The 281,043-nt window shown below is 39.3% G+C and overlaps 1 protein-coding gene across 1 annotated transcript; it reads left to right on the forward strand.

Moving 5' to 3' along the window:
• Positions 1 to 72,708: 72,708 nt before the first annotated feature.
• On the forward strand, positions 72,709 to 243,467 carry LOC149309815 (rap guanine nucleotide exchange factor 5-like). The gene is made up of 26 exons (XM_089533094.1): positions 72,709 to 72,929; positions 111,276 to 111,326; positions 111,659 to 111,765; positions 114,752 to 114,873; positions 120,047 to 120,215; positions 121,833 to 121,899; positions 132,518 to 132,566; positions 143,904 to 143,980; positions 149,365 to 149,490; positions 183,841 to 183,959; positions 184,350 to 184,438; positions 212,507 to 212,585; positions 213,492 to 213,636; positions 215,676 to 215,773; positions 218,855 to 218,885; positions 219,593 to 219,671; positions 221,539 to 221,688; positions 223,319 to 223,416; positions 225,918 to 226,040; positions 226,924 to 227,102; positions 230,890 to 230,980; positions 235,608 to 235,658; positions 235,961 to 236,048; positions 239,682 to 239,746; positions 241,239 to 241,293; positions 242,009 to 243,467. The coding sequence occupies exons 1-26, from the start codon at positions 72,744 to 72,746 to the stop codon at positions 242,125 to 242,127; spliced, it is 2,613 nt and encodes an 870-aa protein (XP_089389220.1). The 5' UTR covers positions 72,709 to 72,743; the 3' UTR covers positions 242,128 to 243,467.
• The last annotated feature ends 37,576 nt before the right edge of the window (positions 243,468 to 281,043 follow it).

Consider the following 281,043-nt stretch of genomic DNA (forward strand, 5'->3'; position numbering starts at 1 on the left):
TTTCAAATATTCTTATTTTCAGAGGACACATGCAATCCGAAAATGGGTTCATGGGACAGCCACCTCCTGTTGTATGTGGCCTTGACTTGTGATGTTATGGGACTGTGAGGAAGAATGCCGTCAAGATCTGCCTATTTACATTAAAATTTGACACAGACCAATATCCATGAAGTGAAGAACATAATCTCCAATTTTCCACAAATTAAAATTAGGATGCTGTCTGTGCGGGCCAAATAAAATAGCCTTCCCTCATCCTCTTGGCAGGGAGACTGGATGACATGTAACTCAAACCCTGGTTCTGGTGTGAACAGACTGGATAACGTTTGGCTAGTTAAGCACCAGAACCAGGGATATATCCTCCTAATAACTTATTGAAATACCTCCCTGTTTGCTCTGGATCTTCGTGGAAGATCCAAAGCCCTCTGTTCAGACGCTCCTCATAAAAATCCATCACTTTAATAATTTTCTTGGGTGTAGCACTGATGCACCAGTTTACCACACTGACCTCTATAGAACATGATTGTGTTATAATACCTAGAAGTCCCCACCCCACAAAATTGATCAAGCCCAGCAATTATTTTTCAAAAAGTCAGAGTTTGATGATTGCTTCCAAATTTGCAAATATATTTGGGATGTCGACTTAAGTCAAAATATCACATTTAGTCAAAACCACTTGACAAATGTGCATTATGCAGTTAAAAATAAATACAGCACTCTGAAGTGTCCCATCATGGCACTACCTTTCCATGGTGGTGTGCTTGTGTGCTCCGGAGATGCAAGAGGCTAAGTTGATGTTAGCAGTGCTGCCAATAGGTTCTTCCATTTCAGACAGGCTTTTGCTGTGGAGCCAGACTAAGGGGCAAAACAGACCATCAGTAAGCGCTGGATTGAGCATCTGAGTGCGGCGTTTAGATGCCACATGCTCTGATGCTGCCCTCATGCTACCAGGAAGCCGCATGGCTGACCACACATGCGGCAGCTTCATGGAGTTTTGGCGGCATGGGCGTTTACATGTGCTGTGCCACCAAAATGCTGAAAAACTGTGGTGGTGGTGGCACCCCCAAAAAGGAGTGTCATTTTGCTGCTTCTTTTTAGGCTAGAAAAACACCATATCGAGGCTGCGGGGTGCGGTTGCCACAGCTCTGATTTGGTGCTCAAAGGGGCGGTGGAGTCTAGGAGGAAATTGGCTACATACAAATGCAAGACTTGTTGCTAATCACAGGTGAATGGAATACAAAGTAGAAAACAGAGCAGAATCAAACACTGAAGGAAAATTTGGTACAAGATCAAGAAATAAAGGAGAAAGACTGACCAAATTTGGTAAGGCCAGCAGTTTGTTCACTGCAAACACATTCTTCAAGCAACCAAAAAGCTGACTGTACACATGGTCATCGCCTGATGGTCAATATAGAAACCAAGTGGAAGACTATCTAGATAGATTCCAACTGGAGAAATTACATCTGGAATGATAGGCTTATGGCAATGATGGAGCTTGTTGAGGCTATTAAAAAGACTAAGGTGGGGAAAGGGTCACGTTCCCCATGAAATAGCTGCAGTATATTATAGGACATTTGAAGAGAAATTGCTCCAATCACTTAAGATGGTGTCTGATGGAATACTGGGAAAAGAATGGATGCCAGATTCTTGAAGAAATGCCTATATTACAGTGATTCATAAAGAGGATACAGACAAGACATTAACAAAGAATTACAGGCCTATTTCATTACTAAACAATGGTTAGAAGATATTTACTACTATTTTGGAATACAAACAGAGGAAACACATCTGTCCTAAATATAATTGAATCCTTGGTATGTCACAGTAAGAAAAAGACTGCTTTGGTTTTTTTGAATGAAGAGAAAATGTTTGACAATATTTCTTGGAATTATTTATATCAAGTATTCAAGGTAATAGGCTTTGGTGAAAATATTATTTAGGCTATAAAGACAATATACTCAGTCCAGATGTCATCTGGACTATTTGCACCAGATCTAGGATGAGGGTCATGCATCATCTGGGCTCCCCACCAAGAGGCTGGGGGTGAGAGGACATTTCATTTGGCTTATGAAGACAGGGCCTGGCACTTCCGAATGGATTTTGCTTAGAGACTTCTGCAAACTGAAGGTCCCCATTTTAAAGAAATGGGTGTGCCACAACATTTAATTGTCTTGATGCATAACCTGTACACAAGATAAGAGAATACTGTTAGGATGGGATACATAGAAACAGAATGGTTTCCAGTTGGCAAGGGAGTCAGACAAGGTTGCATTTTATCACCCTATTTGTTTAACTGGAATGCTGAACATATCATATTAAAACAGGATTAGATGCAGAGGAAGGAAGCATGAAAAGTGGAGGAAGGAACACCAACCATTTAAGATATGTAGATGATACCGTACTACTAGCAGAAAATGCGGCCACCCAACTGAGTGGGCAGGCTGTGTTGCCGCCGGGGCCGGCGACGCTAGGCTCCTGGCGCACCCCAGCATGCTTTGCTGGGGCACACTGCCTTCTGATTGGTGGCCAGGGAGGGAAAGGGAGGGACTTCCTCCTCCAGAGGGTCGCTCTAGGAGGCGGACAGCCCCTCTCTATGGTTGCCCTGGTCCTCCAGGGCAACTGATTGGTTGGCTGCTCTGGGGGTGGGGCGACTCCCTTCCTTGCCCCCTCCCCACCTGTTCTGGCCTATTTAAGGCCACGCTGCTCGGCCCTCAGCGCCATTTGCTGCTCAGCTCTCCCACTCGCCCTCCCTAGGGTGTGTGGTTTTTGTTGCAACTTTGGGGTGGCAGCAGAGGGTCTGGATCTGGTGGGCATGGTCTATAGGGTTGCGTAGCACTGTATCGGGAGTCGCTATGGGACACGGGAGCGATGAGGGCATGCATTGTGGCCATTGCAGGGGCCATAATGTAACACCGCTTCCCGGTGACTAGGGGCTTTACTATTAATGCAATCTGTAGGTTGCACAGATACGAGAGGGCGTTCCATTAGCCCCTAGCTCATCCCGATGTTTTGCTGATATATGACTTGCCCTTATCTTACAACAGCGGGTTGTACAATGATCCAGACCTCATGCTTTTGAGCCAACCCTACCTTTGGTTGCTGGTTTTGCGTTAATAAAGTTGTGGCCTTTTCTCCACAATTGGCTCTTGTTTTATTGTGGTGCTGCCCTCCCAGGCAAATAGCAAAGACTTGATTACTGATTACTTGGTTACTGAATGATTACTGAAAAAAGTCAAGGAAGAAAGTGTAACAGCATGTTTATAGTCAAACATAAAGAAAACAAAAATAATGAGCAGAAATGTTTTAAATAACTGTAAAGAAGACAAAGAAGACATTAAAATAGTTCAAGATTTTCCATACCTTGCTCAGTCATTAATCAGAATAAAGACTGCAGTCAAGAAATCAGAGGAAGATTAGGATTTGGAAAGGCAGCTATGAAGGAACTAGACATGAGTCTGAAAAGTGTGTGTGTGTGTGTCTGTTTGTGTGTGTAAAATTGAATACTAAAGTTAAGATTGTTTGTGCCATTGTATTCCAATTTTTATGTATGGCTGTAAAAACTAAACAGTCGAGAAAGCAGATAAGAAGAAAATAAACTCATTTGAAATCTGGTGCTGGAGATGGATTCTACAGATACTATGGACTGCTAAAAAGACAAATGAATGGGACCTGTTGCAAATCAAGCCTGAACTCTCCCTAAAAGCTAAGATGATTATATGGTGACTGTCATACTTTGGCCATACCATGAGAAAACATGATTCACTTGAAAAGACAATAATGCTTGGTAAGGTAGAAGGAAAAGACGAAGACTGCAATACAGATGGGTAGACTTAATCAAGGAAACCACAGCCCTGAGTCTGTGGAACCTGAGCAAAGCTGTTGAGGACAGGGTGACTTGGAAGTCTCTCATTCATAGGGTTTCTATAAGTCAAAGTGGACTTTACAGCAGTTAACAACAACTTTTAAGTGTTCATGAAGTGCCTAAAGCAGCTGATGGTCCAAGTTTTTGTTCTGGTCTTATTAGATAAGACATCAAGTTTAATGATACTGTGATCGTGGAGATTTGTACAGAACACACAAACAAGCACGTTGAAATACAATTTATTTATCCTTTATTTAATGTATTTCTGAATTACCTCTCCACCCTATGGATGCTCAAAATGATATGCAATAAAATCATGGACACAGTGAAATACAATTTCAGGCAAAAACTAAATGAAAGCTGATAAAAATATTGCAATAAGGAATAGAATATAATTTTTGTCTTGAAGGCAATAACAAAGAAAGAAAGAAAGAAAGAAAGAAAGAAAGAAAAATCTCTAGCAACAAAAATACTCATTTTCATGAAAAAGACATAGGGAAGAAATCAAATTTATCGAAAGGAAAACAATGGTTAAAGAAATGCTGTAGCCAGGTGGGAGGTTAATTAATATGCCTCTGGCTTATTTTTCTGTAGGTAGCTCCACACAATCTCACCTCATATTATTTTCAGTCCCTTTCCTTCTAGCTGTTGCCCTTTGCATTCTACCTGTACACAGGGAATTGTTCAGGAAATGAAAGGTCATGCATAAAGCTAGTCTTGCAAAAGGGATTTTTAATGACACTTTAAGGTCATTCATTATTCCTCTGTTCCCTACATGCCACCTTTCCTTAATTGGGCAAATCACTACAGAATAGAAAATAAGTAGATGTACATGTGCATACACATACATCCGGCTTTTGGAATGCCATGATTTTGAAGAGTAATTTTTCAAGAAAGCTGTAATAACAGTTTGTGGAGTCTCCTCTGAACATATGGTAAAGACATGATAGCTCACAATGATATTGGTATCTTGGTATCTGGATATATTGTGCTCAAGTGTGTTTCTTCATTATTGATTTCTTCCCTAAGATGTAAACCTTTGCATCTGTCCTGGTGTCTCTGCATGGCTTGATGAACTGAATAATTGCATGTGTGTATGTGCATGCACATGCTTTCAAATCACCTGTGGACCTATGGAAGCCCATTAATTTAATAGGGTTTTCATAGGCAAGGAATACTCAGATGTGGTTTTGCCCGTTCATTCTCTGAAATATAGCCTACAGCACCTGGCATTCATTGGCGATCCCCCATCCAGGTACTAACCAGTGTTTATCTTGCTTAGCTTCTAGGATCAGATGGTATCTGGAAGCTTTAGGATATTTAGGCCTGCCATAATTGCTATCCTGGATTCTTCATGGCTTCACTAGTTATGATTCTCCAGACTATATTATCCTGTACCAGTAATCTTCCTTCCTTCCTTCCTTCCTTCCTTCCTTCCTTCCTTCCTTCTTTTTTTCTTTTTTGACAGGAAGAATTAATTGCTCTAAGTCTTTCACTACTTTTCAATAGGACTTTTTGTGGTTTTTACAGCACAGTCTTATGTACATTTATTCATATGTAAGTCACATAGAGTTCCATGGGGCCATTACTTCCAAGTAAGTGTGTATAGTATTAAACTTGTTTTCATTCTCAGCGTAGAGAAAAGGACCTTCAAGAAGAGAAATTGACAATAAATGTTTAGTGATGGATGGCATGACCTCTGAGCTATGTGCTCTGTAGTATGAAATTTATTTTGGCTGGTGACAAACATCTTTCCCATTCATTTCTGTCATTTTTGGTTCAGATGATCCTTTGTTCGGAAAAGCAAAATGAAAAGCAAAATGACAATAATAGACATTAGCATCAAGGTGGCATTTCATATACTTGGTGCAAAAGAAAAAAATTATCCTGCCCTGATGGTGGCAGTAGCTAATCAGCAACACAGTCCACATTTCACTGCACATCTCTTCCAACATTTGAGACATTTGTTAGAAGGAGCACAGTGGCACAAAAGGCATTGCTTACATGTTATCATTTGCAGATCACAACAAATTGAATCTGTCTGATCCTATTAACCAGCCTGTTGCCTGAGCTGATTAACTGTCATGTAATGAATCTCATTTATGGCCCATGTCCATTCATCATAACTCATTTCTGACATTATAACATTTGCTTTTTGTTTATTGCAGTTTCATACAATACAAAAGAATGAATCATTTCTAAAATCATTCATATAGCTTATTTATTCTAAACTGTTGACTGCACATGAGATTAATATTTTCTTCTATATTCAAAGCAAAGAGGCAGAAGATGTTTTTAAACAGGGCTTTGTTAGGAATCAGACAGGTGAAAAGCATCTCTGGAGTATGTACAATTTGTACTCTGGAGTATGTACAACTCTCACCATAGAATTCATATCCATGGCAGTTTCCAGAGGTCTGATGTAGGTTTTGGTAATATATTGTATCATAGTATATTATTATTTTATTATATTAAACAATGAAATGTTGCTGTTTGAACATTTTCAGTGGTGTTCACTGTGATAAACCTCTAAATTCTGCTTACTTTATTAATAGCATTTTTTTTCATGGTGACAGAGCAATATCAAAGAAGGAAAATTCACATACAGGATATTGTTCTTTAGAATGGATATTTATTTTAAACCGCTGCCAGGAATTGTGCCATGGTTACTGTACTGCGTATAAAGAAATGAAAGAAAGCTGTGATTGCAAAATTATGAAAAATCCCAAAAATGAATAGTGCTTTAATTGCCTTTCCCGCTTAACATGAGACTTCTCTATTTCAGTGCTTAAAGCAATGGGATATATGCAACCTAAGAACATAAGACGTCAGTAGAGGATAACATGATGTAATGTCAAAAACTGAAAGCATGATACATGCAATGTTTCCTTTTTTCAAGAGAGAAGCTAAATGTTACACATTCTAACTACAATCCCTAGAAACAATGGAAGTTTTTGTTCCCTTTTCTCTTTTATTAATTCATTGTGAGTCCCTGCTCTCAATCTGAAATTAAGAGTTCAAACATTCAAAATTGTGGGAAGGGGAGGCGAATAAGGGATAGGGAAAGTTTATCACTTAATTTTCCTAGAAGTCACAATGGAACCTACTTTTATGATGTTGAGGAGAGGTGGTCTTAACAGGTTGGGCCATTTGTAATGCTGTATCTCTAATTATGTACATATGTATGGGGCAAAAAGAGTTACCAATCCACTGGGATTTTCTGTTCTTCTCCTTGGTTTTTAAAAGACACGATTGAAAAATGGTCTACTTTAGGTAGGATTAGCAACAGAATTCTGGATAATAATAATAATATGGAGAGATCATTCAAAGTTCAGATTCCTTACTGCACTTATACTGGAGCCAGCAGTTACTACTACTTCAAGTAAATTACAGATGAGTCAGTGTACATGGTGAGATAGGAGTAAATTGTGCCTCTAATATGGAGCAATAAACACCTGTACTGGATAACAGTCTCCCTTAGCACAGGATGTGTTGGATTATAGCTGCCATCAGAAAACGTGTCAACTGGTGATGTTATATTCATATCCCACCTTTTGAACACTTTTCAAAAGTAGCCTTATATAGAGATAATTTCAGTAATCCAAGCAAAGCATGTGTCACTGTATCCAAATCCAATTCACTGTAGTGTGTCGTGGCACCAGAGCTCTCTGACAGAGAAGGCCAAACATCTCACAAAACTTCAAATCCCAGAATTCAATAGCTTTGAGCCATGGCAATTAAAATAGAATCAAACTATTATTTCTGTAAAATGCATCCACACTTATCTTGGATTAAGTCTCATTGAAGCCCACGGGATTAACTTCGAAGCAGAAAACAGCTCTTTCTGCTACACCTCTAAAAGCTTTCTCTGAAGATGCCAGCCACAGATGCTGGCGAAACGTCAGGAAGAAACTTTTCTGGAACATGGCCACATAGCCCGAAAAACCCACAAAAAACTATGGATGCCGGCCATGAAAGCCTTCGACTTTACCTCTAAAAACTGTTTATAAGTGTGAGATTGATTGACTCAGAATGGCTAGCATGCCCACCTGCTGCTACAGATGTGTAACTTTTTGTATTAATAAAACATAAGGACATCGTGGAAGAAAGTGCCTATAGAACAACAACAGATGGTTGTACAAGATAAATATGATTGATTGTAATTTCACCCATGCTCCCATTTATGTCTTCTCCCCCGAATTCCAATGAGACATAAATGCTCAGTTGTCTGTTGTTCTTCTGTGAGTCATCCCCTGCTATCTGTAGTTTGTAGGAAACACTTAACTCTCACTTTCACTAATGAGATGTGAGCCCTTTTCCCCCCTGGTGGAGCAATCTCTGCGTTTGTATGTTCTCCTCTATTTAACTTGACTCACTTTCTATTTCAAAATAAGTTTATAGTACAGGAAGAGAGATTAAAAATATTTTAGAAATACCACTGTATTCAGTGTAGTGTAACTGCAGTGAGTTTTGAATCAGAGTAATTTGGCTCAATTCAAGGGAGAGGAAGGGAGTCAGGAAGGAAAAATAATGTCATTAGGATTATGTGTTTGTAGTCCCCCCACCCCATCTTCTTATATTTTCAGGAATCCTCATAGCAAGATATTGTGTGGGCAGCAGTGAGTGGGAATTGGTGGTATGTATCCCCCCAGCTGCCTTGCCCTGCCATTGATGTTCCACACTGCATTTAATGAAGCAATATATTTATTAGCAATTCCCTTTCCAGTAGAAATTATCCTTCCACAGCGTCTACTCACGAGCAAGTAAAGGTATCTGGCAACTTCAAATAACAATCAGTGGCAGATTCAGCCTGTTTTATTGCATCCTGTTGATTCCCATCTGAGAATTCCCATCTGAGTGCTTCCACCCTGGAAGGCCTCTCTGTAAATTGCCCTGTGTCAGTTTTTGTTTGGAGGATGGAGTGTAATTACTGGTCTTCTAGTTTTACTTTTCTTTTAAAATTAAGGAAAATGCTAAAAAATAGCCTGAAAAACCCACAAAAAACTATAGCATTTTGAACTTGCCAAATAGCATTTCAAAAAACTAGCTTGTTTTCTGGCCAAAAAGTCACCTTTCCCACAACTGGCCTGCCATTTGACCTGGAGTGTTGGATCCCCTTTGTAGCAGCATAGAAGGGCGAAGTGGCCTCTCTTCCTGTTCTGTTGACAGAAACTTCTGCCAGATAAAAAAAGCTTACTGTCAGCAGAGAGATACCAACTGGATGCAACCAAAATTCTTTAGAATCTACAGAGCAGCCCTATGTACATGTTATACTGGCTCATTGTACATAGTTTTGCTGCACCAATTGTTGATTGTGCTTGTAGACTACTTTGGGTACACCAACAGAATACTCCACTACTGTCGCTATTTTGCTGATGAAGACACACTGATGGAGTGGGTAGCTAGCAAGAGCTGCATCTACACTGCAAAATTAATGCCGTTTGACACCACTTTAGCTACCATGCCTCAATGCTATGGAATTCTGAGATTTATAGTTTTGTGAGATATTTAGCCTGCTCTATCAGTGAGCTCTGATGCCACAACAAACTACAAATCTCATGAGTCCATAGGATGGAGCCATGACAGTTAAAGCTGCCGTGTGGCATCAACCAGGTGGAATTGTTATAAGGATAGAAAGAAATTGTTCAATAACTTTAATCCATATTTTTTTTTAGGTGCCAAGGCTATTGATTACACAATCACATCTGTAAGCCATATTAGGCAATGAGGCAGCAGAATAGGAAGAAGCACAAACTCCAAAGAGATTTGGCCAGTTCCTTCCTCTGAAATATAAGCGCGGTACAGACTGCGCAAATGCGTCATGCTGGCGCCGATGTTAGGGTTAGGGACTACGTGGCAACTGCATGGTCCCTAACCCTAGCACGGCGTGGCGCCATAACAATGACGGTGTCCCGTGTACACGGGCACTGCCATTGTTATGTAAGAGCTGTGCGGCGTCTGCATGTCACTCCATGTCAGTTACAAAATGAGTGTGCCAGTGGCACACTCATTACGTCAGCCCTGCGGTGCAAAAAGAACCTGGTTTTTCCAGGTCCTTTTTCCTGCGGATGGAAGCCATACGGTTTGGTGGCTGTGACTTCCCTCTGCAGGAAATTAGGCTGCTGGCAGGCCACCCTTTTTGGGCAGTCTGTCCCACACCATAGTCTGCAGCACCTGGTATTCATTGGCAGTCCCCCATCCAAGTACCAACTATGGTTGATCCTGGTTAGTTTCTATAATCATAAAAGACCTGGTACCAGAAGTAGATTACCCACCAATTCCAAATTTATCCTTTTCTTTTTTTTTTTTTTTTGTCCTTTTTGGCAGTGTACTGGGCCCCCTGGGGCAGAACATAGACCCCCCTCAACCTTCTGAAGTTGCCATACCTGTTCCAGAAGGTACTGCAAAAGATTCAATGTTAGATACAACACTAGGGGACATAGTACTGAAATGTGATGGAAATGAATCCAGGAGAAAATTGAGTAGTAATTTATTCACAATAAATAGTTCTTCAAGTACTTGCTAATTAGCTTACTTGCTGTTCACTGCTATGATCTTTGGAATAGCGGTATATAAATAAAAACAAAAAACAAAAAAGTAGCAAAACAAATGAACCCATTGCCAATAAAATCATTAACATTAGAAAAGGTCAACTTTCTGTCCACCCCACTAATATTTCTCTAAACCACATTTGAGGTGGCATTCCAAAAGAACAGATACTGTATTCTGTAAATCACATATGTCCCTTTTGTGAAGGTTTCCCCATATTGCTTAATTAAATTTTCTGCATGATAATGTGTGGAATTCTCATTAGAGAGCGAAAATTTACACCAAGAGAAATTGTATTTCTTCATTGAGTTACAAATTCTTCAGCCAAATATCACAGAAAGAAAAGGTTTAATCTGAGAGATCATTGTCCATATATGAATGGCTGTGCCTCAATAAAGTGCATTAGGAATTGTAGCATGTCACAGTGCTGTGCACTTTGACATTATGTGCCACTAACTGCCATATGCTTTCCTCTCTAATGGCTCATTTTCATGTGCTCTAATGGTGACGGTAGGTACTTATAATGGAACCAGAGGGAGCAACTATGGTACCTAGGGCTGTAGCTTGAACACCTGTTCCATAAACAGCGCCATTTGGAACTATGAAGAGAAACCAGCAACTAGCACTGTGCCAGCAAACAAAACTAGGTCCAATGTAAACATTTGCTTATCAAACAGTGGGAAAAATCTATGACTGATAGTTCTGATATTTGCGTGGACAAAAACAATCTCCACTGAGAAAATTGTTGGGCAATACAATATATGCAAGCCATGCCTGAAAGAAATGTTGATTTGATACTAATCTGTGTGTCTGTTCCATCAGATGTGAAATGAGATTCCGCCTAAGCATTAGGAAGAACTTCTTGATGGTGAGAGCTGTTTGACAGTGGAATATGCTGCTTTGGAGTGTGGATGGCCTTTGTGGTTTTTTAGGACTGGAGCATGGCTTTGGCATGGCTTCCAGCCTCTTAGGACGCATGCATCCTTTAAACAGCATACCTCCAAAGTGACCCGAAGCAACTTTATTTTGGCCTGTCTGTTCAGGCCCGTAGTTACTGTATATATTCAAGTATAAGTATAGAAATTTTAGTCAAAAAACTGATCCAAAAAAACCTGAGTTGACTTATTAATGAATCAATGTAAGCACTGTACTTCAACTCTTATTTTAAGAAAGGAATACTTTCCTGGTGAAAGGCAAGAGTGTCATCTCTCATGGAAGCACCAATCCCCTTTATTCTCTCATCCATCCAGCCTTTAGGGTGAACATAAACAGTTATGCCTTCTGGAATTTTGTAAGCTCTTCAGCATTGTTTTCCTTTGCTTCATCCTTTATATCCTTTGTTATATGCCCTAGGTTTCACTCTTAGCTTATTCATGGGTCAAATCAAAATCCATAATTTTGTCCCCCAAATCTGCCCTGGACTTATACATGAGGTCAACTTAGAGTATATATGATAAGTTGACCATGCAAGATATTTGCCTGTTTTCTTAATCTACTTAATATGAATACTGAAAAATATGGAAGTTCATTATATAGCCACACAGGCTTGATGCACATATAGGTCTTATGAAAGTAACAAACTCTACCACTAATTTTGAATGTTGGTGGTATCACTAAGCAGGATGCACAGATATCTGGGAGGAAAAAATAATCAGACACTATGTCACTGGATGTTTAGGTCATAATAACCACACTGTGAAAAAATATAACTTCCTGAACCAGGATCAGTTTTTCACAGAAGCTGAACATGCGATTATGCCAGCATCAAATCATGTGAAGCAAAATACACAGTGGGAATTGTGGTGTGTGCTTTTGAGTCATTTCTCAAAAGGCAAACCTATCATGGGGTTTCTTGGCATGGTTTGTTCATAAGGGGGTTGCCTTTGCCTCCCTCTGGGACTGAGAGAGTGTGACTTACCAGAGATTGTCACTCAGTGGGTTTCCATGGTTGAGCAGGGATCTGAACCCTTGTCCAACACTCAAACCACTAGACCACACTGATTCTCTGAAATGGAAACAGAGGCTTTTGTTTGTATTGGTGGTAAAATGTACGGAAAGCAGAACTAAGGAAGTATTTGTGAACAGAAGATTTGCTTTTGTAGCTTGAAGCGTCTTCCCAATTCTGGTTTTATCAGCTGAAATAAAGGAGACTGGAAATTGCCTTCACTGTGCCACCTCCTCACAACAGCATCTTTTAAGTGGTATCTCCTACATTACTGAGTTCAACAAAGGTCGCATGGAGGAGGTGCAGGGGGAAGGGGGAACAGGAAATGCTGCAGTGATGTTGTGCATTTCAGTATCCATGGTGCTGCATGTGGGAGGCATTCCTTTCTTTTACCATTTTGCTTTCATTCACAAATTAAATGTTTCAGCTGCTCCCACTGCCGGAGTTGTCAAGTGTTGTTATACGAAACACTTATCAACTCAGCCTCTTTTGCCTTGACTAGAAGACAAAGGAAGTGTCATTGTTGTCTTTTGCCTATGTAAAAACTCTTTGGGCTTCCTTTTTCCAGGAATGAAACCCATGAAATGCAATGGCACTTACTTTGGAGTAGGCACACCTAGGATGGGACTTTTATAGAGTTATGTAAGATATTTTGAAAGCTATCAGCAACATGATCAAGTATGGTTCTACTCTGGTGAAGACTGAGATCAAAATATGAATATGATTGCTCTGATATTTTTAAACCTTGGAATCACTGGCATTTTTTTGGGTGGAGGGTGAGGGAATAATAAATACTGTCCTCAGTTGGAGATCTGGAGAACAGAGTCTTCCAAGGATTCATTTCCCCACCTCTGCACTTGAAAAAAGATGCTTATAAAATGGATCTAACTCATTGGGCAAGAATAGTCTGGCAGATTCCTTCCTCTTACGGAGATCAGTTATATAATGGGTGTCCTTAGTGATATCCATAAGTAGATCATTCTGGCAAAGGGGTGTATGTATGAACTGACTTTAGGGTGAGACCTATGTAGAGATACAAGCTGTGATTTGCTTATAATTGATACACTCTCTGTTGCTCTTTGAAGAAGTATTAGTTAAGCTGGTACACTCCAGATATTTTGGGTTCCAAGTCTTAGCACGACTAGCTGGCATAATCAATGGTAAGGCATGATGAATGCAGAGAAGTAGGTTGCCTATCCCTGCTTTGAAGCTTAGGCTGTACTTTAAGATGGATTTAAGATCCCTTAAGCACAGAAATTTATTGCATTAAAAAAAGTCAACTTACCCCCTCTGTTTTACGGTCACTTACAGGATGCAGCTGGGAATTATCGCATGGAAAATGTTGCCTATGCTGCCGCCTGACAACCCGCTTAAATCCCGGCTCCCAGCTGTGCTCAGCTGGCCGATTTGCAAAGTCGGGAGCTTCCCATTTTTCAACCCGGTGGGTTAAGAGTGACTGAGAGCCAGGATTTAGGTGGGATGCAGTTGGTCAGTGGCCTTGGTGGCATTTTCCGTGCAATAATTCCCATTTGCATCCCATAAGCTTGAGGGCAGGGAACCGTCTAATTAAAAAGATTGTATGTACCTCATTGTGTAAATTTACAGCGCTTTATAAATAAAGGTTAATAATAATAATAATAATAATAATAATAATAATAATAATGTGACTGTAAAATGGAAGGCGTAAGTTGCTTTTTTAATGCGATAAATTTCTGTGTTTAAGGGATCTTAAACTCTTCTTACAAACCATTGCATTTCTCTTTATGTAGATTGCTTTCTATCAACTCATCAGCAATGTTCCCTCAACTTTTTCTGTCTGTCTTGGAGAGATGAAATGAAAATGAAGAAAGAAGCCATAAGAAAACCAACCTCCTTGATAGTTCTTACTGTATTATTTGCAAGCTGAGTGTTAATGGCTTGTAAAACACTAAAGTCTGATTCTCAAGAAAGAGATTGTTGCAAACAGGCAACTAGAGAATCAACCCTATCTTACTTTCCCCTTGAAATAAAGACTTTAAAGGCAACCCTATTAATTCTGAAACAAATAGTTATGCTTCTAAGCTCCAGGGCTATTACTGCATGTACTGATTCCATGCAAAGAGAAACTAGATTGTCAAAAAAGAAATTCACAGCACTGTTTGCTTTGTGAAGAGTAATAGTTTAAAAATACAATTGTTCATATATATGTAACAAACTTCTACTCCCACAGGCCCAATTTTTCCTTACAAACTTCACAGTATGATATTCATGCTTGATTCACAGTGCACAGTGTGGTTCTCCATTACTAAGTCTTTCCTCATTTGTTCTGTGCGCTGATTATTCAGAGTGTGAGTCTCAGAAGCAAAATGTGTATTGCACAAGAACTGTATCACTGTTGGTGAACTGCAGCCACCTTCTGGGAGAAAGCATGACAGCAATTTACCAAAGGACTTGAATCAGCTATCATGAAGCCAACATTTACTTAATTAATTTTATGAGCTCTTTCTCCCAGAGTGGGACTTGAGGAGACTCCCAGAGAACATAAAGTCTCCAACAGGCATAGGCTGAACCCTTAAGCCTACTGTGTCTATGTGCCTTCAAGTCATCTGTTGCCGAATGATGACCCCATTAATTTCATAAGGTTTTCCTAGGCAAGGAATACTCAGAGGTAGTTTGGCCAGTTCTTTCCTCTGAAATATAGTGAACAGTACCTAGTATTCATTGGCAGTCTCCCATCCAAGTACTTACCAGAGCTGACCCTATTTGGCTTCCAAGATCATACTGGATCTGGTGCCTGTAGGCATTAGGCCTGCTTGTTGCTCTGTGCCTTCAAGTCATTTCCAACTTATGGTGACAACTAAGGTGAACCCATGTGCATGTATGTGCCTACAAACATAATTGTTATTTTTATATTCCATTGTACTATATTGTTGTTTTTATTGTTGTGATTTGTATTTGTATATATATTGTATTGGGTTGTAATCCCACCTCAATCCACAAATAAAAATATTATTTATATACATACATACATACATACATACATATATATATATAAAATTACAAGCTGCCTGTTGACTTTGGTGACCCTATGAATTGCATAGGATTTTCAAGGACTAATCAGATGAAATTTTGCCAATTCCTTCTCTGAATTATAGCCTACAGCACCTGCAATCATGGGGTTTTCTTGCCAACCTAAGCATGCTACATTAAGGAAAGAATCAGTCGGAACTTAAATAAATGGAAAACTTTGCTGACAGGAAGAGAGACTACAGGTACACCTGAATGGCTTTCTGAGAGGTTAAAGGAGCCTTAATTACAAAACAAACAAACAAACCAGAGTTATGTAATATCTTTACTACTGCCACTAAAATCTCCTAAAAGTGGTGAACCTTCAACATGTTTGATGTGATAAAAGACCTGACTTGATTCCCAGGCCAGAGTGATGCTGTGTGCCTTACCACACAACGCGCGGCATCATGGCACTCCTCTGGCACTGAATTTACATGACACAGCACTAAAGGAGTGCAGAAAAGCCACACGGTGGTGGGTCTGGCGCCCTTTCCAGGGCACAAAGGAGACACTTTTGTGGCTCTTTTTTGTGCTGCAGAAAGGTGAGATTGTGATCATGGCATGTAGTTGCTGCAACCCCATTCCAGCACTAAAAGGGGTGGCTGCAGGCTACACCTTAGGGATGGTCTGTCGAGCCCCAAGTATATTGTGCATTTTGGTTGGCCAAATTTTTCTTCAGACAAAAGACTTGCTTGAATACAACAGTTAGCTAGAGAAAGAACTTCAAAGCTCACCACTTTTGGTGTTCCTAATAAAAATGTTATCTACCCATCCAAGGGTATTAAAAGAACTGGCAAATGTAATATCGGAGCCATTGGCAATAATCTTTGAAAACTCCTGGAGAACAGGAGAGATCCCAGCTGACTGGAGGAGGGCAAACGTTGTCCCCATCTTCAAAAAGGGGAAAAAAGAGGATCCCAACAATTATCGTCCAGTTAGTCTGACATCAATACCAGGAAAGATTCTGGAGCAGATCATTAAACAGAGAGTCTGTGAACATCTAGAAGGCAATGCCATAATCACAAAAAGTCAACATGGGTTTCAGAGAAACAAGTCATGCCAGACAAACCTAATCTCTTTCTTTGATAAAATTACCAGCTTGGTAGATGAAGGGAATGCTGTGGATATAGTATATCTTGATTTCAGTAAGGCCTTTGACAAGGTTTCCCATGACATTTTTGCAAACAAGCTTGTAAAATGTGGGCTAGACAAAGGAACTGTTAAATGGATCTGTAATTGGTTGACCGGCCGAACCCAAAGGGTGCTCAACAATGGCTCCTTTTCATCCTGGAGAGAAGTGACCAGTGGGGTCCCACAGGGCTCTGTCCTGGGCCCAGTGCTATTCAACATCTTTATCAATGACCTGGATGACAGAATTGGGAGCATACTTATCAAATTTGCAGATGACACCAAATTAGGAGGAATAGCTAATACCCCAGAGGACAGGATCAAGATTCAAAATGACCTGAATAGACTAGAAAGCTGGGCCAAAGCTAACAAAATGAAATTCAACACAGAGAAATGTAAGGTATTGCACTTAGGGCGGAAAAATAAAATGCACAGATATAGGATGGGTGACACCTGGCTGAATGAAACTACGTGTGAAAGGGATCTAGGAGTCCAAGTAGACCACAAGTTGAACATGAGTCAACAGGTTGATGCGGCAGCTAAAAAGGCCAATGCTATTTTAGGCTGCATCAATAGAAGTATAGTGTCTAGATCAAGAGAAGTAATAGTGCCACTGTATTCTGCTCTGGTCAGGCCCCACCTAGAATATTGTGTCCAGTTCTGGGCACCACAATTCAGAAAGGACATTGAGAAACTGGAGCGTGTCCAAAGGAGGGCGACAAAAATGGTGAAGGGTCTGGAAACCATGCCCTATGAGGAACGACTTAGGGAGCTGGGGATGTTTAGCCTGGAGAAAAGAAGGTTAAGAGGTGATATGATAGCCCTGTTTAAATATTTGAAAGGATGTCATATTGAAGAGGGAGCAAGCTTGTTCTCTGCTGCTCCAGAGAACAGGACCCGGAACAATGGATGCAAGCTACAGGAAAAGAGATTCCACCTGAACATTAGGAGGAACTTCCTGACAGTAAGGGCTGTTCGACAGTGGAATGCACTCCCTCGGAGGGTGATAGAGTCTCCTTCCTTGGAGGTCTTTAAACAGAGGCTGGATGGCCATCTGTCAGGGATGCTTTGAATTGGATTTCCTGCATGGCAGGGGGTTGGACTGGATGGCCCTAGTGGTCTCTTCCAACTCTATGATTCTATGATTCTATGATTCTAATTCAAACTTTTGTTTTTATCCTTAAACCTGGTTGAAGGAAATCTTAATAGGGGCTGAAGTTTATATGAACAAGGAATCTAATCAAGAAGCTGGAGATAGCAGCCCTCTTCCTTTCAGTGAAGGAAATGAGAAGGAGAAGGAGAAAGACAGCTTCTGTTTAGAGAAAACAGGAATCATCTGACCTACATTTGGGCAGTAAAAATAAAATGCGCAGATACAGGAATGTTGACACCTGGCATGAGGGCAGTACATATGAATCATATCTAGGAAACTTAGGAGCTCAACAGACCACCCCTAAGGGGCAGCCTGCAGCTGCCCCTTTTAGCTCCAGATCAGGGCTGCCATGGCCCCAATCTTGCCTTTCTGCAGCGCAAAAAGGAGTTGCAAAAAGCAGCTCATGTTTGTAACTCAGAAAGGAACCGATAGCTGCTTGCACGCAGCTTTTCTGCACTCCTTTGGTGCTGCGTCATGTAGATGCAGTGCCAGAGGAGCGCCGTCACACCACATGCCATGTGGTGTGGCGTGTAGCATCATGGTGCCCTGGGGACAGACTTGGGCATGCATCATGTGGATATCACACCCTACTCCACACCCAGGCCAGCTGGTCTGTACAGCCCCTTAATGGACCACACACTCAACATGATTCAGCTCAGCAATGTGATGTGACAGCTAAGAAAGCCACTGCAATTCTAGGATGCATCAATAGGCGTATGGTGTCTAATTCAAGGAAAGTAATAGTACTACTCTATTCCTCACCTGGAATATTATGTCCAGTTCTGGGCACCACAATTCAGGAAGGATGTTGGCAAGCTGGAGCATGTCCAGAGGAGGGTGACCAAAATGGCAAAAGGTCTGGAAACATGCCCTATGAGGAGTGACTTAGGGTATGTTTAGCCAGAAGTCAAATGTGAATTCCTTTTTTCTGTTCTTTGTTGTTCTTTCTCACTCCCCTTCTATTCTTTGTTTCTCTCCTTTTTTTGTTTGCATATTATTTCTTTCTATTATTGTATTTTAGTCTATTGGAAATTATAAAAATATTTAAAAAAACACTCTTAGATCACACAACTACAGCTGTTCTGATTTTCAAACTGCATGCTAGTGTACCACAAAAAGCTGAAAGATATATGTACACATGAAAGACCCATGAGAACCCCATGGTTTAGGGCTAACCAGAAAGCCCAAAGTCCCCCTTTATACATATCAAATATGATGCAAAGGTTCAGTCTGAATTTTCATCCAGCATGTGAAGGCTATGTGTCTTGATGTCTTGCTGCCCTGTAAATATCAAAAGAATACTCAGCACTGAAAGTTAGTCCTTGTGTTGCCAAAACAGCACTATTCACAGGCAAGAGAGAGAAGATGCCAGCAGTCTTGGGGAAAACCTAATATTTGCAGAAGTAAAAAATATGTACATTATGTGTTGGGGGGAAAAAACCAAGAGTAGGAGACTTTCCCTACTGGTGGATCCCCTTCTTTACAAGGATTCCCTGCTCTTCCCCCAGAAATTCTGGCAGGCCACCACTAGTTGGGTTAAATTTCCTCACCCATCTTGCCCACAAATGGACTATCTGTCATTGCCTGAGGCCTGTTATGAGAGCCCACACCATTAAATCCCCCCTAAAAGCTTGTTATCCATTTGTTTAATGGGTATGTGGGGGCAGAAAGCAAGGCACACAGGAAATGTGCAAGAAGTACACTGTGTGCAGCTGTTCTCTGTAGTGGAGGACTTTCTTTGATGTTGTATCCTACTTGAGAGGCCCAATTGGTACTAACACTGGCTTCATCCTAACACCAAGCTAAAACGTGGCTTTCTATTAAAGGCTTGGCAGGAATGTCTAATGAGTTTGCTTAGATCTATACAGCATACCCTACAACATGTTACTGTTGAAAACCAGGATATATGTGACTAAGCAACAGAGTGTGGCCAAGATGGCAAAAGTTATTAATGAAGAAGAACAGATAAGCTAGGATAGGCTGCAACAGGTTGCTTTTGTCTGAGTCCACTGGGAAGGGCAAGATTCAACCCCTCTTCTCCACTCCCCCCTGCTGAGTTGATTGAGTACAAACTCCTTTTATACCTCGAACTCAGTTTGTTGCAGTGGCACTCAGATAGGTAAGGTATGATGAGGGAAAAGCTGAGTTTATGTGAATGTGTCTGCATCTGAGTGTGTGTAAGAAAAAAAGAGTCATCAAGGGAGAGGCTGAATCTGGCTAGCTAGGCCCTCTGACACCTTTGGCCATGCACACTACTGGTATTCATTTCACAGTTCAGCGCTTATAGCTACCCATGGATCTCATGGGCAAGAAAAAAATCTTACTCAATTCTGCTCTAGTTTGTCCACCTGCTTGGGAAATTTCAAGCCTTCCTGTCAAAAATGTATATCATTACTCTAGCTGTTGAAAAAAAGGAAGGTGTTTTTGGATTGACTTTTCAAAGCCCAAAAGTGACAGAATTAACACAGTCTTTTAAAACCTCCTCAGAATGTAATGGGTAGATTACAGTAATAATGCTGTCTTCCGTATGGATAAAGTTTTAGTGAGACACCATCTTTTAAAACAACATATCCAAATATTCAGATTTAAAAAGGAGTTTATAGGGTGCAGGAAAAGTGGAAGAAGAAACTGTATGTCTAAGGCACCAAATGACACCCAGTGACTTGCAAAGATCAATGACATCAATTTAACCTAGTCCTTTTACCTGTCCGATTAGTTTCAGAGCATTTGCAGAGTTCTGAGAGTGTGTGTTTGGTGCCCTCAAGTCGTTTCTGATTTATGGTGACCCTAAGGCAATAAGGGTCATGGGTTTTCTTGGCAAGATTTGTTCAGAAGACATTTGCCATTGCCTTCACATGAGGCTGAGAGCATGTGACATGCCCAAGGTCACTCAGTGGGTTTCACAACCAATCTGGGATTCAAACCCTGGTCTTTAGAGTCATACTTCAGTGCTCAAACCATTACACCGTGCTGGCTCTCTTCTGAGAGAGGATAGTTATCTCTTGCAGATGTTAGAAAGAGTCCCACAATTGCAAATGCTGTAGGGGAGGTTTTGCTTTCATCACAATGTAAGGTTCATCACAATTTTTAAACCTCCCCAACAGATCTTTGTTAGCATGGGGCTGCAGGCAGGAGAAGGATTCAAAAAACATTCCTCCACTCATGTAGGATTCATACAGTTTCCCCCCGCACAGATCTGGAGCCAAGTGACAGATTGCCTGAAGAAATACACCAGTCTCTAGGGTACCATCTTTGTGTTACTTTTGCAGTCCAACACAAATGATTACACGGACAAGAGAAGAATTCAGCAACACATCATGAATTAAATATTCATTATGATATGCCAACAGTGATGCAAATATTATCTCTGTGACGCTTTTGTACTTGATTCATGCTTTGAGTTCAACGTTTAGTTTTTTTCCTGGCTACAGTAACAGTGCTTCTCCTGAAATGCTTTGTGTGTACAAAGGCAGTGCCTTATCTATTCCCCAATCAAACTCTGTCAATACAGACAGCATTTTTTGTGTGTTAAATTTTGTCCTTATTGTGTGACAGAGATCATATGCTGATGATGACGTAATTAGTTGATTTAGATAAATTAACAAATTTAATAAAAAAGGAACCCAAAGGAATTTTTAAAAATAATTTGGGCACGTTACAGACCACCCCTTTGAGGCGGCCTGTACCCGCCCCTTTCCCCGGGGTATCGGGGCCTCAGAGGCCAGAACGGCAGCCGCTGAGGCCCCGATCTGCCGCTTTCCAGGCTGCGGGGAAGCGGCAAAAGGCCGCTTCCCCGCAGCCTGGAAAGGGGTGTCCTTGGGGCTTGAAGCCCCAAGGACACCCCGTGGTGGCGGGGAGGAGGAGAAAGGGGCTGCTTGGCCCCTTTCTCCTTTGCGCCGCTGGGCGCAGCCGTGTGAAGGCTGCACGCAGCAGCGCAAACCAGGAAGGAGCTCCAAAACGGAGCTCCTTCCTGCTCCGCACAAAGGGCGCACTAAGCGCCCTGGTGTGGAGCGACGACGTCACATCCGCGCCACCCCGTATAGAGGCAGTGTGGTCGTGACGTTGTCATGGCGTCCCCCATGTAGATGGGGTGCCGCCATTTTGTACAGACTCAGTCCATACTAGGGTTAGGGGGGTGCGGAAGCACCGCACCTTCCTAACCCTAATACGGACTGACTCCGTACTAAAAGGCCCGTCTGTAACGGGCCTTGGAGACTTTTAAAGAAATATTTAAAGCAAAAAAGGAGGGTTATCGATACTATGGAGTTTGACTGCAATTAAATGGGGTCAACTGAAGCTAAATCTAGTTTATGTACATGAAGAGAGGTTAAATACAGCTAATGATCAACTTTGACTAGCAAGAAAGTGGAATGAGGAATTGAGGTGTAGATAGGTAATGGTTTTACGTCACAATCAGGGAAAAGTGAGAAGTCTTTTAATAACAGAAAGGGTAGAAGATGAGGAGGAATAATGTTATTTTATTTTTTGTATGTATGTATATACGTGACTTTATTATATTCTTCCTTTTTTCGGTTTTTCCTTGAAACGCCAAATAAAAATTAATGATTTCGAGATAATATGCTGTTGTTTATGTGCTCCTTTATCTGTTACATTAGTAAAGTACAAATGCTAAGTCTATATGTGTAATGGAGCTACTTTTAGTGCTGAGCCCTAGTTTTAAGGCCTCAGTGTGGCAATGTCTGTACCAGACTAGCAATGCAACATCCCTCAGATGTTTTGGACTATACCTCCCATCGTCACAGTCAACATTTTCTGAGACTATCTGGGAGGGCATCTAGAGGTCAAAATAGGACTGGTGACATCTATGCAGAATGAAAGATGATATGCAAGAAATTAGCACCTTGAAGAATGTAATCATCACTTCAGTGAAGTCAAAACCTGGATTTTTTTTTTTTTTTTAGGATTACAGTACTGAGAATCCTTCAGCCACTATTGTATTGCTAAGATCTGAAAGTGACAAGTGGATATATTAATGGTTTATTACAAATACAGTGAATTGTATTTATTAATTGTTTGGTTGGAAGCAAATCTTTCTCTTTTCCCCTCCCAGTTTAGATAAAGCAGAAGGGGAGACAGCTGACACTGTAGGAAATCTGCGAAGGATGCATTATGGTAAGTCCCTGGGCGAGAATGAAGCCATCAGTTGTCCTGTGTGCTGCCTTTTTAGTGGACGCATAATCAAATCTTCACTAGGGGATTGCCCTGGGAAATATAGTCCAGATTATTTGTTGTTTAGAGGAGCTCATGCTGATCAGTGGTTAGAAAACTGACTTTGGTTTTGTCTTGGCTTCTCAAAAGGCAAGAGTTATTCCAGCAAAATTTGATTCCCATAATTCCTCTCTGAGGGTATGAGTGTAGGCCTTGTTCATTGATCTCTTGCAACTATGTGGTGGCAGGGTGGAGTGAGTGGGGGGGTGAGGAGAGGAATTCATTTTGGGGGCACGGATTTCAGGGAGGCAATGCTAAATGCTTCTTTTCTGCACTATTGTCCTTACTTCACTGCACTCTCTTACAAAGATGGTTTTTTTTTGTTTGTTCTGAAAGGGGTCAGATCACATATAGGGACAATAAAGAGTTTCAGTACAATAGAGTATTTGTTCAAGGAAAGAGTGGATATATGGATTGGCATGTAGATGTTAAATCAGTTGAGAAAAGTATGTTGGACCAAGAAGGCAACTTCAGCTGATCCGTATCAATCATCTCCTTTTTGTTTCTGATCTATGTGTATTTTTAGATAAGGCTTTAATTTTATTATTTACAGATTGGAGGAGGGGGTGTCATTTGCAAACTTTTGTCTTTTCTTTCCTGACAAATCTATGTATGACAGGGGGAAATATTAGAGTTTGGGAAAGTTGTATGGTTGTGGGAATTCTGGAAGTCAATAGACCACAAAGGTGATTTTATCACATTCTGAGAAAGATGGAAAACTTCACAGTGCTTAATAATGTGGAATGCTCTTTCTAGAAGGATCTTCTGGTTCTGGACAGCTCCCTCTACTTCAGTTGTCGCTCTCTATAGCATTCTCAAAATTTCTTAATGCCATTAAACCATTCAATATGGTATAATAGGGAAAGTCCATGAGCTTTATTTACCTGTTTAGTCATGACGTTTAGGTGATGTCAAATAGAGCCCTTTCACCTACCCCATGGTTGGCACCTCATTGCCAGGGGCTGGAAAAACTGATTGTTCTCAAAAAGAAAAGTTCCACCATCTTGGATTCTAAACTATGTGGGCATTTTAGCAGAGGTCTGTGAGAGATTGTGTAACATGTTTACCTACATGTTCTGTTATTGGTTTAATTTAAGAAAATTTCTGTCTATCCACTGTAAACAGAGTGTCCAGGCAACTGATAATAGTTACAAGCACTGCATATTTGGAGATCTGTGATTTTACCAATGCAGATCACAATGTTCCATTTAAAATTGCTATGGCCAATTTGTTACCTGGAAGCAATCCTTCTGGCTCAAGGATCCATACTTTGCATGAAGTATTTCCAGCCTTTTAGATCTCACCAAGGTTGGCCCCACTATAAAACTTAGTGAGGCAGTTTCCCCAGGTGATAGAGCAAATGTGCTGCTCCATCCCCACATTGCCATCATCTTCATTGTCCCAAAAAGTTCCATTCCACTTTGGAGAGTTGCCACTATAGGTAGCTCTCCAGAGCTGGCTATTTTATGAATAACTTGCTTCAATGGGAGCCAAGACATGATAGGACTGGTAGTTAGAAAATTGCCTCTGACATTTGTTGTGGTGGTCACCTGCCCTTGAGTCGACTCCCACTCTTGGCAACCCTATAAATGAGACATCTCCAAGATCCCCTATCCATGCTTGATCTGTTCAAGACCCATTTATTCTCCTTTCTAGCTGTCCACAGTATCTTCAGCACTTTTTCCCAGCAGTTCATTTCAAATGAGTTGATTTTCTTCCTCTCAGCTTTCTTTACTGTCCAGCTCTGACATCTGTGTATGGTGATGGGGAACACAGTGGCCTGGACAATTCTAACTTTAGTGCTCAGTTGTATATCTTGACTCTCTAGGATCTTGTCTAGTTCCTTCATAATTGCTCTTCCCATTCTTAGGAGTTTATCACATGGGGGAAATCCCATGCAGAAACAGAATTTAAAAGCCAGAAAAAAAACGCAAAAGCGGGTTGATTTTCACACACGTCATTGTTAAATTTGTGTCAACCCAAACAGAAAGTAAACAAAAGCCACTCCTTTTTACTTTCGGGATTTTCCAAAAGTAAAAAGGAGCGGCTTTTGTGTACTTTCTGTCCACTTTCTGCTTAGGTTAACACAAGTTTAACAATGACGTTGTCTGACAATCAACCCACTTTTGTTTTTCCCCTCTAATTTAAACCCCTGTTTCTGCACGGAATTTCCCATGTGTGATTCTTATTTCTTGACTGAAGTCCCCATTCAGATCAATGTTTGATCCAAGGTATGGGAACTCTGTTTTGGTTTCTCCATTGTCTAGGTTGAATTTATGTATTTCTTCAGTGCCATACATAGGGCAAGTGATTTTAATGGTCACTTCTCCTGTAGTTCCCTAGCCCTACAGAACCCTCAGAGCCAGTACAGTTGTCCCTTCTTATACACAGATTTTTTATACACGGATTCAAGCATCCACGGTTTGAAAATGTTAAAAAAAAGTATAAATTTCAAATAACAAACCTTGATTTTCCATTTTTTTTATAAGGGACACCATTTTGCTATGTCATTATATTTAATGGGACTTGAGCATCCAAGGATTTTGTTATCCACGGGGATTTTGGAACCAAACCCCATCGGATAACAAGGGTCCACTGTAATTCATAAAAATAACTGGCTCTAACCAGAGCTGGTCTCTGTGTTGGTGGGATAGCATAGCCATAGCCTATTTCTTTGGAGCATCGAGACAGTTAGCTGTCTGGCTACATTGTTGCTTATGCCAGCAATGTCTGTGGTGAGGAGAGGAATGTATGGAAACACAGGAGGAAGTAGCATGGTATTGTGGGTTTTTCAGAAGAGCACCCTCACCATATTTAATAGTCCAAACAGCAGCAATCACGCACAAGAGGAAGGCATCAGCAGGTTGTTGAGGCTTAGGGGAGCTCCCCAACTTTGAAAACTTTTTTTTTAGAGCAGGAAAGAAAACCCCTTATTACAAGTCATCAGAAGTCAGAAAGGGCTGATCATGCTTGGTTGGAATGGGATGTGGACTGGCTGGCCGGAAACTGAAGGGAGGAGGAAAATGAGAAAGAGCACAGTATGTTGGAAGACAATCTGGCTGGTTGGCTAAACTGCTAAGCTGCAGCTGCCGCTACCTATTGAAACATTTCAATACACTAATTGCCTAACTACTTTGACAAGTAAGTCAGTCAGTAAGCAAAGGAATGTTAGGCTAGCTCCATCCTTGACCGAAAACGGCATTGTTCCCTATGGCTTTTACAAAATTACTTTTTTAAAATTGGCAAATACAATTATTTTTTATCTTTTTTAAAAATAATGCTGTATCCCTTTTTATTGTACATTACTTTGGAAAAATGACCAACAAAATACTTTTGATAAACAAACAAATACTGTGTTGAAAGTCCCGCCTATTTCTTGGTTTAATCTGTATCCCCCTGGTACTCAAAAATGGGGTTCAGGGTGGCTCACAAGCTTATAAAAAGCTCACAGAAATAAAATCACTAGAAAGGGATAATATTAAAACTTGGAGAGCCAGCATGAGCAGCGGACTGTGACTCTGGAGATCAGGGTTTGATTTCCCACTCAGCCATTGAAACCACTGTGACCTTGGGCAGGGTCACACACTCGCAACCCCAGAAAACCCCATGATAGGGTTGCCATAATTTGTAAATGACCTGAAAGCACACAACAATAATATTAAAACACAACAATCAGATAAGCACATTAAAACAATAGCTGAATTAGAATCAATTTAAGTACAAATTCAGCATACAGTATACACCCCATTAAAAATCTATTGGCTTTAAAATGGGCTGTGACACTGTGTCTGGCCTCAGACCAGCTTTGTAAACTTAACCTCATTTTCCCAAATTGACTTCAAAGCAGTTCCCTGGCACAAAAAAAGGGAACAGAAATTCTGAGTATATCCTGCCTTTTGCATCCCACATTGCCAAAGGCAATGAATAATTCATTCATTTTCTCCCTTGCTGGAAACTGTTCTCTGTCCCGTCTGCCCATTCAGTTTCACTTGGCAGTTCCTGTTTTGGACAGTTAGGTTTGTACACAGTTGGGTAATAAGTGACTCAACCCATTCATTTGAAATTACATGTAATGCTCCTACTGCTGTCAGCTCTGAGGATGGAATAGGGGATGGCAGATGGTGGTAAGGAAATTAAAGCAGTTATAGGGACACAGGAAGCTGCTATATATGGGCTGCATCCCAGGCAGAGCACTTCTAGGGCTACAAATCACTGAGAGGCATTGTACAACTCTGCAGTGGATTCAGGGCTCAAAGGGCCAAACCACCAAGATGTTCTGATTAACAGAGATAATAACCACATATGCTAACCTACACACGACACAGAACTTCCCTCTTCCCTCTAAACTTACCAGCACATCTCACAGTAGTGGGTGGAGGGGGAATGGATTTTCCCAACAAATGATATAGTTGTCCCACCATATCCATGGATTCAATTATCCATGGGTTGAAAATACAGTGGGTCCTTGGTATCCACTGGGGTTTGATTCCAGACCCCCCTGTGAATATCAAAATCTGTGGATGCTCAAGTCCCATTAAATACAATGGACAGTAAAATGGTGCCCCTTATATAAAATGGCAAAATGAAGACTTGGTTTTTTTTTTTAATTTATCTATTCTTTGAATATTTTCAAGCAGTGGGTGCTTGAATCCATGGATAAAAAATCCGTTGATACGGAGGGCTGACTGCATTCCAAAAATATATAAATTCCAAAAAGCAATGCTTGAGTTTGCTATTTTATATGACGGACACCATTTTACTATGCCCTCATATAGTATCAGACTTGTGCATCCATGGATTTTGGAACCAAACCCCAGTGGATACCAAGGACCCATTGTTTCTTTGTTGTAGTGCACAATATTTTTGGGCAGACCCATGCTCAGTATTTTTGAGTAAGACCCAAATGACTGGTATCGAGTCATTAGATTTACAAAAGGCCTGCTGCTGACAGGTGAAAACTGTTGGAAGTGGTTTTCTGTCTCTGAGATTAAAAAAAAAATTCTTTGAAGTTGGGAAATGAAACACTTGGAAAAGTTTGAACTGTTGATTGTATTTTGGGCATAGGCACACTTCCTACTTCATTACCTTTGTTGAGCATGGGTCTTACACCCCACTGAATACCTGTTTCCCTCTATGTCCTATCTTATGTCCCCTTGGGTTGTCTTGTTTGATAAAGCATTGAAATTGTATCTCTTTTTTGTTGATGTGTATGAAAACAAGAGTTTCTGTGCACATTTTTTTTTAATTTTTCTGCTCTCAGTGCAGTTTGCTGTTTACAAAGTAGTGATAAAAGAGGAGCTTCAGTCAGTATGGATATTGGCTGGGGGATTTTGACAGCTGTAGTCCAAAAAGCAAATTTCAACCTCTGGTTTTTAAAAACACTTCCTCTTTAATAGTAGACAAAAACTCTTTTCCAGACTCTGACAAAAAGGAGCTTACGTTTGCATTTAATTTCTTCACCGTGAAATTTACTACATGATTATATTTTCTGGGCAACAGTCTTTCCTGCAGTTTTCCTGTCTATTATGGCCTAAGGGTGTCTGTTATGTTAGAAAGCAACCTAACCTATCCTATAATCTGTTATGAACAGTTTGAAGTAATTTTTACCACTATTATAAATAGAAGACTGTGATCTATGTGGTGTTTTAATATTCCTCACATTTGCATGCCACTGCTTCTGCACTGAACATCAGATATCATTCTACACATGCACAATGGATGCTTAAAATAACCCTGTGATGTAGACTAGGGTCTGATATGATCATATCACAACACTTCCCCTGCCTTCACTTTATCTATATTTCAACTTTTCTCACAAGAATTTGGACTCCAGGCAATTTACAAATTAACCTGAATATAACATAGACAAAAACAGACAACAGTTTATAAAGAAAATGTAATTAAAATATCAATAACATTAAAAACAGTTTAAAACATACAGTACATTGAATACATAATATACATTATGTGTATTATGTGAATACACATAAAATAGGGCCTTGGAATATGAGAAGCATGAGCCAAGGGAAGCTCAACATAGTAAAAATGGAAATGGAACGCATGAACATAGCAGTACTGGGGGTGATTGAATTAAAATAGACAGGAATGGGTTACTTTGAATCAGACAACCACACAGTCTTCTACTCAGGGCATTAAAAGACATGAAGAAACGGGGTGGCTTTCATACTAAGAAAAAATAAAGAGAAAGCAGTCATACAATACAATGCAAAATCAGACCAAATCATCTCAATAAGGCTACATGGGAAACCAATGAATATCACCATAATTCAAATATATGCTCCAACCACAGATGCAGAACAAGAAGAAATTGATAGATTCTACAAAGGAGTACAGGAAGAAATTGACAGCACACCAACACAGGATGTCAAGCTGATTATTGCAGATTTGAATGCCAAAGTTGGAAGCAAAGAGGATTCGAAAACAGTAGACAGATTTGGATTAGGAATAAGAAATGAAGCAGGTGAGTGTCTGATAGATTTTTGTGAAGCTAACAACCTAATTATTGCTAACACATTTTTGATCCTAACAGAAAAAAGGTTATACAAATGGACATCACCAGATGGCCAACACAAAAACCAAATAGATTATATAAGTGGAAGCAAAAGATGGCAAAACTCCATTCCGGTGGCCAAGACAAGACTGGACACCGATTGTGGTACACATCACGAATTACTCATATCAAAAATAAGAGTAAAACTGAAGAAGAAAACAAAACCAGTCATCATTCCAAAATATGATCTAAACAATATCTCCAACAAATACACTGAAAATGTAAGGAACAGATTTGCACTACTAAGCATAACTGAAAGAACCAGAAGAGCTTTGGTCTGAAGCCAAGGACATAATAAAAGAAGAATGCAGGCAGACACTTTCAATGGGCAAAAAGAAGGAGAAGAAACCATGGATGACAGATGAAACATTACAAGCAATAAAGGAAAGAAGAGAAGCAAAACAAAAAGGAGATAGGAACAAGCTAAGAACCATGAATGCAACAGTACAACAGTTAGTGCATAAAGATAAAGAAAACTATTACAATGAACAGTGCACAGAAATAAAAGACAACAACAAAAAGGGGAGATAGATCAGGGGAAATCAAAAGAAAGTTCAAACCAAGGACTGGGACACTTTATGACAATAAAAATAACACAATTCAAGACAAGAAAGGAATAAAAAGACGATGGGTGTGATACACAAAAGAGCTATATAAAAGATATGACAGAATAAAGGACACATGGAATGTAGAGCCATATGAAGATGAACCCCAAATTCTAAAAAACAAGGTAGAAGCTGAAATAAGAGAAATGGCGAAAAACAAGTCACCAGGAACAGATGATATTCCAATTGAGCTGCTACAATCCACATTGACAGAATCAACTATAGTGCTAACTAACATATGCCAACAGATATGGAAAACAAAACAATGACCAACAGACTGGAAACGATCAATATACATCCCTATCCACAAAAAAGGAGACACAAAAGATTGCAGCAGCTATAGAACAATAGCATTAATATTCCATGCAAACAAAATTATGCTTAACATTCTACAACACAGACACTAATCATACATGGAGAGAGAAATCCCAGAGGTCCAAGTGGGGTTCAGGAAAGGAATAGGCACTAGGGACCGCACTGCAAAGATACGATGCATAATGGAGTGAACCAAGAAGTTCCAAAAGAATATCAGCATGTGCTTTATAGACTATAGCAAAGCCTTTTACTGCATAGATCATGAAAGGCTATGGAACACCCTTAAAGACATGGGAGTGCCAACACATCTTATAATCTTGATGTGGAATCTGTACTCAGGACAAGAGACTACTGTCAGAACAGAACATGGAGAAACAAGATGGTTCCCAAATAGCAAAGGAGTCAGACAAGGCTGCATCTTATCAACCTACTTGTTGAACTTATATGCAGACCATATTGTAAGAAAAGCCGTCTTGGACATAGAAGAAGGAGAAGTGAAAATAGCAGGAAGGAATAGCAACAACCTGAGATACGCAGATGACACCATAATACTAGTGCAAAACCTCAAAAACCTGGAACGACTACTAAGAAAGATCAAGGAAAAAAGTGAAAAGGCAGGCCTATTGTTGAACATAAAGAAAACTAAAATAATGACCACAGAGGACCTATACAAATTTGAATTAGGCAACGAATAAATAGAAATAGTAAAAGAATTCTCATACCTGGGATCAAACATTGATAGAAATGGGGAATGCAGCCAGGAGATCAGAAGAAGATTAAGAATGGAAAGAACAGTTATGAAAGAACCAGAGAAAATCCTAAAATGCAAGGATATACAACTGAGCACAAAAGTTAGAATCGTATAAGCCATTGTATTCCCTAATGCCATGTATGGATGTGAGAGCTGGATAGTTAAGAAAGAAGATAGGAGGAAAATCAACTCATTTGAAATATGGTGCTGGAGAAGAGTGCTAAGGATTCCAAGGACAGCCAAAAAGCCCAACAAATAGGTCCTGGAGCAGATCAAGCCAGAAATCTCCCTAGAAGCCAAGATGACAAAATTCAGGTTGTTGTACTTTGGACACATCATGAGAAGGCATGAATCACTGGGAAAAAAACAGTAATTCTAGGAAAGGCAGAGGGAAGTAGAAAGAAAGGAAGGCTGCGTGCAAGATGGATGGACTCTATTCAAGAGATCACGATTATGAGTTTGCAGGAGTTGAGCAGAGCAGTGGAGAACAGAGGGTCTCATCAGCAGCAGCCTTTCCTTTAAAAACAATCATTTCCCAAAAGCCTGTTAGAATAAATAAGTGTTTGCCTACTGATGGAGAGAAAACAAGGAGTGGGCTATTTTAACTTCCCTAGGAAGGCAGTTAGAGAATCCAGGAGCAGCCACCAAACTGGCCCCTTCTTGCATCTTCATTGGATGTGTCTGATGTGTATCTCAGGCTCAGCAAGCTGAGTTCACTGCCCTTTGTCAGCTCATTTTTAAGTGACTGTGAGCTGATTCTAATAAATTATTATGCTGAGCAGTGCTGTCTTTGGTGTCATATACGCAAATGTGTAAATTAGAGAGGGGGGGAGAGGGAAAGAGATGGATAAACATGGATACCTTTTATGGGGGGGGGGGGTTCCTTGGGGTTATGGGCGTGGAGATTGTTGTGATGAATACCTGCATCTTATCTTTCCTTCCTTAAGGGGAAAGTGAATTGAGAGTGTGTTGTGATGCTATCCCTTTTATACTGTATGGCACTGTCTGTAGAAATACACACTGCTGTTGCTAGTGAACTGTGTAGCATGGTCTGTCTCCTAGTGAGAGCTGCAGTAGTTTCTTCAATAAACACAGACACTGTGCTGAGTGAACAAATAAGTCCTAGGTCTACAAAGCTGCAGGCTATACATCTTTTGTTCTGTGTTCTATCACAGGCCCAAGTGCTGCATTTCTACACTGGCTTTTATGTACATCCATTTCTCCATAAAACTGTAAGCCAGGCAGAATGCTGGAAGATGTCATTGTGATATTCTCTCCAGATCAGTGAGCTGATTCAGAGAAAATAGCTTTTCTGATTAATGTTAATTTTGTCCAAGAATATTCTACATAAAAAGTGCATGTGTGAAAGAGAAAGCAGGGAAGCGTATTACCAGATAAATGATAATGCTGTACATATTTAAAATCCAAGTACAGAGAACTACAAAGGAAACAACTGAAATAAAAGAAATTGAACACAGCATTTTTTTTATTTTCATACAGAATTTATAAAAAAGAAATGCCATTAAAAACACCTTTATTAAACAAAAGGGCGTAAGTTACTGTTTCACCTGGAGATTATAAATGTTGATAATATTGGCATTAAAACTATGAACATACATGCTAATGGAGAATAAAATGTAAGGGAAACCAGCATTGAAATAAATGTCAACAAAACCAGAAACAGCAACAACAATTTATAACCCATCTTTTCCCCAAATTGGGATTCAAAGTGGCTTACAATTATTTAAAAAATGGTTAAAAATCTCCAAGATTCAAAAGTTAAAACACAATTAATCAGAAAAATTAAAAGCATGTTAAACATGTATCATTAAAACACACACATTTGCATCAGCTTCTGCCAACAAGTGGTTAACTGGACTTCTGGAAGGACACGTCCCCTTCCAACCTGATGAATACCCTACAAACTCTGTAGAGACAGGTCACATGAATCAAATATATCTTAAATGACTTTCTATTCCATTTGTAGCTGACATAAATGGACAGAAGTGATATGCTGTTTCTATATCTATGTCCTATGTTGATGTTTGTTTGTCCTTTATAACAAGGCTTTCTAACTGGGCTTATTACAAATGTGTGTGTGATCTAATGCATTTGTTCTTATTTCTTGTTAATTTTTTTCTTTAATAAAACTAACAAAAAGGGGGGAAGCATAAATATCTAGCTGATTTCAAAGAACTATTAACATCCTCACATATTACAGATTTTTACTAATTGTGCACACTAGATGGTGCTAGTTTACTTGCTGCTATTTCTTGGGAGGACTAAGAAGCAAAATAAAAGCCAGGATAGGCTGCTGAAACTTAGAGGTTGTTCCCACTAGGTGAAACCCCGCGTTCTGAATCGAATCCAAGGAGTGGCGTTCCTATTAGGATCCGATTTAAACCTAGAACAGTTCTAGAGCAACCCGCAATCGTCCCCACTACAAATCGAATTGTAGAGCGGTATAACATTTTGAATCGAGTTTTTGTCATTTAACGCGCGTTAAAAAAGATGTAGGGTCTGACCTTCGTTTTTCCCTTGATTCGAGTTAGGAATCGGAGCATTTAGATAGGAACGACAGCCTTTGAAATCGGGTTAGCTGGATGGGAGGAGCGGAGTGCGATGGGGCTGGCCTTGGGGGAGTTGCCCTTTCTGTCCCCATCCGTCGTGGCTGTCGCCATTTTTGCTTCCCTCACCCCTTTGTCTGCTGGGGTCTTTCAATAAGAGATAAGGATTATTTTTTTATTTTATTTTAATGGTTTACAGGCGCTTAATCTCTTCAGCGCTTTAAGCGCCTGAAGTCCCGGCTGCTCAAGCGTCTGCATCTGCCAAAGGAGTACAAGGCTTCCCCCGGTGGATTGCAACCTCCCCTCTGTGTGGGGAGAGCCCATTTCTAACGGAGGAGAGGCAGGAAGGCAAGCCTCCTCTCGAAGAGGCATTCCCTGCCCGCTTGGGCTCTGATCTCGCCCTGGCAGGGAAGGGAAGGCTCCTCGCGAGGAGGCATCTGATCTCGCCCAGGCAGGGAAGGGCTCTGATCAATGGGGGGGGGGGGAATAGAGCCTTTCTCCCTCTCTTTTTCAAACGGAATCTGCCTTCTCCTCCAACCCTGGAAAGAGAATCTTTGGGAAGAGTGCTCCCTCCCTGCTTTTCCAGCAGCCTCCTTCATTGATCTCTGTGCTCTCTGAAGGGATTCTCCCTGGCTGTCTTTTGGGAGACATGAAGAGGGGATGCTGTCCTGCAAAACCCATCCCATAGTTCCTCTGGAAACAGCTTGGGTTCCCCAAATTCGCTTTGCCAGAAGCCTCTGCCATTGATCTCTGTGCTTTCTGAAGGGATTCTCCCTGGCTGTCTTGGGAGACATGAAGAGGGGATACTATCCTGCAAAACCCATCCCATAGTTCCTCTGGAAACAGCTTGGGTTCCCCAAATTCGCTTTGCCAGAAGCCTCTGCCATTGATCTCTGTGCTCTCTGAAGGGATTCTCCCTGGCTGTCTTGGGAGACATGAAGAGGGGATACTATCCTGCAAAACCCATCCCATAGTTCCTCTGGAAACAGCTTGGGTTCTCCAAATTCGCTTTGCCAGAAGCCTCTGCCATTGATCTCTGTGCTCTCTGAAGGGATTCTCCCTGGCTGTCTTGGGAGACATGAAGAGGGGATGCTATCCTGCAAAACCCATCCCATAGTTCCTCTGGAAACAGCCTGGTTCCCCAAATTCGCTTTGCCAGAAGCCTCTGCCATTGATCTCTGTGCTCACTGAAGGGATTCTCCCTGGCTGTCTTGGGAGACATGAAGAGGGGATGCTATCCTGCAAAACCCATCCCATAGTTCCTCTGGAAACAGCCTGGGTTCCCCAAATTCGCTTTGCCAGAAGCCTCTGCCATTGATCTCTGTGCTCTCTGAAGGGATTCTCCCTGGCTGTCTTGGGACGTCTCTTGCTCTTGCTTTATTTGGCTTTCACTCTCTCCTCTCTCTTAGGTCTGCAGCCTCTTGACCCTGGGATCGTTCTCTTTTCCCCTTTTCTGTCTTGTGTCTCTATCCCACTTAAACTGACTGCCTTCTACTCCTTGATCCCATTTTCCAACCCTGGGCTTTGAGTCTCTACCCACTGAAACACACTGCCATCTCCTCCTTAATCCGATTTGGCAAACTCACACACACACACACACACACACACACACTACAGTCAGACAGACAGACAGACAGACACACACACGATTATATATGAATACTCACACACACACATGCATATATATATAAATGCATACACACACAAACATAGGTATATATAACACATATATATTTGTGTGTGTGTTTGCACATGTATATATATATGCATATGAGTGTGTGTGTGTGTGTGTGTGTGTGTGTGTGTGTGTGTGTGTGTATATATATATATATATATAAGGTAATTATAAAGTAACAAGTTTTTGAATTTATGAAAAAACCCTCATCTGTAGTTCCAAACCCACTGTAGAAATAATACAGTTTGAGACCCCTTAACCTGCCCTGGCTCAGTACTAAGGAATTATGGGAACTGTTGTGTTTGTGAGACATTTATCCTCCTCTGCCAGAGAGTGCTGGTGCCATAATAAACTACCATTCCCAGGATTCCCTAGCACTGAGTTATGGCAGTTAATATGGGGAGATGCAGAAGAGGACGTTTGAGCGATGAAGCGCCTTCATTGGTCCATTTGAAAAAAAAAACTGCCAAAAATACATCGATTCACAAACTGTCAATGAAATGGAAACGATGCCAAAAGTTAAAGCGCTTCCAAATATTCCGGATTAACGTTACGTCATTCTGACGTACTATTGATTGACAGCTCCAAATAAGGTATGGAGGAGAAGAATCGCTTTATTTAAACACCGAATTCATGACAAGTAGGAACGCTACCAGGTAAAAACTTCGATTTAAATAACCAGATGGGAACGAAGATTGATGCGATTCGGAACGCGAGATAAGACCAGGGTTATTTTGAATCGGTTTTATTAAAAACGTTGTATTTTAAATCGTTTCAAATCTTAAGTGGGAACAACCCCTTAAACTAGCTGCTACCCTTTTATGTCATATTCTTCATGCTATTCAGATGCTTAAGATCCAGGCTGGTATTAGAATTCTTTGGGATGTATATACCAAGTATTCATGTTGGTTAGAATCTTCTAACCTGTATACTCTTGTGTGGCACCTGGTTCCACAGGTGTGTATACTTTTGGGGGCATTGAGAAAGACACTATTGTTGTGCCATGGTCCCAGGACTCAGATTCTGACAGTGAGACAGAGGGGCAAGATGAGGGAGAGAGGCCAGAGAGTGGGATAGAGATCCTTGCCACTGAAATAGGGGCCGTGCCATTAAGCCAGGGGGCCCTGCCAATGAGACAGCCTCAATTTTGTATTTTTAACTTAACCACGACTGCTTTAGTTTTGTCATCTTGGCTTCTAGGGAGATTTCTGGCTTGATCTGCTCTAGGACCCATTTGCTTGTCCTTTTGGCTGTCCACAGTATCCTCAGCACTCTTCTCCAGCACCGCATCTCAAATTAGTTGATCTTCTTTATATCTTCTTTCTTGACTGTCCAGCAGTCACATCCATACACGGTAATAGGGAATACAATGGCTTGTATGATCCTAACTTTTGTGCTCAGTTGAATACCTTTGCATTTTAGGATCTTTTCTAGTTCTTTCATAGACTCTATCCCCATTCTTAATCTTCTTCTGATTTCCTGGCTGCAGTCCCTATTTCTATCAATGTTTGATCTTAGGTATGAGACCTTTTACTATTTCTATTTCCAGTGTATATGGGAATAGGAAGGAGAGATGTATGTATGAGTGGTTGCACTGAAACTGGATGGGAAACACATCAGTACAGATACCCCATTGAAAGCAGTGCAGTGCACCAGAAACATTCTTCTTCTTCTCAATCTCAACCAATTTTTTTTGTCTTGACAGTGACAGTGATGACTTCAAAGAGCCACATACACCCTGCCCACCTCTGCTTTGTATACAGAAGGCCCCATTTTCAGTCTCAAGCACCTTCTGATAGGGCAGAAAACACTCTTCTCTGAAACCCTGGAGAGTCGTGCCAGTCAATATTACCAACATTGGGTTAGATTGACTGTTTGATTCAGTATAAGACACCTCCCTAATTTCCTAGGCTTTCTTTCCAAAGAGAGTGTCAGCCCTCATATCCACTTCTTAGATAGGAGCCCTTCTAGCCATCAAACAGAAGTGTGAGGTTAATTGTAATTAAGCAGTAGCCATGGAAAAGCAATCTGTGCATTCTAACATTCTCTATTACTGCTGGGCTTACTACAAATGTGTGTGTGATCTAAAAGAGGGGAGATCATATGAAGATAAACAAGACAGGGAAAATCAGAGGGGAGAACAAATGTAAAGAATATCAGGTTGTATCCAGTCTGATTAAAAAGATAGAAAGCCCCAGATTTTGTTCTTGCTCTTTTCATTTTTATTTTGGCAATGCATACACATTTTCTTTATTCCAGAATATTTTCTGTCAGCTCCCAGTACTATCAGAGGCTTTTTATATCAACTCCCCAGGTCAGCTTATTTTAACCAGATATTAAATTTTGGAAAAAAAGAATAAAATATGGGACTTTTCAATCAGTCTGGATGCATTCTTAATTAGGACCATTAGTAAGACATAAAGAACAACATGGAAGATGAAACGTGGAAGCAGTTTTGAAATAGTTATTCCTTCAGCTTTTCTGTCAAATTGTATGTTGGATAATTCAGCCATCAAAACAGATCCTTAATAGTGCTGGGACTTATGTGAAGCATAACTAAAGTAAAACTGAACTTAAAACTGAAGTAGGTTGTCTATAACAAGTGGGAATTGTGTATCCCTGCTACATTTCTCACCATTAACTATGCTGCCTAGAGCTGATGAGAGCTGCAGCAATCCAGTAGCATCTAGAGGGTCACAGACCTCCCATTGATATTCCATATTCAAGCTAGCCATAACAATTCAAGTAGGAAAAGCTAGAATGCGAATGATCTGTTATAAAACAGTTTAGCAACAGCCTAAATACCCTAAAGGCACCAGATCTTGTCTAATCTTGGTAACTAAGGTCCAAAACACACTACAAAAATAACCCAGTTTGAGACTGCTTTAACTGCCCTGGCTCAGATAGGGAATTCTGGGAACTGTAGCTTTGGGAGACATTGAGCCTTCTCTGTCAGAGCGCTCTGAGGCCACAACAATCTACAATTCCCAGGACTCCCTCGCACTGAGCCAGGGCAGTTAAAGCAATCTCAAACTGGATTATTTCTGCAGTGTGTTTTGAACCTAAGAAGGGTATGCTCTGGTTGGATGGGAGACTGCCTGGTGCTGTAGGCTGTACTTCAGAGAAAGGAACTGGCAAATCCACCTCTGAGTATTTCTTACCCAAGAAAACCCTGTGAAATTTACGGGGTCCCCATAAATTGCCAGGCAGCTTAAAGGCACATACACACATACACAACAGTTTAGCAGATATTTTGGTAGTTGTGCTTAGGATGGGTTTATTGTTTGAAATTTCCCTTTCCTCTCATACTAGGAGCTGGCAAGGGCCTCCAGTTTTAATCAAAAACAAGCAAACCTAGCACAGAGAGCATGGTTTATGCTGTGCTATTTTGATTTCCATTCTGCAGAGACAATATCTTAATAACACAGGCTATATGGAACATCAGAACATATGCTTTGCCTGTAGGAAGTTTTAAGTTTGGTCATAGCATCTGGTAGTCTGGGAATCTTGGCAAGCTACTGCCAGTCAGGACAAAGCTCAGAAAAATTTCTTTTTTTTTTCTTTTTTGGATTACAACTGGTCAGCATTGACTATGCAGATTGCAGGATTCTAGGAGTTCTAGTTCAACCTCTGAGTTAGAACAACCATCAGGCATTGAGGTGACTGCCTCAGACAGCGGATTTGGGATACATGGAAATACTGTATATACTTGTGTATAGGTCAACCTCATGTATAAGTCAAGGGTAAGTTTTGGTGCCAAATATCTGGATTTTAATATGACCCGTAGATACGTCAAGGGTAAAACTGAAGGGCATATAAATTCGAACCCAAAAGGACTCTTGTTCCTACTATCAAGTGGTTTTTTTTCCTTACCCCATTTACATTGCTTTCCCCCCCCCGCCAATTGTAGTCCCCACTGGCAGCCCCTCTACAGAATCCCCCGTCAATCATTGTGACATAAGAGGCAGTCCGGACTCTGGGGGGAGGGCGCTGGCAGACACCTTTTGACAGGCCGGGGGGGGGGGGATAGAAGAGGATGAGGAAGAGGGGGACCAGAACGGAGGTCTGTGGGTGTTGGAGAAGGGGAGTGAATATAAGCTGAGAGGAAGGCAAGGCAAACCTTTTTTTTTAATTGAGTGTGAAATCAGAAAAATTTAGCAATTTCGTTGTGAAATCATCCTATCGATTTATATATCATTTTTTTTAAAGGAGAAAAGGCAGCACCCCTCTGCCATTCATCCCTCCCACTCCAAATGATGTGATTCTGATCCATTGTTCCCACTTGTTACAGTATTGATTTTTTTTTAAAAAAAAAGACTGCTAAAGAACTGCTTTTTGAATAACGCGTTTTTTTTCCCATTTGCCATCACAATTGCAATTGATCACATCAGTTTCAGAACTGGTTTCAAATGGGGACGAGGGTCATATAATTCACTCTGTGATGTGATTTATTTCGTAGTGGGAATTACCCTGGTGTATCCTTTCACTGCCAGGGGATTTCCCATCACATGGCACAGTGACACTTTGACTTGGATGTGTACGTTTTTGTGTGTGTGCGCATGTGAGCCTGCTTTGTGCTCTGCCTCATGCAGAAGAATGTGCTTGGCCAGCCCTGCTTGTGCACATGCATCCTAAAGAAGTTGTTCTGAGCTTGTTGTTGTTGTGTGCTTTCAAGTAGTTTCCAACTTATGACAACACTCAGACAACCCTATCATAGGGTTTTCTGAGGCTGAGAGAGTATGACTTGCCCAAGATAGAGGTGCATGACCCTAATCCTTCAACATACACAGCATGCAGTTTTTTAGTCACATATTTAACAGTGGATTTAAGGACACACACCAGACTTTGCTAAGGCAGTAATGTAGAGTTACATGTTTGTGATTGTTTCATCTGCACTGTCCCTATGTATTCACTGCTTTAGGGAATATGTAAAGACTGTGAAAGTTCCCCCAGTGCCCACTTACTAGGCAGAAGCTGCTGTGGTTGACAGGGGAGTGGGCCTGTTCCCCTGTCAGTCAGAAAGCAACTGAGTGGCATTTCCACCCATTCCTTTGTGCAAGTGATCTCTGGTGTGAGGGGGAATGATGACAATGACCCTGTTTCTTCTTGTAGCAAAGGGATTGCTCATAGGAGGGTATGGGAATGTTTGTCAGCTGCTTCCTGATCAGTAGGGGAAGAGACCCTTGTTGATCACAGTGGCTACTGCCTGGTAAATGGGGATTGGTGTAGTTGGGCTGCAAGACACTACACAGCTACATAATTTGTGATAGTTACATAACTACATAGCTGACAGAAAATTTTGGCCACCAATAGTTTCTCCAAGATGTATTTTCAAATGAGACTCCATTGTAGGGTTAGAGCCTGGGAAAGTTACTTCTTTATACTATAATTCCCAGAATTCTTCTTGGCCATGCTAACTAAGTATTGTATTCCAAATAACAACCTTTCCACGCTCTGCATAGAAAGGTACTATATGTAACCAAATATTAAGTGATAGGGCTAAAACTGCAGCAAATTTTGAATGGATAGCAAAGCTATGATTATACTCAGTCTGTAATCTAACCCAGTGGTTTTGGTCCTGTTTCATTGTTAAATTAACTTTGTGCTAAAGGCTCTTGTTGTGGTCTGTGATAATAACTGAAGTTAGGCCTTTTCTTTAAGAGATTCTCCCCCCATCCCCACAATTCTATTCTTCAAGTAATTACTTTTGTCTGCCTCAGTGCTTGTGCCAATAATCCTGTCTTGCAAATTAAGCGGAAGGTAAGTAACACAGGACAAAGACCCACAGATTTCTTTCTCTGCATCAACACAATTTCCTGTTCTCTATTATCTACTTTATTTTTTCCCCACCCTTAATACAAAGCTCCAAAATTCTTGGAAAATATCAAGGTACAAGGTTACAAGAAATCCCAGGAACCACTCTTGCCCGTAACAGCTGAAGTCTTCAACCAGTTCAATCATGTTTGTTTGCTTCAGGTCATGGATTTCACACTTCTGTTTGAAATGAATATCTGCAGGGATTTATGCCAGGCAGTATCAGCAATTCCTTCAGCTGCTGAGATTTCCGGTGCTTGGGCTGCTCTTAAGGTACTACCCATGTAGCAGCCCCCTTGAAGATTATTATATTTTTACTCTGTAATAAAACTACTTCACCTCTCCTCTATATTTTAGGTCCTCTCCTGAAATGTGATCTTCCTTCAGGGAACTGCTCCAAAATTGAAATGGAAGTATTAATTCCCAACTTGGGTCCAATTCAAAGGACCATTTCTTCTTAACAGTGTTCAGCCTTCATTTTAAAGATTTTTCCAGCAAAGAGCTGCAGCCTTGGCACATGTCAGACTTTCTCGCAAGACTGATCACCTAGCTGAACACATCCACTCCTACTGAGTTGGCTGTGTTGAAAAAACAAAGCCTCAAGCTTTAATCCACTAATCAGTGCAATTAATCAACAATGGCTATGATCCAAAGAAGTGTTAAGATGATGCAGGGGAGAACCACACACATAGCCAAAGTTGTTTTAGTGGTTTCCACTGGGAAAAGACAAGCTGCTATTCAGTTTTTATAAGTATCATGTCTCTCCAGCAGTAGAAATTCTACAATAGAAACAGCAAGCAAAGTTCTGACTCTTCAAACCCAGTGGTGGCTGGTGAAGCCTCTCTGGTTTTAATCTAAACTTTGAAGTAGCTATCCAAAGCACTATTCCTCAAATACGATAGCTACTCTAAAGTTTGGACTAAATTCCAGAGTAGATCTATTGCCCCACTGACATCAAAGACAGACACCACAGCACACACAAGACTTCTCTGGATCATCTCTTGATTCTTAAGACATTTCTACGCATGGCTTTTAAACCATGATTACACCAGGAAAGAAGTGGCATTAGCCATGCTCATTGCATGATACCACCTCCGACCCATAGCTACGTTGTCTTAAACCCGTACCTTTTCATTGATGGGAGCAACCTGTCAATAAGCTGGTAAGTGTGCAAATATCCAGGTGTGAAATGCCATTCCCAAGACAGTTGTATAATTACAAATCACATGGTGTTAGTGTCCCCTCCTCCCCCTATCCTCCTTTCACCTTTAGTACTCCAGTTTATCTTCAGTTGATTCCCCCTCCCTATTTATTTTCTTTCTTACTTTTGACTTCAATTGCTGTAGCAAAGCTCAAGAATTGTTTGAAAAAAGTGTGTGTGGAGGGGAACCCCTAAAGGCATGCTACAAAGGGCATAAGGCAGGCTTAATGGAAAGTCATTAAACCTGTGATGGGGGTAGGAGCTCCAGTCATGCGAATGAAAAAAGATCTGGTGATGGCTGCTTTGAAAGTTGTATGTTTCAATTTTATTTTAGTGGTCTGACTGCTGCGAGAATGGCTGTTGTGCAGAAGAGTCCTAAGGTCTTATCTGCATTGGAGAAATAATGTGGTTTGACACTGCTTTAACTGCCATGGCTCTATGCTATGACATTCTGGGATGTGTAGTTTGTTGTCACACCAGAGTGCTCTGAGAGAGAAGTCTAAACATGTCACAAAACTATAAATCTCAGAATTCTATATCATTGAGCCATGGCAGTTAAAGCCATGTCAAACTTCATTATTTCTGCAGTGAAGATTAGACCTGTAATTTCATTCAATATTCCATGTAGAGGGAAGAAATCCTATAAACTGAGGAGGTCTTCCAGGGATAGCTGATTTCAGAAGCCAGGAAGGGCAACGATCCAGTATGCATGTGGTGGCCCTCACTTCTCCAAGGATCCTATCCACATCCTCAGGCTGCACAAATTGAAACTTGTCCGATAATATGGGACAAGAAGGCGCTATGATTACATCGACTGGGCCTGTCTCAACTACAGCATCTAAGTCAGAGAGAATCCGAGCAATTTTGTCTGCAAAGTGTCTTGCAAATTCCTCACCGCGAGCTGTCGAGTGCCTTTGTTTCCTTCTTGGGGGCCAACATGTAAGAGGCCCCTGAAAACTTGAAACAGCTCTGCTGGATGACACTGTGCAGATGCAATGGTGGCAGAAAAGTATAGTTTCTTTGCTGCCATCACTGCCACAGCATAGGCTTTCCAGTGGGTTCTAGTCCGTGTTTGATCAGATTCACTCTGAGTCTTCTGCCATTGTCTCTCTGGTTTTTGTCCCACTCATTTCATCACCATGAGCTCCTTGGTAAACCAGGGGACATGTCTGGCTCCACTTCGTGTGAGGGGAAGCTTAGGGGAAATCGTGTCCACCGCCCTGGCCATTTACCTATTCCAGAGATCAGCCAGAGCTTCAACAAGATCACCTGCCAAGGCAGCAGGAAATTCCCCAAAGCCATCAAGAATCCATCCGGATCCAAAAGCCTCCTGGGGTGGACCATCTTAATTGGCCCTGCACCCCTGCAGAGGATCTGAGTCCCACTGAGTCTAAAACTTAACAGGTAGTGATCAGTCCTTGACAACGGAACAACCAAGCTTTCCTGCACTCCCAGATTATGGTCACCCTGGGGTGTCCTGGGGAGTGTGTGGACAGTGCTACCAATATTGGCCTGTTGTGGGTGCTGGTTTTATGGACAGCTTATCCTCTCCATGGATCTGGAAACCTTAATGGTAAGCCAATACATCATCTGTGTCTGCTCTGGGAAGGATCTGTCTTCTAGAGCTGCAAGCTCTTTCTGATCAGATTGCTCCAAGTCAAGTTCCTCAGATACCACAAGGTCAGTGAAGACAACACTATTTGTTATGGAGGAGTGTGTGCGCGTGTGCATGCAAGTCAGTGTGGGCAGAAAACTAAAATTTGAATATTTTATTTTCGGCTTATTGGCCATGCTAACTGGGGGATTCTACGAGTTGTGGTCAAAAAATAACTTTTCTGAGCTCTGGAAAGACCATTTTGTAACTTGGGGTCTCCAGCTAAGTTGGTTTTGGACTGTAATTCCCATTATCCTTTACCATTGTTTATGATGGCTGGAGCTGATTGATTTGTAGAGGCCAAAAACATCTGGAAGGCCTTTATTCATTGCTTCTGTAGCTTCACCCATTTTCTCCCTTCTTTCCTACCAGAGCACATACTTCCTTACTTCATCATAACTTATAAAATAACAATTCAACAGAAAACTCAGGCTGTCTAAGGCATCCTTGATTGTGCATTCCTTGTTTTTAGGAGTTAGTATTAAAAATTACTGATTACATGTCATTGTTTTCATTCAGTGCTACAAGCTGAAAGCTCTCTTTGGTCTTGCAGTTGCACAGTCTTTCCTAAGAGACTACTGTAGCAGCATAATGCAACAGTTTCCACAGTGATATGCATGTGATTTTGCCATGATTAACTATAGCTGACTTTAATCACTGCAATTGTTGATTAGCACCAAGAGCACTAACCCTACATTACTAAGTCATAATGTAGAACAAGCAACCAACTTTGTTCTGTGGCAGTTGTGCCTTTTCTGGGGGCTTGGCCGAGATAGAAATTCAGCTTTTAAAAGGAGTTGTAAATAGTATCTATGGATAAAGCAAAAAAGCAAAACATAGCAACCTCATCAAAGCTTAGAACAGTCCTGCACAATAAAGTAAGTAAGTCCTGCAGTCTTTTAGTGTATCTTTCCAGCTGTTTCATTTGTTTACATAACCACAGGCAAGCACTAAAGTATGGAGATTAACCAAGTCCATGGCAGGTCATCAAAATCAAGTTCCTGATGGGTCATCTGATAAGTCACAATAGCTGATATGCCAGTGCAGGGAACTGCATGATTATCCATATGTTCTTCTAATGCAGTGGTCCCCAAACGTTGCTCTTTAAGAGATTTTGGACTTCAGCTCCCAGAATCCCAACATGGCTGAGGCTTCTGGGAGCTGAAGTCCAAAATCTCTTAAAGGGCACAGTTTGGGGACCACTGTTCTAATGCAACATCCCCAGAATCCTAGTCAATGAATGCTGGGAGTGGCATTTCAACAACTTCTAAAGGGCCAGACAGTTGCCATCTCTGTGACAAGCTAATGTTCATCTTGATAGGTCACAAGTTGTGCAACCCAAACTAAGACTGCATCTACACTGCAGAATTAATGCAGTTTGACACTTTAACTTCCATGACTCAGTGCTATGGAATTCTGGGATTTGTAGTTTTGTGAAATGTTTAGCCTCCTCTGTCAGAGAACTCTGGTGCTACAAATCTGAGAATTCCATAGGAACCATGACAGTTAAAGCAGTGTCAAACTGCATTAACTGATTTGTGGCAGCAGCCTAAGATGTCTTCTAAATAGCCTTGAACTTTAGTTGTGATTTCTGAATATAAAGATACTACTGAATAACAAAGGTACAGACTGCCAAAAAACAATGGCCTGCCAGCACCTGTTTTTCCACCAGAGGGAAGCCTCAGCTGCCAAACCGTGCAGCTTCCCTCTGGCAGAAAAAGAACCCGCGAAAACTGAGTTCTTTTTACACCGCAAGGGAGGTGTAACAAGTGCACAACTAGCACACTTGTTACGTAAGCGCTGTGTGGTGCCATGTAGATGCCACACGGCACTTACATAACAATGGCGGTGCCCATGTATACAGAGTGCCGCCATTATTACGCTCTCGTCATGTGCTAGGGTTGTAGGACGTGTGGGCACTCCGCACGAGCACAAAGGCATCACTGAGGGCCTGTTTGTACCGGGCCAAAGCTTGTTCATGAAAGTCAGAGGTGTAAGCCTCACTGAGTTTATCAGGTCTTATTCTCAGGTGAGTTGTTTATAGAACTGCAAACAAAGTTCAACCTACGTACAATCAGCAAATTGACACCCAATTTGCTAGTTATTATTTGCTGACTATGTTGTCCACAAAATGGGGATATATGCAAGATGAGGATTCTGGAACTTATTGTCCAAAAGTAACATTTCCAAACTCTAGTTGTCCATCTGGTTGTCCAATGACTGTTGAACCTCTATGTTATGGATAAGAAAAGTGTAACCCATGGGCTCCATGTAGCCTTCAAGACCACAAAACTGCTTAAAATGCATAAAAACAGACAACAAATGCAACAGTTTGATTATTTTCTTCCCATAAATACCCCAAGCCTCTAAAATAGAGGGAGGAACAGCTGAAAACAAACCAGAATAGGAACTGGAAATGATATAATAGCTCTTCCTGGACTTGCATGACTGCAAGGCTCAGTGGTATGTTGCATCAAGGGAATTGTGGGTCAAATATTGGGTCTTGCTCCCCATGCAGTTGTCCCCCCCCCCCGATATTAATTGCAGAGCATTGTAAGATTCTTCCTGACAGTTCACTATCCTTTAGAATCACTAGAACACATTATTTACACATGCTGCCAAATGATGGGTTCAGCACAGATAATGGGTTCAGCACAGATAATTAATCCTGAAACGAGGAAAGCAGATAAACTGTAATCTTCCCTCTATAATGGCATTTCCATGGAAGAGTCATATGTCAAAGGAGGAAGTCTAATACTCTGAAATGCACAGCTACAAGGTCACATGTGTGCCTGTCATCCACCTGTGTGCTTGACCTATTTGGCTCCCTTTGTTTAAATACACTTAGAACATTCAGTGAAGAGTTCACAATTTTTCAGACTATTGCAGGTGTTGAGAAGGAAGATGGAGAATGAAACACACATAGGCAGAAAGTTCTTTCTCCTCCCTTCCCTTCCCTTTCCCTTTTGAGGCCATAAGCCAAGTTCTCTGATCCTTATCTGTGGCCTGCAGATCTCTTTGAATGATGTCATGCAGGATGTTTAATCAATCTTATATCATTGTCACCACATCCTAGACGTCTGTATAGTCAAACTCTGCTTGCTGCCATGATCTAATATATTACACCAGCCAGCACATCTGTTTAAAAACTTACTGGATCCAGGCACACTAGGAACAGAAAAGCTTTGCCATGATTTTAGGTTAAGCAGTGGCATCTGGAATGTGAAAAATCAGTGGAACAATGTACACTAGCCCTTGATATGCCATATCCAATACCGCTTTAAAGGACAGACTATAGTGCACATGCTTTAGAGGAAACACTATAGGTCACATTCTTTAGGTCACATGCTATAGGAGGTCCAGTCACTGGCATCTCCAACTGAAAAGATCAGGTAGCAGGTAGCAGAAAATACAGTCGGCCCTTCTTATACACAGATTTTTTTATACACGGATTCAAGCATCCATGGTTTGAAAATGTAAAAAAAAAGTATAAATTTCAAATATCAAACCTTGATTTTACATTTTTTTATAAGGGACACCATTTTGCTATGTCATTATATTTAATGGGACTTGAGCATACACAGATTTTGTATAACAAGGGTCCACTGTACTTTTCTTTGAGATTTTGAAAATCTGAGACTAGATGGTCCAAACCAATATATATATAGCACCTTCCTCAGTTCTACAACTTGTATAAAGTTACCTTCTGTATTCTGCAAGACTAGTTCCATATTATGATTGTGCAATATTCACTTTGCCTGCAGAACCCATTGGAGAACAGGTGGATGGGATGGGTCAGTAAGCAAACAGAAACAAGTATTAGGTTGAAATAGGCCATGCTATTTATTTGTTACAGTTTACCTAGTTTTTTGACATGGCCTAATGGTAAAGGTAGTCCCTTGACATGAATGTCTAGTTGTAACTGACTGTAAAAGCTGAAGATCCAGCATTGTCTGAAGACTGCTCTGGTGGTTATGTGGTCATGACTGCACCAAATGCTGTTACCTTTCCACCAAAGTGGTATCTATTTATCTACTAGCATTTGCATGCTTTCGAACTGATAGGTTGGCAGACGCTGGGACTAGTGACGGGGGGCTCACCTTATCATGTGGCACTTGGGCCTCAAACTGCCAACCTGCCAATCTTGCAATCAACAGTCAGTGTCTTAACCATTTGAGCCACCGCATGGCCTACTAGACCATTTATCCCCTGCACATTGAAGCCATAATCATGTAGCATGTGGGTTCTGAGGTGGGTCCTTCCTTTCACCTGGGGAAGAGAGCAATCATTGCCAGCTCCCTAAGATAAGCTAAAAGATTGACTCTCACTCCAGGATCCCTTACTGGCCCCCACAGGAGAGTGGATAGCAATAGCAATAGCATTTACATTTCTATACCACCTAATAGTGAACTCAGCACTCTCTAAGCGGTTTATAATATACAAGCCAATTGCCCCCAACAAGATGGGTACTCATTTTACTTACCTGCAAAAGGTTGGAGGCTTGGGGCCCTGGGACTGAACTCACAACATTGTGGTTGCAGTACTTGCATTTAACTACTGTGCCACCAGGGCTCTATGTGCCACCAGGGCTCTAGATGACACCCCAGTTTTTGCAGACTGGATTGTATTTTAAATTGTGGATTAGGGATTGTGTTGTTATTTTACTATGTTTTATTTTGATTGTAACCTGCCCCTATCCTCCGGGGAGAGGTGGGCTATAAATAAATAAATATTATTATTATTACTATTAAAGTACCTCCAGCACCACAAGTGGTGGTCCTCAAAGCAAGGTCAATTCCTTCCTAAATCTATTTCAGCTGCAGCCAGTCCAACAGGCCAACTTTAACATGCTTGAGAGCTATGCCCCATAGCTAGCTTATAAGAGGTGGGTGTTATATGGCCTGAACAGCTTTGCATACTTTATTGAAATGCCTGGGTCATGAATTATAGACACATTTGGGTTGGGAGGAAGCTACCAGGGACTCTATTCAACTTCTTCCTGGACCTGTAATGGGGTCCCAAATAGTTTATCACAGAAGACCAGAATAAATCACTATAAGATAAGGGAAAAGACATCAGGCATGGTTGTGCAGTTGAGGCAATACTTCTTATGTTATTTATGAGCTTTCTGTTTTAGCTGAATCACCAAAGTATACATGTATATGTGTGTGTATGAGTGTGTGCTGTCTTCTCAACCTGCCCAAATATCATTGGATTAGCTAATTTGTCCAAGAGAGGTTTGATCCTTGCTCAAACGAGATGCTGTTGAAGTTAGAAAAAAAGAAGAGCCTGACCCAGCCTTTATTTGTAATCTTTATTAGAATGAAGGCAATGTGACATTATGCCCCCAGTGGGAGTGAGCTCATGATCCTAGTTATTATCTGTGTTTAGAAGAATGATAATCAGGAATAATCAGGTTGGAAAATTTACTTTTCTAGCCTACTACTCCCAGTCTTCCATGCAGCACAATCCGGTGTCCACATTGGCTGGGGGACACTGGGAGCTCTAGTAAAAAAGTGGTGTTTGGTAGTTCTGCTCAGAACTCCTTAGTGCCAGATAGAAGTACTGCTCATAGTTTAAGACCACTCTTCGCAAGTCTGAAAGTTAATTTTCATGGTATAATTTTTCACAGGTGGAAAGGCAGATAAGGAATTTCAGCTTCCCCTAACATGAGTGGAATTTGTAGCCAGAATGAATTCCATATTTTATTTCACAGCAATGAAATAAACTTCCATGCTGGGTACTAATGACTAGAAGTGCCTCTTATCTCAAGAAGTAATAAGTGAAATGTCAAGTAATTCCAACCATCAAGTCATCATTTTTACCTTCCTAGCCTACCATTGTGTGAGGGTTGAAAATGAATAATTAAAGCAAACATGCATAAATGTGTGAGACAAAAATCTTTGTAGGTTTGTTCCTCCTATACTAGTTGTTTATATGGAACATAAAATACTTAACTCTCCATGTAATGCAGGAGGGATCCTGCACCTAGTGTGAGGGGCGGGACAACTGAGGGGCAGGACTTCCAGGGCAGTGGGAAGCGCTGTGTGGGCCAGGGAAGAGACCTCATGGGCTGAGGAAATGGCCGCCTGCCACCCACTCAGGCTGGAGTCTCCCTGAGGCCTGGAGAACCCCCTGTGGCCTGGATCAGCACATGCAAAGTCCCAAGGGGCACCCACGTGGGCCCAAGGAGCGCCTGCTGGGGTGGGGGGCTGACTGGGTGCCACCCCCCTTCTGGGGCATCACCTGGACTCTGTAGTGATGCCACTGCACCTAAGTCACCTGATTGTTCCTGCCACGTAAAGGTAGTTCCTTCTTTGTACTGGCATCTAGAAAAGGCAGTGTTGCCTTATTCTTATTTATTTGGATTTGATGTTTGTATGTGAATGTTCACATATGCAGCATTGCACATATTCTCAGGCTGGCATTTCCTCTGACCCTTCTGTACCAGCTTAACTTTATAGAAGTGCAAGAGGACAATCATAATGAAGGGAGAACGGAATATGCAAATATGCACTTACATTATGGGAAGTAAAAATAAACACCCTGCTGTTGAAGTTATGTGACCAGACATAAACCAATATAGCAAACACATCTGCACGGTAGAAACACTTCCTTCCACTGATGTGGTTACATAATGGGGGACCCATGTGGCTTCCCAAACTGATTTCAGTTTGAACTGAAAAGTGTGTGTGGCTGTAAAGGAGTCAAACTGGGATAGTAATACTGTGTAGTGGAGCTGGGATACAATCCTTGTGTAGATTCAGCCTAATTACCTTAGGCTGAAATGTTAAAAAATGGAACCCAGACTCTTTAACTGTACAAATTTGGAAGTGACAGTCCCGATTAATTAGCTGCTTTATTTTAAAGTGTCCCAGTTTCCTGCTTGTCCTCCCATTTTCCATTTTTGTCATAGGCAGGAAAGTTTTTGCAAGCCACGTTTGAAGTGCAAAAATTGGTTTGGTCTCAAATCAGCAGGGGGGAGAGAAAAAGGGCAGAATCTAGTCTTTCCCAGTGGGTTCTTCTAGTGGCATCACAAGTGCAGTGGATGGGCCCTCCTCTGCAGCCCTCCTGACCCCACTATTGTGGTGGTGTTCTACTGAGGAGACCAATGTTGTGGAAGTGAAGGAGAGGGCCGAGCACAGACCTCCTGACCTTGCTGCCATGGTGCCACTCTCTTCACGATGAGAATGATGCTGCGGCAGCAGCAGCAACAACACCAGCAGTGGAGAAGGGGCAAACTGTCCCAGAACCCCCCCCCCCACACACACACCTGAAGCCCTGCCCCCTGCTCAGAAGCCCTTCCAGGTGACACTGGGGGCAGGAACGCCACTGTGTTCTTCCACATTAATAATTTTTGACATCTTAACCTTTCCTGATGTTGTTTGTTCACATGTGTTCTGGTTTTATCTGTGAAATGTTGGAGGGTATGGGAACCATATATGCTTAAGCAACAAGGAAGAAGGCTTAGTAAAAACAAAGCAAAACAGCAAATAAGCAAGCCTATTTGATGTATTTTTTTTTTACCAAGACTTTACCAAGCAAGCTTATTTGGTGACTGAACAATAACCATTCTTGTAAGCCTCCATAGACAGTTTTACACAATGATGGTGGATCCAATTTGTTTTGCTGCATCTGTCATAAAACAAGGCTTACTTTTATCCCAAAAAATAAGCCAGACATTGAGTTAAAAGTCCAATCAATACATGTCCATAGGCAAGACAGGTAATAAAGAGCTGGGGAAAGCCATTAGCAGAGGGCAAAGGGTTTGTTTATTCCTTTCATACTGGGGTTTAGGAGGTGCCTTTGCTATTGCACACCTGTCAGGTCTTTACAATTTGAGCTGGGCATGCAAAATGTATGCGTATTCAGCAAAATAGCTTTTTGTGTGTGAGAGGAGTAGAAGAGCACGGGAGGTCCTGCACCATCTTTTCATTTATCACAGAGACCTGAAAGACCGATTGTTCCTTACCTTACAGCTTTAGTTTTACACTGAAATTAATCACTCGGGAATGCCAGGGGCTCTGCTGGGCTGAATGTATGCTGCCTGCCCTCAGTGGAAACACAAGTACCTTGCTGATTACTCTGGTTTTAACAATGGCTGGATCTAGTGAGAATGACACAGCTGTCGGAAGCTGACGGTGGGTTGTCTCTCAGTAAGTGACTTTGACCTTGAGGGCTATTCGCATCCTGTTCTAGATTACTGCCTTAACTGGGTCATAGTCAAACAGCCAACGTAGAACAGGAAAGGCAACTTGACAGCCTTCTGTGAATTGTTCCCAGTAAAATTTTAATCTGTTCAGAATGACAGGCCACACTGTTGCTGCTGTTATCAACCACATTGTTCTCTTAATACATAGAATGTGATAAAGTGGATCATTCTGCTGGGAAGTATATGTTTTGCACAGAACCTGGAAAGTTACTTTAAAAAAGTAATTAATTGTTGCACTTTCAAGGTCTCCCAAAGTAGACACCACTATAGCATGATTTTAGAAAATAAACTCTCTGCTTTCTCATGATTAAAAACCATTAAATTATTTTCTCTTTCATTACTTAAAAAGGCATCATCATACCTTGAGCCACTGACCTGTGGTTCAAAACGCATCTATATAATGAGGGCACACAAAGCCTGTAACTGCAAAAGTAACTGTTACAGACAGCCAAAATAAAGCTGCTTCGAGTCACAGTGGAGGTATGGTGTTTCAATGATGCATACATCCTAAGAATCCAGAAGTCGCACCAAAGCCACGCTCCAGACTTTATATACAAGAATATGGATTATATATGTTATACTTAATAACCCCCCCCCAGTGTCAGCATCTATCTATTTAATTTCTATTCTGTTTTCCCCCAAATGGAACTCAAGGCAGCTCACATGTTTATATGTGACAGTTACTGACTAGGTTTTTTTTTTTATCTGCAAACATCACAGAGACAGTTCAATGGTATATGTCTGAAAAGTGGTTAGAATATGTATCTTTATTAATTCACAATATTCACATAGATTTGTCACTGAATGTCAGGCTTAATGCTGGACATACATTGCAGACAGCAAAAGTGTGTTCGTGTGCCTGCTGACACACACAACATTTCTAGAATCTTTTTTGAATACCTCTTCATTCACCAAGTGCTTGAGGGGATGTTAAAATAAAAAGGCACCAATTAAAGCTTCTGTTTTCACTGGAAATTGAGAAGAGACGTTTGAGACATAATTTGCAGATAAGGAGGTATAGCTTAGGTAATTCTATTTTTCATTTTTTTGTGCATGTCTGTGCACATCTGTGCTTGTTTGTCTGTGCTTCAGATTATGTCAACTCGTTGTTGTTGTGTGTCTCCAAGTGGTTTCCTACTTAAGGCAACCCTAAGGTGAACCTATCACAGAGTTTTCTAGGGGTGAGAGTGTGTGACTTGCCCAAGGTCACCCAGCAGAGATCCCATTAAATTTCTATTAGGTTTTCTTAGGCAAGGAATCCTCAGAGATGGTTTTGCCAGTTCCGTCGTCTGAAATATAGCTCGTAACACTTGGTATTCATTGGCAGTCTCCCATCCAAATACTAACCAGTGCTGATCCTGCTTCACTTCCATGAGCATACCAGATGGGATCTAGAAGCCTTTAGGGTATTTGTTGTTGTGTGCCTTCAAGTTATTTCTGACTTCTGACCCAAAATCGATGTTAGTGGAATGGTCACTTTAATAAGAGTATTTTTTCTTATGGATGCTATTTTTGTTTCCATGAATAGTAGATCAGGAGGAGAATATCATGTTTAAAAATAGAGAGGTAGGATCTTTCAGATATCAATCTTGCAGCATGGTGGCAGTGAATGTATGGCCTACATACATTCATGAGAAATGCTGCATTCTACTAATACTCTTTTAAATATGATATTATGACAGTGAAGACAGCATCTCTCCCAAGCAACACAGGTGGTAAGCTATACTGCCAGCTTCATTATAGGAACACCTGCAGCAAGTCTATATCACTTACTTAACACATTGTCAACAATTCCCACCATTAAAACTCATTTTGAAGGGTTATATGGATGCATCTATAATTTGCTTCAGGCTTTGCTGACAATTGCAATGTGTCTGGAAATGATCTGTGTTTTTTTCCCCTTTCCTCCTTTAAATCATTGGCTGTTTCAAGTGGGAGAAATGAGGAGTAAGATGAAGATAATTTACAGCTGGGAGGGAGATTGGGTATTGTAGAATAAATCCTGACAAAATGTGAAGTTATAATCTGGTTAATCACGTTTGGATTTTTTAAAAAGTTGCCCTTGAAAAAATGCCATTGATAATTGGTAACATAATGAGTACTTCAAGGAAAATAAGCAAGGTAGCTGTCAGAAACTGAACTGTTCAACTTCCACAAAGAATGGTTATCCAGAACTCAAGAAAACCAAATACAGCTGAGAAAGTAGGCTCAAGTCTACGAAATCTCAGGATGCCAACTTGTGTCTTTCAGTTAGTCTCAAAGGTACTGCAAGATCCCTTTGCATACGGATCTTCCAGACTAACATGGCTATGTCTTTGACTTCTGCTATCAAGAAAACTTGTGTCCCTTTTGTTGTATACTGTACACATATTAAAATGTTGAATACACTCATCCTTCCATATTTGCAGCTTTCATATTTACAGATTTGATTATTCATGGATTTGATTAATATGTTCTCTCTAGGAATATCTAGATTCTCCAGTGCAACTCTGTGGTCAGCTTTAACTAAAACTTACACTGAAAGACCTAGAGATTCCTAGAGAGAAGACTCTACTAGGCATTTGTAGCTCCTTCAGCACAGTTCTATGGTCAGTGTCTGTCCAATGTTGACCACAGAGTTGCACTGGAGGACCTAGAGATTCCTAGAGAGGTGTCCTCTCCGGTAAAAACATGGTGTTTTTGTTATTTGTGGTTTTTCCATAGTCACAGGGGCATTGTGCCCCTAACCCTAGCAAATATGGAGGGACAAATGTAATTTCATCTCCTAGAGCCCTGATGGCACCATGGTGGCGCAGTGGTTAAATGCCGTTACTGCAGCCACAATGTTGTGAATTCGATCCCAGGGCTCCAAGGATGACTCAGCCTTTCATCCTTAGATAGGCCAATTAAATGAGTACCCAGCTTTATGGGGGCAATTGGCTTACAGAATGTAAACTGCATAGAGAGTGTTGAGTTCACTACTAAATGGTATAGAAATGTAAATGCTACTGCTAAATGCTAGAGGCAGATACAGTAAATATAGAATTGCAACATGAACACAGTTCAACATTGTCTTCAGAAGTTATCATTAAGCTTTATTTATATAGCGCTGTAAATTTACACAGCACTGTACATACAATCTTTTAATTAGACGGTTCCCTGCCCTCAGGCTTACAATCTAAGAAGACATAACACAAAAGGGGAAGGGAGTGGAGGATGGAGCCAGATGCCTTCTGGGAAGGGCTCAGTTCCTTTGGGGAGGCCTGGTGGGATTGGAACATCATATTTAAGAAAAAATGAATAAAGATAGCGTAAATAGAAAAACTGTTATTTTGCCTTCAAGTCATTTCTGACTTATGGATGCCAATTTTGATGATTGTAAGGTTGGAAGGTTGGCAGTTTGAGGCCCAAGTGCCACTTGATGGGGTGAGCTCCCATCACTAGGCCCAGCTTTTGCCAACCTAGCCATTCAAAAGCATGCAAATGCAAGTAGATAAATAGGCACCATTTTGGTGGAAAGGTAACAGAGTTCTGTGCAGTCATGCTGGCCACATGACCACTGGAGTCGTCTTCGGACAATGCTGGCTCTTTGGCTTAGTAGTGGAGATGACTGTTATGACTAGACATTCATATAAAGGGGAAACATTTACTTTTTAAGGTGATCCTATCATGGGGTTTTCTTGGCAAGATTTATTCAGAGGAGTTTTGCTTTTACCTTTATCTGAGGCTGAGAAAGTGTGACTGCAATGAAGCTTAAGGTGGGAAAAAACAGGATTTTATTCTAGCCAATTCTAAAGCAGCTGTGTCTGCCTACAACAAGGAAACGTAAGCAGCTCCCTCCAGAATCGGTCACTGATCATGCATAAAATACAATAGCAGAACAGATAAGCTTGTCTTGCCAGCTCCCCCACACATTAAAAACCCACACACAATTTACACACATATATCTATAGATCTGGCCACAAAAAGAAATCATAAGAAAGGTGGAGGCTGCTGAAAGAAAAAAAAATGTCCCTGGGTGCATTTTGGAAGAAGCTTTTCAAGTGGTTCTAGAAGGTTGAAAATGTTTTTATTACACATGCAAGACTTCCCTGGCCTGATTGTTTCATTTCACATGTTCATAATGTTATTTTTGGATACAAAGTTTGCTGAAACTTAGTGAGCTGCTCTTCTTTTTTCTGGTATAGGAACCTATGCCTATTCTTTCCATGCTATTTTTGCCTCTGATACAAAAGCTTCTGTTAAAAAAGTAATGCCCAAGAACACATCTACTTTGTTAACTGAGGTATAATTACAAACAAGACTAAAAGCTTAACACACCACATTGAAAACACCCCTCTGCTGCATGATTTAAGAACCAAATGCCTGCCTGAATTAAAAGGTCTTTGCCAGCTGGCAGAAAGAGACAAGAACTAGTTTTATTATTTATGTTGTTTAGTGCTAATGCTAAAATTTATGCAGGGAAAACAACCTCTTAAGAAATATATAGAGTGAAACCTATGCATTAGAAGAAAGAACATAATAGGTGCAACACTATTATGCTGGAGCAACACTGTTGTGCGACACACCATAGATCTGGGGCAACAAGAGAAAGTTAACTGCACTAATGAAAGGGCTTGGCTGAAAAAGTAGGTGGAATGGACCTTAATATCTTTGGCCTCTTTAGGCCTAAATGTAGGGTTGCCATAAGGCAGGCCCTCCAAACTGGGACAAATGTAGGACAAATGTAGGGCCACATTTTCAAATGTAGGACATGTTTTTTTAAAAATGGAGGACACATGAAAAAATTGATAATTTTTTTAAAAATGTTAATATAAATGCATGTTTCTTAGGCATGCTCAAAATGGAGGACATTTTGGCATTATTCCTAGACAGAAGGCTGAAATGTACTTCTCTTTCTGGCCAAACACCCCCCCCCCCGCCAATTCTACAAGAACATTCCCCACTCCCAAGCAGGCATAGCATTTAAAGACCACAGGCAGTCCCTTGTGCCATTGCAAACTACATTCCCCACTCCCAAGCAGGCATAGCATTTAAAGACCACAGGCAGTCCCTTGTGCCATTGCAAACTACATTCCCCACTCCCAAGCAGGCATAGCATTTAAAGACCACAGGCAGTCCCTTGTGCCATTGCAAACTACATTCCCCACTCCCAAGCAGGCATAGCATTTAAAGACCACAGGCAGTCCCTTGTGCCATTGCAAACTACATTCCCCACTCCCAAGCAGGCATAGCATTTAAAGACCACAGGCAGTCCCTTGTGCCATTGCAAACTACATTTCCCACTCCCAAGCAGGCATAGCCTTTGCAAGATCACAGGCAGTCCCTCGTGCCATTGCAAACTACATTTCCCACTCCCAAGCCTCCTTAGGAATTCCCCCCTTCCTCCTTTTCCTTGCCCCCTCCAACCCCCCCAAACCCCTCGCCCCCTCTTTTTCCCAGGTATGTCTCAACTTAGGAGGGATTTATGGGACAGATCCAAAGCCTTTTTTCTTTTCTAATGGGGGCAAAGCCTTGAGAAGCCCTGGACCCCTGAGAAGAAGAGGAGGGGAGCTTAGAGAGAGGAAGAAAGAGAAAAAGAAGATGAGGAGGGGGAAGAAAGGAAGAAAAAGGAGAGGAGGAAGAGGAGGGGAAGAGGAGGAGAAGAAAAAAACTGGAGTAACAAGAAAAAGAGAAGGAGGGGAAAGAGAAAGGTGGAAGCAGCTTGCCTGAGTGTAAATTCCTCCCTCCTTGGATGTTGCCCAAATAAGGAAGCAGAGGGCTGGCCAATAGAGGCAGGGCAGTGCAGCAGACCCCGCCCCTGCTGGTTTCAGTCCTCCTGCTGCTGCTCCAGGCATGCTTCACAGGCAGCACTCTATAGAAGGCAGGCAGCAGCCCTGGGAGCTCAGAGTTGGGCAGCCACCCGGGGGCGGGACGGGACCGGGCACACCCCCCAGGGGGTGGGAAAGTCCCGCCCACCACCGTGAAATGGCAACCCTACCTAAATGAGGAAACTATCTCCCACTTTAATTAATTTTTTCAATGTTTTCAAAAAACTCCCCTTCTCTTTAACTCAGATACATCCATGTGTCTTTGAATGTTGTCTCTATTGTTTCTACCATCAACTTAAAAGTTATTAAATAATCCAGCCTTTATTCACATGTCTTAATTCTGTAAGTAAATGTTTTGGAAGTTCCTGGCCCAGATATTTCTGCAGTTATGATCTGAGGTGGGTATTTACAGCCATATGCATTTTTCAAATACAATAAATTTTTAATGTAATTGGATACCATTTAATGTACATTCGGCCCTTCTTATACATGGATTTTTTATACATGGATTCAAGCATCCACAGTTTGAAAATGTTAAAAAAAAAAGTATGAATTTTAAATATCAAACCTTGATTTTCCATTTTTTATAAGGGACACCATTTTGCTATGTCATTATATTTAATGGGACTTGAGCATCCACAAATTTTGTTATCCGTGGGGGATCTTAGAACCATACCCCAGTGTATAACAAGGGTCCACTGTATATGCTGTCTTTTTCTTTTTACACACACACACAGCTCCCTGAACAAGCCTGTAAGACCAAAATACATTGAGCTTTTTAGCAATAGACCATCTTTACAGCTTCTGAGATCTTGAGACATGTCTTGTTATTTTTCTTGGGATTTTCATTGAATGTGCCTTAGTTTTGCTCTTTTTGCAAATAAAAAAGGGAAAGGTTGCATACATCAGTTATATATCAAGTCTGCATACAAGTTAAAAACATTTTCTTCCTTATCCTTTGTCTAGCTGGAGGTTTTTTTTTTAAAGGCACACTGGTGCTAGGAGGATGGTAAAGAGGGCTGAAAAAACACATGCATTTGCTATGTAACAAGCCTGAGCTGGAAAAGAATGGGATTCTCCTCTAGCCAACCCTATTGTAGCCTACAACAGGCAAGATAAACAGTACCTGCTTCCCAAACCTCTTAGGGAGCATGCATGATAGAGAGAAAAGGGGAGACCAGATAAACTTGCCTTGCCAGCTATACCCATATAAATCTGTAAATTTGATCAGCAAAATGGAAATGATATGAAAAGTAGAGACTGGTGAATCAAAATGTCATCCCTGGATGCATTTTGGAAGGAACCTGTAAGTGGAAGGTTCAACATGTTTTTATTTTCTTATGCAAGGATTATCTGACCTGGTTGTTTCATTTTGTGTCATGTGCCTTCAAGTCGTTTCTGACTTATGATGACCCTAAGGTGAACCTATAATGGAGTTTTCTTGGCAAGATTTGTTCAGAGGAGGTTTGCTGATGCCTTCTCCTGAGGCTGAGAGCATGTGGCTTGCCCAAGGTCACCCAGTGGGTTTCATGGTCAAGCTGGGAATTGAATCTTGGTCTCTAGAGTTGCAGTTTTTATATGTGCATATCTTTGGATAAAAGGTTTTTTGAAACTGCTCTTCCTTTCCATGGTACAGAAACTTTCCCCAATTTTTTCTCATATATATATATATATGAATGAGATTTTATTTATATACCGCCATTCCTTCGATCACAGCGGTTTACAGAATAAAAATACAAAATTACACAATCAGAGTCCCCCCATATTAAAACAATACAATACAAAATGATAAAATCCATCATTCAATCCTAATAATTAAAACCAGTAAAAACACAGTGGAAGCAGTTCCAACCATTACAATACACACACAAGGAGAAGGATGGCATTAGGACACGTGGGGGAAAGCTTGGCAAAAGAGGTAAGTCTTGAGGTTTTTCTTAAAAGACTCCAGGGAGGGGGCTGAGCGGAGCTCGTCAGGGAGAGAGTTCCAAGTCTGCGGGGCCGAAGCAGAGAAAGCCCTATGCGCAGACACCGCATAGCTCACATTGGGAACTCTCAAAAGTTGTCTCCCACCTGCCCTGAGAGTGCGGGGTGGATTATATGGGGAGAGGCGGTCCTCCAAGTACTCTGGGCCCGCCATATATATATATATATATATCCCCTCTAGTATCAATTTTCTATTATAGAGGCAAAACCAGGGAGCATATCTGTTTTGTTAATGGGGTATACCTGCAATATGAAAACTGAAGAGCCTTTACTATAAGATTCTAAACAGTACCAAGATCCAGCACTCAGATGGGGAACTGCCAGGGAAACTTGGCTACTACAGACTATATTTTGGTGGTGGGAGCCAGAGATCATTGGTAAAGCACACCCTTTTCCTACAGAAAGTGAGTCTTGACATTTCCAGTGAAAAGAAACAAGAGGCGACAGTAAGGACCCTCTGCCTAGGATCATGGAGAGACTGGGCCAGGAAAAGCAGGCAGTGCTGGGTTACGTGGATGGATGTTCAGATTCTGTATAAGGCAGCTTCATACTCTCAGAAAGCTCAAGGATTTTTTTCAGTCACACTTTCTCATAAATATTTTAGCAAAAGTACTTCTGTAAGTGCTAAGTATTAAAGCAGCAGCTTTGAGATGGTAATTCTAGAGACTAAGGTGGGTTACAAATGGCCCTCAAGAGGCCGTTTTCCCGCCACCGCCATTCGCTGCGTAGGGAAGCCCCAGCGGCCAGACCGCGAGGCTTCCCCACGCAGCAAAAAAGGAGCGCTGAAATGGCGCTCCTTTTCGAAATGCGGAAGTGGCGCTGCGAGGGGCGGAGCGTGCCCTCGCGGCGTCACTTCCGCTGCGACACATCTGGACACACAGCGTCCAAGATGTCAAAATGACGGCGCCCATGTGGATGGGCACCGCCATTTACGACACGCTCCGCGCGTACTGGGAGGAAGGGCCATGAGGAAGGTAAGAACCTTCCTAACCCTAATACGTCCCTTCCTAACCCTAGTACGTGCGGAGCGCATACTTTATGGCGGTTTGTAACCTGCCTAAGGCCCCATACAGACTGCCAAAATAAAGCTGCTTCAGGTCACTTTGGAAGTATGCTATTTAAATGATGCATGTGTCCTAAGAGTCCAAAAGCTGCTCCAAAGCTGTGCTCAAATCCTTAGGACTGGATCATGGCTTTGGTGCGGCTTCCAGACTCTTAGGATGCATGCATCATTTAAATAGCATACCTCCAAAGTGACCCAAAGCATCTTTATTTTGGCCTGTCTGTATGAGGCCTAAAGGCCCGGTACAGACGGGCCAAAAGTGGTGTGGGGCTGCTGATACTAGGGTTCGGGAGCACACTGCAACTGCATGCTCCAGAGCCCTAGTACGTACGGGCACTGCCATGACTGCATGGTCCGACCCACATGGCTACCACTGTGCATGTGAAATGGACCTCAGTTGCTGATCTTGAAATGGAAGCAGCATGATATAGGTGCCAGGTTGCTTGTTAGGTAGGCTCCTGTACTATTTTCTGCCTTGAAAGGTCAAAACCAACATTTTCAAATGGGTTTAAAAATGCACTAGCCAGCAGTGAAGCTGGTACAGAATTGGGGGGTGGGGGGAACGACATGATCTAGCTGCCTGCAGTGAACACCAAGTGAAGTTTTTGGAGTGTCTCTTTAAAAATCCAGTACCTATCTTTTCCCTCCTGGATTGTTCCTCATATTTAGATGAATGAATGATTCAGGTGCATTTTAATTATTTGCAAAAACAGAGATACAAAGATGAAGCAAAATAAAAATAAAAATTGAGGAAGACGACAGAAGACTATTTAAACAGCACCAGATTAGGATAGACTGTGATAAAACAAATATTTTGATGGAGCTGCTACAGCTTTTGTATTATTAAACACAGCTACCATTTAGAAAAGCTTCTCTTGCACATGCTTGAGCTATCTGAAATTCCCAGGGAATCCAGCTGAGTCTACTTCAATGGTTTCCTGAAGGCAGACTGTCAAATTGAAATCCTTCTAACAGAACAAGGTGTTAATATGTGGCTGAGGCAGGCAAGAATATGCCTTGAGTTTTATTTTGTTTCTTGCTTCAGGGACTGTTTGAAGGTTAGTATCAAATATATGTGAATATTCTTTTTTGAGCTGCATTGCCAATAACTCTTTTAAGGCTATTTTAAATTGAGCTATAGGGATACAAACTTGACTCAACACAAAATTGCAAGCAATTCTACGCTAATGTAACATTAAAAAAAGGATTTATGCCTGCAACAAAGAAAACTAGACTACCTATATTACTTTTGTTTTGTTTGTTTGTTATGGACATGTATGTTGTTAAATTCTAACACTTCCACCTATAACAGAAAAGTCTCTAGCCACTATGGGTTATTTATTTATTTATGACATTTCTACGTATCCTACAATTCAACATGTTCAGCACTGGAAATAAAAGCTTTTTAAAAATGAGTTTCCCTCCAGGTACTTCAAAAAGATACTGCAACATAAGTCCATTTTCTATGCTTTCAGATCTCATAGTTTCTAAAACTCCGTATTTTTCATTACTTCTAGAGTAGGATGCAGGCGGGAATGACTTCAATGCAGAGCAGAACTGCACATATTTGCAACCACCCCCCTTTTCAATGGGATGCACAAGCTGGAGGAGCAGAGAGCCATGAGATGAATCTTAGTCCTGACTGCTGCTAGCTGTGCTGCACCGCCATCAGCTCCTGTGGCACAGATGGGCCAGCTTTTAAAAATCTGAACTATGAGATAAATAAAACAAAAAAAAATTCTGGCTGCCCAATAAGTAAACAAATCTTCCAACTCAGCCTTCGCCAGTCTGATTCCCCCTGGATATGTCGTACTGCAAGTACTGCAAATCTCAACATCTAGGGTTACCAGGTTTCTCTTAGTAAAAGGGATGGTCTTATTTAAGGTCTGGATAGCTTGTCCCATATATTGTAAAGGATGCCTCTTATTTAAGGGCTGGAAAGCCTTGAGTGGGCATTAAATTGAATATCAATTGGAGTATATTGTTACAGGCTTAGTGCTAATTTGATGTATATTTTGCAAAATTTAAGCCCCTGTAGCATGCATAGTAAAAAAAAAAAGTGTTATCTGTTTAAAGTATAAAGCATGATGTGTGTGGCACTAAGCAGCATCATTTTAAGCCAGCAGGTTTACAGGCTGGTATGGAGCTAACATCCAGCTGTCAAATTATACGCCAAATGCTGTGGGAAGGGATCTGTTGCAAATGCAACTGATGCCCATTCTTCTGACTCCAGCTGAGCAGTGGGCTGAACCTGGTGGAAATAAAACGTCTCCTTTCATGATAGCTGCTGGTATGCCATCATGGTATTTTCAGAGGTGTAAGGGTGTCTGGGGGATTTGAGATTTCACAAGAGCCTTGAGCTCTTGTAAGGAGCCCTCCCCTTCCATGACTTGAGGCGGGCCTTCTTCTGGCAATATAAAACAACAGTCCCGTAGTACCTGAAAGACTAATTAATTAATGAAGAAGGTCAAAGAGGAAAGTTCCAAGGTAGGCTTAATGCAGAATATAAGAAAACAAAAATAAAGGCCAGGGAAAATCTACAAGAATTCATCCTAGATAATGAGAAAATTGAAATAGTCAGAGTTCCCATACTGTGGATCAAAAATTGATGGGAATGGTGACTCAGTCAAAAATTAGAAGGCAGCTAGGATTGGGAAGGGCAACTAGAAAAGATCCTAAAGTGTAAAGATATGACTCTGAACCCTAAAGTGAGGGCCATCCAAGCCATTGTGCTCCCCATAATCATGTATGGATGAGAGAATGGGACATTGAAGCCACCAGAAGGAAAATAAACTCATTTGAGACTTGGTGCTGGAAAAACGTGTTGAGGATACTGTGGATGGCCAAGACAAACAAATGGGTTCTAGCCTGAACTGTTCCTGGAAGCCAGGATTACTAAATTGAGACTGTTGTACTTTGGCCACACCATGAAAAGGTATGAATCACTGGAAAAGGCAGTGATGTTAGGAAATGTAGAGAGAAGTAGAAAGAATGGAAGACTGCATGAAAGATGGCTAGACTCAATCGAAGAGGCCATAGGCCTGAGCCTGCAAGACCTGACCAAAGCAGAGGAGGATGGGGGGCTTGGAAATATCTCATCCACAGGATTGCCATGAATCAAAGTCAGCTTGAGGGCAGTTAACAACAATACCACTGGTGTAACTCTATCAATGTACCAAGACAACATGGGCAATGGATGGGGAAGATTGGTGTTATGGTATAGTACCTGTGGCATCAGGCTGGGGAAAGCAGTTCTGTTTTCAGATGAGATTTGTCCTGTGATGTTGCGGAGTTTGTGCACTGGATTTGGGCCATAGCATTCAGTGAGGATGAAAACTACACAGCCCTGTAGATGCTATTTGATTGCATCTCCCAGCATTCCTCATCATTGTCTATGCTGGCTAGGGCTAATGAGAGTTGTAGTCCAACCTCTAAAGGTCACATGATTCCCATACCTGGCATTAATAAGAATTTAGCCTGATCCACATTGCATCTTTTTCTCTGTTAAAATCATCTTTCCCTCCCAGTGCTGCTATTTGCTCCCAGAGAAGTGTGCACACTTCTTCATACATATGCATAAAAAAGCCACAGTGCACAATGGAAGCAGCAGACTTAACAATGGAAGCAGCAGACTTTATGTTGCATATCTGGACATGGGATCATGCATGTCATGAATCTCTGATTTATTTGTAAGGGTTCTGTATATGTTACGTGTAGTATATTTCAGTTAAAATAAATTGTGTTTAGAAAAGAAATGGTGAACATGTCATCAACACAGAGCATTTCTGCAGTTTAACCTTGATCTGCAGGGACGAGCAGTATATTAGCACTGACATTTTTATGACACAGAGGCAGAGACTCACAATAAAATTGTTAACAGATTTAATTTCCCTGAAGGGTCATAACGAATGAAACCCCTTCCTATAATATGTTAAAATGACAATATTATTGGTGGTATGAGCCAATATTTGTAGCTGAGATATAGCAAATCGTGGGCCAGAGCAGTTTACTTGTTTAGACCAATGTTTTAGATATATTAAAATACAACCACATCCCTGCAGTACAGTTAGTAGAGCTCAATTGTGACCAGTAACCCATTCCATACCTTTTGACTAAATCCTTTAGTTAAAAATTGGAGACAACCAACTCAAATGCAGTATTTAATAGATTATTCTATGTTCAGGTTATATCAAATTGTTGTTGTTGTGTGCCTTCAAGTTGTTTCCAAATTATGCTGATCCTATAGGTGAACCTATCACAGGATTTCCTTACAGACTTCTTCAGAGAGGGGTTGCTATTGCTATCCTACGAGGCTGAGAGAATGTGACTTGCCCAAGGTCACCCAGTGGGTTTCATGGCTCAGCAGGGATCAAACCCTGGTCTCCAGAGTCATAGTCCAACACTCAAACCACTACATTGGGTCTCTTCAGTCTAGGATTGTGTCCCCTATTTCTGATGTGAATGGTGCTATAGATTATGGAGATTATCACATTGAGTTTAAAACACCCTATCCGTGACAGGATACAGGCGCCTTTAATTTTAACAATGGGTGTTACCACACTTGGCCGTGGTCAGGTGAATGCAGCCCATATACAGCCCAGATGACAGCCAGGCTTATCCTATGACTTTTCAAAAACAGGATTATCCTGGTCTTACAAAGCCACAGAATAAGCCTGACTGGCATCAGGACTGTATATGGGTTGTATTTGCCTGGCTGCAGCTCAGTGTGATAACACCCTTTTTAAACATTAAAAGCACCTGTAGTCCATTGGGGATAAGGCACTTTAAACTCAATGTGATAATCTCCAAAGTTGTGTGTGCGCGCACTTGCACATGAGCCTTCAAGCTGCCTGTAAACTTATGGCAACCCCGTGAATTTCCAAGGGTTTTCTTGTACAAGGAATACTCAGAGGTGGTTTTGCCAGTTCCTTCCTTTGAAATACAGTTTACAGCATATGGTATTCATTGACAACCTCCCCTCCAAATACTGACCAGGGCTGACTTGCTTAGCTTCCAAGATAGAATCTAGTGCCTTTAGGGCAATGGTTCCCAACCTGCACTTTGAGGAGCCCTTAGGTCTCCCGCACACTTCCCAGGTGCTCTGCGGCTGCCCCAGGAAAATGAAAGAAATAAAATTGTAATGAAATTAAAGAGTAAAAAAAACCAAAAAGTAACACTACTCCTAAACATCATTAACTTGTAAGACAAAGGGTAGTCTCTTAGGGGCTCCGCCATAGAAATTAATTCTAAAAAGAACAAGTCAAAATGGATGGGAACCCCCTGCTTTAGGATATTTTGGCCCTGTAGATAGTTACTGCTTGCAAACTACATCTTTTATCCTCTATTTTTTTAATCTCTGGTATGTGGATGGGGGAAATACATATGAATCTTCTCATTCATGAAGGGCAGGCACAAATGTTCCTTACTGCAATCTGAGGTTTAATGTATCATGCTTTTTAAAGACAGAATATGCTTGGATTTGACTTCAATATTTGAAAATACAGAGTAAAAAATTTAAGAGGCGCGCAAATCAGGAGAACTCTAAAACAGAGAGAATGAACAGAGGCCAATATTATTCATTTAATAGAAGTAGAACAAGGATGAGAAATGCTGTTGTGCTGCAGCTTCCATAATCTTTCTCATTGGGTTTTGATGGCTAGGGTTGATAGGAATTGCAGTCCAACAGCTGAAAAGCCACACATTTCACATCTTTGCTTATCCTCGTTTGTGAAAGTCCTCTCATGAAGATTTAGTTTATTTTTTAAAATATAAAATAAATAATACACAATCCAACTCTGTATTCAATATAGAGTTAATTAAAATAATAAACACAACATGACAAATTAAAGAGAACATCTCAGTGAGCCAGCATGGCAAACTGATTTGAGTGTTGGGCTAATAGATTAGCTTTCAGCAACCTGGTCAGCCATGGGGTGACCTCCCTCAGCCTCAGAGAAAGGAAATGGCACTTCCTGTGAATAAATCATGCCAAGAAAAGGATAGCCATAAATCAGAGTTGACTTGAAGGCAAACAACAACACCAGCATCCCGAGACAAGAGCTTATTAGAAGCTTTCTTAACTTTGGATTGTGACTTTAATAAAACATTTTGACAAGATTCTATAATTTAAAAGCCACCCTCAAACGTGTCCAGTGGTCAAGCTAAATTAAACATGGGAGCTCCATTTTGGTGTTCTCAACATATTTTTCTTTCTCCAAAAGAAAATCCAAGAATGACTAATATAGATCAGGAACACACTTTGTGTAGACATGTATATGCCTTCACATGTGCACATCTTTCATTTAGTTGAAGTGATAAAAGAAAAACAGTCATTTGCTGTAACATATATAGTGAATGTGTGTGTGTGTATGCATGCATGCATGTGCCTTCAAGATGCCTGTCAACTTATGGTGACCTCATGAATTTGATAGTGTTTTCTTAGGCAGGGAATATTCAGAAGTGTTTTGCCAATTTGTTCCTCTGAAATATAGCTTACATCACCTGGTATTAGTTGGCAGTCTCACGTAATAACCAGGGTTGATCCTGCTTAGTTTCCAAGGCCTGACAGGATCTAATGCTTTTAGGTTACTTAGGCCCATTGTAGATATACATTGGTTTTTATCACTATTTCAGCAGCTCAAAATGGAATGAGAATGCTTTTCATTCTAGCATTCACTAGGCATTTACATCTGGAATCAGAACCATGAAATCAGAAAGGACTGGAGTTAAAGCCTTGAGTTATGACTAAATACCAAGAAGAATAAAAATATTTTCACACCAAGGTTGGGGCTGATTTTGCCTTTGGGAGGGAATTCCAGGACTGTGATGCTACTGTGTTTTCCTGAAAATAAGACACTGTCTTATATTTAATTTTTTTCAAGAAGACACACTATGGCTTATTTTCAGGGGATATCTTATTTTTATTAAGTTTGATACAACAATCTACATTAACTCAAATATAGTTAAGTCTTCTTATGGAACATCGTCATAACTCTCCAAACTCGGAATTCCATCTTGAATTTCTTGCGACTCCATTTCCTTTAGAACCATTGGCCCCAATCTTTCTGCTCCCTTCCTGCCCCCTTCTGTTCCATGCTGGGCCTATCACTATGTCTTATTTTCAGGGTATGGCTTATATTGCGCAAATGCTTAGAAATTCTGTTACAGCTTATTTTATGGGTATGTCTTATTTTCGGGGAAACATGGTACTACAGAAAAGGATGATTATATTTAAATACAATAAAAAGCAGCTGTCATAACATCAACCAAAACATTAAAAATAACTTAAATTAAAAAATCAAAACATTAAGCATTGTTGTTTGAAAATGGAAAAAAATGGATACCAAATTGAATTAAAAAATCCATGTTGTTTATTTCCTCTGTTTTGCACTAGTGAGGGGAGTTTTTCTGACAAGAATAGGCATTATCTCACATTCCCACCAACTAAACCTCCTTTCTGGATGGGAACATACATGGGCCCTTCAAAAATGGTTTCAGGCCAGATTCATATGGGAAGAGGTGGTCATGACAAAATCCATCCTGCCTGGGGTACAATGGCCACACCAGACTTACCTTCCTATCTCCTGCTTGACTAAAAATTGAGTATTTCCAGGGAATATAAGTGCCTGTCTGCACAGTGGCACACTGGCTCCTGTATTTTTGGAATTCTGATTTGGCAATAGCAGCAGACATGCCAATATTAAGGACTGTTCAACTGTGCCATTAGAAAAGAAAAACACAATTTCCTGATGAAGAAATAGAAACAGTAAATGTTTTTCTCCTACCCTGGAACAATCATTAAACAGAACGGAGACTGCAATCAAGAAATCAGAAAGAAAGGGTGGTTGGGTCATTCACACATTGTTTTTTAAAGCATGCAAATCATCTCATTCACCTATTCCGAGTTTGTTATTCACACTATGGAACTGCATCTATGCACATCTCTGTGAGTTCTGTTGCTCACACATCAGCACTTCTAATAAAGATGGAGTCAATGATACAAATGTATTCACAGTACATTCAAGGCACACACAGTTTTCTCCTGGGTCTACTCACATCAGTTATTCACACAGCTGGGAATCTGAAACTTTTAGAAAAACTCAGAAAAAAATTGACACTGATTATCCCAGGTTAATTTTTCTTTTGGCAATCTCTTATACAATGCTAATTGCTGTGCTGGTGTTTTTTTGTTTTTGTTTTTTGTGTGATATTGGTTTTAATTTGGTTTTATTTTTTTCTGCTTGTTTAATTGTGTTTTAACTTTTGTATTTTCTGGACATTTAACAATGTTTTTTAATTACTACAAACCACTTTGAGTCCTAATCTGGGAAAAGGTGGGACAGAAAAAGATAATAATAATAATAATAATAATAATAATAATAATAATAATAATAATTTATTGCTGAACAAATTTATGACAGCATAAATTTAGTCTTGAAGGCTTCTGGGAGCTGCAGATACTGAGGATCTCATGGGGATCTTCTCTGCTTATTTGGCTTACCAACTAGTAAGTCATAGCCAAGCTGGTGGATATGGATTAAAATTGCACAATACACCTGACGTGCAACACTGTCCTACATGAATGTATGAGTGCAGATAGAAGAGCTGTTCACTTCTCTTCTTTAAGAAAACAGCAACACTAAGTTTGCCAGAGCTTGGAAAAGTTACTTTTTTGATGGTTTCAATCCCCACTCAGCTACAAAAATCCATTGAGTGATGTTGGCCACGTCACAGGCTCTGAGGAAGGCAAAAGAAAAAACAACAACCCTCTGAACAAATTTTGGCATGAAAGTTTCACTTTGGGTCACTATAAGTTGGAAATGACTTGAAGGCACACACAACAATACAGAACCCCTGTGAGAGCCAGCATGGTATAGTGGTTTGAACGTTAGACTATGATTCCAGGGTCTGAGTGCCCGCTCTGCCATAGAAACCCATAGAGTGGCCTTGGGCAAGTCACATAGTCAGAAGAAAGCAAAGGAAAACCTTACTGAATAAATCTTGCCTGGTAAACCCCACAATAGGGTTGCCATAAGTCAGAAACAATTTGAAGGCATACAACCACAACATTGTGCTATATTGGCTTGAAGCTTGTTGATGCTATTGTTATTTCCTGATGCTAGATATTTTATTGTTTTTAGCTGTTTGTAATTGAATTTTAATGTAAACACTTCGTGCTTTATTTTAGTCTGTAACCCCGCTTCAATCCATTGGGAGAGGTGGGGAAACATAAATAAAATTTATTATTATTATTATTATTATTATTATTATTATTAAGGTTCTGAGAACTTCCAAAAATGAGCTTTTGCAAGCTGCAAAATTGGAATGTTTAGAATACAAAGTGGACAATTCTTATTTCTATAGTGGTTTGAATGTTGGACTAGGACTCTGGAGACCAGATTTCAAATTCCCAGCTCTGCCACGAAACTAACTGGATGACCTTGGGGAAATCGCACTCTCTCAGCCTCAGAGGATGGCAATGACAAACCCCCTCTGAAGAAACCTGCCAAGGAAAACAAGCAATAGGTTCGCCTTAGGGTCACTATATGTGTGAAATGACCTGAATTGCAGGGACAGAGTTGGGAGCCATCCTGGCATAGTGGTTTGAGCACTGGACTATGACTCTGGAGGCCAGGGTTCACATTCCCAGCTCAGCCATGAAACTCATTGGCTGAACTTGAACAAGTTCCATTCTCTCAGCTTCAGGGAAGGCAATAGCAAACCTCCTCTGAACAAATCTTGCCAAGAAAAAACCATGATAGGTTCACCTTAGGGTCGCCATAAGTTAGAAACCACTTGAAGGCACACAATTCTTATTTCTAGCCAGAAATGTATTTTTAAAAACATTTCCAGATGACACAGGTGACCAGAGCTTCTCACTTGGGCAGGATGTGTTGCCTTTGAGTTTCTTTCTTCTTTAAAACAGAAGCAGTGAAACAGAGAAAAGTGAAGAGCAAAGTAAACACCTGGAAGGACAACAATGAAGGAAAGAAAGAGGAGATAAAAAAGGCAATGCAGTCTTCAAATGACATCTATAGTTCAGTGCAGGCTGCCCTCCTTTTCCCCTCTTATTACCTGGTTGCTGCCTGTCTGCATCTGCACTGCAGAAACAATCTGGCCTGACACCAATTTTAACTGCCATGGCTAGTGCTACAAAATTCTGGACATGACAGTTTTTTGTGGGTTTTTTGGGCTATGTGGCCATGTTCAATCTAGAAGAGTTTATTCCTGCATCTGTGGCTGAAGCATTCTTTGAAGATGCCAGCCACAGATGCTGGCGAAATGTCAGGAACAAACTCTTCTAGAACATGGCCACATATGAATGCCGGCCATGAAAGCCTTTGACTTCACTCTGGACATGACAGTTTGTTGTAGCACCAGAGCGGAGCCGTTATGTTGTATAAGTGCTATTGTGATGGCTGATGCTATATCCGCACTGCAGAATCAATCTGATGTGACAACTGCTTCTAACCACCATGGCTCCATGTCATGGGAATTCTGGGAACTGTAGTTTGTGGTGGCACCAGAGAGGAGCCCATAATTCTCTAGGACGGAGCCACAGCACTTTAAAAGTGGTACGAAACCAGATTGTTTTTGCAGTATGGATGCAACACACATATAGACCTTTCCCCTGGTCACAACAGCACTTTCTTTACTTATTTATTTGATTTCTATGCCGCCTTTCTCTCTGAAAGGGACCCAAGGCGGCTCACAAATAGAAAGTCTAACAAACTGTAGGACAACAAAACAATAAAATAACATCAGCTAAAAACCATATACAATTACAGACATTAAAACCATGGTACCCATCTCATATAAAAGTCAGAAAAGAGCCCAGAATTTCATAGCATGGAGCCACGGTAGTTTAACAATGGTATGAAACTGGATTGTTTCTGCAGTGGGGATGCAACACACACACACTCTTCCCTTGGTCACAACAGCACTTTATTTACTTATTTGATTTCTATGCCACTTTTCTCCCATAAAGGGACCCAAGTTGGCTCACAAACAAAACACAAGACAGGAAAACCCCACATCAGAAGCCATCCCACCACAAACTTCAATCCCCAGAATGCCATAGCATTGAGCCAGGGAAATCAAACCCTTCAAAGCCTGCCTGAACAAAACCTTTTTTTTGTTGCTTGCTTTGAACAGAGGAGGAGGAGGAGGAGGGACCAGGAGAGGAGAGGAGGGAAAAGGTGGAGGCAGCAAAAGAGAGAGGAGAAAAGAGAGCCTCTCTCTCTCTCTCTGCTGGCCCTTCCTTTCCCTTGGCACCTGTGGGAGGAGGAGGAGGAGGAGGAGAGATGCCTGCTTCTTGCCTCCCTCTCTTGGGCCTGGCTTTTGGGCCAGCCCTCCTCACCTTCCCGCCCAATTTTTAGCTCCCGAGGCAGGTCCCTCTTCTTCCTTCAGCCCCAGGTCTCCTGGCCAAAGGAAGGAGGAGGAGGAGGAGGAGGAGAAGGGGAAGCTCTGCCAGCCTGACAGCAGCCCCAGCCTTTGCTTGGAGGCTGCGCTTTGCATAACAAGGGAAAGGTGTGGGAAGGGAAGGCGGGAGCCAAGGGGCTGGAGGAGAGCGCACAGAAGCTGAGCCCAGGAGGAGAGGGGGGCTCCATCCCTCAGGCATGCAGCCTCCATGGCTGGGGGCTCCACCAAGATGCAGCCGGACTCCTCTCTCCTGGGCCAGAGCTTCGGCCAGAGCCCCCAGGAGCAGCAGCAGCAGCACCAGCAAATGCAGCTGCGGCAGAAGCTGAGGGAGCTGCCTGCCTTGCTCCGGAGCGGACTCACGTTGCGGAGGAAAAACTCCAACGCTGGCAGCCGGGTGAGTGAAGGAAGGGGCCTCCCTTGGGGCTCAGGGGCTTCTTCCCTAGTCCTGGTCCCTCCAAGGCTCCAGGCCTGGCTAGACCCCCCCCCCCCCCACTGGCTCAGTGCTCAACCCTAACCCTCTGCTCCACTTCCATTTCCCTCAGGTGGAAGCAATGAGGAGACCACAAAAAGGACTTGGAGGGGGACCCAGCTTTTCATCCCCAATACGAAGTGCAGCCTGGGCCAAGTGAGAGCAGGCAGAGGCCAGGTTCTTGGGACCAATGTTTAAAATGGAAATCTAGCCCCAAGTGCTGGAAGACGGTGGTCCCCCAACTGTGGACTTTGGACTTCAACTCCCAGAAGCCTCTCAGCCATGTTGGCCAATAGCCAGGGTTTCTGGGAGCTGAAGTCCCAAAGCCCTGAAAGAGCCCAGTTTGGGGGCCACTGGGGTAGGGCATTTGAGGGGGAAATGGAGGACCTGAACACCCAGAAAAGGTACAAAACACTCCCAGGAGTTTATCACACAGGGCCTAATTTTGGCATTAAAGAGAGATTAAAGCGCATTACAAGCATCCTGCGAATAAAGCCAAGTAATTGCGCAAATGATTGTCACACACAGTTGTACAAATAAGGCAATATCAGAAATGCATTGTCGCTGAACTCCCGAAAGCAAAAAGATGTATGTTAATGCTTCTTTGTGACTACTTTAATGGTGGGTTTTATGTAATGTCGAGTGAAATTGTTTTGTGCAATTTCATGATTTCCCCGGATATTCACAGGATAAACTCTTGAACTCTTTCGTGTGATAAACTCACTAGAAACGCAAACCCTTGCTTCCTAGCCATGCTCAAAATGGGATTCCTCCTGGACAGAAAGATGGAATGGAGGGTGGGTCTGGGAAAAGGAGGACACCTGGCCACCTTGGGGTTGTTTGGTCCCCAAGGTAACCCTCCCCCCATTTGGGAGACAGTTCTGTGTGTGGAGGGAGGAGGGGGATGCCTGGCCCATGTCTTAAAAATTAACCATGACAACCACAACAGTCTGTTTTGAGCACAGTTGCTTGCTAGGATGGAGGAGTAATGGGAACCAGGGTCTGCTCAATGGGATAGCCTGGCCTTGGTGAGATATTGCACTGGTTCGTGAAGTATCAGTGGGGTATTTCACTCTCTCATAAAAAGTCAGTGGGATATTGCACTGGCTCATGTGGGAAATTGATACTGGCTTCAGGATGTTGGCTTGTGAAAAGTGAGATATTTCATTGGCTTGTGAAAAGTCAATGGAGGTATTGCACTGGCTCATCAACAGTAAGCAGGATATTTCACTGTCTCATGAAAAGTCAATGGTATATTGTACTGGCTCCTCAAAAGTCAGTGGAGTATTTTACTGGCTTATGAAGAATCAGTGGGATATTGCACTGGCTTGTGAAAAGTCAGTGAGGTATTCCACTGGCTCTTCAAAAGTCTGTGGGTATTGCATTGGCTCATGGAAGGTCAGTGGGATATTTCAGTGGCTCTGAAAAGTCCGTGGGATAATGAAAAGGCTCATGATAGGTCAATGGGATATTGCAAGATATGTGCTGTTCCTGAGATTGTTTTGGGGAGGGAGGGAGGAGACGTCAGATATTCACCTACATAAAGTGAGATTAGGGGCTGTCAGGGTTAGGCCTTGCAGTATGGATGTCCAGGGTGAGTAGCAATAAAAAGAAGGAGGCTACTGATTTTCCTTGGGGAATGAATGATTTGCTTGACTGTGATTGGGTTTGTTGCCCAGTCCTTGTTTGCTGAGAAGTAAACCACAGAGATCAGGGAGGCTTTTAATCCCAGGTAAATGTGGATAAGATTTTTTAAAAAGTGTGTGGTTTTAGAGCCTGCCAAAAGAGTGGCCCTGGGGCACTTTTCTAACTGTGACAAAACTGTTGTGACACATTGGAGACTTAGCAGTTTATTGCTGTGCGAGCTTTTGCTAGGCAAAGTATTTTAATGCTATTATCAATGAGGTACATGCATCTGATGTAGGATATATGCCTCCATCCCACAAAATGTTAGTTAGTAAGGCTGGAGAAATTTTGTCACACATGTGACACATGGGACCAACCCTTCCATGACATCTTCAAATCCTCCAGGCCACCAATTAAAAACCTCTTGGAAAATTGTCCAAACCACTGCAAAAATACACTGCAATGTGCCGATTTGATTTGTCCCCTACAACTCAGCAGAATAGATAAAATGACCCCAAACCAGCCAAAAGTAAAATCAGAACTCATGTGGCCTCTTGATTTTTGCATGTGTGTGTAAGCAAACTTTGCCCAGCCCTAATCTACATGAAAATTCAGACACTTTCAGTTGAATTTTCATTCTTTTGCATTCTGTGGACATAGCTGCTTACTTGGATAGTCCACTGCATTCAGTCAGATTTCCTTCCAGGCAAACATGCATTAGATGTGCAGTCTTGACCTAGGTAGCATAGGCTATTCAGATCAGTCATTCAAAGAAACTGTGAGGAAGCCAATTTAGAAGTAGTCCTGGTCATCTCTGTGTGCATTTTGTGGGCAACATAATGCTGCAATTCAGTGGTGTTGGAAATTTCTGCTGAGTGTATTAATATTGTCAGCATCAATGGAAGACGGACTACCACCAAATCAAGTGGATCCTGGAACAAGACAAACAACCAGTAGTAGGCAGCCTCAACTGTCCTTTAGAGCACTAGTTTTTAGGTTATTTGATGGAGGGGGAAATGGGCAGTTCTCCTATGTGCCAAGAATTGGGACCATATTTGTGACCATTGACTACACCTGTTTTTTGCCTCGAAGGTCTCCATGGACCAGCAGCCAATAGCTCACAGACTGACACCACTTTGAGTAGCAATGCTCTGGAGTCTGTAGCATAGCATAGTTTGTACTATCCAAAATAGTTGGGACTGTTCGTTACTAATCTTTTATCCTAGGTTATTCTTTTGGATTTGTGTGCTTTGTCTCTTCCTCTGATAAGTTTTTAGAAGTACAAAGGTTTGGGCTGCAATCTGATTGATGACAGAAGTTGCAATTGTGTCAGTTTTAAATTGCATTCCTATACATGAGAGTAAGTCCCATTTACCTCAGTAGAACTTAATTTTTAGTAGCCATGTACAGCATTGTGCTATTTGTTAACGTTTCATAAGATAACATAATTTTGAGGAAAAAGTCACACTTTTTCCTTGATGATGTACTCTTAGGGAAGGAAGCGTTCTCCTTGTGTGTGAGAGAAAGGATAATCCTTCTTAAAGTAGTGCTTGTCATCAGTAGTTTTTTATCAACACTTTGTTTAAAATAATAAAAAAAATACATTGTGAAACTCCTTAGCTGCTCAAGTAATTGGTACATCATTTTGACTCTTTCAAATGTTTGTACATTAAACATTGTAGCATTATTAATTATCCCTAGATGCACCCATTGTTTTCAAGCAAAACTTGTACCAAGAGATTTGGTTTAGTGGTCTGATGAACTAAAATGATTTGTTATTTGTGTCTGGGGGACTGTGCTACTTTAATGGTAGAAATAAGAATGATTAATTTCAGAAATATTACAGAGTGTTTCTTAATATCATCCACATGTTACATATGTTGAAAAGTTCATCGTTGAAAAGCTCTATCATAACTAAACTTTGCCTTGGGCTTACGACATTTGAGAACACATGAATAATAAATAATGTATACTGGAAATTAGATGCCTTATGGTAGCCTTCCCAAACCTGTTGCCCTCAAATATTTTGGCCTACAGCTCCCATAATTCTTAAACATTGGTCATGCTACCCGGGGCTTATAGGAGCTGTAGTTCAAAACAACCAGAGGAAACCTAATGAGGACAAACTGCACATAGTATTTAAACACTAGTGTAAATATGTCTCATCATTTTAATTCTCTTAAACATTCTGTGTGTTCATAAAGCTTTATACAAATAGTAATTAATTATGAAAATTATACTTGTATGGCATCAGGAAGCTTTGGAATGAGACTGCTCACAAATAAAACATTTGCCAGGTCCTAGATAAAGACAGTACAGTAGTTCATTTGTCTGAGTTGTGAAAATGTAATTGCTTTTATCATATCCTGTTTTGCAACATAAGCTACACACACACACAAACATGTATAGGATACACTCAAACACAAGGATTAAAAAAGTGACACAACTGGAAATGTAGCCCAAAATTCATGCCTTGCAGTCATGAATTTCAGGATGTAGTTATTATTAGTCTTCAGTTATGTGTATATTAAATTGTGATGGAAATAGATTGTAAAATGGAAAGCTTGATATGTAGAGGTTCTAGGGTTTGGTTTGTATATGCAACATCACATATATACCTGTACTAATGGCATACACAGGTGATTTCTTTATTTACTGGGCAGTGAACATCTTTGAAAGACTTGACTGATCAGAGTTATATTATTGGAGAGGTAATCAGACACAGTGAGAATTAGTAGTGATGCTAAAATACCTTAATTTTGAGGAAAACACTTTTCTTTAAAAATCTGCATTCCAAGATGCAGGATCTTCTAGTAAGTATATATTTAAGGGTTACTTCCAGGAATGGCACACCCTCATAGTGATCTCCTTATCATAATTATATGTTGCTGTATGAAATTGTTATCTTATGTGTGGAAATGCTGTAAGTCAAATAGGCTATAGATCAGAGGAAGAAACAATACAGCCATCCAAATGTTGGACTCCTGCCTGTTGGCTTTGGTGAATGTGATTGCTGGGACTTTCATTCTGACAGCATCTGGAATGTCATGTGATTCCCACCCCAATGTAGATCTTTGAAAAGGTACTTTAATAATTTGAAAAGACCAAAACCAAAGGCAAATAAAAGAAAAAAAATGTAGAAGATGAAAGGAATTTTTTAGATTGCTGTAGAGTAGGATGGACAACTGTTGAGCAGGGTGGGGTTGCGTGGACTGCTGAAAAATAAAGCAAAATTCCCAAAGTGCTCAGAAGTCCACTTATGGCTCTCAAAAATGTGTATTTTATTATTTTAAACAGTACAGAGAGGCCTTGCAACCTATTTAAATTGTGCATCTGGAAGCGTCCTGGAGCAGTAATTTGTTCTCCTTTTTTGGTCAGAAAAATCTGCCTTGAGGATTCTGGAGAAGCACTTTATCATCCCCTCACTGTAGTGAATGGTTAGGGTGGTCAAACTTCAAAGTGGATATTCTATAATACAGGGTTTCTCAACTTTTTTTGACTTGCGGAGCTCTTTTTAGAATCAATTTTTATGGTGGAGCCCCTAAGTGGCCTACCCTATGTCGTACAAATTAATGGTGTTCAGGAGTGGTGTTACCTTTTGCTTCTTATTCTTTAATGTCATTCAATTTTTATTTCTTTCATTTTCCTGAAGCAACTGCATAGCACCTGAGAAGTACATGCGGAGCCCTAAGGGCCCCCCAGAGCACTGCTATAATACCTCTGTACAAGATGGATTTCAGTAGGTAAAGCTTGTCATTTTGGATTGTCTCATTATAGGGTTTTCATGGTAAAATACATTCAAAAATGGTTTTCTATATTGCCTCCTGCAAAAGTATATTAAGAAAACAGAAATAATGACCTCAGATTACTTAACTGACTTTAAGGTGGATGGTGAATATATAAAAGTACTTAAAGATTTTCTATACCTTAGCTCAGTCATTAATCAAAATGAAGATGTTAGTCAAGAAATCATGAGACTAGAACTTGGAAGGGCTGCTATGAAAGAAATAGATAAGATCCTAAAGTGTAAAAATATGGCATTGAATACCAAAGTCACAATCATCCATGTAATAATATTTCTGATTTTTATGTGCAGTTGTGAAAGCTGCACAGTTGAAGAGAGTTGTCAGGAAGATAATTAACTCATTTGGAATGTGGGGCTTCAGGAGAGTTCTGTGGCTACAATGGACTATCAAAAAGACATGAGTCTAATCAAGCCTGAACTCTCTGTAGAGGCCAAAATGACCAAATTGAGACTGCAGTCAGCCTTCCACATTTGTGGCTTTGACACTCATTTTGATTATTCGCGGGGTCAAAGCTACCTGCTAGCAGACTTCTCCCCAGGAGGGAGAAGCCAGGAGGGGTACATGTGCCACCCCTGCCACTTTCCCAGCAGGAATAACTATCTTCCCAAGGCTGCGACCTAATCAGGGAAGGTGCAGAGAGGAAAGGTAGCCACCCCACTGGGAAAGAGGCAGGAAGTCAGTTAAAGGGACGGGAGGGAGGAGGGAAAGAGGGGTGTGCCCATACATCTGCTCCTCTCGCCCCTCCCACCCATTCCTTTAATTGGCTTCTGGACGGGTTAGTTGCAATTTTTTCACATTTGCAGGGGCCTTGTGTCTCTAACCCCCTTGAATGTGTAGTGCTGACTGTATTGTACTTTGGGCATATCATGAGATGATCTGACAATAACACTTGGTAAGGTTGAAGGTAGGAGAGGGGGAAGAGTGCATGACAGGTGGGTAGACTGTGAATCAAAGATGCCATGATCTTGAGTTTGCAAGACCTGAGCAAGGCTGTTGTGGATTGGTACTCTTGAAGGTTTCTTATTAACTCCTATTCACCAGATGCCAAAGCTGACCATGAAGCAATTAAAAACAACAAACCATCACACATGGTTTGTGTGCTGAAATTCGTTTCTTGATAATTCCTTGATAATTCTTATAGCTGTTAACCATGACAAGGGAGGAAATGCTACTGAGTACTGGGGCCAAAAATGATGTCTGAGGGATGGGATACCAAAAGGGCTTAGCCAGCTTGTTCTGCAGTGATGCAGCTTTGACATGACTGTGTAATATAATGATTTGGAAATGTAATAAGATGCAATTTAATGGATTATAATGACCTATGGATTGAGCTCAACAAATAGTGTCACTATACTTGAATGTTATTAGCACTTTGTTAATGGCACCCCCTGGTTGGCATCATTGTCATCTTTAGTAACTGTGAGACAGAATTCTTGATACTATATAGCACATATACTGATAGCATTCCTAAGAGAAATGCTATATACCTTCCCATGTGGTATGGGAGCAAGAGATCATTATCTCTGTGGACAGTGCAGAAACAGCTCTTCATCTGTGCTGGTAAATTGTTTTGACACTTGTGTTCCACACTGAAAGCTTTTCTTTGTGTGTATGAGACTACTGTATAACCACTGTCACCTCTGTATTTCATGTAGAAATAGTAGCAAAGTGGAGAAACGTATTCTGTTGCTTGGTCTGCTTTGAGATATTCTGTTTAGTATTTGGCTAATGTGTGCCTGAAGATTGCTTGTTTGGCTTGTATCTATAATGAACCTACCTGGAGGAGAGTGAATTTAGATAAATCCCCATAATTCCATTAATATTTGAAACTGGAGACATAGTTCACAGATAGTTCACAGATAAGTAGCCTTTGTTTTAAAGCTGTAACTTATAATGGTGGCATTTACTTTTTAGAGCCTGAACATTTATTGCCATGGAGATTCAATTTGGATAATTTGTTGTAGGTGTCATTATGTGACTAAAAAAAGACTGAGTATACAGTACCGAGCTTTTCCTATTGTAATGCTCCACTGTTATACACCCCAAGTAAAACAACTCAAGATAAGCATCTTGTTCCATTTTTCCTTTGCTCACCTAACTGGCCTATGGAGTAGTGGTTGAAGAATGTGAATACAGGATAAAATACTATCATTTCTTTTTAGAGATCAATAGCTAAGTTTCCCCCTCCTGCTAAAAAAATTGGTAATATCTTTCCCCCTCCTTCATGTGGATTTAACAATCAATAATAAGCACATTTTTGTGGTGGTTGTTATTGTTGCTTTGTCAGGATGTCACATTCTTAATGGTATCATGCTAGTGCTTAAACCTTTAAGGAAAAGAGGCATTGGAATATCTGTTGACTGAGAAATAAACTCTAATAGGGAAAATAACAAAATCCAAAATCCATAAAAGAATAATAATTTTAATGGTCAACTAAAATGCAAAAAATACATCATGCGAGCTTTCAAAGCTTCACTGGCTTCTTCATTAGGCAAACAGGAGAAGAAAAGTGATGATGTTAGAGTCACAGGACTACATTTTATCTCAAATGTTATGTATGTTTTCAGTTTAGATGGTCTACAGTGATAGGATTACAGGCATAGAGCACTTCTTTTCTTGTACAGAAGCTGTCTGAATCACAAGGGAAGCTACTTTTCTGTTGCTATTGGAGTTGAAATTTTATTATCTGTCTTTTATTGCCCTTCGTCCCCGGACAAGAATGGGAATGTCCTCTGCCAGCATTGATAACCCTGTACATTAGTGGAATTTTAATGCCCCATACCCCTATGTAATGTTTGTTTAATGTTTGCATACCCTACAAAACTAATATCACATTTGAAGATGAAGAATTTCTCGTTTTTAAACTACAAATTGAACCACATACAATACTGCAGGCAAATAAATTAAACTTTATAAGGTTTTGCCTCAGTGCATAAAATGCTAATCTAAATTGAGGAATTAGATTCTAATTTATTCAGAAAAAATTGTAAACTACTGTAAATTGTACAGTTCTCTCCATTTGATTAAATAAACAGTGAGACTACTATCTATACACCATAAACAAGTACTGTCACTTCTCAAGGCACACTGGGAGCTGGCTGAGTGATGACTCGTGACTCACCACTCAAGGACATAAACCTCTCTCTGTCGCACCCTTGAAATTCCATTTTGCATCCCCTTGCGGGATGGACACCCCAGGTTGGGAACCCCTGGTCTAGACCATCTTAACTGACAACAGAAGTGACATCTGAGACAAACTGTAAGCCTCTAACATCATTGCTTTTCTTCTATTGTATGGGAGTGGATGTGGTGTAGTGGTTTGGGTGTTGGTCTAGAACTCTTGAAGATTGAGGTTTGAATACCTGGCTATGGAATTGCTCAGCCATGGATGCCAACTGGGTGGCCTTGCCCTAATCACACTTGGACAGCTGCAGAGGAAGGTAGTGGCAAATCTTCTCTGAGAAAACCCTGTGATGAGTTTGCCTTAGAGTCACCATAAGTCAGAAATTACTTGAAGGCACACAGCAACAACAAAAATGATTTTTAACGTCTTTGCCTCATGAAGCTTTAAAAAACTTTTGTTGTTAACTGCCCTAAAGTTGACTTCAACTTCTGGCAACCCTGTGAATGAGCAATCTCCCAGACTCCCTGTGCTCAACAGACCTGCTAAATTTCTGCAGACCTAGGGCAGTGTCTTCTGATTGAGGCTATCCAACTGGTGTGTGGTCTTCCTCTCTTCTCTTGCCCTCTGTCTTTCCAAGCATTGTTGCCTTTTCTAGTGAGTCATTTCTTCTCATGGTGTGGCTAAAGTATGACAACCTTAATTTAGTCATCTTGGCTTTTGCTTTTGTACCCATTTATTTGCCTTTTTGGTCCTCCACGGTGTTTGCAGAACTCTTTTTCAGCACCACATCTCAAATGAGTTGATCTATCAGCTTTCTTCACTGACTAGCTCTCACGTCCATACATAGTGATGGGAAATACAATGGTATGAACAATCCTTACTTCAGTATTCAATTGTACATCTTTGCACTTTAGAATATTGTCTAATTCTTTCATAGTTGCCCTTCCTAGTCCTAGTCTTCTTCTGATTTCTTGACTGGAGTTTCTGTTCTGTTCTGCAACAGGGTAGGGCCTCCAGTGCATCTGAGGATAGTGAGTTAGCAGATGTGGGAAACATACAACCTTCTAAATGATGCTGGATTGCAAATCCCAGTAGCTCTAGCCAGCATAGCTAATGGTGAGGAATGTCAAGGGGTACAGCTGAACAGTTTCCACTTTGTTCAGTCCTGGTTGAGTGGGTCTAGGATAGGTTATATGGTGTATACAAGACTGTTCTGCAAGAGAGAAGAATGACCAGATGACTTGTCATCCAATATTTGTTGCCTTCATTCTGCTTCATGTTGCTTCATTCTGCTTCATGATAGGCTCACCCTTATTATTAGGGGTAAACTTCAGTGGGCTTTAATTCAGCTTAACAAAAACAAACAAAAAATTAAAAAAAAACTGTAAGCAGTTTCAGTGGAATATATTTTAAGCATACATTGAATGTGGATCATTACTGTTGCTCTGGTTTTAAAAAGCGGGATAGGGCATGAACAACTCCTTACTTTAAGTGCCAAATTTTAGTGCCTTTGCATGCAATGCTTCGTTTAGACTTGCTGAGCCTTCACCCTACAGTGTCTTGAAGCTAATGCCCTACTATTTCTGTTGAAAAGGGTAATGTGTGTTTTGAGCTACTGCAGTTGAGACATGATCTTTTGCTGGATTGGGCAGTTGGTTCAGTCATAGATTTTCAAAAATTAAGGGGAGTTGTATCCACAGACATAGATAACCACAAGCCTTTCCTTTATTATCAAACAGCAGTGGAGCGATACAGTTTTGCAGACTATGGATCCATGCCCAAACATACTTAAAAATATAGAAGGCAAGGAATGCCAGCTTTTTCTTTTAAAAAGCAATATATTATGTCACCAGTTTTTCCTTTTTTTGTGGAAACTTCTGACCACTTGCCAATCTAATAGACATACATATACTGTAGTATCTATTCCAGCTATGCTTTAGCTACTTTTCTGCAACCAAACACTAAAAATAAATAATCATATGTGGTTTTATGTGTGTTCTTCTACAGCCCTACCTATTATACTCATCCTCATTATGAATGATTCCCAATTGGCAAAGGGGTCAGACAAGGCTGTGTCCTTTCATCCTATCCATTCAACTTGTATGCAGAACATATTATAGGATAAGCAGGCTTGGGCACAGAAGAAGGAGGAGTGAAAATAGGAGGAAGGAATATCAATAATCTAAGATATGCAGATGACACCATAGTACTAGCAGACTAGCAGACCTCACAGACCTGAACATCTACTAAGGAATATCAATGAAGAAAGTGCAAATACAGGCTTAATGTTGAAGATAAAGAAAGATACACAATGGAGCACAACAGTAAGAATCATACAAGCCATCGTATTTCCTATTACCATGCATGGATGCGAGAGCTGGACAGTTAAGAAAGATGATAGGAAGAAAATCAATGAGATATGGTGCTGGAGAAGAGTTCTGAGGATCCCATGGACAGCCAAAAGGACAAACAAATGGGTCCTGGAGGATAGGGGGTCTTGGAGATGTCTGATCCATAGTGTCACCATGAGTTGGGATCAACTCGAGGGCAGTTAACGAATACATTTATGTAGCATTTTCTTGTATTACAGCTCTTTACATGTATTTTCTATTTTTAATCCTTACAACAGCCATTTAAAGATTACTGTCCATTTTGTAAATGCAGGATGAGAAACATATGATCCTCCAAATATCGGTGGACTACCACTACCAGCATTCTGCACCATTGGGTTTGCTGGCTTGGACTACTTGACTTGGGCTGAATTTTCTGTTCAACAAGATCTGGATCGTTATATGATTCCCTCCCTGTTATAGATGGTGAAGAAGGCAATGGAAGGTCAGACAGAGTATTTTGACTAAGGCAATCTTCTGAATTCATAGCAGACAGAAGATTCATATTAGGGGCATTCTGATTCTTAACTCTTTGCCACTCAACTCTAGTCACATAGCAAGGACTATAATCAATGGATCCTTTCTTCCTTTTCACTCTTAGTTCCTTCTCTTATTGTGGTGTTATGTTGTGGTTTTCCTATTAATTTGTGGCCAAAATCCAAAAGGTTTTGGGTATCCAGTGCTTGCAGAAATGTGACTCTTCCTCCCCTGCCCTCTCCCCCTTGCCCTCTCCCCCCAGTCCTGGTACAGCTTTCCATAGAACCAAAAATCTTTGTTGGAGGACTTGCTAGCCTCATTAATTTTCAGGATTAGATATTGCTTCAAGCTCCAGCATAATAGGAATGTAATGTTACATTTTTGACATGTCTCTGAAATAAAGGCCACATTCGACATACAGTAGTATTAAACCTATGACTTACTTTTTTGATAATGCAAGCCTCAGACATATACCCTTCCGCATCTCCTTTGACATGGCTGGGAGGAGGAGGTTGTATGCTACCATCTTTTTTCATGGACAGTGTTCTGTGGTTATTGTTGTGCTTGATTAATGTATGCTACTTTTGAAATCCACAGATCCAAAGAGTCAGTATCATTCACAACTAAATGATAAAAAAGACTCCATGTCTGTATTGGTTTAACTGTGATTAAGGGCTGTATTTTAATCTAAACTGTTGTTAATTTTATTTATGGTTTGTTCATAACCCATAGTTTGAAGGTGACTTATTTCTATTAAGCTGAACCACAATTTGTCTGTGTTTGGACAACTCTCGAAATGGTGTCTGATTCACAACTCTGGAGGAGAAAGCATATGAGCCTGAAGGTTGCTGTGGTTCAGCCTCATAATGCTACATAGTCATTGTGTATGACAGTGAGGTCAATGAAGAGAGTACAGTAATAGATAATAATTGCATCCTAAGGAGAACCTTATAGGATGGGGCAAAACATTCTCTCATAGAGAATGTGGAAGTACCTCCTTGCAACTGAATTGTTTTCACTTGTATTCTGTATTAAAGGGGGAACCAACCTTTATTAGTGTTGAATTTCTTGTAATGTATAAGAAACAGTGTTTTACCATATTCAGAATCTTTAGAATGTGGAGAACATGATAGAACAATGTTATCCATTAGCTATAAAATAAGAACTCCAAAGATGGTCCAGGCATTTTGAATAAATTTTTACCAAAGAATTCTGGCAGAACTCCAGGCTGACTAATTACATCTGGCTAGGTAGTATTTCCCAGGACATTTCAGATAGAAATTATGGCCATTTACAGTCATAAGATGCTGTTAAAACAGCTGCTTCACTTCATCCTGTAGGTGGTTGCATTTCAGTATTGCACAAAATCATTTTTAAATATGGGAATGCCACATGACATGAACATGCAGTCCTCATTGTTCTTTTTAAAATAAATGTAACAGAAAAAAGAATATGAGTTATGTTGTTTAATGTCTCACATTCAGTTTACCAAAAAATAAGAATTAAGGGATAGGTTTGTTAAGTATGAATGGATGTAGTTGCTGTTTTCATTAGGTTTCTCTTTGACTGATATATCATCACAGATCAATTAAATGTATGAATCTTAACATTGCTGTAATATAGAGCCATCCATGCTATTTGGAAGAGGGAAACATCCACATCAGGCAGCATATGCTAGGGAGGTGAGAAAATGTAGTACAGCAAAACTGGATGTTGTGTGCACCCTTGCATGCTGTCCAGTGGAGTAAAGTGCACGCTATTGCCATCAGTACTGAAGCAACATTAATTTGCTGGTTCTGTCAGCTTCTGTATGTGTAACTGAAAGGCTGTTTTATAATCTATAATTATAATTTATAATTCTGTGATGTTGATTCTACAGCTGAAATGTACACAGAAACCTTTAATCCCAAATCATTTACAAGTTCTGAACAGAGACTGAATAGCTGTCTATTATTTGGCCCCAGCTGAACATTGTTGTGGATCAACTAACTTCATTTGCCAGCTCATGGGTTGAAATATTGTGGTCTTTCAGAAGTTGTTGGTCAATTACACCCAGCATTCTTTCCCATCGGCTATGCTGACTAAGGGTGATGGAAGTTGCAATTCAACAATATCTGAAGGGACTCTAGTTATGGTAACTAGATACATACCACTGCAATATTCAGAGATTACCCTTTAAACACCCTGTTATGCACATATATGTTACACAGTTTGGTACCTAATTTGGAGGGGTGTAATTTGATGTCGTCAATGAGCTTATATAATCCAACCTTTATTTTTCACTTGGTTCCTCCTATGAGGTTATTTGCACTTCTCCTTCTTCTTGTTCCATTGCTGACATTTCACTGCAAAAATTTTAATCATCCTTCACTGTTGAAGCTAATCTTTGAAAAGATTGTGGTGATGGACAGTCTCTCCTCTATAGTTTCATTTATCAGGTAGACTCCTTCTGGCATCTGAGCATGTGACTCAAATGGAAAGGAGATGAGGTGGAGCACCTGTTAGGTATTCTAAAGTTGGCTTCTAAGTGTCAGGGCACAGTAACAGGTGGTATAGGTAGAGCCTAGAAGATGGCAACAGCCCTACTATAATTTTGTCATCTTTTGTGTGGTTCCCAAGATCTCAGACCTATCTTATCTACCTACTGCTAGGGAGCTGATCCCATGGTTGCTGAAAAAGAGTTTCTCTAAGTTGAAGTTGACTTAATGGCAAATAATAACAACAAATAGCACCAGTGCAGTGAAACATCCCATTCACTACCAGTGGTGGTACACAACCCCCTTGACAAGCACCAAAAATGGCAGCAACAAAGGGGAAAGGAATTAATAGATGCAGCTTTTTTGAATGGGAAATATACAATAACATAGTTAATAGTGAACAGGACCTAGTTTTCATATAGCATTAGTGCAGTGATTTTTTTTTTTTGGGGGGGGGGAGAGGGAGTTAGTCACTTGTTAAAAAGAAGTTGTTAAAAAGATTGTAAGCCCGAGGGCAGGGAACCGTCTAACTAAAAAGATTGCATGTACAGCGCTGTGTAAATTTACAGCGCTTCATAAATAAAGGTTAATAACTTACATTATGAAGAAGAGCAGGAAAGCTGAGAGAATTTCATGTCGTTTCTTTGTACCTGAACTATTTATTTTCTTTTTTGCCTCTCTCGGTGTGTGTGTGTGTGTGTGTGTGTGTGTTTGTGATGTCAGCACTGAGGTTTTCTTGCAACTGTATTAGTACTTGTTCAAGTCAATTTGCAATGTTTTATTTCAGAAAAAATGTTGTTGTGTGTCTTCAAGTCATTTGTGGTGATGTCATGGGGTTTTATTGGCAAGATTTCTTCAGAGGGGTTTTTGCCTTTGCTTCTCTCTAAGGCTAAGAGAATGTGACTTGCCCAAGGCCACTCAGTGGGTTTCCATGGCTGAGTGTGGATTTGAACCCTTGTCTCCAGAGTCATAGTCCAGTGGTCAAACCACACCATGCTGGCTCTTTTAATGAAATTCAGTCGTCCCTTCTGATTCATGGGGGATCTGTTCTGGACCCCCCTTTGAATCGGAAAAAACAGAAATATTGGAACCCCATTTTTAAAAAATGGCTGTGCACTCCTGTGTGGGCCTTCATACATACGCCATGGGCGTGAGCACCGTTTTATCCCTCCTGGTTTCCCGTCCACGGAAACTCAAAACCACAAACGGGAAGTCAGCGAATCCGGAGGAACAACAGTAGTAACAAGAAGCAGCTATGTCATCTGCACTACATCTTTTTGGTGCCTAGAAAAATTGTAAAAAATCCTGTTTGTTAACCAAATGTATACAGATAAAGCACAATGCATGACAGTGTAAATATGCAGGTTAATTGCTTAGTTTGAGTCTTATTGAGGAAGTTATTGCTGTTAAGATGACCTTTGTAAATAAGAATGGAACAATCAGTCTATTGTAACCTGTATTCTTAGACGTTCTTATGACTGACTGAATTGAATTTTGTTTGAAGATAAATCTTTTATTATATGATGAAGTCATTGTTTTGATGATATACTCCTTACTGCTATTAATGTTTTCATACTGTCATTATAGGTGTGCGAGTGTTACCTTTCAGTTTTTAGGTCACACATGTGTGGACAGCATACATAAACCTCAGTATATAATGCAACACAATAGCTATGTCTTTTCTTATCCTTCTTGCTTATGTAGGTGGTCATTGGTATCTGCTTTTTTTTTTTAAATGATACATTTTGAATCATTTATCCCTGAGACAAGAGTCCCAGGTGTCATAAGAGAGGTTGAAAACCTTCCTTTGAGGTTTCTTCCTAACTTCAGAGAGAAGTTCTGACATCAGTTTTGAGGGGCACAATATTTCCATGGGACCAGGAGAGGATTTGGAGATTTGATCTCCACTTAGTGGAGTGCTTAATGATCTGATCTTTGAAATGTCATCCCAGCCCTCAGGAAAGATCCATTCCTTTCAGCTTGCTGCTGTCAGTGCAACCCCTTACTTTTTTTAAGCTGCAGGATTTGGGATGCCTGTTGGTATTGATTCCACACAATCCAAAGCTCTCCCAGTTCAAGACTATCTCTCTGATGAGCCTGAGAATTTAATCTAATTTCAAAGCTAGGGCAAGGCTTGCACTGGGAGGGAAATTACCTTTTAAAAAACCAGGAAAAAGAGTAGTGAATGCTGGACCTCCCTCTTTCCTTTCTTTCCAGTGGCCAAACCCTGTCCTACCAGTGTTTGATTGGATAGGTAGGATTGCTCTGTTACTCATAAAACAGGGATCTTCTCTAGATCAGATGGGGGCAAATTTTGGCTCTTGAGATGCTATTGAACCTCAACTCCCAGCATCCATCTCCATTGCATATTCTGCCCAGTACTGATGAGAATTACAGTCCAATAATATATCCTGATCTCTGGACTATTACTTTAAATATATTAATTCATTGTCGCTCAAAATCACTTCACATCTTTCTGGTGCCTAGAATAGTATGAACTGTAGATTAGTTCTTACAGAATCTTCTATAAAAGGTTTCTTGAGATGCCATATGGTGGTGAGCATTAATTTTCCATTGTACCTGTAGATACTGTTCAGTTCCTTCTCACCATATGTTCTATTGAAACCACGTTTGTCACACACTTATTTCATTTTCAGAGCTACACCTTACTTTTAAAAAAATGTGAAACAGACCTTAGTCCACTTCTAAGTTGGAGAACAAGATTTGTGATCGAGTGTTTGTATATTTATAGAAAATGTATATGTGTAACTTAGACTCAGCATCTATAAAAACCTTTCTACTTTGAAACCTAAATTCTTGTTGAGTCAGTTTTTTTGTTGGCTTCTCCCAGGATACTAAAGCTAGACAGGAATAGAATTTTTATTCTAATAAGCTTTCCCTTGCCAAAACACATACATTTCAAAGAACAGCTGACATAGCTGCTACTTGTTAGTATTTCATGAACCAAAGGTGAAGAGGCTGGCCTAATTTAAAAACAAAACAAAACAAAACAAAACAAAACAAACAAATAATAATAAGTAAACTTTTATTTATACCCCGCTTTTTGTTACCACAATCAAAGTGGCGTACAACCTTTAAAAATACAACAATATATACAGTTTCCGCCCCCCCTTAAAACGGATTAAACAATTCTATCCATTAAAATTACAGACAATAAAATCTAAAAACAATAGTACAAAAATAGAATAATGGTGGGCAGAGTCCTCACTTATATATGTCTGTGGGGGAATCTTTATGTGTCCGGGTTCTATTCCGAGAAGCCCTGCCGGAAGAGATCCATCTTGACAGCTTTCTTGAAGCTCTCTAAGTTGGTAATTTGACAGATCTCATCTGGGAGGCCATTCCATAAAGTGGGAGCGATCGTGGAAAAAGTCTTCTGGGAGGTTGCTGTCAATCTAGTCTTTGTTCCTCCTGGAGGATCTGAGTGCACGGGCAGATTATACGGAAGGAGGCGATCCCTTAAATAACTAACCCAAATCTGTTAGTGTGAGTGAAATAGTCTGAAGTGTCAACCACATTTATTAAGGAATATTAGGGACTGGGCCAAATCAATAGGCATTGCTTGTTTATTGTGTTTCAGCCTATTTCCACCCCTTCTTGCAAAACTGGATTACTCGGAGCTCAGTTGTCTAATTCTTTACTCTTTATATACTTGAATCTGACTTAAGTGTATTGGACTGTGCAGATATCTTTGTGAATAGCCTTCCCTTGCATTTCAGTGGGGGGATGGAATTAACGGTGTTTAATTAATTTCAATTCATTCAGATTTTGATATTTCCAAAACATAATTTCTAAATATTTATAATATTTCCTCCTCAACACTGATACAATCTGCATATGAGTTTTGAAAAGAGCACAAATTAGTATTTATTATTTATTTATTATTAATTTGATCTGTTTAAAATATATTATAGTTTTACATTATCCCTATATACTTTTCAGAAAACCTGTGAGTATGCAGTTGAGTATAACAGCAACAAAAGTATCTGACCTCAGTGTAGCTGCTGTTAGGTGTGATCTAGATTACAATTCTGCGTGTCATTAGTTGGAAGTGAAGCAAATCCCACTGAATCTGATCCTATCTGTCTGATAGCATTAGGATGCAAGTCTTTTTGAAAAAGTTGCTATTCATGGATCAGGTTGTTTTATAGTATTCAGTATGACACAGTGCAGAAATATTTCTGTTTGTGACTGCTTTAACTGCCTTGGCTCAGTGCTAGGCAATCCTAGGAATTGTAGTTTATTTTGACACCAGAGCTCTCTGACAGCAAAAATTAATGTCTCACAAAACAACAGTTCCCAGAATTCCCTAGCACTGAGCCAGGGCAGTTAAGGCAGTCTTGAACTGGATTATTTCTGCACTGTGTTTTGGCCCTAAGTCAGAACTACTTTTAGCTGGAATGATGACTTTGTATTTAAGAATATTATTGATTCTGAACTAGCACATATGTGTGTCTGGATATAGCGTTAATTACAATGAACTTTTCCTGTTGGTGATCTGGTAATCCACAGAGTTAACTGCCTGTGGATGATGCATCTGTTCACACACCACTGCCATTGAAAATATGGGGTATGACTGTCCACATGTTATACCATCTGTTGGGCTCCTGGAATTGAAGACTACAGTGGGAAGAGTCCACTGTAGAATGTACTGAAGGCTGCAGTCTTATTTACAAGTATGACTCAGTACACTTAGCCGGACTGGCATCTGTGTAAATATTCTTACTGCATGTATTGCTTATTAGTACAAACTAATAATTGTCATCTTTTCAGATTTTTATATTTATTCATTAAATCTGTCATCTGAAAGTCAGAACAGCTATCTGAAATGCAGTGAAGGAAAACAAGATATGCATTAATTTTTCAAGTTTTTAAAATTTGTTCTCAGAAGCTTTTATATTGTACTGCCAAAAGTTGTGCTTTGATCTCCTCAACTCCCCTCTAAAGCATGAAAGGCACAAAATAGCACATCATTCAGATATTCTGAAGAGGTAGTTGATGGAATAAAGGTTGCAAAGATTTTACTTTATTTCCCTAGCAACACCTGTTTATGTTCTCAGGTATACGCACAGGAGCTTGGCTAACAGGTAGCAAGGGCAACAAGCCTTTTTTGTGGGCATTTTGCATAGGCTTTTTGCAGGGGCCCAGAGTTCTGTTTCAGTGCCTGCTCAAGACTGCTAAATGTGAATGGTGCAGAAGCTGCTGCAGTCACCTGCAACAGCAGTGTTATATTTGTGGTTTTGCCAGAGGTTGTGGGTAGTTAGAGTTTCAGCAAGTACAGGTTGGTTGCCCTGTTGGAAGAAAAGTCCAGCAACTTGAGGCCTGTGTATCTACTATTCAGCATATTAGGGAACATGAGGTTTTCTTGGTCAGGGCAGAGCAGACACTTCCTGGATAAGGAACACACAGAGGATGTCTCTGAGGAGGAGGTCCATTCCAAACACAGGAGGTAGACATTTGGAGGAATGTGACCCATAGAAGGACTAGGGATCATTCTGTGATTTTGGAGCTACAGAATCATTCTGAAGATCTCTCTTTGGTCAGTGCTGACAAGGAGAATCAGCAAGAACAACAGTATCAGTCCTCAGAGAATGTGCAGGTGGCCTTGAAACATTCAGCACATGGAATGGCTCCTGTCAATCCTCAGAGGAGATGTGATGCTGGTGGGGGACTCCTTACCGAGGGGAACAGAAGCTGTGGTTTGTGGGCCTGATAAGATGTCTTGAGAGATGTGCTGTCTTCCTGGGGTAACAATCCATGAAGTAACAGAGAGACTGACAAGACTTGTCAAGCCCACTGACATCCTTTCCTTTTGATCCACATGGGAACCAATGGCACTACAAAACATAACCTTCAGGATATCACAAGAGATGATGAGGCTCTGAGTAGGAAGATGAAGGACCTTGATAAACAGGTTGTCATTTTTTCTTTCCACCTAGTTGCAGGACATGACCCAAGAAGGAAGAGAAGAATAGTAGAGGTGAACAACTGGAGATGGTACTGCTGGAAATTATTTGGCTCCTTGGAGCATGGTCTGCAGTTCATGAAGATGGACTTCTGACAAGTGATGAGTTGCACCTCACAGCAGTTGACAAGAGCATTTTTGCTAAGAATCTGGAACCTGATTTGGAGAGCTTTAAACTGAGTTACTGTATGTGTGGAGAAGGAGATGATATTCTTTAGGGCAGGAATTCATCAAATTTTGGAGATAATAGCCCAAGTGTTCGATAGAGAACTGGGTGATTAGTACAAAAACCCATCAGTGCGAAAACAGTGCTCAGACTGGGAAAAATAGAGCAGAGGATGGAATAGGGGAAATGCACACAGAATAGGAAAAGAAGTGGTAGAGGAATACTGGATTTGTTGTTGCTATGTACCTTTAAATCATTTCTGACTTATGGTGACCCTACTACAAACCTATCACGGGAGTTTTGAGGGCTGAGAGTGTGTAACTCATCCAAAGTCTCCTGGTAGGTTTCCAGACTGAGTGGGGAATCGAATCTTGATCTCCAGAGTCGTAGTCCAATGCTCGAACAGTGCATTGTTAAATGATGGAATCTGCTTTCTTTGGATCTGATGATCTCGGCCAACTTGAATGGTTTGAAAAGAGGATTGGACAAATAATGTGGAGGATAAGGCTATTAGTGACTACCACTCATGATGGTTATAACCTATTATGCATTCTCAGAAAGAGGGCAGAAGAGGGCATGGGTATGCCTCAAACTTACATGTGTCATTGTAAACATAAATTAATATATATACAGTATAGATAAATGTGCATGTAATGTATGCATCTTTAAAAATAATGATAATACAATTCATCATAGTGGTGAACACTGTCCAGGTGATGTCTGTTCCTGCTTTCTCTGCTAATTACAAAGTGTTGAAAGGCGACTTCAGGATTCCTTATATGCCATCAAGTTGGCTTTCAGTATGGCAACCCTATGAATGATAGGCCCCCAGGAGACCCTGTTATTAACAGCCCTGCTCAGTCTTCTTATCTTAAGGCCCCGCCTTATTTGATTGAATCAGCTGGCTGTTAATGCATTTCCCCCTCTTCCTATTGGTTTTAACATATTGTTCAATTACCATCTTTTCTAATGAGTGTCATGTTGTCTCACAATGTATGATAGCCTGTTTAGTCATTTGGACTTCTAGTGAGAGTTATGGATTTATTTGTTTTTGGAACCATTTATTTGTCTATTTGGCAGTCCATAATTAACCCAGAACTCTCACCTAGTAAAACCTTTTTAAATGATTTGATCCCGCCCCCTACTTTTCTTCAATGTCCAGACTACACACCTATACATAGAATTTGGTTGTTTTGTAGCACTGATAATGCTGACTTTGATATTCATGATGGAACTTTATGCTTTAGGATCATAACTGGTTCCCTCATAGTTCGCCTTCCAGTTCTTAGTTTTTTTTATTTCTTCATTTTGATTAATGTTTGAAACAAAATGTGGGGAAATCTATAACAATTTTGATGTGTTTCTCGTGGACTTTAAAATTAAGGATTAGTGTTTATCTGCACTATAGCTAAGGCTTATTCTGCATTTATTCATTTAATGCTGCCTTTGCTCTTCATGTGCCTGAGCCTCTTATGAAGGAAATAAAGAGATTCCAGGGCTTTCTGTTTGTCTGGTCAAATAACATAACCACACCACGTCAAATGACATGCATATTGTAAGAATATCTTCTCTATCTTCTACCAACATCCGCTTGTCAAACTTCAATGCTCCACTAATGCCTGCCCCACACCCTGACTGGATGCATAATCACGTGTTATGATAAGATTGAAACTATCCACACCTTACTTATATTCTCTCTCATATCTTAGTCAACACCTCCATTATCACATGCCTTCCTTCCATCACATTACCAACCTATTCCAATCCTCTTATTCCTTAATGAGTTCACAGATACTACCAGCTTGCATTGATCTTGTATGGCAGAGCATAGAATAAAAGGTCTGCAGATGAAGTTATGATACGTCTTTCCTCCCAACTCTACTAGATGTTTAGCAGCTTGCCTCCTATGGCCATTCATTGGCTGGGGGAAAAGGGTTGTGTTGGAGAAGAGTCTGACTCTGTTCCTGTAGCCAGATTCATGATAGACCCCTCAGCCATGTCCCATACAGGGTTCAAATGGGCAAGTAGCTTGTTGGTCCATTACATATATATTTGCTCATGCCAAGTGTGTGTGTGTGTGTGTGTGTGTGTGTGTGTACCTGTGTAAGATTCTGGATTCCTTTCGTTATTAAATGATGCCTATATTACCCCAATACTTAAAATCTGGTAAAGATCATACTTAGTCTGCTAGCTACTCCTTAATTGGGCAAAGCAGACAAGGCAAAAGGAGTGACCAGAGTCCGCTCCCACCCCAATCACTGTAGAACCATCGAGGGAACACGGCAACTATATGTTGCAGTCCTGAGAGTGGCCTTTGCAGTCCCAAATAGGCTGTGAAAAGGAGCAGTAAGAAACTGGTTCTTTTGCTGCCAGGTTTGGACTGCATTAGGAGCCCCAGAGCAGCCTCCGCTCAAGCTGGGACCATGCATCATGTGGACGCCCTGCCCCACCCTGGATTGGCCCAACAGTGGCCCTTTTGGGCCATCTGAGGTCAATGTTGGTATAGAATTTGGTATGATTTGCAGTAGATCAGCAGAAATTTCTAGTTTCCATTTGCTTAATTATTTAACATTAACTCCCCATTTGTCACAAATTAGATTGCTAAAATCAGTTATGGATTTCTGTGTTTAATGACTTTGTGCTCCATTTTGGTACTGAAAAGAAAGAGGCACCCTGTTCCTTAACAGTAAAGTGTGTCTACTCTTGCTTTCCCTCTCCCAACAATCTTGAGTTTCTGTCTTTTCTTGTTTGTCTATTTCCATAAACATAAACATATATTTCTGCGATACAATTGTATGGCAAGTCTACGCTTATAACTATTATTAGGAATCTGATTGGCTTTTTCAGTAGAAATATTTACTTGTTATCTATAAGAGTCTTTATTTTAATGACACACTTTTATAACTGAACTCAACTATTAGTGATCTCTTTGTCATGTAATATTGATGGAATTTTTTTAAAAAGTTGGCAGAATATGGATGGGATGTATAGGAGTGGGATGTGCCATATACAGGTTGAATATTTTTTATCTAAATGCTTGAGACCAGAAGTGTTTTTGACTTTGGATTTTTTGGTGGGAATTTTGGAATATTTGTGTATACATAATAAGATATCTTGGAGATAGGGCCCAAGTCAAAACAAGAAATTAGTTTATGTTTTGTATGCACCTTGTACACAGAGCCTGAAGATAATGTTCTGTTTTGTTGATGATGATGTTAACTGTCTTCAAGTTGAGTTTGAGCCATGGTGACCTCATGAAGTCCCCTGATCCTCAACTTCTCTGCTCAGCTCCTGCAGACTCATGGCCGTGGTTTCTTTGATTGAGTCAATCCATCAGGAATATGGTCTTTCTCTTTTTCTATTGCCCTCAACTTTACTAAGAATTATATTCTTTTCTAGTGAGTCCTTTCTTCTCATAATATGGCCCAAGTATGACAACCTCAGTTTAATCAACTTTATGACCAGGGTAAGTTTGGGCCTGATCTTCTCAAGGCCCATTTAATGGTCCTCTTAGCAGTCCATGGTATTTTCAGAACTATTCTCCAGCATCACATCTCAAATGAGTTGATTTCCCCTCCTTTATCAGCTTTCTTCACTGTCCAGCTTTCACAGCCACACATTGAAATGGGAAATAGGATGGCATTGACTGTCCTAACTTTAGTATACAATGATATATCTTTACAGTTTAGGATCTTATCTAATTCTTTCATAGCTACCTTTCAAAGTCCTAGCTGTCTTCTGATTTCTTGACTGCAGTCTCTATTCTGATTGTGATTGAGCCCAAGTATGGATAATCATGAACTATTTCAATTTCCTTGTCTGCTTTAAAATTATATAGATAGTCTGTGGTTGTAATTTTTGTTTTATTGATGTTCAGCTGTAAATCTGCCTTTGTGCTTTCTGCCTCAACCTTCTTCAATAATCTTTCCATATCTCTGATATCTTCTGTTAGTATTATGGTTTTATTTGCATATCTTAGATTGTTGATGTTCCTTCCTCTACCTCCCTCCTCTGAGTCCAATCCTGCTTTTCATATGATGATCTCTAAATCATTTTGTGCATGAAACAAGTTTGTGTACATCAAACCATCAGAAAGCAAAAATGACATTATCTCAATCACCCATGTGAACAATTTTGGATTATGGAGTATTTTGGATTTTGGAATTCTGGATAAGGATAAGGAATACTCAGCCTATACATAACTTGGAACCAACATATTCCCCCATTAATAAGTGTAATGAAACAATGTACTATATAAAATAAGAATGTAATCATATACATGTTTACCCAGAAGTAAGGCAAATTGATTTCAGTAGCAGTTCCTCCCATATAAGTGGGTATAAAAATTGTAGAAAGGCAAAGCTATCCAAGCTATCCAAGTAACTATGATGGTGCCAGGGAGATGTATAGCAGAGGTTGAGCTGCTGTAGCATCCATAGCCATATCAACTCAAAATGGTTAGGTTGAGATTTCAGAGAATGTTTGTTCTTCCCTTTCTTTGCTTCTTTCTGTGTTCGTTCCCCCCTCCCCTTTTCATTTTGATAGCAGTGAAAGGGTCTGTTGATTCTGCAGATCCACAGCCTCTCTTGCCATGCTGCTGCTAATTAACAATAATGAAAACAATAGCTTCAGAACAGCCCTTCATGATTCTATTGCCCACAGGACACCATGGGCAGCATTAGCGATGTTAGTTATCTTCCCCCTAAGTGCAGAGGTTTTTGCTTTGGGTTATTCCTTTTTTTTCTGCAAGTACAGAGAGCACAGGATTGTTCCTTGCAGCATTCCCCCCAACCTACCATACAACTCTAGTATTTTAAAAACACACACAATGGAATTATTTCATATAATTCTAGTATGTTTTTTTAAAGAAAAACCAGAGCACTCCACATCCCCCCCCCCCCCCGAACTTTAGAAGCCTTTATTGCCAAGGCTTTAAAATTAGATTGGAAAATGTGAACATATTGCTGGTCCTTTCATCTCCATTCTGATTCTTCCTGTTAAAAGCTTGGGTGTACTTTATGAGGGATGTTACAATGGATTATTCTCTCTCCAGTTACGTTCCCATCTTGTATTACAAAGAGTTATGAATATAATTCCCTGTGCGTTTTGCTGCAACTAATTTTTCTTTATGTCAAAAGAACTGGATGAACTCACCCATAGCAGGATGTAGAGAACATGATGTTAAAAATAGAGGTATTTCTGTATGAAAGTTTGGAGGTCAGTTCTTGGCAAAATGCAATCTGACATTCCTTTTAGTTTCTCCCTCCCTCCTTCACTTGTGATGTAAGCATTTCCTTCCAAAGTTTCCCTTGTTTTAGGAATGACTTCAATGTAATCTTGTAGGAAATAAGATTATGTAACTAATTCCTTTTTTCAGCGATGTGTTGTTGCTAACACAAAGAATAAGGAACTTGCTATTGTACTTTGGTATGTGCTTTGTTTTTCAGTAATGTTTCAGAAAATGGTTGTATCTGTTTCACTGACAGTATTTTATGATTTGACTAATAAGTCTATATTTGTATTAACAGTTTAAAAAAATACTGCTGTAGCATAAAGAAGATATTGTTTCTCCATTATTCAAGCATCATTCTATGTTGAAATTTTTTAGGTAATACAGTGGGTTCTCCTTATCCGTGGACTTGCCATGCTGGGATTTGAGCATCTGTGGATGGCAAGCCTGTTCTGCATTTGCTTTGTCTTATCCCACCCTCAGCTACATGTAAACAAGGTCTGATGCTTTGCTTGGGTGGCGAAGAGTGGTTATCAGCTTTCATAGCAATTATATGCAAATTCCAGTTTCAGAGGCAGTATGACTCTTTAGTTACAGGTGCCAGGTAGCAATGGGAGAAGGTTGTTGGATTCGACTGCAAGTTACCTACCCTTTTCAGGAGTGGGGGACCAATATTAATGGTTTTCCTTTGGTGACTTATGGATCAAAATGGTTTTATGATGTTACTGGTATTGGGAGATATTTCTCCAAGGCCAGCACTCCTGGAGGCGTATGCTTATTAGGGTTTTAAATGTGGATATTTCTTCACAAGTTTTTTTTAGCCCATCATCCCATGCTAAATATTGGTTCTTCTCTAACAATTTCCCAAAGAATTTCTATTCTACATCTCTTTACTGGTATTTCAAAAAAGAAAAATAGTCTTGAATCAGTTATGGGCATGTGATTTGAGTAACACAATGACTGTATGGCAATGCCAGGCATCTCTATTAATCATATTCCAAATTACAGGGTGATGAATAACATGTGAGTTAAAGATAACAAATATTACATGTGAGTAAAAGCCTCAAATATGAATTTATTTTGTTCACAAGTATGGAAAAAGATAATTAAAAACATTTTCCTACACTCTTAATTTACACTGATTTTTCCCGTATTTCTAACTTGATAAGAAACACTGTGAAGTTTTTAATTTTTAATTAACTTTCTATAACTTTTGTGGTCATGAGGAGAAGCGCTTTTAGTGCTCTTTAAAAAGCATAGTAAATGTTCTTTTTGAAAGAACACAGTCAAACTGTAAATAATGAAAAAGAAGTTTATTTTGGTGGAGGAGAAGCAAAAAGGAGAACACTACAATGCAACAATTGCATTGCACATAAAACTGTCAAGAAAATTAATAAAGTCAGTCTGTCTTAGCTAGTCACATGTAACCTGCTTAAACAGAGTCTTGGGTTTCAAAGCATATGCAGAGTTCATTGCAAAGAGGACATCTTGGATTTCCAATTATATTTTATTAGAAGAAAGAAAACTCTTTGTTTCATGAGATACTGGATTCAGTATAATGTTGCTCTTTTTTTGGAGATCGACAGTGATCCCCCTACCCAAGTATTCTGATATACTCAGTTTCTGATGCCAGTGACCTTGCCAATAATTCAAACAAATACTTAGTGACTGAATCCATTGTAAGCCTATATCTCAGCTGAAACCAGAAGAGAACTCTTAGAGAGCTTGTTTTAGATGCATATTCAGTGGAAAGAACAGAATGTTTGATTATTCAGGTTGCTCAGAACTGTGCCAACTTACAGATGCTTTAGGGGACTGTTGAACTATATCAGAAAGTAAAATGTCATATGTGGTAGTTTCGCCAATCCTTAAAGCCCAGCTCTGGTATTAATTAGAAACAATGGTATTCTCTTTTCTGCATTATTGAGGCTTAGGGTCCATGGCATTTTTCTTGTCTTGGCTAGACTCTCTTAATACTTCTTAGTGTTACAGTTACTTAAACTGAATGAAAGTATTGTGGGGCAATCTGGGAACTGAACCCCAACTTCAGGTGTTGATGATAGCACTTTAGTATTTTACATTTGTGTACCACTTCATAGTGGATTAACCACTCTTTAAGTGGTTTACAATGTGTAAGCCAATTGCCCCCAACAAGCTGGGTACTCATATTACCAGCCTACGAAAGGATTGAACTCACAATGTTGTGGCTGCAGTACCGGCATTCAACCACTGCACCACCATACCCCCTCCCTGAAGATGTAGCATTCAGATGAATATTATGTTAAGGAAAAAGCAACATGGGATATACAGTGAATGAAATAAAACATGTATGTGAGAGTCAGGGTGACTCAGCAGAAGCAAATAGAAGCCACACAGGTGTAGAAGGTAATGTAATTAACAAATCCTGAATGCCAAGGACAGAAATGTAAAGTGGATAATTGAACACACCTGAGAATTGTTAAGTGGTCAAGGCTGAGATGATGAAATCATTAATTCTGGGTAGAAACAAGAGAACCAATGAGAGTGGATGTACACGCCCACTGGGTGGAAACTGACAAGAGTGGGTGGTATTATCCAAGGACTATAATAATGGCTATGAATCCCAATGTATTTTGTGGGTAGTAGTAGTGGGTAGTAGTGGATAGTAGTGAGGAGTTGTGTTGGATAGTTTTGGAGCTGTATATAGTAGAATAAAGTAGATCTTTTATATAAGACTACTGAGTTGTCTGGTGTCTTGAGTGAAGATACAAGAGCCAGCTGGATCCTGAAGAAGTGGGAAGACTTCTGTGGAAGCAAGAGTGAGAAGGCTTGGAGAGTTTGTCAGGGTCTTCAGCCTATTCTCTGTAACTCTGCTGCTTTAGAGCAAAGCTTTAACCACTGACCAAAATTGGTCAGCGCCGGTGCGTAACAAGGTGGTGAGTTCGAGCCAGAGGTGAAGAGCTACAACTCCCATCATCCCTGACATATTATATAAATATATTTTCCAATATTCAGATTTAATGAAATTCGGTGACCGGAAGTACAGTTGGCCTTCTATATCCATGGATTCTGCACCCATGATTCAACCATCCATAGCTTGAAAATGTTCAAAAATTTTGATACTGCCATTTTATACAAGGGACACCATTTTACTATGTCTTTGTATTTAATGGGACATGACCATCCACAGATTTTGGTATCCATGGGGGATCCTGGAACCAAACCAGTGGATACCAAATGCCCACTATAGTGGAATCCAGTTTATTTGAAGGGATTTTTGCCCCCTTGCGTTCATACATTATATTTTGCTTGCTCTGTGGTTATTCCTCATGGCATTAACACAGCGTTGGTTGTTATGTGGTGATGATGGAGAATTGGTTGTGTTGACTGCTTCTTCCATCATGTCCGTAGGTAATTTTGTACACACACACATGCACTTACAGTCAACCATTCTTTTAGGGCAGGGTGAACATCTGTGATGGGAAATTATCACATGCCTCTTTTCACCCACTCTGGGCAGAGGCTGGGCATGGGCTTAAACAGGTGAAAATGGATCTTATTGCACACCCCCATGCCGAACTCGGTTGCATTGTGTACCCGATCTGGACTCTTGGTCTACTTTTCGAAGAATGGGAAAGCATTGTGCGATAAAATTAGTTTATACCTGTTTAAGCCGTGTGATAATCTTCAAGGCCAGGAACCACTTTTCAGGTTGTCCAAGTTCTTGACAGCCAGTTTTAAATTTTTTCCCCTGCCTTTTAACATTTTTCCTTTGTAGGAAGCACCACTGGGCCAATTCTCACAACAGCAAAAACTGTCTGTTATAACTTTTAAAACTCACTTTGTATTCCTGAGTGTTAATTAATTGAAGTGTACCAATTTCCTATTGCTTGTGCTTAATGTCCTTGTTTTTAATTCAGTAAGTGTTACTAAATTGTTTCCTTGTATTTAAAATAAAACAACCTCCAAACCCATTTGAATTATAAAGAAATGTTTTAATATCCAAAAATAAAAGTATCATAATTATTTAAAATGTTATTATTTAGTTAGTTACATCTCACTTTTCTCCTGAATGGACTTCAAGGTGGCTTACAATGTAAATTAAAACAGCACTTAAAACAATATGAAGTACAAAGTTTGAAAAAGCATTAATAGTACATTAAATTAAAACACTATTTTAAAAACATATTTAAAACAGTTAAACATTTAAATTACAAAATGCACATTGTAACAGTTCACCTAGTTACACATCACTCAACCCTTGACAGCCAAAGCTTTAGGCTTGTTTAAACAAGAGGCTTTTTGCCTGCTGGCAGAAAGACAATAGAAAAGGGGCAGTCTGAGCATCCCTTGGGAGAGAGTTCCAAAGCCCAGGGGCACTCACCAGGAAGACTTCCTCCTGTGTCCCCATCAATCAAGCCTGGGATGGTGTTGGGACAGAAAAAAAGCACCCCTCTGAAGATTGTAAGACTCAGGCAGACTCATATGGGGATATGAATTTTCAGATAGTCTGGTCCTAAGCTGTGTAGAGCTTTATACTAGCACTTTGAATTGTGCCCAGAAATGGTCTGCTAGCCAGTACAGCAAAGGGATTGTAACCAGCCCCACTCAACAGTCTAGCTGTAGCATTTTGAACGTGGTTAAGTTTCCAAACAGTCTTCAAAGGCAGCACCACATAGAATGCATTACAGTAATCCAACCAGATTGTAATCGAGGTGTGACCAGGTCTAACTTCTCAAGGTGGCTCACAATTTTTAAATTTAGTTGTACACTAGTACGGTTAGTTAACAGGCTCATCAATTTTGATTTTTAACTGTAGAAACACACTCCTGGCCACTGCCGAAACCTGGGCATCCAAGTTCAGTGATAAATCCAAGCTACTGACCTCAGATTTCAGAGGGCGTGAAACCCTGTGCAGCACAGGTTGAATCCCTATTTCCTGATGAGCCTTATGACTGACTAGGACTACTTCTGTCTTGTCTGGGCTAAGTTTCAATTTGTTTACCCTCATCCAGTCCATTACTGACAACAAATTGTCAGACTACATTTCATTTATTATTTAATAGGACTTTGATGTATTAACTGGAAATATGATACTGACTGGGATGTTGACTATACCCTTGACTACAGTGCATTTTCCCTTGACTATACCCTTGACTATAGTGTATTTAAGAAATGATGAATTTCAGGAGTAGACCACAGTGTTACTAAAAAAGAAAAGATTCTGGTAAGTACTAGGAGACTAAACTAAACATTTGGAAAGCAGGGGAAATAACTTTTGTAGGCAGAAAGCAGAAAAGGTTTGGTTTATATAGCTTAATAAACAGAGTGCTGAAACAAGACATGTACTTTAGAGTTACCTCTTTCCTTAATTACTGAAAACAAATGTTGATGTGTCTTTGCTTCCATTTCCACCTCTGGTACCAATTTTCTGTTAAACCAGTAATGCTCAAGAACATATCTATTTCTTTAACTAAAGTATATCTGTATGTCAAAGAGGTGGGGTTCTTAAAACAAAAATCAGTAAACAGATAATACCAAATCTGTTATACTTTATTTGAGTTTAGCCTAAAAAGAAGTGAAATGTGATTGCTTGAATATAAGATGCACTGAGTTAATATTGCCACATGTGCAAGTTGTAGGAAACAGATTTGTTTTAAAATAGGAATATAGGAAATGGCTATTTCCCTAAACTTCTGTGTTATCAGTTCTTCTCATTATGAATTGTCATTATTATCTAGCAAACCCTGAGAAAAAACAGGACAGGATCATTTTATCCAAGTGGCTGCTATTTTCTTTTATGTTCTTTGGATGTACTTTGAAAGAATTCTGCATCCTCTTTTTCTTGCATCCATATGAAAAGGAATACAGTTCATTTTTAAAAAATGTGCTGAGATTGTTAGTTTCAGAGAAAAATTAATGGGACATAAATAAAATCTGAGTTTTAACTCAACACGTGTAAATTTTACACATTAAAAAGTTTGGGAGGATAAGAAGGATGGGGGAATCTCACACCCTCTTCAGCGATTCTTGCACCTCTGAGGGTCCCACCCCACCATTTGATGACCACTAGGCTAGGTTATTTATGTCCAGAAAAGGTCATACCGGCACCATTCAAAATTGGCACCAAGCAAGCCAAGCCACAAAGTCCACATGGGCTTCCAGTGACCAGGATGTAGACTGACTGGCAGCAGTTTTCCAGGATTTCATAGTGGAGTCTGATTCTACTAGTCTTTTCCAGCTCTATGATAGATATTTACAGTTCTGTGATGAATGAAGAGGGACCATTTATATTCAGATCACATGCTCTAACACTGAGTTGCTTCTCTTGGTTCTGAAGTGAAAATACTTGCTGTTGGCTGTAATCTCAGCTACTCTTGTAACTGTGTTCAAATGATAATGGAGATTATCCACCAGAGCCAATTCAGCAACAATCACGTCATTAGAAGGGAATGTGACAATAACGTTATAGCAGTCGATATTTTTGAGCATGAGAGCAATAGCGCAATAATGGCAACATAAAAGCCAAATAATCACAGAATTGCATTCTGCACATCTCAACTAATAAAGTGTTCTTACACTGTTGTTGGTCATTTTGCTCATGTACCATTTTGGCGCAATGGCACATGTCTTACATCAAATGTTTCCCTCCCACACAATAAAATAGAACAAAGTAAAATTTACATATTACTTTCATCCACTGCAAACAAATTTGTACCCCATACCTGACAAATAAGACCTAAATCCACTGCAATACCAATAGTAGTCTTGAGAATGAACTGCCACCAGCAAAATGCATTGTGGGTAAATGTTCCCGACTGCTTCCACAATCGTGAGAATGAAACATGATTGACTTTTGCACCTGCCTAATTGCACTTCATTCTCATGATTCAGAAGCCATGTACAGGACTTCCCCTTGAATAACTTGTTGCTGGAGGGTGCCGAGGTCTTCATGGCACAAGCCCTGGATAAACGCAATGTCGTGTGAAAACCTCGAACTTTATCGCACCCATTTTTTGGCATGTTATGGGTACGAAAAGAGGACACTCGTGTGTGTGTGTACGCGCGACCACCCCAAAACGGATTTTACCGCACGGCAAAGCATCCTCCAAAAGGCCCCGTTTCGTTCCATTGCGGCAATCCATTCCGATTCAGTGCTGACGGGCGCCATTTTGCTCAGTCGGAAGACTTCTGACCAGAACATTTCACGTGCCTCAGCACTGAATGGGGACGGATTGCCGCAACGGAACAGAACGGGGCCTTTTGGGGGACGCTTTGCTGTGCGGTAAAATCTGTTTTGGGGTGGTCACACGCGCACACACACGAGCGTCCTCTTTTCATACCCGTAACGTGCCAAAAAAACGGGTGTGATAAAATCCCTCATTGCAATTGTGCAATTATAGCAGCAACATATCTTTTACTTCCTGCTTTTCCCCTCGTGTGATAATCTCCAACATTCACTTTAATTGTATAAAAAGTTTACAACTGATTCATTTGGAGAAGCTGTGGCCTGTTACAGACTGCCAAAATAAAGCTGCTTCGGGTCTCTTTGGAGGTATGCGATTTAAATGATGCATGGGTCCTAAGAATCCGGAAGCTGCACCAAAGCTGCACTCCAGTGCTTAGGAATGGAGTGTGGCTTTGGCGCGATCTCCGGACTCTTAGGACCCATGCATCATTTAAACAGCATACCTCCAAAGAGACCTGAAGCAGCTTTATTTTGGCAGTCTGTAACAAGCCTGTATAAGTTATTTCTGAACCATAGTTTATATCCTTGTTCTATCTTATCACTAGTTTTCTATCTTTCTTAGCAGCACTTTTTAAAAAACAGTTCATGTGACTTGAATTAAGCAGTGTTTTGAAACTTGACTTTGATCTGAAGTACCAAAGCTGCTTGATTAAATTAGGCAAACAACTCTTAAATGTTCATAAGTAGGATGGGTGGAACTGCAAATAATTGGGCTGCAGAAACAGATGTTCTTCTTGTACCTGGCATAGTTGAAAGGTATGTTCCTGTGCAGCATGTTGAAACTTGGGTGTTGATGTTTTTGTTTCTGGGCATTTTAAATTCTGACTGCACTTAAAATACTCCTCGGCACAGAGAATATAAGAATGATGCACTGTGATCCATGAAAGTGGATCAAAGTGTAACTGCTAATGGGTGGTTTTATAAATCCAGTATCTTGTACAGTGCGTGGCTTAGTTTCAGTTTGCCTAGTTTATATGAGATTGCTGTTGGATGAGAAAACACAGTGCAAAAAAGAAACAAAAGGAATGGGAGGGTCTTAAATAAAAAATTAGATTTTTCTCTAATTTTAAGGCTATTGAGGCACTTGTGAGATCACAATTAGTGAATAAAGATAGTAAATAAATAAACAAATTGGGTTACAGCAAAACACAATAAAAGAAAGAAATGAAGCAGTTTGCTTCATAGATATACTTTAATAGTGTGAAGTTGTTCTTTGTCTGATGTGACTGTTTAAACCTAATTCCATTTTCAAGTGGCAGTCATACTGGTAGAATTTAATAGGATGGTGGACTCCTGAAAATGCCATTGAGTTTTAATTGCTGTTTTGTACAGTGACTTGTTGGGTTACTACAGTACTTAAAATGGGAAACTGTGTAGTCTCGAAGCTTGAATACTGTTTCTGAAAAGCAGCTCTCAGAATCCTGCAGACAGCATTGCCAGTGCCCATGCTGGTTGGTGGATTCTGGGAGTTGTTATCCCCAAAGTAACATTCCCAAGCTCTGAACATTCATAACTGTTTTAGGGATAACGTTGCATTGGTGTTGGTAAAATTGCTGCTACTGCAGGTAAAATCATCTGGTGTAATTGTGATTTATGTGACAGAAGAAAAAAGGGAAGCAGAAAGCAAGGCAAATGAAACAGGAGAGTAGAGCTGGGCTAAAGGGAATAGAATAAAATAATAATAAGGAAAGAAAAGACTAGAGCTCAGTTTTCTGTTTTGCCTATCTCTAAAGAAGTGATTCTGATGTTTGCAAAGTCAGCTAGTTGGCAGTTCAAGGCCCAAGCACCGTAAAATGGAGTGGGCTCCCATCACTAGCCCCAGCTTCTGCCAACCTAGCAGTTTGAAAGCATGTAAAAGTGCAAGTAGATAAATAGGTACCACTTCAAAAGTAACAGTGTTCTGTGCAGTCATGTTGGCCACAGGACCACGCTGGCTCTTCAGCTTAGTAAAGAAGATGAGCACCACTTTCTACTTGAGAATCTTGTCAGGGAAAATCTTTACCTTTAAAAAGCAACAATAAGTTCATTATGGGGATATTAAAAAGGGTTCTAGAGATTTCCAAGTAGATCTTTTTATGTCTGAGGCAATTGGACTGGCCCACTATTTTGTTGTGCTGTGGTAGTTTGGTTGGCTGCTGTGACAAGGTAGGGAACATGTTCCTATATTGTTAAGGGAACCAGGCAGATGCATTGCATTGATTCTACTTGGAGCATGGCATGGCCAAGGAACAGGGCCCAATACGCTGCATATCTTTGCAGAAAAAGGACCTGCTGCAACATAGCATGGCAAGGCCAAAAGCATTGAGAGCAAACAAGACATTAATAGTGTAATTACCAACAAGATCTGCCTTTTAAAAATCATTTTGTTGGGTTTATCCTGAAAAGCTGCCTCTTCCTAGTTGTGGTCCTGACAAATATCCTGTTCGTGCAGCAATTAATCTTAGACTGACAGTTCCCTTTGATGCCAATGAGCAGTTTATTGTGAAGTTTAGAAGTGGATTTGCAAATAATAATTTGATCTAGTCATGGTTAGTATAATATGGAGATGTTTATTATTATACTAATCATATAGCAGCATCCATAAATGAAAGGTGGTGGCAATAATGGAAAAACTGGCCTTCAAGTGTAGAGGTGTGTGTGTGTGTTGGGGGGAAAATGGTACTCCCACCCTTCTTAAGGGCAGAGAAGCTGAGCAGGAGTTGTAGCAACAGAGTTCCTCTCTGTGTTATTTCTGCCTGAACATTGTATGCTTGCAAAAAACAATTGGGAAAGGCTCTGAAAGCTGAAAGACTAGGATTAACATTTAGGCTTAGATATGAGATATAAAACCATATACATTAAATATTAAATGCATTCATTTCTATTCCCCTCTCACAATAAACCCTGGGTAATCAAAACTTACTATACTCAGTCAACCCATTGCTGATGGCAACCAAGACAACCAAGACCAAAACCAATTCATCCAAAATTGGCTCCCATAGAAATCCATTAGTTGTAACAAATGAAATATGGACTGAGATTTTAAAAATTATGACTCAGATGGCTTTCTCATATTGCAGCTACATTCTTAGGGTAGTTTAGATACAATGCATCTTCTTTTCTTACAAAAATGGAAAAGGGGAGTGGAAAAAAAAGATTACCATATATACTTGACTATATGTTGACCTCATGTATAAGTTGAGAGCAGGTTTGGGGACCAAAGTAATGGATGTTGATATGACCCATGGATAAATTGTGTGAAATTTAGGATCATGTAACAAAGGATCTAAAGCAGGGGTAGGCAACCTTTTTGAGCCGGGGGCCGGGTTGCTGTCCCTCAGACAACTGGGGGGCCGAAGCCAAAAAATTAAAAATTAAAAAATTAAAAAAAATTAAATAAATAAATAAACCAGGACAAATGTAGGACAAAATTTTCAAATGGTGGCCACTTTTTTTTAAAAAAGTGGAGGACACGCGAAAAAAATTGCTGATTTTTAAAAAAATGTTAATATAAATGCATGTTTCTGAGGCTTCTATAGACAATTGCCCCTGCGCACGAGAGGCCAAAGGCCCCGGTGGCAATCGGCGGCAGGACCGGGCTGGGGCCGGTCCCAAGGCCTTGCCGGGCCGCATCCGGCCCGCGGGCCGCAGGTTGCCTACCCCTTATCTAAAGGATGAAGCAAAGGAAAACAATGCCAAAGAACTTACAAAATTCCATCAGGCATAACTGTTTATGTTCACACTAAAGGCTGGATGGATATGAGAGCAGAGGTGGATCAGTGCTTCCAGGATAGATTATACTCTTGCCTTTAACCAGAGGATGGTTCTTTTTCTATCAGAGTCAAAGTACAGCACTTGCATTGGCCTGTGAATAAGTTGACTCAGGTTTTTTGGGTCAATTTTTTGGTTAAAATTTCTAGACTTATACATGAGTATATACAGTACCCCCTTTTGCTTTGGTATTTTCTGATGGCAATTATCTTCAGAAAATGTGGCATCTTCCATAAAAAGCTTGTATCACAAAGGTTCTGCCAAATGCAAGTGTCATCTTTCATTATAATTCTAACCCCTCAACTAGCAGTACAGTATGAACCAGCTTAAAAAATTCAAAAATCAGACATATTTCCTATTTCATTTATATGAATATGCACTTTCAGGATTATTCTGCTCACACTCTCCTATTTAACAACACATCCTAAAGGTGCTCTCATTGTATTCTGAATACTGTATGTCAATTTATTATTGCAAATATAATTATTGTATAAATTACAATATCCTACAGTAAAATGGCTTCTCTAACAGTTTAGTATTTCTTAATAGCTGAAAGCCTTTGGCCTCTAGGGAAAGAGAAGTGGACTCTGCAGAGAAATTCTCTATATAAGTGTGAACAGTAAGCACAATTCGGACAAAGCTGATCATTTAAAAACAGTATTTTTTTGTGGTGAGAAAATTAAGTATATGTGTAACTTAAATGAGTTAGGCTAGCATGGAGAAGCCAACTGTTGACCAGGCTTTAATATAGGGAGCATTCAATTACAGTGTTTTTCTAGCTTAACTGACTGATGGTCAGTTTTCCTTCTGGAGGAATGTGGCCTTATGGGGTTTGTGTGTGTGTGTGTGTGTGTGTGTGTGTGCTCGCCTTCAGGTTGCCTGCTGACACGTTAATCCTGTGAATTTCATAGGGAGCACAAAAAAGTGTTTGAGCCCACATGTGTGGTATAGGCTTCACACTATTCTTTTTGCTCAGGCAGAAGTGAGTATTAGAATCCTGTTTGCCTTCTGTTGGGTAATTAGAACAGGCGCTGGTGGCTAACAAGAGAGGCAGAGGTAGAACATGCTCAGAAGAACCAGCTCTAGAAAGCTGGTATTTGCTTATGGATCCTTGCAAGTATGTTATTGGATTCTACTAATTATTTCAAAATTTAGCAGACTTTGCAAGTTGTGAATATATATTTCTCCCAGAAGGGAGGTCTGAATATTTACAGTCTTAGCTGATGCTACATGACATGACACACTTTTCTAACAATGTGGAGAAAAGATTTCTGTTCTATTAGAGATTATTTTATTATTACTTTTAAAATTCAGAATCTGTAAGAGTAGAAAAAGAGAACTTGGACTGCAAAAGAATAGAGCTAGAATGAATGTAATCCTTCTGTTGCCCAATCTGTCTATAAATTATCCTCCATTAATACATATCACTAGTCCTAATACCAAGTGGCCAAAGTGTGTGAGATATAATGCCAAAACACAATGCAGAAATAATCCAGTTTGAGACTGCTTTAACTGCCCTGGCACAGTGCTAGGGAATTCTGGGAACTGTAGTTTGTTGTGGCACCAGAGCTCTCTAACAGACAAGACTAATGTCTTACAAAACTACAGTTCCCAGAATTCTCTAACACTGAGCCACGGCAGTTAAAATGGTCCCAAACTGGATTATTTCTGCAGTGTGTGTTGGCCCATAGTTAACAAAATTTACAAGTGAGGAGTAGGAAAGTTAGAAATCATATGTTCAAGTGGTTTTTTTAAAGTGGGTGGAGAACACTCCAAGATTGTATTATTTTTTGTACTAATCTCTTGAAATGTTTCCGAACAAAGCTGTATATATATTAACAGTAGGAGAAGAAATCCATTATTTCTTACAAAAAATACTGATAGTATGAATCTGAATGAAATTTACAACTCAGATTATTTGTACTAATGCATCAGTTGTTGAACAACTTTATTATGCTTTGTAGTCAGGTTAAATAATACTAACAGTAATGATGATATATTTCTTTTGCAGATTGTATCTAGAAGGATTTCGAATCCGTATCTGGAAAATCCTCCCAGCAAGGTATTATTATTATTATTTTTTAAAAAACTCTTTCATTTAATCCTATCCCATAACTTTGCGTCATGTCTTCATTCTTTTGAGCTACTTCATTAATGGACCCTGAAGCAGAGAACATTTGTTCATGTTTGAACTTATGGCAGCCATATGGGTGAACGTTTGCAAATGTAAATAGATTTGAATATAAGAAACTCTGTATTCAGATACAGAAGAGCTGATTGAAAATCATGCTGGTACTTGTAAGCTGTGCTTTATAATTTTTATGTTGTACTGATATTATAGCCTTGTATGCTTGCATAATTTATTGTTTGCCCAATTTGTCTTTTTTTCTTTAGATTTATGGAGATGGTGCATCATGTGCTGCGAGAGCTCTCAGAAATGTTTTTGTTTTACAAGCTTCTGATCTAGTGAAAGACAGGATGTCTCTGATGGGGCTTTGCAGGTAACCATGTTTGCTTTCTTTTAATAAAAATATGGTTTTCACTTTGCAGTTTCTCCTTCCTTTCTGTTGATTAGTAGGCTGACTACCATGTACTGTATATCTAAGCTAGTACATTTATTTCTGGAACTAAAAGCAGCAAACAGTCCCTCCTTAAACAAGAATATTTATGGATTACTCCTTGTATGCCACTATACTTTTTCTTGTGCCAGCGGCTGATATGACTATTTCCATGTGGACATTATGTTGCTTGTTAATTTCATTCATACTTGGTCTTCATAGAATCATAGAGTTCTGTCACTTTTTTCTGTGCTATAGTATTTATAAAAGCATTTTATGTAGACCTATGGTCTGGTAAAATAAATTCTAATGAATCTAGTTTGCATGTATTCTTAAGAGACTGATGTATTCTACTTGAGTTGATCTCCAATTGAGTTGATCGCTCCTTCAAAAAAATAAATCAAGAAACAAAATCCAAATATATTTTCTGCATCAACAAGTGGCCTGTGATAGAATTTCAGATATTGTATTTATTGCTTGATACAGGTTATTGTGTGATACAAGAATTCCAAAATCTGAAATAATCCAAAATCCTAAATTGTCCACGTGGGTAGTTGACATGCTAATGTTTTTCTGGTGGTCCATAAACTTTGTTTCATGCACAAAACTATTAAAATATTATGTATAAAGTTACCTCAGGTTATGATTATAAAGTATATATATGAAACATAAATGAATTCTGTGTTTAGACTTGAGTCTCATCTCCAAGATATCTCATTATATAATGCAAATATTCTAAAATCTGAAAAAATCCAAAACTGAAAATACTGCTGGTCCCAAGCAGTGTGGATAAGGGAGACTCAACCAGTATATTAACAGTCATCAAAGTGGAAAAGGTAGCCACAAGAACCTGCCCTCAGGGAATCGATATAACAGTACTTGTGGTTAGAACACTACTTATCTTTTTGTATAAATGCTGCTGTTAAAATTTAGGTTAGTTTATAGCATTTTGTGTGGCTCCATTGCACAGTTGTTCAAAGAGGGATGTATTTACAAAGTACAATATCTGAGAGCAAAACTATAGATAGCTAACCAACTATACCAGGGGTAGGCAACCTTTTTGAGCCGGGGGCCGGGTTGCTGTCCCTCAGACAACTGGGGGGCCGAAGCCAAAAAATAAAAAATTAAAAAATTAAAAAAAATTAAATAAATAAATAAACCAGGACAAATGTAGGACAAAATTTTCAAATGGTGGCCACTTTTTTTAAAAAAGTGGAGGACACGCGAAAAAAATTGCTGATTTTTTAAAAAATGTTAATATAAATGCATGTTTCTGAGGCTTCTATAGACAATTGCCCCTGCGCGTGAGAGGCCAAAGGCCCCGGTGGCAATCGGTGGCAGGACCGGGCTGGGGCCGGTCCCAAGGCCTTGCCAGGCCGCAGGTTGCCTACCCCTGAACTATACAATCAAATTGGTCTGCTTTTTGAAAATAGGAAATAATTGCTTTCAGGCTTTTAAACATGCCTTTCTCCTTTCTGTGAATTAACTGCATTTATAATAGTATGGAGATTTATTATTTTGTCAAACTGGATTTTTTTTAATTGTGATTTGTTTCCATGGAGGGGTATAATAAGACCTAACAAAAAGAAAGGATTGGCATGTTCTGATTTACTACTTGCAGATTTCCTATGCATTTAAATCACAGATTATAATATGCTTACTTAAATAGTAAAATTAATTGTTTATTGTATATGTCATATCTTCAAGACACAGATATTTTGCATCAGTCCTATATTAAAATATCCCATGGTTGTTCTGAAACAACCAAACATGCTAAGCTTTTGAATTATAACATTTTAGTAGTTGGATTGTCTGTGGAAAGGTCCTGTATCTTTGCATGCTTCTGAGTTCCAGTTTCTATTATTGTCCACACATCTGCTTAGTCTAGTAAAAGAGATAGATATGAAAGTCAGATCTCAAAGCTGGGGGACAGTAAACAATTTTGAGCTGTGTGTGTGTCAGAGAGAGATGAAAGAATTCTCAAGTGACTTCTGAAGAAGTCAAATTACCTGTATAGACCAGCCTAGAAAGGCCAGCCAAAGTCTAGTTGGGAGAAATGACTTGATGCACTTTTGAGAATGAGGAAAATACAGCATACAATATTTCAGAGGATTTCAGACATGCAGGCTGTTGAACTGCATGCAGGCTGTTGAACTGAAAGGTTAGTCTTCTACTTGGAACAACAGCACCAAGTTTAATGGGATGTGCTGAAAAGGTCAATATATTGCTCCTTTCTTCACAAGTAGCATTGTGACCCAAGTGGCTTCTATATTACATGGAATGCCTTCCAGTGATGGCTGGGATGCAAGCTGCAGCCTCTCTAGAGATGGTCTTCCCATGGTTGCCCATATTCTGATAGCCTCCCATTTGGATTACAAGTTACTGTAAAGCTTGCCTCTGAAGCCAGTTCAGAAGAATTCACAGAGCAAAAAGCTGTTGTTTGAAAAAGATCACTCAGACCATATTTCACCAGTTTTGAAAGTAGTCAGGTTATTAGATGGTTCTCTAAACACTTGATGCTAGCTTGCTTTTGCACCGGCTGCCATTTAGAGTGCTGGTATTTGGCAGTTACACCAGTGAACACCTTAAGGTCTAAGTATCTAATGGAGTGAACATTTCAGGTTGCACGGGGCATATATGTCTTCACCTCTGATGAATATATCTTAAATGCTGCTGGGATTCTCATTACATGTTGAACCACTAAGTCTGAGTGCTTTGTTTTTCTTCACTTCCAGAAAAAATACAACAGTGTTTCCTTTCATTTTGAATGTTCTTTTTAAAATGTGTTTGGTTCATGTGGTATACATTGTTGCACTCCTTTGTATGGTTGTTCAGAAGTGGACTAATAAAGTGCACTGTGATTTACTTCAGTGCAGATATGTTCATGATTACAGCCTTGGTGATCTTGACTTCTGTTTCGTTTTGTCAGGAGAAGCTGCATTGGATCTGAACTTGTAGATTGGCTGTTAAATCGATGTCCTTTCATTAAGACCAGAACTGCAGCAGTGGGTGTTTGGCAGCTCCTACTGAATATGGGAATTGTGTTATCAGGTCAGTTTTATGAACGTAAGTCTAGCTTATTTTAGAAGTATTAATTTTCCCCTGCTGTTCCCCCCTTCCCCCCCTGGTGTTTAGAAATATAATTTATCCAAAGAAAGAGAGGAAAATATTTCTTATAGTGAAGGTAAGCTCTCTCTTTGCTGCTTTCATCCCTATTTATCTTTCACATGCTTAATAGTTTGAATAATTATGATAAGATATGTACTGGAGAGCTGGGAGGGAGGGCCACTTCCTCTCCCCCAGTTCTGTACCTGCTCAGGATCTGGGAAGGGCCAGAGAAACAATGGATAGAGGCTAGGGGTGGGCAAGAGTCCACCTCTGCCCTCCAAGCCGCGCAGGATCCGGGCAGGATCCAGACCATCAGGGCCCAAAGAACAATGAAGAAAGTTTGAAAGATAGCTGAGAATCTAAAGGAGGGAGGACACAAGGGGAGCAGGGAAACTGAGGAAAGCATGAGGGAATGAGTAGGGAAGCAAACAATCAAATAACAATGGGAGGGACAGCAGAGAGGCAAACATCTACTAGGTAGCAGCAGTAGTGGTGGGTGACACTGTTGAGAGAACAGCTGTGAAACATATCTGGTGCAGGTTGGCACTGTGCACAAGGAGGCTGAGGTGACCCTCATTGTGTGATCCTATAACCAAGAAAACCGTATGATGAAACATCCCAAGCAAAACACAGGCAGGATCAGAACACAGAGAGATAGGAAGAAATAAAGGGAAATCACATTTGCAAGATTAGCCAAGGGCATAGAGACATTCAAAAGATGATGAGACTAAGAGTAGAAATAAGTACATGGAGTGTGGGAAGTATAAGCCAAGCGAAGCTAGACATAGTAAAAATTGAAATGGAGTACATGAACATAGCAGTACTGGGGATTAGTGAGCTAAAATGGACAGAAATGGGCAACTTTGATTCAGACACAGTGTTCTGCTCAGGGAATTAAAAGATAGGAAAGAATGGAATGGCCTTCATACTAAGGAAAGATGTGGCAAAAGCAGCCAAAGGATACAATGCAAATCAGATTGAATAATCTCAATAAGGCTCCATGGAAAACGTATGAATATTACCATAATACAAGTATATACACCAATCACAGAGGCAGAACAGGAAGAAATTGAGAGATTCTATGAAGGAATCCAGGAAGAAATTTACAACACACTAACACAGGATGTCAAGTTGATCATAGGTGATGAATGTCAAAGTAGGAAGCATAGAAGAATCAAAAACAGTAGGCAGACATGGACTAGGCAAAAGAAACAAAGCAGGTGAGTGTCTGTGATGCCAATAACCTATTCATTGCAAACACCCTTTTCATTCAATCAGAAAGATGGCTATACACATGGACATCACAAGATGACCAACATAAAAACAAAATAAATAATATTATGAGAAGTAAAAGATGGAGAAGCTCCATTCTGGTGGCCCCATCCACAAAAAGGAGAAACAAAAAAAGCAGCAGTGATAGAACCATAGCACTAATCTCTGATGCAAGGAAAATTATGCTCAAAATTTTGCAACATAGACTCCAGCCATACATGGAAAGAGAAATCCCAGAGGTCCAAATGAGGTTCAGGAAAGAAAGAAGTACTAGGGACCACATGGCAAATATATGATGGTGAATGGAATGCCCCAAAGAATTCCAAAAGAAAATCAGCATGTGCTTTATAGACTACAGTGGACCCTTGTTATACGCTGGGGTTTGGTTCCAAGATCCCCGTGGATAACAAAATCCGTGGATGCGCAAGTCCCATTAAATATAATGACATAGCAAAATGGTGTCCCTTATAAAAAATGGAAAATCAAGGTTTGATATTTGAAATTTATACTTTTTTGAACATTTTCAAACCGTGGATGCTTGAATCAGTGTATAAAAAATCCGTGTGTAAGAAGGGCCTTAACAAAGCCTTTGACTGCATAGACCATGGAAGGCTATGGAATGCCCTTAAAGACATGGGAATGCCAACACATCTGATAGTCCTGGTGAGTAGTCTGTACTTAGAACAGGAGGATACTGTCAGAACAGAACACAAAGAAGCAGAATGGTTCTCAATTGGCTAAGGGGTCAGGCAAGGCTGCATCCTTTCACCCTCTCTGTTCAACTTGTATGCAGAAAATCTCATACAAAGAGCAGGCTTGGAAACAGAAGAAGGAGGAATGAATATAGAAAGAAGGAATATCAATAAACTGAGATATGAAGATGACACCATACCACTAGCAGAAAACATCACAGACCTACAACACCTACTAAGGAATATCAAGGAAGGAGGTGCAAAGGCAGGCTTAGCATTGAATATAAAGAAAACAAAAATAATGACCATGGACAGTCTATACAAATTCAGTCTAGACAATGAGGAAATAGAAATTCTAAAACAATTCTCATATCTGGGATCAAACATTGACCAGAACGGGGATTGGAGCCAAGAAATCAGAAGAAGACTAAGACTGGGGATAGAGGCTATGAAAGAACTAGAAAAGATCCTAAAATGGAAAGATATACAACTGTTAGAATCATACAAGCCATTGTATTCCCTGTTACCATATATGGATGTGAGATCTGGACAGTTAAGAAGGCAGATAGGAAGAAAATCAATTCATTCAAGGTGTGGTGCTGGAGAAGAGTGCTGAGGATACTGTGGACAGCCAAAAAGACCGGTTCTAGAACAGATCAAGCTCGAAATCTCCCTAAAAGTTGGGATGACTAAACTGTGGTTGTTGTACTTTGGCCACATCATGAGAAGGCACAACTCATTGGAAAAAAACATTAATGATAGAAAAGGTGGAGGGAAGTAAAAAGAGAGGAAGGAGGCCAAGGGCATAAATTTACAGGAACTAAGAGCAGTGGAGGATAGGGAGTCTTGGGGATGTCACAGCCACAGGGTTGCCATGAGTTGAGATCAACTCAGGAGCAATAAACAACAACAAATGTACCAGAGACTATTGCCAATGGAAATGTGTTCTGTGCCTTCCCCCACTCATTTGACAGTGTTATCCATTAGCTTGCTATCTACCCAGAAGCTGTCTAGTCCACCATATGACTGAGGTATTTTTAATTCATTGAAAGGAATTTCTAATTGAAGAATTACATATGCTTCCTCTGTTTACAACTGCCTCCATGTCTATTGCTGACCTTTATTGCTTTTGCATATAAAATTCTGCATTTTAAGCTCTGCAAGGCGGGCACATGTCCTCTTTATTCTAAAGTGCTCCACACTTTGGTGATATCTTATTTATAAATATTTTGGTTCCTGATAAAAGTCATTGCAGAATGACTTTGATAAAGGATCTACTTTTGCTTTACACCATCTCTTGCTATCTCCCATCTCCATAATTATTTATATATCCACATCTGAACCTTTGTCAAGTCTTGCCTTACAATTGCCTTAACAAGCTGCAGGCCCTTTTCCTTTATTGCAGGATCTCCTGGTGATCTTTCTTCTGGGTTACTGTAGTCGTTTTCATATTAGTGTTCCCTTTGAACATACATCTTGTCTTCAGGCATCTCAGAGAGTGCTGCAATATAATCTTCTGCTTTCACTGCAGTGACTGTGTCTGTTACATTCTTTAATGCTTCATATCATTTTTGCATTAGATTCACTTGTCTTGGGCTTTCATTTATGAGGTCTTGTATCTCCACCACTGACATGTGCACACTCTTTGCAGCATGGAATTTGCCTGAAAATGAAATTTATAAAGGTTGCTCCTGTAGATAGCCATTTGGGTGAAATGGTTATTTATGTGGTTCTAACCGTGCTGCACTAGTACTTACATTGGCATTTCTAAAGTTGCATGTTGTCTTGTCTGCACTGAACATATCTCTAAAGGCAGGTCTCTCATACTTTTTGCCCTTGTGATCTTCTTTACATCTACATGCAGATATTGGTCCCACTCACTGTAGAATATGAATAATTTTTGTTTGTTTGTTTAGTGTGAGTATTTTCATTCACATGCTCATGTATATTCACATTTAATATTTTATAAGGGAATAGATCTCCTTCTTCTCCTTTTCCTGCTCCCTCAGGCAGAGTTTCCAAGCACCCTCCTTGTCTTTCTTTTCACCTCTAGGAGAAAAACATGTTTGGGAGGAGGAAGAGTAATCAGGGCCTCCAAATCTCACGCCACTTTGACCAACTGCCCCACAGTTTGAGAAACACTGTCTAAAGGCATCTGCAGCATGCTTTTTGATGTCCATGGAATAAGCCCTGCTTGAAAATTCAAAATTTAGAATTTAGTTTGACTCTTAGTTCAGGAAACAGTTTTCCAGTGTGAACTTGCCTTTATTCTACTAAAGGACAGATTGCTATCTGTTCACCAAGGGTCTTCAGGAACAAAATAAACCAAATGCAAGGAGTCAAATGTTCAATCGCAAATGGGATTGTTTCAGTTGTGGGGGGTAGTGTGCTCTCATTTGTTATTCAAAGTGAAGAAATGGAGGCAAGACCAGAATTTTACAGAAAATGAAAGTTGTATTAAGGAAGCATAACTCAATAATGACTGGAAACAATAAAAGGATTAACTGTGACTCATCAGCAAATGTGTTCCAGAGAAGAGGGAAAGAGAGAAAATGAGAGGTCTGAGGGAGGTCTTGGTGGTGATTGCACAGTATGAATTATAGCTTTGATTGAGAGGACAATGTAGTATGACTTAGAAAGAAGAAGCCAAGAAAGAGCTTTAAAACATGTATGTTTGTGGAAGATTCTTATCTTCTCTCACCCAATAATGAAGAGAGGTTCTTGAACCTCTTTGAAGAGGTAAAGGGGAGCTTAATGAGAGAGAAGAACGATATACCAGTGACCCTTGCAGAATAAAAGGGAACAGAGGAGATTTCAAAGGAAGGAGATCTCATGTAGGGGAATAGAACATAGGTAGTGCTTAAGATGAAAGGGTAGTTATGGATTTGTGTGTGGCATTACTGATTTTGAAGGTTGGTGGAAGTTGGCCCACGCACAAAAGAAACCATTGTTCAACAGATGAAACAGTCCTGAATTTAAGTACATCTTACTTCTGATGGCTGATTGCTGCATAATACAATGAGGTTGAACAGATTAGAATAGCAGGAAGATTTACTATAATGATCTATCAGGAATCAGGAGTGTACAAAGAACTATGTAATGGACAACTCTATACAGTTTCAGCTCATTTTTTTCTTTCCCCTTTTAAACAGTGGACAGACAGGTTTACTTTCAGGACAAGTATGTTTTCTACCAATTCTCACCTGATGAGTGTCCATACCTTTTGTGTGAATATGAGGGAGAAGATGGATGGAAAAATGGTGTGAAACTTTTACTGCAGCTAGTGCCTGCTATTCCACCCCGGATTAATACATGTAATTTGTAAGTATGTTGCCTGTAATTATTATTATTTAATGTTCTCCAGATAACTAGATTATACACACACCATACATTACACAACTCCTTCTTATGTAGTTTATCAATGAGGCTGTTGCCTATCAAATTTACTCCCATAATATATCAGGTGTTTTGTAGAAGAAATAGTACTTTTTTGTTGTTGCTTCTTACCCAAATCAGACTGAAAAGATACAGATATATGTATTGTAGGGAGCAGAACTGCACTTCAGTTTTATTGTGGACTACATATATGTTATGTGGTGATTTTATGACAGCCTACAGTATATATTCGAAGGAAAATGATATCTTAGAATGTTTATAAAGGACAAAGCAAGGGATGAAGAACATAATATGTACACAGTGCGCACACAGGTATAGGTGGGGATGAGAAGAAGTCTCATGGAGGGTCTAGCAACAGGAACAACTGACCTATTGATGGAAAAGATTGTCTTGGGCACTAGAGGTTTTGAAGCTCAGACATCAAGAGGAATATGGCTGCCAAGATTTTCTGTTCATTCTACAACATACATAGAGAGTAAAAAACAAAACTTCAGAAGTCTTCTCAGATCTAGACCTGGAAGAGATGTGGAAGAAAGATGTATATTTAACAAACTAGTTTGAATGAATTGGCCAAAACCACTATGTAAATAGGTGGTCAAGGAGAAGCTGAGGTTGGGCTGGACATTATTTGATCTATTCGGCATTGGATGGGTCTGGTTCAGTGGTTCAGCTATCATCACAAGTCATTGCTTTTGTCTTTGAATCTAAACAGTTTGATTCTTTTGAGTCCAATTCCTGACGAGAGGCAGCAATTCTGTCTTCGTATATATGACTGTAAATAATGTTAGGTAATAACACAGGTTCAGAGATGGTACTCTTTGGCTTTTAGGTTTATATCTTATGTTCTTCATCTGGACATGACTGAATAAAATAAAATTACTTATTTGTAGTGATATTAGCCATATTATATCATGCTAAGATCTGTGTATCCAGACCTAAATATCTCAAATTTAAGAGGTTCTATAGCCCTGCCAAAAGATGAATTACTCTAATGTATTATGTGTTGCTGTGGCTGCTGCTGCTGCTGCTGCTATTACTACTACTACTATTATAATAGGTACTACCATTCTTAGGATTAGGGGTTTAGGACCCTCATGAAAGTGGAAAAACCACAATTTTTTCTAGCTGAGAGAACACCTCTCTAGGAATCTCTGGGTCCTCTAGTGCAACTCTGTGGTCAACATGAAGCAGAGATTGACCATAGAATCAAGCCAGAGGACCTACAAATGCCCATAGAAGTGTTTTCTCTAGGAATCTCTAGGTCCTCCCATGTGACTCTGGTAAACTATCAGCAGATTTGTGCTGGAAGACCTAGAGATTCTTAGAAAAGACATTAATAAAATCCATTAATAATCAAATTCAAAAAAGTCAGCATTGCAGATTTGGATGGCTGACTGTACTACTGTTGTTTAGGGGCTCCTCAGGCTCTAAGAATTAGCTTGCTTACCCTGTGCATAAATCCCTCACTAAATCAGAGCAATTCCTCAACTTAATGCACTTTTTAGGCATCTTGTTTACCCTTTAATCTTCGTCCCCTTGCAGGAATAACAGAAAAATAGAAGATGCTGCTGAAACCAATGCTGAAATTCTTGCTCGCCTCACAGCTGCGGTATGTCTTTCATAAGAATTTTCTTGGTCCATTTCAAAGAGTTATTTATTAGGGATCGATTGTAGTTTCAAGTTTTAGTTCCAGTATGTGCAGCCATTGAATGAAAGTAAGTTAGCACTATTATATTTGTGTCCTGACATTAAACAATTTTTTTTTTAAAGAAAAAATTAAACCTATAGCTAACCATAACAAAATGTAAAATAGCAGCATATTGAAAGAGCGGTGGTTATTAAAACTACATGAACTCAGATTCAGAAAGATTGAAAATACGTAGCACAACCGTCTAAAAATCCTGGACAAATATAAAGTCTACCTCCGAGGTTTGGACCAAGGGAGATGGACTGGAGGGAGGGCTTGGCTTCTTAATGGATGGTTAATCTTCTACCAGGGAGGCCTGTTGGAGCTAGCCTGCCTCTCTAGTAGGATAATACATAGATGAGCTACTAGGTGGGCTACAAATTGGCATCTTACACATTTTCAGAGGTGAAGCTCTAGAATTAAGGTTGAACAGTGAAGTGACCCAGTTTGCTGACAGTTATTTAGGTTAAGTAGAGCTATCATGCTGTAGTGAATTAAGTGCTGGATTAGGACTCTGGGAGACCAGGGTTCAAATCCTTGTTCGATCATGGATGCCTTGGGCAAGTCACACTTTCCCAACCTCAGAGGAAGGCAATGGCAAAAATCTGAATTTTTTTCCCAAGAAAGCCCCACAATCGGGTTTCTGTAAATTTAAAAAATGAAGGTACACAATAAAAACATTTAGATTAGAATGAATACAAATGTTGAGGAGCTTCCACAAGAATCTCCTGGAAAAATAAGCATTATAGTAGATGCAAGTAAGCATGAAGTTGTGTACGTTCAAGCAAAAATAGCTTTACATATACCTTGATGTACTCTAAACCAGTGGTGACTGATCAGGAGAGAGGCTAAACTAAATTTAAGACTATTAATTGTCACAAAATGTACAGATTTATTTTTTGAACAGGCTTGTACTGATGACTAAATGATTTAATATACTTTTCAAACAAGGTATTTGTTAAATATATATGTTGAACTGTTTATTTTTATTATTGGACGATTCACCAATGCCAGTAACCTGTTATAACCTGTTATAAGCCGCCTCAACTCTCTGCTCAAAAAATGGGTCTCCAGGACAAATCCAGACAGAAAAGATACCAGCCTTAAAGTTTACAGTTGTAGCAAGCTAGTTGGTAAGCAGTACGTGTGTATATGTGCCTTCAAGTTGCCTGTTGACTTATGGCGACCCCATGAATTTCATAGGTTTTCTTAGACAAGGAATACTCAGAGGTAGTATTGCCAATTCCTTCCTATATAAAGCCTACAGCACCTGGTATTTGTTGGTGGTTTCCCATCCATGTACTAACCAAGGCTGACTATACTTAGATGGGATCTGGTGCGTTTAGGATATTTAGGGCCTTTGATACTTGAAGAGAACTAGGATATAATTAGGGAAGGCATCTGGCTAGCACCCAAGCAAAGATGAAGTGATGTGATAATAATTATTGTTGGGTCAGGTGTTAATGAACCTTCACATTATGTATGGGGAGAAGTGATAAAGCCAGTTTGAGACTGAAGTTGTCTTTTTTCTTGATTGCTTCACTGCAAAGGATACAAATGAATTACAAGGTGCCAAAGATACAAGGTCCCAGCTGATTTAATTATTGAAAATATGTATTATTCCAGCATATTCTAGTCATGTAAGCTGCCTTGATTGCTGCAGCAGAAAGGTGGGGTATAAGAATAAAGTTTATTATTATTTATTATCTTGACAGTGGGTGTGGCCATGCCACTGTTTATTGAGAGATAAAATTGGCTGGAAGATGACCAATTATTTAATAGCACTTCATGGATATGGACTTTTGGGGCAGAAGTCGTAACTCCATACAAGATGTCCACAAAATGGGGGGGGGGGGGGGAACCTGCCTTTATCAATGTTGAAATGCATACAAAAAGATATCGGTACATAAAGTCTGTATGAAAATTATTAGTCACACAACAAACACCAAGTTTACCGAAGAACTATTATTGTTCATTCATCTCTGATGTAACATTATTGTCATATGACATTGCTTTTTATTGGCCTTTGCTCAATTTGTTTCCCATGAAGTGTACATATCTATAATACAGTTTTTGTAAGACTTTCTTTCTCACAATAATAATATAATATTCTTTTTCTTGGTGATTCAGACTAGAAATTCCTAGTAAAGGAAATGTATACTTGTTCCATACAATGGAAGGGCGAGGGACTTTTGAGGGATAATAGCTATTACTGAATGGTGCCAATTTGTTGGATTGCAGGAAACAACTGGAAAGAGACTACTTTTTGTCAGAAGTATTACATTTTAATTACATAAAACTCTACTTAGTACTATGAATTTCAAAAGGGACTTCACTTCTAATGGTGGTTTGCATGTGTCATTTTAAAACATAATTATTTTTTGAAGCATATAATACAGTACATCCAATACATAAAACAATGCATACAAAACCCAAACAATTCTTTATATATAGAGCTACTGCTGAAAATTGTCCCAAAACTTCTTATTCTTAGTTCAGAATATAGCAACAAGATGGCTAAAGGGAAGAGACATTAGAAATCTTTTACTTTGTCAGATGCAGCTGGTGCTGGTCTGTTTCTGGGGCTATTTTTGTAGCTTGGGACCAGATCACCTTAAGGTTTGCCAATGTCAGAATCATGGGATTTCAGGCAGCATATAATATAAACAATTTGAAACACTTCTAGATTAAAAACATTAATATTTTATACAAGATAAAACATATTAAGCATAGCAACAATTAAAACCACTTTAAAAATTATAGAAATTTAAAACCATTTACATGTATACTTTGAAAAAAATTAGTTCCCAAAGGTTTAAATTAAAAAATCATATTTTGGTTTGAATCCAGTCAGACCTTGAAGGGGAAGGCATGCCATAATTGGGGAGTATAATAACCAGATAACAAAGTCTGGCCCTTTCTTTGAAGTCTCTTCCCTTCTAGAGCCAGATACAGACATTAGTTTCTCTGGACTTTTGGTCTGTTTTGCTAGTCATCTTTAATGGATTTTTGTGACTGCTAATTTTTTTTTTTTTTAAAGAAGATGGTGATATATTTTAAAGATGTTTGTTCTTGTTTTTGCATTTTACATCTTATCGGATATTTTTTTTTACTCATCTTGGAACACAGGATGAAAATATTCATACTAAAATAAAATAAAATATATTCACACGCACACACACAGAGAGAAGATTTTAATAAGCTGCAGACACACATTAGACTAAATCCTATTGGTTAGTCCGAAGTAGAGTAGACCCACTGAATCAACTATTGACTGGTGAGTCAATGCATTTAATGGTGAGTCCTATTAGTGATGTTCCATTGATTCAGTAGGTCTACTCCAGTTGGGACAAACTATAGAATTGAGACTATTGACAACAGCAGTCTCTAGTACTGAGATGGGAGGCAAAGTGACTGATGGACCTCACTGTATAGCAAGCCACCCATATTCTGTCCCAAGGCTGAGGGGAGGCAGAAGGGAACAAGATACACAGGGTCTCTGGAAGTCAGGACAGTGAAAAAACAAATAAGGAATGCATTACAACATAAATTTGGATATCTCAAGAGCCTAGTAAGTGACTATAATATATATTGCTAAATGTATACACTGGCCCACCATCGTGCTTCTTGCCCTAGACTGAGTATCAGCTCTTAGCTTCACTACCTGCTCACAACTCCTTTCTATTTTTGCTATCCTGATTTCCTGGACCTTGAATTTTGCTGGCATGGGAGGGTTTCTACCACATACCAGAGTCTCACAGTTGAGGGCTCTTGAATGTAAAATTGTGCCCTAATTTAGTAAAATAAATAAATGTATTAGCAAAAATTAGTCCATCACATAGTATAAAGGTGTATAGGAAATGTGAAGTTGAAGGCTTTCATGGCCAGCATCCATAGTTTTTTGTGGGTTTTTTGGGCTATGTGGCCATGTTCTAGCAGAGTTTCTGCTGGCCCGAAAAACCCACCAAAAAAAAAAAAAAAAAAAAAAAAAGTATAGGAAATAGTTAAAATGAGACACATGCTTAAAAAAAAGCAACATAGCAAAAATAACAGTTTCAGCATAAACCCTAATACTGAAGCAGTTATATTAATATTGTACATTGCACATTGCTTTGCGTCCCAATATTTGCATAGTTGGCTCTGTTCTTTCCCAGATACATTCAAGGACATTTCTCCATTTTTAGTACACAGATACCATGTAATTTTGTCCATGATTGCTAGCAGCCATGGCACACTGTCTATATATGGCATCACTCTTGATTAAATAATTTTTTGCACAAAGGAACTGACAAGTAAGCATTTAATGCTCAACTTAGTTAACTTCTGCTTGCAGGAGCTTTCTTTAGCTATTTAATATGAATACATGGGATTACAGGCACTACAGAGCTTTCTCTTTTTTCATTTCCTTCCAGCCCCACGTCCCTCCAGCTCTATTTCAGAAGGTTCCCATACTTCTTGGTCAGATTTGTGGAGAGGTCTGCAATCCATTCTCCTCATAGCTGCCATTTTGTTAGTAGGAGTGATACAGCTCTCATAAAGTTTTATAACAGCTAAATGAATTGCAGTAGTTGTTTATTCTGTCTCATGCTGCCATGGCCCCTGAGGCAATGCATAGCAAAGAAAACTCAGTAAAATGAATTAAAAACAAATTAAAATAAGTATTTTAAAAAGCACATCTACTTCTCTCTTTCTCTCTTTGTACATATAATTAAAACATTAGGATGAAGGGCTGTATAAAACAGTACAATCTTGGTTGCCCAGCAGGAAGGATGGATCCAGCCTAAACTTTAATTGCAAGTTTCACAACAGAGGTGCTGCTACTAAAAAGGTCTTGTTTTGTGCATTCACCAACCTAGTCTTTTAGCTTATGTGGGAAGAGGTGGTTCCTCAGATATCCTGTCCTCAAGCTGTCCAGGGCCTTTAATTATACGTGAAAGCAAATACAAAGCCACTGCACTTGGAGTAATACTGGTGACATGTGGTCTTTAGCATATACATTGAACAGCAGTTTGCTACTGCATTTGCACTGTTTGAATCTTCCAAATAGATTTCAAAGGGATATTTAATCTCATATTTAAAGAATTCTCATACCTGGGATCAAACATTGATAAAAATGGGGACTTCGGCCAGGAAATCAGAAGATTAAGAATGGGGAAGGCAGCCACGAAAGAACTAGAAAAGATTCTAAAATGCAAAGATATACAACTGAGCACAAAAGTTAGAATCATACAAGCCATCGTATTCCCTATTACCATGTATGGATGTGAGAGCAGGACAGTTAAGAAAGATTATTGGAAGAAAATCAATTCATTTGAGATGTGGTGCTGGAGAAGAGTGTTAAAGACTAGATTCTATGGACAGCCAAAAGGACAAACAAATGGGTCCTAGAGCAGATCAAGCCAGAAATCTTCCTAGAAGTCAAGATGACCAAACTGAGGCTGTTATACTTCAGACACATCGTGGGAAGGGAGTACTCACTGGACAATAATGCTGGGAAATGTGGAGGGAAGTGGGAAAAGAGGAAGAGCACATGCCAGATGGATGGACTCTTATTAAGGAGGTCACAGGTATGGATTTGCAGGAATTAAGCAGAGCAGTGGAAGACAGGGGGTCTTGGAGATGTCTCATCCATAAGATTGCCATGGGTTGAGATTGACTCAAGGGCAGTTAACAACACCACCAAATTTAATCTCTTAACATTTAACTTCCAGTGGGTTGTCAATGCAGGGAAAACCTTAAAAATATTAATTGAACAGAAATTGATTAAGAAGTAAGTGATTCAGCAGTGATGCCTGATGAAACTGACAGTCTCAGGTTGATATCACCAGGACATTTGAACTATGACATTAATCTCTGCTGTAACCATGACATCTGACCTTTTCTTCTGTGAGTATCCACCTGGGTTTTAATGGTAGTTTTTAATTATTAAGGGGATTATTAAGAAGATATCAAAGACATGATTAGAGGACTATGAAATAGAAGTGATTTATAGAAGTGCTGAACCCTTGAGAGATCTGACATTAATCTCTGTGTGTAAATTCCATTTTCAATATTGAAAGTTAAAATCTTGGGCTATGAAGTGTCTTTATGGGGAAAAAGTATTGTTTTATGTAGGCATAGTGCAAAGGCACCAGGGTGAAAGATCAAAAAATAGTTTCCTGTCATCTTAGCAATGACAGATTTTGATCAAAACAAATCTCTAACATATACATAATCTCCACACTTCATAAAAGCAAAAACAGTGTGCACTAGTTTTAGTACACAGGAAATGGAAGGAGAATATTGTTGTAGCATCTACAATAATTTGGGAGTGGGCAAAATGCAGCCCCCATGGCCCCCAAATTGTTTATGTTTTCTTTCGTAGGAAAAGTCCCCAGAATCCCTCCTCCAACCTGTTTTAGGCTAATATGTGGTCCTTTTTTTCCCCTAGTTGGAAAAAAAGCCTTTTCTAAGCCTTGAATAGGCCAGGTTCTCCTCAAATGTATTACAGAATTGCTCTCCCAGCCTCTGGGTAGAGACTTCTCAGTAAAAATAAAACTATATGTATATGTGAATGTAATTATTTATTTGTAGCACGAGGGTGTATGGAGGAGTGGCGAACATCCCACATTCAGCAGTATGTGTCCTAGGGACCTGGTATAGTTGTTGAACCCAGAAGAGGGAGATATGGTGGGTAGAGACAAAATATCAAGGAAGAGGGGAGCACAGAGGGTGCTTGTTGTTCCCAAACTGTCTCCCAGCACAAAGAGCATATATAGCCTTAGTGAGAGCCCCCCCTGCCGTCAGACTGAAAATGCTTCTGCCTAATGCTAGGTCAGTGAGTGGTAAAACAGCTGCAATTCAGGGCCTGATCCTGGAAAAAAACATGCTGATCTGGCACGCATTACAGAGACCTGGTTAGTTGAAAGGGGGGGGGGGGAGTTAATCTCTCTCTCTCAGCTTTGCCCACCAGGATTCTCTGTGCAGCAGCAGACGAGACCTGGTGGGCGGGGAGGTGGAGTTGCAGTGGTCTCCATTCCCCTGACCTGATGCCCCCTCACACAGTTTACTGGTTTTGAGTGTTTATTTAAAGGTGGGACAGAATAGGGTTTCTGTTGGTGTACTGTCCACCCTGCTACCCAACATTCTCCTTTCCTGAGCTAGCTGGGGTGGACTCAGGGTTGATGTTGGAGTCTCCTTGGCTAGTAGTGTGGGAGGACTTCAACATCCATGCTGAGACTGCCCTTTCAGGAGTGACTCAGGACTTCATGGCCTCCATGATAACCATGGGTCTGTTCCAAGTGGTATCTGATCCTACTCATGCTGCTAGGGCACATTGTGGACCTTGTTTTCCATGCTGGGTGAGAGGATGATGATGATCTTGGTGTGAGGAACTTACCATAGCTCCCTTTTCAGAGACAGATCATTATATGACCAGGTTTAGATTCACTGTGACTTAGAATCTCTGCAGGGCTGGGGGACCAATTAGGATGGTCTGCCCCAGGAGGCTGATGGATCTGGATGGAGTTTCATGTTGCCTCGACAGGTGATTCTGTTGAAGCTCTAGCTGACCTTTGGAATGGGGCAATGGCCAAGGTGGAGGACACAATTGCTCCTGAGTGTCCCTCTTACGGAGTGGAGCCAAACCAGCCCCTGGTTCTCCAGGGAGTTGGAGGTGATGAAGTGAGGGAGACAGAGACTAGAGCGAAGTTGGCAGAAGACTCAGAGTGAATTTGACTGAACACAGGCTAAAACTTATTTGAAGGCAAATTCTCCTCTGGCCTGTTTAATCACCCAAGAAGGACAAGGGTCTAAGACCCATGTAGTGGCCTTCATTGTCCAAGGATCCTGTCCACATCATTGGGCTGTACAAGTTGAAAAGTATCTATTAACACTGGACAGAAAGGTTACATCCACTGGCATTTTTTCGACTACAGCAACCACATTCGAGCAGATCTGAGTAACTTTATCTACAAAGTGCTGTGCAAATTCTTCACAGCAGGCTGTGGAGTAGTCTACATTTTTTACTTGAGGGTGAGTGCACAAGAGAGCCCTGACCGCTCAGAACAGCTCTACTGGATGGTTCCCTGTAGATGCAATGCTGGCAGCAAAAAGTAATTTCTTACTGGCAGCAAAAAATAATTACTTTGCTGCCTGCACTTCCGCAGAGTAGGCCTTCAAATTACTCTTTCCCACTCCAATCCAAGGAGGCTGTCCTGGTCCTAAACCAGTATCTGTCATCTCTAATGGACTGGATGAAGGTGCACAAATTGCAACTTGAATTGACTGTCTGGATTGACAAGACAGAGCTGCTCCTGGGCAGTCGGAAGGCAGATAAGGGAATGGGGATACTGCCTGTGGTTAGATGCAGTTACACTGCCCCTGAAGACACAGGTTCACAGTTTGGGTGTATTCCTGGACTCAGCTTTGAACCTGGAGGCCCAGGTCTCTGCAGTGACCAGGAGTGCTTTTGAACACTTAAAGCCTGTGTGCCAACTAAGCCTGTTACTTGAGATGATGGATCTGGCCTTGGTAGTATCTGCCTTGGTTACATCCCTTTTGGACTACTGTAATATGCTGTACTTGGGACTGCATTTAAAGAGTGTTTAGAAACTGCAGCTGGTACAAAGAGTTGCAGCTAGGCTGTTAACTGGGCCAGATTACAGAGATCAGACAATGCACCTGTTGAAACAGCTCCACTGGCTGCCAGTTTGCTTCTGGGCACAATTCAAAGTGCTGGTTATGACCTATAAAGACCTATATGGCTGATATCCAGGCTATTTGCAGACCGGATCTCCCTGTATAAACCAGTCCAAGGTCTGAGATCCTCAGTAGAGGCCCTTCTCTCAGTCCCACCACTATCATATGCATGTTTAGTGGGTATGCGATAGAGGGTCTTCTTAGTGGCTGCCCCTAGACTCTGAAAGGAGGCCCAAGGAGGCCAGAATGGTCCCCTCGTCCTTTCGCTGGCAAGTTAAAAACTGTTTATGCAGACAGGCTTTTAAAACAGAAATTTTTTAAAGAATGGACTGAGGTATTGTATTTTTAAAGTGTTTTAAACACTTCTATCTTTTTAAACTGTATTTTATTATTTTAATGAGCAATCTATTTTAATATTGTAATTCAATTCTATTTTAATGTATCACTTTTGTATGTTTTTAATTGTACTGTTCTTTTAATATTGTGAGTGGGAGACTAATGAATAATAGTAATAATAACAATGTTTTCATAAAAGTACTTACACAGTAATTAGCTATTGAGATATACTTAATACATTGTATTTTCCAAATCAGAATGGGCAACTACCAGAGGTCTGGAGGCCACACACACCCTGAGTTTGTGTTGCCACAATCCCCATGCTCCCAACTGCCCCCTTTTTAATGTTTATTTTTGTAAAATGCAAGAATGCACCCATTTCTTTCTTGAGGGCATGGGAGTAATTTTTCCATCTGCTATTGTATGGGATATCCTTTTAAAAGCAGGCAATACATTATAATTTAACATGACCTGAAAGCTCTTACTATGCTGGTACTCCAAGATGATGTGTGTTGTGAGACCGATAGGCTCTGTGGTGATTTACCTCTGCTGATGTCCAGATCAATATATAGACATAGGCTTCCTTTCATCTATAAACTCCTGAAATACCTGAAGTACAGATAAGGTATTGTGACAGATGGCCTATCTATTATCATTCATTTCCTCCCCTGGAAAATATGGCTATTGATCCTGTATTAGCTCCTGTATTCTGAGCTGAAGGGAAATGGAAAACTTATTTGTACATATTTCCTGATGGATTAATAATCTGCTTAATTTAAAAGAAAGTGTCTATGGGGGTGAGAAAACGGACTGTGCAGGAAAAAATATTCAGCTGCTAGTACTTTCTTCTGTGTTCATGTAATTATTGAAGCTGGTACAGTATATCTTGTATCAATTATGGTATTCTATCATATACTTTACCACCATCATGTACAGATTTGCATCATAGCACAACTGTACATGATGTTACAGATTGTTGCAGGTCAAACATCTGATTGTGCTATGGAATATTAAGCAAAAATTCTTCATCCATGTTATGTTAAGTAAACATCCAGTTCTCATCCTTTAAACCTCTTGAAGGTTGAGTAAGAAATAATGACATTTGATGAAACACATATGTAATTCTGGAACCAAATTTGACACACAGTAGAACAACTGTAACTGGATTCCACCAAAATAGCTGCAGTGATAACTTTGCGAAGATAGTATAACTTAATGGCACAATTCTATGCATGTTACTCAAATGTATGCTCTACTGCATTCAATAGGCTTACATCCAGGTATATAAGTGAGATTGTAGTTTAATTCCATTTGGGAGCTAGATCATCTGCCATGGAATATGGAGACCCAGACTGCTTGTAGTGTTTGTTGTTATTTTGGATATTTTATTATTCTTTGTAGTATTTTATAGATGAAAAATCAATAAAGAGTACCTACACACATTTTTTTTAAATTGTATTTTATCAGTAGCAATATTCTGTTTTATCAGCACCATCTGTAACACTTTTTCTTCTTGCTGTGTTAGGTACAGAGAGAATTGGCTACTGTTCTTGCTTTGAAGGCAAGAAAATCAGGTGAGTATTATAAATGTTTGCTTTTGTTTTATTATTCTGCTGCATGCAACACACACACACACACACACACAGTGCAAAGCCAGTTGAAAGGAACAAGAAATATTTACTTGCATTCTGTTCTTTCCAATTTCTCCTTTTGTATTGTCCGAGTTCATTTACTTTTCAGGTCATGTACCGAGTTCATTTACTTATATGGAATGCCTACCCCAGATAAGCTTGCCTGTTGTGTCTGTTATGGTATTTCCAGTGCCAAATGAACACTTTTTATTTTGAGTGTTGTTAGGTTATAGCATTCTACTCTCTGTGGCTGGTATTATCTTGGTTTTATTGTGTACTAGTTCTCCTTCTTGTTTATGATTTGTATTTTATAATTGAAGTCTTCTGTATACTGCTCAGAGAATATTAGTTATGAGTAGGGTTAAAAACCCAGTTGTTGTTGCTGTCCACCTTCAGGTTGTTTCTGATTTATGGCAAACCTATAGTGAAGCTATCACAGGTTTTTCTTGGCAAGATTTATTCAGAGGGGGCTTGCTTTTGCCTTCTGCTAAAACTGAGAAAATATGACTCTGCAAAAAGGTCACCCAGTGGGTTTGCCAGTCTCTAGAGCCTTAGGGCCAGTACAGATTGATGCTTTGCGCCGGCCTGGGGCCAAAGGTAGGGCTTGGGGGAGTGGAGTGTCTGCAAGCTCCCAGGCCCTACTGTATTGTCCGGGTGCCATTTTGGTGCGTGCCTGTTCAGATGGTGCGCACCGCGATGACATGCCTCATGTGCCGTGTCCAATTGGTATGGCACACAAGGGACGTCACCATGCCGCTCCAGTCACCACGCCGCTCCAGGGCGCTAATGGTGCCTAGGCAGCAGAGGAGAAAAGAGCCACATTTTGCAGCTCCTTTTTCCAGGCGCATTGTTGCCACGCCATTTGGTTGGCATGGCCACGATCTGGAGGAGAAAGGGGCCTGTGTCTGCCCCTTTACCCCAGTCTGTACAGGCCCATAGTCCAAAGTCTCCAGAGTCACTACACAATGCTGGCTGTCACTCAAAAAATACAGTACACACACACATTTGTGCATACATATTTGGAGACAGTTTTCCTGCTTGTTAAATCATGTAATCAAATGTTATTAGACTGCAGCATTGCTCTCTAATGTTGCTCTATGGCTCTATGAACTTAAAAATGCCCACTGTGAAATCATCAGGCTATGAAGGAAAAGGAAATTGGATATTGAAAAGGTGCATTCTAAAATGCAGATACTAAGGGCCATTTTAATGAAATGACGTGTCTTTATTGTCATGTAGGTTCCATGTGTTTGTCTGAAAAACAGCAACATTAGATAAGCACAAAAGGTCTGACTTTGAGCTTTTTCTAGGAATGTTTTCCCCCAGCCTGGAATGGCCTATGGGTTTATGACTGAGTGGGGAGTTTTTTAAAATGAAATTTATGTCTGGTATAGAAATCTAAAGCACAACCCACCCAGCTGCATGTAAGATATTTTAATGCAAGGGCTATTCCGTCATATTTTCACATTTATGGACTTTACCAAAAATGCATCAAGTTTACATCAGTTGTGGACTGATGATGCATGATGATTATGGCATGGGATATTTCACATGTATGTATATGCATAACTGATTGTGATAATGTATTCTTCTGCATTTAAATATGGAAATTATTAGTGGTACTAGTTTCTAAACTAGCTTCAGGTAATAAATGTAAAATCCACAGTACTCAGAACATATTCTAGATAATAATCCAGTATACAAAGTAGTATAATGTCAGTTATCTAATATAGGCATGCCTGGTTTCTGGTGTTTTGCAGGCTCATCTCTCTTGAGGTCAATTAACCAGAGTAGAGAAAATGAACACTAATTAACTCAGCTCGTAACACAGTGTCAAGGAGACCACATTCAATTTTTTTTAATTTTAATTGCAGAGTTATATATATATATATATATATATATATTAAAAAAAAGAACATGGGAAGTCTCCTTTCTTAATGTTCTGTTGTAGCTGTAATCTGCTTCTTATTCTTAAATATCTCAACATGATAGGAAGATGCAGGAGCCTTTTGCAAATATGTGGGGTTGATAAAATCCTATTTCCTATTTGATCTCTGACAAATGGTTCCTTTGGGACTGGCTTTCTCTCTGGAAACCAAATGAGCATAATGAGTAGCCTTCCCTGCAAATTCAATATTAGCTTTACACCTCAGGTCAAAAGAAAGTTAATGACCATTTGCACACTGGAGATGGAAAATTGCATTGCATTTCATATTATTGTCAATTTAAAAGTATAGTATTACACTGAAGTAATTTATATTTAAATTGATTTAAATTACACACCATGGTCACTGAGGACACTGGAGAAGAAGAGTGGGGAAAAACCCCCAACAACCCCTAGCTTTAGTGATACAGGTATCTATTCACTTGGTCTAAGCAGTTGTAATATTTACCACACAAAACAAATGACAGAATTAGAGATGAGAGAGAGAGAGAGGAAGGAAGGAAGGAAGGAAGGAAGGAAGGAAGGAAGGAAGGATAGATGGATGGTTATGCCTGCTTTTGGGGGGAGGGGGAGAAAGAAAGGCTGCATATGCAGATCTTCTCTTTAGGCAAGCTGTAAAGGCCCTTATCACAATAGCAACACATGGAACTCCATTCATACAGATGGTTCCTGTAAGTATCACATCTTTCAGTCCAGACTGGTATGTCTTACTGGATCAGTGGTGTACCATTCTTCATTTATATTTTAGTTGTACGTTGAAAAGTACACATTTCTTATCATTCGTATCATTTAGCCATTATCCTTTACAGGATTTTTACATCTACTGTATATACTCATGTATAAGCCTAGAAATTTTAGTCAAATAATTGGCCACAAAAACCTGAGTCGACTTATTCATGGGTCAATAAATGTAAGTATTGTACTTTAAGTCATATCTATCTATCTATCTATCTATCTATCTATCTATCTATCTATCTGAACCATTCTCTGGTTAAAAGGAAAGAGTGTAATCTGTCCTGGAAGAACTGACACCCCTTCTATTCTCTCATCCATCCAATCTTTAATGTGAGCACATAGTTATGCCTGAGGGAATTTTGTAGGTTCCTTGGCATTGTTTTTCTTTGCTTCATCCTTTAGATCTTTGTTACATGTCCCTAAGTTTTACCCTTGTCTTATCAACGAATCATATCAAAATCCATAATTTTGGCCTCAAAATCTGCCGTTGATTTATACATGAGATCGACTTATAGTTGAGTACATATGGTATGTGTTTTTGCAAATGCACAGTAAATGACTGCTTCACTTTTTAGCATTACCCATCTCTTGGCTTGGTAAAGATTTTCATTCAGCTGATTTAAAAAGCTAAACAGCCTCCCTCTTTCCTAGAGGTCTGTCTGATAGTTAGCAGAGGAAGGCTGTTTTCTGTGCCTACATTTAAAAATAGAGAAAGGTGGGACAACAACAACAGGAGCATTACTCCTTTCCTTTTTAACTACCCACTATTTTAAAGAAATCTTAATACATCCCAGATTGCTATTTCAGATCTGCTCCCCAAATAGTCATTCTTAAGCTCTTGCTATGTCATTTTTGTGCTTCTGTTTTTGTACCATTTTAGAATCCTTACTATAAAATGGATGATATATTATCAGAAACCTAATTTTTGTTTGGTGTTTGTTATCAAATTTACTGTCTGTTTCATTTTAGCAAATATCCCAAACACCTGCCACAGCTGGTTGGAAATGAGATGCTTTTCAATGTAATTTTGCTGAGGCTCCTGCAGTCTGGGCTGTGAAGAGTTTTTGTGCTGTGGCAAGGAAAGAGTTAATTATCCCCACTTCAGATCATTATTGTCTATTAGTCTTAAATGCTTTAAGATCCTCTTCCTGCAGTGTAGGGAAATATTACTGGTGTTTGTGTGAGTCAATAGAACTGGGGGAACTTTTTGCCAGTTAGCATTGCCAGCAAGGGAATTGGTTTGTGTTTTGTGTTTCCGCTTAAACATTCAGCACAAAATGGTCAGTGATAGTGTTAATTGTTAACACACTATAAAGCTAAGGGAGGAAGTTCACACCTTCCTTGACTTTATTGTTCCAGCTTGCTTGGCAGCAGAATATGTTCCCATAATTCATTAGTTTGTGTTGAGAAGTTTATCACTCCAGCCAGAGGTGGTACCATTTTAGAAATTTAATTTCTGTGCAATGCAGTAGAAGATGCAGATATCATTATTCTTTACTATATGGCTCTTTATTAATTGGACTCAGATAAATAATTCAGATTAATTTTGTTTAAAAAAATCAGGTGAATTTGAAGCTTTATATAACATAAAATAAACATATAGTACCAAGCTGCTGTTGAACACTCTGGAGAATGCACTCTGGCAGCTATGTTGAATAATCTTTCAGAGACAGAATGGTGGAGTAGAAATAAACATATACAGTAATCATAATACATAAAAGCAGACATTGCCATGTAACTTTGAAATATATTTTTGACATCTTGTAACTTAACCATTTGGGGCTGAATGCTTGCGTTCACCCTGGCCTGGCATTTTCCTATATGGATAATAATAATAATAATTCCCACTTTTCCCTGCGGATCGAGGTGGGATTACATCAGATAAAATCGAACAATACAGTTACAAAATGTCAATAAAAGCACACAAAAATACATGCACAGTCATTAAAATAGCCAAACCGTCATCTGTTTCTGTACTATTGAATCAAGCGTGGAAGATTCTTTAAGATAGTTATAGAAGATCAGATGGGTAGGGCCGTTGGAAAAGATCCATCAAGTGCCTTCTTGAAGGCATCTAAGGTGGTGATAAGACAGATCTCTTCTGGTATGTTGCTCCAAAGTGTGGGGGCCGTGGCTGTGAACGCTTTATGGGAAGTTGTGATTAGTCTGGTCTTTATATATTCCAATATTTTCTTCCCCGATGTTCTGAGAGTGCGGGGCGGATTGTGTAGGGAGAGGTGTTCCCTTAAGTAACTCGGGCCCAAGCCAAGAAGGGCTTTAAAGGTAATAACCAACACTTTGTATTGGGCCTGGAAGCTGATCGGTAGCCAGTGTAATGATTTTAATATTGGAGTAATATGGTCAGATCTAGAAGTACCTGTGACCAATCTGGCTGCAGTGTTTTGGATCAATTGAAGCTTCCGAACTTGGTACAAAGGTAGCCCCATGTAGAGCGCATTGCAGAAATCTAAATGAGAGGTTACCAGTGCGTGTACCACTCTTTCAAGGTCCCTCTGGGCCAGGTAGGGGCACAGTTGGTACCAAGTGCTCCTGGCCACTGCCTCCTCCTGATATGACAATTGTAGTGACGAGTCGAGGAGCACTCCCAAACTGCGAGCGTCGTCCTTTAGGGGAAGTGTAACCCCGTCCAGGACTGGCTGACAAATCTCCATCCCTGGACCAGGGGTCCCTATCGCAAGCACCTCTGTTTTCTCTGGATTCAACCTGAGTTTGTTTTCCCTCATTCAGACCATTACCGACTTAAGACAGGCATTTAGAGGAGAGATGCCATCCTTAGTCACTGCAACAGTCGGAGACATAGAGAAGTGGATCACACAGGTCATTAGTCCCAGTCCAGAATTGCCCAGTCCAGATCCTGATCCAGCAGTCCTGGACTCACCCAGACCCAACATTGTCCAGAATGATTGACTGATTGCAGCTAAGTGTCCTGGAAACTCTGCCATGACAGCTCACAAACTGCATAGGCCCCCAAACCCCTTACTTGCTGCCTCTGCCCAGAAAGCCCCCAACACAGCCATTGACTTTGGAAGGGGGTGCCAGGTCAAGTGGGTGTAGCCAGGTGCCTCGTTTCCTTCCTTATGGCCTACAGCAGAAGAGTGGACATGCCAGTTTTATCAGGTAAGGTGTGTGGCAATGGCGACAGATCCACAGTGTGGCAGCAGGCAAGCGTGTGAACACCGGCCTATTGCTGTGCCAGCCTGGGGACTGAACTAGGGGGGAATCACAGGCAGAATACCATGGAGTTGGCCCATTGTATCCTTCCTGTCCATATGTGCTCATCATTACTATGCTCCAACCTTTATTCTTTGCTGTATTAGTCTTCTTGGAAGGAGAGAGCTAGCTGATAATGATCCAGTCTGCTGCAAAGACCCTAACTTCTTTTAACTGTAGCTTGTTAAGGTTTAATAAGATTTTCACTAGTGGCTGGAACCAAATATGCAGGTCTGAAAGCAAATTGAGCCTGAGAAGACAAAATGACTACATTGAGGCTGTCAATACCATGAGACTAAATATTATTGTTCTTGTTAATTGTCTGAGTTGACTTTAACCCATGGCAACCCAATGAATGAGAGCTTTCACATCCATTCATAGAGATGGCTTGTACCATCCATTTTGTAATCAGTGATATATCTTACAATTCAAAAACTTGTAAAGTTCCTTCATAGCTGCCTTTCCAAGTCCTAATCTTCTGACTCATTAGAATGACTCATTAGTGAATTATTATAATGCTTGGTATATATTATAATTGCTACAGTGGAAGGCAATAGAAAGAGAGGAAGACTATGAAGTTTATCGCATGGGGGGAAAACGTTTTTGAAATGCTTTTGAAACTGTTCCCAGAAATGGCGCCCTCTGGAACATATTGGGAACCTGATGGGAACGCCCAGTGGCGACGGTGGCATTCCGCCGTGCGGTAAACTAGCATTCTGGGACCCATCGGGTTCCTATCACGCTCCGTGCGCCCGTGCGCACTCGTGCTTGTTAGAACGCATCGGGGGACTTTTTCCCCCCATGTGATAAACTTCTGTATTACAAGTGAATAGACTCAAACCAGGCAGCTGCAATCTGAGACTACAAGACCTTAGGAAGGCCTTAATGGAGGTCTCTTGTTCATAAGGTCACCATAAACTGAAGCCAAATTGATGACAATTAACAAAAGCAAGGCTTTGTATTGAGGAGGTGGGAAGAGTACTTAACATTCCAGCACTTCCCAATACTCAGGGATGTAGCTAGGATTTTAGGAAGGGGGGGTCCAAACTAAGTGCCACCATTATAATGGGGCTTGAATGTGGCGGCGCAGCAGCACACACCATTCACTTTTCTAATGGAAGGGGGGGGTCCGGACCCCAAGAACCCCCCCCCCTTGGCTACGTCCCTGCAATACTGTTGTTAGCACTGGAGGATATCACACGACTGAAATTGGAAGTATAATCCAGTGTCATCCTGAACGCAATCATGTGTATTCACATGATTGCGTCAAAGGTTGCAACACGCTATCGCTGGTAGTCCGAATGCAATCACACGTCAATCCACAGTTGAGTAAATTCAGTGAACTAGTGAAGTCACAAACCCTATTCCTAGACAACTTCGCACTCAGTGCACTGTTGTTTGGTGTGATATGCATGTCTCCTTTGATCCTGGTTCCCCCCCATCTGGTAGGGGGGGGTTTCCCATGAAGCCACGCTGCAATTCCGCTTCAATTTTGCTTCTGCTTGTCCTTCAGCATTGCTGAGGTGGGGGGGGGGGGGGCTGCTGCCTGCTAATTAAGAGACATGGACTGGGAGCTATTGGATAACCATTATATTCACGTTTTAATGTGACAAGAGTGAATATATGCTCGTTTTTATGTGACTAGAGCATGTTTTTTCAACCATTCTTCCTGCCCCCCAACCTCTTTTGAAAAGTGTGATCAGTAATCACGTAATTGTGTGAATTTTTGAACTGACCTCGCTATCTTCTCTTTTGAAATTGAGAGCCTCCCATCCCGTTTGATAAACTCCACTGTTGAGAGGAGATAAGTGAAAGCCAGATGAGTAACATGTAGTCCGGTAACAAGATATGGCATCACTGTATTAAAGCCAGGCTAAAGTGGCTACTTGGAGTGCTGCTGCATTTGATGGAAATACTACATATTTGAAGGAATTACACAACACACACACACACACACACACACACACACACACACACACCAAGAAGCAAGAGAATTATGTTTCTTTGATGGGGGGATGTCAATCTTGATTTTGCTAGGTATATTAAAGTCTGATGATTTTTCTGATGAATATAGTCATTTTATTGCATTGTCTTATTTTGTTTTAATTTATTAATGCTTTGCAGAATGCCATTTTCTGTCTCCTCAGTGCTTTCTTCAAATGTGAAGTGTTTTGGCAATGTTGTTTGTGAGTTGTTTTGAGCACAGCATGGTGTGGGAAGTGATATATAAATTAATTGCCCAATATATTTAAAAATCGTTATTGGGTGAAATTGGACATAAAATGATCTGAATAAATAGTACACAGAGATTTTAGTGTTAATATTATCTTATTTTGGGTTTTTGAACCTTTTGTATCATAGCCAAATATAGCAATATGTGTGCTCCATTCCTTCAGGAACAGATTGTTGCTTTAGGTGAGAGCTGTACTCTGCCTCTTTCATTTTATTGGCTGGATAGTCACAATATCCTTTATTTCTATTCTAATTCTTCAGTCCCACGTGTGTGGAGGAATCAAAATCTGAGGAACAGAAATTTATGAAAAGTTAATGAATTTTACTGATGCTTAATTGGGATTTAATTATTTTTAGTAATGTGTTTAGTAATGATGATGATTAAGCTTTATTTATAAAGCACTTTAAATTTACAAAGATTTGATTATAAACCCATGCCCTTGTGTTCTTCTTTCATAGTCTCATAAAAGATATCAGGAAACTATGTGTTGGTCCTATGTGGTAGATTTTCATTTAGAAACAGAATTCTCTGTGGACAAGTGGTAAACTACTAGAAAGGACAAATTAATGATAGAATTTTTTTCAAAAAATTAAATTGAGTTTAATTATTATACAGTGCACAAAATTACTAACATAAAAGGCATAACTAAAAACATAACTGACACTAAAAATACAACAATACTAACAATACAAAAAATAATAAATTGTAAGATTCAAGGAGGGAAGAGAATCTCAAAGAACAAGTTGGTGAATTCTTGTACATAAAGATTATGTTTATGCATATTTATATAGCTATGTATTCATTTCAAAATTTCTCATCCAATCTCTAGTATTTATAATATACTAAAGACAAAATAACATCAAATAATAGCAATGATAAATAACATCCACGAGAAAAAACAAACAAAACACAAAAACAAATACAAAATCATTTAGTATAAAATACGTTTATGTCCAGAACTCCCTCTAATTCCGTTCTTTTTATAACCCTAAGCCTCTATCTCTTTAATCTTCTTTTTAATGATGGAAATTCTTAACCAGACTTCTTATTAGTTGTAATCACTTATACGTTTTAACTGTTCATCTGAAATGAATATTCCATTAATGTTAGAGTAGGTAATTTTTCTGTCTAAAGTATCATAAGCCTCCCCCCCTTTTTTTTGCATGAACAGTAATCCTCTTTGTATATAAAAATATACAGTCTCTCTGTATATCTATAATGCTTGGTATATATTATAATTGCTAAGGTGGAGGGTATTTACTTTATTATTGGTTTTATAGTGAATCTTGAATGAAAAATCCTTCCTGTTGTCTACAAGGAATTAAATCAGGGCATAGCCTCCTGATCTTTAAGTGACTGTTAAAAAATCAACATCCTGAACTCCTTAGCTCATTTGTAGATCAGCACATTTGGAATTGTTCTTCACCAAGATAATGGCCATTTAAGATCTTTGCATTATTTTATTCATGGTGACCTGTTCTATGAATAAAACAGGAGAAATACTGTAGAAAGGGTTTGTGGTAGCAATAAACTGGATTGCAGCCTTTGCAGTCTGGTTGCATTATATGTGCCACATGGGACAGATTTGTGACTCTCATGAGAATAGCTTTTATGTTTAAATAACAAAAATGTTGTCCTTTGTTCTCATATGGAGAATGTATAGAGGAAGACTGTTGATGTTGGCATAGTAAACGTTTTTACTGCTGATTCTACCTACCACCCAGAGATTATAAATCTTAATGAATTTGAGGAAATTACCGCCATTGTCTCATCCCACCAGGGACCATTCTGTGGTTTCAGTTGCATTGCCTATAGTAGCTCTTATACATTCCCTTAACTGAGGATGGTTTGTTTGCAGCCGTGGTAGTGTGGGATGGCTTCTCCCTGCTTCAACATTAACTTCTTCAGCAGCAAAAGTCTTTACAGTTCTTAAAATATCAGCACCTGCAAAACAGAATATGGAACTATAAACTCAGGAGTGACAATGATCCAACTGGACCAGGGAGTCCTGTCCGAAATAGCTAATGTTGAGGAATAATAGGGATTGCAGTGCAACAACATCTAGAGGGTTGTATGATTCCCATCCCGAACTAGAATCTGAAAAAAAAAACAACACTACAGTCTGAAAGCAGAACTAATGAAACTTCCAGTTGGATTAAGGTGATTAGTAGACCAACTCCCCAGTTCTGCTCTTTTTTCTTTATATCTATCCTGATTCTACCCATCTCTGTTTTGGTCTGACCATAGTCCTCCATTCTTGCCTAGACCCTTCCAAGCTACAGTTGCATCATCCTGATGGATCCCAGTCAAAAGAACATAGCTTTTGCCTTGGTTTGAATGTTTTTACTATTGTATTTTTCTAGAACATTGCAATCTCAGTTTTACAGTATACCACACAAGGTGCTCCCAGAAGCATTTATTGGAACTTGTGCAATTCCTTGCGCAAGTGGTGGAGTCCACAGCTGCATAAGAATAGAATGATAAGGGAAGAAGCAAATGGTCTTATGAAAGTTTGCTCACACAGATATTTGCATGTATATGTGGAAATATGCAGACATGATAAAAACTGAGACAAAACTGTTAGAATTGAGGAGCAGTGTGATAACTTGTTATATATTTCAAAAAAATATTTGTCTGATTTCATGCACATTTTATATAAAAAATTGAGAATTTGACAATGTTAGTTCTGTACTTGAAAACCTAGCTAGACACTGATGTACTGTAGTTGTGTCAGAATTCAAAGACATAGCCGTGTTAGTCTGAAAAATCTGTATGCAAAAGGATCTTGTAGCACCTTTGGGATTAACTGAAAGAAAGAAATTGATAGCATGAGCTTTCGTAGACTTGACCCTACATGCATCTGCGGAAGGGCCACACTTTGCTAGTGGCTGTGCCAGGTTTCTTAATAAAGTAGATACATAAACCCTGTCCTTTCTTGAACATGGGGGAGCTATGTCAAATCCCATTTAAAATTGGTAGTACTTAGGCACATCATTTGTACATCATTGCAGGTGCAGGCATTTCTAACTAGATGCACAATTTTAACCAGTGAATTTTATTCTGATATACAACTAGTTAGCTTTCAATTTTGTGTTTGAATCCCATCTCATATGTGTTCCTTATTTATTCTAACTAGCAATGAGTCATAATGATGAAAACTGCAGTGAAGAAGCAGCTGGGCAGGAAGATCAGAAGAATGGCCATGATGCACAGGTAGAAAAAAATTATTAATAAAATGTTAAAATTCTTCACCCTTCTTTTGTAATAAAACATTTGCCCAGACTTGGTTGTGAAGATAGCTTGGCTATGATGGCTAATGAATTGGTAACTCCATGCTTGGATTACAGGTATACCTCAATTAATGAAGAAGATGTGTTCTTGGATATAACTTCTTCAACAGAAACTTTTGTACCAGAGGCAGAAACAGTATGGAAAAATAGGGTTTGGTTCTTACAACACAAAAATGAAGCGTATGCTTCAAAGAGACTTTTTCTTTAAAACTAACAATATGAGCAATGAGCCAAGCAACTCCGACAGACCTTGCATAAGTAAACAAAAATTCTTTGAATCTTCTAGAGACCACTTGAAAGCTTCTTCCAAAATGTATCCATGTGTGACTGAGAGGGAGAGAGAGATCGTGGTGGTCAGTCGGCTTTGAGAGACAGACCTGAGGTGGAGGATAGGGAAGACAGAAAAGAAGGTGAAGAAGGGCTTACAGAGGAGAGCAGAGGTGAATCGGGGTCAGGAGAACCCTGGGGAAGCAAGAAGGAGAGAGGCAGAGCTAAAGGGATAAGAGTGAAGGGACAGGTGGACGTGATGAGAAAACACAGAAGAATCTCGCACGGAAAGGTGGCAGTGGCAAGGGAAAGAGCAGCGGAGTGGAAGCCAGGCCAAAAATGGTGGCCCACCACTTTATAATGAGGGTGAGGAAGACCTGGGTGGGGAACTCATTCTCAGGTAAAACTGAGGGACTCACGCTGGGAAGGGAAGCTAGGAAGACCATGTCACCAGGAACCTCTCCCCTATAGCAGATACTCAGGGACCATTTCCAAAGACAGAGAATTTGGAGGGCATCTGATAGGACAAAAGGGCCCAGCACTGGTATCATGGCCAGGGACCTCAGTTATTGGAGAAAGTGGATTGGGAAGCAGCGGGGAAGTGCTTTCCAGCTTCTATAAGTATATTAGAAGAAACCCGACGAAAGGGTAGAGAGAACTCTATTTAAGTTCTGTTGATAAAAGAAAAGACAGACAATCTGAAGAAGTTTTGAGTTAATCTACAATTGAATAATAACGTTGGTGCTGCAGCCACAAATCAGTTTCATGTGCTTTTGTATACAAAGAGATGGAAGCTAGAGGGACACCACTCCATCCTGGGGAGGGAGGAGCGGCTTCACCTGGGATGATTTTATTTTCTTTCACCACCCTCCACTTTTTTTATGATTTCCATTTTGGAGGCCAAATCTATAGATCTATGCCTTCTTTTAACATATTGGTGGTAGCTGATGAGGCAAGTTTATTTGCTCCCCTCCTTATCTCTCCGTTTTGTTATTCATACCTGTTCAGTAAGGGATTTTGGAAGCAGCTGCTATTGTAGGCAGACACACAAAGCTATATAGTAGGATCAGCTAAAGCTGAATCCCACTCTTTCCTAGCTGAAGCTTGATTGCATTGTTTCTACACTGCTGCAAGTTGACACTAAAAGTCTCGTTTTTCCAGCCCCCTGTTACCATCTTCCCAATGTCGATGCTATTAAAAACAGATGAGGAGGAAAAAGGGAGGAAAAGGTAGCCATAAAAAGACTTTGTGAAAAGTAGATGCTTTGCCAGAGGCTTTGTTAAGTGACATATGCCTATACTGAAGGTAACTATACTTGAACTACCCTTGAAACTGTAACTTGTACTCAAGACAGGAAGCTACTGTTAGGAGAGAATACAAAGAAATGGAATGGTTTCCAATAGGCACAAGGATCAGGCAAGGCTGTATTTTATCACTCATCTATTTAACTTGTGTGTTGAACATATCATGCATAAAACAGGATTAGCTACATAATAAGGAGGTGTGAAAAAGAGGAAGGAGTATCAACTGTCTAAAGTATGTGGATGACACCATATTACTAACTGAAGGTAACAAATTTAGAAAGTTAAGGCAGAAGGAGCAAAGGCAGCTGAAAATTAAGAAAACAAAAATTATGACACAGACAATATACATAATTTTAAAGTAGATAATGACATTGAAATATTTCAAGATTTTCTATACCCTGGTTTAATCATTAATGTGAGTAGAGACTGCTGTCAAAAAATCAGAAAAAGGCTAGGACTTGGAAAGGCAGCTAAGAAGGAATTAGACAACATCCTGAAGTGTAAAAATATATCACTGAATTCTAAAGTCAGGATGGTCCCATGCGATAGTATTCCCCATTATTATGTATGGCTGTGAAAGCTGGGAAGTGAAGGCAGCTGATAGGAAGAAAATCAACTCATTTGAAATGTGGTGATAGAGAAGAGTTATATGGACACTGTGGAGTGCTAAAAAGAAAAACAAATGGGTACAGAGCAAATAAATCCTGACTATCCATAGAAGCCAAAGTGAGTAAGCTGAGACTGTCATACTTTGGATACATCATGAGAAGACAGGACTCACTTAGTAATGTACACAGCAATAAGAAAAAAGGAAGATAATATCCCAGATGGCTAGATTCAATCAAGGAAATTATGGCACTGAGTCTGCAAGACCTGAGCAGAGCTGTTGAGGACAGAATGACTTGGAGGTCTCTGTTTCATAGTCATAAGTCAAAGTCAACTTGATGGCAGTTAACAACTATGAGAAAAACAGCTTGAAATTAGCATATGTACCCATCCCTAGGACAAAGATGCTATTTCATTCACAAGCAAACTGAACATATTATATCTGAAAGTCTTTACTGGAGAACAGTTGAAATAACCAGTCATTATTATTTGCACTTAACATATTTAAATTTTGCCCTTATGCTGGTCCTGCTTCCTATCACAATTAGTTTATATAAATGTTCATTTCAAGGTTTTGTTGTTCAAGATTTAAAGACAAAAGAATTCATTAAGTATTCATCTGCTCTAATAAGCAGCATGCTAATAAGATTATATGGGTGGATTAGAGAAAACAACAGTAATTTAATTTCAATGAATTCAGTCATTCAACTTGTCTGGAAGCTACTTTGACAATTTCACAAGCATTGTAGTGCTTTTAAGCTTATGTTCCATTTTGGCTTCATGGAAATAATGTGAGGTGTTAAAACGAAACAAAAAGATGGCCCAGGATAATACTATGTATTAGTTTCCAGCTTTGCTCATTTGGCAGTGCTAATAGGGGTTTTTCTTCCCACTTGAAGACAAAACTTTTGATGAATGCTAATGGCCATTTACCACATGGTAACTTACTAAGTGTGCTCAGTAAGCCAATCAGCAGGATTTCCAAGTGTGGAACAGTCTTCTGCTTCCCTGGATTTCTGATCAGGTGCCAAAATGTGGAATGACTGTTTTCCACTTAACAGTAGAAATGACTGTCTTGCCAGATAGTTGTATGTATATTTGTTAAGTTAATTGTACACTTGTTACAGTTGTTAACTGATTATCTATGGACTAATTAATGGAATACAAAACTGAAATGTAGGGAAACAGAGATTGTTGTATTCACTCTACTTTAGCAGTCAGCAAGAGTTTCTCAGGGCTAGAATACTTCTGAGAGAATTATTTTGAGCTGAACATGATGACAGTAGTTTGCTGTCTATTTCCCAAAGGTTCCTGTATTTCACCTTTGTGTTACTACTAACTCACTTTTATATCAGTGTGTTGATTTTCCTCTAGGGACATCTTTTCCAGGACTTACTTAACTTCTATACCGTCCACATTGTGAGCCATTAGTGCTTCAAATACAACAGTAGCAAGTTGTTTTTCCTCTATTGTTCTGAGTATTACAGCACAGTTGTGATTAAAAACACCTTTTTATACCACCCACATAACAGCAACGGGTATATAACTTGTGCTAATTTCCATATACGGGTGAAGATGATTTATTTATTTGTTTATTAAAAACCTGTCAAATTGCAGCAGCAAAATTAGAATGGAAGTAATTTTTGTATCTATTTAGATTGACTAGTGTCTTTTCCGGTAATCCTCTTATCATATTTGAATCTATGGACTCTTTCACACTGAGGAACTTATCATTGCTGAAATACCAGCAAAAGGTTTCTGAAGTGTTCCTGAAGCGCCAAGATGGGATAGCTGGTAGCACTTCTTAATCGTCATTGAGGCATCCGACTTCTCTCCCATTGTCAAAGCGTTTGCTTTGTTCCCGTTATTCAAGAAATGGCTGCTCCATGAATGTTTTGACAATGGGAGAGAAGCAGGATGCCTCAATGGCGATTAAGAAGCGCGACCAGCTATCCCACCTTTGTGCTTCAGGAACACTTTAGGAACCTTTTCCTGACGGTAAGCCTCTGTGTGATAAGGGCCTATGAGTAAGACAAATAACTCTGTGCTTTAAGTGAAAGGTGAAAGGAAGGAGGCCTTGTGTGCACAATGCTTTATGTATGATGTTTCCAGCTTGATTTAGATGCTTGTATACAGTGACTTTGTGAAAAGGGAACTGTGGTTGGCCCCACTCTTTACCTACTGACTCAAAGATAAGAACAGGTCCTGTATACAATATTTATAGTATGTATAGTCTGTACTCAAATACACAGGGAATGTTCTCATCTTCAAGCCAGTAGGCAGAGAGTGGGGCCAACCATAGTTACCTTTTCACACAGTCACTGTATACAAGCGTCCAAATGTGAAGAAAATGCTTGTAATTTATGTTAGCTAGTACTATCTGCTTTGCAAGTACTGTAGATAGGTACAATTGATTTCCTCGTCCTCTGTTTGTGACTTCTTGTAGCCTAGATGAATAGTGAACTGGGTGGTAAATCTGTCCGGTTGTGTCCATTCATGTGCATAGAATTTTTAAAAATCACAGTGTTGTGTTAATTTTCTTGCTTATATACCTCAACTAAACAAAACATTTGCATATACTGTACCTCCATAATGCATCTGAAGCAGCACAGTTATTATTTGATATGCTTGTGTCTGCTGGTATTCATATTTAACACATTTCAGTGACTATATTCCATGCATACAAAGAAGGGTGGAGTGTGAGAAACAGAAACTTGTGCTGTTATTTTTAGGGATGACTCTGTTTCTCTCCATCCTTTTCCAGGACTGTTCTTGGCTAACTTTCCCATGGATTTCTAACCTCTTGCTATGGTTCTCTTATGTAACAGGAAATAGGTTGACGGGAACAAACACACAGTTAGCATATCAGCTGCACCCACAATAGTAGCTGTTTTAGTTCATGCTGTTCTCATTTTGCTAAGCAGATAGAATCGCTTGAAAGAAGTGGGATCTTTGGGAACGTTGTTGCCTTTTCCCTAAAGAAGCAGCAAACACTCTGTTCAGCACAAAAGTGCAGAGTTAAGATACAGTGATGGGGAAGATATTTTCATTTTAAAGTTACAAGTTGGTGAATGTCATGTCCTGGGACTGTGGATTTAAGTATCTCTTTGCTTTCCCTCCAACACTTAAGGCAGGAGTTATGTGCAAGCTTCAAGAACGAGAGGATATTGGGCACCTTGAACTTGTCCAGAAACTGGCAAGAGAAAACTGTCATCTTCTACATGCAGACAAAAAAGAACCAGAGAAGGCGGACCGGGTAGGATATTTTCCAGTTTGTGGATTTTCAATAGAGTCAAGTCACTGGATGTAATCCAGCAAAGTGCATCATGACTGATTCCCAGCCCAGTCAATTAAACTTAATTCACCGTGAATTCTTCTGCATACTTACTTAGAAGTAAATTGCATTGCATTCAATGAGATTTCCCCTAGTAGTTTTATTTATATACAGTTGCATAAGTTATACATGTACTCTCATCCATAGCTTTTAATGGAGCAGTCATGGTCTGGGGAGAAAATTTATTTTGTTTCTTGGTGAAAGAAACAAAATGCAAATGAAGGTTGTATTATCTTGCTAGCTTAAGGAAACAGCATTTTGTCCTAACTGTAGCATCTATTTAAACTGTAATTGTTGAAAAGTCTTGCTTTGTTAGATAACTTGTTTTGTTCCTTCTCAGATTTTTAATGTAAGTTTTTGGAAGGGAAAATGGGAAGTTATTTCTTTTAGCTGCATCTTAATTTAGACCCCCCAACTCTCACCACCTGGAAACAAACAAACAAAAAGCCTATTTGAATGTAAAATGTGTAATTTAATATGTGTTATGTTTGTAATGTTCAACAATATTTTCTTTAAGTTCTTTTCTTGGAAGTTCTTGTGGCAAGCTGAAAAAATTAATTCTCTAAAGAAAAGTGTTTAGCTCTTACAAATAAAAAAACCAGAAAATAAGATGTTGTTTAAGAGCACTACAGTAATACAGTTGGCCCTCCACATTTGCAGCTTTGACATTTGCGGATTTGATTATTTGCGGTTTTAATATGTTCTCTCTAGGAATCTCTTAAGACCATAGAGTTGTGCTGAAAGCCTAGAAGTTCCTAAAGAAAACAGTTCTCTGGGCATTTGTAGGTCCTCTAGCATGACTCTATGACCAGCTTCTGGCAGATGTTGACCATAGAGTTGCACTGGAGGACCTGGAGATTCCGAGAGAGGTGTTGTCTCAGGTAAAAAGAATAGTGTTTTTTATTTGCGTTTTCCCACATTCACAGGGGTCCTTCACCCCTAAGCCCCGATAATGTGGAGGGACCACTGTATGTTCAAAAGCACAAGATAGGCTTAGCTTTTGTAGGGATGGTATGCATAAGTTGGAAGAAAAGTAATTAATGAGGCAACAGATTTTCAGAACGTCCTTTATTGAGCTATTCAGATTGGTTCTCATGGTAGTTTTTCTGAAAAATCTTTACCAATAGGAGATGGATAGATATTGCTGAGATCAGCATACTACCAAAGCAGTAAAATTGCAAACCACGCAGAACTGCAGTATTATCTGTCTTGTGTATCCCTCTGCCTGCCTGATAACAAGAGGAACTTCTGTCCGTTACGTTCATATGAAGAGGGAGTTATGATAAGATAAGGACTATTTTCTTTTTAGATAATTATTTCTCTTAAGACACTTCATGTGCTTTCCTTTATCCTTAAATACAATATATATAATATATATGTATTGTTGTTGTTCTTAACTGCCCTCATGTCAGCCTCAACTCATGGCGACCCTGTGGATGAGACATTTCCAAGACCCCCTGTCCTTTACAGCTCTGCTTAAATCTTGCAAATTCAGTCTCATGGCCTTCCTGATTGAGTGTGGCATCTGGCATGTGGTCTTCCTCTCATTCTGCTACCTTCTACCTTTCCTAGCATTATTATCTTTTCCAGTGATTCATGTCTTATGATGTAGCCAGAGTATGGCAGCCTCAGTTTAATCATTTTGGCTTCCAGGGAGAGGTCAGGCCTGATCTGTTGAAGGACCCATTTGTTTGTCTCTTTGGCTGTCCAGCACTCTTCTTCAGCACCATATCTCAAATGTGTTGATTTTCTTTTTAATTGCTTTCTTCATTGTACAGCTCTCACATCTGTACATGATGATGGGGAATACAATGAATTGGGTGATTCTGTCTTTAGTGATCAATGGTATATCTTTACTCTTTAGGTCTTTGTCTAGATCTTTCATCACTTCCCTTCTAATTCCTAGTCTTCTTATTTCTTGACTGCAGTCTCCCTACTGATCACTGTGTTTGTGTGTGTGTATTACATATACACAGATGAGCTATATAAAAAGAAGATAAGATGAATGATACATGGGAAGAAGAATCATACAAAGATGAATCCCAGATTCTGGAAAGTGATATTAAAGCACTACTTCAAGTAATTGGGAAGAATAAATCACCAGGAACAGATTACATATCAATAGAGCTGTTACAGTCCACAGAGATAGAACTGACTATAATACTAACTAGAATCTGACAACAAATATGGGGAAAAAATTACCCACGGATTAGAAATGATCAACAGACATTCTCATCCCTAAAAAAGGAGTCAAAAGAGTTCAGTAATTACAGGACCATTGCATTAATTCCCATGCAAGCAAAGGCATGCTTAAAATTCTGCAGCACAGACACCTGCCACAAATGATAAGAGAAATTCCAGAGATGTAAGGAGGATTCAGGAATGGAAGAGGCATTAGGGATCACATCGCAAACTTATGGATAATGGAACATTTACCAGAGAATTCTGAAGAAAATCAGCAGGTGCTTTATGGACTACAGCAAAGCCTTTGACTGACTGCATAGATCATGAAAAACTATGGATTGATCTGAAAGAAATGAGAAACTTCATTCTCCTGATGTGTAATCTGTACAGGAAGCTACAATCAGAACAGAATATGGACAAACAGAATGGTTACCAATCAGAAAAGGGGTCAGACAAGGCTGCATTCTATCAACCTATCAATTCAACTTGTATATAGAACATGTCTAGACATGGAAGGCAGAGGAGTGAAAATCAGAGGAAGGAATATCAACAATCTAAGATATGCAGATGACACCACACTACTAGCAGAAAACACCAAAGACTTGAAACAATTACTAAAGAGAGTCAGAGAGGTAAGTGCTGACTAAGGAAGTTAGAGAAGCAGACTTGCTATTGAACATTAAGAAAACAAAAATAATGACTACAGAAGAGCTACAGAAATTCAATATAGATGGAGAAGGAATTGAAATAGTTAAAGATTTCCCATACCTTGGACAAATCTTAAAATGCAAAGATATTAAACTGAATAGCAAATTAGGATTATCCAAGCCATATTTCCCATCACCATGTATGGGTTTGAGAGTTGGACAGTGAAGAAAGCTGATAGAAAATCAACTCTTTAGACATGTGGTGCTGGAGAAGAGTGCTGATGATACTGTGGCCAGTCAAAAAGACAAACAAATGGCACCTAAAGCAAATCAAACTTGAACCCTTCTTGGAAGCCTTCATTGACTACATTGATGCTGTCATACTTTGGCCACATCATGAGAAGAGATGACTCACTGGAAAAGACATTAATGATAGGAAAGGTGGGGGGAGTAGAAAGAGATGAAGACCACATATCAGATTGTTAGATTTAATCAAGGAGGCCATGGTCTTAGGTCTGCCAGACCTGAGTAGAGCAGTTAAGGACAGGGGGTCTTGAAGGTATCTCATTCACAGGGTCTCCATGAGTCGTGACCGACTTGAAGTCCATTAACAACAACAACGACATATGTGCATAGAAATTAGTATCCAACTTAAAGGAAGATTTTATGGTTGTGAAGAAAATGTTGGAATTACATAAGTAGTAGTTTATTGTGCTTTGGAGACAGGTTGCTAAAGTGTTAAACATTTATCTATATCTTTCTTGTGGCAGAAATATACCCTTCCCAGCTTGATTAAGTAACTAGCTCTGGTCATTATGATTATTACAAAAGATTTCAAGTAATCTTTTACACATTCCAGATATTTTCAAAATTTGATTTGCATATTTTTTGCATATGTGCTGAAGTTCCCACATAGTAATTTTGCTATCTTAGTTCAAGTGATGAACCATAGAATCATTGAGTGAAAGAGACTGCAAAGGCCATCTAATTGAACTCCCTGCCATGCAGAATATGTCATCTAAGTGCACCCATAAGTGATATGACATGCTGGAAGGATGGCCACTTAAGCACTGAAACAAAAAAATACAATAAAAATGCATTGCTATAAATATGCAAAAGACACTATTTTGCATAACATTCTAATATAATAATTTGTATGTATTACCCTAATTTTCAAAAGAATGACTATAATTAAAATAGAAATGATCTCATCATTGGCTAAACAAAGTGATTTATGTTCCTGACCATTCTACCATTGGTGGGCAGCTCCAAAGCCCCTTCTCTCCTTTTTATGGTTCTTTATCTCAGTCCAGAGGTCCTAAATACCCTAAAGGCACTGATCCCATCTGATCTTGGAAGCTAAGGAGGGTCAGCTCTGGTTAGTCTTTGAACAGGAGACAATAATTGAATAACATCTGCCATAGGCTATATTTCAGAGGAAGGAAATGGCAAAACTACCTCTTTGTATTCCTTGCCTAAGAAATCCCTATGAAATTCATGAAGTTGCCATAAGTAGATGGGCAAATTGAAGGCGCATAACCACATCTCAATCCAGACCTGGACAGGACAGTCCTTCAGATGGAGAATGCCTTCTGACAAAGAACTGGCCTCTGATGAGTCTTTCAGGTGGACAGCTATTCTCTGTAATGTTGAACATATGACCTTTCTGCAATCTAAAGGGAACCACTAGAGAGTGAAGCTTGTACAGGCATGATAAATGTCAGTTCTTCACACATAACAGCGTATTCACACAAAACGTTAACCATGCAAATCTGATATGATAAAGTACCTAGTGGAAACATTTTAAAAAGTAATATGCTAAGCTTTGCAAGCAGAATAATTTATTCAGTACAATCATACGAATGCACTTTTATTTAATTTACATGATTAAGTCTAGTCACGGAATGTGAGTTTCTCTGGCACGGGACACAAGTGTATTTGGCACAATACAGAGCATTACCTGCAACCATTTCATTAATCTTGAATTCTGTATCATGCATGCAAAATAACCGAAACTTGGGAATTTAAAATGAGTAGAGTATTTTCTTTTTCATATATTCCAATTCTTGCCATTTGGTGTTTATGCTATTTAGATAGACTTAAGATGTCTATCAAGATGAATGGCTTACTATATCCAGTTTCATAACCTTTAGAATTGTGCCTTAGGCTGGAGGTGTGTGAAACTCTGCCACTCCAAACATAATTGAAAGAAACATTGTGCCTGAAAGGCATTACCCTTTTTCTTTTCTGTGGTTTACAAAGAAAAGCAGTAAATTATAACACTCCCTGTGCTAGTTGAGCTCTGCTGGGTAAAACTGGTTGTACATATTGCTTGCCTAATATATGGATATTAGTGCCCTCTGGCTTCCATGGTCTTGTTAAGTGTTCATGTTATTTTAAAAATATTCTTAATTTCTGTAGAAAAGTTACTTAATCTGTATAAATTATTAAATGGTATAGAATTAGAAGGAACACCATATTCCATATATGAAAACCTGTGTCCATAATTATTCTGAGAAAGTATTTAGCAATTGGATTACTTCTTAAAATCTGTATTAATGTGTGAATCATCTGGCAACAAGTAAAGCCAAATACAGCTTGGTTTTTGGAATACACTTCCCAGAATCTCCTAGCCAGCATGGGTACTAACCATCATAATGAAAGTAATAGTAAAATGCCATCATTAACAATACAGATTGGGTGGTAGAATAAAAAAACACACAACCTTAAAAACAAATACACACCCAAAGCCTGATGCATATAAAATATGCACCAAAGTTTTGTTATTTGCATTAAAATAGAAGCAGCTGCCTGTTACCATACCTCAGAACATACCGAAAGTAGAGATTTGTATATGTTTGTGGTGACTTCCCATTGCTTATTTAAGTCTAACGATATGAACCATTTCCCTTTTAAGAGGACATTTCATTATTCAAAAAGTTGGTTCCAGATGCTTTTCTGATGGTTGTTCCTGAAGAGGAAATGTGTCCTTTCCTCCCTGCCCTTTCTCTTAAACTCAGCTGTGCTGAACTTAAGGCACTGATTAGATGTGCATGTATATGTAAAAAGAGGTGAAATGCTTGTCAGCAGTTTTGTACCAGTAAACATGCAACTGAAAATAGATTCTAGCCTAATTTTATTCTGTGTGTCTGTTTTTCAGACAAGAAAATGAATTTTTAGTCCTGTCCCCTTGCCCTAAAAATTCACTAGATAAGGCTGGGAAAAATCTTTGTCTGAAATCCTGAAGAGCTGCTGACAGTTACTGCAGGCATTGCTGACCTATCACTTGCCCTGACAGAAAAGGACTTGGCAGAGGAAATACAGGGTCCTGCTCAGCAGAATTACTCTGTGTCTGTGTGTGTGTGTGTAGGGCAGGTTTTGTTGTGTGCCTTCAAGTTGTTTCTTAGATATGGGGATCCTAAGGCAAACCTATCATGGAGTTTTCTGGGGTTGAGAGTGTGTGACTCACCCAAGATACCCAGTGGGTTTCCATAACCAAGTGGAGAATTAAACCCTGGTCTCCTGGGCCATAGTGCAATGGTCAAACAACTACACTATGCTGGTAGATTCACCACATTTTAAGATAATACTCATTTTGCCATCTGAAAGTATGATCATTAGATTCAAACTCCAAAGGTACCTAAGTTGCACTAGTTAGAGCTAAGTGGACAAATGTTATTTTCTGTGTAAGACTTTCTGTGTTTCCAGTCCCTTTAATCAAGTTGGCCATTATTTTTGTTGTCACTGATTATTTTTGGGTAAAATACCAAAATTATGTCACCTTAGCTGTTCAGTTGCTCATCAAAGCTCACTTCTTTTGGAAAATTATTTTAAGTTTTATTAAATTGTTTATTTTAGAACATTATCTTCAGCTTATCTTTTCTCCACAACCATGGTTCAGATGCTGCTCTTGAAGAATGCATACATACATTATAAGATAGCTCACGTTCTCTAGGAAACGTGAGGCATGACATAAGAAATGGATTTAACTAGAGCCACATTTTTGACAATGAAAATTATTTAGAATCTGCAAAGGGGTGGAGACCTGTGAAGCAGTTCCACTGTAACAGGCAGCAATCTCAAATAAACATAGCTGGTGTGTCCATAGCTGGATATCCATATGTTTGTTAACAATGGTGAAGGGCTGTCTTGTCAGGAACATGTGGCACACTTGGCCTGGAAATGACATGGATATGGCCACGAGGTGGAACTGTTGCAGAGGTGACTACAGTTCAAGTGGCAGGTGTGCATGAGTCAGCATTTGGAAGTTGTGCATCATGGGACATCTGATGCAACATGCACAGTAGGTGAAGTCAGTGAAGGGGTGCATCATGGGATACAGTATGATGCAACATGCACTAGGTATGAAACCAGCAAGGTCTTATTGGTGGCATGGCTATTACATGACTTCACAGAAGACCATCTATATAAGGGAGAAGGTGACTATCTCTGTTTGGTTGTTGTGTGCGGTAACTGGCGAAGCACTTTGTTTGTTTGTATATATAGCTGTGAGTATCCAAGATGGCTGTCTGGTACTCTGTGCATTCTTGTAAATAGCTTGCAACAAGTGATTAAAGCCCTCGTTGTTTGAGTGAGAGCCTTGCTGTCCAGCAGTGTTTATTTCTTCAAGCTGGGAGCTCAAGGCTGGTCAACCTGTGTGGGAGGAATTTTTCCTTCTCAGCCTGAATCTTTTGCAGACGTCTCTCCAAGAGCCTTCTTGTGGCATCTTGCCTTCTTGGATCAACTCTGCATGTGGTCATAACGGACACAACGTGTCTCTCTACGCTCCAACATGTCTTGCTGATTGTTTTGTTTTGAAACTATGAATTGCCATGCCAAAGAAGAAATCTACTTTGAGATCAGTTTATTTTCTGATTATTTATGTTGTTGTTGTCCTATGTCCTTCACTTTTTTCGGACTTATGGCGACCCTAAGGCAAACCTATTATGGGATGTGAAGGGAATCAGTGTCAGCATAGAGAGTGCTGTGAATGGAAGGGATCCCTCTTTGAGGGAGGAAAACTTTTAAAACTTTTTAAAGGGATTTTGCCTCTGACAGTTGGGAACAGTTGGATAAGACTGTTGGAAGTCATAGGGGAGTGAATGTGTACTGGGTATTTCAACTGATTGAAGGAAAAGGTCTGACATAACGCAGTTTGACTCTTGCTCTGTGTTTGAAATTCAGAACTGAAAGTTCTTAATGCATCAACTATTCTACAGGACATAATAATTTACTTCTTAATTTGTTAGTTGTGACTCAGACTGACTTTCTTCATAATGAATGAAAGGGTGGTCATGCCTACCATAAAGAAGACAAAGCTAAACACACAAACATGTCCGCATTGAGGTCACTTGACCCAATCGAACCGTTGGGGCCCATGACCCAAATCCAAAAGGGGATTCTGAAGTGGGACTGAAGGGCAGGTGAGAGTGACAGACTATCAAGATTAGGAACTGTGGGGGCAGCTTTGGATAGGCCAACATCACACAAGGTTATTTTTTGCAAGATTTGTTCAGAATGTACTAGCTTTTGCCTTCTTTTGAGGCAAAGACTTGTGCCAGGTCACCCAGAGGGCTTCCATGGCCAAGTGTTTCTTCCAGACAAGGAAGGTCTCTAGAGTCATAAACCAATGCTCAAACCACTACACCACTCTGTGTAGTGACACACTGACACTCTGATTATTTTTACAATGATATTATAAATTCTCAAATTATAAGCCATTTTTTTTAAAAAATACATCAGATGGAGTTTGCATCTGTTTTCAAAAACCTTTGAAAGACCTCTCTGCTAGAAATCTGCAGTTCCTTGTTTGACACATGCTGAGATTTCTTCAGCTTTGTAACTGCTGAAGAGTGCATTTCCTTGGAGACAGGATGAGGTGTCTTCAGTTCAGAGTAGTGCAATATTCTTTGGCTCCCTTTTCCTTTCACTTGACCCATGCCATTCTTTCATAGTCTACTTACAATCTAAATTTATTACCATCTAAATTTATCGGAAGTTCAAAAAGTGGCAGGGACAGGGAATACTGAAACTTCCTTTGGATCATTTGCAAGTATATAATCTTTTGATGTATTTTGTGGACCTTTGAGTTTTATGCAAACTCTCATGCAGATTCTACAGGTAATTCAGTCATGTTTCTAACTTACTTTGACCTTTTGCTTTTTGGCTGTCAGGTATAATGCACATACATTCACATTCTCCAAGTTAAGGTCTTGAATTCCAGAATATCCCAAAACTCCCTGTTTATTTACATCATCCTTAGAGCCTTCATTTTTTCTCTTCCTACTTGAAATAGGCTCCTGATAAAATAGCCTTACAAGCCTTATTTTTAAAAATTATTTACTAATTTGGTTTACTTTCTTGCTGTGTTAGCTTCTTTTAGTTTTCTCATTGATGTTTATGGTTTTGTTTTGTCTGTAAATGTAAGAATGAAAATTTTTGAAAAGAAATAAACCAATTGATTTGTGCTTTATATTACCCACCGTGGTGTAGTGGTTTGAGCATTGGACTTAACTCTGGTGATCAAAGTTCAATTCCCCGCTCAGCCATGAAAACCCTCTGGCAGGCCATGGGTGAGTCACATACTCTCAACCCCAGAAAACCCTGTGATTGATTTGCCTTAGAGTTTTCTTAAGTCGGAAATGACTTTAATGCACACAACAACAACAACAACGGAGAGCTGAAGAATGTGAGAAATGTTAGTAATAATAATAATAATAATAATAATAATATGTTTTATTTATAGACCGCTATTCCGCGATGATCATAGCGGTGTACAGTAAAATCGTTAATACAATAAAAATACAGTTAAAGGAGGGAGAAGTCTCATCCTTCAGGCAGTCCAAGATGTTGCTGGTCTGCCTGATGGCTCCCTCTGAGGCCGAGATGACAGTTGAGGAGGGAGGGGCCTCTTCCTTCAGGCAGTCCAAGATGTTGCTGGGTCAACAGGCAAGTCCAGCTACTGCCTTTATAACATCAAATTATTCTCCCCAATTCATTCCAGATGGTTGCTAAGCTTTAATGCAAACAAAATAAAAATCCTCTTTTTAATTGCTTCTACTAGTAAATTATTCCATATGCTGCAACAGTTTAGTACACAAGGAAATTCCACCAGAATTATCTTTCAGACAGACTATCTTTAATATATGGTATGACTCATTTTTCCTGTTAGAAAGGAGTCCTGTGTTCAGTAGTTATTATTTTTTTCATTTTAGAAACATTAATGAATAATCTGTAGCGAGGGGCGAATGAAGTCTGTTCAGTGTGCTTTGTTATGGGGAAGAGACGGGTGAAACAGATAGCTGGGAAGGAGTGGCCCGAGGCCTCTCCAGGTGTGATGGGGCAGGAACTGCAGGAACTGCACAGCCCGCTGTGGCTGGAAGCCTCTTCCTTTGGCCTGTGGGTTTGGGACCTTAGATATATTTGACCATGAATGGGTCCTGGACTTCATCTTTCCTGTTTTTAAAAACCATTTTTAAGATCAGATAACATAACACTACTTTTGCATGATTTGAATTTTGATTTGTGTGAATGTTGCTTTAAAATAGTATGTTTCCCCTGCAATTGCACAAACTAGTTGCAAATGTTAAAAATAATAATATCCAAGAAAAGCTCTGCCTTTTTTAAAATAGATCTGGTAAATGTAGCAGCAACAAGGTTTGGGTATTAAGGTTACTGAGATAAGTAGATTGGTTGTCTCTGAAATACGTAAATCAAGTCTACCCTTGTGTTCTTTCTCAGTACATAGATGCAGAAATGATATCTTTTCACCTGTGACTGAAATGCTTAATTCTTTCCCTGTTTTACTTCAACTCTCTATTGGCCATTAGACTTGCTTACTCTGGAGGTGGAGAATCTATCTGCTCATCCTGCAGTTTGCTTGCATGCTAGGCAGTACACAATGGACTTGTGCACCTTCACTAACCCTAGATATGGGAACACACTCCTATAGCTCCATGGTCTGCATTAAAAGCAAGATGGAGAAGACCCACTTGGTTTCCAGGAGAAACTAAACCTTCCTAGCTTTTTAAAAACAGTACCTACACACAAATGTCATAGTGTCCTCTGTGTGTATACATGCCTTCAAGTTGCCTCTTGACTTACTGTAATCCCATGAATTTCATAGGCTTTCTTAGGCAAGGAATACTTAGAGGTAGTTTTGGCAGTTCTTTCCTCACAAATATAGCCTACTGTACCTGGTATTTGTTGGTGGTACTAACCAGAATTGACTGTACCCTAAACCTCTGGATTAGCTTCTATGATCTGACACGATCTGGTCCACTTCGGGCATTTATACCCTCAGTGACCTTTAGCCCTTAATAAAAAATTGTGCTGCTACAACAATTGGCTCCTCACTCTCACCTTGCATTTGCTTAAAAAACAAACACCCATTTCTATCCAACAAATGAAGAAATTACATAGCAACACAATGCTGTGTTTGACAGTTCCTAACTCCCTGTTTCCCTGCAGGAGGCATAATCATGGGTTTTTAAAAACTCTTGTGGAACACCCACACTCAGCCACAGGCCCACTACTTCTGACAATAGGGTTAAAATGGTGGATTTTGTTTACATACATTGCCAGACTAATTTTGAAATATTTAGGAACTTAACAGGAGAACACTTAAATAAGACCTGAGTTGGAAAGCTTGTGAACTTTGCTACTACTACTTGCTTGGGGTAGACACAGCTACTGATAGGGTTGCCATAATTGTCCACTAAAACCAGAGACAAAATGTGGAACAAATTCTAGACCAAACTGTAGGATGACTCCAGGACAAAACTCAGCCCAAAATGTAGGGCATGTTAGGAAAATGGAGGACCTTAAATGTCCTACATTTTGGGCTGAGTTTTGTCCTGCGGTTGTCCTACAGTTTGGTTTAGAATTTGTCCTACATTTTGTCCCTGATTTAATGGACAATTATGGCAACCCTACAGCTACACTAAAACACCAAATTTCTGGATTACTGTTAATATGGTAGCAATCATTCCCCACCCAGAAAAGTTTTGGGCTTTTTAAAAATATATATTTTAATGAACCAGGATATTATTTTTCCTGATGCTGCCTGTGCTAGGCTTTACTGAGACCTTATTGTTTATGTAAAGACACTTAAAAGTGGGAATGGCAGATTAGTTTTACAAGAGAAATGGGCAGAATAATGGTAGCACAATTTGCCCCTTATCTTATGTTCTACAAGGGCTAGAAGAGTCTTTCTTTGTCAACCTGTTGGCTTCCATGTATTTTAGACTTCATCTTATTTGATTCTTATTGGCTGTGTAAACTGGGGATTGATGAGAGTTGTAGTCTAAACATAAAATTGATCTCAGCTGATGAGTGTCAGGCTAGAAACTTAAAAAGAAGAGCTGTAAGACTGTTACGGCTCATTCTGTGGGTCTTCCCTGTAGACATGAACTATTCTAGTAGTATGCAAGAAAGCAAAAGCTTTTTCCTCTCCAGTGTCTTCACAACATACATTATTTAATATGCCTCTCTTTTGTCCCCTTTCCTTTTTTCCTATGCTAAAGAGACCCTGATTAAAAATATGTCAGTTGTTTTTTTTTTGTGGGGAGACAGTTTTTGCAAATTCTCTTTTCCTTGTGGGTGATGCTGTAATATTTTGGAAGCTTCTCCAGCTATGCAGAACATATTTTAAGGGGTATTGCAGGGGATGGAAGGAGAAATTCTTTCTCCCCCATGCACCACTGATTTTTTTTTTAAAAAAACCTGTTTATATCAGACTTTTCCTTAAGTTCTTAAAGTGATCTGCATTTGCTCCCAAGGTCCCTTCTGTTAATTGCATGATGTGGTATATCTCTTATCTGTAAAGCGTTGTCCTTTTCAAAGAAGCATTTATGGAGTCATTTATACTATATAGCAAAGGTAGATGACATGTGACCCTACATCATCATCACTCATCATTAGCTCTGCTGGCTTGGACTGATGGGAATTGCAGTCCAGTATTTGGAAGACCACAATTTTCTTTCCTCTACTTTGTAACTCTTAAATGATATACAGTCAGCCCTCCATATCCACAGATTCTGCATCCACATCTATGGCTTGAATATATTCACACACACACACACACACACACACACACACACACACACACACACTTCCATATCACAAACCTTGATTTTGCCATTTGATAGATGGGACACCATTGTATATAATGGAACTTGAGCGGCCATGGATTTTGGTATCCACAGGATTTTGGTATCCACAGGGAGGTTCTGGAACCAAACCCAGCAGATACCAAGGACCCACTGTAGGTAGTATAGATATTAACTAGATTTTTTTGGGGGGGTATATCTTCAAGTCGCCTGCTAACTTATGGGAACCCCATGAAATTCATAGGGTTTTCTGAAAGAAGGAATACTCAGGCTGCATCTACACAGCAGAATTAATACAGTTTGACACCACTTTAACTGCCATGGCTCAATGTTATGGAATCCTAGGATTTGTAGTTTTGTAAGATATTTAGCCATCTCTGTCAGAGAGCTCTGGTGCTACAACAAACTATGAATCCCAGATTTCATAGGATGGAATTATGACAGCTAAACCAGTGTCAAACTACATTAATTCTGCATTGCGGTAGTAGCCTAGGTGTTTTTGCCAGTTTCTTCCTCTGCAATATAGCCTACAGCACCTGGTATTCATTAGCAGTCTCCCATTCAGGCACTGACAAGAGCTGACACTGCTTGGTTTCCAAGATCAGACAGGATCTGGTGCTTTCAACGAATTTAGGCCCCTCAGACTCACTATTTACTCTCTTTGTAATATGCAGTTCCATGCTGCTACCATGTGGTGGCTCACCAGAGATGTGGTCAGATATAGCCTTTGGGCCTTCATTATCTCTTCTTGAGAGTGTTCTCAGTCTGTGAAGTGCACTTAGAACAATTAGCAATTTTAATCAGCTTTGTATTTCAGTTGTATGGCTAGAAAGTTGTGTGACACCTGGTGCAACACTCTGAAATAATTGGTCCTTGGATGTCAGCAGGGATTTGATACATTGAATTAATATGGAATTCTCTTCATCTTTTCTAATTACTGTTTCTAGACTGCAGAGTCTTCGTTTTAAAACTCATGTGCAAAACAATGAAAGTCTTTAGTTCAGAAACAGGGATTTCATTTTTGATTGACTCTATTATTAAGGAACAAGTTCTGACATTGTGGCTACTGTCAAATATAAGCATACTGAAACACAAAGTGTTTCTGGTCTTTTGCTGGAATTTAGATGCTACTAGCATTCTTTAAGCATGTAAGGACATCTGGATATGATCAAGACTTAACCTAGCCCAAGGAGTCCCAATATGTTCCGCAGACCCCTTAGGACTCCGTATGCACTTCCCAGGCACTCTGTGGCTGCTCCAGAAAAATGAAAGAAATAAAAATAGAATGAAATTAAAGAACGAGAATATGTTCTTATATATATTCCTACACACCATTAAATTGTAAGGCATAGGGTAGGCCTCTTAGGGGCTCCATCATAGAAATAAGGGCTCCATGAGTCAAAAGGTTTGGGAACCCCTGGCCTATCAGTATGTTATGTATGTTATATCAGTGGCCATCCAGTCTGAGACAGGTTGGGTAAAAAAAAATATCCCCTAGTTTCTAGCTGTTTGTGGACTCTTGCGGAATTCAGTGGACCTTAGGACCAGACTTTGGAGAAAGATGACCTTGATGTCAGTGGGACAGCATATCCATTCCAAATTTTGGAACAAACTTTAAATGACTTCTCTGAGTTGCCAGTATTGTCTGGTGGTTTGAGCATTGGATTACGACTCTGGGAGCTCAGGATTTGAACGGCCATGGAAAGCCACTGGGTGACCTTGGGCAAGTCACACTTTCTGAGCCGCAGGAAACCCCATGATAGGGTCACAACAATATATCTCTTAGGTAAAAAAAAAATAGTGGTTTTTTATTTGTGATTTTTCTACATTCATGGGAGTTCAGACCTGGATTCCCTGACCTGTTGACATCAGAGCCATCAGGGTTCACTGATATTAGATAAGCACATACACTGGTTACACCACATTTGTTGGGGTTGTGTGTGAAGGACTCCCTTGAATGTGGAAAAATCACAAATAAAAAAAGCTATTCTTTTTACCTAAGAGAGCAGGTAGGAATCTCCAGGCCCTCCAGTGCTACTGTATGGTAAACATCTGCCAGAAGTTGATCATTGAATGAAGGTCAACTTCTGGCAGTGTTGCACTGGAGGACCTAGATTCTCAGTCAGAACATAATAATCAATACTGCAGAAGTCAGTATGTGGAGGGCCAACAGTATTAAATTGCAGATTCACAGTTGTTGGTCCCAACTGGATTAGATCCACTGAATCATAGGAATTTACCCACATGTTGACCTATCAAGTTCCCATTGATTAATGGCTATGCTGTAAACTGTTCTGTGTTAGGGATTAAGGGTTAAAATAAATCAGTTAATGTATCAATTTCATTTAAGATTTGCACAAGGGCCAGCTAGCTATGTGTGGTGTCAGTCAGGCCATTGGTTTCATATGTATACATGCAAGGTTGGAAATGTATAGAGGAAAAAGTTCTGGGGCACTGGCAACCTCTCTCTCTCTCTCTCTCTCTCTCTCTCCCTCCCTCCTAATACTTTCATTTCTATGATGGTTCACAACTGTCTTATAAAAATCTTTAAGAAAACTATGGATTTGATTTGTGATAGTCACATGTTTTTGAATTCTGTTATCAATACTCACAAAATCTTCATTCACTTTTTTGTTTGAAAAAAACCCCCATATTTTCATCAGGTCCCTGTACAATTTTATCATCATATTACATTTATTATATTGGCATGTGGAACAGATTTGTCTGTTTCAGATTTGGGAATTAGTCTTTTTGGCTGCTTAACATATTTCTTGTATGACATGATATAGAATACATGCTTAGAAAGGCCCCTGAAAAACACGAGCCCTGTTTAAAATAAAAAGAGGCCAATGCCAGTCCACCTTTTTCAGGATTTGATAAAGTCAGAAAGTAGGGAGTGCATGTGTCACTTTTTGCTTTCATGACAATTAATGATTCCAATCCTTTTTATAGCCCCTAAGTTCCAATTTTCCATGTACTTGTTAAGTGCTTGCTGCTGCAGACTCTCCTTCCGCAGACAATGTGTCTAATGTTCATCAGCTGTATTGCACTGGTAAGGAGAGGAATCAAATGTTAAATGAGCAAAGGCTTTTATAAAGATGAAGGCTGAGAGAAAATGCTTAATCATGGGGAATCAGTGCCAATATCACATGATCTCATACTTCCTTGGCATATGTATTATGAAAACCACTGGATTTTGTTTGGTTTGCTATCTGTATTTAAAACCTTTGGTAGAATTAATTAGAATTAATTTGCACTGCTATAATAAGTTCCCATCAGTTGTATGCCGCTGTATTTTAGTAAATATATTTGAGTTAAATGGTGTGAGATTTAATTCTAGTTTTCAGAATGTTTCCCTTATAAATTCAACACTTCAGCATCTTAGATTGCACAGCTTAATTTTTAAAGATTGCATTTTATGTTCAGGATGAGGATTTGGAGTTCAAGAAAATCACCAAACAAACAGAAAAGAATAATGTTAAAGGTAATTTCCCACAGACCTCTTCAGATTTACTTGTTTCTGAACATTTATTCTTTCCCCCTGCTTCTTGAAGATATAATATCAGGAGCTTACTAATCTTCTGAAAGATGAGATATAACACTCCTGAAGGTCAGCTGAAAGTCTTTTGTGAGATTCAGTAATACCTGTGTGCATTTTATGAAGGATAAAGTGCAAGTAATGTGCACTTTTTCTTGCTTTATAATAACTCAAAATTGGCTCTGGTAGAAAAGTGTATTAGGCTGGCTAGTATTTGTATTCAGGCGGAGGGTCTAAATACAGTGGTCCTTTCGTATATGCTGGGGTTTGGTTCATGGAGTCCCTGTTGATACCCAAATCTTTGGATGTTCAAGTCCTATTAAATACAATGACATAGTAAAATACTGTCTCTTATATAAAATGGCAAATACAAGGTTTGGTTTTGGGATTTTTAAAAACATATTTTGAATCTGTGGATAAAGAATCCATGTATACGGAGGACTGACTGTACCCTAAAGATTCCAGAGGTATCTGATTTTGAAATTAAGCAGGGTTAGACCTGGTTAGTACTTGGTTGAAAGATCATTAATGAATGCCAAGTGCTGTTAGGCAATTTCAGAGGAAGAACTTGGCAAAACCTGCCTCTTGAGTATTCCTTGCCTAAGGCCAAGTCTACACAAGGTAGAAAAAGAGAACTTCCCCCCAGACCTGTGCCAATCAGGATATATGGTGCATGGCATTTCTCCCAAATCTGTAATAACCAGGACACATGACACATAGCCCAAACAGCAGTAAATTCAGAATAAAAATGTCTTAGTGTGAATTTAAAAATGCATAGTTTGCTCGTTGTAACCTCAAAGCATAATCCCAGGAGCAGTGAGAAGGAGAGTAAAAGATCTTTCAAGGAAGTAAGTCATAGTGAGACACCAGGCGTGACACCTGAGGTGCCTAACAAGCAGGAAAAAGAAAATCTTTATTTTAGCATCAGGTGATGTGAGAAAAGTAAATGGTGACCAGCAGTGATCTGTCTGTGGGAGAAGCAGTGGCAGAGTGAGCTGACAGCAGACCACAGTAACATTCACTAAGTACACAACTGCTGTAGATAAAACAGGTGCGGGGAGGCTCCAGGCCAGGTGTGGAGCAAAAAAGATGGGGTATCCATTTGGACTTTTCCCTTAAGTGTGGACTTTCCCTTAAGAAAGCCCTATGAAATTCATGGGGTAGCCATAGATCAACAGGTGACTTTAAGGTGCAAACACACACACACAGACACAGAAAGAGAGGGGGAAATACTATTCTCTGTGTATTTCTAGTAAGTGTTGCTGTAATCAGTAATTTTTACGATTGCCATTTTTGGTGTGTGAGACTATGCATGCGTTTGTAGAATTTAAATAAATGTGATAATTAGACTTTATGGCATTGTATACTTTGTATTGAAATTCTCAGTATGTCAAAACCAAAGTGAGAAAGTGACAAGTAACTTATAATTAATTATCCACCATTAATAAAGGTATAATTACATCACATTATAACTGCAACTTAACAGAGGATAAATTCACTCAAATTGTGGTATGACTGTACTTTTAGTTTGTAGCTATACTACATGGTGGAAGAGGAATATCACATGGTTCAAGTCATGTGTCATTGGTTCTGTTGTGGGACTTGAGACAACAGCTTAGTAGACAGGAGACAAATCTGTTTTTCCCCATAGGCTAGTTTCATGTCATTTTAAAAGGATTTAAATGTTAACTGGAAATAACTAGTTCGATTTCCTGTGAAAAACAAGCAAGTAAGGCATCCTTTTTTTGGTACAAAAAATTAACTGGCGTGATAACTATTTTTCAGGGCCTCTGGAGTATAATTATGACTAATTATTTTTAAAAAACAACCTTCCATGACATACTAGTAGTTAATTCAGGTTGAGTCTCTCTTATCCGAAATCCTTGGGACCAGAAGTGTTTGGATTTATTTATTTATTTATTTATTTATTTATTTATTTATTTATTTTGGATTTTGGAATATTTGCATATACATAATGAAATATCTTGGGGATGAGTCTAAACATGAAATTCATTTATGTTTTGTATTCACCTTATTCATATAGCCTGATATTTTAAATAATTTAGAATTTACATATTTTAAATAATTTTATACACAATACTTTAAATAATTTAGAGTGCATGAAACAAAATTTGTGTACATTGAACCACCAAAAGCAAAGATGTCACTATCTCATCCACCCATGTGGACGATTTTGGATTTTGGAATTCTGGATAAGGGAGGCTCAAACTTGTAATACCAAAAGTTGAGAGAGGTCAAAATTGTCCTCAGGGAGAGGTCTAAAGGCTGATGGAACAGTTCTTGTGATTAAATTAGACTACAATGATCCTGCAAGCTGTCTCTGGGAACAATATATGAAATTCTCTGAACATTTTCAGAATTCAAATAGGACAAAAGCAAAATAAAACAAGGGATCAAAAGAGGAAGACAAAGCACAGGTAACTATTATGTTCACAATCTCAGATATATTTTTAAATATGCAATATGCTACCAATCTGACACCATAGTGCTGAATTCATTTGCTTTTATTGTAAAATATATTTGTAGTCTGAGGGCAGCTGGCAGTTGGATGCTGTATAAACACTTTAAATGAATGAATGAATAGATATAATATATAGCCTGCCATGATTACTACAAACTGTGCTATAAAGTTTTTTGTGTTGTTGAAAATAACAGGCGAAGGGCACTATGAATTCCTGGAAAGGGTAAATCTCATTGGAGTACTCTTTGCATTGTTCAAGGAAAGAAAATTCTTAGAGATAGCAGCACAAAACAAAACATGCCAATGTTTACTTAAGATGCTTTGCATTCATGGCAGCTACCATGTGACTTAGCTGTTACCATGGTAGCTATGCATTTTTCATTCCATAACTTGCATAAATGCTCAGATTGCTCTTGTTGGGATAACTTATTCCCTTCTTGAAGTTGTATACCACTGTGCAGCATAATGATAATAAAGCAATGCCTGAAGGAAGGAGAAGAAACTTGGTCTATTTAAACTGATAGAACTACAAATGATATATACAGTAATTCTGTTAGATACAGATAAAGCAATTTAAGTTACTTTGCTCACAATGTTGTCTCCAGTTTTAAGCATGCCTTTGCTTTTTTGTGGCATAAAATTATTATTAGAAGTAACACTAGTAGAAGTAAGATGCTATGGTATCATTATAATGCCTATTCCTATATATTTGCCCATGTAGAATTTTAGAAGCTACAACAAATTGTAGTTCATGGCCAAATGTTCTCATTCTCACTAAAATGTTTTGGGCAGATGCTTTGCTGACATAGATGGAATGCTTAATTTTCCATCCATTACAGTGAAGTGTGCGGATGAAATACAGGAAATTATGCACAGTATCTGCATTTAATACAGGACATGGCAGTTGAGGACAAGGTTTCTATGCTGATTTCATCATCTTCCCTACTAGCACAATTTTGAACAAATAAATAGTACGTTTTGTTTTTGTTTTAAATGAGATTTGTTATTTTTTGCTTATGTCATGTTCCCTTTTTTAAAAATATTTTTAAAAAATCATTTTACCTTTTATCAAAGCTTATTTAGACCTTGGTGATGGATTAGTGAAACTGCAGAGCAGGTGCAAATGCAGAGTTTGTCCTTTTTTATAAATACACTATAATCAAATTTATTTAGCAGAACTGTGTAAGGTAGTACCACATCAGTCTTGATAACCTTTTTTTACCCAACAATTCTAAACTCCCATAGTCAAATAAAAACTGATGACAATTTGGAATTAATGTATCTCATAAGCCATTTCTTGCATAGATAAATGTACAAAACACCAGACAGCAAATGGTAGTAGCTTTTTCAAAGGAATGCTGCAAGGTTCTGTCTTTTATTCTGTGTTCTGAGGTAAGGGGAAGGTTTTGTGGAGTTATTGTTGTTCTAAAATTGTGAGCCCTCAAAATGGCAGGAATATATGAAAACCTGGATAATTCCCCTTTTGCTTATGACATATTTGTGTCTCTGTGTGATTGCCATGTGATAACATGAATATGTTCTTCATTTAAGTCTAAAAAAAGAAATGTAAGGAGGGAAAACACTTTTGTGTCCTGAGTGTCCACAGAAATGAAAGCAATAAAGAGTCCTCATTGCTATGCCAAATCACACAGTGACATGAGCAAGCATTTTTTTCAGAGATTAAGAAATGATGGAATAGGCCCCAGTGATGAGAGTAGGATGCTAATTCCTCTCTGTTCTTTCTTCCTATTCCTGTAAGATGTGCACAGTTTTTCAATTTTTGGCAGCCTAAACCTAAATGAAGGGATGTGGTGGCTTAGTGGTTAAGACGCCAGTTCTGATGATCGGACGATCAGAAGGTTGGCAGTTCGAGGCCCAAGTGCTGCATGATGGGGTGAGCTCCTTTCACCAGTCCCAGCTTCTGCCAACCTAGCAGCTAGAAAGCATGCAAATGCAAGTAGATACATAGGTACCACTTAAGTGGGATGGTAACAGTGTTCAGTGTAGTCATGCTGGCCACATGATCACCAGAGCAGTCCTTGGACAACACTGGCTCTTAGGCTTAGAAACAAAGATGAGCACCACCCTCTACAGTCGGTTATGACTAGACATTCATGTCAAGGGACTACCTTTACCTTTAAATCTGTCTACCATCATAGTGATTACAAGCTGGATTTCAGCTGCAGGAGCTATATCAGTATCCTTTGTGAAACGTTAAATTGTCCACAGCTGCATTCCACTCTCTTATTACAAACCTGCCTGTTCATATAAGGTCTACATGGGATATATATATTCCCAATTTCCTCTTGGGTTCACTGTGTCCTGTTTATGATGCAGGCCCCAAATCAGGTGTGGCTTTGTCTTCATGACATCTACACCTAATTCAGCATTTCTTCACCTTAATGCAAACTTAAAAAATCTTACATTTTGCTCTGGGTTTTTGGCTGTCCCCTTTTGGAGAGTTCTTCTTTCTCACATAGTCTCTGTGAGCTGCCTGGTGGTGACACTGCGGGCACAAGTCATTATTGACATCAGAGTGAAGTGCCCAGTGATAACATGGCTGGGTGCCTCACTGTGGCTTCAGCTGCAACGCCCGGTGACAAACAGGGATCTTATAGGAAGGCAGTTGCTATGAAGAAAGAACAGGCAATGGGGGTAAGTTGGAGGGAATTTAGGGCCAGAATACGCTGGTAGAATCCCAGAGTATTCTGGACAGTGAAGACAAGCCCTAGTGCCAGGGGGCAATGTCATTAAGGAAGAAATGGTTTTTATGTTTTGAAGATGGTCCTTCTGCTCATATGCCCCCTGAAGCCCCTTGCACTGCTATGAACACGGTTCCTATAGAGGTTGTGCAGACAGGATCCTTGGAGAAGTGAGGACCACCACGTGCTTACTGGATTCTTGCCCTTCCTGGCTTCTGAAAGCTGCCAGAGAGGGACTGGCTGAGTGGGTAAGGGGACTGATAAATGCCTCACTGCAGCAAGGCAGATTTCCATCCTGTCTAAAGGAGGCTGTGGTGAGTCCATTACTGAAAAAGACCATCCTGGATCCCACTATTTTAGATAACTATAGGCCAGTCTCTAATATTCCAGTATTGCGTAAGGTTCTGGAGTGAGTGGTGGCCTCCGAGCTTCAGGGGTTTCTGGACAAAACAGATTATCTACATCCATTTCAATCTGGCTTCACACCAGGCTATGGTACAGAGATAGTTTTGATCACCTTGGTGGATGACCTTTGCAGGGAAATGGACAGGAGAAGTGTGTCCCTGTTGGTTCTGTTGGATCTCTCAGGGGCATTCAATACCATTGACCATGGTATCCTTCTGGGATGCCTTTCTGGGATGGGACTTGAGGGCAGTGTTAAACAGTGGTTCCGGTCTTTCTTGGAGGGGCGGACCCAGAAGGTGGTGTTGGGGGACTCCTGTTTGACTCCTTGGCCATTAGCCTGTGGGATCCCTCAGGGTTCTGTTCTGTTCCCCACGTTATTCAACATCTACATGAAACTGCTGGGAGAGGTCATTTGGAATTTTGGGGTGCGGTGTCACCAATATGCTGATGATACCCCAACTCTATTTTTCCTTTCTGTCTGACTCCAAGGAAGCTGTTTCTGTACTGAACCAGTGTCTGCTGTGAGTAATGGGTTGAATAATGTCTGGAAACTTCAGCGGGTTCAAAATACTGCAGCCAGAATGCTGACCAGGGCCAGTTACCAGGAACAAATAACTCCCCTGTTAAAACAGCTTCACTGGCTACCTGTTCATTTCTGGGCACAATTCAAAGTGCTAGTCATGACCTATAAAGCCCTACATAGCTTGGGTCCAGACTATTTGAGAAATCGTATCTCTCCATACAAATCTATGAGAGCCCTAAGATCTGCAAGACAAGGCTTTCTCTCGGGGCCACCAAGATCATAGGCTTGCCTGGTGGGGACACAAGAGAGAGCCTTCTCGGTGGCTGCTCCCACCCTGTCGAACTTCCTTCTGTGGGAGGCTAGACTGGCTCCCTCCCTGCTGTCCTTTCGCCAGCAAGCAAAATCCTTTTTATTCAAATAAGCTTTTTAAAATGATGCAGGCCTGGTTTTATTTGTGTGTGTATGTGTTTTAGATGATGTTTTTAACTTTTGTATATTATGTGATTTTATATTGGATATAGATACTTTAATTATTTTTAATTTTATGTGATTTTAAATGTTTTATCTGTGAGTTGCCTTGGCTCTGTCCGGGGAGAAAGGCAACACATAAATGAAATGAATGAATGAATACATTTCTATCACATCTTACTTTTCCATAGAAATTGGTTTGACATGTTCTGAACAGAGTGATAGAATAGATAGGCATTTGGTCTGAACTATCATGGTCCTTCTTGCATTCTTACATAAAGAAAGCACAGGTGTGTATTTGAGAGATATATTCGTTGCTACCAAAAGGTCCTTGCAATCAACATTGCAACATGCCTTGAAATTAATAAACTAACTGAACATTTTCAAATTATCATATCTCAGTTTTACATTTATTACAGTATTTTCATAGTCTGAGTGGTTTTAAGATCACCTCTTCCTTTGAAAGAGAATATGCTAGAGTTTATTGATGTAAGAACTGCTGTGAGCAAACAAAGATTTAAGGAATAGGAATGATTTCATTTTTAGAATTTGTCTTAAGCCAAGGCCAGCTGCTGTACAATTGTTTGCTAAGCACTTTATCATGGAAATATTACTCTTTGTCCTGTAGACAGTTGGAAAGCAAAGTCCAGGTGTTGGGTGGGTGAGTCTCACAGGGTTAATATGTATCCCATATGCCTTATGGTGACATCTTAAGTATAAATACTTGGAAATAGGGTGAGTTCCATGAGATGTATTTACAAGTAATTTTGTTTGTCTTTCTCCTTAATATAATACAGTTCCTAATCATGTGATATTATGTTGCATAACCATGTTAGTGTAGCCTCCTGCCAGGGATTTTAAAAAAATAATATCTAGGAAGATCATCAGAAGCCTGAAGAGAAGTTGTGATACTGAGCAACAAAAGACACAGCAGTGACATTCTAGGGTCACATAATCTATTATGCAGTTGAAGCATCACTGAATTCCATGACATACTATTTTTATTCAGATTTTATTTGTTTACATCCCACCTTTCCTCCAGTAATGGGACTCAAGGTGGCTAACAACATATTTAAAAACATTACAGATAAAAACTATACAAAGCCTTTAATAAAAATATTATGCCTTACGCGGGGATAATTATGGTACCAACTTCTGACACATTAAAAAAAACATTGCCAGTCCCTCACACCAGTTAAGAAACAAGGATCCAAACAAAGACTCAAGTAGCTGCAATGCTTAGAGGTTCTGAAGGCTAGATTTTTCTGTGTCTGTTATCACCCCAAAAGCTCTAGAGCAGCGGTTCTCAACCTGTGGGTTGCGACCCCTTTGATAGGGGTCACCCAGGAGCATTGGAAAACACAAATTTGGAAAGCACCACATTTTTATGGTTGGAAGTCACCACAGCATGAGGAACTGTATTAAAGGGTCACGGCATTAAGAAGATTGAGAACCACTGCTCTAGAGAGTACCATCAGAGTTATTTTTCCCTGTATTGCAGATGAGGGGGGGCTTCCTGAATCCATTATACTGTCCACTATGAGAACTTTATTCTAAACTACTGATTTGATATTTAATTGATTTTTAAATTCTAATAACATACAATGATTGACAAAAATACAGAGGAAATATAAAAGGAATAAATAAAAAATAAACAAGACTGTATTACAGAAACCAAAGCATACACCCATACAATACCTAACATAACAGTCTAAATTCATTATGCTATAAATTCAATAATTTATCCAAATAAAATATATTTCCAAAGATTACTGTGCATAGTATGAGGGTGGTAAACACATTGTTGTTGCAGTAGCTAATATGATGGATGCCAAGTTTCATAAAAAAACAGTTATCCGTCTGATTGTTTCTAGATTCTCTATGTGCTGTCTATTTAGGATGTCGTTTTGTGTCCCATTTTGGGAGAAAGGTAGGCTATACATCAAATCAGATCAATACAATTTTATAGGGAACTATGCCCCAAAGCTTATTTAATCAATCTGCAAATGCAGGGACTTTGCAATCTTTTCAAAATCTGATTAATTGATTAATTCCTGTTTTAATTTATTAATTAGGCAAGGGTGAACAATGACATATAGCTCTTTAACACTGCAGAAATAAAGCAGTTTGGTAGCACTTTAACTGTCATGGCTTCATCTTGTGGAATCCTGGGATTTATAGTTTGGCGAGGTATTCAGCCTGGGCTGTCAGCAGGCTCTGGTCCCTCACCTAATTACAAATCCCAGGATTCTGTAGGACAGAGTCATGGCAGTTAAACTGTTGTCAAACTGCTATAGACTTCATTGCTTCCACCTTATACATCTACATGGCAGTCTTGAGCAAATGCGGATAGTTTTTAAGTTGGAAGGGGTTTTTTTCCTTTTAGAAGAAAAGTTTGCTATGATATATTAATGGCCCCTCTGTCCTTGTTCCATTTAAAAGGATTTCACTAATAATACCTTTATTATAAAGTAACCATCCAGGTGATTATATCAGCAGTTTGGGAAAAAGTGCTTTGTGTGCATGTTATCTCATTTGATCTTGTAGGGTTTTTTAAAAAATCTTGGCAACAGAGCAGTTTTGACTTACTTTAGATAAGCAGGGTTTTTTCCCCTCTTGAGATCATTTTTGATAAATGTTGATATTTCATGGTGGCTGGGTTTTGCTAGTATAGGATGCAGGTTTTTTTATTGTACAGTGTGTGTCTGTCATGAAGCAATGTATCTGTGTGTGCAGATGCACAGACATGTATAGCTTGCATTTATTAAACTGTATCTGATTTGAGATTGAGTTTGTTTATACAGTTTTATTCCATGACACCAAAGACTTCATGTAAACCAGTCCTAATTCTCAGTGCACTGGATTGTGTTCCAATCAAAGTTAATTTAAAGAGTCTTGTAATGATTTTAGCACTAAGAGAGCATGCAGACTAGAACCTGTTTTTATCTGATTAATCTGAACTCAGCCTTGCAGTTAACTAGCTTCATTTTGGAAATACAGTATGAGTGTACATAGGAGCTTTTTGTTTTTTCTTAATGTGAGAACAAACTTCTGGGAGATCATCAATGCATTTCTTGTTATATACTGGTCGAATCATATGAGTCTTCATAAGTTTTGTTGGGGGCAAGTTAGTATATCTCTCTTAATTAGTAGGAAGGCAAGTGTTTCTAAGGTGGGGTACAGACCACCCAAAAAGGGCAGTCTGCCCACGCCTTGTTTTGCTGCTCGAGGGAGCCACAGTGGACAAACCGCCTGGCTCCCTCGCACTGCAAAAAGAACCTGCAAAAAGCGGGTTCTTTCTGCAGCGCCATAATGATGCCACAGTACGCCATTGGTGCACTCGTGACATCATTATGGGGGTGTGATGTGTGGATGCTAAGCATCCGTCGCATCAAAATGGTGGTGCCCCGTGTGTACAGTATGGGTGGTGCACCTTTGGCCAACCCCTAGCATGTGACGAGGGCACACTATAGGCCCGTCTAGATCAGGCTTATCTTACTCTCATCTGAGGCCTTAAGCATAACATGGAAGGTGCTGTATGCTTGTGACTGTTCCATTTGTAGGCATGGATCAGTTTGGTCAGTCCCACTGAATCAGTTTTTGAATAATGAATCAACGCATAGGTAAATTTCAATGATCCAATAGATCTGCTCTGGAGCTAACAATAGAATTCAGACCATATTCAATTTTTTTCCTAAACTTTCAGTGCAAATTCTTACGAAGAACTCATAGGGATTTTCTTGCCTCAGTCCATTCTAAATTTGCCTTAGTGTGTGTGTGTGTGTTAATGTCCTCAGGTCAACCCCAACTTATAGCAAACCTATGAATGAGACATGTCCAGGACACCCTATCCTGAATATCACTGCTCAGGGCTTGTAGACCCAGGGCCATAATTTCCTTGATTGAATCTGTCCATCTTGAATACAGTCTTTTCCTTTTCCTGTGGCCTTCTGTCTTGCCATGCATCATTGCCTTTTCTAGCAAGTCATGCCTTCTCATGATATGGCCAAAGTACGACAGCCTCAATTTAGCCATTTTGGCTTCTAGGGAGAATTCAGGTGTGATTTGTTCTAGGACCCACTTACTTGATTTTTTTTTTTAGCAGTCCACATCCACAGAACTCTTCTCCTCTACCAGATTTCAGATTTTCTTCCTGTCAGGTTTCTTCACTCTCCAGCTTTCCCAACCATATATAGAAATTGGAAATATGATAGTATGGACAATCCTAATTTTAGTGTTAGTATATCGTTTAGTATATCGTTATGCTTCAGGATCTTGTGTAGTTCTTTCACAGCTGTCCTTCCAAGTTCTAGTCTTCTGATTTTGTGATTGCAATCTCTATACTGATCAGAGATTAGGCCAATGTATGGGAAAACATTAACTCTTTCAATTTTCCCATCATCTGCCTTGAAGTTACCTTAAGACTAAGTAGGAAAAGGCAACATTGAGGGTTGTAAGTATCCCCCAGGACCCCATATAGGCCTTTCTTTTCATTATTAATGAAGCATTATAAATGCTCCCAGGTGATTGGCAGGGAAGGAAGCAAAGATTGAGATTGGTTGTCTTGCAGTAGACCTAATATCAAGAAATTGACATGGGGGGGGGGCACTAGGGTTGACACCCAAGAGGAAAAGGGGAGGTAGCCTTAAAAAGTTTACTGATGAGAAGATGGGGAGGAGCCGCTTACTTATTTTGTTTTCCAGAAACTGGTTAGATTGACCAGTATGGTCTGGATAGTGCAGTATCTTGTAATAATTAATTTATTTACAGCTATACAAGGACAGAGCAATGAAAGCAAACTGACCTTCTTAAGCAGGCAGTAGATCCCTAGAGTACAACTTCTGCAGTCATACCTGTACAACCAAGGTGGTTCCTCTAGTTCCAGCTTTCTATGCCTCTGGGCCAAGCCATAAATGACATAGGGCATCATGCCTGGATCTCTCAATGTCTTGTGCTTTTTGAAAAAGCCTCTATGATAGGATGATTGGATTAGAGCTGACAGAAAATGGGGACTGCATCAATTCTCCCACATGTGTAGCATACTTTGTTGCTGCTACAATGGGATTTGTTTCTGGGGAATCAAGTCCACTTTCTTCCCATGGCCCCTGGTCTGACTCAAAATGATTGATCTAATTTGGTTTGCATTCTGTTATATCTCATAGGAGTTTAGGGCAGTTATCAGTCTGCATAAAAATACTCAATAAAAATCACAGTTACAAATGCAGTAGGTCTTTGGTATCCACTGGAGTTTGGTTCCAGGACCTGATAAAATGATATAATCAGTGTTTGGTTTTTTGGAACTTTTTTACAAAATAAAATTTCAAAACATGGATGGTTCAATACATGGATAGTTGAATCTATGACTGGTAAGGGTTGTCTGTATGTTCAACTAATATTTTCTCAAACGCACTCTCAATGGTCAAACCAGGCAAACGTATAATGCCGACACACATGGAGATAGATAGATATTTCTATGTGTGTGTGCGCACGCGCATCTTTATGGTTTCCTCATGAAACTGGTGGATCTCTGATTCAAAAGACTAAATTGGGGACTTTCCAGGAGGGAATTTTTTTTAGTTTAGTTACATTTCTCTGTTACTGCAAAAATGACAAGAGCTGAGTACTATCTTAAAAACAAATGTAATTAACTGTGACTTTTTAAGGCTACAGCCTACTTCCTCTGATGTTAATTTATACAGTGCTAATTTGGCATGTGTGGGAAATGCTTTCTGTCAGGGTTTTTAAAAATGCATTTACCTGAGTTTCATCTTCCAAGTCAAATTCAAGAACAGATGCAATTTGCAATCAGAAATCCATACTTTTCTAGGTTTGTGATGCAATCTATGAACAACAAAATACCTTCAACGGCAAACAAAAATACCCTACACATTTCTAAAATGTGCCCAAATAGACAGGTGTCCATTTGAAAAATGTCCAGAAACTATATATTTATATTCATTTTTATTGAAAACAGTTTATACAAAATTGTGGAGAAGCATGTTTTAGCGGTTCACATTAATTGATTGCTTCTACTGTGCTCCTCTCCTTACTGTGAGGAACTCAACTAACCAGGAATCAAAAGCTTAGTGTTACTCTTGAAACAGGATTCCACTTGCACTGCAGAAATAATACAAGTTGAAACTACTTTAACTGTCATGGCTCAGTGCTATGGAATTCTGGGAATCATAATTTGTGGTGGCATTAGAGCTCTCTGACAGAGAGGAATAAGTGTCTCACAAAACTACAGTTCCCCAAATTGCACAGCACATAGGCCAGCCTAGAGGCCTTCGATATAATGTTATGCTTCTGCTACTTGGTATGTTTCTACATTCTCCAAAACAAGCAGTTGCTGCTCACTTCACTAAAAACACTGCAGCAATTCGTTGGTAAAGGAGAATACTGAAAAAATATGCCCTCTCTCTTCACTGTGTAAAGAGACCCTGGTAAAATTGCATCCGGCTTATATAGGCCTATGACTTTCAACACTTGTGAAAGCAGGCCTTAAGGATTCCTTAATAATGTGAGACTTCATCCTGAGTTTCAGAGTCAGTGGGGCTTAATCATCCCTGTCTGGACTAGGGAGTTGTGGATCTACTGTTAATACATACAGAGGCAAACCAACTGCTAGTGTAGGAGATTGGGCAAAATGTCCTTTCTTTCATACCCCCCCCCCCGGATTCTCCAGGTTAAAATATTAATATTTGTACAAGGAGAATTTACCATAGTGTTTAGAGCTGGATTAAATATTTTTTCAAGAAGTCACTTCCAGTCTTATAACTTACGTTTAAATGACAAACACTGTGACAAGTTTAATTGCACATTCCAGAGAAATGTAAGGCCACTAGCATCAGTCTTCTTGAGCATCCTACTATTTAATAGGGCCCTCTGTACCTAGTAGTGCCTTCCAAAAGGTGCTGGCATACTTCTCTGAACATACCCTCTGCTTTATCACTCAAAGTCATGCGCTGGTACCAGCATCAAATTATGGGAAGATTAGAAAAGCAGATCAGCAGGAGATGCATCAGCAATATCTAGCTGGCTGCGTCAATTTCAGCCAGTGCAGCTGTGAAAACAAAAGTTCATACTCCATGTGGTTTTATGCTAAAGGTGTTTCTTTTGCTAATGACTACAGTTTAAAGCTGGTATGTTTCAGAACACTTTGCTTTGCTGCCTGCTGTTATGAAGCAGAACTCCCCTTTGTATTTTAAAATCATTGCTCTTGATTCAGAAAGTTGATGTAAAAGCTTGTATAGTTTAAATGCTTTGCTATGTTCAGGCAGCCATTTGGATTAGTCTTTTATCTTTTTCCTCTGGATTGTTTGTAGTTTCGCAGGGTCAGGACTGCCCTCCTACTCTCCAGTAGTGTTCTCATATCTTACGGCCTTTCTTCTCTGGTCCTCAGGGTAAGGGAGAGGAATGTCAGGGCAAAGGCATGTGTATTTTTCATCTGTTAGACTTGATAGATTTGCTTTTGATTTGAATGACATACTCTGAGCATCTGTGGTTGATGCTTAATGTGTCATGCTTAATGACATCATCCTTACTCCTTGCAACATAACCTTTATAACATCACAAGGGTCTGTCCTCAGTGACATCACAAGGGGTCATCCCTAGGTCTCAGGTTTGGACCTTGGCATCTCAGGTCCTAAGTTAGTTTTGACTGGGGGACTTTATTCTTTCCACTGAGAGCAATAATTGGAAAAGAAGGCATTTTAACTTGCAAGTGGTGGTCTAGGAACACTAAAGTCCAAAACTCACTGCAGAAATAATCCAGTCTGAGGCTGCTTTAACTGCCCTGGTTCAGTGCTAGGGAATTTTGGGATCTGTAGTTTTATGAGACACTTATGAGACATTTAGCCTTCTCTGTTAGAGAACTCTGGTGCCACAATAAACTACAATTTCCAGGATTTCCTAGCACTGAGCCAGGGCAGTTAACACGGTCTCAAATGGGATTATTTTTGCAGTACGTTTGGGACCTAAGTAACACATGCTATTTTCAGGATCCTAAAAATACTAACAAAAGTAACCCACTTTCAATAACTCTTTCTCACCTCATCTTCTTCTTCCTCACTCTCCTCCCTCACCCATTGCTTCACCAGCCAGTGTAATGTTCATGAAACAACTAACTTGGCCTTTCCAGTTATTTAAAGATCTATTTAACTTTAAAACCGGCTCTGTAAACATTTATAGTTCAGTTCATTTAGGATTGTCTGTGTGAGTGTGTATCCCAAAATGAAGTGAACTATAAATGTAGTATATCATCCCTCTATATTTGCAGCTTTGATATTTATGGATTTGATTATTCACAGATTTGATTAATATGTTCTCTCTAGAAATATCTAAGTCCTCTAGTGCAATTCTGTGGTCAACTTTAACTAAAACTTGCACTGAAAGACCTAGAGATTCCTAGAGAAAATACTATACTAGGCATTTCTAGCTCCTCCAGTGCAGTTCTGTGGTCAGTGGCTGCTGGATGTTGACCCCAGAGTTGCACTGGAGGACCTAGAGATTCCTAGAGAGATGTCCTCTCAGGTAAAAACATGGTGTTTTTATTATTTGCGGTTTTTCCATATTCACGTGGGTCTTGTGCCCCTAACCCTAGCGAATAGGGAGGGAGGTGTATATATAGTATATGTAGTATATAGTCATACACACACACATATTCACACATACATATGTGCGCACACACACACACACACACACACACACACACACACACATAAACTCACTGGGTGACACTCTCTCAGTCTCAGAGGATGGCAATAGCAACCCCCCCCCTCTAAAGAAACTTGCCAAGAAAATCCCATGATAGGGTTGCCTTAGAGTTGCCATAAGTTAGAAAAAACTTGAAGGCATACAGCAGGAGCAACAACAATATATGGCGGGATACAAACCGCCGCTTTGCCGCGTTCCCCCGCCGGCGCCATTTGCTCTGTGAGGGAGCCGTAGCAGCTAAACCGCGCGGCTCCCGCGCGGAGCAAAAAAGAAGCTCCATTTTGGAGTTTCTTTTTGCGGCGCCTCTATGACGTCGTGAGGCGCCGCTGGCGCATTCGCGACGTCATAGGCGCCGCGACATGTCTGGACGCTATGCGTCCAGTACGTAAAGATGGTGGCGCCCATGTGGAAGGGGCGCCGCCATCTTGTACGTATTGTATACGTACTATGGTTAGGGGGGTGCGGAAGCACCGCCCCTTCCTAACCCTAGTACGTATACAATACGTACTATATGGCGGTGTGTAACCCGCCTATGTGTCTGTCTGTCTGTATATTTACATGTAATATAATCATGTCAAGTTAATATGACCACCTTAGTGAAAATGAGTGAAATGTGAGTACATGCTAACTCTAAGTTGACATCAGTGGTAACTTCAACTGGACTGGGTCTAAGTTCTCATTACTTACATGCAGAAAACAGAGACTGAGAGAGCCCTCTGTGTCTTTTTAAAAAAATGTGAACAGGGAAGGAGCATTAGAGGAGTTTCTTTCTGGCTGTAGGCTTTCCATGTGTCCTGATGGTGTTCAAACTGTCATTGAGCTCTTGGACAATCATGAGAAGGCTGCATTGGAGGTGAAGTTCAAGCATCAAATTAAATAGTTCTCTTTATTAATGTGATTTCCTTTTGACTGGATAAACTTGATAAATTACAGTTCAGTCCCCACAGGTATGTTGATACTTTGAAAAAATAGAGAAACTTCTTATAACTGTGGAGGAACTGAATAATTTTAGGTTATAACCTATGCTTATCTCATTATTTAATGGCTGTGCTGTAAATTGTAGGCAGCAGAAGCATATACCGTGAAATGGAAGATTACAATTATGCATCAGTATTCCTGCAACATGATGTCTCACTAATGTCCCCAGGGATTTTTTCAACAAATAACCTATGTTAATTGGCTCAGTACCTGTATGTCTGACATGGCAAAAATTTAATAATTGCAGCATGTGTGCATGTACGTGTGTGTGATGGATAAATAAATATAGATCAAGTTCCTGGATTGAAAGCTCTTTGGGGCAAAACCATATCCTTGTACTGGTTTGTCTTATGTCTAACAGAGCGTGGTTCTATTGCTGATTAGTTTCTGAATTCCTTCATGCCATTAAGATATAATGGAGAAGAAGAGAGTTAACCATCAAGTGACATTGCTTTGCATTTGCAATAATACTGCTCCTATCTAACTTTGCACAAGACCCGTTTAATTATTTAAGACTGCTTTGATATTATCCATTGTTGGTATTATTTCATAGTGTCCAAAAAAGCACCTTACCAGTATGAATGAAAATCAAATTACTGTGAAGCATTTGACTTAATTAAAATATTATCCGGCTATGGTTTTTACCAGGCTTCTTGCCACTGGGATTTATCTTGGAGGCTCTTGAAAGGAACTAATGAGAGCTTGTCATCAGTCAGTATATTTCATTGCCGATTGTTCAGTCAGTAATCTGCCCTCTCCATAGTCACCCTTTGAGATGGTTGGTATTAACAGTATGTGCAAAAAATAGTCACATTCACATAAGGAGACTGTGGTGGGAAAAAGTCACCACATTAGGCTTTGTTAGTTCACATTAAAGCTTTGTTAGAATACCTTTTGGGGGCATAATTTTGGGTCAAACTGCACAGGTTTTCCCCCCCCCCTCAAAATGAAGTAAATGAAAGTTAAATGAAAGAAACAGTGTCATGCTTTTTTTTCCTGACTGGTTTTACTGCCTCTCTCCAAGAATGGGAGCAGCTCTACAGGATTGTATGTTTTGTTTGTGTAGTAGCAGGTGCACTTCTGTTGAAATGGTTATAAAGTGCTCAGTGACGGTTGCAACTTCCTTGTCAGTTTTAATTCAGTATGTTTAGTGACTGCTAAACAAGCCGATAAGCAACAGCCAAACATAACGTGGATGGAGCAGAAAAAGAAAAGACAGACTGACTTTCTTTTATTAACTCTGCCCCCTTGTTTTATGTATTTGAATGTCATCTTTTGTAGTTCCAACATGTTCATAACAGATTCTGGAATGGAAAGAGCTGCTCAAATTCTGGTGCATTGTGAATTTTCAGAATATAAATCAAGGGCAGCTGCTGCTGCTGCTGCTACATATGGCAGCAGTGATAGAGAGAAAATGTAGCTATAATCAAGGTTTCCTCCCACCCCTTCCCTTTCTCAGTCCTCTGGAGATTTTACTCATTTCCCCCCTCTTTGTTGTTTGTCCCCCTCTCCAAATTAAAGCTGGATGATGAGGTGACTACTATTCAAGTGAAGGAACTGGACCAAGATGTGCTGGTGCTTAAGAAGGTGTCGTCACATAGCCCAGCCCCCACAACAGGGAGTGTCGAGAATGATTGGAGGTAAGAGGGTTTTTTCCTTGGGTGCTCAGCCACAGCCCTCTCTGTCTCTCACACACACCCACACACCACACACACACGCTGACTGCAGAGCACTCAGCAGCTAGATGAACTCACTTACCGGCAACAGAACAGAGAGGGAAAGATACAACAGCATGTAGGGAATGTCTTTGTTATTTGCCCATACAGTATGGGAAGTTCTAAGCTGAGGATCTTTGACCCTCACATAGAAAGGAAGGATTCTGCCTTGTTTCTAGGCAGGGAGCTGCCTTTGCCCACCTTCGATGTGCCTTATTTTAAATACATTGATGAAGAGGATGAAGAGGATGAATGGAGCAGCCGCTCTCAGTCTTCAACGGAGGATGACTCTGTGGACTCTCTTCTTTCTGACAGATATGTGGTGGTGTCTGGGACTCCTGAGAAGATTTTGGAACACCTCCTGAATGACTTGCACCTGGAAGAAGTACAGGACAAAGAGACAGGTAAATTACAACTGCACCTTCTACTGAAAAGCAGCTGTATCTGTGGGTTTTTTAAGTGCACATAGTTAACCAACCACTGTGCAGATAATGTGTATTATGGCATTTTTGTACAGTACTAGCATTTGCACTTTAAATTATTTCAGTTGTAGTGAATTCAGGATACTCCTGTTTGATATATGCTGCAGTTAAATTCATTTTTTTTATCATCTTATGTTTATGTGTCATATGTGTTTGAAAGGAGCTCAAATCTGGAAAGGAAAAGTTAACCTTAACAAAATGTTGTGCCCACTGGCAGGCTAAGCTATAAAATCCAAACAACTATAGCGATGGTTGTTTGACATGAAGAAAGTAGTAAGCTGAGATATATAGCTGCAAGGCACATACGTCAGCAATTATTTAAAGTACTTAACATCTACTTGTTTAGTACTAATTTCTGCTACTTATTTTGTTATTAATAGTTTACCTATTTCATCCCGGCACATGCAGTAGTGTACTGAATGCAGTATTAATTATCCTCCTTTTCTATTGTGATTCTTTGTAGGCTAAAGCTTTCACTCAATTGGCCAGATGACTTAATGTACATTTTATTTAACAGTGCCATATGTGTGTATGTATGTGTGTATTCACATTGTTGTGTTCATCAGATTGCCTGTAATTTGTTATGGAATTTGATTTCCCCCACACCACAATATGCAGCATCATAACCTTCTGTAGCACTTGGCTGTCTTTAACCTGGAATTGTAATTTTGTTCCAGCCTAGAGCAATTATTATATTGATCAGGCTGCTTGACATACAGGTTATTTTTCAGCTTGATTCTCAGCTTTAATGTGCACTTTGCTGTCACCAGAACGCCTCTGGTAGTTTATCAGGATCACTTGCAATTTATTTACAGTTTTAATTAAAGCAGTCCTGTGGCTCTCCTTTAGACTTTTTAGTATAATTGCAGAATAGCTGCAATATTTAGCAGATGTGCATGGAGTTGATACAGGCTTTTTTATTTTTCTTAGTGGCGCTACAATGCACATTCTTAGTGCTCTTTTCCAAATGAGATTACTAAAAATAAACACATTTACCAGGATTAAAAGGATTAAAGAAGAAATAACATCTGTGAATTGCTTTAGCTTTCTTGAGTCAGGTTCTCTGGTCCTCAAATCAGTACAGTATTGTTAAGCAAAAGGCATTTGTGCATAATTGGACAATGTATATTTCCTAAAGCTAAAAGAAAGATCATGTATCTGATTTCTTGTTCTGTCCACTGAGCTGGTTCTCTAGGACTAGAGATTAATATTTTTGCAGAGAAAGCACTGCTGTGTGATTGATGTGCTTCCTCAGGTGTAATCGCAATAATGTTGTATGTTGTTTCACTGGTGCCAAATGATAGGCTATATAATAGAGGTGGTTCAGGCCAGAATATTCTTGGCTATACCCATGGAAATAGAGGGGATCCTTTCTGAATAATTCTGTATTTAGGTTTGAAAAAATGATTAACTCTTCATGTAGATTACTATATGCTTTATTACCGTTTGGTTTTATTGAACAAAGATAGAAATTCCTTAGTCATGTAGCACATTGTTCTCAGATACTCTTTAACTTCCAGAAAATCTACTTTAAAATAATGTTTACCTGGCTTTAAGCATTCAGTGTCCAGCAAGTCTCATTTTATTCACTGTTTTCCTCCTGTTTCTCAAACTTAAACTCAGCTGTTAACATTTCATTGTTCCAGTCTATAGGTGAAAAATGGCTATCTGAGCATGACTGGCGGTGATTACAATGTATTCAGTGGTTGGTTGATTTCCTCTACATTTCCCCACCCATATTGTATTCCCTCATTCTTTCATGTTGTCAGTCCTGTCATAAGTTTGGTTTGTTTCTAAGAGTGGTAAAAGAACATTAAGTTCTTTTATTTTAAATTAAGCCAGACTTAAAGTACACTTAATGAAATCGCCCAAGAAGCTGACAAGATAAATATTTCAGGGGTACATTGCAGATATAGACATAACAAGAAATTTGAAGAAGCACTGGTGCCATTTCTCTGGTGGCAGTAGTAGGGCACCATCTCTTTGCTGGGCTCTGCAGTACCCTTTGTTATTTGTGGTACCTACAAAAGTTCCTCCAGGCGTGGTGGAGATGGATGTCATGACATTATCTAAAGCTGCTCTTAAATGTGACTCCATCCCAAGCCGTTTGAGAGACAAGGCTTCATCTAACTTAAACAGGCTGATGGATCTATGCAATTCACTGATGATCAGATGCACCCTCTATAAAGGTGCTCCTTGTGCATGCATGCACATGTGAGCTTCACTCTCCTATGCTGCTTACCCTCTGACAGAAAGTAGGTGGGTTGCTACCTGTCCACTTCTTCTGGACTTTCAGTTGAATGCCTGTTCTTGTGCTTGCTTTCTGCTTACATTGCAGAATTCGGTTGGGGAGGACACCTGATTACTAATCATGTAGAACCCATTCTTCTCTAATGGCTTGAGTCTCCACAAGCCCTTAATTTTTTTCAGTTGTCACCTGACCCTGGCTGGGAGCCCAGTAATATTTTGGCAGTATTCCAGTAAGATCTCTCATTGCTTTACTAACCTTGAAATTTGCCACAATTTGCTTTGAGAAACAGTGCTCAGAAATAGCATTTCCAATTTCAAAACTAGCACATGTGATTTTTTTACTCGAACCCACAGTTGTACTACTTATTAGGCTGTGCGAGACCATTTGGCTTTTTCTGCAGATGTTTTGATCAGCATTTACTTTGTCGTTATTTTTGTGTGGCTTCAAGTCATTTCTGACCCAAGGTGACCCTATCAGGGGTTTTCTTGGTAAAATTTGTTCAGAGGAGGTTTGCCAGTGCCTTCCTCTTAAACTGAGGGGGTGTGCCTTGGCCAAGGTCACCCAGCGGGTTTCCATGTCTGAGTGAGCAATTGAACCCTGAACTCCAGAATCCTAGCCCAATGCTGAAACTACTACACTATGCTGGCTCTCTAGTGTTATTTAAGCTCTGAAATGAATCTATGCCTCCTTTGTGTATGCCTTAACATCAAAATTATAAGAAAATCTACTTTTTTGTAACATTCCCCAACTAGCATGGCCTGGGGCTTTTGCTAAGCTTGTGGTAAATAACTTTGGGGCTCAAGAGACAGGCAAAAAGGGGCGGCGAGACACTGCCCCTTTCTGCCCTGGAAGCAGGCCGCAGCAACCACATGAAAAGGGGCTTCTTTTTGCACCACAGAATGGGCACACCGTGATGACGCCCCTTGTATGGCACACCATTTGGGCACTGCACACGGCTGACGTCATCTTCGTGCACCCTCTGTGGCGCACCAAGATGGTGCATATGGTGCACGGTAGGGCTTGGGAGCATGTGGGCACCCCTCTCTTCCGAGCTCTACTTTCGGCCCCAGACTGGCACAAAGCGCGAGTCTCTACTGGGCCATAGTTAAGCTCCACAGTTTAATGTCATGTCACATTCAACCTGAAAAGTTCATGAGCAGGATATATTCTATATACTGAACAATACAAAATGATCTGTTTGACCTGTTCTGACTGGCAGAGGCTGTTTGAGGCATCAGGCAAAATGCTTTCTTAGCCCTTCCACTGGGCAGTTAGGTGCTAATGTCAGGAAGCAGAGAATAGGAATGTATTAATTTCCCACAATGGATGGGGTCCTGAAGGATTTGAATTGGTGCCAGTGATTTTGTAAATTTATGCATTAATGATAATGAAATAGTGTTAATGCAAATTTATGCACTAATGATATTGAGGTAGAGTTGAGTCATGAAGTGGCCATGCTAGTGGTACAAATTATTATAGATGTTAAGAACAGAAGGGCATTGTAAAGGATTCAGGAAGGATCTGTCCATATTATGGGCTAATGGAGTGCATTTTCAACAATATAAACCAGATCCCATCTGATCTTGGAAGCTACGCAGGGTCAGTTCTGGTTATTACTTGGAGACTGCCAAAACATACCAGGTGCTGTAGGCTGTAATTTAGTGGAAGGAACTGGCAAAACCATCTCTGAGTATTTGTTGCCTAAGAAAACTATGAAATTAATGGAATGGTCATAAGTCAACAGGTGATTTGAAGACACATACATTCACAAAATAATACATTGGGGCATGTTGTCCTCTCATGTACAAAACAACTGTGTATTTGTGTTATAATATTGTTTTATTATTGTTGCACACCATTTAGAAATCCCCAAATCTAAGCAGTCTATAAGTATTCTTAAATAAATAAAGAAATATATGGGTGGTGTCTGAGCTAGCAGTGACTGACCAGGACAGCAATTAGGATTTTTAATGGGTGATTGAATGAAAATATGGTCTCAGTGTCTGCTAGCTGTAAAAAAGAGCAAGCTACCGCAAGATAACGATCGTCTCACCCTAGACTGCAACTTTCAACACTTCTAGCAAGCATAGCCAGTGGTGATGGATGATAGGAGCTGCAGTCTATCATCTGGTGAGCCATACGTTATCCATCCCTGATTCGGTGTATCATTAAGAAAAGGAGTGGAAAGAAAACTACTCACATCATATTGTCTTTATATATGTATAATATCACAAAACTTGTAAATTCAGAATCTTCTAAGTATATAATAATAATAATAATAATAATAATAATAATAATAATAATCTTATATTTCCCACTTCTCCCTGTGGATTGAGGTGGGATTACAACCAGATAAAATCCATACAGACCATATAATAAAATAAATCTTAACAACACTAAAATCCCCACAAAATTAACCCTCATAATACAATATTAAATACATAATACAAAATTACAAAGCTAAAAATTAAAAATTATATTACATAATCAGAGACTGAGTATAGAGGTGGGTGGACTGCTTATACAAAAATAATAATAAAAACTTGATACAGTTTTTTCACTATATATAGTTATATCTTTTAAAATATGTTTTATTCTTTTAATAACTATCTAATAGTTTTAAAAATGTTTTTAATTGTACTCTTTTTAATGCTATGAAGCCACTCTGAGACCCAGTCCTGGGAAAAGAGCAGGATACAAATAAATATAGTAATAATATTAATAATAATAATCATACATAATCAGGTGAGAAAGCCCGCTGGAAGAGATCCATCTTAATAGCTTTCTTAAAAGCATCTGAGGTAGTAATACAACGGATCTCATCCGGCAGGTCATTCCATAATTTTGGATCGGTTCAAGACAAAGGTCCTCTGGGAAGTGGACACCAATCTGGTCTTATGTGCCTGTAGTAGGTGCTTCCCAGGCATTCTGAGAGTGCGAGGCGGACTGTATAGGGAAAGGCGTTCCCGCAAGTAACCTAGGCCCAAGCCATGTAGGGATTTAAAGGTGATAGCCAACACCTTGTATTGCGCCCGGAAGCTGATCGGCAACCAGTGGAGATTTTTTAATACCGGTGTTGAACTATGGGGTCACCATAAGTTGAAGGCATGTGCATACATATACACATGCACACTGATTAAAACGGCTCCTTTCCAATACATGTAATCCTCTGGATCTTCAGTGGAAATCTTAAATTCATCACTGTCTTTAAATGATACAAGACTGTTCCTAGTCACTCTCATGTCATAATAATGATGGTTCTTAGCTCCATTACTTAAATTTTATATGCAGTCCTGCTTCTAAAAAAGAGAATCTCTGCCTATGATTGACAAATCCAATTGGCCCTCCTTATCCACAGATTTTTTAATCCATGGATTCAAGCATCTGCGTCTTGAAAATATTCCAAAAAAGTATAATTTCCAAATAGCAAACCTTGATTTTCCATTTTATATAAGGGACACTATTTTGCTATGTGATTATATTTAATGGGACTTTCTTATGGATTTTCTTATCCACGGGAGATCCTGGAACCAAACCCCAGCAGTTAACAAGGACCCACTGTACCACTTATATTAAATGCATCAATCCCATGTTTTCCCTTATTTTTCATTATACCCAGTGCTAAGTTTTCTGTTCTTGTTATAAAGCATTGTAAAGGCATTTCTTTCTTCTTCATTTTTGTTTTCCAAAGCATCATTAATGTTACCAAGTACAAATGAATCTAAGACTAAATTTAAAGATTTTTAAACAAATAAATTCTAACTATGTGCTTTTTCGATACTGAATTTACATCCCAGTATAGGCATGCCCCTCTTTTTGATTACTTGTTTTTGGATGTTTCACTGCTTTGACAGATCTAAATTATAGCTGTGTATGGCACTTTCGACCCCTGGTCTGCACTTTTGACCACTACTCATATGCTATTTTTTTCTCTCTCAGTAGACTTCGTGTCATCTAGTGTTCAATCTTGCATTTGCAAGCTAAAAAAAGATGCTTCTACTTTCCATCCTATTCCAATTTTTGATGGTCCTTTGGGCCCTAACTCATCAGATAAGTGGGGGCATCCTGTTCTTTCTGCTCTTTAGACATTTTTTTAGGTTGTTAGGCAAAGATCTGTTCATTTCCTGTTTACCACTGGAGATACCAATGATGAAATTGATACTGTATACATTGGGGTGAATAATTTCATTGTTTACCCAGAGTGGTTTGGAATTAGGGTTATACAGTATGAGGAACACAAGGAATACTCATCTCTTCAGTAAAGATGTACCTGTCTATGACTGAAAAGGATTTATTACAAATTCTTGTCATTCTCTGTTTTAGGTTCTCACAAAGAATGTATAGCTTAATCTAATTAAAGATCTTAATGGAAGAGGGAGGGGGGGAGAAGTGGGTGGCAGAGGGACAAAAAGTTTGGCGTGTTACAGACAGCCGAAAAGCGGCAGCCTGCACCCGCCCCTTTCCCCGCCGGACCAGGGCCTCAGTGGCCAGAGCAGCAGCCGCTGAGGCCCCAATCCGCTGCTTTCCAGGCTGCTGGGAAGCGGCAAAAGGCCCCTTCCCCGAGGCCTGGAAAGGGGTGTCCTTGGGGCTTTAAGCCCCAAGGACACCCTGCAGCGGCGGGGAGGAGGAGAAAGGGGCCACTTGGCCCCTTTCTCCCATGCGTCACTGGGCGCAGCCATCTAAAGGCTGCACCCAGCAACGCAAGACCAGGAAGGAGCTCCATTTCGGAGCTCCTTCCTGCGCGGACGAAAGGGCACCACATCTGTGCTGCCTCGTTTGGAGGCGGCGCGTTCGTGACGCCATCATGGCAGCCCCCATGTAGATGGGGCGCCGCCATCTTGTACGTCCTCAGGACGTATTAGGCTTGGGGGCGTCAAGAAGTGACGCCCCTTTGTAAACCTAGGACGTCCTGAGGACGTCCCTTATGGCCGTTTGTAACGCGCCTTTGTCTCCTTTTGTGTTTTTTTAGCCTAGACTTGCCACTGTTAGCTTTGTGCATACTCATTACCAATATGTCCCCCAATAAATTACCCATGAAGAATACATGTTGGCAGAAAGAGTTCCTGACCATTGCTTTATAGTATCTTATAGTATCTTCCAAGCAATGTAATAAAAATGTGCAAGAGATTATCACATTTCTCTGTATTTCTTTTTTTTTTTACATTAAAAATCTACTGACTGTACTTTTTCAAGATTAAGATTATAATAGTATTTTATATCTGAGGGAAGCTTGTCCTTTCACCTCAGTATATATTTCCTGGTCTGCAAGGGACTGGAGAATAAATTGTTTATTTTATCACTGTTCATTCACTTATTGGATAAGCAGAGGATGGCAAACAAGGAAATTCTCCACTCATTTAATAACCGCTCATTTAATATGTAGATTGCTAGTTGCAGGTTGGTTTCCTTCTTCACTGTAGAAGATAGCTGATCTTTCTTTAGAGGTCATTACACAAAGATTCATCTTTCTGTGAGGGCTATCACCCTAAGGGGCTTCTGTAAGTCTATATTTTTTGTTTTCTCTTGTAACTATGATAGATTTCCTGAAACAGTAACAGTTTTTTTCCTAGCTTACAGTAATCATCTGGAATTGTAGTTTTGTAACCATAAACTCATTACAGTAGCCTGCAGTATTCAATTAGTAGTATGCATTACATCTATTCTGAGAGTCTGTGATTCTGAGACCTGCAAAGTGAACAAAATAGGTGTTAGCTGAGAAAGGGGAATGCAGCACTGTGGTTGTATAGGATGAGAGATGTGGTATGAAGAAGAGGGAATGCAGTATGGAAGAAGAGAGAGATTGTGTGCAACTGTTACCATACATGGAGAGAGAAATTGCAGAGGTGCAAGCAGGATTCAGAAAAGGAAGGGGCACTAGGGACCACATTGCAAATGTGCGATGGCTAATGGAGTGCACCAGAGAATTCCAAAAAAGAATTAACATGTGTTTTATAGAATACTGCAAAGCATTTGATTGTATAGATCACAAAAAGCTATGGAATGCACTCAGAGACATGGCCGTGCTACTACATCTGATAATCCTGATGTGGTGCTGGAGAAAAGTATTTAGGATATCATGGACAGCCAAGAACAGATCAGACCAGAGCTCTCCTTGGAAGCAAAGATGATCAAATTGAGACTATTGTAATTTGGCCACATAATGAGAAGGCATGGATCACTAGAAAAAACAATAATGCTACGATAGATAGAGGGTAGAAGAAAGAGAGAAAGACCATAAACCAGATGGATAGACTCAATCGGGGGTTGTGGGCAAGGGCTTGCTGGATCTGGGCAAGGCAGTGGAGGATAGGGATTCTTGGAGATGTCTCATCCACAGGGTTGCCATGAGTCAGACACAACTTGAGGGCAGCTAACAAAACAAAAAAATTAACCTGTAATGGAAATTAATTGTGTACTTTTAAGTGATTTCTTACTTAGCACCCTAAGGTGAATCTATCATAGGATTTTCTTAGCATGATTTATTCAGAATGGTTCTCCCATTGCATTATTATTATTATTATTATTATTATTATTAACCTTTATTTATAAAGTGCTGTAAATTTACACTCAAACTGAGAAAGTGTGACTTGCCCAAGGCCACAAAATGAGATTCCATGATGGAGTGGGGATTTGAACCCTGACCTCCTGAAGTCCTGGTCCAGCACATAAACCACTACATGATGCTGTCTAATGTAATGGATTTAGGGAGGGTGAAATGTATAATTGAGCAATAATAATAGTAATAGTAATGATAATAATAATAATCCTTTCTCCAGCAATGCCATGATATAGCTGTCTTTAACTGCTAAAAGTAAAAAAAAAAAATGGCTCTCAGTTTTACTTGAGTTATGTGCTACAGACAAATTGAAAGTGAACTAGAATTGAGATTGCTATTATCAAGTTAAGACAAGCAATTCACTTTGCTCTTGTGTAGACAAAATCTTGGGTGATTGCCTTGAAGCTATTTCTTCCTTTTAGTAGTTCACTTCCTTAAACATTCCATCTGCATGCCTTCAACAATGAAGTAGCTAGATTGTATGGTAATGCCATCCCCTGAGGTACCCAAGCCATTACTTTCTGTGATGTTGTAAGCTCTCCAGTAACTGCTTGAGAGCATTTCCAGTTGGCTCTTCCACTGAGAAATACTAGCTGTCTGTATTGGCAAAATGTATTTTTGTTGTTGTTTATTTTAAGCAAATTCCCTTGTTTGACATGTGGTGATCATTCATATATTTTAACATCCCATTCCTTTACCTATCCTTTAATCCTCCAATTGCTGTGGACAACAATTGTTTTAAACATACACAAATCGTCGGATTGCTGCAAAGGAAGCAGACATGAAATCTATCTCCTAATATTACCCAGCATCACATAGAGAAGCAAGTTAAGCCCCATTTACCATGGCTTCCAAGAATGCACATTTATTTAATGCATTATATATAAGAATACTATAGGATACGTTTACTATATAAAGATACTGAATACACCAAAACTGCAGAACAAAATCCTTATTTTTAGTCTGACAGCACAACCAAGTTACTCTGTTCATTGTATACATTCATTTCAGTGTTTCCAGTATGGTCTAGGCTCAAAGGTTTTTAGTACAAAGATTTTTTTGTTTATAATGTTTTCTGTCAAATATAAAAGAGTATATTCATTCCCCTCCCACAGCATGCAAAGAATGGCAGAGTTGAAAAGCACCACTCCTTTGCAACGTGTGTATTAACTTCAACCAAACCTTTCATCCATTCTCTTTCTGTGAACTGTGTTCAAATTCTGAAGCAGAATCGGTTTTGTAACATTGTGAAAGTACCTTATCAGACAGAGTTCTCTTGCTGAAGACAAAGTATAACATTTAATTTTTAAATTTAGTTGTTAAAATTAATTACTTTGATGCTACTTGTCTAATCACAGTATTTCATCTCCTCAATCGCTTACCATTGCCTATCCTAGGTAGGCTTCTGGAACTAAATAGATAATCTTTAAATAATTATGCAATAAATAAATATGAACTATATGCAATAAAAAGATAATCTTTCTACTGTGTATGTTAATGAGAGTTCTGCAGAGAAAATTGATATAGAGTACTTTATTTTAATAGGAATGGTGGAGAAATGGTCTGATTCTCATGTCCTGTGATGCATGTCTTATTTTTATTTACATTCAGAATCAGTGAATCAGTTGATCAGCTTGCTCAGTGGATCTGAGAAATAATAACTGAACCAGTATCACAGCTACTGAGTGCATAGATCATAACCTAAATTCTATAGTTATTGATGACCAGAGTAAAGACACTGAATCAATTAGATTTAACAGTTTTACTCACCATTCAACAATTGATTGAATGAGTCTACTCTAGTTGGGACTAACCAACAGGATTCCTGCTTATGTGTCATTTAATTCAATGTTCAGTAGCAGTATGTTGATTTCAGTGTTTGCATTTGGAAATACCTGAAAGGTTATTGGTGCTAATTAGCATTTCCTTGGTAGTCTTGGATGAATGAACTTCCATCTAATGTATCTTCTTTCGCATACAACATATGATCATATAGCTCGTGCTTCTTTTTGTCCTAGTTCCTCCTGCTTCTTCAAATCAGCATTATTTCTGACTCTTGCAAATCAGTCCAGGTTACCCTGTTTAAATCTTCCAATTCCAGCTTTTAACCAGAGATGCATTAGAAGAACCTGGCAGTGGTAATATGTAAAACAGGAGGGAATTTGTGTTCAATGGAGAAAAGAATGGATTATCCTTTTGTTAATTCAGAAAGACTTTGTGCCACTTTAGAGGTATAGGTCTGTGGAGGAGATATTACTGTTGAGAACATAAATGAAGAAACAGCAGTTTATTCTAGGTATATAGTTTTTTGCTTATTCTGTTCTTGCATGCAAGAATGAAAAAAGCCAAATGTTTTTTTCCCAGGATTGCAAGAATGTGTGGTACATTTCTTGCATTTTGGAACTTCTAGATTAAGAAATTAGAAATTGTTAGAAATTGAAGTAGTGAAGTGAAATCTCTATCTGTATTAAATTTCCTCTTGTGTTGGCCATCTAGTGATGTCCATGAGTATAACCTTTTCTCTGGTTGTATGAAAAATGTGTTTGCAATGAATAGATTATTGGTTTCACAAAAATCTATCACTCATCTGCTTTGTTCCTTTTGCTTAGTCCAAATCTGCCTACTGTTTTTGATTCTTCATTACTTCCAACCTTTGCATTCCAATCTCCAGTGATCAGCTTGACATTTTTTGTTTGTGTGTTGTCAGTTTTATCCTGTGCTCCTTCGTAAAATCTATCAATTTCTTCTTGTTATGCTTCAGTGGTTGGTGCATATACTTGAATCATGGTGATATTCATAAGTTTCCCATGGAGCCTTATTGAGAAGATTCAGTCTGATTTTGCATTATATCCTCTGACTGCTTTTGCAACATCTTTTCTTAGTATGAAAGCACCCCGTTTCTTCTTGTCTTTTCATTCCCTGAGTAGAATGCTGTGTGGTTGTCTGATTCAAAGTGGCCCATTCCTTTCCATTTTAACTCATTCACCCCCAGTACTGCTATGTTAATGCATTGCATTTCCATTTTCACTATGTCTAACTTCCCTTCGCTCATGCTTCTCATATTTCATGCCCCTATTTTATGTGTGGTGCTGCTTCTGATGGGGGTTTGTCTTTCTCACAGTGTTTACTGTTTGCTTTGTCATTTTTGACTGCCCTTAGCTGCTCTTGCAAGTGTGTCTTCCTTTAGTTCCCATCTATCTCTCTGTTAGTGCTCTTGTCCTACCTGTGTGACACTTTGTTTTCTAGGTGGTGGTGGTGGGGTTACACAAGAAGGAACCACCTACACCTTCCTATGCACCGTGCTAACAAGTGTTAGTGTTGATGTCACTGCTGTTCTTCACTTTAGTGACACCACCACTACTGCTGCTGCCCAGAAGTTGTTTTCCTATGTCATTCTCCCTCCTCCCATTATTGTGATTGTTTCTGAGATGGTCTGTGCCAGGGCTGAGATGGACTCATGTGGATGTATTTTCTCTTCCTCTTCCTCCCAGGTGTTTCACCTCTCCTGTCTCTGGAAGGCGGGGTGGGTGGACTAAGATGGTCTGTGCCAGGGCTGAGATGGATTCACGTGTCTGGGATGAGATTAGATGGGTTTTCCTCCACCTCTTCCCTGAGGCTCCTTCAGGATCAAAGAAGATCAAAGAAAAAAGTGCAAAGTCAGTCTTACTGTTGAACATAAAGAAAACAAAAATAATGACCACAAAGAACTTTCACACATTCAAACTAGACAATGAGAAAATAGAAATAATAAAAGAGTTATCATATCAAATACTGATATGATCAAACATTGATTGGAACAGGGACTGCAGCCAGGAAATCAGAAGAAGATTAAGAATGGAGAGGGCAGCTATGAAAGAACTATAAAAGAACCTAAAATGCAAAGACATACAACTCAGCACAAAAGAAAGAATCATACAAGCTATTATATTCCCTATTACCATTTATGGATGTGAGAGCTGGACGGACAAGAAAGAAGATAGTAGGAAAATCAACACATTTGAAATGTAGTGCTGGAGAAGAGTGCTGAGAATTCCATGGATAGCCAAAAAGAACAAACAAATGGGTCCTAGAGCAGATCAAGCCAGAAATACCCCTAGAAGCCAAGATGTGTCATATTTTGGACACATCGTGAGAAGGCATGAATGATTGGAAAATACAATAATATTAGGAAAGGTGGAGGGAAGTAGAAAGAGAGGAAGGCCACATGTTAGATGAATGGACTTTATTAAAGAGACCATGAATATGAGTTTGCAGGAGCTGGGCAGAGCATTAGAGGACAGGAGGGCCTGAAGATGTCACATCCATAGGGTTGCCATGGGTCGAGATCGACGCAAAGGTAGTTAACAACAACAAATTAAATTCCCCTAACATAATAAGAAATCATTTAAAGCAGTGGTGTTTTGTGAGTGTCAGCCCTCAAGCAGCAACAACTGAAAATTACATATCCCGGAAATCACCAGGATTGCTGAGTTGCCATCTAAATCGATTACACAGGATGCCACTGCATTATTTAACATAAAATTACAACAATGATTTTTCATAACCAGGGGTGAACATTTGTCCATTTCTAGTTTTGGTTTAATTTTTTGCATGGGTGGCCCTGGAAGATCCTAGAGGCAAAAAACTAATTTGCACCCCCACCTTGGTGGAAAGGGTTGCACAAGGAGCAAAAAAATCTAAGTCAACCCTGTATACTTGAGCACACAACTGAGGTCAAATCTCATTAAAGATGGGAATGTAAATTGGCCGGCATCAAAATAAAAGAGCTCTTTCATGAAGGTGTAGCATTAATCTGTTGCATGGAGCAGATGGCTGGATGAAACAATGAAGGCTGCACAATGGATCTTTGCACAGTAATACTGTGCTTTTGCTGTTTGAAACAGTAGCTTTTGCAGTTGTGAATAGCCTTAGGCAACTAAAACACAAATAATGTTTCCCCTGCTTGCATCTGTGTGTGTCATCTTTAAGCAGAACAAGTGAACACCTTTATTATTCCTTTTACTGCAGTATCAGTATACGGATGTTGCATCAGCCTACAGTTTGACACTGTCATGGATGTCTTGTGTGAATGGAAATCTCTCAATGTATTTCCTTGGCTTTGGCATTAATAATAGTACAGGATGTCTTTTTAAGTATTTATTAGTGTGCACTGATATGGCATATTTACATTTGTGTGCCATACTGATTCACATCTTCTGGTATAATTCTACATGTAATACATAGTTTCCCTTATCCAGAATTCCAAAATCCAAAATACTCCAAAGTCCCAAATTTGTCCACATGGGTGGCTGAGAGAGTGACACCTTTCCGTTCTGATGGTTCAGTGTACATAAACTTTGTTTCATGCACAAAATGATTAACAATACTATGAATAAAATTACCTCCAGGCTACATGTATAAGGTGTATACAAAACATAAACAAATTTCATGTTTAGACTTGGGTCTCATCTCCAAGATGTCTCATTATGTATATGCAAATATTCCAAAATCTGAAATCAAAATCAGTTATGATCCGAAGCATTTTGAATATGGGATACTCATCTTATACCTTTATTAATGTTGTTGTTGTTGTTGTGTTCCACCAAGTCATTTTTTTACTTATGGCAACCCTATCATAGGTTTTGTTGGCATGTTTCTTCAGAGGGGGTTTGCCATTGCCTTCCTATGAGGCTGATAGAGTATGACTTGCCCAAGGTCATTCAGTGGGTTTTTATGCTTGAATGGGGCTTTGAAATTAGTCTCCAGAGTTGTAGTCCAATGCTCAAACCATTACACTATTCTGGCTCTCCTCATTAATGTATTAGAGCATAAAAGAAACTTGGACTGGAATAATCAAAACATATAAAGAAATTTAGTTACATTGTTGGTATAGTTTGATGCTTATTTAGATAAGATCTATTCTAGACCATTTTCTGTGTGGAATAACCATGGGAGAAAAACTAATGAATTATTTTCTCTGGCTAGAAGGCCTTTAAAAAAAAAGTAAAAGTAAGTTTGGATGTCATTTCAGTGAGGTCTAATTAAAAAAAAGATTCAGGAGCTCCTTCACACATTGTAGGTATGAAGAGAATTGTCTGTGGATAATTTGAAAGCAGCTCTATGCTGTTTATACCGATTCTGGTATCATATCATTGATGGGCAAAACCTGTCAATAGGCTCTCAGTCTCACTGCTGTTCCATTACTGCTAATTGCAATAGGCTCCTTCTGCTGCAGTTCTGATTCTCAGGCAGTCACATGGCATGAGAATCAGAACTGCAGCAGAAGGGGCCTATCATGAGTGTGATTCTGCTCCTTTCCCCCTCTCCAGTTAACACAGCAGCTGGCTTTGCACATTGGTGTCCTTTTTTTACTGGCCTTTCTCTTAATATTATTTACATTTTCCCCTTATGCTGTGCACACATATATTCATCTTTCAATCCAGTGCTTTACTTTATGGGGTTATTTTTTGAAATAAACAATACATATATAATTGTAAAAATCTGCATAGGGAAAAAGTAAATGCTAATCAAATTTATGCATATAAACTATTGGTAATCAAAGATCATAGCCAAGTATAACTGATACCACAAGTCCAGTTCGGAAATATTCTTACCTCTGTTTGAAGGAAATTTCACTGTCTCCCCGCCTCAACAATAAAGCTACCCAGAGTTCCCACTTATCTAGGTTTTGAAGCCAGCTTTAGTTGGATATGAAACCAAGTAGAAAAGCTATTGATTAAATAAAGCTTTATTGATTAAATAAAAGCCAGGTTAGCTTGCAGCATAATTAATCAGGCTGCCAACATAAAATCTAATCACAAAGGAAGAATTCACTTTTGAGAGATGTGTAGGTGGTGAGAAGGGGTTAGGAGAATGTTTGCACTGATCCACTGAAATATTGACTGACTACAAATGTAACCATATCAACATCATGTTGCTCTCTGCAAGATAGGCTTAGCTGTTATTTGAATTAAATCTTACTTGACACCCTTCTAATTTACTAATATAGTAACAGAGGTGCAGAATAATAAATTATTGGGCATTGACAATCTCTGCATTCGATCCCTTAAAAAAACACCCTTTCTATTAAAACCTGTTGGATGTGCATTTTGCACTACTGAAAGATTAGGAATACTGCAGTTTTAAAGAACTCATATCCTGAGAACGTCTCTTTGGCAATTTCTGCCTTGTGGTATGATTTTTTAATTTATTTAATTTTATGAGTTATTTTAGAAATATGATTTAAAAAATCCCAAATCTGAAAGCAGTGGAAATGCTAACAACAACAACAACAGCAACAACAACAACAACAGCAACAACAACAACAACAACAACAACAACAAGTATTATTATTATTGCTAGGGCCCTTGCTGGATTTTTCAGGGTAGCAAAAACGAATCCCTTGGAGTGAAGCCAAAGGATTGTTTTCCGTTTGAACAGTTGTAGACATATCTGACAAGTATTTTATTTTTCTGTTACTGAAAAAGAGTTTTCAAAACTCCATGGCTTGAAGGAGAATAGATTGTCTAAAAGACCTACACAAAATCAGCCTTAAATTGGTTGATTAATTTAGCTAATTTACCCAAACTCTTTCACAAATGTAGTGGCATCATTGCAATGGATACACTTCTAGGTGTTTGGTTTGCTGAACTACTGAAGGAGTAGTTTATCAGTCTGAACATACTCATGACTTCCAAAATATCAGATGGACAAATATAGAAACAAAGCTTTGCTAAACCCATCACCCGTTGTGACAACCTTGACAGAAGGATATCACTCATTTGAACTTTCTCTAATATCAACAAATACATCATATTATAAAGGGAATATTCATAACCTAGTATGGTAAGTTACTAATAGGGTATTATGGATCATGGTGGGAATATGGTATGAAGTACAGCACATACTAATGGTTTAAAAGTAAAAGTACTGTACTTGGTACTGGAGCCATATGTTCATATTATGTAGGGCTTGTCGATTATCTGACTAGTCTTAGGCAGCTGTGTATGGCCTCTCTCCTTTGTAATTCTATCTCTGAAAAAAGAAATGGTGTTCTACTTCCTATGATCGATCATTTGCAGCTGATTTTTAAATACAGTGGTACCCCGGGATACGAATTGACCGCGTTACGAAATTTCCGGGGTACGAAAAAGTTAGATTTAAAAAAACTGTTCCGGGTAACGAAAGATTTTTCGGGTTACGAAATTAATTTCGGCGCGTTTCGGCGCGAAATTCAAATCGGAAGCGCGGCTAGCGGCTTTCCAGCGGCTTTCCAGCGGCTTTCCAGCACCTTTTCGGGTTGCGAAATGTATCGGGTTACGAACGGCGCCGCGGAACGAATTAATTTCGTAACCCGAGGTAGCACTGTACATTTTCTGATTTGGTAAGTGATTTATGGGAAGCCTAATATTTTAGTTAATTTGAGATAGAGGCTATGAATAGGGCGGGGGGAGGTGCAGATTTGACACTCTGGCGATGCTCTTTGGAGTAACTGTTCTTATCTTGGTCTCTAATATTAAGTGATTTAAGGATTTCTGCACTATATCTTTCAGACTGAGTATCATTAATTCCTCTGAAATTCTTCTATAGCACAAGAGTCTACACCATCCAAGAGTCCAAAGATTTTTCATCAGTTTTAGTTATGAATAAGTTATATTTTTATTAGTTTTAATAAGTCAATTAGTTTTACTAAGTCAATGAATCTCTACAAGAGCTATCAACAATATTATTGGAAGCATGTTTGCATATGTGAGTACATATACAGTCATCCCTCCGTATTTGCGGATTTGATATTTGCGGGTTTGATTATTCACAGATTTCACTAATATGTTCTCTCTAGGACTGTCTAGGTCCTCCAGTACAACTCTGTGGTCAACTTTAAAAGTTGCATTCTGTGGTCAGTGTATGTTGGACATTGACCACAGAGTTGCACTGGAGGACCTAGAGATTCCTAGAGAGGGGTCCTCTTAGGTAAAAACATTGTGTTTTTGTTATTTGCGGTTTTTCCATATTCACGGGGGTCTTGTTCCCCTAACCCTAGCGAATATGGAGGGACAACTGTAGTTTCATTGCCTATTTGGAAGGATAGATACAAAATGCTGAGGCCAGATAGTTGTGCTTTTTACAGTCTTGTATAAAAAGAAATGTAATATGTTCTTAAGCATGTGGATTCTTGCTTGCATAGTGACACAGGTTATAGTCCAGTTGACATCCTGGACACAGCTGCATCTCCCCAGTCAACAGAACAGCCACTGTTTAGACATAGGATACACCAGGAAACTACTAGCTAAACTTCCCACACTGCCACTTGACTGCTGTCTTTGTTGTCCTTGCAGTTACAACCTGCTAGCCAAGTCACAGCAAAGCTCACAAAGCTGAAGCAGGGTCCCAAATTTGAAAGGTCCTTTTTGCTGCCACCTCTCCCTCACCCCCATGTGCTCCTACTCTTTGCTCCAGTCTGTCCCAAAATGGTGTTACTCTGAGCCACAGAAACGATGCCCTGTGCCCAAGCCTTGCACAATTTTCTTAACTGCTAGTAATAGCAAATGATCCCTGTAAGGGAGTGAGCTCACATGGGCAAGCAAAGAGCGGAAGACACCACCACACAAAATGATCAGTGAGGCTGTGTGGTGGTTTTCTAGGGACCCTGAAAAGAAGTTTAATGTAATCCTCATCCCCACCATGGTTCTAAGGCAACTGGTTCCCATTGTCTTTCCTGCACACCAATACTTTGACTGAAACCCCCCCCCACCTCGTCCTTTCCCCCTCATTGCCCCTTTAGTGCCCTCTTTCTATTTCACTGCCCCCCTGGATCCTTCCACTGCCCCCAAGTTAGCTTCATGATTCGGAATCTCCTCTCCCCTTTTGTTGTTAACAGTTCTATTCAGATTTTTAAAAACTTCCATATATACAAATAAGTGGATAAAGCGGCATAGCGTTGGGATAGAGGTCAATATATATTCAAGAATACCAGGAAGAAAAGTTTTCAACACAAATGCAGTAGACTTCAAAGAGTCACAGTATTTCTGCAAATGCCATTATTTCAGACTCTTTTAGAAGTTCTGGGTCATTTTTATAATTTTTGAGTACTTGTAATTTAGCCTGATATGTGTAGTATTACATGTTAGCATTCTCTCCCCAGTCCCCGGCTATGGCTTTGTGTAGATTTAATGAGAATTATAAGTCTCTATTCCATCTACATATTGAAATTAGAAAAGCTAGTATACACTGTCTTGGGTTCAAAGTACTGTTGAGGTTTCAAAGAAAGCTGATTATCATGAGCTACTGTTCTGCATAATGTAAAGATTATATTATAAAGCTCTCATTTGTCACCAATCCAGGTGGTCTTAAGATATGGCTTGGAAATTACTTTTTGTAATGGTTTTCACTGAAACAAAAATATGCAACTAGCGCTAAAAGAAACAGAAATGAGATTTCTAGGAATAGAAGGATAAATGGCATTATGCAAAGTAAAAACAGCATCACTCCTAAGATTTATTAATTATCAAGAAATGTTCCCAGGAAATTTAGTTCAGGATTTTGGTACTACTCCATTTATTGAAAGTACAATTGGCACAGTAAGAATTGTGTTCCGATGCCAGAATAGTGTCACCTCAGTTTTGCCAATTCCTAGTTCACCCTTATTTTTACCTCCAGTAGCGCTTTTTCCTCCAACCTAGTTTCCCTCCTTCCAATTTTTTCTTTCCTTTTTGTCCCTGTTACTTGCTTGAGTTCATTCTTGGCCCAGACTGTTATTATGAAGTTATGAGTCATAGAGTACAGCTGGATCACTTCACGGGTTCATCTTGCGCAGAAGCCTTTTGCCATTTTAATTTTTTTAAATTTCTTTATGTACAGTGTAAGAATATGAAATTAAAAGCTCAGTTAGATGGTCTAATATTCTAATATTGTAACTTGTTTGAATGCTTTTTGTAAGCTGGCCTGAGAGCTTTGATACAGGGCAGGATATAAATACTTTTAACACAACAAGAATCGCAATGTTGAAAAGAGAGGGGAAAGTAAATGTGCAAGTTGTATCTATATACCGCTCTTTCAAACGTTGCAAGTATTGTTAGTTCTTCTAATCACTATATCAAGTGTGGGAGAAGAATTATTCTTTCAATAGTGAAGTATCAATCTTTTGGCAGTCAAGAGGGTACAAAAAAATCTCTTCTTACCATGCGTTAAATTCCAAGACACAAAAATGCATTGCTAAATATCAGAGAGGTTTCTAATAACAAAATTATTCATGTAATGACTTCTGCTGGCATTGTGAGAAAATAAAATGGTAGCTTGGCCTAGCTGCCTGACTTTCCATTGAGGCAATGGCGTCTAGTGGAGCCAGAAGCAGAAAGTTCAGCATACCTGATTGTAAATGTTCTTTTTTCTTTTCTTTTTTAGTTCTTGACAATAGAAATAGAAAGTTAGAATGTGCTTTTAACTGTCCTTTTGACTGAAGTTGAAAAAATGGCCCAGTGAAGGGGAGGAGGAGGGAGCAAGAGACTCTGAGAATCTTGTGATAAATTATAAGCAACTACAGTCCTATGTAAGAGTCACAGGAGATATGATCGTAAAATGACAGTCTTCAAATCTCTGCATACTAATCTTTGCTCCTTTTATGTATAGGATGTCAGTCGGCTACTGTTCTGCCATGATATCCCCTCTTTACATTAAACTTTAATTCTGTCACAATCCATCATAAAGGATGAAATCTGAAACTGAAATGTATGTACATAGTTCTTGCAGAGGAACATGCCTGAAACCTGCCATGGATAAAAGAAATCCCAGCACGGTTCCTCAAAGTACTTTCAGGACACAAAATGTATCTTGTTTTTCTTCTCCCTGTACGCTGCACAGTTTTAAAAAGTAAAAACACATTACTTTTTATTCTACATATGGTCATGCTGTACAGTGGATCAGTTGTAGGCTTGTAAACAGAAGGAAGAAATACTTTATATAGCACACAGTTAACATAAACTTGATGGATGGTAGACCTCTTTCATACCTTTGGCAACTACCAGAGGGTTAAATAAATTCAAGGAATGATAGAACTATCAATAACTATTAGCCACGGTAGCTGCTTTAAGAAGTTATTTTAACCAAAATATGTAGATCAAGTCCTGTCACAATACATAAGAAAACAAAAGTTGCAAAAAAACAAAGAATGTGTTGGTTTTCCCTGGGAAACCTACAAATCCCATAGCCTATTAAAGAACAGCATGGGAGACAGTTGACAACTCTTTGTTTCATAGCTTCCATTTTTCCACCTGTAGAATGTAAATAATTTAAACACTTTACTGAATCACAGCATCTTGAATAGTTTTCTTTCCACTCCCAAACCCAGCTGTTGATTTGGCCAGAATCCTGTTTGGCAAATTGTAATGTTTCTTCTGCACTTTTCCTACCAGTTTCACACATTATTTCTGAAACAGGTTTTATAAGAAGTGTAGCATAAAAATATTGTAAATACATTTTGCAGTGAGACTCCTTAATCCTGCTTGACGTTATGTTATTGTATAGGTAGGCAGGCGATTGTGCATTGCAGCTGCTCATTCCAGAGCTCTTCCCTTGTTTTTCTCTTCAGCACTTACCAGCATGATATCCTTTAAAGGAGCAGCTATTTTTGCTTTGTTTATGTATGTGTTAATATAATGTGGAACTTGCACTTATTTCACATAGTTTGATTTTACCTGAGGTACAAGTTAGACAATGGTTTAGGTTCTTTTACAAAATTTAAAGAAAAGAAATGGCAGTCTAAATAATACTATTTCTGTTTAATGTGTTTTAGTAAAGCCACAAACATTTAAATTGCCTTCAGAGTGAAAATCTTTAGATAATAGCTGTATGTTTTTAATAGCTACCCATACAAATAAAGAAAATTAGGAAGAAACATGAACACCCTTCCAAAGTAATTGCTGCAGGAAAACATTTAGGTTAATACACACACACCATCATAGGGTGTAGTACATATGAAAAGTAGTTTCAGAGACTATTTGGCATTTGAATTAAATTTATGCAATTCCATTTGCATATTTAATAGGGCTTTTATGTCCAGTATGATTGTATTATGAATATTATAATGTCTGAGAAGAAAGAGAGAGGCAGCTTTTGAAAGCTGCCATAATGTAAATGTTACAATGCAATTCCCCTTTTGGAGGAAATAGAACATGATGTACTGTTATTTGACTCTGCCCATATCTGTATATCTTATTAACACTGTAGTTGTTGGAATCCTGTTTGTATTTGTTCAAACCAAGTTGCACAGTTGCAGAAATTTCACTCACAGCTGAATGAATAATTTGCAAAGTATAATCTGTGGCGACTATAGTTTCCCTTATGCAATACCTGTCAGCAGAATGTTTATAGCAGGCCTCAAAAGCATTCAAAATATTATCTATATATTTATTCCTACTGTAATGTCAAGTTATATTGCCTGTTTATTATTTTGTATTCTCCTCAAGGAGCAGCTTTATCAGACAATGATGCTGTCTCATTCACTCGATTTTATGGGGGCCTCAAACATTGTCATCTGCCAATTGTAATCCTCCCTAGGTTTTCCATCACTTCTTTGTCCTTAACACAGAAAACCTCTTTAAGAGAAAAAGACGAATAGCAACATCATGTTTTCTTATTGTTACTTGAGGAGCAGCAGATCCTAGTAATAGCGTCCTATTTCCTTGGATGTCTACTGTAGTATGTAGTTCCCTTTTGAGAAAAGTAGTGAGACCATTGAGCATTAGACTATGACTCTAGAGATCAGGGTTCAAATTCCCACTCAGCTATGGAAACCTCCTTGGACATGTGACACTCTCTCAGCCTCAGAGAAAGGCAAAATTCCCTCTGAATAAATCTTGCTAAGCAAACCCCGTGGTAGCCTTAGAGTCGCCATAAGTTGGAAATGACTTGAAAGTACACAACAACAAGATAATGAAGTGCCACTGCTTAGCACTACCTTTATCTATGTATCTGATATAGTTGTTGGAATCCTGTTCATATTTGTTCAAACCAAGTTTTCAGTGTCGAATCTAGAACTGATATCATAGAATTACAGGACTGGATATCAGCAAACCATTCACTAGCCCACAGCAATTAGTTTGAATCAGACTGTACTGTACAGATTGCGAAGGGTTACATGAAAAGTTCATTTGCAGACAGTGTTTGTCCTGCTTACGGGTATTTGTTTTAGGTAAGTCTTTAGGTAAACTACAAATCTGTGATGAAATTCGCATTGCCTCAATTCTTGTTATGGCAATACAAATAAAGAAAATTGAGAAGAAATATGAACCCCTTCCCAAGAGTATGAAACAAAGTACAACTTCCCATTTTTTCCCAGGCAACTTTCTCTGTATATGAACTCTTGATTCCTGGATTGGCATAGGGTTGGACTTGATGAGCAGTTAAATGAGCAACTTAGGAACGCTATGGGTTTTCCCCCCCAAAAAACCCCACCAGGCTTCAATTTAGGAAGAAAATATGGTGTCTCACAAGCCAGTATGAAAGAAAGATGGCAAGAAAGTGAATGTGGGATTAAGAAAAGCTCAGAGAAATTGAGGCTGGAAGATGTTTACATCTGAAAATGAAGCTATGGCTTGATACACAGAGGCCAAAATAAAGCTGCTTCGAGTCACTTTGCAAGTATGCTATTTAAATGATACATGCGTCCTAAGAGTCTAGAAGCCACACCAAAGCCACGCTCCAGTCCTAAGGACTGGAGTGTAGCTTTGGGGCAGCTTCCAGACTCTTATGATTCATGCATCATTGAAACACCATACCTCCAAAATGACCTGAAGCAGCTTTATTTGGGCCTGCCTGTATAGGGCCTATGTTTAAAGTGATGAATGCTTGCTTCATTAGCCTGGTCATATGAAGAAAGAGTGTGGCTGTATGCTGCCTATGCACATATTAGCTTTAAGGTTCATAGGTCATAGGTATCAGAACAGGCCAAGATTACCATAAGAGGATCATTCTTTCCCTGCATCAAAAGTTTTCACTGGGATTGTTGTTCCTTCCTTTACTCTCTTGCTGTGAGAGCATTTACAGTCAGCATTCTTGTTATGTGCTGAGGGTCACTCCCACTCACTGGAAAAGAGCATGCCCTTCTTCTTTAGAATGGTGATTAGGAAATTTTGAAAGTTAAACCTCCTGAGGTCTTATTATACAGTCAATTTCACACACGCATGTAGAGTTCAGTGAAAACAGGAATGTGCAAATGATGCGGAAATTGGACCCATGGAGTTTCATGGCTCTTGCATGGCACTCTTTCCATCTAAAGCATAAAAGCCTTCAGATAGTTTTATCTGGAAAATCATCTTTTGAAGTCAGTGAAATTGAAGAGGCTGCCGGAATAATATAAGATCAGATGATGTACCTTTCTCTTAATTATCTGTTTTTTAATAGCTGGTAAAAAGACAATGCTAGATGATTTAATGTTTGAAATGATATGTAGAATGGATTGCCACACTATAGGTATTAATATATTCAGCATTTCAAAAAGCATTTGGTTTCATTTTGATTATGCAAGTTATATCATTATATGCATTGGCTATACTATCCAAGTACCTGTTTCACAGCAAGAAATCTAGTTTCATATTCAAGACTCTTAAATACTTTATCCTAAGGCTGCCAACCAATTGGATTTTTCAAAAACACGGTTGAATATTTGCTTTGAGGTAATTAAATCAAGTACATGCATCATTTTCAAAATCATGGTTACATACATGGTTACATTTTTAGGATATTGAAGGAATGAGACAATAATTTCCTCTATTTACAATTTCATAAATAAAAGCTATCATTCATTGTTAGAAGGCACATATAAATTCTTATTCATAACTGAGGATCTTGCCATATGGTCTTATATCTTTATTACAGCAACTTCAATGGACTTTTACCTCTTGTTCCTGAAACAGTTATTTCCTTTTAACATGAATGAAGATAGAAGGTACTACAGATATTCCCTCCTTTGCTTCATTGCTGTCATGCTTACCTTCCTCTGCTTTCAGTCACTGTTCCTCTGTTACGTAGCCAGTTCAACTTGAATGTCTCACTCTTGTTAAAACAACTTCCTTAGCTGGCTGGCCACTTCCACAAATCAGAGTATTATCTGCAATTTAAAAAGCTCTAACCTTGCGGTAGTAAAATTAACTGAAGCAGCACCATCTCCCATATGAACATACCTAGCATTTAAGATCTTTAGAAGAGACTGTTACCCTATTAATACATGCAGTGAATTTGGTGGGAACGTTCTGGCGGGTGAGCCACCAAATGGAGTCCTATTCAACCTGCTATCTGGCTGCCCTTCCACAGACAAGTGAAAGCCCTTTTTATTTAAATAAACCTTTGGAGTATTAAGCTGATCCGTTTTACATGCTGCATTTGTTGTTGTTGTTATAGATCTATCCTGATTGTTCTTAGGTATTGTTTTATACCTTTTAGGATTGTTATGGATTGCATCTTATTTGTTGCCAAATCTCTTGTACACTTCCAGGGTAAGGTGGGTGTAAATTTAAATAATGAAGAAACATGGTTTGAAATAAAGAAGTTCAGAGTCCAGTGTTTTACAGACAAAAACTGGAACACATGTGGTCAAACAACATCAGGATGTGTTGTTTGAGATGGCAAAAGTTATTGATAAGGATGAAAAGATAAGCTAGGAGAGACTGCTTTTGCCTGAGCCTCCCTAGAAGAGCAACAATCTGCCCTTCCTCTCCTTCCTAACCCTCCCTCACCAAGTTAATTGAGTGCAAACTACTTTTGTGCTTTGTACTCAGTTTGCAGCAGTTGAAGTGAGCTATAAAAGAGGAGAGAGAAACTGGGGTATTTTCACAGTAGCTGAAAAAGTTGGATGACAAGAGGATTAATTGAAACTGTCCCTGATAAACTGGACACTTGAAGGGTATGTAGTTAAATGAATTTATATATTGTAAGTTGTATGCCACCTCAAGATCCTTTGATGTAGAAAAGGAAATAGCATTTTAATGAGCAAATAAACTCTCAAGGTCTTTCATTTAGTAGATATACAATCCTGTGAACTTAGGTGCTCAACAGACCGATGTTATTCACCAGTGTGGGGGCAGCATGGGGGTGTGGTGTATGTATGCCGGCCGCCCCAACTCTGCCCCATGCTGGCCATGCCATCTAAACAGACGGTGGGCAGCATCACACCACACCTTTGGCACAGTGTTTACATGTGCTGCAGCGAAGAAATGGCAAAAAGCTGCCACGGTGGCAGCTAGGGTGCCCTTTCTGCAGCATAAAAAGGAGCTAAACAGGTATTTGCTAAACATGATTCAGGACAAAAATCTAGGGGGGGAAAAGAAGGGAAGTTAATACTTTATACAATTGTGGCTGCAAGAATGATATATGCAAAATATTGGAAGAGAGAGGATATTCTGAACATAGAAGAATGGAGGCTCAAAATATATGAAATATATGAAATGGAAAAATTAACATATTTGTTGAACAAAGACTCTTTAAAAGAATTCTGTAAAGAATGGGATTTATGGATAAACTATATCAAAAAAGAAAGGGAAGAAAAGAAAGTATGTATGTTGCTTTAACTGAATAATAATAATGGCTACTCTTTTTGGTTCTTGTGTTTCAAGTTTTAGTTTAACATTGTGAAATAAGTATTAAAGAATGGTATAAGATTTGATAAAGATTTCAAATAGATTTAGTTAAAAGTTTTATGTCTTTCAATAAGTAACTACTGACAGTGATTGTTATTGTGGTAAACTTTTATTAATATAAAGAAAGGGGGAAAAGAGTAAGAAAATAAAGTAACACAATTTAGAGAATATTATATGATGACAAATAATATGAGTGTGTATTATTTAATTATTTGTTTCAATATCTCTAGTAGTTAATTATAGTTAAATATATATACATATTAACATACAGTGCACCCTTTCTTTATGTGGGGCATCCGTTCTGGACACCCCCCGCGTAAAAGAAAAAACACGTAAGCATGAGCCCCATTGGAAGTAATGTGGCTTGTGCCCGCCGCGCAGTGCCACTGTTGTGCACCCATTACTTCTTCTGGGGCACACCAGCGCGGCTTCCAGCATATGCTGGAAGCTGCGTATGATGCGGGTGCACTGTATATACATATTCAATTTAGGTTAAGGATAACAGTAAATAAGAGCAAGTACTATAATAAAATGGTATAAAGTAAAAGACTGGGTGACACTAGGAAGGAAATTAATGTTTGTTAGGGCTTTTCTTGGTTGTTTTTTTTTTTTTTTGGTTATGTCTTGTTTATTTTTGTCTATCTTGTGTTTTATGACTGTGTGTTTTGTGTTTCTATTTTTTAAAAATTAATAATTTATTAAATAAAGGGAGCTGCTTGTAGTTGCTGCGGCCCCAATCCGACAAGGAAAAAGGTGGCTGCAGGCCACTCCAAAGGAATGGTTTGTTTGAGCCCCTTAGTGTCCTGAATGGAGCAGTTGTACATAAGTAGACTGCACTCTGGCAAATACTTTAACAGGCCAAAGTCCTGTTTTCTTGCTGTTAACCCTATCAGTAAACTGGGACTCACATTTGCGTATTTAGTTGAACTGATTGCTGAACGTCCAGCCTATGTGGAAAAGGGTTAAAATGTGGAGTATTTTAAAAATAGTTTCAAAATGATTAATTCCACAATCCAGCAGGGAGACCTGTATGTGGAAGCACATTTATGCATATAAAATATAGATACATTTAGATTGCTTGGGTGGAAAACTTGTACATTAGAGAATTTTGTTATTTGTAGCAAATCACAAGGAATGCCAGCATAAATAATCTGTTACTGCTCTCTCTGAATACTGAAGTATGTGTATGTTCAATGTTGTTAAAAATTTTAGCAATGTGGACATCAAAGTTATGAACCAGCAAAACCTAAACGTCATCACATATTTTGGGTGTAGTTTTTAAATGTGGAACTTAGAATATCCAGAACAAACAAACAAAGGTTAAGGGTACACAATTAAAGGGGTAATTTAATCTTTTGTTTCTAAAAGGTAATGAATTTGGTAATGTAATAAACTCTGAAAATGGAATAATTTGGTTTATAAATTTACTTGAAATTCTACAGTGCCAGTGTTATTCCCCCCCCCCCCCCAGATATATAGTATTGAATATTTTTATAGTTAATGACATTTTTACCATCACGAACCATTTAGTTACACTGTACTTTTTAAAAAAGTGTTTTTGGTAACTTTCTTTGCAGATACTCTCCTGGATGACTTCCTTCTCACATACACAGTCTTCATGACAACAGATGACTTGTGTCAAGCTCTCTTGAGGCAATATCCTTCATTAATGCAAGGAAAAGGAGTTCATCATCTTCCTGTCTTGCATGATTGTGTCTATTGAGCTCTGCTGGTTAGAATTAGTTGCAATATTTCCATGTTTGTTGTGATTGCTGGCAAATGTGCCATATTTTGTGTTTGTTGAAACTGCTTTAAGCTTGCATGCTTATTAGTATCAGATTATATCCTTTTGTTCTTTGAGTGAAGCCAAGGTGAGGTATATGCCTTTCCGCAAACCCTGTGTGGTAGATCAGGCTGCAAGTGACTGGTTCAGGTTCACCCAATGAATTTCATGCTTCATTGCTTCATTGGGGATTTGAACTTGGATCATTCAGCTTCTAGTCCATATATGTCCCAGTACAGTATTTCATGGCTGTGGTGTAATATTATGCATGTATCCAATGAAGTGAGATATAATCCATATAAACGTATGCTGTGATAGATGTGTTAGTGTTTAGGGCATGACAACAATTTTTGTTGCTTAAAATTAGTTGTGGATGAAGACTAAATAGCCTAAATGTTATTTATTTTTACTTTATTTATTTATATCCAATGTTTTAGATTAGACTAGACAGCCAGTGTGGTTTGAGTGCTGGACTAGAGTTTGAATCCCTGATCCGTTGTGGATACCACTTGGACAAATCATTTTCTGTCAACCTCAGAGAAAGGCAATGACTATCTTGCCAAGAAAATCTCCATGGTTTGCTTTAGGGTTACCATAACTCTGAAATAATTTGATGGTACACAGGAAAAAAAATTGGACTGCTTTTCAGAATTAAAAGTATACAAATAGTGACAGCATAAAATATTGGAATAGCAATACAAGATAAAGTTTAAATATCCTTTGGAGTATTAACAAATTTTCAGTATAGCCTTGATTTCATGTTCCTTAGCTTTGTGTACTTATTGTGCTAAGAACCATCAAGGGAAGGAAGACATGCTGGATGTTCCCTGCAGAAAGCGGAAAGTCTTACATTTGGTGTCTCAGTGGACTTTGCTCTACAAAGATTGGCTACATGAAGATGAACATTTAAAGCAATTTCTAAAGGTAAATATACCCAAATTCATTCCAGTGATATGTGATATTTTAATTTACATATATCTGTGTCTTAATAAAACAATTACAAAATAAATAAAACACTTACGTGAGATTGGCCAAAACGTTTGATGTTGATTTTGTTATAGTCTTAGTCAGGAAGTAACAAGACAGTAAATATCAATATTATTTATCCAGTAAAGGCCCTTGGGACCAAATGCAACTTATAAAACCCAGTTGCTTGATTACATGGTATTAAATTGTGGTGATCCTGAAGCGTATTGGAATAAGTGCCCATTTTAATTTTAATTTTCCCATTCAGTTGGTTGTGTAGAAATTCTTTCAGACTTAAAACATTTTCTGGATTAAAATATTACTGTACCTGGCAACTAGAAGCATGAGAAAGAATGTTAATGCTCATAAGATTTCTTTTTAAATGTGACTTTTGAACAAAAACATTCACAAAGCAGTTGCTGATGAAACCTCTTTAAGATTTTTTTTGTTGCAAAAAATGCCCTGAAATGTGTAAAAACATTGAAAAATGTGACAAAACTCTTATGATCTCACTCAACAGGGATAAAAGTTTTGATTTTTCCCCTTGTTTATATCAATGGCTTAAGTGAAGTTTTGCAGTTCCCACTGACAACAGAACAAAGAATAAAGATATAAAACAGGGGAGAAAGGGAGAAAATGGGTTATGATTCCTCATCACTCCATTATATCCTTTGTAATATACAGTATGTCAGATTATATATACAATCTCTGTGATTTATCTTCACTTGGGTACAATAATTGAAATATCTTACTTTAATTTTTTAAGAGCATTGCATTTCCAGCATAAGTGATAAACTTACAGTTTGTGTGCCCTCCACACTGTTGACTTAAGGCAGACAACTGTGCTGTGTTGTCCTCATTCTTTTCCTGGCCCCTTAAAGTTACCACTCTCCTTTGCCCTACACTTTGAAACAGATGCGTCTTGGGACCATTTTAGCACTCTATATTTGGTTTTAATTTTGTTTTGTTGTCAAGAGTACTATTATAAAAGATAGCAAAGAGAAATTGATAAGGTTATACATGGCAGTTTATCTCTAGTGGATGACTTTTGGAAACGCAAGTACCCTGTGCCTGGGATCTGGTTAAGGACATATGCTTACATATGTATGTCCCATTTTGGGTGTTCAGGGAGTTGCTATTCCTTCCTCCTTTTGTAGCACCTGACTTACTGAGCAGCTTCTGAAGCTCTCTGTATGACCACTGTGTGCTTTGTGGGGAACAAGATGGATTACAGAATTGTGTAGATATGTCCCTGTAGCCAGATATGAAATGATGTCATCAGTGCTTAAATTCACTAGGGTCTTCCAGAGATCTTGGAGCTACTGTAATCATTTTGTGTCTGGCCGCAGAACATAGCCAGATACTTCTATGACCCTGTCTGCTCCCAATGAATGGTTTTGTAGAGAAGGAAGGCTTCAGAGGCCATTCAGTAAGTCACTGGGGTGATACATGGCTCAGCCTAATATGGACCTCCCCCCTTTACACTGAGGCATGCAGGATTGTGGCTTGGTAGCAATAAAGAGAAGGAAGCAGTCAAGTGCTAAGAAAATAATGCTACAACAGGCTTACAAACTTAAATTAGGGTTAGTGTCTTGTAATGCTAAGGGATATAGAAAAATAGAATACTTAGTGTATTCATGCCAAAAAGAGAACATGTTTGAAGCTTGTGGAAGGGTTTAAGTAATATTCTGAAATGTCACTTTAAAATATCACAGACTAGTAACAGTTGACACCTTTAGTAAGGGATGATATAGAGACTGCCTCTTAAGACATCAGTTGTCATTGACTGATGGATACGCTTTAAACAGAAATTATGCATTGAGAATTTTTTTCTCAAAAATTCCCTTTGAAAGCAGTTTTGAAGCTTTGTTTTAGCAAGCTAACAACAGATTTCTTGAAAGGCAATGGAATGATGCTTTATACTTTATTCTTGGATCAATTTGGCTGATATTTTCCTCTCCCTCCCTCTCTCTCTGTTACCTTTCCCTATTTTAAAGACAATATACAGGAATGTGTTAGATGATGTATACGAATATCCTATACTTGAGAAGGACCTAAAAGAATTCCAGAAATTACTTGGAATGCACCGTCGTCAGTGAGTTCTATTTTTAAATTCATTTTGGAGGTTTATATAATTAATTCTGCGTTGACAACTTGTTTTCTTTTTATATGAGTGAAGAGATATTAGATGTAAAATAAATACAATTTCATGCACTTAATCTTTATTAAGGCAAGCTTTGTTTTTCTGCAGCTACAAAGGAATAATTTGAAAGGACATATTTGACATTCACAGTACTGGCAGAAAGAGGAAAAATGTTGCACCATCAAACATTAATTTAGTATCATAAACAAGATTTGTAGCTAGTTCTTCTTGCATTTAAAATCACTATTTATACAGAGCATCTTCAGAGCATTTAGACAATAGGGCTCGTCTCTAATATATCTCTGCGTGCAGAAGATTTTAACTTGTGCCTAATTCTTATCAGTATTGAAATTTATTGTCTTCACCCCTCATTTCCCATATATTTCAAAATTAATGAACCAAAAGAAGTAGTTTCACACCACTGAAAGCAAGTAACTGCTCAATGACCATTAACTTCATATTCTTCATGATTTTAAAAACTTTTTTACCACTACTAATGGTTCCTAAACTTTTATATGGTGCCCCCATTTTCCTTTTGTCCATGCAGCAAATATTCTGAATTAATCTCCCTTTCTTTAACCATACATTATTACACCATTTTGTTGCTGTTGGGTGTCTTCAAGTTCTTTTCAACATATGGCAACCCTAGGGTGACCCTGCCATGGAGTTTCTTGGCAAGGTTTTTATTCTAATCTAATTAAAATGTTAAAGCTACTGACAAACTGTTTGCATTTTCTTATGGAAAAATTAATTTATTTTTGACTCTTACCTTAGATCTTAAGGTAAAAACTAAATATTTAATTGAGTCTAAGATATGCATAATTACTATTTTTATTTAATGACCAAATATTTACTAACAAATATGGACAAAAAACTAATAGGCTGATGGAAAATTACAGTGTACTGTGTATAGCTAGATGTTTGATCAGTGGGTTCTTAAAATCTGTTGGGGTTTGGTTCCAGAACCCCCTGTGGATACCAAAATCTATGGATGCTCAAATCCCTTTAAATACATTGGCATAGTGAATTGGTGTCCCTTATAAAAATGACAAAATCAAAGTTTACTTTTTGGAATTTATGTCTTTTTTGAATATTTTCAAGCTCTGGATGTTTAACTCTATATATAAAGAATCTGTGCATATGGAAGGCTTACTGTATTTTAGACAGAGTGTTGAATGAAATGCACAGTTTTTAAGCACTATGGTGAGTTTTCCACCCTTGTAAGGAAAAAGAAGCCAAATGTTTAAATGTTATGGGAAGGAATACCAATGCCTTTTTCTTTATGGATGTCAGGAGGAATTGGGAAAAATCAAGAATTTCCATCCCTAGTCGGAAGTGGGCGGAACATGACACTAGAAAGGACCTCAAATGTATATAACATAGCAATGCATAATATTAACGCCCATCCTGAAAAGTCAATTGTTGCCAATATAGCAAGACTGATTTTACAGTCTTGCAGCAAGACTGATTTTCTTGATTTTACAAGATTTTCAACATCTAATTTTCCCAAGACACACAAAAATACACACCGTAACTGCATAACCACACTTTCAAGAAATACATGCAGTTTTACTCAGAACTGTGCAACTTTCTGAAGAACAGCTTCACAATGGTATGTCTATTTCTGGCTGTGACTGTTTCATTTAGTAGAACTTTTAGAGAAAGAGGGGCAAGACAGCACAGGAATGGATAGATTAGATATCTGTTATTAATAAATAAAGGTGTATTGCACACTAGCGTTTTAAGGCTGATTTTCTAGTCTTGATTTATAGAAGGGCCAAGGCATGCAACAAAAAATCAATCCCTTTTCACCCTCTAGTCTAAGAAGACCCCAGAGAGTGAACTCTCTGGATCCCCCTTCTTCCTTGACCTTCCTGCCTACTCTGATTCCTTGAATTCTTCCTATTCTTGTTAATATTTATCAAGGGTGCTCCTCTCCTGCCACCTCCTTTTCGGCCACTCTTTCTCAGCTGGATTTCTGTACAATTTGCTTCTTGAACTTTCTGGCCTCTGTGCACCCCACCACTCTTTCTCAGCCAGTGGCATTTCCATCCTTGGTGTCACCCAATGTGGGGGACTTGGGTGCCGGAGTGTGTGTGGCCAAAGGTCTGCACTCACCCCTTCTTGTGTAAAGTCAAAGGCTTTCATGGCTGGAATCCATAGTTTTTTGTGGGTTTTTTGGGCTCTGTGACCATGTTCTAGCACACTTTGTTTCTGACGTTTCGCCACAAAAACACAAAAAAACACCCCTTCTCCTTCACCCTGATGGTAGTGGCCTCCTGAGAAGGTGACCAACACCACCACCGTGGGGATATAGGGCCAGGGCTCTTCAGCCTTTGTTCCCTGCAGTGGTGGCAGCCTCCTCACAAGGTGACTGCCACCACCAAGGGGAAGCAGGGCCGAGAGCACTCACCCTTCCCAGTGGAAGAGGGACCAGCAGGAAGGGAGCAGCCTTGGTGGGGATGAAACTAATTAAAGAAGAATATAGTTTTCACAGCTACAATGCACAACTTGGGGTTTTAGCATTCAAGGAACGTTCTACACTTTTCTTTCCTTTTTCAGTGTTGAATCATTCAGATGCTTATAAAAATTTGCAGTTTTAGTACAGATGCACAACTTCACCTTGAAGAGTTGTGTTGTGTTCCAACTGTGCAGTTTTTAAGGCTGCACAGAGTTGACAAAGTTGTACTGTTTTGCTGTGCCGAGAACAAACAAACAAACAAAAAACTTCCCAGACATTGCAGGAACTTACCAAACACTGTTTTTCTTCCAGTCAGTTTTTCTTGAGTCGTTGAGAACACCAGATTTCAGCCGTATTTGGGAAATTTTTGACCAAGGCTGCAAAGCAATATACATATAAGAACATATTCTACCAAATACATTGGGAGTTGTTTCCTGGTAGAAACATATAGAATGAGTCTATACTTGTTCTTTGGGTATAGCTTTTAATACTCTCTCTTCTCTGTACCTGCTAAATTTAGAATGTTTGGGGAGATAAAAAAATAGTAATAATACATTATCTTTTTGTTTCAGCACTGTTGATGAATATTCACCTCACAGAAAGGCAAGTAGCAATAAAACAAAATGAAAACCAAAACCTGGCCTAGACTGATAGCACTGCTAAAATCATTCATTCCCGTCACTGTAGCTCTGTTTCAAGCCATATAAACTAAGCTAAAGTGTTTGTGCCATTGTTAACATGTATGTTCTGAGATGCCAAGATCCCACAGTAATCAGTCAGCGTATCATTGCAAATCTGTAGTTAGATAGCTTTGAATTCAAATAAATCTGGGTAATCTGGATAAAGATTTTGATTACAAATGCCAAGCTCTTTGACTGAAGGGTGTTAAATAATGATGGCAAGAGAGAGAGGCAGTTCATGTCCAAATAATGTAGAGGAAAGAGTTCCTTAAAATTTATATAAAAATTTGTTGCTTTAGAAATGTAGGGTTGTGATCCAGAAATATACTAAATTGAAGCATATAGATATAACAATCTTTAAAATTCAACATATAGTTACAGATGGAGGAAAAGACAGAATTGAAATTTCTTACAGAACCATTTTGCAGTGGTTTTCAGTGTTTAGTCTGTGTCTTAGCTGTTTTGTCCAATAATGCAACTTCCCAGACGGTTCCCTTTTCCCTTCCCTTTCCCTTTCCCTTTCCCTTTTTAAAACGACCCAACAATTTGGGAGAGGAGAGATTTACTGTATTTGAAGGTTTTTTTAGTTAATTAATTCCATTAATTATTTGTTTAAAAAATTTCTCATAGCATAAAGCCATTTTACATCAGTTCAGCCTAAAGGAGAACTGGCTTCAGAACAGAGGAACTGTGACTGAAACAGAGGAAGGTAAGCATGATGGCAATGACGCAAAGCAGGAAATGTTTGTAGTACCTATCATCAGTTTTCAGGTTAGGAAAAAATGAACTTTTCCAGAATAAAAAGTAAAGCCCTTTTAAATGACAATAGAATTCTAAGTTGGGAAGCATCTGAAATATGTTTTTGTCATTTCAAGAAACATAGCAAAAATATATTTTAGTCTTTTACTACAGGTGATGTTTTACTCAGCAAAAAATAATGTGTTAACAATTGTGCTATAAATCCTGTATCAATAATAATAAGAATCACATGATTGAGGAAATAATATTGTCAACATTACCTTTAACTGGAAAAAGGATTTAATGAGTAAATACTAAGGAAATTATATTTTGATTTCAATTGTGTTTAGAAGTATTTCAGGTGTAATATTTAAACATTGTATCCACACTGACGTAACTTCATAAAGATCACCACATTGAATAACAAGAACATGTTTTCTCTTGAGAAAAACGAAATCTAAAGTAATTGCTTTGTGGCTTTAGTCTGGAATTAGTGTAACTATTTCTGCTATTGTGGTTGTAATGGATGATTATGATGATTATACTAAGCATTTATTTGAAATATTCTCCCTAAGAAGACTGTCTGGCACCAGCTTTAATGGAACGCCAGTCAAAGGCTTTAAAAAAACCTTTATCAGACTTTCAAACTTTTGATGATTTCTTTTTGTTCTGAGCTACCTATATTTGCTCACTTATATAATTTTCTGAGTTTTTTTGTTTATTTGTATATGGATTTTTCTTTGTTCTTAAAATATTTTATGGTAAGCAACACCGATAATTTGATTAGATTGTTTAGGATATAAATCTAAATTTAAAAATTGTGCTTTTTTCTGTGTCTGCTTAGTAGTTGGCCCAGCAACTACTGTTTTAAATATTACCAAAATAAAATGTATCAATTCCCATCCAGAATGTTTGCTGAAAAACATTTGAGCAACAAAGAACATGGTGGTATTTTTTAGTTAATATTTGTGACATTAGGTTTAGCTTAACCCAAATATTCCTTTTGATTCCTCTTCACATTTTCATAAAGTTTTATAAATTGCTGCATAATGTATCATCAGCTGTGGTGTTCCTGTATACTGACCTACTAACAAGGCCTTCAGGTGGCACATATAAGAAATGCAGCTTTTAGGGTTGTAGTCCCACGTGTTTGGAATTCTCTCAGCAAAGATTTGCATGTATCTGTATCTGAGTTTCAGGTATATATTATTGATGTTTTGAGCTGGATTGATCTGTTATTTGACTTGGTATTTGTAAGACAGCTTCCTTTTAATTCTAATATGTTAATTACTGTAGTTTTACCTGACTTTGGGGAGTTTACCATTTATTGTGCTTTTATTTTTCAATTTTATCTGTAAGCTGTTCTGAAATACCATTTTCCCTGAAAGGACAACATCTTTTAATAAAAATTAAAATTATCTTTTTATTAAAATTAAAGTGGTCTTATTGAAGGGAGATTAGCTGCTCTAGTAGCTAATAGCTATGCTGGGGAAATTGTACAGTACCTATTTTCTGTGAAGAAGGGTAACCATTATATGAGTACAGTACTACATATTATGCATTTAGCTCTAAACACAGCTAGTGATAGCATAGCATACAAACTGTACTTTGGGATTTGAAAATGTTAGAGTGTATATGTCTACTTATATTTTTCTGTTAAGAAAAACGCTCCCATAGATCAGCGAGTAGCAGCTGTGTGGCTTCTGTTGTCAAAGAATAACTGTGGGGCACAGTGATAGCCAAAGCACCACATTAATCTTTGGTCTATGAACATCTTTCAGTTTTCAGTAAAATTTGCTACCTCCTCTTAATGGATTTCCTCTCCTTTCTTTTTGCAGTTTTTTGTCGTATATATATAACAGAGCATTCTTATGTCAGCATAAAAACTAAAGTATCCACTTCAGCCCAGGAGATCTTGAAAATTGTAGCAGAAAAGCTCCAACATTCACAGGAAGACTTGGCTCTAGTGGCTCTTTCATTCTCTGGAGGTAAATGGTTTTATCAGTTATTCCCAGTTTCTTTTTCTCTTTCTGTGTATTATCTACAAAGAGAGTTTGGATAGGGCTGTTCCCTTACAGGCCCACAGCTGGACGAACAGAGCCCCAAGAAGGAGCTGCTTAGCAAAGCAGTTTCTATGACAACTGCTAATTCTTCAGTACTGTTGGATAATGCTTTTCGACATCATGTCTGGATCATGAGGGACTTTTCCTATTGTAAGGCTTGCCACTACAGATAAGTCTCCCAGTTCTCAATTTAAAATAAGCTGTGAAGTTAATTGAAGATACCTGTTAAAAGCAAAGGTGTTCCAGTAAGTCGATTCTCGACTTTAGACTTGCTAAAGTATATTTCTTATATTCAGTGCAACAAGATAGAAGAAACTGGAAAATGTATCTTCTGTAAAATCCATATTCTCTTAGGGAGAACAAGTAATGCTTCTTTCAGTATAAAATAACCTTAGTCAAGAACTTCAATACTGAAGTCAAAAGCTTTCTTGCCCAGCATCCATAGGGTTTTCTTGTGGGTTTTGGGGGCTATGTGGCTGCGTTCTGGAAGAATTTATTCCTGATGTTTTGCTTGCATCTATGGCTGGCATCTTCAGAGAATGGTGGCATGGAGTTGTGTGGGGTACATATAGTGACCCTTGGTTGAGAGGAAGTTATTTTCATGTTAATTTCTGTGTTGGTCTGTTGGTGAATGGCAGGGCCTCAGGGTGGGAGGATTTGTGTCTATTAAATTAGTGATCCATTGTCCGCTGGGACACCCCGTGACCCTGGGATGTTTTCATCTGCACTTCCTAGGTCTTGATTTTGGTGTTTTTCAGGACTGGTAGCCAAACTTTGTTACTTTCAGGAGTTCATCTTTTCTGGTGAAGGTGTCCTGGTGTTTGTGGATTTCAATGGCTTCCCTGTGCATTCTGACCTGATAGTTGTTGGTACAGTCCAGAATTTTAATGTTTTCAAATAGCATTTTATGCCCAGGTTGGTTTATAATGTGTTCTGCTACCACTGATTTTTCTAGCTGGCCCAGTCTGCAGTGTTTCTTGTGTTCCTTGATTCGCATTTGGACACTGTGGTTGGTGGTCCCTATATAGACATGGTATGCGGTAAACTACTGCAGCTGTGAGAGCACAATGAACACACACACCAGAGCTGTTGGTTCTTTGAATGTTTTGGACTGTAGCACTCATCAGCTATACCAAAGATGGCTAATAGTAAGGGATTTTATGTCATAGAGAGTCAAAAGCTGCCCCTCTATGCTGGAAAAGTAAGGACATCTTTTTTTTTTCTGTTGCTGCTTCTGTCATTATATGTTTTCATTGATTTCTGATGATAGTCAATAGGTGGCACAAAAATTTAGATTTCTAAATCAAGATTCAGTTTTGATCTAGAGTGATTTTCTGAAATGGAATCTGAACTGACTTTTGTCATCAGTACTCATCTACTGGAAATAAGAAGAGATTAATAAGATTAGATGTTTGATAAATCCCCCCAAACTTGATGGATTCAGAAACTGAGATAAATGTGTAGATGGTAACTATAGAATGAGGGAATTTTGGCTGTAAGAATTTTTTTAATGACAAACTACAATGTTTCTGTTATTTTTCAATGTCTACTTTAGAAAAACATGAATTACAACCAGTTGACCATGCCATCTCCAAATCCCTTGAATTGTCTGCTCGTATATTTGTGTTTCGAAAGGATCTAACAGATACTCTGGTAAGTGTGTGTGTTCTGAGTTCTGAGTGTTTGTTCTGAGTTCTAAAGTTATACAATGCGGCCTTTGTTTCTTGGTAATTTCCTAGTAGCCACTATCAACTTGAACAAAGGCAAGCATAAGGATGCATATTTTCAACTATGTTGTCTCGACAGGCAAGGGTGAATTATTACTGTAGCGTTATCCTTTTGTGGAGAAAACAAATGTTTTTTATGCAGTATACTTTTCGCATATTTGAAAGTCACGAGTATTCAAGAGATTTTTTCTGTTCCGAAAAATATGTGTTGTTGGGGTTCTGCGCAAAAACCACATTTCCTTTGTAGAAAACACAGTTTCTTATGTAGAAAATGGCAGGGTGTGTGTTTGTGTGTGGGTGTGTATGCAAAAACCAACCAAACAAAAAAGCCACATGTTTCTCTGCACAAAAAATCCCTCAATGGAATACTTTGGAATATTTGACTATTGGAAGAAAACTGTGCAAAAGTCTATTTTGTACTCCCAACAGTCTTTTCAGTTGAGATAGCTGCTCTGAGAAGTGTTTTTCCAGCTTTGAAAATAATAATAATTCTGATTTTACTACATATAAACATTTGAGGGGAAATGTAAAGTGTTTTTAAAAAGTATATGGCTTGGGTCCAGGTCATTTGAAGGATCATATCTCTCTTTATAAACCGAGGAGATGTCTAAGATCATCTGGAGAGGCCCTTCTCTCTGTCCCACCATCCTCTCAGGCTCATTTGGTGGGAACAAAAAGACAAAGGAGAGGGCCTTCTCAGTGGCTATTCCCAGAATTTGGAATTCCCTCCCTGGAGAGGTGCTTGTGCTTGCACTCCTTTCAGCGACAGGTAGAAACATTTTTATACCATCAGACTGTTTTGAACTGATGAGAGTTGGGCTTGTACATGCTATGTGATTCAGATCTTAAGGTTTGTATATATGTTCTGTCCTCTGTATCAGTGGAGTTTCCATTCTGGACCCCCCCCCCCCCCCCGCATAGATGATAAAAAGTGTGGAGCCTCAAGTCCCATTATTGCCAATGGACATGTGGTGTGTGCATGATGGCATTAGTGCAGCCATGTGCATGTGCTGCCGTTGACAATAATGAGGCAGGGCCATCCACAGATGCTCCAATATGCAGTTGGCTAGCCTGCCAATAGAGGGCCAACTGCAGTTTTTAAATACAGTTGGCCCTCTGTATTCATGAATTTTTTTATCCACGGATTCAAGCATCCATGGCTTGAAAATATTCAAAAATATATAAATTCCAAACAGCAAATCCTGATTTTGCCATTTTATATAAGGATGCCATTTTACTAGGCCATTGTATTTAATGGGTCTTGAATATCCACAGAATTTGGTATTCACAGGGGGTCATGGAACCAAACGCTAGTGGATACCAAATGTAAAATACTATACATTTTACTATTTCTATGTTTAATGTTTTTAAATTTATAAGTTGTTAAATTGTTTTCTAAATCTTATATTTATACTTTTATTAATGCCTTTGTAACATTTTTATTTGTATTATTTTAAATATGGTTTTAGCTGCCTTGAGCCCTATTATTGGAAGAGTAGTGACATAAAAAGGAGTAAAATAATAATAAATAATATTTTAAAGAAATCTCTACCAGGATGCTTGTGTACTATATTTTCTATATGGATAAAGGTGCTTGCACCTTAAGAAACATTAATTCTGTCAATTCCTAGGAGAAACTACTGGTGCTAACCACTGTTACGAGGCAATTACAGAAATACTACTTGAATGTGATTTTTGGTGCAACATAATTTGATGCTATATAACAGATAATTTAATCTCATTTACATAACAATGAATGTACTTTGAATCTGCCCCAGTAATGGCTTTTATGACTTTTAATTTATTTTATAGCCTGTTAAGACTGTGATCCTATGCAAATTTATAATCAATCCATTTTAGGATAGTGGGGTATACTTCTGATGCATAGCATTGGAAACTAAGGTTACTTTCTATTTGAATAATTCAGTAATTTCTGACAAGACTGAAGAAAAATAAATAGATTATTAAATAGCCAAGGTGGTGGTGCCATTTCTAATAATGTATTAAGAAGATTTAAGCATTTGGAAGCGTATTTTTTCTTTTTTAATATCTGTTTGTCTAGTATGTTTAGAATAAGCTACTTTTATCATAGAATTGACAGTTTTATGAAGTCTATAAATGAAGGCATGTTGAGCAAATATATTGTAAAATCATGACCATTTGAGAAGTTGGTTTCATTATGGTGTTCACTGTTGTGTTTTTGCTTTCTTGTCTTTTTTATACTTAGTCTAATAGTGATGGAGTTTCCTAATGAAATATGAATGTATTGATTATGATTAATATTGAAAATATTTCATTCATAGAGACCATAATTATTTCAAGATAAAAATGTTTAGGCAAAAATATCATAATTAGCTTTATGGCTGGTATTTCAGTTGTACTGTATATGATTCTTTAGGATTTCTTTCCATCTATCCATTGCTTTAGAACCCTTTTGCTGAAAATGATGAAACCCAGCAACGTCCAGTGAGGATTCTGGGAATTAATACCTGGGACCTTGCTCTGGAATTAACAAATTTTGACTGGAATCTTTTCAATTTGGTTCATGAGGTAAGAAGAAATGGCTACATGTGCTTACTGTAAGTATTGTTCAGCAATCTTGTTTAATGTGGGTTGATTTTGGTATTGTTTTCTTTTGTAATGCTTTGTTCAGGCATAGTGTGCACATTTCTGGTACCAATCTAGAAGAAGTCTAGGGCCAGGACCAAGTTGGGTACATTTGCTGACAGAAGGTGAATTCAAGAAGATGTTATTCTTTCCCTCATGCAGCTCTTACAAAATCTCATTATTTCTTCTGGAGGGTTCGAAAGCCTTCTAGATAGGAACTTGATGTGGTGTGAAAGGCTGCAGGGGATGAAGGCAAGTGGAATGTTTTATGTACCCAGCTATACCCAACTGTACCAGTAGATGTATCCAACTGGATCCTATTCTAGACATCTGTCTAGAAATGCATGTCAAGCTTTGTGTCATTGTCATGGTTAAAGTAGAACATTTGAAGTCAGTTAGACTTAAGTAAGCAAGGGGTATTGTGTTCAGTTTATTGTAAGTGTGTCTGAATTTGCATCCAACAATTGTATAAATATGAGAATTCTTGTTCCTCACTGCATATATTTAAAAATATACACGAGTGCTGAAGAAAACACAGCAAATTTATTAGACTCTCATTAGTTGCCCAACTGAAACCTACAGCAATTAATAGATATGAATTGAGAAACAAACTGTTCTTGCATTTTTCATAGCTGTGACTACAGCAGTAATTGTAGAAAACACCACCTAATTATTTGTGATTATGAACTCTTTCTGAACTGCTGGAGGTATCTTCATAAATTATTAAGAAGCAATGTTTGACCAAGTATCAACAGTTAAATTTTTTAGATAGTTAAATTCTGATTTGCATTTTTAGAGGCCTAATTACTCTTTAACTGTCTTCCAGCAAGAGTTGATATACTTCACCTTCAGCAGGCAAGGCAGCGGGGAAAACACTGTGAATCTTAGTCTTCTGCTTCAAAGATGCAATGAAGTTCAACTCTGGGTTGCCACAGAAATATTGCTCTGCAACCAGCTCTGTAAACGTGTGCAGCTGGTGAAAAAGTTCATTAAAATTGCTGCTCAGTAAGTAAAAAAACAACAATGCGAATGTTGGCCCAACACTTCTTTGTTGAAAATATTCAATATTTTTAAAGTGTATTGAAAGGTGTTGAGAGAAAATGTGTTAACATGCCATCAGTTTTGTCTGCCTTGTAAGGTGCATATAATGTTACAAATAACTAGAACAGCAATATATTTTGTCAATCTGATTCCATTTCCTATACCTCCTGTGCAACCAATGTATTAGCTCCATTTGAGTTTCCAAAGCTCCCAAGACTACTATAAAATAAAGCTATATGGGTTTAGTTAGAACCATGGCTTATCTATATACAGCTTCTTATTGATGGTGTGCCAACAACCATCTTCTGATATCTGCGTCCTTCGACATGACTTCAGGTTTTGGGTTTTTTTGGTTGTTAGTTTTGCTTCCACTTTCAGAGGGCTTTAAGAATTTCTTTTGAATTCCTTTTGGTGGTGAATTTGAGTATAACTGATCAGTGACAGCTAGCCAAGGATGTTGTATTTTTTAAGGTGGCCAAGATGTGTGTGTGTGTGTTTCCCCCTTTTCTATTTTCTTCTTCCTGTCATCCATCTCTCCATTGCATAGCAACCTTCTCACCTGCTTCTGCTTCCTCATCTGAAAAAATCCCATGGGAGGAATTAACTCATGATATCATGAGGAGTTACTTCATGGCATATTCCCCAAGACTTTAACTGAATCTCAAGAAGTGAGGGAGGCCACTGGAGAGATACTTGTACAAAGAAAGCTCACACACGTTAAACACTACTTTAAGCACAAGAAAGGGCAGGGAAATAAAAACATTAAAAAAATAGAAAGAAAAACGTGAAGAAAATTTGGATGAAATTTTTGATACAGCACTAGTTTTAATTTTTAGTTTTTATATTTAGAGACCTACATCCAAGTTCTGTTCCCAACTAGAGTAGACCCAATGACTCAGTTGTTGGATATGTAAGTTAACATTTATGTAAATCCCACTGATTCAATGTGTCTACCTTTAATGCTAGTGACTGGATTTAGGCCAGAATGTGGATAGTAAGCTACATCTCATTAAAGCATTATTAATAAATAATCTGTAATTTATTGCATTACATTCCTTGTTGCTAATGGAGAACTATCCATAATCTGTTCCAGTGTGGGTCTTAAAAGTTATTGAATGTTCTGTCATCTAAAGTAAAATGTGTCATGACGAGCCTTCTGATAAATCACTCAGAAATGCAGTTGCCTGTGAACATGCCACTGAGCAGCACATTCATTTCCATATTTATCAAACACAAATTTTGATTGTTTTGCATAGCAAGGATTGGGTGCCTTATTCCATTACTTTTATATCCTTATTATTAAAAAAAACCTCTTAAAATTATAATACACAGATAGAATTACTTTTGTTTAGTGAAAGAAGTAGAAATACATATATTATTGCAGTCTCTTGGGGAAGATATAAGAAATTCAAGTGGTAGATAAAGAATGCTTGCATTTTCCCTGTGCTCTGTCTAGAGTTCTTCTATATATTCCCAATGTATTAACATTCTAAATGTAGGCATGGATACCTTTATACAGATTATGATATAAATGTAATTCATTAAAGCTGTGAAAACTGATGAAAATTTAATAAAATCTAATTGGGAATGCACACATATTAACTTCAACATTGTTTAAAATGATAACAACAAATAATTAACAACAGGTCTAAATATTCCAAGTTATAAAAATAAAAATACTCATAGTTCCTTACCTCATTTACTCCGTATTAGTTTATATGCTTTGTTCATATTCACACACACACACCCCGGTTTGAACACACTTCCCATCATGGAAGTGCATACTGTGTTTACAACTTGTTTCTGGAAGGTGTTGAAGGGTGGGGTTGGAAAACACCTTTGAACAAATAATGCTTGGAGTAGAATTTTATAGCTGAATATCTGATTGTTGAAATTACAAACTTGCAGGTAAGTTGAAGTAAAGGTTTTTCCAGATGATCAGTTTATGGTTGAATATAATGTGCAACTGACACTTATGTGATGCATGACATTCATGCACATGTCTTCAAGATACTGCTGCTTATACATGGATAGTGTTTGTTTGGGGGGGAGGGAACTGATAGGAAAGCAATATTCTCCCATCAGACAGCACTACAGTTGTTAGTACAATTGCTGTGTGGAATACAGTCTATGTCAGTATCACAAAGACACCCATTTTGATAAAGCATGTTATGTGGGTGACCAATAATATCTAATAACTACTCAATAGAATCTAAAGATTGCACATTAATTAAAGTTTCAGCAATATGAAATCCCTGCAGAATATATTGGTAGATGCAGAAAAAGAAAATGAAGAGTGATTTAAGGATTGTAAGAATATGTGCAAGCAACAGTGAGGCAAGATTTAATTTAGATAAACTCAAAGCTGTGCAACCAGGGAATACTAATTCCAGGCTAAAAAACAGGCTACAGGAAGAGGAACAAGATTGTGTATTAATGATCTTTTAATAACAGAGAAATGAAGCACTGGAAAGAAGTATGCTACACTTTCCAATATATACAGTATCTGTGATTCATGTTTAAGAGTCTTAATTATATTAAGTAAAAGTAGGACTCAGGTTTTTTTCATTGTGAATCTGCCTGAAATTTGAACAGTCCATGAATTAACTAATGCCAATGGAATTTGGGAGGAAGGGGTTTTTGCACCCTTTGAAAAGCACCCCAACATTTGATGGGAGACCGGTAGGCAGTCCAAAAAGACATAAAAAAATTTGTGGACTTTTTCACAGAAGGATTTCAAAATGGACTAATGAGATGGAAATATGTCATTGTGAGGCTTACAATTCCAACACTTTCCCTACCAGATGTAAGGTTCTGTTTAAATCTGTACTGCCACTGTGTGTGAAGATTTCCACAAACTCACTGTGTGAGGACCTAGTAGATGCCCTCAAGATTCATGTGCAGAATATTATCACCACTGGACACCAACTCTCTTTATTATAGACACTGTAGACACTGTATTTGAACCCAATTTTATGTTTATAGCATTCCCAGAGACTAAAATCATATGATGCACAATTTTTTTAAAAAAATACATAGATTTATACATGTCAGTAAAGAGTGATCAGGAAAAGTCTCTAAAAAGGCTTCATGATAATTCCCTACAGCTACCGTCTTATTAAATATTATCTAATTGTTTTAAAGTCAGATTTTTTTGTGTTCAGTTTGACAGGACTGCAGTGGGTAGAAGGAGGAATATGAATAGCTGTCAGCTCATATCAGTGTGGGCATGGTGGATAGAGAGATTATTATTATTATTATTATTATTATTATTATTATCCTTTATTTATAAAGTGCTGTAAATTTACACAGTGATGTGTAATATGTGATGCCCTTCCTATTTTCCCTCCAAGTGGCAAAAGAATAGTAAAGGAGACCCATGGGTTGCAAACAGATACAACAAAGATTGTGAAAGCACATTTTTACATTTGAAAAGGATAACAAGTTATATCTGGTGTGTGTGTGTGTGTGTGTGTGTGTGTGTGTGTGTTTGTATGTCAGAGACAAGTTACTGTTTGGACATAAAGGCTGAGTTGGCAAAAGTCTTATTCAAGTTGAAGAAATGAAAAAATAGTCTTAGGGAATTTTGTTGGACTTGAATCAACAGTTCTAAATGAATCACCACAAAGAATAACTTTTTATCACTGTTATTATAATTAGCTTAGTTAATCTTGTGTATTTCTCCAACTCAGTAATAAAAGATTTTATATTAAAAGGAACTGACACCATGCTATTTTTAAAATTTTCTTAGCTGCAAAGCCCAAAGAAATCTGAATTCATTTTTTGCTATTGTTATGGGTCTCAACACTGCATCGGTTAGCCGACTTTCTCAGACATGGGAGGTAAGAAGAATATTTCATTGTTTTTTTAATTGGTTTGTATGCTTTTGATCATTTTGATTGGGTCCAAATTTAGTCATCCATAGAAGAGACCCACTGAAATCAGTGGAACCTGTTAATTGTCACTCTTTTAGTCTAAGTTATGATTAGGTAGCATGGCTAAATCTGGATCCAACCTAGCATATGAGACTTGGATAGGGGGAGTATATGTTCAAATTGACGTAGGACATACATAGACTAAAGTTTCTCATTAAAGTATTAGTAAGGATAAAATAATTAAAGGCTTGAATAATCATAGCACTAATTAAAACTAAAAAGGCTTAGCCTTGAAATTCCTGAAATGAAAGATAGTCAAAAAGCACTCTTCACATATTAGCTTTCAAATGATGATCCAGTCAAGGGCTACTTGCTTGTTCTGTAGAATGGCCTTAAATTTTGAATTGTCTCTCTGGTATTGCAAAATGTGTTTGGTGACAAGTAACAAAAAATAATCTAGTAGATCCAAATTCTGTGATGAATGAAAATTTACACAGAAGCACACCATGTAGACCAGAGACATTGCCCATGTGGTGGTGGTTTCAAACAGTCTCTGCTTGTGTCTATCATCTGGAGCAGCTCAGAGTCCTAAAAATGCAATTAACCTCATCCAGGCAGATAAAAAAATTGCACTGAGTGACATAATTGGAATAATTGTTGACCCCAATGAGAATTCCAGTGTGTTGCAAGATATAAACATGTCGGTGTCTGAAGGAGTGTATGTGAGTGTAGATTTAGTGGTATTTCACAATATCCAGACACTTAAAGCCAGTAAACACATGTTCACAGCAGCAGGAACATTTGATTTGAACAGTTGTCAGCAGCATAGACTCCAATAAATTTTACAACTACTGCTACTACTAATACATTTTGAAAAGACAAAGTCATTTTAAATGAGCATTTAAGAAAATGTAGTCTGAAATACAAAAAACCCACCTCTGAAAATCTTGTAATGTCAGAACCATGCACACCCCAGTGAGGAGAGAGTTCCCTAACACAAGCTGTTTCTTGTGCCCACCAATCAAGTCACCTTACAAAGAGGCCTATATGCTTAACTTCAGAATTACAACTTAATGCCTAAGATTATTTTTATGGATATAGACATTCCTTCCAGTACCCTGAATGTTTAATTGCCAAAATGAGTAACTTGGTATTCACTGAGGTTTAGTTTCAGGACTCCCTGTGGATGCCAAAATCCATGGATGCTCATTGAATACAATGACATAGGAAAATTGTGCCCTTTTTGGATTCCCCTCCCCCCCCCCCCCCAATATTTTCAAGCTGTGGATGGTTGAAATCCATGGATACAGAGGGCTAACTGTACATTGGACCCAAAAAGACACTGGTAACTAGTACAGCTGATTCAAGAATAATATCACATCTTCTGACCACCTGACCTCAGCTAGCATCCAGGCAGCAGTGGTACTCTATCAGAACCATCTTCAAAGGCAACCTCATATAGAGAGCATTTCAATAGTAGTAGTAGGGCTTTTTTAAAGATTTTTAATATCGGATCTATCATACTAATGTTTTTATCAACTTGTTTTGATTTTCTTACATATGAGCACCAAACACAATCACAAATAAACTGTATTAAAATTCAAACAAAAAGGTGTTTACATAGATATAGCATTAATTGGCAAGGAGGTCAAGCAGGGCTGCATAGTTTCACCCTACTTGTTCAGCTTGTATGCAGAAAAGATCATACGAAGATCAGATTTAGACTTAGAAGAAGGAGGAGCAAAGGCACCTCAACAATCTAAGAAATTCAGATGTCACCATTCTACAGGCAGAAGACATCACAGACTTGGAACAATTACTAATGAAGGTCAAGGGAGAAAGTGCAAAGTCAGGCTTGCTGCTAAACATAAAGAAAACAAATATAATGACTACAGAGTGTTGACATAAATTCCATTTAGGCAATTAGGGAATTGAAATAGTTAAAAGATTTCCTGTACCTTATGTCAACATTGATCAGAACAGAGACTGCAGTCAAGAAATCAGAAGACTAGAAATAGGATGGGTAGCCATGAAAGAACTAGAGAAAATCCTAAAGAGCAAAGATATACAACTGAGTGCTAAAGTTGGAATTGTCCAGTCCATTGTGTTCCCCATTACCACGTATGGATGTGGGGGCTGGACAATACAAAAAGCCGATAAGAAAAACATCACCTCATTTGAGATGTGGTGCTGGAGAAGAATGCTGAAGATACTATTGACAGCCAAAAAGACAAACGAGTGGGTCCTAGAACAGATCAAACTTGAACTCTCCCTAGAAGCCAAGATGATCAAACTGAGACTGTCATACTTTGGACACATCATGAGATGTAGCGATTAATTATAAAAGACAATAATGCTAGGTAAGGTAGAGGGTAGTAGAAAGAAAGGAAGACCACATGTCAGATGGCTAGACTCAATTAAACAGTAAACAAGTTTATTGAATAGCCCGAGGGCTGTTTCAAAATACTCAAAACATACACATACACACACACACATATATATAATGTTAATATAGTGCACTAAGTGCAATAAACTAGACTCAATTAGAGAAGTCACAATCCTGAAACTAAAAGACTTAAACAAAGCAGTGGAGGATAGATGGCCTGTTTTTTCTTCATCCACAGAGTCACCATGAGTCAAGGCTGAATCAAGGTAGCAAACAGCAAGGTAGCAAACAGCAAACATTAATTCATATTCTACACTATCTATCAATACTTATTATGTGTAGGGAAGAACAGCTCTTTTCCCCCCTAAACCTTTCTTCCATACTTCAAAGTCACTTTAATACCAAAAGTTTAACATGAGTCTGGTTGTCTTAGAGAAGCATCATTACCTTTTACTAAAGACCTCTAAGGAAATGATCATTTGTTTCATTTTTGAGGTTCTGCTGTAGTTTCTTCTAAACACACACAAAAAAAGAAAAGATAAAAGAAGAAAACCCAACCCAATTAATACAAAGAGACGGAGTGATTATTAAAACTACACTTGAGTTCTCAATTTTTTAAAATGCTAGCTTGTATTAGACACACACTAGAATTATGTTGGGTAATAAATGAGCATCTGTCACTTAATTGTTGAGGGAATTCCCTATTTTTGCCCAAGGTAGTACAGTATTTGTGTTGCACAGGTGCTACTATTCTCCACCACTCATGCCTCTGAGTATTTTGTGGTTAATGAAAATGCCATTTGTCATTAAGCAAACATTTCTTGTGCTTTGAAGGCATGTGCTGAATGTAATAATGTGATTATAACTGTCATGAATTAGCTAGTGCCTTTTACATGATAGGTGGCAACATACTCCTGATAGTTAAACCCTAAAGAATAAGTTTCTATACACTGGCCTATTATTTAAGGGAGCTATACTTAAAAGGCAAAAGGTTTATATGATCTAAAGAGAAACCAGAGTTTCATGATTTGATATATGTTAAGTGACAGATCCAAACTCTAATTGTTAGAGGTTCTCTTTTAACTGTACTTTATAGAGAGATCTTAATGTTTTAGCAGTAAATTTAGTTGCCTGTTTCTGCTAGTGGATTAAACCAGATTGGGTTATAGATACTAACAACATGCACAGTTAGTGATGATAAAATAGAAGGTATTACTAAAACAATGAACTAGTTATGCATACTGAAAGGACAATAAGATTTATTGTAACGATAAAAGATTTAGTGTAAACAGATGGAAAATACTGATAAAGATATGAAGCACATTTTTAGATACTATTTACACATCAAATATAACAAAAGAGGAAGTCAGCTTTGTGGTTAATTTGTGTTTTATAGGTGGAATGTATGGAATGTATGTCATAGGTGGAATGTATGTCTATGTAGAAGTTAATAGATGTTGTTTGTAGTGTTTATATTCGTCAACCTGTTTTGTGTATTTTAACTTTGCAAATTTGAATATAAAGATATATTTTAAAAAAATAAGGGAACTATACTTCTTTTCCTATTTTTGTTTGTGTGCTCTCCCACCTGATGATTAAAAAGCACATTCCACTGGTGATAATCATGATCATCATTATCATCAGACAGTTCTTCTGTTTCATCTGAAAAAGATTTTACCTCTGCTTCAGGAGCATTGTCCTATTAGTTCAGACTTGGATTAACACTAATACTTTTTTTAAAAAAAAAATTCTAAAAATGCACCCACCCAGGACAGGTCTTAAGACAAATGACACATCAGGGATTTTCAGACGGGGAAAAATGCAAGGAGTAAAAGGAACACTCCTAGCATGATTGTGCGATCACACTCCCAGGCAAGTCCTTTTAGTCCCGGCTTTTTCCAACGTCTCAAAATCTCCAAAGAGTAAAGAAACTGGATATTGATATCATGAAACAATTATCATAGAATAGTTATGAATGGGGGGGATCCCAAAAGACAAAAAAGTTTACATTGCTCTTAAACATTATTCATAATGGGGAATTTGAGTGCTGACAAAAACAGGCACTGCTAGAATGTGGCTTCTTGATTTTGATTTTAATTTTTATCTGATGTGCCACATATGAGTCACTGAAAGAAATATTAAATATTTTCTGCATACTTAATTTTCTGCCCCTTTCACATTTCTTTTGATTTTCCCTCTATATCATAGAGAGTCCCTGGAAAGTTTAAGAAGCTCTTCACTGAACTTGAAAGTTTTACAGTAAGTAGGCTTTCTATGGAAAAGGATTTTCATTTCCTAGTTGTACCATGTTATTGCTTAATGGAAACATCATCTACAGTTGAGATTTCCTAGCTTCACATATCTCAAATGGTGCATCTCTTTGTGTGTGTGGTATCCCCAAACTGAATGTGTACATGTTAGTCTGTTTTCCTCATCTACCTCATTTTCCAAGGAAACATTAAATTATATTAAGCTTATGGCTATGTAATAGAGTTAAAATTGCCCTTCTTAGAAAGTGTGTTTTCTTCATTAATTTCATTGCAACCAAATTGTTTTGGCAGGATCCTTCTTTGAATCACAAAGCCTATAGGGATACATTCAAGAAAATGAAGTCTCCAAAAATTCCCTTCATGCCTCTACTCCTTAAAGGTAGGAGTCCACCTTAACTTGCCCACATTAACTTTTTATATTGAGTTACATTACAAATGCTAAATCCATGTTTATTCAGAACTAAGTCCCTCTGTTTAATTTAGGTTTAGGATTAGAGATATTATATGACTGGCTAGGGAGACCTATATATATATATATATATACATGTGTACATGTGTGCTGTGGTATAGGTTTATTTATACCCTACTGTTTCCCACCAAAATTGGATTCAAGACCTGTCATGTAGAAATTCTGTGGCAGTAATCCTAGGTAGCAGTGACACTGGTGTGGAGTTGTTCTATGAATAGCCTAATCTATGTGACAGAAATGCCACAGTGTGGAAAATGGGTATCAGGGATAACTGTGCAGTATACTCAAATGATGTTTAACATTACTCTAAATACATGAATTTCTGACAATTTTTTTTATCTCCTTTCATTATGTTTTTATTCCACCTATTCTTCAGCAATTCATGGATATTCATAGGATTTTAATGAGGCATCTATAGATATATCCACTAAAACCAAACATACTTTGTTTCAGAAAGTTTGGTATGTTACTTGCTTGTAGCCTATAACCCAGGACTTCACAGCCTATATTATTTGTATTATTTATGTCTCTCTTATATCTCGACTGAGTCCATTCCATAGTTCATTAGCCTTGGATGGGTACTCTAAAGAAACCTTGAGTGGAGAAAGAGAAGTTAACACTTCCTAAATATAAATAAGTAATACAGACTTTCAAAGGAAATATGAAATAATGCCTTTTAACCATAATATCCTCTTTAAGGTTACAAAATTTCTACAGTGAATCCTCTGCTGTTTTACAGATGCTGCTTTTGAAAATCTGGCTGATTTTTCAAATATTTAATAAAGTACTGTTTTGCTTGTATAGTGTAGCTCATATGCAATTTTCTGCTCCACTGAATTTATCTAGGTTCTTAGTTGTCAGCAGCACAGTAAATTTATTTCCTTCTTTCCTCTCCCCCATTTCTCACCTCCACAAATGCTTGCAAATTTCTCACAGCTATCTTTAAAGGAAAGAAGAAAACACACACACACACACACACCTTGCCCAGAGTTTTCAGTAGAAAGTCTTCTTTGTAAGACAGTAACAATTTCATGTCCTTCATTTACTTTAGCAATGGGGTAGGTAATAAAAGTGTGTAAAATCAATTGAAGCAGGCATGCATTATATAAATGGTTTTTACGAGTGAATGCTGGAGAAAGCCTATCACATTAGGAAGGAAGAAGGGTGAGCTGAAGTCACAGCATTCACTGTTTAGAGGCCAGCTCTGAAAGAACTTAAAAAAACAAAGCCTTTTAGGAGTGCCTTTGCAGTCTAGATGATGGCCTGGTGGATTATGCTAACAACGAGAGCAGGAGATTAGAAGTGTGGAAGGAAGAAACAGTAAGGTATGATGTTGGTGTGATACATCATTATGATCATTTGTCTGGATAAAAAGGGTTCTCTACAAATGAATTTCAGCATTTACACTGAATTTGGGAGCAAAGCTTAGAAATTTTACCCTTTTGAGCTACTGTTGTTGTTGTGTGCCTATCATATAACCTATTGGTGAACCTATCATGGTTTTGTTTTGGTTTTTTGCAAGATTTTGTCAAAGATTTTCCTTTGTCTTCCTCTGAGGTTAAGAGTGTGCGACTTGCCCAAAGTCACGAAGTGGGTTCCTTGGCCAAGCAGATATTCAAATCCTAGTTTCCAGAGTCATAGTCCAACACTCAAATCTGCTGGCTCTCATTTAACTCCCAGCATTTCCCAGTCAGTGGGTATGCTGAATGCAGGGTGTTGGGAATTATAGTCCAATAAACATATTTAAAATATAGCCAGAGCAATGCTGCTTTATGTATGTTTCCAAAATTCAGGTCAGGAACTGCATGGTCATGTAGAGAAAGGAATGGAAATTCTTATTGACAAAGCTGTCATTAGCTCCACAACCACCTTCTTTTAATGAGATGGTAAAGCATGGCGTAATGGTTAGAGTGTTGGACTATAACTCTGGAGACTAGGGTTTGATTCCCAGCTCAGCCATGAAATTCACATGCTCTCAGCCTTAGGGGAAGGCAATGAATGGCAAATCTCCTCTCAACAAATCTTGCCAAGAAATCCCCATGGTAGGATCGTCTTAGGGGTTGCCACAAGTCAAAAATAATTTGAAGACACACAACAAGAACAACAACAACAACTGGCAGTTTTAGCTGACTTAATTTAGTGGAACTGATTTTCCCCATCAGCTTCAGATTGCTGATCTCTGTCTTGAGGACAATTTTGACTGAGTCTCCTTAAAGTCCTAACTGCATTTTAACCTTTGCAGCTCTAGCAATACTGATTCAAGGCAAAGGGTACCATGCCTCACCCACAATAAACTACAATTCCCAGGATTCCCTAGCACTGAGGCAAGGTAGTTAAACTGTCTCAAATTTAGGTCCAAAACACATTGCAGAAATAATCCAGTTTGAAACCAATTTAACTGCCCTGGCTCAGTGCTAGGGAATCCTAGGAATTGTAGTTTGTTGTGGTATCAGAGCTCTTTCTGGCAGAGGAGGCTAAATGTCTCACAAAGCTACAGTTTCCAGAATTCCCTAGCATTGAGCCAGGGCCGTTAAAGCATTCTCAGACTGGATTATTTCTGCAATGTGTTTTGGACCTTAGTGGACCAAAGGCTGAATGTGAGTCAGTAAAAGTGATGCAGCAGCTAAGAAAGCCACTGCAATTCCAGGCTGAATTAATAGGAGCATAATATCTAGATCAAGGGAAGTAATAGTACCATTCTATTCTGCTTTGCTCTGACCTTACCTGGAATACTGTATCCAGTTCTGGTGCCACAATTCAAGAAGGATATTGACAAGCTGGAACATGTCCAGAGGAGGGCAACCAAAATGGTGAAAGGTCTGGAAACCATGCTTTATGAGGGGTGGCTTAGGGAGCTTGGTATGTTTAGCCTGGAGAAGGGAAGGAGTGACATGAACTAGATAGGACATGGAACAATGGATTCAAACATCAGGCTACAGGAAAAAGATTCTACCTGAACATTAGAAGAACTTCCTGATGGTAAGAACTGTTCAACAGTGGAACATGCTGCCTAGGAGAGTGGTGCAATCTCTTTTTTTAATAGAGGCTGAATGGCCATCTCTTGGGAGTGCTTGATTTTATATTCTTGCATGGCAGAATGGGGTTAGACTTCATGGCCCTTGTGTTCTCCTCCAGCTCTATGATTCTATGATCTTCTAAAAAATCTGAACTATGTTGGGATAGGAGAAGCTCTCTGAAGTAAAATAGCAGAGGTTTATGAATTGTGAGTTTCAGTAAGAATTTTTTTAGCAAGTGATGTAATAATACATCAGTCATATTTATTGAAAAGTGAAGTATTTAAAATGTACAGTTGCATCATTTTACAAACCATGGACTTCCCCGTTTGCATTCCAATTTCTTACTTCCGCCTCATTGCTTCAAAAGATGGGGCTTTTCCACTTCTCACAGTTTTATGTAGACAAGTTTCTGTCACATAGAAGGGAAAGGGGAGAAGACCTAACAATATTAACTAGTGTGTTTTATTATTGGCAACTTGTAATCTTCCAAAGTGAAATATGATTAAAATATGTATTTACTTTTTAGATGTAACGTTTATACATGAAGGAAATAAAACATTTCTGGATAACCTTGTTAACTTTGAAAAACTGGTATGTAAAATTTTCAGTTTTAAATATATTAATGGGGAGAAAATGATTATCACACTGTCAATTACCCTCTTTCCTTTCTTACTCTTTTAATGCTGTTTATTCTTCCACATGAAAAATATGGTTTGTTTCTCAAATGATTCAGCTTTCCATTGAGTTTCATAAAGATTCCCTATTAGCAGATTCACAGTTGTTGTTTTGTGCCTTCAAGTTGTTTGCAGCTTATGGTGACCCTAAGGCAATCCTATCATGAACACCAAACTATACCTGGGTATGCTATAAACTGTAGTCCAGTCTGGACCACATCAGATTTGGAAAGGTTAATAAGTTTTGGCTTGTATGTGTATGGAAGGGATGAAGAAAACATTTTTTAAAAACCTTTTATTTAACTTTTTAAAAAAATACTCATTGCTGTCACTGAACCTTGTTTTGAGGCTCACAAAAGTGAATAAATTAAATACTCCCAGGCCCAGATGAATTCCACTCTGACCTTTAGGTGTTGTGCATAAAATTACATTAACATACTTGAATACCTCTTTAAAGTATGCCAGATTAACATATAAAGTTAATTTGATGCCCTGTTTATTGTGAGATAATTCCCACATTGTCCTTTGGACCTTTTTGGTATTTCTGCTAACACATTAGGATTTCTACATGCTCCATTTTCCTGTTTAATTTAGAAATTAGAAATAGCAGCTTGGCAATGGTAATAGAGTACTGTATATTGCAATTGTGGAAATTTTGGTTTTTAAAATCAATTTGAAAATAGTTTCTATTAAAGTGATTATCAGGTTTCATGTTAAATTGAAGTCAGGTTTTTAAAGAAGAAACAACATCCACAATAGCTTTCAGCTGTTACGTTCAACAGCATTCTAATAACTCACATTACTTCTATGGAATAAGCTATGCCAAGCAAAACACATTCACAGTGTTTCTCCCCTCTCTCTCCTTTATATTGTCAGTGTAGCCATGGCTAATTGCATAGACATTGCCTCAGTTTAGTTACTCTGCAAAGTAAAATTGTTTTGGTCCAATTGTTTGTGTCCTGTGCTTAGATTGCAACAGTGATCAAATAATAATTGCAGAAAAATATTATACCAAGCTCTCACCTAGCGTAAATCAATATAGTTCCATGGATTTGTGCCAGTTCAAATCAGCCTGAGATCTGACCATACATGTCCAGTGAAATTGAAAAGATTTCCCTCTTCCTCTAATCGGTGCAACCATCTGTGACCTATATCACCTAGGAAATGAACAGCATAGGAGGGAAATCTTTTCTCAGCATCTATTTATACTAAGTCATTGCAGTTTCTAAGGCATAGTGGATGGAATGTTTTCTCTGACTTTAAGAATTATTTGGCTTTTAATGTTCCATGTCTGTTCCACATTAAATGGAAGCTCCATTCATCTGAATGACAGTTTCACTCTAAAAAAATGCAGAGGCTGTATTTTGGTACACATGCACATAATATTATTTGTTATTTCATCTTCAAAGCACATGATTGCAGACACAGTCCGATCACTGAGGCACTGCAGGCGCAACCAATTTGGTGAGTAAACTACATTTATGATAGTTCCAGCCTTTGAGAACGTATTCATTCATTCATTCATTCAGTCAGTCATTCATTCAGACATTGTATTTATATGCCACCTCCTGGTCTGAGACCCAAGATAGCTCACAAACAATAAAAAAAATTAGCTAAAAACTTGACAATAAAATTGAAAGATAAAATATAATACGTGAAGTTGAAGGCTTTCATGGCCAGCATCCATAGTTTTTTGTGGGTTTTTCGGGCTATGTGGCCATGTTCTAGTAAATTTTCTTCCTGGTGTTTCGCCAGCATCTGTGGCTCGCATCTTCAGAGAATGTTTGCCTGGAAAAAGTGGGTCTGTATATACTGTGTGAGCCTGGGAATGCAGGAGTGATTTGCTTGTGTATTGTTCTGTGCTGATGGCAGGTGTTAGGCTGGGAGGCTAATGCAAAAGAGGATTAGTGTCTGCTAATTGGTGACCATTATCTGCTGGGAAAGCCCCTGACTCTGAGTGGTTTCCCATTTGCATTTGCTGAGTCCTTATTTTGCTATTCCTCAGGAATAAATGTAAATTATATATATTAAATAAGAATCAGTATTCCTGGAAATGAAAGCTACATCATTTTGGAACATTCCAATTTATGACTGATAGCATTTGGGGTATGAGTTACAGGAGGAAAAAAATCTGTATGTTGCTGCTTTCTTATTAATTTTTTTGTTCTCAAAACTTCAGGAAATGAAGTGCCCACAAAAGAGCATCAGGAGCTGAAGCCCTATGTCCACCACTTGCACATCATTGATAGCCAGCAGATGTTATTTGAGCTTTCTCACAGGATAGAACCTCGTGTGTGAATGCAGGCAGACTCACATAACTGCAGCACTTTCAATTAACTGAATGTTTATGCCAAGCATGTTGCTTCCCTAGGAGAGACATGATTTACTGAGTTTTATCAGTAGCTGATGCCACAATGTAAATGTGATTCATGCAAAGCAAGAAGAGGAGCCGTTTGAAGCAGCCTTCCAGGAGGAAGAAATGCCAAATTCATTCAACTGCATTACAAGGAAGAAAAGAACATCATTCTCCACTTTCAGACACTTGACTTCCTTGGAAATATATCTTGGTCCAAGTAGCTTTCAATACAAATTCTGCCAGTGTTAAATTGAAAGAAAATGCCATACCGCTGTGAAGGGACATTTCAATAAGCAGCACTGTGTGAGAAAGGTGCAGATGATTTTCTGTATAGGTATGTGCACCTCACTGTAAGGTGCCAAAATTATTGATGGTTGCCAAAAATAATGGGAAGGGTGGATGGGTTCTGAGCAGTCTTTCCTGGGCACATATGTATCAGCCACTGCAAAACTGAAATATTGAAAAAGATGAACTTTTAAGAGATCAACTTACTAATAGAACTGAAACAAATAGTAAAGTTTTAGCCAAGCACCAGCCGATAATTTATTTTAGCATGCCTTACACCTCAGAATATACTTTATAGCAAACTTTTCATGGTATAGTTTGTGGTAATAAGTGCAGTGCTTTTTTACTTGATTATGTATTATATAAAACAGTGCTTTCAGCATTTTTCATAGGTAGTGCTTTTAAAATTACAGAATCATCTTTTTTCCATTCCTCTCAGTTATTCTAATTAATTTCCACTTCACTTCACTGTGCTAGTAGCTTTATCAGCGGTCACACTCTCAGCTGTCACAACATGATTCAGAAGTGAACATTATTAGAAATAAATGCATTAGGTTTTGCTCCTTGGTTGCTATATGATTAGGTAGCTACTGCAATTACCTTTAGATAACTGCCACCGTACCTCAGAGCAGTGGCTAACTAGACAGGCAAGGATCTATCAGAAGGCTAACAACAGAGGTGTAACAGTAAGAGGCAGAAGTAATCTTTAGATTATGATTTCACAAAAGAAAAATGTCTGTATCTTCATATTACAGAGTGTTCAAGAATATTTAACCTATGCCTTATCACTTAGGGCAGTGGTCCCCAAACTGTGCCCTTTAAGAGATTTTGGACTTCAGCTCCCATAAGCCTCACCCAGGTTGGCCAATAGTCTGGTACTCTGGGAGCTGAAGTCTAAAATCCTTTAAAGAGCACAGTTTGAGGACCACTGCCTTAATGGTATGAATAGAATGAACCCTTGGAATTAATTTACTGTAAAACTCCCATAGCAGTCACTTAATAATAATAATAATAATAATAATATGTTTTATTTATAGACCGCTATTCCGCAATGATCATAGCGGTGTACAGTAAAAATCTTAATGCAATACAAATACAAGGTGACAAAGGAGGGAGAAGTCTCGTCCTTCAGGCAGTCCCTGATGTTGCTGGGTCTGCCTGATGACTCCCTCTGAGGCCGAGATGACAGTTGAGGAGGGAGGGGCCTCTTCCTTCAGACAGTCCCTGATGTTACTGGGTCTGCCTGATCGCTCCCTCTGAGGCCGAGATGATTAAAAAAATAACTTCTGTATAAAACTGGAATATGAAGTTAACATGAGAGTTAAGCTACTCTGTGCTGTACATAACAGCCACTAAAACTTATTGTGGTAATATTTTACAGTATTACATTTTACATGTTGACTCTAACCTGCTGTTCCATTTTGAAATACCAAATAAGATCTAAGCGATTACCCAGGCATTTAGTTCAGACCTCGACCATACTGTTTTTCAAGCTTCATGGGACATTCCTGCCAGTTCCTGTGCAGAATTGAAGGAGATAGTGTTCCTTTGCTGGATGCAGTAGCTGTGGCCTTCCTTCTCCTTAACTGAAAGCTGGATGTGGACTCCAGCATACAAAATGTGAAGTGTTCAGACTGGAAAAGAGAAAATCTCTTTGAAACTAAATTGGGACTACTTTCAAGGTAAAGTCTTGGGAAGATCTTGGGATCACTCCCAAAGTAAAGCCCTAGGAATACTCAGTGTACAGTCTTTGTCTCTCTTCTCTCATCAGGAGTCAGCTCAAGGATTTTTGAAGAGTAATTGCTAGACTTTAATCTGATGAGAGATAGGATTTCATTCTGTCATGAAGAGTAGTCAGCAACTTTTTGAAAGATGAATGTTGCTCTTAACACTACAATTTGATACAACCTGGGAGGAGGGGCATGTATAATTTGAGCACTTACACGAGTTCTGTTTCAGCCAGCACAGTCTTTCTAGTTGGGAAAACATGGTAATTCCTAAAGCAAAAGTCCTTTGAGATGCCTGGAAAAAAAAATTAAATGCTTGCTTGTGTCAGAGGGTCAATCCTGTGATGTCAAAACATGACTCAGATGTGAAGATTTCTGTCTAAATCATTCTGCTTTCTTAACAGTTATTTTCAATTTTATAGATCAAAGTAACATTAATGTTCCCTGAAACCATGTATGCAAGTTCCATTTTAATTGAGAATGTCTTCATTGCTATGGCACTAGGTTTTGCACAGAATGTTGTTAAATATGGTGCAAGGCAATGTATTTTGCTGTCAAAATCTATTTATATATAGCTTTGTATATATTCCATTATAGCAGTAGAAGGGGTTTATTGCTTTGCAAGAGAGTAGAAGATCTGAGTAACAGCACACATCAACTGAAGCATTTGAATTGTCTTTCCCCTTCTTGTTTGTGGTTGTTAGGGAATCATCTTCAGGAACTTTTTTCTCCACAAACTCATTCTAGGGGATTAAGTCGTATTAGAAGACGATTTAAATAGTAGTGTATGAGGGTTTAGGGGTTTTTTTCTTTTTTCTTTTGGATCAGTGCAGTGAAGATTCTCTCGGCTTCACTAATATGAAAATTGTGAAAATACTGTACAGGCGTAATGTAAAGACAACGTATGTTTCAGAAATGTAATTTATTGTACATTCTATAATGGATATATATTGTTTCTCTGCACAGCTTTTATTACCCATTTAAAAAGGAGGAAACTGCTGAAAGAGTAAATATGTTCTATCATTTAGATGGTTGTACATATTGGTAACAAGCAAGATGAGCTATTTCAGTATTCAGTGGAGCTTTTTGTTTAACTTCCTACAGCAACTTAGCTGATGAGGCAAGATACCTTTTAATTGAAAGGTAGCACATCTCTTCAGCAGTAGAAGGATTAGAAATTTTGGCTGTATGCATGATTTCTGCTCACACACATATATAGGTTTCTTTTAAACCCAAACAAACCCTTAGCTTTTATGAATAACCCTTATAAAAATGAGCAAGAAAACCAGACCTTCATAGAGTGGAACTAAATATTACAAAAGGAGGAACTGCAAGCAAGATGTCTGTCTTGTGCAGAATAATATTTGCAGGGGGGATCAGGCCAGTGGCTTAACCTGTACATTATTGTGACCCAATGTTATGAACATTTTTCTAGAATGTAAGATTTAAATCTAAAAATTAAAAATAAACCCTTCTCATATCTATGGTTCTTCCCTGGAAAGTGTACCTACTGTGTTAAAAAATTATTAATCTCCTACCTGGACTCAAAGACCATACACTCAATTATGGGAAAATATGGACTGGGAGGTTGGTGATGAACAGATATACAAAAACATCCCCCCCAAAACAGGGAAACATACGTATTAATTCTCACCTATAAGTGCTCTCTTATCATGCATGTACATTAACTGGTACATGTTTGATGGTAAAATGTATAGTTTCTTCCACTAACTAGTGTACTAACTCCCTGTCCATCCCATATGGCAATAATGTAAGTCAACTCTGGTTTTCTTGATTAGTAGGTGTTCTGAATTCTATCAGATAGACTATTCAATTATTCCTGGATCATTTTCTAATTCTTTCAAAATTTGTACTAGCTTTTTTCTGTACTCCATAGGCAGTTCTACCAATTTTTCTCAGTTTTAATGAAGCAATGGATAATCTCAAAGATAATGCAGGAGCCACTTGGCCAGTACTTGGCCAAAGGCACTAGTCAAAGTTAAATTGTGAGCCAAATTATATTATGATGTTAGAAATGGACTAGTGTTACAGCTTTGATGTAATAAATGCAAGAGATTATGATGGTTGTGTGGCATATGGATAATAGAACTATTCCAAGAAAATAGATAAATGGCTGTGTAGTACCAACTGCATCAGTTTTGAGAGAAAGAAGCAGCAATGTGCCATTTTTTACTTTTAAAAAAATAATGTTGATATGCAGGGCAGTGTTAAACTATCATAAATAAGACCATTACCATTTGTTATCATCTTACTGCTAAACAACCAAATAGTAGGACTTTTCCAGAAATAGACTGTATTTTGTTAAAGTGGGGAAAGATTCTCCAGGGTTGAGCTCAGGAAAACCTAACTTTGCAAGTCTGCAGCAGAAGCCAACTGTGTATTGCACTGATTGGCAGCTGCCTATGTCTTTTGCAGCCCACTTCTCTCCAGTTCCTGGAACAGCCCTGTGACTTGTTAAAATTGTGACTTTAAAACTCCACAACTTATATGCAAAATGAATGTTTAAATGAATTAAAGTGTGTGTAGGTTACAAATAAAATAAAAGGTGGACTGTCCTCTAAAAACATGATGGAAGATTTAAGATGAATGACCAGACCAGCACTTTGGTAGCTGGTATGCACACCTTTCATGTATGTTGTCAGGCAAGGGACATTGAAGTCTCACAGGTTTCAGATAAGAAATTTGAATATCTGCTTTACATTCCCACTAAGAGCAATGGGATGTACAACTGCAATCTTGTGTACTATAATCTAGGAACTATTGAACATAATGGGATCTGCTTCTGAATAAACATGCATAAGAGTGCACTATACATTTGGCTGGATTAAGCCTCCTGTTAATTGACATCTGCTGACCTTTAATAGCTATTAAGAAATTCGGCGATTAAAGTGGAGGAGAGGGAAATAAACAACTTTGCAGCAGTACTTGTATGTCTAGTCACTTTATCAATTTAACATGTGCTGGGCCCTAGTGAGCAAAGAAAAAGGCAACACATTCAAAAACATACAAACAACCGTACATATATCAATAAATAAAGTTGGGCTCTAAAAATGCAAGCTAAGTGAGCTGTAAATATTAACCTTTTTAGCAGAGTTAAATTACTATTTATTTCCATACCGTATTTATTGTATTATTCTCCTTACACTGTTAGATACTGAGGCACTGTCGACAAATGGAGAAGGACGTTTCTCCTGTCCATTCTGGTCTCCCTGGAGTGCCATAATGCTGTCAGCTTGTATTAATCGTAATAGACTAGATTGCCCAAGCCAAGGTTATTTGCCTAACTTCTCAGGGACCACACTGCATACTTACCCATCATTAGTTGAACTGGTATGTACAAAATGCTCTGATTACCAGGAACATGATTGCCAATGTATTCCTTTATATATGTCATGCTTGTCAGCCTCTGTATATATCATTGTGTTGTATATTTATGAAAGCTAGTAAGCAATAATTTATACAGTATGTCAAAATGGCCAAGCAATACAAAGACAAAACTTGTAAAAGCAAATGTTAATGTTGAAACTTTTTTTTAATATTGCTTTTCAAAATACAAACTGGATTAATGACATCTGTCTCTGGGTCTATGTTGATCTGTAACTCATCTAACACATGCTTCCTTGTTTGCTGCAGTATTTGTTTTATAGCATGAGCTTGAGTTGTGAATCCTTCATTCAGATTTCAGGGTAGCTGTGAATGCCTTGTGTCATCATTTAGCTTTATGGGAATGATAATACTGGCTTGCCTACTTACACTTCTACTTTGGGAAAACAGGAAAGATTGCTTGGATCATTACTGAAAATTTTGAGAGCAGAACCCTGGAACTGGCAGGATGGTGACTCCCTTCCCCATCGCAGTCCCCTGAGCATCTGCAAAATTGCTTACAGAGGGAAGGGGAAGGAAGTTAGAGTGTGACTGCCAGTGAAATGTTGGACTTCTATCAACACTGCCCCATACCCAGTTACTTCTCAGTCATTTCTGCCTGCACATCTCTTTGCACTTCCATTATTTACTAGGAAGTTACACCAGTTGCATCTAGTTACAGCAGCAGCATAAATTGGGCATACAGCAGCTTATATTAGAATTTGATATAAATCAGAAATACAATTACCCAGCCCCCATCTCTTATATCTGAAGCAGCCAAATTCTAGTGGGAAATGTCTCACCTCTGCACCTGATCCTGCTTCTGTGTGCTGTTTCAGCCTTCCTCTAGACAGAAGGATCTGTGGAGTAATGGAAGAAGGCTCTGCAGCAGAGCAACGAGGAACCCTATCAAACCTGGCCTAAAATCCTTCCAGGGCAGCCCTGGGTTTTCCAAGCTGCCCCCCCCCCCCACACACACACTCTTTGGACTAGTTGTGAATATTGTCTTCCTCTGGACCCTTCCTCCAGCCCAGCTGTCTTGACAGATATCTCAATTTAGATTCTGGCCTGTATACTGACTTTGCCACTGAATGGACTTTCCTATGGATCCATCCCAGTACACCCTCCATTTCTGGTCTCAGTTGAAGACTGCATCAGGGATCAAAACTGTGTGAGTAGATAGGTTCCAAGTAAGTGAATATAGGAGACAGCCAACATCATGTTGTAGTTTGAGTGTTGGACTAGGACTCTGGAGAACCCACTCTACTGTGGAAACCCATAGAGTCACACTTTCTCACCCTTAGAGGAAGGGTTTGCAAAGGCAAACCTTCTCTGACTAAACTTTGCCATGAAAACCCTAGGATAAGGTCACCATAAGTTGACTTGAAGGAACATAACAACAAGCAAGTATAGGATGGCAATAAAAATTGTAACTGATATTGATTGGATCGCTTATCTGAGCAAGTTCTGCTTTTTTCACATCCAAATTATGTCCAAATTTTCAATAGACTGGTACAGATTAAGTGGCTAGGCAAAATATGTTCCCTAACTGCAATGGAATGTGAGTAGAAGGGGTGGTGGGTGTCCCACCCCGTGTTCCACAGATACAGAGTGGATTAGATGTAAAGCTTTTTTTTTATTCTGTACTTGAAATCACCTTGTATCCAAGTATGTCAAAATGATCCATTAGCACAAACTGGAGAAATACAGAGATGCAGAATGGTTGACTTTTCCTCATCACCAGTTCTAAATATTCTCTGATGCTTGGAGAGGTAGATGTAAGATGAATGAGTAAAATGAATGAATAGGACTGTCAAACAAGTATTTTCCACCAAATTACAATTATGTAGCTGTTACAGATTTACACTCCATTTTATGCCACCTATTTGAGAAGATACAAACTAAACTACTGTTTAGAAATAAATGTCTTAGTCTTACAATTCTGTTACCTTATTTGTATGAGGCATGTAGAGCCTCTACTAGCAGTTGCAATCTATCTAAATTAGTTGGGGAAATCTCGGCCTTGCAAGGGGGGGGTAGAATATACAGGAACAAAGCACCAACAATACAAGTACTCACTGGAGATTCCAGGCATAGGGAGCTATATACAGTGTGCCCTCACCTTACATGAGGAATCCATTCCATAACACACACACACACACACACACACACACGCATAAGGCAAATCCTGCATGCGAACAAGCCCCATTCATTTGAATGGTGGTGCAGCACAGGCGTGCAGTGCAGGTGCGCGTCCCATTCACCATATTAGGGCTCGCTGTCCACATGACCTCAATTCTGCATGTGGCGAGCCGCATACAGCATCGGCATGCTGTATATGTTTATTAAAGAAAACAAAGTAACACACACATAAAGATAACCCATTCAAATATCCAGCATACAAAACTAAGTGAATACAGAAAATTGAAATGTGATAGCTGAGACAGGTTTGGATGAGGCAATAGCTATCTGTCTTCAAGACAAAGGTTCACAGAAAACTGGGAAGCATGAAGACTCAAGTCACGAGGCTTGAGAGTGCCGGTTTTGGGGAAATTCATGGGAAGAAAGGACTAAGACCGAAGTCTGAAGACCACAGTCATCATACATGAAGGGGATGACTTCTGCAACTACAGCAAAAAGATTTCATTTGGGGGGTAATATTTATACCCTTAATCCATGAGAGCTCTGCAGGAAACCAAAAGTTTGATTACCCTACAACAGAACCTGGAAAGGTTTCTAAAATGTAGAGTTTGTTTTGAGATTATTTGGGAGATGAGAGGGATTGACTGTGATTGATGATGTTTCATAACCTTTACAACATCTAGGCAACATCTAGAGTCCCCAGAAATAAATGGGAGGAAGGGGGTGTTTAGGAATATACAAGAGAGGAAATGGGGATTCTGGCAGAACTCATCTTTTGGCTTTTGGTTTCCATCTGGAATGCAGAGGGGGTGGTGTATGGTGGTGGTCTTTCTAGTAAGCTTCTCCATCCTCACAAGTTTACACATGACTAGGTGTACATGTCAGTCAAACAACCTACTTTGGTGCTATGTATGCCATCGTAAACCACATCTACTCATGCTAGTGCCTTAATGTTGCATATCTAGATTGATAAATATATTAGGGGATGTTCAGATACATACATTCTGAGCAAATCCAACTGAAACTGGCTGTTATGTTACTTGCTATTTGTCAAGTAAAACTAGTAGCTATGGCTGAAAGGACCTCTTTCTCCTGGTTAAACTTATGGAAACTAAATTTCCAAAGTTTGCAAAGGAAATATGTGTGTGTATTGTGTGCCTTAAAGTATTTTAGACTTATGGTGACCCTAAGGAAAACCTAACATGGCATTTTCGAGTGGGTTTGCCTTTGCCTTCCTCTGAGGCTGAGAATCTGTGGTTTGCCCAAGGCCACTCAGTGGGTTTCCATGGCTCAGTGGGGATTTGAACCCTGGTCTCCTGAGTAATAGTCCAGTGCTCAAATTACTACACCTTTCCTTGTTGTAAGCTTTCACAGTGTGGCTACAATACTGCAGACATCACTGCCCTCTAGTGTCTGAAAATAGGAACCTTGTTGGCTGCTTTCAGCTGTGGTTATGTGAATTCCCAGGAGGAGGAGATTCTGCGGTCCACTGACTTGAATGTGTTACATTTGTTTGCGTTTATAGTGCTAGAGCATAGAGCTGATGGAGCTTATCTACTGAGTTTTTTTCTTACATAGGCGGGATACAGACGGGCAGGGGAAGACGTCTTGGAGGTGTATTCTGCTGAATACGGAGCCTCCAGACCGCCCGCCCCGGGGGCGTGGCTCAGGAGATGGGGCTTCCACATGGGGGGCAGTGAAGACGCCTCACCTGGGGCCGTTTCTGACCCGCAGTTTCCAAACCGCCGCCTCGGAGGATGCTGCAAAGAGAGAGGCAGCTTCCTCACGGGCAGCAAAAACGGGGCTTTTTTTTTTCCTTTGCCAGCTGCACCGCTAAGCAGCGGCGGCAGAAAGCCTATGGGCACATTTAAAGTGCCCAAGCCCCTTTAAAACTTTTTTCCCCGCTCTGCCCAAGAACAATGGTGGTCTCCTGCCAGCTGGTGATCAGCTGGTGTTGGCATCCTTGCCCGCTTGCACTTTGCCAGTGTCACCAGCATCATGGATGCCTCCTCTCCTTTGGTCCCCGCGCTCCTGCTGAATCTGCAATGCACAGCCACAGCTGTCGCCGCTGCCACCGCTGTCCCCCTGCCATCCCCCATCACCTCCCTTGTACATATGTAAATATTTACAGTTTTAGGGGTTTTTATTGTTAGGTGAAAATGGCACAGGAATGTGTGTAGGGGTTCACTTTAAAGTCCAAACTTTCCAAGCAGCGCATGCGTACATGTTGCTCTAGGGTTAGGGTTAGGGTTACGAGTCTTAAAATGCACTGCAGCCGTGCTGCAGCTTCCACACCTGCATGGCAGCTGACGCTGCAATTAAAGCCTGACTGCAAACTGCGCATGTTCCAGGACCCCGACTCATTATGCGACACAGCAGACACGGAGCTTTTAAATGGGCAACTTAAATTAGCGGCGTAGCAATTCTGGCGTACCGGTGCAGCAGCTTACAGACGGAGATGCGCAGCTGCGCATCAAACGGAAAAGAAGCGGAGAAAAGCAGCACCTTTTTAATGCCGCCTCTTCCCGCTTGGGGCATGCGGGGGGCGTGTTCATGGCGGCATTCAGGTAAGGCCCGTCTGAAGGCTACCTTCATGACGTCATGAATACACCCCTTTTTGCCCGTCTGTATCCCGCCATAGATTCCAAAAGGTTGAGTTTTCAGTCTTATGATGAAAGAAGCTAATGGGAGCTATTTATATCACTCATTGTTGCTGGTCAGTTTTCACTGAGGTTTGATGCACTGTTAAGCACTTTGCTCTATGCCAGCCCTTCCTACTCCTATGTTGTATCCAGTGGCAGCTTAAAAATTCTATGCCAGTGGAGTAGCCTGAATTTTAAAGGAGCTATCCAAGACAGTGAAGCTACTTCAGCTTTTTAGAGCTAAAGTTCTTTACATTGGATTAATCAGTGGTCCCCAAACTGTGCCCTTTAAGAGATTTTGGACTTAACAAGCTCCCAGAAGCCTTAGCCATGTTGGCCAATAATCGGGGATATTAGGAGATGAAGTCCAAAATCCCTTAAAAAACACAGTTTGGGGACCACTGGGACAGATTATTTACATTTCAGACTAACATCTCAAGTAGCTTCACTGAGCAACTGAAACGGAAGACAATAACTGCCACTGACTATATCCATGAGATTGTCCAAAGGCATCATGTTTATAACAGTACAAGAGAATGTATTATTGTCTCACAGCCATAGCTCTAAGACAATGATACCTAGGTTGCATCTGCACTACAGAAACAATGCAATTTGACACCACTTTAACTGTTGTGGCTAAGTGCTATGGAATTCTGGGATTAGTAGTTGTGTGAAATATTTGGCCTTCCTTGTCAGAGAGCTCTGGTACCCTACCAAGCTACAAACCTCAGAATTCTATAGTAATGAGCCATTTTGAAGTGGGGTCAAACTGCATTATTTCTGCAATGCAGATGCAGTCACGGTCTTCCTGGATTTTCTAGATTGTTTGTCATCTATTTTCTTCTGGTAAAAATTTGGCACAAAGGCAACATAGGTCCAAAACACCCCGCAGAGATAATCCAGTTTGAGACCACTTTAACTGCCCTGACTCAGTGCTAGGGAATCCTGAGAACTGTAGTTTATTGTGGTACCAGAGCTCTCTGACAGAGAAGGCTAAATGTCTCACAAAACTATAGTTCCCAGAATTCCCTAGTATTGAGCCAGGGCAATTAAAGTGCTCTCAGACTTTCTGCAATGTGTTTTGGACCATAATTATCAGGGCAGGACAAGAAAAAGAATCGCTTGCTACATTTCAATTCAGGAATCCAGTTTCCTAACTGCATCTCTACTCGTAGCTTGACTAGTACTACCCCCAGCACCCAAGGCAGGTTTTAATTGTATTGTGATTTCATTATGCTTCATACACATGGGATCCTTAAACTGGACCTTGTGTAAATTGTTGTTGTTGTCGTGTGCCTTCACGTCAGTTCTAAGGTAACCCTATCACAGAGTTTTATTGTCAAGATTTATTCAGAGAGGGTTGCCTTTGCTCTCCTCTGAGGCTATGACTTGCCAAAGGTCACCCCATGGATTTCCATAGCCAGGCAGGGACTTGAACCCTGGCCCCTAGAGTCATAGTTCAATGCTCAAGCTACTACACTGCACTGGTACAATATATACTACCATGACCACCATGAAAATTCTGTCTTCATGCCAAGAAACACATTATATGCATTTCATTTATGTAATATAAATGTCATTCCAGGTGGACAGTCTTAAAAGAGACCAATGTTGTAACTGGATTTAGATGCCTCTGGGAACGTCAGGTTACCAATGAGCCTTCCCAGACTCAATTCAGATGTCTGGATGTTAGATGAGTCCTCGTTTTATATCTGGCATAAAAATTGGATGAACTATAAATTCCTTGCTAGATTCTTTAATAGATGGCAAATTAAGAGCATACATGCATCAACAGATCAAAAAAAAGCAAGGAGTTTTGCTAAGATAATTTACAGTACTCGCTATTGCTATATCTAATTCTCAGAGCTTGGAAACATTACTTTTTTGACTACAATTATCAGAATCTTATAGCCAGTTGACTCCCCCCCCCCACCAAAAGGTAGCATTTCTAAGATAGATAAATAACATTAATCATCTACCTTCCCTATAATGCTAGATGGTGCTTATCTCCTTCTGCTCTACCTTGACACCCCACAATAACAAAACAAACAAAGAGGGGAAAGTAGGCTAAAGACAATGTGACAGACACTGCATGGAAGAGCACTGGTTGATGCCTCTCCCTGTCCTCATGGCACCGCTTGGTTTCGGTATTTTCAGACAATAGCTTCCTTTTCCCTCCAGGACAAAGACCTGATTGCTTTGTATCACTTGTGCTCTGTTAAAAGAGCTGGCTTGGGTTTGCTTGCTTTAATCTCACTCCTCTGGATTACAATCAACTTTTATCTTTCTTTCTTTCTTTCTCTTGGCGGTGGAATTGAACTTTCAGTAACTATATTGTCAGCTATGATTTAGCTGTTTTCTGTTCTATACTTCACCATGTTTACTCTTGGAAATAAGCCGGAGATGCAGCAACACACTGGTCAGTGATTGATGGCCAGGGAAATTGATCTTTCTGGCACAGTCATAGAAATTAACCTTTCTCACTCAGAAGGGTTTGAGGACCAACTCTTTCTCCCTCTTTTTCTCTTTCATTGTTTTTGTTTTAATTCATAAGCTTAGCCTTTTCTGACACATGTTTATATATGTTCAAATCTGAATTTCTACCAGCAGTATGACACAGCTGTAAAGGAGCTTGGAAATCATATACCTCCCCTCCCATATCTAAGGAACTGGCCAGCCAACCATTATCAATAGCCAAGAATTGAGGGGATGAAGAAATATTTTATTGGCTTGAAGCTCCCTTCAAATGCTTCATTGTCTGTCTGGTGGCTGAGCTGTTGAAATTTCAGTCAGAATTTGAAGGGAAAAACTGAGAACCTTTGAGAAACTAGAAGGTAACTGAAAAATCTGTGGCCTGTGATCCTATGTTGGCAAAGAGGCAGGAATTAATTAGAATCCCAAGGATCAATGAGATACTACTTTTCTCACTTGGTCAGTAGCCATGACTGTTTTTATTTTATTTATTTTTTAAAAAAACATGACACTCGTGAAAGGTTGCTTTTGGGGGGGACCACAGTGTGAAAGTTTCTTTCCTCCCAGCTATGATTAGAATATTTCTTCTCCATGGTATATCAAGTAGTATTGTCATCAATAGATCCTCTTTTCAAAATCACTTTGGAGGCACATGGTTTTGCTTGAAAATGCTGTTTTAGACCCCCTCCATGCTGAAACAGCTGGAAATAGACCCACAAATTGTCTGGAAGTGACTTCTAAAGTTCCTGGAACATCACTTCTGAGTAGGCAAAAATGGCAGCATTATGCTCCTTTTAGGGTTGGAAAGGTCTCACGTTGTCCTTCCAACTCTTGCTTGGTCCCCATCCCTGATTTAGAACATCTTTGTCTCATTCCAGTATTGCAGTCACAGCATGCAGGAAAGTTCTTATAAGTTGAAAACAGTATGGGAGCAGAATATTAAGCCCAGCTCCATAAGTGAGAGTATTGGGGAATGTAGTTTGTTGTGTTTCCTTTCCATCTTAATAGACCACTAGGAGATGTACCAGGAAACCACTGCAGGGCAGCAATGGCACTGGAAGGGAGATTGCTTGAATATGTTACTTTTGGGGGAAATTTTGGGAGCTGTACTCCAGAAACAAACAAACAAACCAAAAAAACAAACAAACAACCCAAGATTTGGAAAGACATTCTGGTCACTGCATTGAACCACAGTGGCACCGAGAGAGTCTGTTTCTCTTTAGTCTGTACTGTGCAATAAAGTAGACAAAGGGGGGGGGGGGGAGAGATGTGTACAGAGAATAGGAAATTGTGTTGATGCAGAGGTAGCAATGTGCACATCTGTGTCCTGTGCTGCTTACCTTAGGTTTCAATTTGCAAGACAGGATTTTTGGCACAAGCACTGAAGCAAACAAGAACAATTAATTGAAGAATAGAATAGCAGTGGGGGCGTTTTTAAAGAAAAATATCATTTTAGTTGTTTTTGTAGAATTCAGTCTGTCTTTAGCAATTGGAAAATGTAGAAGAATCAAACCTTGCTTAAAACTGCAGATTGGATGACAATGATATAACTTGGGGGGGGGGGGGTATTGGTAAGCTCTGCTGTCTATCCAAAATGTAACATCCTTTTAGCCCTGTTATGTAAAAGCTGGTTGCAAACAGCAGGCCTACAGTAGTTTCTTATGGCATGCATGGTGACACACATTAAAAAAAAAAAGTTTCCCTCATCTCTAATGGTGCTCTTAAATCTGTAACAAACCAATCTTCACATAGTAATTACATTGATCAGTTCAGGTCATACAATTCAGAACACCTTTTTCAGATCTTGGAGAAGTTACTTCTGTTATCAAAATCACCCATCCAGTAGCCATAATGGCTAGGAGAAGATTGGGAGTTTGAGTCAAGAATTAATATATCCAAACTCTAAGAAATGCTGGTGTCTGCAGGTTGCTAATGACACATTGTTCAAATCTTCCCTAATGGCTCTGATGCAGCATTGTTCTGAAATAACAATATACCAAGAACACTGGCAACCAAAATGGCAGCCCACATCCTATGGCTCCAAGGTACTTTCCTTGCTGGATAGTAAGTAATAGAGCTTGGAAAACGTAGTTTTTTCAGCATCTCCCAGAATCCGGAGCCCTGGTGGCACCGTGGTTAAATGCGTGTACTGCAGCCACTCACTCACAAACCACAAGGCTGTGAGTTCAATACCAGCCAGGGGCTCCGAGTCGACTCAGCCTGGCATCCTTCTGTTAGTCACTAAATGACTACCTAGCTTGTTGGGAGCAATTCTTGCACTTTGTAAACTGCTTAGTACATCGGTAAGTGTTATAGAAATGCACTAGCTATTGCTAATCCCTGACCCTTTCCATGTTCCAGCAAGGCACAAGTGCAGCTTCACCTGTTTACACCTGGTTTTCTTCCTTTGCATGGTGAATCCATATAATTTGCCTTTTAAAGCAAACAAACAATTTCCTGTTTAAAGCTCCAATGAAAATCAGCAATGCAGTAATGAGGCTATCATTTCCTAGTTTATTAAATCTTCTCAAGTGCAAATGACTTGGGAAATGATGATTGTATGAATCAGATGACAAGGATTTCAGACATGCCATTTAGGGTACTTTCCAGATGAGCCACGTATGTATAACCAAACCTGCCTAATTCATAAAATTGGGGACATATGGATGGAACACTATTGCAGAGCCTGTGTGACATGAGTCACATGAACTATCCATCAGAAAGCATTTTCTCATTTTAGAAATTGCTGCACCCAATATATTTTTTCCTTAAACCACAATATAATACCAAAAGCACATCAGTCTGGAAGAGAGTCTTCTCCACCTGAGACTGAACATGACATCCCAGTGAAGAATTAAATTAATGTATAATTTTGTTTGATTTGTTTCCACTTTTGCTTGACTAGGCTTCAAGGGTTGGTAAAAGTCTCATATTTCCAATAGGAAGCCTCCAGCACCATCTAGTGGTTTCTCAAGCCATTTACTCTTTTGTAACATTACAGATGTTTCAGTGGATGCTTGTGCCAAAAATCCTGTGCACCAAATTTTAATAACAAAGAGTGATGAATGCCTTCTAAGGAGTAAATCTTACAGTTTTATTTGCTCAACTAAATCTGAAAAAAGTTGCATATGCAAACATTTCTGAGAAGTAAAAGGCACAGTTCCTTTCGATTTTTGTTGCACGATGTAAACAGGCATTGTTTCGAAAGGAATTTCAATCTCTTCTCCTTTACAGAAAATAATTCAGTTTCCACTATAAAACTTGTGCTTGCTTTTAAAAATGGATTTTAATATTAAAAATCTACCTCTACATAAACCAGTCCATTTTGGTTGATCAAATGTTTTCAGACATTTCATCTAGCCAATTTATTGAATTTCTACTTTTATGGACAGCATATAATCCTTTTATGTCAAGGGAAGGCTGTACTTTAAAGAATTTACTCAAATGCCTTATCTCCCTAAATAATGTATGATCATTAATGCATGCTTTATCATGATATAATATCTAATGACATAACAAACAGACAGACAGAGATGGGGAGGGGCAGGAACCATTCACGAAAAAGATGGAAAAGGCTAATTTTTAAATAGTGGCTACTGATGATTTATAGCAAATAATTGTCTTACTGAGGCAGAGAAGGTTAATAATAGCATATATTCCAATATAACTAATGTTGGATAATAAATAATAAATAGTTAATAATAAATAAATATATGTATTCAGAAAAACTCTTGCAGCCCATTGGCCAAATATATGCCTTACCAATGAAAAACCCCTGACCACTCATCCATATACATCTCAAGATGCAGGCCTGTCAAAAGAAATCTTGAAAGCAGCAGTCAGGAAAATGTTACTACTTTAGATCTTTTATGCCTTCACTGGAAACATGCCTATGCATCAACAATGGTGGAAAACAACAGATGTTAAGAAATGTAGTTATATATCCTTCACCAGCTTCCTTTACATTCCACTCAGTGGTTCTTTGTCTTTTGGAGGCCTTAATGTGGTGCTGAAGGGTGAGCTTATAATGACAATGTGTAGGGTTTTTCCTTGTTGCAAACAGGCCAGCTGTGCTGGTGTAATATATTGGGAAGCAAGTACCCAACACTTTGCAGCTTTGTAGAGAGAGGGAGGGAGAGCTGTTGTTATAATGCAACTCATGTACCAGACAATCTCAGCAGGTGTCACTATAGTAGGGGAAGTATGTGGCTTCGCTAAACTGCAGTCAATAGCTACAGCTGCAAGATAATAGGGAAACAAAGCTAAAAAGAACCCACAAAAATGCAGATGTAACTGAAATTTTAAAGTGACCAAACAGCAAATATTTAAAGATATAATGAGGCCTTCCTCTGGTCCTACAAGAATGGCTAGATTTAATTGCTACAGTTTTCACTCTTTGTGCAGATTCCCAGTATTTAAAAAAATGTAAAAAGGTGACTGAAACATAAATGGAATAAAGTTTACAAAGTTAAATACCACATCATTGGCTGTATCTTTTATTATGCTGAGGAATGTATATTGATATATGTAGATTTTATATTTTTATAAATTGAATGTAACTATGTTTTTGATGTAAACCACTTTGATAATTGGAAAAGCGGTATATAAATAAAGTATTATTATTATTATTATCATTAATCTCCATGTCAACCAAATGTCATTTCTTAAATTTTTACATTTATGTTTCCTATTTTTAAAACGGTCACCGAATTCTTTTAAAATGCAAGTGATACGTGTGTCTCTGATATAGCAAACAGTATTCTCTAGAGTTGCTAGATCTTAGTGGCTGTCCCTGAGTCTCTAGTTTTGTGAATCAACTCTAGGCAAGAGGTGAGGATGCAAATCCTCCAGTTTTGCTGGGTTCAACTCCAGGCAAGATGAAAGAGTAGAGCACACCTTGTGGGGCTTCATTTTGCTATAATTTGCAAGAGTTAATTGATCTATAGTTGCAGCTTGCAAAGACACACTGGGAGGGGGGGTCTTCTTCCTTCTCTCCTAGCTATTGTGGAACCAGTGCTAACCCTCTGTTCTGTTCTACATTCACTTTCTGACTAAATGCAAGCTTGTTGTTATTGTGTGCCTTCAAGTCATTTCTGACTTATGGCAACCCTAAGGCAAACCAATCATGTGGTTTTCTTGGCAAGAATTGTTCAGAGAAGATTTGCCACTGCCTTTCCCTCAGGCTGAGATCATGTGGCTTGCTGAAGGTCACCAAGTGGGTTTCACGGCCAAGCTGGGAATCGAACCCTGGTCTCCAGAGTCTTAGTCCAATACTGAAGGCACTACACACACACATATTATCTCTCTGTGCGTTTGACTGATAAAACTGTGAGCAACTATAGTAGGTACTCAATGCACGATGCTTAATAACATCACTGAAGGTGATCCCAATCTTTTAGATTTTGGCCTGGAAACTTCAGGGCCTGAGGCAATCATTAACAGGCAACCATAGTCTGTCAGTAGTACAATGCTACACACTTTTATTGCTTTTTGTGAGTATGAGATAATGTTGACCCTGCCTACTTGAGCAGAATATCCATTTTAGAGTCTATGGAAAGGCTCTTGTTGAAATCACAGTTAGGCCACAGCCCTGTGTCCCAAAGACTCTAGAATAGTAGTACAGGCTCAGCTCCCACATCATAGACATAATGTGATTCCATTGTCCTGCCTTATTCAGGATCTGAGCCACTAAAATGAAAATATATATATAACAAATCAAGCACCCATGAAAGAATGGGACATGAATTAACTGGCCAGTCAAGTAGTATTAACAGATTGGTCAAGTGACTGCTTAACCTAATTCTTGATTGGAGAAAAAAACCCCTAAATATTCTATACACTTAAGAACATGCCCGAATAAGTTGCAGGTTTACTCTCCCTCACCACTTTTGCATTATGCTGTAATGTCAAGGAAATGGCAGGTATGAAAATTACTTGCTTCCAGCCTCCTACTATCCTAGTATTTTGGTATGGCACTCGAATGTGGTTATTTGTAGAAGATAATGTTCGCAGTGGCTGCTAGCTATTCGGGACATGTCTACATGGACCATATGCATTGATTTCCCCTGCCCTTGCATCACCCTGTCCACACAGGGAAGAGCCAAACGCCCAATTCAACTGCAGACTGTCAACATGTGGGCAGGGCACTTCCACAGAAATTCCAGACCATCACTTAATCCACTTTTTAAAAACCTACTTTTTACTCTGGATCTTTTAAAAAATCCACTATGGAGCAAACAAGGCAGCTGTTTACACAGCTTCCTACTATGCTGCCTGGCACTGCCACATCTGGTGCAAGCTACTCCTTTACAGACACAATGGGGCAACCAGCCATGTGATTGATGCTGGGTGCCTTGTTTTGTTTTGTTTTTTACCTTGGAGGGATTTGCACCAGTGGCAGTGGGCAGTACAACTGGACACTGTGTAGACAACTGCCCAACTTCACTTAGTAATGCACAGGTAATGGGAAGAATTCGGACCATCTTTTGGGCCAGAATACTGCAGGTGCAGCTCATAATCAGAGGCAGAATGCTACTGATGCTGGTATGCAATACCAGCTCTACCTGCCTGTGTGTTTCTTGGAGATAGCTTGAGATCAGATTTTTTTACAGCAAAGTTGTAGGGTTGCCAGCCTCAAATGTGGGGAATTGCTCGGCCTCTCTGAGTCTTCTCATGGAGAAATCAGCAGAGGAGGAGGAAAAAGTAAAAATAAAATTGTTTGGAGTTGCATTAAAAGCCTGGGCACCCAGCTCCTCCCATTTCCAGCTGACAAAGGGTTGACTTTCTACATGCAAACATATCTTTTATGTATTGTTTTTATGTAATATTGGTGCACCAGGAAAGCAAGGGAAGGCAATTTGATGGGTGCAAACACTTGGGCCTTTTGTACCATCTGGAGTAAGGCAGGGAGTAGAGTGTCAGCTTGGCAACTCATGAGCCTTCTTGTTGATCAAATCCTAGCAGTAGCAATGGAGAACATGGAAAAAAACTCCCCATGGGCTGGCAATGCTATTGAGCCTTCTAAAAGCTCTACAGCCTGTTTCTGCAAAAAGAAGATGTTTGGGAAGCAGTGGTGTCACATCCTCTTAGTGTAGGGTTGCCATAACCCGACTGCAACCGGGATTGTCCTGGTTTTGGCAGCACCGGCCTCCTCCCGTCCCAGGTGCCGCCAAAAACTGGGATAACCCCGGTTGCAGCTGGGTTGCGCCACAACCTGCTGGGCCTCGCTGCCCTCCTCCTCCTCCACCGCGCATGGCCGTGCGGAGGAGGCAGAGGAAGAGGAGGGCAGTAAGGCCTGGGGCAGAGGAGGCGAAGGTGGAGGCGGCATCCCCTGTGCATGGCCACGCCACCCTCCCCACCTTCCTGTGGCCTTCTCCCTCCTTCCCGACCTCTGTGAAGGCCGAAGCCTCTGCAGAGGCCTGGAAGAAGCGCGTGGGGCAGCCCGCGATCGCGGCGATTGCGGGCGGCCTCCTTGCGTGTCCTCCATTTTTTTTAAAAAAAGTGTCCTACATTTGAAAATTTTGTCCTACATTTGTCCCGGTTTGGAGGTCCTGACTTATGGCAACCCTATCTTAGTGTCACCTGGTGTGGTTCACATCCCCAGCACTCCCATAACGTTGCCAGTGCCTTCATGTTAAAAGTATGTTGTCTCCGTTCACAGGTGTTTTATTCACAGGTATGGGAATCTTGGCATCACTTTGAAAGAACCATAAGTATCCTTAGAAAGGCACACCATTGATATCTGAATAATTAAAAAAAAATTGATTTTGAGGCTCTGTTATTAAGAGACCTCCACTCTCTGGATCAGACATTGTTCCATTATAGTGTATTTTGCTGGTCTGGTTGATTGCTTCTTTCTACTATCAAAGAAAAGTGTCAAAGAAATGTTTCACTGATATTCCTTGCAGCAACTCTGTCTTCTGTCTTGTACACATACACACCCCTTGCATCCTCACCCCCAGCATCCCCCGCTGTTCTGTTCTCTTGGCCAGATGCTCTTGCCAAACACCCACCTGGCCCAGCTGGGTCTTTCAGCAATAGTTGCTGGCTGCCAAAGCAGCTTTTACTCTTTCACTTTTCAGTGAGAACTAAAGTAGTAGTTTTTAATTATTCTTCCTTGCTCTGGCTACTTCAACAGCAGTAAAGTGCTTTGCAAAGCTCAGCTGCCAACAGTTCATAGACTTGATTATCTTCCCAGAGAAGTATATGGCAGTGCTGTTTCCTTCTGTGCTGTTAACTGGGTGGACCAACTCAAATAATTTCCAGTGACTCCCACTTCCAGACTGCCAAATTTAATCTCTTTTCGTTGCCATTCCTCTAAGGTTTGGGTCAATTTTTGTCATTTCTTATGAACCTCCTTGAAACCTCTTAGTGCCTGAAGCCTTCTGCCTAAACCCTATTTTTGTTTTTGCCTCCCCAGTGAAAACTGTCGTGCTACATCCTGGTTATGAGGGGTTTCTCTCAGAATCTAGAAATCCTTCCTGTTTGAAATCCACAGAAGGAAAAAGGCAGATGGGTTCTGTTAGGGAACACTGCAGACACCTTTACTTTCATCTTGCAAACTTCCTTCATATTTTACGGAAGGTTTGCCAAGTGATGTGGTGTTTCAAAACTAATTAGCCATCTGGCAGGAAACACGAACAAAAAATAACTTAACGGCAAAATGTTAACTGTACTTTTTGCAGAAAAAGTGAGACCATTTTTGGAGTGAAAAGAAAGGTTCAGACCCATGGTTTCAGACCACTGTCCCCACCCTGCTGGATTACAAGAGTAGCTACTTTATCAGTAAAGACCTATCACTTTTGACAGGCCTATGCAGTGGCATCATGGGGGGGGGGGTTATACCTCACCCAGAAGAGGGGTGACACCCAATTGGAGGGGTGCACACACTCCCTTGCTGGCTGCTCCAGCCCTGGACATCCTCCCAGGGTGGGAGGGACCCAGGACTGGAGGAGCAGGAGGGGCACACATGCGCTCTTGCCAGCTGCTCTGGCCATAGGCTTCCACCCAGGGAGAAAGCCCAAGGCTGGAAGAGCACTCCCCATGCACTGGGTGACACCGAGCAAGGGGATGTGACTGAGCCTACACAGTCAATTTTAAATGATAAAATTAAAAACACAGTAAAATTAAAAACTTACAAAAGGGACAATTAAAATGGAATTAAACTATGTGCCATCGAGCCCATCTTGCATTCTCCAATGGAGCTTTCCTCTTCTAAATTAGGGGTGAGCAAAATAGAAGACATGCTGGGGGACACGTTGACTTTGTTAACTGAGTTATACCTTGTTTATGTCTTCCCAAGAAACCCCATTCGTTTGGCTTTTAATGTGGCAGAAGGCAAGGCTGTTGTATGGTAAATTAATGCTACATTTAGTGCAAGAAGTGGATCCTTCAACACTGTTCTGCTACAAGGATCCTGCTCTTTTAAAATCATTATGAATCCATGGAGAGCTAGAGCAGTGTAGTGGTTTGAATGTTGGACTAGGAATCTGCAGAAGCCAAACCTGGAGGTTAATGTCATTCCAGCCATCCATCCAGATGCCCTGTATTCTCCCCCTTTTCAATATCCTCCAGTTGTGACAGAGCAGAAAACGTGTATTGAAACCTTGCTCTGTGCCATTGTGGCATGTACAAGCAGGCATGGTCAAGAGAGAGAAAACGCCTGGGGAAGTTTTTTTAAAAAGCCTTACAATAACATAGAAAAATTCTTTCCTGGCCTGCAAAGGCATCCAGCAAAATTGTGAGAAACTGGGTCTAAGTTCTCACACTGAGGTCCAGATGGCTGCAATCTTGCCCTTGCAAAGACTTAGGGTCAGGCCTATGCCAAACAACTGCTCAGCTAGGCCTGAGTGCTAAAGTGCTGGCTGCAAGGCTCAACGCAACATGCCCTTCCCTGTGAAGGCATTGGGGTAAGCTTTTTGTTTGGTGGAGGATGTATATATATCAGACGTTTCAAGTGCCCGCTTGCTTGTGGTATGCCTTGTACTACTCCTCTATCTCAGACTCTATTGTGGATATTGGATGTGTTGTGGGTGTTCAGGCAGCAATGAGGTGTACACAGAGTAGTTTTTTGCACTACAGGTCAGCAGTTTGTGTATTTGGATGTTTTGTGTGGTTTTTTTTTTTTTAAAAAGGCAACTAAAAAGCCATTTTAGTTACTTTATTAATTATTTAGTTACTAGTTGCTAAAGAACATGCAAATTAAGGAAGTAAGGAGTTACTTTTTAAAAACTGTATCTATACTGGTAATAATAATAATAATAATATTAATAATAATAAAATTCATTTTTATCCCGCCTCTCCAAAATAATCAAGGTGGCTTGATGGTAAATCCCTACTGGAACTACAAGTAATTATACTGCAACACTAACTTGCAAAATTCTGTGGGTACTGAAGGCAGACTCCTATCAGTCTCTTTTGCTCACTGGCTAAATTTTAGTATATTAGCAAATATTGCTTCAACCAGGTGCATGTTCTTTCTCTGTGTATAGCAGTTACTTATGCCCCCTCCCCCCCCCCCCCCCACACACATAAGCAGCCTAGACAAACTCAGATCTCTTTTTTATTCTGATAAAGAAAGGGTGTTCTATTCATAGGAAAATAGTTGGGTCAGGCACTCTGTCGCTTTTTGTTTGTGCTCTACGGGGTGCCTAATAGCTCTGCAGGGGTAGGAATCTAGTCACGCAAGCAATCTACGGTATACACTGCCAACTACCAAAAAAAAAGTGTTAATGAAAGGGTGTCAAATTCAAAACGAGCCAGAAGTGGTTTGGGGAAGGGATAAGGGGGATACATTTTCAATACAGAAGGATGTATAGAAGAAATGTCTTTTCACCAATATTTATTTATATTTTCATTTTGCAATGCATGCCATTTTGATGAATTTATGTGACCAGGTATAAGTGGTTATGGCAGGTATGCACCATGTCCTCTGTATTTATTTTATTGTCAATGTTTAATACTGTTTAGCTTGCACAATCCATTCCACAAAGAGAGAAGCAGTTTTATCTAAATAAAGAATGCTTTTCAGGATTTTGTGAGAAATGCATATTTATGCTAAAATATGTCTTTTGAATCTCTCACACAATATTTGACATACTAAAGCTGTGGTTTTCACTTTGTACATCAAAGCACTGTGCAATTAGCAATAAAAGGTATACAACAAGCAAATAAATGTGTCTGAATATCTGTTTGTGCCATGTAAATCACATTTGTACATAAATTGTTATAAGTCTTTAAAAGAATTTAAATTTTACATGATTATTTCTTTTTAAATCAATGAATTGAAATTGCTGGGGTTAATTTTTTTCTGGAATGAAGTCTTGGTGGAGGAGGAAATAATAATAGAATCCTTCAGCAACTAGTATTATATTACCTCTGTACAAAATGTGTAATATTTTTGTAATGGTGTATACAGTACAATAGTGTACGTAATATGTTATTTTTTTCATAGACGGAAACTGGGACATGCATTTACAGTAATATACTGATTTTTTAACTAAATGGCAGGAATAGCATAACTTACCATGTGACATTCATGATGCACACTTGCTGCTATATACAGTAGCTGAAAGACTGCATCTCCCATATGAACCCACCTGATTTTGAGATCCTTGGGGGAGGGCTTTCTCTTGGCCCATCACCCTCAATGGAATACTTGGTTGCTTAGCAAATAGAGTGGAAAACCATGTCACTCCCAGTTTTTCCTGAATCAGGTTGAACCCCTACTGTTTGCATGGCCTGCTCCCAAGATGAGATGAATACCAACAGTCAGTCTGCACCATGTGGTGTGTCAAGCCGCACCACTTGGTTTTGTTTTGTTTGGAGTTTTTTGCCTTTCCTCCATGCATGCGCACCATCGCACAAACACATTGATGGTGCAATGGGTCAATACTACAGCTGGCCAACTGTGTTCCTCTCAAAGTATTAAAAAATTATATGGTGAGCAATGGCATCGGTGGCTGTGTCTCCCTGGTCACAGGGTGCATGCTCCAGACTGCTTCCATACACTGCTTGGGCTTTTCCACATTCCCACACTTATATCACGCGGTTTGTACACCAGTGTAATAATGTGTACTTTCGAAGTTAGAGTGGAGCAAATGGACATTATTTTGCTGTGGTTTTTTCACCCTGGAGTGCAGCTTCGTCCCGTTTCGGCCTTGTGGGTCATCTAAAAAGCTGAGGCTTGAAACAGGATGAAACCACTTTTTATTCTCTGTGCAGATAACATCTTGGTGAGGATATGAGAGAGAGTCTTCTCAGCGGCTCCTCCTAGGATGTGAAATTTTCAGAGGCTTGGGTTGACATCTTCTCGTTCTTGTCAGGGTTTGTCAGGGCTTCTCCAGAAAATCTCACAATGTGATCCTTCACATAACCTAGAACTGAACCATATGGTGCTTTATAGATCCTAACTAGCATTTTGAATTGCTCCTGGAAACAGACCTGCAGTCTTTGGAGCTGTTGCAACAAGGGACCAGAAGTTTCCAAACACTTTTCAAAGGCAGACGTGGTAGATCAAAACTTTTGTATTATCTACTGTGTAACTCTATTTTGTTTTAACATATATTGTGAAGTCCCATATTGTGAGAAAGACAGGATATAAATTATAAATAAATTACAGACAGATAGATAAATCTGAAACAACATACAGGCATTTGTTTTTCCAGGGGAGAGTCAGGAGGAAGAAGGGTAGTGGACATGTATACTGGCTCTTGTAAGCATTTCATTTGTTCTGTGATTAGATTCTGTCTTGTTTGTGTCTGACTCTGTTTTATTTCATCCATCAGGGGATTAAGACATTTAGTGCTCTGCAGATGTTTACTATTCCTTCTCAAAGCAACAGCAGCATCATTTTGAACCAACAATGTTTGTGATGTTATATGCTGTTCATTGACTCTGTAGGTTTCTACGTACCATTTTGGTTGGTATCCAGTTCTTTTTGATATGATAATTCTCTCCAGAACACACAAATAACAGTTTTGTTACAAACTGTACACCAAAATGTACAGTATTTAACTTTTTAGCCTGCTGATACTCCATATGGGGTGTTAAATTTTATATATTTGATGCCTCTTTCAAAATGCCTGTACTAGATTAACACACAGCTCTTTTTATCAGTTCCTAATCCTCCTCCCTTTTTGAATGATGGTTCTGATTACTCCATTGTGTATACTTCAATAAGCACAGACATTTGCTGTACATTCCACTCTTCCTTCTGGCTGTCCCTGCAAAACAATACTATTTATCATACTTTTATTGTTGAAATGTGTGTGCTGCCCTTTGGCAAATTGCAGTCATGATGGCTTTACAAAGAATAAAATGTCACAAAAATACAATGCAAAAATGAAAAGTCCAAAAGGCACAAGAACAGTTAGATGAAAGCATGATGAATAAAAGAGGAGAGACATATAAATAACAGGTAAGATATTGTACTTCCAGAGAAAGAATATAATCAAAACTAAACTATACCAAATGATAAAGGCACCAACATTCAAATACCAAAAGACCATTAAAAGAGGACAGTTTGCCTTGCATCTAAAGAATATAAAGGTTTTTAGTTAGCTTCCACTGGTTCTCTCACTGACATTTCCATAATGTCATAATTTGTTAAGTATGCACAGCTGTATACATTATGTTCCTTCTTTGACAGCCTCAGTATTGTTTGATACATTGGCCTCTGGTCCAGAACTTTGGAAATTTCTTCTACAACTCCTAGAGTTTCTCAGTTATCTGCAGAATTTGGAGAGATGTAGTTTCTTTTATAAACTCTTCTTTGGCCCACAATTATTTGAGTCAGTGGTTCTGAAACTTTTTACTCTTGAGGCCTCTTTTAGATCTTCATGCAGATGTCATGCCCTCCCACTCCATGTAGTATATAAATGAAAATATTTTGTTTGATTTGTGTGTGTATTTTTCTTCACATATTCATGTACAGTCCTCCCTCTGTTCTTGCATACTTGGGATCTCCATCCCTTGACTATCCACTGCAGGCAAATGGAGGGGGTTAAAATGGGGCATGTGCCCACAGGGGTGTGCCTCCATTCAAGTCAATAGGGCTTGAATATGTGCAATTTTCCGTTTTTGCAGGGTGGGTCCGGAACGGATCCCCGTGAAAACAGAGGGAGGAATGTATATTCATATTGTAACATGTTATAAGGAAATAGCTCTCCTCCTTTCCCTTCTCTTCCCTTAGGCAGAGGCTCCCAGCACCCTCTTTGCCTTTCTCTTCCTCCCCAGGAGAAAAAAAAGCTTTGGAAGCATAGGAGGAAGAGAAAGGATCAGGGCTTCCAAGTCTTGCACCCACCCCCCTTTAAGGTCCTGCCTTGCAGTTTGAGAACCACTGATATGAGTAATTATAACTATGTCTGGTGTATCTTTTCCCAGAATTTCAGGCTTTGGTTTTATTCTTTTGGGCTAGGCATTTCAGTTTGGTCATTACTTTAGCTCCATCAGGTTTAATTTGTTAAAAAATAATTTAGCTATATTTCTGACTTTGACAATTTGAATTTATTTAACTTTATATATGTGTCGTAAGACTTCTCTATGTTCTTTTCTGGTCCTTTCCAAGACTGGGATATCATGTGTCACATGTGACATTACTACAGATCTCAAATGTCTGGTGAATTACACTTCATTGATCTCTAGTTTTGAAAAGAGTTTGGCAGGTACAGATCCTGCAAATCTGTACCTGTGAAAAAGTGTACTGAATGACACAGATTGGAAGTTTTATTATCTACATATAGCATGATCCCCAGTAAGTGGTTATCTATATATTCACATGGAATTGAGGTTGTGGTCATGTGGTCAAGTCATTGGATCACAGAATTCTTCACTTTCTGGCACCTCTTTGGTATATAGTTCTTAGTGATGACAGTTTCTGCTACTCAAACATATTTGAAAATAAATATATTTCTGATGTTTTAAAAAAGCACTGAAGTGTATCTTAGCAACACAAGCTTAAAGATTCAGCAGCTGGTTAAAAATGCACCCCCCCCCTTTGTCCAAAGGAATAACCCTGTTATATTACATTCTTACTATAGACCTAAATATAACAGTTATTTAAAAAAACTATTTTAAAGTATAAATTAGCCCTATTCTCATTCTCTTTCCCCCTCTTCTCTCACTCATCAGCATCTGTTCCCACCCCCTCCCTCAAATGCTTCCCTCAGTCAATGCAAGACCAGCTGCAAATGCCAGATTTAAAATGACCTGAGGCAAATATAATAGCGTATAATCACACTGATAGTGATACAATAATACCTAACCCCACAACTTTATCAGCAATATAACAATTTCCCCATTTCAAATACTTTTTTAAAGTGCAATCATATAGGTTCAGCAATGAAGCATAGATACACACATAGATTCTACCCCAAGGTTTGACCCTCTGCACCCCTCCTCAAACCATGATAGGTTCACCATAGGGTTGCCATAAGCTGGAAACAACTTGAAGCACACAACACACACACATCTACCTTTAGATGATACTAAGTGTGCTCTTTTAAGAATATGGTCAAAAGATGCTCACTTTCAGTATGTTTTTGTGCTGCTTTTACTATATATACTTATGTATAAATTTAGAAATTTTAGTCAAAAATTGAGCCCCAAAACCAGAGTTGACTTATCCATGGGACAATGTTAGTACTGTACTTCAACTCTTATTTTAAAAAAGATAACATCTCCTGGTGAATGGCAAGAGTATATATCTGCCCTGGAAGCACTGACCCTGCTCTATTCTCTCATCCATCCAGCTTTTAGGATGAGCACAAAAAGTTATACTTGCTAGAATTTTGTCATGTTCTTTAGCATTTGCTTAATCCTTTAGATCCTTTGTTACGACGCCCTACATTTTACCCTTGACTTATCCACAAGTCATATCAAAATTCTTAATTTTGACCTCAAAACCTGCCCTCGACATAGACATGAGGTTGACTTATAGTTGAGTATATACAGTAAATCCTTAATAGAATCTATTTTTTTAAAAAAAAAAGTCTTGTTCACTTTCCTCTTTTTTTGTTCCATGGTAAGTGCTGCATGTTTGGGGTTTGCTAATGCAACAGTCATTTCTGAGAGGCATCCAAACAGAAACCACATCAATAAGATACTAAACCCTTAATTACAGTAATGTATGTCCCAAAGATTCCTCCTCCTTCTCCCCTGCATCTCCATCTCCCCTCCACCCTGAACCTTTCTCCATTCCCTTTGGCACAGTCTCCAAACTGCAGCATCTCAAACCCATCACAGCGGCGTGCACTTAAAACGGCTGCAGGAAATTTGTTTTACAAGGCTGGTTTTAACTGAACTACCTGCTGTGCACCACATTGCTACTGTTTGGGAAATGAATGATGGGAAAAGCAAGTCTGTGATTTCATTTGTTCAGACCGATTAGTCACACGTTACATACGGTATCATTTGCTTGTCACTTAATGACTGACCAGCCTGCCTGAATCATTAGTGCCGTAGTGCAATGAAAGGAAGACATAAGCATAATGAGGAGCTGAAGGAAAGTGGAGTGCTGTTTTACCTAAAAGAAATGGTGCGCAGAAATCCAGCACAGCTGCAGGTGTTCCAATGACAATGTGGGAAGCAGTTAGCTTCCAATTTAGCAGAAAATTAAGAGCGAAAAAACTGTTATTTGTGAGAGAAGATACTCATGGCAAGCAATCATCCATGCTCTATATCCACAAGATGAGCATTCAGCTGTCTTTGTCGTGACTTAAAACAATTGGTATCTTGGGCAGCATTCAACACCAGATTGGTGCTTATTATCTGCAGTTTATTCTTTCTTGGGATATTTTGTTTTTCTCTCCCCCCTCCCCCCCCCCCATTTTATGGTTAATTTGCTTGCATGAATGTAAAGCCATTTAAGCTGAAAAATCTGGATTGTGGTTTATCATTGTGCTCTGAGCTGTGTGATGCAACATAATTGGCAATTTTCAAATTCATAATTCATTTTGATTCATGCAGCCCTCATGCAAAGCCCACTTCTCAAACTGGTAACAAGCTAGGTTAGAGCCTGTAGATTCCTTTGCTCAGATAATACAAGTTAGAGACACACTCTTTGTGTAGTCAAATTATGAATTTTGGCAAGATACATAATTTCTACTTCCCACATCCAAACATCTTGGCAGAAGAAATCTATGGAATAAATTTTGTGTGGAATCTTAGCAAGGGACAAGTGATTAACATGCTAGCCTGATGTTTAGATGTCCTGCTTCATACTCTTGTTGCTTATTTCTTTGTGCAAAAATGGGCAAGCTCCTTAACCCTCATTGAGGCAAATTTTAAAAAATGGTTATTTACATTTTTTTTTTCTTCAAGTGAAAATACTTCTATAGCTGGCATGAAAATTTAAAATCCTCTTGGTAAAGGGCTGCATTTTATGGATGGCTTCCAACCTGTTAAATGTTCATGAGTTCAATAACAAGCTATTTTTAAAATCAACATTGCAGATGAAATTTTGATTTCATTGAGTTTAAACATGTTTTACATCAGTGTTGGATGCCCATATCAGTGAATTATTTACTATAAATAAAACAGATCTAAATGAATTGATTTAACCTTAAATTTTCAGAAATGCATAGTTGTAAAAGTATAACCTTTAAGACCTTTTTGCCTGTGATCTGTACTATCTGTATAACTGGCAGTTGCTGTGACTTCAGTCAAAATATATTTAAACTGATCAAATGGCAAACACCATGTAGCAATAGCAACAACATTTACATTTCTGTATAGCTTCACAGTGAACTAAGCACTCTTAATCAGTGTAAGCCAATTGCCTCCAACAAGCTGGCTACAGTGGGGCTACGGTGGGGCCTCATTATCCATGGACTTGTCATCCGTGGATTTAAGCATCTGTAGATGGCAAACCCCTGTTGTCCCCAATGGCGCTGCCATTAGGCACAATGGGACTTCACCTTGAGGCTGTGTGTAGACATTGCCATTGGGAACAATGGGACTTGAGGTTCTGCAGATTTTGATATCTGTGGGGTGGTGGACTGGATCCCTCACGAATACTGTGATCCCACTATACTCATTTTACCACCCTACAAAAGAATGGAAGGCTGAGTCAACCTGGAGCCCTGTGGAATTGAACTCACAATGTTGTGGCTGCAGTACCAGCTTTTAACCACTGTGCCACCAGGGCTTCATGTATTCACATAGATCATCAAGTTCCTTGTGTTTTTTCCAACTTGTTTTATTGAACTTTGTTTTAGGGTACTCTGATATTGGTCCTGGTCCTGGACATTCGGACTGGATCCAATAATCTGCTGTGAAGCCTTATTTATTTCTCATCTTACTATAGTCACTCCCGCCCATTCATGGAGGTTAGGGGCCAAGGAACCCTGTGAAAGTGGGAAAACTGCAAATATGTTAGCCCTCCGCAACATGAATGATAGAGTCCTCTTCTACCAAGAGCACCACCCGTAACTCTCTTTGCACCCTTGAAACACACCGCCTCCCCCACATTTCCAAAATGCTTCCACTTTTAATCTGATGTTAGCAGCTATGGCTGCAAAGGATCCTCCTCCTCTACCTCCCTCCTGGTCAGACAAAAGCAACACCATATTTTCCCCACTTTGACAAACTTTGCATTCTCTTGATTTCCAAAGTCTTCCCACTCTAAATCCATTGTCTGCAACCATCATCACAAAGGGAAGGTATAGTGTTGCTTTTGTCTGGCCAGGAGAGAGGAGGAGGAGGGGGGAGAGGTTGGTGGCTGAAAACACTGGATTCAAAGGGAAGGTCTTTAGGAATGAGAAGGATGCAAACTTGGTGACACAGGGGCTTGTACAATGTTGGTTTTGGCTGAGTGGGAGGAAGTAAAAGGAGGGGATTGGTGAAGTGGTTGACCTTGTGAAGCAGCAGCTACAAAATCATGAATAGTCAAAACTGCAAATCTGAAACCCGAGAATGTGAAGGGCTGATTATACTACAGTTTTTCGACTAAGTTTGTTATAATGATAGCTCTTCAATGAAGCCTGTTCTACTCCTCATCATAAGCTATGCTTACAGCCCTTCAGCAATTACTCTTACAGCAACTTATTCCAAATATTAAAGGACATATGTTTTGAAGATTTGTTAACGGTTACTACCACAACATTTCAAGACCTACAGCCCTTCATGCAAGCTTTTACAGCTACTTGTTCCTATTACTGAACGACTTGTGCTTTGAAGATATTATGGACTTTGTATAATTCCTAGAACTGGAAGACCCAATGATGGTAGTGCATGAACTGGTAACCTCAAGGCTGGAGTTTTTCAATGTCCTATGCACTGGGCTACCTTTGTGCCAAGTTAGGAAATTTCAATTAGTTGAAAACACAGCAGATCTGTGAGGGATCCATTCTGGACCACCCCCGCAGATAACAAAATCCATGGATGTTCAAGTCCCATTGTCCTCAGTGGTGGTGCAGCCACGCAGCAGCACCACCATTAGTGACAATGGAACTTCACCTCATGCATCCTCCCTCCCTCCCTCCCTGCTTTCATCTGAGGCAGCGGGGGGCAAGCTGCTTCTTCTGCTTCCTCCTCTGCAGCTTCTTCCTCCCAACTCCTCTCGCCTCTTCCTTCCTCCTCCTCCATCTTCCTTCTACTCCTCAGTTTTTCCTTTCACCTCCTCCTGCCTTTTCCTTCTCTTTGCACTGCCACTGCTGCCTCTGCCACCTCTCTCCTCCTTCCTCTTCCTTCTCTTTGCTCCACCACCACTGCCACTTCCTCTGCATCCTCCTGCTCCTTCTTCATCCTCTTCTTCCTCCTCCTCCTCCACAGCTTCCTCCCACCTCCTCCCGCTTCTTCCTTCCTCCTCCTGCCACCTTTGCCCTCTTCTTCCCGCTCCTTCCTCCTCCTCCTCCTCCTCCTCCATGTCTTCTACCTTCTTCCTCCTCTTCCTGCCTGTTCCTCCTCTTTGCCCCACCGCCACCGCCGCTGCCACCTCCTTCCTTCATCCTCCCTCCTCTTCCTTTGCTATGCCACCACTGGAGCCACCTCCTTCTTCCTCCTCATCTTCCTGCCTCCTCCTCCTCCTCCTGCCCCCTGACTTGCCATCCACAGATACTGAAATCTGTGGATGGTAAATCCGTAGATACAGAGGGCAGACTGTACATGGTTTGGATCCAGAATACCTGTGGGATCACCTCCTCCCATATAATCTCCCCTATACACTCTGGTCACCTGGGGGACATTTATTTGAATCAGCCAGGAGGACTAGACTGAGAGGACCTTTTCAACGGCCCCTACACTTTGGAATAACCTGCCAGGAGAGATTCAACAGCTAAATATGCTGTCTGAATTTAAAACCGTATTAAAGACCTAGCTCTTCTGGCAGGTCTACTGAGTTAATTTTAAACTATGAATTTTAAATTGGTATATTTTTATTTTTTTATGTCTGGTTGGTTTTAATTTGTAATAGTTATCTTAATCTTATCTCTATGTCTTTTGAATTATATATTTATTTATATATTCTATTTTAATATATGTTGTACCCTGCCTTGAAGCTTGGGAAGAGGCAGGTAAGTAGTAGTAGTAGTAGTAGTTCCTCCTCCTCCTCCTCCTCCTCCAGATGATTCTCTGACCATGCCTGATCACCAAGAAACACAGAATGGCCACCAACATATGCAAGGGAAACTTACACGTGCAAATGTTCCTAACAGAATTCCGGCCCATGTTTGTAAAATGATGATTACAACACCCTGAACAGCACAGCAGGCAACACTATTTAGGCCTCCACAGAATATATATAATGGCTTGTCTTTTTAAAACATTATTTCATAGCTTCCTGTTACTCACTGTCTGTTCTCACCAGCTGGTCAGGGAAAACGTTCAGCTACACCCTATTTCCCTTTGCTTAATAGACATGCTGCCATGTTCTGCCAATTTTGTGAACCATAATACCTCAACCCCCATCCCATATTCATTTCCAATACACTGGTCAGCTCTCAGCAGCTACTTCATTAAGCATAGACTATCAGCAGTTTATGAAGGATATTTATGAGTTAGGGCCAAAAAGGTTCCAAAAAGGTCCATTCAGTACATTCCCATATAATATTCCTAGATATCTGTGCACAATTTTACAGCCTTGCTCTTTCACCAAGTATAAAACTATACACACATGGTACTTGGGTCTAGGCTTTTATTTTGCCTTTTTATTATTATTATTTTTGATGTGAACATGAATTATAACTTGCCAAGTCTGATAGGCTTTCCAGTAAAGTAAAAGATTGCTGTGAAAGGTGCAGCTTGACTTGCCATCATATAGTTTTTAGATTATAACTTTATTCAAATTTATAGTATTCCCTGAGTCCCTATTACAGGGACATACAGGAGTGCCAAATCCAGTAATGTTATCATTGTTCCTCCCATGGATGCTCTGAATTTTATGGGAGCCCTGACAATGATGTATTTCTGAAGGGAGAGGGTCTAGTACAGGGAGAGCTCCTGTACAATTCAAACAGCTGCAGGAAGACGTATCCAGGGGTAGCCATGTTGGCCATGTACAATAACACCCAAAATGCACCCTCCAGTACAAGTTGTCCTTCCAGTACCACCTGAACTGAGAACAGCCACATCTTGACAAAATGCAGGCTTGTGACTTACACTGTCCTAATATTTTTCTCTGGTATTATTTTTAACATCCCTGTGTGATGAAGAAGCAGAGGACCTTTGAAAGTGAAAGCCATGTGTTTTACTGGGAACAGTGGCCAAGATCCTGCATTGACAGATGTAGCTATAATGACAGAGCTCTGTCACTGTAGCTACTACTGTCTATGTCACGGTGACACATGACCTCCTCTCTATGAAGATTTTCATACCAGCGCTTACCATGGGGAAAGGAAATTCAGAGGAAATTCCCTTTCCCCAAGCAATTCATTGACACTAGAGGGAGCTGCCCTTCCTCAACATTTGAGAGGCAATTTACCAGCACTTAAGCACTAGTGTGATAATGCCTTGAGGTTACTTTTTACCTCTTCACTCATATAAGACCCCTAATCAATGACACCTGCCCAGCACCCACCCTTTATACATTTTCTCTTGGCTGTCAAGAAACAAAATTTGCCCAGTGATTCCATTAAAACCCGCCTTTCAAAACCTACGTGTTAAGCCAGGCAGCACACTGGCTAAAGTGTTTCTGAAGTGCTGCAGATCAGGGTGTTGGGAAATGACAACTAAAGTGCTCTCTTGTTTGCAAATGCATGTGGAGACATGCAACTTGGGCAGGATCCCAAGGGCTCCCTCCAGTTAGCCATCTCAATGTGCCCTGCAACCAGGAAAGTATTGCAGGTATCATATCCCAGCACCCTCATCTGCACTATCCCATCAAGCCTTCCTGGACACCAGGCTCAATAGGCAGCTTTTTGAGGTCATCTTCAATCAGTAAATGTGAATCCCAAAAGTTACAAGATACTGCTCAGAAAAGTTCCTGAAAATCGTCTTCTGTGGGACAGATGGGGACTTCCGGTGGCATCAGTGATGTTCCGGTGTAGGGTAAAATATGTGATATCCCTGTTCCATTCTCTTCCGGCCCTCTTACTTTCTGTGCCAGGCCCTTTCCCCAGGGCCCATGCGATGAAGTCCCCAGTTAGAGAGTTTATGAACTGACAAATATTGCAGCACGAGCTTTTATAGACTTCGTCTACTTCCTCAGAGGCATGGGGTAGCCTGGTGTCCAGGAAGGAACTTTATAGACTATATGAATACCTATGTAGACCTTTTCTGGGCACTAATTCACTCTATGCATCTGAGGAAGTAGACCAAGTTTATGAAAGCTTATGCTCAACTTCTTTCAGATAGTCTTAAAAGTGCTACAAGATCCCTTTGCATGCTGATATTCCAGACTAACATGGCTAGGACTCTGAATCATAAATACTGATCAGCCAAGCACTGGCTGGAATCCTGCTTGTTTGTCCCAACTAGAGTAGACTCATTTAAATAACGGCTGAATTTTAAGTCAACACATAGGTAAATCCCATTGATTCAATTGGTCTACTTTAGGCAGGACTAGCAACAGAAATCAGGCCATTGTTTTTTGTATAGGGGTGTGTGTGTGTGACTTTCTGCCTGGATTAATTCCCTGAAACATTTGGATTTCACAAATATGTTGTTGTGTGTCTTCAAGTCATTTCTGATTATTGGAAACCCTAATGTGAACCTATCATGGTGTTTTCTTGGCAGGATTTGTTTAGAAGAGATTTGCCATTGCCTTCCCCTGAGGTTGAAAGCATGTAACTTGCCTGAAGTCACCCAACATTTTTCATGGCCAAGTGGGAATCAAACACTGGTCTCCAGAGTCGAAACTCAGAACAAACCACTATGCCATGATGACTGGGTGAGAACTGCATTTGTGAATGAACTATTCAAAGACTATATATGAAATATATAAATATAAATACAGGCTGGAATCTTGTTGGGTAAATTGTGAGTAAAGTGCGCCCTTCCCTTACACGGGGGATGCGTTCCACACACCCCACATAAGGGGAAACAACATATGTAATATGTAAAATAATGGTGAGTGTGCATGCGGTGCCATGCGCTGCGCTCACCACAGTCACACGTGCCATTCATTAGATTCTCCCACAGCTTCAGGGTATGCTGAAAACCGCAGAAGTGAAGCCTGCATGATATTGGCTCAATGTACATAACTTGCAATTATGCATTCACAACTGCCACATATAAATGATAGCTAACTAGCCGCTTATTTAGGGTCTATGTAGGAACCATGACAGTCCCCTAAAGCCCACTTACCCTGTCAACCAGGAAGCAGCTGCCTGAAGTTCCTATCCACCTCACATGAGCAATATCTGGTGTAAGGCAGATTTTTGACTGGGCTCCTTTTTCTTCCTGTTGTACCAGAGATTGTTCATGCAAGGAGAACATCAAGCAACTGCTTTAAGATTAACAGGTAAACTGACCCCTGTTGATCCCAGTGGCTGCTTACCAGTTGGAGGGGTCATGGCAGAATTCACTATGTAGCAACATCATCATGGTGCTATGCAGTACACAATGGTTGTAGAGGTCATACAGGCATCTGAAAATGTTGTTGTGTGCCTTTAAGTATTTTCCAGCTTATGGCAACCCTAAAACGATCCTTTTATAGGGTTTTGCTATTGTTCAGAGGTGGTTTGCCTTTGTCTCCTCTGAGGCTGAGAGAATGTGAGTTACCTACGGTCACTAGTGGGTTTCCATGGCTGATAGGGATTGAAACCCTGGTCTCCAGAGTCACAGTCACATTCCCCAGCAACAAATATGCAGAGGCATATTCCCTCTGGTACTGGAAGTGAATCAGAGTCATCCTAAGCAGAGGCCATTGCTGGCTCCACGTTCCATCCATTTAGCCAGTCCCCTTTAAAGCCATACAAGTTGGCACCCATAACAGCATTTGTTTAACTATGCAGTGCATGAAGAAATATTTCATATGAAGACAAAGGCTTTCACGGCAGGCATCCATGTATTTTTGTGAGGTTTTGGGGCTATGAGGCCATGCTCTAGAAGAGTTTATTCCTGACATTTCACCAGCAGCTGTGGCTGGCATCTTCTGAAAATTCTGGTGATATGGCAAGATTTGAGGTATGTTTCTTAATATTAAATTGCTAATACTCAAGGAAACTTTAACTGAGACCAGAAGATTCTCTTTGTCTAACAAAGAGGTAGCAGCTGTTAGAAACAGAATATTCCATATAATTCTATGTCTGAGAGAGACAGCTGGTTGGGATATTCCTGCCTCCATATGGGGTGTTGTTTTCTGCCTTTTTGCCACACCTTGTTTGGTATTATAAATATAATGTATGTTGGACTCTAAATATAGGAATGAAGTGCAGTGGTTCTGCCTATGGATATTAAAGAAGTTGAGAGGCTGTTGTTTCTTTATTGGTCTAATTTGAGTAATATGCTCTAGCCTGGTCGTGTTGCTTTGCAAATCAACAATAAAACCTTTTTCTTGTTTTAATCCTCTAACTCTTGTTGGGACATTGGGTATTTATTGAACAAGAGGGACTATTTGCCTTTTTCTAGGTGTTAACACTGGAATGGAAGAGAGTAGGGTATATATAATGTTGGTTGAGAGGAGGTGATTGGCAAATTAATCTGTGTGTTGTTCTGTTGTTGAATGGCAAGGCCTACAGGGTGTCCATTTACTTAATGATCCATTGTCTGCTGAGAATCCCCTTCACCCTGGGTGGATTGTTCTCTCAACCAACAGTATATATACCCCACTCTCTTCCATTCCAGCATTCTCTGAAAATGCCAGCCTCAGCTGCTGGTGAAACGTCAGGACTTGTTATCAGCTTCGATTGATATGCCAACTGCGACCCTACCTGGGCCGGAGGGACCTTGAAACTGTTGTACATGCTCTGGTAACCTCTCGCTTGGATTTCTGCAATGCGCTCTACATGGGGCAACCCTTGTACCATACCCGGAAGCTGCAATTAGTGCAGAATATGGCAGCCTGACTGGTCACTAATACATCTAGGGCCAGTCATATAACACCAGTGCTTAAAGAGCTGCACTGGCTGCCCATTCGCTTCTGGGTGCAATACAAGGTGTTGGTCGTTACCTATAAAGCCCTAAATGGCTTGGGCCCAGGGTATCTGATGGACCGCCTCTCCCCATATAATCCGCCCCGCACTCTCAGATCATCAGGGCAGCAACTTCTAAGAGTTCCGGAGGCCAGGTTAGTTTCCACTTCCAGGAGGGCCTTTACAATCTCGGCCCCCAGCCTCTGGAACTCGCTGCCCACAGAGCTCCGCGCTGCCACCTCCCTATCCCAATTTAAGAAGGGGTTGAAAACCTATTTATTCAAGCAGGCCTACCCCTGAGTACTCCCCCCAGAATGCTTACTCACCCCCCTCCCTCTGCTAGCATAGTAGACTAGCATGAGGTTGTAATGTTTTTAATATGTCTAGGTTTTTATAGTGATATGGTCTTTTGTAATTTGCACTTGTTCTGTACTTGTTTTGTATATTGTATTCTATAATCTTGTTGTGCACCGCCCTGATTTGTAGAAGGGCAGTATAAAAATAAAACTTTTATTATTATTATTATTATTATTTATTATTATTATTATTATTATTATTATTATTATTATTTCTATACCGCTTTTCCGCAGTGATCAAAGTGGTGTACATAGTAAAATTATTAAAACAACATAAAATTAAAACCACATTACATTAATTACAATATACAATTAAAATCCAATTCATAAGTGAGAGGGAGA

This window comes from Sceloporus occidentalis, unplaced genomic scaffold (genome assembly GCF_023333645.1).
Source record: "Sceloporus occidentalis isolate IW3139 unplaced genomic scaffold, rSceOcc1.0.p SCAF_7, whole genome shotgun sequence".
Lineage (NCBI taxonomy): Eukaryota > Metazoa > Chordata > Lepidosauria > Squamata > Phrynosomatidae > Sceloporus > Sceloporus occidentalis.

Coding starts and splice junctions, on each gene's coding strand:
- LOC149309815 (XM_089533094.1), top strand. CDS start 72,744: ATGGCTGGGGGCTCCACCAAGATGCAGCCGGACTCCTCTCTCCTGGGC. Junction 223,417..225,917: donor AGGATCTAACAGATACTCTG/GTAAGTGTGTGT, acceptor CCATTGCTTTAG/AACCCTTTTGCTGAAAATGA. Junction 226,041..226,923: donor TTTTCAATTTGGTTCATGAG/GTAAGAAGAAAT, acceptor ACTGTCTTCCAG/CAAGAGTTGATATACTTCAC.